Below are 243,793 nucleotides of genomic sequence, written 5' to 3'. Positions count from 1 at the left end.
GGGTCCTGGGATCAAGCCCTGCTTTGGGCTCTCTGCTTGGCAGGGAGCCTGATTCCCCTTCTCTCTGTGCTTGCCTCTCTGCCTACTTCTGATCTCTGTCAAATAAATAAATAAAATCTTAAAAAAAAAAAAGAATACCAAGAGTTGTAAGGATTTGGAGCAATCAGACCTCTTAACTGGTGGAAACATAACACATCACAACCTCTTTGCAATACTGAAAGTTTCTTAAAAAGTTGAACATATACCTACCATATTACTCGACATTCCATTCCTAGCAATTTATCCAAAAGAAATAAAAACATATCCACACAGACATGTAGATGGACTTTCACAGAGCTGTAGTCATAACAGCCAAAAAAGGGAAACAACCCAAATCACCATCATCCGGTGAATGAATAAATGAGAAATGATATACAACTTGGTAATAAAAAGAATTACTGATACATGCAGCTACATGGGGTAATCATAAATGGATTATGCTAAGTGAAAGAAGCCAGACACAAATGAAACTAGACAAAACTCTAGGAACAAACTAATATACAGTGAGACAAAGTTGACTAGCAGTTGCCTACTAAGGAAACCAACGGGGGCGGGGGGGGGATAGAAAAGTTCTGTATGGTGATGGTGGTTTCATGAGTGTACACATCTGTCAAAACTCATTGAACTGGGGATCCCTGAGTGGCTCAGTTGGTTAAGTGTCTGCCTTTGGCTCAGGTCATGATCCAGGGGTCCTGGGATTGAGTTCTGCATCAGGCTCCCTGATCAATGGGGAGTCTACTTCTCCCTCTGCCCCTCCTCCCCACTTGTACACTCACCCACGCTTGCTCTCTCTCACACACACACAAATAAATAAAATCTTAAAAAAACAAACAAAGTGGGACACCTCGGTGGCTCAGTGGGTTAAGCGTCTGCCTTTTGCTCAGGTCATGATCCAGGGGTCCTGGGATGGAGTCCCACATTGGGCTCCTTGCTCAGCGGGGAGCCTTCTTCTCACTCTGCCTGCTGTTCCTCATGCTTGTGTGCTCTCTCTCTCCCTCTCCCCCTCTGTGTCATAAAAATGAAAATGTGTTTTTTAAAAAAAAAAAAAGGTGGGGGGTGCCTAGGTGGCTCGGTGGGTTAAAGCCTCTGCCTTCAGCTCAGGTCATGATCCCAGGATCCTGAGATCGAGCCCCGTGTCAGGCTCTCTGCTCAGAGGTGAGCCTGCTTCCCCATCTCTCTGCCTGCCTCTCTGCCTACTTGTGATCTCTCTGTCAAGTAAATAAATAAAATCTTTAAAAAAACAAACAAAAAACAAACCTGGTATTCTGTTGCAAGATTTGTTTTCTTCTCATCCTGAGCAACTTTGCTCATGTTATTTATTTTATTTGTTAATGACTGAAATCTGCTCCAAATTCTCCTGAAAGAAAATCCATTTTAATTACAACCAACCTGCTGGGCATTCTGTTATCTCTCACAAGCTCCCTAAACTCAAAATGTCCAGAACTGAATTTATCAGTGCTAGAAAAGAAAGAGCAAAGAACTCCTTCCCTCCTTTTCTGTAATTCAGAGAATAATTGATATATCACCCAAGCCAGAAACTTGAACTCAGACTCTTGCCTAACACCCTACCTCTGTCCAAACACCTGCTTCTGTTCAGACCTCACCTGGATTCCAGCTTCTTCCCATCCATCCTGCCACTCTCCTACTGTTTTTGTTTTTTTAATTTTTTCTCCTACTGTTTTTAAAATCCCTAACAGGGGGGCGCCTGGGTGGCTCAGTGGGTTAAAGCCTCTGCCTTGGGCTCAAGTCATGGTCCCAGGATCCTAGGATCGAGCCCCGCATCAGGCTCTCTGTTCAGCAGGGAGCCTGCTCCCCCCCCACCCCGTCGCCGACTGCCTCTCTGCCTACTTGTGATCTCTGTCTGTCAAATAAATAAATAAAATATTTAAAAAAAAAATCCCTAACAGGTCATTTCCCCTGAGGTCAGAGGCTTTCTTTGCCTTCAAGATGGATTTCAGAGTCTTCATTAGGCACACTGGGCTCCATGCTTTCCTCCTCAGGATAGCTGCTTTCCATACACTACTCTCCGCCTCCATGTTCTCTCTGCAAACAGCCACCAGTACCCAGAGGTAGGATCTGTATGGCAGTGTCTTCTATGTTAGGTCTCCCAGTGGTGCCACCTCACCACCTAAACTCCTTGTCACTGAAGAGAACACCAGTGCAAGATAGGTCTATTACATTCTACCTTCTGTTATTTTATTTTTTAAAGATTTTATTTATTTATTTGACAGAGAGAGAGATCACAAGCAGGTGGAGAGTCAGGCAGAGAGAGAGAGAGAGAGAAGCAGGCTCCCGCCAAGCAAAGAGCCCAATGCGGGGCTCGATCCCAGGACACTGAGATCATGACCTGAGCCGAAGGCAGCGGCTTAATCCACTGAGCCACCCAGGCGCCCCTACCTTCTGTTATTTTAAAATGGAAAGGCCTGGGGCGCCTGGGTGGCTCAGTGGGTTAAGCCTCTGCCTTCGGCTCAGGTCTTGATCTCAGTGTCCTAGGATTGAGCCCTGCATCCGGCTCTCTACTCAGCGGGGAGCCTGCTTCCCCCTCTCTCTCTGCCTGCCTCTCTGCCTACTTGTGATCTCTGTAAAATAAATAAAATCTTTAAAAAAAAAAAAAAGGAAAGGCCCAAAATGGAATAGTTTCAACCTTAATCAGATTTCTGTGCTCTTCTATATGACATACTCAATTAAAAATTACATTCATGGGGGGCCTGGGTTGCTCAGTTGGTTAAGTGTCGGACTCTTGATTTCAGGTCAGGTCTTGGATCTCAGGGTCTTGATTTCAGGTCAGGTCAAGCCCCGTGTTGGGCTCCACGCTGGGCATGGAGTCCACTTAAAAAAAAAAAAAATCCCCCAAGTAAGAAAAATATTCTATGAGAGGCACCTGGGTGGATCAGTGGTTTAAAGCCTCTGCCTTTGGCTCGGGTCCTGGGATCACGCCTGGCATTGGCTCTCTGTTCAGCGGGGAGCCTGCTTCCCTGCCTCTCTCTCTGCCTGCCTCTCTGCCTACTTGAGATCTCTGTCAAATAAATAAAATCTTTAAGACAAAAAGAGAAAAGAAAAAGAAAAATATTCTATGGAAAATGTACACAAAATAAAAGCCCTTGGCATTTAAAATGTGTTAAACACCTTAAGATAGGAAAGGCCCTCCAGAACTCATACCAAAGGCAAAAGGCTGTAATACAAATTCAAAATACAAGAAAGAATCAATCCAGATGGCTCAACATCCAATTGATAGAGGAGTTTCCAGCTTTGTTTTTCTACATAGGACTCAGTACCTTCTAATAAATCATGTAATTTACTTCTAATTTTTGTTGTTGTTGTTGGTCTTCCCTAACTAGAATATATACTCCACCAGGGCAGATATTTGTTTTATTGGCTACATACCCAGTGTCTGTAAGACACTCCATACATAGCAAATACTGAAAAAATATTTGTCAAGTGAATGAAAAAATAGTTCCGAAGTTCTGAGAGAAAATTGTTTTGGGCCTAGAATTTTATACTCGGCAAAGCTAAGTATGAAGACTGAATAGATTCAGTGAATTATCTCCCATTAACTTAAGATACAGCAAATGCCTTATGGGATTAAAGGAATTGTAGAACGAACCCAGACTTCCAAACAAAACAAATTCCTGGATGACTTGTCAGCAGTTGGGCGGTGATTAGAGAGGAGATCAGTGATCTCTAAAGAATGGACTTCAGGGCACCTGGGTGGCTCAGTTGGTTGGTGATTGCCTTTGGCTCAGGTCATGATCCTGGAGTCCCAGGAATGAGTACCTGCATTGGTCTCCCTGTTTCTCCTTCTGACCCTCTCCCTTTTCATGCTCTCTCAAATGAATAAATAAAATTTTAAAAAATCACCTGCCCCCAAATTAGAAACTCTTAGGGAAAACAACAAATACACAAAGTTATGATGCAAAAAAGAAGCAAACCAACCTGAGAAGTGCTAGAACATAAGAATGTAAATGACTGATTTTGTCACTGGGAACATTTTCCTTCAAATGGTGTAGGGACTGGGACAGCAAACCCATGGAGAAAAATGTAATACTACCTGACTCAAACAAGGACATTGTTAACATTATCACAATTATATAAATGATCTTTATTTGTTTTCAACTTTCAGAATGAACTTTGAGACAAAAGACATAACTATGGTTAACAGGTCGGAATGTAAATTTTACCAACCTTGATAATAAAAAAAGAAAGGTACAGTCCATCAAAACTGGATGCTACAGAGAAAGGTCCTCATTCTGGAAAATGGGAATTGAGAGACACTGGCTAACACTGATAACATCAACAAATAACTTGAAAAGAAAGGTTAAAACCAGTCACCTCTGAAGAGTAAGTCTAGGCTCAGGGAGTGGCGGGAACGGTTATTATAAAGTTCTTTAGGATATGTTGTTTTGTTTTTTAAAACTATGCATATACTACTTTGATTTAAAAACAAAAACAAAAAACAAAAAAAAAAGACACCAGTACCTGTTTAAGTTGTTTTACTTGATGCCCAAGATAACTGCATTATCACTTTGTTAGGGCTACTGATCCCCAGCAGCCACCTGGGCTGGGCTGTTTACATGTGAGTTAGGGACAGTGCACTCCAGACAGCTCTGCCTTGATGATCAAGTTTCACATATTTCAACCTTTCCCTCACTTAACATTTAGACAGAAAATGAGGATTAAGTTCAGGTAATACCTCTTGGGGGAGTCACTAAAAACATACACATACACACATAGAAACTTCAGGAAATCAAATTTGTATTAGCATTATTTTAGCCAGTGTTTGCTTTATCCAGATTTATTTCCTGTCTGATCATTATGATTTTCACCTAAGTAAGTTGCCAAAATACATTACCTTTGATTTTATGTAACAGTAAAGTTAGGATACAAAAAGTACATAAACATCTACAAGTACCAAAACATTTGATGATGCAGGAAAAGGGGCACAAATAAGGAATACAAATAAATTATAATCTAAAGAGTTACATACAATGCTTCCTTTGATTATTTATTAAAACCCACAAGTAAAGTGAAAGGAATGTTTTTAAGCCATTATCAGCAATTGTGAACACAATCCAATGTGCTCTTTGATGTTCTGCTCACATCTTCCAGCTTAACAAGCACTGGAAACAGCCAGCTTCTTCAAATGATCCATGAACACCTGCAGGCTAACGTCATCAGTTAGGATGGGTGCTCCTGTTTCCTGAAATTTAATGTAAAGATTAACTGGCAGGTATCTGAAAAGCTGGTTAGCATTTATGAATTACTAAGGACGCTCCCGCCACCTCAGAACATTCACAGTGCTACCTGCTCTGCTAGGAGGACTCCCGCCACTGCCATTCTCTGCTTAGCTAACTGTTCTAGCAACTGAAGCATAATTTCCTCACAAAACCCCTCTCCAACCCACTGAGGTCAAGCCATCCCCTGCCACTATTAGACAGTTTGGGCATATACCCTTCTGCTTTAATCCTCTCCATGGTTCTGATGACCGGCCCAGAGTCTGGCCACCCATCAAATATGAGCTCCTGGAGGCCACACACCCTGTGTCTCACCTTCCCCATCACCCTGCCAGCACCTAACCCAATGCTCTTCATGCCCTGCTTACAAGAGAACCTTGTATGGTAGTATATTTACAAATGAGTGAATCAGGATCTCCACTGAAAAGATGGTATCTGTACTATCAGAAAATGCTCATGATTTATGTAATGTGAAGGGAAAAGAACTGAAACCTTGATTTCTAGTAAGAGCTCAAATCTGTAAAAAAATAGGTAAAAACATACACAATATACACATTTTATATTACCTACAAAGAAGCCAGGAATACTTAACTCTGGACAGTGGCATTATAAGTAATGTTAAATTTTCTTTCTTAATATTTTATTTAACATATTCAAATTTTCAAAAATGATACTGTACTACTATTAAGAAATTATAAGTATAATTAAAATTTTATAAGATGCCTTCCGGGAAGGAGTACCTGTAACTTTTCCCTACTCCTTCCACCATGTACAACTGGAAACCCTGGACATTTTATATAATAGAAACGTAAGAAGACTGTAAAAGGTGGAGAAGAGAGCAAACAAACTAGGGGCCCTGGATCCCAAGGAACAACACAGTGGTGAGCTCCTTGGGTTTCCTTTTGGCCTCTACATCCCTGACCTGGAGCTGAAAGGCTGACAAACAATCATTGGACACAGAAAAAGACACAGAGAAAGTCAACTTTCTCTAGTTAAAGGACCAGCATAGCCTAGCAAGACAAAAGATGTTAGATATTAACTCCAGTCAAAGATGACAGAAAAAACTGTGGCCCCACACACACTTGCAAAAGCTGAGTGAGCACCTAAGATGGCCACCTTCACAAGACAGTAACAAGGGAGCCCATGAGGATGGGTTCAAAGAAAGCCAAGTACGGCACTGGGAATTTCCTCCCCAATGGCCAAGGGGACATCTCCCTAATTGCCATGGACCCAACAGAGACCATTCGGGGAGCCTGCACTTCTACCCAGACCTCTGGGCCCCCTGCATTGGGTATCAGAGGCGGCCCAGTAGACAGTGCGCACTTTCACCACCACCCAACACTAACAAGGCCATCTCCACAGCAGGATCAGTGGAGACTAGGTGGGAAGCTGAAACACCCATTCCTACCCAATAGTAACAATGAATTGTCCCCCACCCAGGTGTCAAGAGGCCAATGGAAAACCTGGATTGCTATCTGGCAGTAATGAAACAATGTCTTCCCAGCTTCCCTCCTAGAGCAGCGTGACTAAAAGCCAGCTAAAATAGCCTATTTAAATAGATCCAGAGTCTCATAACAAATATGAAAATGTTCACATTTCAATAAAAAATCACTTATCATCGGGGCACCTGGGTGGCTCAATGGGTTAAAGCCTCTGCCTTCGACTCAGGTCATGATCTCAGGATCCTGGGATCAAGGCCCAAATCCACCTCTCTGCTCAGCAGGGAGCCTGCTCCCCCCACCCCCACCGCCTATCTTCCTGCCTACTTGTGATCTCTGTCTGTCAAATAAAATAAATAAATAAATCTTGAAACAAACAAACAAAAAACAAACAAAAATCACTTATAACAACAGTCAAGATCTCAAAGTGAATGAAAACAGACAGCAGGTGTTAACACCAAACTGAGGACAGTGTTAGAATTATCTGACAAAGACTTCTAAGTAGCTTCAATGAGCAATTACAAACACACTTGGAACAAATGAAAAAACAGAAAGCCTCAGCAAAGAATGTCTCAGGAAAGTAGATAGAGAAGAACCAAAGGAAAGTTTTATTATTCTTTTTTTTTTTTAAGATTTTTATTTATTTGACACAGAGAGAGCGAGCGAGCACAAGCAGGGGAGTGGCAGCAGAGGAAAAAGCAGGTTCCCCACAGAGCAGGAAGACTGATGGGAGACTCGATCTCAGGACTCCTGGATTGTGACCCAAGCAGAAGGCAGTTGCTTAACTAACTGAGGCACCCAGGTGCCCCAAAGGAAAGCTTTAAAACTGAAAACTACAGAAACAAGTAAAAAGCTTGGTGGATGAGTTCAATAGCAGAAAAGGAACAGAGACAATAATCAGTGACCTGGAAGATAAAATAATAGAAATTACCCAACTGAAAAATAGAAAATAAGTGGGGAAAAAAACGAACAGGGCACCAGGGACCTGTGGAACTACAAAACACCTGACATCCATGTCATCGGCGTCCTAGAGAGAAAGGAAAAAGAGGATGGGCTGAAAAAGTATTCAAACGCCTGGGTGGCTCAGTTGGTTGGGCGGCTGCCTTCAGCTCGGGTCGTGATCTCGGGGTCCTGGGATTGAGTCCCGCATCGGGCTCCTTGCTCGGCGGGGAGCCTGCTTCTCCCTCTGGCTCTGCCTGCCTCTCTGTCTGCCTGTGCTCACTTGCTCTCTCCCCCTCTGTCTCTGACAAATAAATAAATAAAATCTTAAAAAAAAAAAAAATGGCTGATAACTACCCAACTTTGGCAAGAGAAATAAATACACAAAATCAAGAAGCCGAGCAAATTCTAAAATAGGTTAAATCCAAGGAAATCCACACCAAACACATAGTACTTATAACAAAGAAACAATCTTAAAAGCAGCTAGAGAAAAATGACATCTTACCTATAAGGGAAAAGCAGTAAGGACAATGAATTTCTCATCAGAAACCACAGAAGCCAAGAGAAGTAGCAAAACATTTTTCAGATGCCCAAAGAATAGGGCTGCCACCAAAATCCTGCATCTAGAGAAAATATCCTGCATTAAAGAAGGGGGAAATCAGGATTCTCAAATGAAAGAAAACTAATAATCTATCATCAGAAGACCTAAAAGAATGTCTAAAGGAAGCTCTCTAAAAAGAAAGGAAATTATAAAGAAGGAACCCTGGAATATCAAGAAGGAATAAAGAACACAGTAAGCAAAAATATGGAGAAGTATAATAGGACTTGCTTCTTCTCTTGAAGTTTATAAATTATGCTTCATGGTTGAAGAAAAACTATTAACACCGACTAATCCATGTAGAAGAAACATTTAAGACAATTATAAATGGGATACGATAAAGGAATGTAAAGGGGAGTTAAGTTTTTTGTTTTTGTTTTTTTTAAGATTTTATTTATTCATCTGAGAGAGAGAAAGAGAGGCTGAGCAGGGGGAGAGGCAGAGGGAGAGGGAGAAGCAGACTCCCCAGACTCCCTGCTGAGCTGGGAACATGGGGCTTGATCCCAGGACCCAGAGATCATGACCTGAGCCGAAGACAGACACTTAATCATCTGAGCCATCCAAGCACTGTGGTAAGTTTTCTATATGTCACTTGAATTGGTCAAAAAGATTCTAGTCAACTGTGATAAGCTATGCATATATAAGGTAATACACAATGCTCTACTATCTACAACTGGGAGTAACCACTAAAAGCTACACAAAGAGATACACTAAAAAACATTATAAACGAGTTAAAATGGAATTCTAAAAAATGTTCAAGTAACCCACAGGAATGAAGAAAACAAAAAACAGAGAAATGAAAAACAGAGAAAGCAAATGGAAAAGCAAAAAATAAAACAACAGAAAGTCCCAACGTATCAATAATTACCTTAAATATAAATGGCCCAAATGCAGCAGTTATGAGTTTAGCAGAGCAGATTAAAAACCATGGGTTATTTACAAGAAATTCATTTCAAATATAATAAAACAAATAGGTTGAAAGGTAAAGAATGGCAAGAGATATAACATGCAAACAATATATTTTGCATGAAAACAGTGAACTTTATTAATGTCAGATAAAGCAGACATCAACGCAAACAAAATGACCAGCAACAGAAGGAGAAATTATATAATGATATAAAATCAACCCACCAACACAACAATCCTAGATGTGTACACATAAACAATGGAGCTACAAAACAGGAACAAAAACTGACAGACATCAAAAGAGATACATATAGACGAACTCATGATTTGAGTTAGAAACTTCAACACCCTGTCTCATAAACTGACAGGGCATTCAGTGAGAACTCAACAACACCATCAACAGGATCTACAAGGCATTTACAGAACACTCTACCGAACAACAGCAGAATACATACTCAGGTGACCATGGAACATATGCCAAGAGAGACCACAGTTTGGGCCATAAAAAAAACTTCAAATTTAAAGGCACCGAGGTCATAGAAAGTGTATCTCCAGCCACAATGGAATCAAAATAAAAAATCAATAATCAACAAATAATAAAATCTCCAAATACTTGGAAACTAAGCAACATTTCTAAATAAACCCAAAGCAAGCAGAAGAAAATAAAGATTACAACAGAAACCAATGAAACTGGGCGCCTGGGTGGCTCAGTGGATTAAGCCGCTGCCTTCGGCTCAGGTCAAGATCTCAGGGTCCTGGGATCGAGTCCCGCATCTGGCTCTCTGCTCAGCAGGGAGCCTGCTTCCCTCTCTTTCTCTCTGCCTGCCTCTCTGTCTACTTGTGATCTCTGTCAAATAAACAAATAAAATCTTTAAAAAAAAAAAAAAAAGAAAACCGATGAAACTGAAACCAAAGACAACAAGACATGAAAAGGAAATAAAGGTATTCACACTGGAAAGGAAAAAATAAGCTGTTTTCTATTTGTAGATGATATCATTACCTATGTTGAAAATCTTGAAGAACCTAAAAAAAACCTCCCAGAAGTACTGACTCGGGAAAGTCACATGATATAAGATAAACACACAAAAATCAATTGTACACATATACTGGTAATGAACACTGGGGCACTGACATCAAAACTACAATACCAATCACAATTCCTAAAAAAATAAAAAATAAAAAAAAATAAAGAAAAGAAAAATGTGAAAACATTTAACACTAAGGAAAGAAATCAAAACAGAGTGGAAGACAAAATGAATTCACAGATTGGAAAGCTCAGCACTGTAAAGATGTCAATTCTCCTCCAAACTGTACAGAAGATTGATGTAATTCTTATCAAAATCCCAGCAAGTTTTTAAAGACATAAGCAAAATTATCCTAAAATTCTTATGTAGAAGCAAAGAAACTGGAATAGCTAAGTCATTTTTGAAAAAAAAGTTGGAGAAATCAGAAAATTTGAAGACTGGCTTACTATACAGCTACAGTAATCAAGACTGTGTTATTGGTACCGTGATAGAAACACAGATCAACATAACAGAGCAGAAAACCCAGAAATGGACTCACACAAATAAGATCAACTAACCTTTGATGAAGACACAAAAGTAATTCAAAGGAAGCAAGACATCCTTTCAACAAATGGTATGAGCAGTTAGACATCCACATGCATAAAATAAAACTAAGCCTCACATCTCACACACAGACACACACAAAATTTTTTTAAAATATTTTATTTATTTATTTCGCAGGGAGAGATATCACAAGTAGGCAGAGAGATGGGGGGGCGGCAGGCTCCCTGCTGAGCAGAGAACCAGATGCGGGGCTCAATCTGAGCCACCCAGGCACCCCACAAAAATTAACTCAAAATGGATCACAGACTGAAATGGAAATGTAAAATTAGACAAACAAATATGGCAGATCTTTGGGACCCAGGGCTAGGCAGAGTTCTCAGACTTGGCACCAAAAGTACAATCCATAAAAGGAAAAACTACTAAAGTGGATTTCATAAAAATTAAACATTTTTGCTCTGCAAAAGACCCTGTAAAGAAGATGTACATACAGACAAGCTAGAAGTGAGAGAAAATATTTACAAATTACATATTTGACAAAAAGAATTCAAAACTCAACAGCAAAAAAAGCAAAAACTCATTTATACGATGGTCAAAAGATTTCATTCAAGAAAATATATAGATGGAAAAAAAAGTACAAAAAAGATGCTCAGCATCATTAGCCATTAAGAAAATGTAATTTGGGGGCACCTGGGTGGCTCAGTGGGTTAAGCCTCTGCCTTTGGCTCAGGTCATGATCTCAGGGTCCTGGGATCGAATTCCGAATCAGGCTGTCTGCTCAGCAGGAGGCCTGCTTCCCCCTCTCTCTCTGCCTGCCTCTCTGTCTACTTGTGATCCCCCTCTCTCTGTCAAATAAATAAAATCTAAAAAAATGAACTTAAAAAAAGAGAGAAAAGAAAATGTAATTTAGGGGCACCTGGGTGGCTCAGCTGTTGAGCGTCTGCCTTCAGCTCAGGTAGGTCATGGATCAAGCCCCACATCGAGCTCCCTGCTCAGTAGGGAATCTGCTTTCCCCTCTCTGCGTGCATCTGTGCCTACTTGTGATCTCTCTGTGTCAAGTGAATAAAATCTTGAAAAAAAAAAAAAAAAGAAAATGTAATTTAAAACCATAATGGTATACCAGTACACACCTACTGGAATAGCTAAAATCAAAATAATGACAATATCAAATATTGGCAAGGATGCAGAGAAAAATGGATCACTCATACATCGCTAGTGGGGATGTAGAAGGAGGCAGTCCACTCTGGAAAACATCAGTTTCTTAGACTAACCATGAGATTACCATACCATTGAACAAATGTAATCCTGGGCATTTACCTTGGAGAATGGAAGACTTCTGTTAATGAGAAACCTGTACATGACTATTTCTAGTAGCTTTACTCCTAACAGCCAGGAACTGTGAAGGAAGGACATCCAGATGTCCTTCCATGGGTGAACGATAAACAACTACAGTACACTGATAACACCCACAATACATCAATACCATAGAATACTACTCGACAAGTAAAAAGAAACAAATTAGTGATTCCTGCAATAACCTGGATGAATCTCTAGACAATCATGCTGAGGGAAAAAAGCCAGTCCCAAAAGTTACATACCATACAATTTCACATATATAATATTCTTGACAAAATCATAGAAGTGGAGAACGTGGCCGTAGTTTTCATGTGTTAAGGAAGAGGTGGAGGTAGGCGTGAAGTTAGAGTGACTAACACAAGGGCAAATCAGAGATCCTTGTGGTGAAGGAAATGTGTATTTGGACCGTATCTGTTTCAATATCCTGAATGATACTGCATTCCAGCTGTGCAAGATGTTCCCACTGGGGTCAGGAGGTCAAGAGCACAGGGAATCTCTCTGTATTATTTCTAACAACTGCTTGTAAATTTACAATTGCCTCAAAGGAAAGTTTAATTTTCAAAAATGTTACAAGAAAACAGTCAAAGAAAAAGACCGGGCGGAGACCTAAATGTTCGTAATAATTAGATAAAGGAGGAGACAGGCTGAAAAGTGAGGAGACAGAGCCAGTGGTGATCAGATGTTTTTACCCCACACCATTGGGAGAGAGAAGTGGGGTCGGGGCTGGGTCAGGGGGGCAAAGGAAGTCTGGGGAGATGCTGCTGTGTCTATGAAGAGAGCCAAATACAGGTCACGCTACAGAGTTCTGTCCTCTGGTCAAAGAAGGGGATCCACACAAGTTGCTCCCTCCTGCCTCAGCTATGTTACAGAAAGCCTTCCCACCCCCCAGCAAAATACCTGAGTTATTCTGCTTCTAAGGCCAAAAGGGTAACTTGGTAAATAGGTGTTCAAAAAGGAGCCTGGCATCCTCCCCAGATACCTGACAATTTCTTACCTGTCCCCAGGCATACAGGTTATTGTGTGTCTGTGATGGGTTCACTTTAGACAAAAGGAATCGAGCCTTTAAAAACAAGAGATTTAAAGATTACAAGTGACATTAATATTAGTGTAGTAGAAAAAAAGTTTTGACATTCCTTTTGTTAAATTAGTTTTGTGGGTTTTTATTTTTATTATTATTTTTTTTTAACCACAAAGGCACGTGTTTCTTTACTGTAAGCCAATGACTCTCCATTTCTTAGGGTTCCTGAAGCATGAAGCATGTGTTTTATTTTGGCAGTCTTCTACTTTTACATTAACGTATTTTGACCACTGATTTAAGAAGTCGTGTTTGGAAGTTTGCCTGAATGTCCGTTTATGCCACCACATAAAATATTAAACCATGCAGTTTGGATTTATAGCCATAGACCTCATGCAACCACCAGAACACAAGAGCTGGGACTCAACGCACTCACCTGGCTGCCTCCGTGCTCCGTGTTAATGTAGCGTGGCATTGGGAAGCGTGCCTGCAGAATCTCTTGGGCATCATCCAGCGGTGCCTGCAGGAGGTGCTTGAAGTTTTCATACTCAGGCATGTCCTGGTACCCTGCTTTACGCCACTGGGCTATGGTCTGCACCAAAATAAACCAAACAAAACCACTGTGGAAACACTGGAACAACAGTCTTCTCTGACATTCTTGACATTCTAACACTCCCACCATGACTCGTTTCGGGGAAGAAGCCATGTCAAGAATGACGAGTTGCAGCAGGTAGCAAAGGGAAACTTCCTCTGCTTAAAGTAGAGGAAGCAAAGAGGTGCAGCCAGGACACCCCCCACTACACAGTTCTCCCCAAAAGGTCAGAGCCATCAGTCACACCTCTTCCCTTTCTAACTGTACATACCAACTAGCTAAAAACACCCAGGGGCGCCTGGGTGGCTCAGTGGGTTAAACCTCTGCCTTTGGCTCAGGTCATGATCCCAGGGTCCTAGGATCGAGCCCCATGTCGGGCTCTCTGCTCGGCGGGGAGCTTGCTTCCCTTCTCTCTCTCTCTCTGTCTGCCCACTTGTGTCTGTCAAATAAATAAATAATTAAAAAAAAAAAAAAAAAGAATCCTCTGCTTTAGGACTGCTTAAATTCTTAAAAACAAAAACAAAAACAAAAAAAACACCCAGGGTACAGGTGTCCCAAGGAGCCGTCCTGCCTTTCCATTTCCACTGCCATCACTGGGTCCAGCTTCCCATGTCCTTCCAGCTGTAGGGAAATGGCTTCCTACGTGGAGTCCATTCCCCCTTCTCTTCTCTATGGGCACACCTCTACACCCAACTCCAGTGCCTAGTCTCACAAAGACTCATCCCCAAATTCCCTGGGGTCTGGGTTGGGATACTCTTCGTGGAGGAGAGAAAAGCTGCGAGAATCCAAGCGTGGGTGTTCAGTAGGCAAGTAGAAGGCAACATACTATAGAGTAGAAGGTAAAGCCAATCTCCGCACCTCAGCTGACACCATGTCTCCCCCTCTTTTATCCCCATTGGCAACAGCTCTAGAAAATGCCATGTGCACACAGGAAATCAAGAAATATTCGCTGACTGATTAGTACAGCTTTATAAATAACCTGAAGTGTTTTTACGTGTTATTTAGGGGACACTAAAAAAGAAAACAGCGGAAATGGAACTAGAGGATGTAACAAGTGATCGATGGGTTTTACAAAACCATTAGTCTGATACCAGAGGGAGGATTCTCTTTAGGTGCTTCCTTCTGCAGCCTGCTCTCCCCTTCTTAGTTTCCAGTAATATCTTCTGGGTCTTAATTTCTGATTGAATGGTGGCACAGAGGAAATGCCCATAAGCTCGTTTGGGTCCAAGAGTTCATCAGAACACTCACAACCAGTAGACATGGGGCTTTTGAGGAGTGAGAACCATGTCACTGTCTTCGTCTTTAGAATCCATCACTTGCATGCACATGCACATATACTCAATAAATGTGTGAACGAACAGGATGGGGGCTGTGGTCAGAATGTCTTTAAGAGCTCAGCTGAAGGCACGGAAAGCAAATCATGATTATTGCTCCTATAGGAACCAGTGGGAACAGCAGTTGGTCACCCAATGGGCAAGCAACTAGCAGAGTGGGTATTAATATGTTGAAAAAAGTTAAAAACTATAAAATACATATTAGTATTGGAAAACTAATTCATCCTAAGTTATTAAGGGAATTCTGAAAAACAATGTATACCTTTGCAGAACATTTGAAATCACATCTAGTTTACAGACACTAGGAAGTCAAGTCAATCTCCAAAGCAATTTATTGAAGGTAAAGAATGGACAACAGAAGGAAAAGAATTTATCAAGGAACATAATGTCAAGTTAAAGGATTTTAGAGTGATTTAAAATAACAACCTGAGATTTATTTACAACAAATATAATTAAAATTACTAAATATATAAATACCTCAGGGACCTGAGAAAGATTTTACTGCTATACTGATTCTAATAAACAGTGGGTCTTCTAAGCCCAAATTATTTCAAATGCCATAAAAATCTAAATTAATAAAAAGAAAGCCAAAACAATAGTAATGAAAGAAATTAGTATCTTCTTACCTCACCAAGATAAATGACAATTTGGAAGAAAGTATCCATCAGCAAAATTCTCTCAGCTAGAATGCTGCTGCTGTCCAAGAGTACTGGCTGAACAAAAAGGGAGAGAGAAGGCATTGGTCTTGCCCTGTTCCCACATAGCGACCACTCCAACCGCACACTTGGGGTGTCTACACAACAGTTCCAACGCTGCTGATGAACGGCACCTGGCACAATGGCTCTCTCCATTTTTAAGGAAAGTCCTGCTTTCTGCTCCCCGACCCAGAAGTTCTAAGTATCAACTTTGTATTAGAAAAAGCCTCCAAATAATCCCTCATCAACTGGGGAGAGAGATTAAGAACACCTTTTGCTCCAGGAACCACAGATAATCCCAAACATTTTCAGTTTTGTGTTAGAAATGTATTTTATCGGGGCGCCTGGGTGGCTCAGTGGGTTAAAGCCTCTGCCTTCAGCTCAGGTCATGATCCCAGGGTCCTGGGATCGAGCCCCGCATCGGGCTCTCTGCTCAGCGGGGAGTCTGCTTCCTCCTCTCTCTCTGCCTGTCTCTCTGCCTGCTTATGATTTCTGTCTGTCAAATAAATAAAATAAATAAATAAATAAAAGAAATGTATTTTATCTATTGGAGACACATTCTCTCAAATCTACTGCTGTAGATGATGGAACAGTGATGCTTACATGAAAAAGAACAACTTTTAATAGAAGTTTTAAAAGTTTCCTACAGAAAACATTTTATTAGAATTTCTAATGCAATAATAAAAGTAAGGTACTTGTTAAGGAAAATTTGAAAATTTGTACCCAAGTCCAACAAATATTCATCATTTATTTTCACATAGTTTTTAATTCCTGTATGCTAAAAAATACATAATTTAGATAAGTTCCTATTTTGATTTTTTTCATGTAACTTTATCTTTTTTAGTAACATCTATACCCAATGAGGGGCTTGAACTCATGACCCAGAGATCAAGGGTCTGTCTCATGCTATACCAACTGAGCCAGCCAGGTTCCCCTTTCATGTAACATTTTAATATTTTATCACATTCCATAAACTTTAAATATTTCTTAGATTACTTATTTTTCTACTATTAAACACTTGGGATTGTTTTCTTTTTTTTTTTTAATTTTTAAATCTTTTTATAAACATATAATGTATTTTTAGCCCCAGGGGTACAGGTCTGTGAATCGGGTTTACACATTTCACAGCACTCATCATAGCACATACCCTCCCCAATCTCCATATCCCCACCACCCTTTCCCGTCCCCCCTCCCCTCAGCAACCCTTAGTCTGTTTTCTGAGATTGAGTCTTTTATGGTTTGTCTCCCTCCCAATCCCACCTTCCTTCGTTTTTTCTTTTCCTACCCATCAACCCCCCACATTTCATCTCCACCTCTTCATATCAGGGAGATCATATGATAGTTGTCTTTCTCTGACTGACTTATTTCGCTAAGCATAATACCCTCTAGTTCCATCCACGTCGTCGCAAATGGCAAGATTTCATTTCTTTTGATGGCTGCATAGTATTCCATTGTGTATATAAACCATATCTTCTTTATCCATTCACCTGTTGATGGACATCTAGGTTCTCTCCATAGTTTGGCTATTGTGGACATTGCTGCTATAAACATTCGGGTGCACGTCCCCCTTCGGAGCACCATGTTTGTATCTTTAGGATATATACCCAGTAGTGCAATCACTGGATCATAGGGTAGCTCTATTTTCAGTTTTTTGAGGAACCTCCACACGGTTTTCCAGAGAGGTTGCACCAGCTTGCATTCCCACCAATAGTGTAGGAGGGTTCCCCTCTCTCCACATCCTTACCAGCATCTGTCATTTCTTGACTTGTTAATTTTTGCCATTCTGACTGGTGTGAGGGGGTATCTCATTGTGGTTTTGATTTGTATTTCCCTGATGCTGAGTGATGTGGAGCATTTTTTCATGTGTCTGTTGGCCATTTGGATGTCTTCTTTGCAGAAATGTCTATTCATGTCCTCTTCCCATTTCTTGATTGGATTATTTGTTCTTTGGGTGTTGAGTTTGCTAAGCTCTTTATAGATTTTGGATACTAGCCCTTTATCTGTTATGTCGTCTGCAAATATCTTCTCCCATTCTGTCAGTTGTCTTTTGGTTTTGTTAACTGTTTCCTTTGCTTTGCAAAAGCTTTTGATCTTGATGAAATCCCAATAGTTCCATTTTTGCCCTTGCTTCTGTTGTCTTTGGCAATGTTCCTAGGAAAAAGTTGCTGTGGTTGAGGTCGAAGAGGTTGCTGCCTGTGTTCTCCTCAAGGATTTTGATGAATTCCTTTCTCACATTGAGGTCCTTCATCCATTTTGTCTATTTTCGTGTACGGTGTAAGGAAATAGTCCTATTTCATTTTTCTGCACGTGGCTGTCCAATTTTCCCAGCACCATCTGTGGAAGAGGCTGCCTTTCTTCCATTGGACATTTCTTCCTGCTTTGTCAAAAATTAGTTGACCATAGAGTTGAGGGTCTATTTCTGGGCTCTCTATGCTGTTCCATTGATCTATGTGTCTGTTTTTGTGCCAGTACCATGCTGTCTTGATGATGACAGCTTTGTAACAGAGCTTGAAGTCTGGAATTGTGATGCCACCAACTTTGGCTTTCTTTTTCAATATTCCTTTGGCTATTTGAGGTCTTTTCTGGTTCCATATAAATTTTAGGATTGTTGGGCGCCTGGGTGGCTCAGTGGGTTAAAGCCTCTGCCTGCAGCTCAGGTCATGATCTCAGGGTCCTGGGATCGAGTCCTGGATCGGGCTCTCTGCTCTGCAGAGCAGAGAGCCTGCTTCCTCCTCCTCTCTCTCTCTGCCTGCCTCTTTGCCTACTTGTGTCTGTCAAATAAATAAATAAAATCTTTAAAAAAAAAAAATTTAGGATTGTTTGTTCTATTTCTTTGAAAAAAATGGATGGGATTTTGATAGGGATTGCATTAAATATGTAGATTGCTTTAGGTAGAATAGACATTTTCACAATATTTGTTCTTCCAATCTATGAGCATGGAACATTTTTTCCATTTCTGTGTCTTCCTCAATTTCTTTCATGAGTATTTTATAGTTTTCTGAGTATAGATTCTTTGCCTCTTTGGTTAGGTTTATTGCTAGGTATCTTGTGGTTTTGGGTGCAATTGTAAATGGCACCGACTCCTTAATTTCTCTTTCTTCTGTCTTGTTTTTAGTGTAAAGAAATGCAACTGATTTCTGTGCACTGACTTTATATCCTGACACTTTACTGAATTCCTGTACAAGTTCTAGCAGTTTTGGAGTGGAGCCTTTTGGGTTTCCACATATAACATCATATCATCTGCAAAGAGTGATAGTTTGACTTCTTCTTTGCCGATTTGGATGCTTTAATTTCTTTTTGTTGTCTGATCGCTGTGGCTAGGACTTCTAGTACTATGTTGAATAGCAGTGGTGATAATGGACATGGGATTATTTTCTAATCTTCTATTATAATAGTTCATTTCACTATTTCTTTGAACAAGGTTTTTTCTGTATGTAAGAGGATTTCCTTCAGGCACAAGACATGGAATTAGTGGGCCAAAGTAACTGGGAAAAAAAAAGTACCTACGTAATTTTGTAAGTTTTTTTTTTTTTTTTTAAAGATTTTATTTATTTATTTGACAGAGAGAAATCACAAGTAGACAGAGAGGCAGGGAGAGAGAGGAGGAAGCAGGCTCCCTGCTGAGCAGAGAGCCCGATGCGGGACTCGATCCCAGGACTCTGAGATCATGATCTGAGCCGAAGGCAGCGGCTTAACCCACTGAGCCACCCAGGTGCCCCTGTAAGTTGTTTTTTTTTTTTTTAAAACATGTAATCCTGCCTTCTACAAATAATAGCTTTCTTTATAGGTCCTGTGACTTTTTCCTACGTGTATTTTTCAATACTCAGAAATAATGTTAAAGTACTATAAAGACTTCAAGTTTTCTTTTTCTTTTCTTTCTTTTTTTTTTTTTACAGCTTTGCTCTAAGAATAAACTTGCTAGGAAAAAAACAACAACGCGTATTAGATGATTCCAATTTTGACAAAAGCATTCACATAAACCTCACCTCTGGCGGCCCGTGGAAGGAATAGGAGTACAGAATGGGCTGGATCATGATGAGGGACTGGGTTAGATCCTGTCGGGCAAAATGGTGTCTATAATACGACGACTCGTCAGGACTGTTGTTAAACACTTGGAGAAATGGAGATCTTCTAAGATGGAACATGAACTGCATTTACCAAGAAAAAAAAAGAGAGACAAGGGCATACAGTTGTAACTTAGATATCCAGACAGCAGGCTTGCCTTAGGTCTCTGAAACAGAAGCTAGACCTTAGACAAAGGCCCCTGAGTTCCTGTAAGCGGAAAGTACAATGAGAGTACCAGGGCCTGGAGGAAGAGGGAAACGGGAAGCTGCTGTTTAGTGAGTACAGAGTTTCAGTTTTGCAGGAAGAAAAGTTCTGGAGATCTGTTGCATAACAAAGTGAATATACTAAAAACTACTGAACTGCACACTGAAAAATGGCTAAGATGGTAAATTTTATGTTATGTGTTTTTTACCTCAATCATAAACATTATATTTAAGAAAGGGAGAGGGACCCTGTGGATATATCAAAGCTTCTGCATGAAGGGGGAAAGGCAAAACAGCATTTATTTCTGGAGTCACTGGGCCAGGCTCCAGGCAGAATGTCTGCTCTAGAAAGGTCACAGTGCTGTGAGGAAAAGGCACACTCCAGGCAGCCACAATAAAAAGTTGTGAGCACGAAACAAGACAGTACTAGTAGGATGGGGCAGGGATGGGTGGGGGGGCAGCAGGAGGCTTCCCAAGCCACTGGGGTCTGAAAGATGTGCATGAGGAGGCCAGAGTGGGGGGGACTCCAGATGCAGTCACGGATGAGAGGCTGGAGCTCAAGACTCGGGCTGCTGCGCTGGCATCAAGGGTGGAGGGAAGAGAGGGATGCTCTTTACCCTGAGATCTGAAGGTGCACGGCAGACTTTTAGCTCATTCTGAAGAGGTACCAATACTTAAGAAATAAAAATAATATAAAATGAGGCACCTGGTGTGCTCAGTTGATTAAGCATCTTTTTTTTTTTTTAAAGATTTTATTTATTTAACACAGAGAGAGTGAACACTCACAGGCAGGGGGAGTGGCAAGCAGAGGGAGAGGGAGAGAGGCAGGCTCTCCACTGAGCAGGGAGCCCAATGCGGGGCTTGATCTCAGGACCTCAGGATCACAACCTGGGCCGAAGGCAGCTGCTGAACCGAATGAACCACCCAGGCACCCCAAGGGTCCGACTCGAGCTCAGCTCACGTCTTGATCTCAAGGTCATGAATTCAAACCCCACGCTGGGAAAAGAGGTGCCAGAACATGAAAATGAGCTGCCTTGAGAAGTTTAAAGCTTCCTGAGATTCCAAATATTGAACCACTGACTCCTGTATAATAATCATGGCTCATAGTCAATACATTCTGTGTGCAAGGTACAAAGCACTTGAAAGAATGATTTAATCCTTCTAATATAGACACGAAGCAGCTTCGCTTACCACCCTTGTTTATGGGTGAGCAATCGCGGGGTAGGGAACTTTCCCAATGCCACTCATACTGAGGGGTGGAACCACTTCATTCCAGGCATCTGGCTCCCAAGACCGTGAGCTTGACCTCTAGCCTGGATGTCTTGACAAAAGGAATCTTACAAGCCACCTCATTCAGAGATTTTCCAACTGTGCTCTTCAATCTCATCAGATCCTTTGGGCCCAAGATCGGGGGCAGGGGAGGGTGCTCCGGCAGCACCCGGTGCTAAGGGTGGCACGTTGGCACAACCAGAGCAGCTCAAGTCTATCTGCTTACATGCTGGCTTCTGAGGGACTCCTCTCAAAGAAAGGATTCCATAACTTTAAAGAGATAAGAAACCACTTCTTCAGACCCGTTCTGTCCTTGTAAAGAGGAAACCAACATGCATGAGGGTTCAGGGAGGGGATCCCCTGGAGGGGATCAGCAGTGACAGAGCTAGTGAGTGGAACTCTGTGTGAACTCTGGCAGGCCCAGGGCGCCCTCTTCAACACTGAGCAGGATTGACTGCCCTAATGGCACAGGGGTGGGCGTCAGGGACCACAGAACCCTCCAGGGGGTCAAGTGAAGTGACCTCTAAGGCCCCCTTTTAACCCTAAAGAGTCCAAGCTATACAACAGCATGCCTGAAACTTGTGTCCACTTTCCAAACTGAGTAATCAAAAGGATAATACCTACTAGGATATCTGAGTGCTCAGAAATTTATTTAAAGATGAAAGTTTGCTGCTCTCTACCTATTCCTCATTACGGCATCTCTGAGGGAAGGGAAGAGTTGGCTCTGCTTCTGGCTCCAGGAAAGCTGCACCCATGAAGGCCACCTGAGAGTCATGGGCCCCAGCTGTGGAGCGGGCCCACACTGACCAAGTGCTTCCCAGGCGCCTGGCCCTGCGGACCACATCCTCCGCCTCAGCTGGCCATCCTCACAACCATCTACCGAGTCCAGCTCCAGCCTCCTCATTTATAGACGAGGGTGGACATCAGGAGAGGTAAATACAGATTCCTGACGGCGGCTTCATGCTGTGTCCACTTCCGTCCCTCCTTTCACTGTCCGATGCCTCCCAAGTGGCTGGTTCGTGTGCAGTGCAGTTATTTACAGGAGCTGCTTGTTACTGCTGATTCCCAGGTACGATCAGCACTGTCACTACACAGGTATCATTAAATATTTGCCATTATCTGTGGCCTCATTTTGTAATATTCACCTTCACGTGTGCTTCATTTGCTTGAGTGACCACTGAGGTAGCTGCCGGCCCAGAACTTCTACAGATAAGATTCTGCTGTGGCCTTCAGCAACAACCCTGTTTTTGCCTCTTCATGGGAGTTGGGGAGCCACTATCTTCTCTCTGTGTGTCATCTCTGTCTTCTATAGGGCTGAGGCACAGTCTCACACCCAGACACAGTATCTGTCCTTAACTGGACAACCTTCATCACCTATAGACGGGAGTCTCAAAACCCACCAAGTCTTCACTTCAGCCTGAGAGCAGAGTTTCATTTCTATCACAATTCATTCTTCTCTAGTTACTTAAAAAATACCTATTACTTACCTGAGGATACAGAGAGAAGGAATCTGATAACCTAAAAGAAGTGGGATCTTCTTTGTTATACTGTCCAAACTTCTGACACTGTTGAAAGAAAAGAGCAAAAAAGGAAAAAAAGAGAGAGAAAAAGTCCAGTCAGTGTCACCTGGAAAAATCCTTGCAACAGAAGAACTACACTCCAGTCTCAACTTTGACTTACTGAGGGTCCCGGATCAGCACTTCTCAAGCACAGCTGGGCAGACCCATCATCCAGGGTTCTGCTAAACATAGATTCTGATTCCGCAGATCTGGAGAGAGCCTGCATTTCTAACCAGCTCCTAGGCGATGCTGCTGGAGGACTGCTCTGATGGGTCAGTAGCTCAAGGAGCTCTCTCGGGCACCTCTTCCATAAAGAAAGGCCCTAAGTCTGAGACACTATAGCTCAATTTTCTTCCTTCCTTCAAAAACAAATTTCTGAACATTTTCTCTTCTGCTTTTATTTCCTCTTTGTTTCACACATCTCCTCTGGCCAATAGAGAACTGAACCCTCCGCCATTGAAAGAAAGCCCATCTTTACTCCCTCCTACCAAGTCCGATGACCTGGTATAGCTCTCACCTTCCTGGACTCCCCAGTACCCCAGGTCAAGTGACTCCCCCAAAGTCTGTGAAATTCTCTTCCAGCCGCTAACATAGCACCTATTTTTCCTCTCCAACTGATCCTTCTCTGTCTTGTTCCACAGCCCTTCATCTCCCTTTGTCCTAATTATGGGTTTCTTGGGAGGCCAGTTCTTGGCCGCTTGCTCCCATCCTCACTGCTTCAGCTACAAGTAACAGGAGAACCAGACCAATGTCATATAAGTTTGCCCCTCGCCCACTGCCCCTGTCCAGTGCTACCTCTAACCTTAGCTCCTGTGGGGACTTTCACCCAGCTACAGAACAGCTTCCCTCACACGTACTTTCACAAGTTCATGAATAAAGTAAATTCAACCATTTATTCAACTATTTATTACTATTATTACTATTCAACTATTTATTACTACAATTATTAAAAAAAATTGTGCCTCCCTCCACCCTTTGCCATCTTCCAGTTCTTTTCTCTCTCCATCATCTTTGCAGTCACCCACACTCAAAACTTAAGTCAATGTTAATTTTTTGGTTTTTGATTCCACATTGTTTGAGCAAGTTTTATCAATTCTTCTTTCAGCATACACCCTGATTCCAAACTTGCTCTCCCCTCCAACTGTCCTACCACCACCCTGGTCTCAGCTCTCTTGAGCCTCCAGAATCCTCCACTGGTCCCCCTATCAGTAGCCTTTCACCCCCGCTGGTTATCTCACACAGTAATGGTAAATGTAAACACAAGTATCATGCTGATGGCAGGCCCCTACTTGGGAATCACACCTAAGCAGTGATTTAACTTTAAAAGCAAGGTTTTCCAATGGAATTGTTCAATCACTGCAGTGCACATGAAGCTACAGTTACACTGTATGTTAACATTTCAATAACACACATTAAAATAACTTCATAAATAAAATGAAGCATTCTAAAGTTAAGCCACACCTTCACTACTTCTCCCCCACTAACCTGTGCTCCCATTGTCTCTCCAGCTGCCCCGCATAAACAAATGCACAGCCATGTCCCACAAGCTTGTTCATGCTTCCCCTATTTAAATCACTGCATGGTTTTTCTCTCTCTTGATTAGACCCAAAATAACATATGAGGCATCTCCACATTCACTGGGCCACGGATCCCTATTGCTAAAAAAAAATCCCTAAGATCTGCAAACGAAATATAGAACCACAGCACTCAAAGGGACTCATCTAAATCAACCTTTACTGTACACAGATTCGCATCTTTCTCTAAATGTCCTGTGTGTGTTGTTTCTTTCTCATGGTAATGTAAGTCCTCGAGGGGAAAATGCACCTATAACCCTCTCTTACATCACTCCCAGAACATTCAGCATTTGGCATAAGGCAAGCCACACAAAGTGCTTGTTGACTGACTGTATGAAATGACAGGTGTATGTGCCAGTGTTCTCAAACACAGAGCAGAGACTACGACTGAAGCTGGTACCACAGTTCCCAACTCACCAGTCGGATGAGCTGTCGGTCCAGCCACCGGAGCACATCAGGTCCCTCCTCCGACTCCGCGCGGAACACTCCCAGCCGAGCCATCAAGACTGCCGCGGCCTCCTGGTCAAACGCCGCTTCTATGTGCCTGAGCTGGCTCTGTGCATCTGCCCAACTGACAAGTCCAGAATCAGTGCCACGCTTACACTCAGGAAAGACCAGAAAGCCAGCTTTCCGGTAAGATAAAGAAACCTAAGTCCTGTTCCCTCATCTAAGGCAACATAGATTCAAACTGCAACATCAGTAAGGAATCACAGGAGTTTTACATGTTTTCATTTACCCTCATCCAGTCTCTGAAGGCTTTAAGAGCAAAGGAAAGGTGTGCCTTGGTAGCTCAACAGGTTAAGCCTTTGTCTTCAGTTCAGGTCTTGATCTCAGGGTCCTGGGATTGAGCCCTGCATCAGGTTCTCTGCTCAGCAGGGAGTCTGCTTCCCCCACCAACCCCAGCCGGCCTCTCTACCTACTTGTGATCTCTGTCTGTCAAATAAATAAATAAAATCTTTAAAAAAAAAAAAAAAAAGCAAAGGAAAAATTACAGAGAACTTCCCCAAATTCTACAAGATAGCATGAGAGTAGATATCCTAGAGGTACCCAAGTCTCCAGTTCCTTCCTCCAGGTCAATCTTGCAAAAATCTGTATGTTTACAAATTCACAAAATGAATTTCCACATGATATCCATGGTAGAAAGAATCAGCATATATATGAAAGTTTTCTAGACAGATTAAGACACTATGAACAAAACTGAAAGTCAGCAGACAGGCCATGAACAGATATGAACCACAAACAATAATCATATCCAGAATACATAAAAAGTTCCTGCAAGTCAGTGAACAAGACAAAGAAATAGGTTTTACAAAATGGGAAAAGGCTATCACAGAAGAAATATACGTGGCCAATAAATATGAAAAGTGTTCAACCCATTAATAAACAGAAAAATCCATATAAAAGTGGCAAACTGCTCTATATTGGCATGTTAAAGATCGATATTATTAGTGCAGAAATAGGACACTCTCCTTACACTATTGGGGAAAACACAAATTCACTTCTTTTAAGAGTAGTTTTAGGGACGCCTGGATGGCTCAGTTGGTTAAGCGGCTGACTTTGGCTCGGGTCATGATCCCAGCATCCTGGGATCGAGTCCCACATCAGGCTGCTTGCTCGGCAGGGAGCCTGATTTTCCCTCTCGAGACCTCTGCCTCTGCTTGTGCACTCTCTCTCTCTCTCTCTCTCTCTGACAAATAAATAAATGAAATCTTAAAAATAAATAAATAAAAAAAATAAAATCTTAAAAAAAAAAAAAGAGTAGTTTTGCAGGATACAGAATTCTACTTCTATGAAGTGGCTGGAAAGAAATACTCAGGATACACAAAAACCTAAACACATGAATGCAGCCCTTTTGGAAGGCAGGTAGGACCTGAAATCTCTCTCTTTTTTTTTTTTTTAAAGATTTTATTTATTTATTTGAGAGAGAGACAGTGAGAGAGAGCATGAGTGAGGAGAAGGTCAGAGGGAGAAGCAGACTCCCCATGGAGCCGGGAGCCTATGCAGGACTCGATCCTGGAACTCCGGGATCATGACCCGAGCCAAAGGCAGTTGTCCAACCAACTGAGCCACCCAGGCGTCCCTGAAATCTCTTTTTAAGATAGAAGTGACACATCCCATCCAAACCATGCAACGCTGTAACAGCCACTACAGGGAAGGAGCAGCTAGTACATACTGATACAGAAGATATCCCTGACTGATTACCAAGAAAAATTTACAGATATGCTAAAAATAAGAAGCCACACATGCATGTTATACAAACATATGGTACAGAACTCCATGGAAATGGGCCTGTGATAAATACCTATGCAGTAACAGCATTACACCTCTGGGGAGAGCAGGTAAAGGGACCCACTCTTTATATACTTTTGAGTTGTTTGTATCTTTTACAAGAAGGATGTATTTATGGGTTACTTATCTGACTATAATGAAAATTAATTTTTAATGAACTTATTCCTACCAAAAGAGGATTCTTCCAGGAGAGTGCCTGTAGGCCTAATTAGGTTGGCCAGCAATCCTCTTCCTCTGCCTCCTTCTCTGATCAAATGAGTCAGTCAGGATTGGTGAGAACCATTCAATGGAATTACAAAGATAAACTAAGAGATGCTAAATTATCTCTTCAAAGGGAAAACACTGAGGGCTCAACAGAAAGAAAACCAGGACTGCTCACTTTCTGGCAATGGTGGTCACACGGATGCGTCTCTGGGTGCTGGAGTGTTGATACTGTGTGACAAACTGGATGGCACCTCTGCCTCCTTGGGGGACTGGAGCATTGTGCTGCAGGACACAGGCCACACACAGTTACTGTTAGAGGCATGACTCAAACACAGATGGTCACAGAGCCCATTGTGCTCTTCCTAAAACGACTGACACAGTGTCAACAACACCGTTCTTGATGCATTCTGAATGGTACACTTAAAATCTGGGCATTTCACCATATATAACTTTTACCTCAAAAAAAAGAAAAACTTTAAAAAAGGAACCATTTCAGATTAGTAATAAATTCAAGTGAGTGATACACATGTTAAAGTATTTAGGGATGAAAGACACTGAGGAGTGCAATTTGTTTTAAAATGCATCAAAAATAAGGGACACCTGAGTGACTCATTTGGTTAAACATCTGACTCCTGATTTCAGCTCAGGTCATGATCTCAGGGTCATGAGATCAAGCCCCATGTAGAGCTCTGTACTGGGCATGGACCCTGCTTGGGATTCTCTCTCCCTCTTCCTCTGCCCCTCCCTCACAACCCCTCTTAAAAAAAAAAAGCATCAAAAATAAGATTAATTGATGAATAAATAGGTATGTGGCAAAGTAAATACAGTAAACTGTTAACTACAGTATCTGAGTGGTAGGTGTATAAGTATTTGCTGTAAAATTCTTTTCATTTTCCTATAAATTAGGATTTTTAAAAATCAAATACTGGGGGAAAAACTGACACTTTCAAAACTTCACAAACATTATGATGACTGGTAAAAAGCCATTCCCTTTCTGATGAGCTTATCAGTCCAACAATTTAAGTGATGAAAGCAATATGCTATCTAACTCTGACCAAACCCTGAAAGGAGAAAAGAAGATCATGCTGGACTGTTATCAGGCAAACACAAGCCCGAAGTAGCATCAGTCCACACAGAAAAAAACCAGAGGCCGCCAGTCAGTAAGAAATCAGAAAACAAAACAAAAAAAAAAAAAAAAAAAAAAAGAAATCAGAAAACAGAACACTGAGACATGAATACTCAGGAAGAAATCCAACCTACCTGATTGACTACTTCAAAGTAGATGCCAAGTGTAGATGTGGGATCCAGGCCACAGATTTTCCACTGACTTGTGCCACCCACACCAAGTTCCTAGGGGTGAAAAGAGGAATTAAAGCAAAAACAAAAAATCTATTTCTATGGTTAACTACTGCTGAAAAGTACAGACTCTGAGAATAGTAAGCTACTTGGAAGATCTCATTCCAAATGAAAATTTAAATTTAGCTTAAAAAAGTATAGTTATAAGCCAGAATAAGAGCTAGGATTTATTATAGGACTCTAAAATTAAGCTTTTTTTCTTTTTAGATTTATTTATTTGAGAAAGAGCAAGCAAGAGTGAGTGGGGGGAGGGGAAGAAGGAGAGAGAAAATCTCAAGCAGAGTCCCTGCTGAGCGCAGATTCCCCCCACACAGGGCTTGATCTCACAATGTTGTGATCTGCGCTGAATCCAAGAGTAGGAAGTTCAACTGACTAAGCTACCTTGGCATCCCAAAGATATACCTTTTTATATCTGAACTCTGACCAATTTCCATTTTATCACCAAGAAAGTACACTCTCTCTTTTTCTCTCTCTACACACACGGAACAAAATACTGAAGTTAGCTGAAAGAATCAAGTCAGGGGTGGGGAAGAAGCAAATACTAGAAGAGACAGAACTATCTGCTTAGCTTGAAAAGTTTCACTATTATTATTAGAACAAGAGGAGGGGGGCCTGGGTGGCTCACTTGGTTAAATGTCTGCCTTCAGCTTGGGCCATGATCACAGGGTCCTGGAAACAGATCCCACACTGGGCTCATTGCTCAGCGGGGAACTGTTCTTCCCTCTCCCTCTGCCTCCCACTCATGTTCTCTCTCTCTGTCCCAAATAAATAAAATCTTAAAAAAAAAAAGAAAAGAATAGTTACAGAATGTCAGCTACTAATATTAATTTTTAAACCAATTCCTTTATGTCAAGCTACATAAAAATTTTTTGTAAGAGAACTGGGATTTTAGTGGTATAAGGACTGCCTTTTATTGACCAGTTGAAGCACTTCCAGTGATAAATGAAGTTCACTAAAATGTGAAGTGTGTTGCTGTTTTATGCATGACAACGAGAAGAAAGGGCTGCAGGTGTCAAAAGTACCTAGAATTAACTGTCAACCAAGAAGATTGTTAGATTCTGAAATAAACCCTTTATTGTTCTAGAGACAATATTACCCATTTTAACACTCATCAAAATGCAAAATACCATGCTTTTCAGTAAGTTATGCAAGTATGCATTTAAGAGGGTCCTAATCTTTTGTACGACTCTGAATTGTACACCACCCAAACTGTATAGTCTGCTGAGCAGAGCTGACTAAAGTCACTCTGGCCTCTATGAAGCCTGCCAGGAGCCTTTGTACCTGGCCAAAGAACCAGCAGTCTCAGGAAGGAGATGGTCAGAGGGCAAAGGGAAGATTCTTAGTTGAAATCACGGAGCAGCTCTAAGGTGGAAAGTGGAGAGGATACCGTTTCATCAGTATTTCCGAAGAAAGATAGTTAAATGGACGGATTTGTGCATGTCCACCTTCCCTTTTAGTGGCCTTTTCTAAAAGCAGCAGGTAACATCTGCTGGAAGTTGAAGGGCCACACCCAGGGAAAATGGTAAAGAAGCAAAAGGAGCTTGCATGCCTCCTATTTTTGACTTGCCAATCCCTTCTCCATACCGCCAACTCAGTTTTTTAAGATTTATTTATTTGAGAGAAGGGAGAACGGGTGGGGGAGGGGGCAGAGAGCATGCAAGTAAGCAGGTGGAAGGGGAGAGGGAGAGGGAGAATCTCAAGCAGACTCCCCACCAAGCATGGAACCTGATTAGGGCTCAATCCCATGACCCTGAGATCATGACCTGAGGCGAGATCAAGAGTCAGTCACTCAACCAACTGAGCCACCCAGGCGCCCCACCAACTCAATTTTTATAATATGAAACCTGTTGAAGTTTCAAGTCGAGGGGTTTGGTGTATGCCATCACAAAATATGCCACTGACAAAAGGATTATTTTAAGCTGAACGTAATTTAGAACAGCAGACATAAGAAAACTCCCTGCCCTCTCCCTACCAAGAAGGGCAGGATGATTCTCAATCACCAAAAACAACTCTAGATGCTTATCAGCCCAGAGATTGTACAAGAAGAGTCTATACAACAAACTCACGAAGACCAACTCTTCTCTTCCATTAGCTCCCCCATCTATCCCCATCTACCTGCTTTTCCACAAGGTGTCACCCCCAGAAGCCCAAAGTGCCTTTCCTATGTCTTGTCACTTTTCTACAGATTTAATGTTCTTTTTTTTTTTTTTTAAAGAGTTTATTTATTTATTTGACAGAGATCACAAGCAGGCAGAGAGGCAGGCAGAGAGAAAGGAAGCAGGTTCTCCGCCGAGCAGAGAGCCCGATGCAGGGCTCGATCCCAGGACCCTGGAATCACAACCTAAGCCGAAGGCAGAGGCTTTAACCCACTGAGCCACCCAGGCACCCCCAGATTTACTGTTCTTTTGTTAAGATGCCACATAATTCCAAGTTCTAACCACCCCTCTGAGTTGCTCCTTACTGATAATGCACACGTGATATGTCTATGTGCAATGCACGCGTGAACTTTTTCTCTTGAGAAACCTGTCTTTTGTCAGGCCCGTTTGCAGGGCCCAGCCAATGAGATCAAGATGAGTAGAACAAAAAGAAAATTTTTCCTGTTTTATAAGCACCAAAGCCTGAAGGGGCCACAATCTCTGCAGAGCCCTGAAAACACATTTTCTCACTAATACATAAACTCCTTATGGAAGCATTTACCCTGTCTTTACCAAAGTAACTATGAAGACAAAATCAGGAAATCACCATTTTATAATCTCCAATAAAATAATGATTCGAGTAAGGATAATCAATGGATGCTTAAACAAAGGCTGCTGGCAAACATATTTTCATATTTTGCTACAATCTTGTTCAACATATCTCTTGCTAAAGGCAGAAAGGAAACATGCCCTTATAACAGAAAGACATAGGACAGTCATCACCTTCTCACAGTCTAACTCAGCACCACAAACACATGACCAGACAGAAGTGCCTCTTGAAGAAACACACGAGGCGTAAGATCACTCAGGAACCATGGTGGACAAAAGGTCTAACCCGAACCTAATCGCTAATCTATCTTTCACTTTACAAAAAACACAGGGAGGATAGAAACCAACTCACCACCACTGCAAAAAAACAATCAGATACACTAAGAATTTGCAATACTCTATTGTGGAAGACACAGATGCTTGGCACAAATCACTGTCAACAAACAAAAAAAGCAAAAAACCCTATAGAACAGAAGACTGTTCCAGATTTAAAAAGACTAAGGTTGGGCGCCTGGGTGGCTCAGTGGGTTAAGCCGCTGCCTTCGGCTCAGGTCATGATCTCAGGGTCCTGGGATCGAGTCCCGCATCGGGCTCTCTGCTCAGCAGGGAGCCTGCTTCCCTTCCTCTCTCTCTGCCTGCCTCTCTGTCTACTTGTGATCTCTCTCTCTCTCTGTCAAATAAATAAATAAATAAAAAGACTAAGGCTATATAATGCTAGATGCAGTTACTAGTTGGGAGGGGGTGCAAACAGCTACAAAGGGTATTTGGGGTTAAAGCAGAGAAAGAGGGGCGCCTGGGAGGCTCAGTGGGTTAAGCCTCTGCCTTCGGCTCAGGTCATGATCTCAGGATCTTGGGATCGAGCCCCACATTGGGCTCTCTGCTCAGCAGGGAGCCTGCTTCCTCTTCCTCTCTCTCTCCCTGCCTCTCTGCCTACTTGTGATCTCTATCAAGTAAATAAATAAAAAAATCTTAAAAAAAATATATATATATATATATATCTCTATCTTTAAAAAAAAAAAAAAGCAGAGAAAGACTATGACTAGCCACAGATGATATTAGTGAATTACTATTTTCTTAGGTTTGCTGTAATGTCACAGTAGGCAAATATCCTTAATTTTAGAAGATGCAGACTGAAAGGCTAAGTGTCGTGACCTCTGCAGCTTGCTGTTCCAAGGTTCTGTGAAGTACAATAACGTGAACCTGGCAGACAGATATGACCAGATGGACAAAGCAAATATTGCAAAGAAAGAGGACAGTGAGAATGACTAAATGTTGACAAATGCAGACTCTAAGTGGTGCAAATACTGAACTCCTTACACTCTTCTTTAAGCTTCTTTGTATACTGAATTGTATTCCCACGCCCTCTGCATCCTCCAAGCCCCCTCCCAAAATCTCATGGCTTATCCCTACCAGATCTTAGAACAGCTAATCAGCTCATATACTGATTCATAAAATTACCTTCTAAGGCAGATTTTTAAGTGTATGGAACATATTTTGGAACTGAGCAGGCTTACGAAGCCCTGCCAGGAATTAGGGGTACCAGTCCTTTGGTACACCAGGGTAACGGGTAACTCCTCAGATGGGCTTTGGGGCAGCCACCTATCTCGCCCAAGGGATTACAGGTATATTCTCAAATCAGTTTGCCTCTGGCAACTTCATCAAAAGGTTAATCAAGGGCGCCTGGGTGGCTCAGTGGGTTAAGCCGCTGCCTTCGGCTCAGGTCATGATCTCAGGGTCCTGGGATCGAGTCCCGCATCGGGCTCTCTGCTCAGCAGGGAGCCTGCTTCCTCCTCTCTCTCTGCCTACCTCTCTGCCTGCTTGTGATCTCTCTCTGTCAAATAAATACAATCTTTAAAAAAAAAAAAAAAAAGGGTTAATCAAAGTAGTCACTAAGTGAACGTCACTGCTGATGAAGACAAAGTGAGAATGTGAAAGTTGAAATCCAGTGAGAGCCTCCATTGTGCCAGGGGCTCTTCTGAGCAGTTTACCTGAACTTACTCCTTCAGCCCTCCCAACAGTACTGCCAAGTGAGGTACTGTTCCCATCCCTACTTCCCAGATAATGATGTTGAATCCCAGAGCAAGTAAATACCATGTCCGGACACAAGACTGGCAGGGGTAGACCTGTGCCCCCGTATTCACGTCTGGCTCTACAGACCACCATCTCATTGACAAGGACAACAAGGGAAGGACAAGAATGAGACAACCCCAGCCCAGAACCACCCTGGAAAGGCCTCACTGGACCCAGTGGTTTGTCTCCTCAAAGCTAAAGTATAAGCAGAGGAAGCGAGCCACGGGCAAAGCTACCTCACCGTAACTTTACTTCATTCACATATCCTCAAAATTTTGTTACCCAAAGAACATAGCTATCTGCATATACAACAGTGTCATTCATGCCCAACCAACTCAAAATGGTCTCTGAGAAGTGAGACAAAGGTATCACCTCTAAGGGCAACAAGCACAGAGGTTTATTCCTGAAGGCTCTTGCTGAATACTTGCCTTGTTAAACAGAATACATTGTGGCTCACTGGCACAGAGACCCAGGCAATGATGGGGGTTCAGGGGATCCTGGGCTCTAGCTTCTCCCTATCAGCTCTGACCCAGAAAGCAAGACACCTGACCCCTCTGAGCCACCCTCTGACCCTTTAGATAGATGGACAGACAGGACACTGCCTCTCAGAGTTGTGGTCGTAAGAGCTGACCCTTCTCCCTTCACCAACAGACACATCCCAAAAGGTGACACGAGGTAAGATCACTCTGCTCTGACATTCTGAATGGGTTATAATGGGTTAAATCCTGGGGCATAGGAGGTGAGGATGATAAGAGTTTTCCTTACATTTTCTGACACACATGGTCCTTTCACATTCAGAGACACACAAGGACCAATGGCTCCTGCAACTTTCAGTTCCCGAGAGGTCTAAAATGGAAATACACAAGCATGTGAAGGTAAAATTCACTGAAAACCACCCTCTCACAAAAGACACAATGAAAATTTATGGGTAAAATATGGCAATGTTATCATTCCACCAAAAAGAAATCCTACATGGATCATGCTTTTACAAACTTTTCCATGCCCACGAGAACCAAATGCAAACTTTAGTAAAATCCTCCTTTAAATTGAATTAACTTTGTTCCAAAGATACTGTATTTTCAACTCTCACCTTTGAATTTACTTCTTTTTTTAAGCTTATTTATTTAAGCAATCTCTATACCCAGTGTGGAGCTCAAACTCACAACCCTGAGATTAAGAGTCTCATGCTCTTCTGACTGAGCCAGTGAGCCACCCCCTCACCTCTAAAATTATTATACACATGGTGAAATTCTACCAACAATACATTTTTTTCCAATCCCATGTACTCAGTCATAATCATAATTTCTCATCAGTGAATATACTGTTTTATGTTGTTTTAAAAATGCTTATTTCATACGCTCCAACATAATGACAAGGCCAATATACTTAGATTTTAAAATCTTAATTCACTAAAGTCTATTCCTCTTCAACTTAAAAAAAAAAACACTCAAAATCTGAGAAGATTGCTTAAAGTTTAATCTAAATGATTTAATGATTATCTTTAACTCTCAAAGTAATAATCCTAATCCCTTTATGTAACAGCTCCTTCTAATGTTTTCTCAATGACTCAGAATCAAGTGTGCAGGGCCTTTAGTCCCTACAAGAAAAAAACAAGACCCAAACACACAGTGCTGCACTTATTTTCAAGTACTCTGGCTAGTCTGCAGGCAGGTGCTAAATATAAACATGGTTCTGTGAATATGGTGGCCTCTACTGCCAACGGTGGGGGTTGGGGGGACTCAACACCATGTGGCCTCAGCCCACCACTAATTCTTAGGCCTGCTGTCCTAGAGCAAGACAGCAGAGCCTGCAAGGCAATCAGAGAGCACTTTGTTTAGAACATTAATTAATATACAAGTCAACTTCAAGTAACAAAGAGACAGAATCAATATACCTTCTTAAACTATTTTGCTGGGAACCTTTTAATTTACCTTTAGATGCCCATGTCCAGCAAGGTAAGGCTTGTACAAGTCTGAGTACTAAGTAAGAAAACTAATCTTTCATGAAAGTGTCAGAAAGCTATTGTACCTTCACTTCCAAAGTAGCACCAAATGCCATGCGGAAATCTCCATTGAAATCTTTACTAAAAATTCTTTGGAATGTCTGCTTGAAGAGAGAAGTGTTGAAAGAGTCTCCCATCACCATGTGGCCTCTAGGAAAGAAAGAAGAAAGTGAACATTTAGGATGACTGAAAGCCATTCAGATGCTTCCCTGGTGTTAGCAAACAGAACTTTAAAAAGGGAAAAAAACAACATCCATGAAAGTGATATTAACTTAAACCAGAAACAGCAGGTTCAATGCGTAATCAGGAAAGACACTATTTTCAAGACATCAAAGAGAGCTCTTTCTGCCCATGGGTCCTGCCCCCAGCCCCGTGCTTAAATAAAACCACCAGAAAAGAAAAAGAAAGAAAGAAAGAAAAAAAGACATAAAAGATAGGACCCCTTAGAACAGTTCTAATTCTTGGGGCGCCTGGGTGGCTCAGTCGTTAAGTGTTAAGTTTAAACAAAACAACAATTCTAAATCTTTACCACAGTGGTGGTTACACAAATTGATGATGAGACAGTCTCATACGATGCATACCTATATGTTAAAAAAAATCAGTGCCCGTACAAGCTGGTGAAATCCCAGTATGGTCTGTAATAGAGTTCATCATATCATACCATATCATACCAACGTCAGTTCCTGGTTGTGACACTGCACTACATTTCTGAAAGATGCTACCGCTGGGAGCTGCTACATGAAGAGTATGCACAGACCTCTCTATACTATTTTTGCAATTTCTTGTGAATCTGTAATTATTTCCAAATAAAGAAAGAAAACAAAAGAACCGTTCACTGATAAGCCCACAGGCTTAATGGGTTGTATCTACTGAGAAAATGTGTCCAGCTCCCCTCACTCTTCTCTGGTAGGGGAAATACCAAAGCCTGTGGGAAATCCTTTTCAGATTAATTCACTGCCTCAAAACATTGAAATCTTTGGCTGTATGTGAATTATCTCTTCTAGTGTATGAATAACTTTTTCATGCCTTTTTTTTTTTTTCCAATTTATTTCAGAAAAACAGTATTCATTATTTTTTCACCACACCCAGTGCTCCATGCAAGCTGTGCCCTCTATAATACCCACCACCTGGTACCCCCAACCTCCCACCCCCCCGCCACTTCAAACCCCTCAGATTGTTTTTCAGAGTCCATAGTCTCTCATGGTTCATCTCCCCTTCCAATTTACCCAAAAGCACATACCCTCCCCAATGTCCATAACCCTTTTTCATGCCTTTTTGACGTTAGAGGGAAACACTGTTCAGAATCTCCACAGTTCATGTGCTGGGGCAGATAAACAGAGCATGATGCAAGTTATGCATCCAGCCATCAATCATCAAACAGGATTTCAGAACTGGGCAGAACACAAGATCGTCTGGTCCAGCTATCTGAGAGTGCCTGGCCCCTTCAGGGACAGAGATGATTCTGGCCCTAAATGTCCGCCCTTTCCGCCCCTTCCTTGGTCATGGCTTCCATGGTTCCCTAGAAAAAGTCTACATTTCAAGCCTGCCTTGCATGTAGCCATGTAACTCAGCTTTGTTTATTGGAAATGGCCGTTGTGATTTGTGGGGGCCATTCTCATGGGAAGGCACATGTCTTTCTCTGACTCTTCCTCCTTCCTGCTGCTCAAAGTCAGTGAGAGCCCAGTTACCACTCTGACCTGCATGAGCAGCACAGGAAGGGCCTCAGCCCCAATGAAGATGAAACCAATATTCCAGCTCTGGCTGCCGACCTCTGTTGCATCACACAAATCTAATCCCAACTCACACCAACCCTCTACAACATACCTGCCAGGTTATCAGCCAGATTAGATTTGAACTCCTCCTGCATCAGGAGCGTATGCCCTTCAGTGGCAGCCTTTCTTCATACTGGGTGAAATTCTATTTCCCAGCAGCTCCCACAGCTAGGTCTAGTTTTCTCCTTTGGTCATATACACAGCGAGCAAATCTAACACCCTTTCCACAGGAGAAGGCTTCAATTGTTGAATATAGATCTCGCGCCCACCTGTCTTCAGTGGTATCTTTTTTTTTTTTTTTTATTTAAAGATTTTATTTTATTTATTTGAGAGAGAGAGACAGTGAGAGAGAATGAGCGAGGAGAAGGTCAGAGAGCGAAGCAGACTCCCCATGGAGCTGGGAGCCTGATGTGGGACTCCATCCCGGGACTCCAGGATCACGCCCTGAGCCGAAGGCAGTCGTCCAACCAACTGCGCCACCCAGGCGTCCCCAGTGGTATCTTTTCTAGATCCTTCAATCATTCTCCTTATGACATAGTTTCAAGTACTCTCCACCACTCTTACCACTTGCCTTTGAACACCCTCAGTTCCTCTATAAATCCCTTTGAAATTGAAATGCTCAGAATGGCAGATGATATAACCTGGGTGCATCTGGCACCAAGGAAACCAAGACTATGATCTTCTTTGAAGATAACCAATTCCTGTAACACAGCCTATGATCACCTTGCCTTTTCTGGAAGTCATCCCAAATGGCTGGCTCACACTGAGCCAAAACTAAAACCTGAGACTTTTTAATGTCCTTGCTAACACATTTCCCTGATACTATACTTGTGCAACAGATTATGTGACCTACAAAGTTATTATTATGTAACGACAAAGTTATTCAGGGGTCAAAGACCTCTCCGAGAATCTGATAGAAGTGATGGTCCCTTTCCATCAGAGATGTGCACTTGTGCGCGCGCATGCGCGCACACACACACACATGTAAATCAGGGATATTCACAAAAGCAGTGAGGCCTTTCCTAATGCTCTAAGACAAGAGATCCTGGAGGATACTGGTGGGAATTCCTCTTATTGAATGTGGCTCACTTGTATAGCTCCATCAGTGTTATTTGGGACTCGGTCACCTAACACATCTGTGGCTTTCTGGGACTGCATTAAGTGACTCACATTCTACCTTCTACATGCTCTTTGTTATTCAGTGAGGACCAGCAGCAATACACAGGAGCTTGTTAGAAATGCAGAATCTCAGGAATACCCATGGCTCTACCCCAGTACTTCTCAAAATGTTTTATGCAAGTCTCCTAGATCTTATTCAAATGCAGGTTTTGGGGTGCCTGGGTGGCTCAGTGGGTTAAGCCTCTGCCTTCAGCTCAGGTCATGATCTCAGGGTCCTGGGACAAAGCCCTGCCTCGGGTTCCCTGCTCAGTGGGGAGCCTGCTTCCCCCTCTCTCTCTGCCTGCCTCTCTGCCTACTTGTGATCTCTGTCTGTCAAATAAATTAAAAAAAAAAAAAAATCTAAGATGCTACATTCCTTACAAGCTCTCACGTGGGGCTGCTGCTGCCTATATTCAACCACACTTTGGACACTAAAGGCCCACCCCAGTGGCACGTTAGAAACACCCAGGGAAGGTTAACAAATGCTGACGCTGGGTCACACCCCAAGCTAACTAATTGGGAATCACTGAGGAACTAGACTCAGAGCTAAAGTAGCTTTTAAAGCTCCCTGGCAGGGCTCCACACTGAGCATGGAGCCTACTTAAGTAAACAAAAAACAAATACTGACATTTAAAAAATATAAATAAAAAAGTAAACCAACAGTAAAGCTCCTTGGGAGAGTCTGGCATGCAGCCTGCCTCAGACAAGTGGTGCACACCAGAAGTTCTCACACTCATGTGCACCAGAATGCCCTGGACAGCGTATGAAAGCTGACTATTGGGGCCGCATCCTTACACTTTGATTCAGCAAGCCTGGGGCAAGGCCCAAGGAGATACACTTCTCACCCACGCCTGGGAGCCCTGAAGGTTGCTGGCGAGGCCCCATTACGCTTTGAAAACAACAGCCCTCTGCTGTGGCCTGCATGCATGATACGGACTTGGGCACTACGCATGCCCGGGTGTGCACCCTCCATGCTGAGCATGTGCTCCAAGCTGGGCATGACATATGGTTACTAAGTCAGGTGAAGGGTGTCCTAATTGCTTTGGCATTCAGACCCTATTCCTGCCTACCCCCAGACTCCTCACAAGGAAGTGGCTTGCTGAAGCCACATACCCCATGCATGCTTGCTTTCTTGCCCTGTTATAGATTCTGTGACAACTCTAAGGAAGAAATGAAGTTACTCTGATATGATTCATTTGTAGTGAACCTTGCAACCTCCTGCTAATCACTGCTTCTTTCCCCAAGAGGCCCATACACCCTCCCTGCCACAGACACGACAGCCTGGAGCCTTCTGAAAGCTTATCTAGGTCAGCCTTGCACATTCTTATGCTTCCATCACTCACTTCTCTTTCCTTAAAATACACACATTCCATTTTCCCAGGTGTTGGCTTTCAACATACCCCGTAAGATTTGCACAACACTTCATTTCCAGAAGTCCCGTCTGATCAAGGGCACAAGCGTAAATATCAATGCAGTGACCATTTGTAGCAGTTCGGTTAGCAAGCATCTCATAGTGCTGTGAATGGAGAAAAATTACCTTTAGGAAACCATATTATTCACCAGGTATGTCTTACTGTACCAAAGGGATGTAACCAAACATAAGAATACAGAGACAGTTTTCTTTATAACATCCAATAAATGTATAGTTTTTAATCTCAAACACTTCTAGCAGTTTTAAGACCACCCACTCTAAGAAAGGACTCAGCTGGGGGCATCAATTTAACAGCAGCCTAGATCTGGAAGGTCACCTGAGCAAGGGCCATTTGCTGCTCACAAAGCATGGCCTCAGTAAAGTAGCTGTCACTCCAGAACAGCCCAAACCCAGCACTGGGTAAGCAGAATTACAGCCTGTGCCCAGGAGCACCTACCTTGGTTGCCTTTTTCATGAAACGTGCATTATCTTTCTCAATATCATGCCAGGAGCGAATAGGAACCTTTAATTCATCTCCAACCACCATGCCAGGCCCTTGGGTGGGGGGACCCCCGGTAAACAACATAATCCTGGCTCCCGTGTTCGGAAAAGTGCCCTGGAACAATAAATGGCAGCATTTTAGAAGCATTCAGCCCACCCTGAGTATGCTTCCATCTCCCTAAAAAAAAATTCCAAAGTTCTTTTCAGCTCTGCTGGATACTAATGATAGTTCAAAACATGGATGACAATGCAGAGAAGTAGCCTTACAACTTCCAACCCAACAGCTCTGTACACTTTTATTAATTCATTGTGAGCACTTGCCCTTGCCCTAATGGCCTTGTGTTTCTCATGAAAACTTCTGGTATTTTCAAAACATCATGGGGCTCCTTCACTGTGGATAATAATAATAATACCTGAAGTGCTTTCTGATAAATCCACTGTCAATCCATTCACATAGGTCACAACTCATTTTCTTTCTTTTTTTTTTTTTTTTTTAAAGATTTTATTTGACAGAGAGAGAGAGAGAGATGTCACAAGTAGGCAGAGAGGCAGGCAGAGAGAGGTGGGGGAAGAAGGTTCCCTGCCAAGCAGAGAGCCCGACGCGGGGCCCGATCCCAGGACCCCGGGACGACGACCTGAGCCGAAGGCAGAGGCCCTAACCCACTGAGCCACCCAGGCACCCCGGTCACAACTCATTTTCAAACAAGGCTAGCAAACACAACCCATGGGAACAAGCTCGCAAGGTCTGATGCACCCTGGTAAATTCTGAGTTACCTCCAAAAGGCCAACGGCAATAGACAAAGCAACACCAGTGGATCGCAAAGGTCTCTTCCCCTGGGTCACAGGCCATGGGTCCCTCTGCAGCTCCCCAAGGAGATCAGTGAGGTTCATGTCAATCTTGTGAACAGGCTGCAGAAATCTGCATGATTTTCAATGGACACATCAATCCTGGTTTAATAAAGTACTATGGTCTTTAGCCCTAGGTGAGACAGAGCTTTTCAAGGTAATTACTCAGAGTAGTAAAAACTTAAAATTTTTTCCTTCAAGGCAGTTTCACTCAAGAACATAACTTAAAACTGAATATATAGCAACTTATATATATAGCATGGAAAAAAGCTAAATTTAAATAGGAATAAGTCAGTTTAATTAAATTTAAGCAGCAAAGAAATCCTAAAGACAGGTCTAATGTAAATTCAATCCATGTAAAATTCCTGTACGTGGACCACCTTCATCATTCCTTTTTTTTTTTTTAAAGGATTTATTTTGGTGGGGGGGAGAGCAAGGGGGAGAGACAGAAGAACAAGGAGGGAGGAGAGGGAGTGGGAAAGAAGAGGGGGAGAAGTGGGAGACGGAGAGTGAGAAATAGCCAGCAGACTCCAGACTCCTCACTGAGCAGAGGGCCTAACTTGGGGCTCAACCCTAAAATCATGACCTGAGCTGAAATCAAGAGTCAGCCACTCAAACAACTGTGTCACCCAGGCACCTCCACCTTCATCATTCTGAAGATCCACTTTAAAGCGATTCTCAAGTGTTTCTCTTGAGCCTTAGGAGTGAAAACAGAGAGAAGCACTGGTTTCTTACCACAGTTAAGTGGCTGTCCCCAGCACTTCAGGCAATGCATTTTATCATGTTTGGTGACTGTTAACCCAGCCCCAGGTAGCCACAGGCACTCAAAGAAGCATCTGGTCTCAGGTTTGCTTGAGGACACCCCACAAAGCTTTCAGTTTCCCTACCTTTACTCAAGACTCAAGAAGGACAACAGCCATATGGATAAGGAGGTGAAGGCTTGAATACAGTGGTCTCAAAATACTTGTGATGCCACGACACTAACAGTAAAGACATTCCGAGCAAATCTAACCACACAAATGTGTGCACACATATGTATGTATATATCCACAACCCAGTTATGAATTTCAAATATACACCAAACAGTTACAAAAGATCATTAAACGTTAAATATTCTTAGGCTTAATCATTTATTTTTTTCTCTAAAAATAAGAAAACAAAGGTTCTAAGGGTCTTTTTCTCTCACTCCAACAGACAGCCCTGCATGCCGGCTACTGTGTGTGCAACATTCTATGTTGGTAGCTCACCTGCTTGAAACAAAAGGCTGCTCGTGAGGCTGACCAGGTCTTGCTTGCTGCATGGGCATGGCAGGCTTGGTGAGGCCCAGCATATCCTAAAAAAAACCAAGAAGACTCACTTCCCATAGCACTAGAGTGAATGACCAATTCATGTTTAAGAAATCTCCTTGGTCCTGCTTGTGTATGAGCATGGCACAAACCTGTATTTGCTTCGCGGTTAAATCCTTTGTCCCTCGGAAGACATAACTCTTGGAGATTCCTTCACAGCTGAGTTCGTGAACCTGCACCATTCTCCCAAACGTGATCAAACCCACCAGCGCATCTGGAGGAAGGAGACTCAGGGACATTTGCAGGGATTCCTTGAGGGCTTGAAGGTCATCTTCTTCTAGGCACGTATCAACCACATAGAGGAAGATCAGAGGGGACTGAGCACCTCGCTTTATGCAAAGAAACACAGCACAATGGTCAGTATACAAATAGACCAAACCAGCTCTTTTTAAAGCAAATCAGGCTTGTAAATGAAAATCTTCATCTATATATACTGACAGGGAATAAGGACATCTAACTTCCAGTCACCTCATTAAATGACAGGTTACATTAAAACAAACTAAATGTAAAAAGTCTCTGTATCCAACGATTTATTCTACATTTCTGAATGCCTTCCATGTGCCAGACACAGTTCCGGGTCCTGGGATACATGAGTGAGCCAAAAGAACAAAAATCTGCTGACTTTCTGGAATAGAGAGGCTAAAGGGCTTCCAAAAGTAGAAGTAGGGTGCAGGTTCCAGTATTACCTAAGAGGTCAGGGCAGCCTCATTAAGAAAGTAACATTAGGGGACGCCTGGGTGGCTCAGTTGGTTAAGCAGCTGCCTTCGGCTCAGGTCATGATCCCAGCGTCCTGGGACCGAGTCCCGCATCAGGCTCCTTGCTTGGCAGAGAGCCTGCTTCTCCCTCTGCCTCTGTCTGCCTGTGCTCGCTCTCTCATTCTGATAAATAAATAAAATCTTAAAAAAAAAAAGATTAAAAATAATAATAATTAAAAAAAAAAAAGAAAGTGACATTAGAACGAAAACCCAGAGGAGAGGGAGGGAGCAATACAGACACAGGGGAAAGAGAATTCCAGCCTGCAGAAGAGCTAGAGGAAAGGCCCACAGGCAGGAGTCATGCCCAAGGAATGTAATGAAGCCCATGTGACTGAATGAGACACTAATACAAATTGAGGTCCAAGTGATAACACAGGGCAGGTCCATACAGGGCCTTGAAGACTATCTCTTACTCTGGGTGAAAGAGAGCCATTTTCAGCATTGGAGGTTTCTTTTTTTTTTTTTTAAGATTTTATTTGTTTATTTGACAGACAGAGATCACAAGTAGACAGAGAGGCAGGCAGAGAGAGAGGGAAGCAGGCTCCCTGCTGAGCAGAGAGCCCGATTCGGGACTTGATCCCAGGACCCTGAGATCATGACCTGAGCTGAAGGCAGCGGCTTAACCCACTGAGCCACCCAGGCGCCCAGCATTGGAGGTTTCTGAACACAGAGGAACATGACATGTTTTTAAAGAGCTACTCTGGCTTCTGGATTAAGAATGAAATATAAGTAGGAAAGGGTCAAATTATGGAGAAGGACTAAGAGATGGCCCGGCAATTTAAGTGAGAGGCGGTGGTTGACCAAGGACAAAAGCAGTGAGGTAAAGAAGTGGTTAGATTGTGGAAAGATTCTGAATATAGACCCAATGCGATTTCCTAGTGGACTGGATATGGAATGTACGAGAGAGAGAAGTCAAGAACGAACCCAAAGTTTTCAAGCTTGACTACAAGAAGTAGTGGCCCATCACAAAGGTGGAGAAGGCTGTGGGGGACAGGTGCTGAACTCCACCAGTGATCCCTTTCCTAGCCGCCTATCAAGACTGAAAATAATGCCAGTAAGTGCACACACGCTATGACCGAGTATTCGGGATCCTGCTGCCTTCACAGCTTTAAGTTGCCCAGAAAAGTAAGGGACACAGAAGCCAAGTATTCAAGAGAAACTCAGTATTTAACACCGCTCATTAAATGCATGACAAAGAAGTTACCTGTATCACATACTCGATTGTAGAAAACTGGGGCATCAATTCAGCAGGCTGATTCACCTCGGATATACCTGTGTAAGCGGGAGGAAACTAAAGAAAAGAAAACAAAGCAATCTTTCATTAGGACTGAAAGATATTTATGTTATACCTTCTATTTTCCACTTATAAAAATGAGTAAGGACTATGTATTAACTCTGTAAAACACAGAACACTAAATAACAGTAACTAAAATACAAAAACCAAAACTTTGGGGCGCCTATCTGGCTCAGTGGGTAGAACATGCAATTCTTGATCTCAGGGTTGAGTTCAAGCCCCATGTTGGGTATAGAAATTACATAAAAATAAAATCTTAAAAAAAAAAATGCAGAGACTCAGTTCTCATCCTAACTCCTAAATCAGAGCCTGCATTTAAATACATACATATATCAAAATTTTAAATCAATAACCCTGCCTTATATTTATATCCCATCGTAACTTTTTTATTTTATTTTATTTATTTTTAAAGATTTTATTTATTTATTTATTTGACAGAGATCACACGTAGTTAGAGAGGCAGGCAGAGAGAGAGAGGGGGAAGCAGGCTCTCTGTGGAGCAGAGAGCCCAACGTGGGGCTCGATCCCAGGACCCTGGGATCATGACCCAAGCCAAAGGCAGAGGCTTTAACCCACTGAGCCACCCAGGTGCCGCCATCGTAACTTTTTAAAAGGTATTAGGGTACGTCGTAACTTCTAGATCATTAAAAAATGCACTATTACAAACATATCTTAAGTGCTCCCCTGCAAATTAAGGACTCAGATTTTAGCTAAACCCATCAATGGTTTAGGTGAAAATCTATCACTTTTATTTGGGTTTATTATTTTAGCTGCTATCATCAATGAGTGCATATACACTGTAGAAAAACAGGCAAGTACAAGAAAATATAAGGAACAGGAAAAGGGGTGCACGGATGGCTCAGTAGGAAGAGCATGCAACTCTTGATCGGATTGTGAGCTCAGGCCCCAAGTTGGATATTGAGACTACTGGAGAAAATAAACTTACAAAAACAAAACAAAACAGTGGCATGTGGGTGGCTCAGTTGGTTAAGCATCTGCCTTTGGCTCCTGTCATGATCTCAGGGTCGTGGGATTGTGCCCCATGCTGTTGGGCTCCCTACTCAGGGAGGAGTCTGCTTTTCCCTCTCCCTCTGCCCCTGACCCACTCATGTGTGTGCATGCGCACGCACTCTCTCTCTCAAATAAATAAATAAATAAATAAATAAATAAAAGAAGGAAAAATGCCTCATGTTCCTAACAACTGGAGATACCTACTGTCAACATGTAGGCGTATTTCCTTTCCGATTTTCTGTTTAAGCACAGCTGAGCTCACCCTGTATATATAATTTTTTTGCAAGCTGCTCTTTATGCTAAACATATTATCATAAGCATTTTCTTTTGTCTTTAAAACCTTCCGCACACATTTTTTTTAATATTTTATTTATTTATTCGACAAAGAGAGATCACGAGTAGGCAGAGAGGCAGGCAGAGAAAGAGAGGAGGAAGGTGGCTCCCTGCCAAGGAGAGAGCCTGATGCGGGGCTCGATCCCAGGACTCTGGGATCATGACCGGAGCCAAAAGCAGAGGCTTAACCCAGTGAACCATCCAGGTGCCCCATGGAGGTTAATTTTGAATGGAATCTGCTTATAATTCCCAGACCTACACTTAGTATATTGATTGTTTTATTCATCATTGGACTTATTGTGTGATGTATCTGAGAAGGAGATAGCTAATTTTAATTATAATCAAATACAAGAATAAATAAATGCATGTTATTAGTATCTTAAGATCCACTACAGGGCGACTGGGGGGCTCAATCGGTTGAGCATCTGCCTTCAGCTCAGGTCATGATCTCAGGGTCCTGGAGTCAAGCCCCATGCAGGCTCCCTGCTCAGTGGGAAGTCTGCTTTTCCCTCTTCCTATGACCCTTCTCCCCTGTCATGTGATCTCATGTGCTCATGTGCTCCCTGTCTCAAAGAAATAGAATCTTTAGGGCGCCTGGGTGGCTCAGTGGGTTAAGCCGCTGCCTTCGGCTCAGGTCATGATCTCAGGGTCCTGGGATCAAGTCCCGCATCGGGCTCTCAGCTCAGCAAGGAGCCTGCTTCCCTCTCTCTCTCTGCCTGCCTCTCTCTCTACTTGTGATCTCTGTCTGTCAAATAAACAAATAAAATCTTTAAAAAAAAAATCTACTAGAGCACTATATACTATGCTGGGAACAATTAATTTTTTTCTAACAGCTTTACTGAGGTATATTTATTTTTTATTTTTAAAGATTTTATTTAAATAAATAAATATTTGTTTGAGAGCGGGCAAGAGAGCAAGCATGCACACAAACAGGGCGAGCAGCAGGCAGAGCAGGCAGAGAGAGAAGCAGGCTCCCCACTGAGCAAGGAGCCCAGTGCAGGGCTCAATCCCAGAACCCTAGGATCACGAGCTGAGCCGAAGGCAGATGCTTAACCACGCTTAACCAAATGAGCCACCCAGGCATCCCAGTATATTTTATACACCATAAAATTCATACTCTTAAATGTACAATTGATGCTTTTTAATAAATGTACAGAGTTGTGCAAAGATCACTACAATCCAGTTTTAGAATCAGAGGCACAGTTCATTTTAAACAAAAGTCTCTGTCATCATTTTTGAGCTCCTTCTAAGTTTACTAGTTTTAAAATTTTTATTTTTTTTAAAGATTTTATTTATTTATTTGACACAGAGAGAGAGAGAGAGCACGCACAAGCAGGAGGGGCAGCAGGGAGAGGGAGAAGCAGGTTTCCGAAGAGCAGAAAGCCTGATGCAGGGCTTGATCCCAGGACCCTGGGATCATCACCTGAGCCAAAGGCAGATGCATAACAACTGAGCGACCCAGGAGACCCAGTTTCAAAATTTTTAAATCAAAAGACGGTCAACACTGGTACTTGGACCCTAAAAGTTACAAAGACCAAAAAATGAAAATTTATGGGTAGCTCAGTGGGTTGAGCCTCTGCCTTCAACTCGGGTCATGATCTCGGGGTCCTGGGATCAAGTCCCGCATGGGGCTCTCTGCTCAGTGGGAAGCCTACTTCCTCTCTCTTTCTGCCTCTCTACTTGTGATCTCTGTCAAATAAATAAATAAAATCTTTTTTAAAAAATGAAAATTCAATAATATACACCATCCAATTAGAATAAACTGAAATCAAATGAAATATAGACAACATTTCTTAAGGTAACATATTCACATTCACTACTAACAGAACACAAAAAAAAGGGAATTCTGTCCCTCCACACTAAATGATAAAAACCCACATAATGAAACTGAGTCACCATTCAACAGAGAAATCACAAATGTTCAATGTTCGATTATGCTTAACAAAAGCTATTACCTGGAATTCAGCAGAAACTGATGACTACTGGGCAGACACAAATTCAACCTCACTTAATTTTTTTTAGAGTTCCACCAAAATGAAACACAGAAAAACACTCAAAAAATTCACATACCTGATTTCTTTGGAAACAGAAATTACAGGCCCAAAGCTTTGCTCGATAATCAACCTGACTGTAAGAAAGATAAATATTATAGGTAGGAACCATTTTCATTTTTAATGCAGAAAGCAATCAAATGTAATCCTCAAGTTCAGTAAATCACACAGATATGTTTCTGCATGTGTGCAAGAATGGATGGATATACAAAATATCCACTGCAGTTAAGAGTCTGGCTGTTAAATATGCCAAAAATTTCTTTCCTACAGCGGCAATGAAGATTTAGTAAATCTTTTTTTTTCTATTTTCTAATTTCCTTCATAATATTTAAAATTTCATGATTTTATATAAATTATAGGTTATTCTCTTTTGCCCTATTATCTTAACTATTCTGTGTGATTTTTCTCTGTGTGATTTTTCTAACATCTTTATTGTTCAGATATGTGAAACTACTAAATTTCAATACTAAAAGCATGCACAGGAAAAATATGGCTGACTTTCACCGCACCTAGCTCACTTGAAAAAGTTGGGAGGCATGCTTCTGGGTTGATATACTTTCTAGAACTGGTTAAAGATAATGCTTCAGTTGCTTCTTTTCCCTTTCTACACTCAGAAAATTAACAAGTAAGGCTAGCTCTTCAAAAGAAGAGCAGCATTGTACATATGGGTACCTTAAATAAGAGCAAGGGGAATGTAGTAAAAAATGTTCCCTCATATAAAAATCTTACCTTTTAAAGAGTATTTCTGATACTCTTCACCTCTTTAAAAAGTTCTTTCAAATAATGCCCACATTTAAGAGAAATATCATAGGTCACCACCTCAGGTATAAAAAATTACACTTAATAATCATTAAGAGTTGTGATTTCTTCTATCATTCCTGCCACACAGCATCACCATACCAGGTAAGTAGGAAAAACTGTTTAAAGTTTTTCATTTTTGGAAAATGCTTTAAAAGCACCAATATAATTTATAGTTAAGTCAAAAGCAAACTGAAATTAGAGAAAAAAAAAAAAGCAAATTTCAAATCCCTTCCCTTTGTTTCCATTTCATCCCCATAGGTTCCAATTTTATGGAAGGGAGACTGGGGAGACTTTATAAGCTTCACTGTAAGAATCTCACCGTTCACTTCTCTACTCAAATTTGATGACTTGCCCAAATTCAATCACTTTTATGAAATCATGCAAATGTCATAATTTACTGCATTCTTCTTTTTTACTAATTTTTAAAAAGAATTCATACCAAAGTGGATTGAGAATGGCTTTGCAAGTTGTCCGGCTACAAAGCACAGGTTCATACTGTACAGGGGGCAGGTCTGGACGTTCTTTCAAAGGAGTAAGGAGACAAGCCAGGGGAACAACCATTCTCGTAGCCTCGAGACGGCTGGAAGGCCACACGTTCCAACTAAACCGCACACCATCCCGTTCTTCATTCTGCTGGATGAACTCCAGATACGTTGCCATAGTCTAAAAAGAAACTGAAGACAGAGTTGTAATTTTATGTGAAATTCTCGAACTAAATTTCAAAAAAGAAGACAGTCACCTAACGCAATGTTTTTTAAACACTTAGTCTAGAAGAACCAGTCTCTGTAGGATGACATCTCTCTTCCCTTTGACCCCCCAAAGCCAAAAACTTCACAGTTATCTTTCACTATTGTTCCTTTGTCAACTCTCTCTAGCACTTAAATAAACAAAAGGTGTGGGGAGTTTACCATTATTTGATCATTTTTTTTTAAGAATTTATTTATTTATTTGACAGAGAGATATCACAAGTAGGCAGAGAGGCAGGCAGAGAGAGAGAGGAGGAAGCAGGCTCCCTGCTGAGCAGAGAGCCCGATGCGGAACCCGATCCCAGGACCCCGGGATCATGACGCGAGCCGAAGGCAGTGGCTTAACCCACTGAGCCACCCAGGCGCCCTATTTGATCATTTTTAAGCTTCAAGTTGGTTGAATACTGATGAAAACCTACTCATAGATCATACACCTCAACCAAGCAAATTCTAGTTCCCCTTGCCCAAGAGTAAGTCTCAAATCCCGTTTTAGCATCCACAACCTTCCCCCCTGCCCCAAACCCCTTCCTTCTGTGCTTTAGTAAAGCAAACACTGTAATTTTACCTTCCAAGTGATCTCATTTTTGTGCCCTTTCCCTTCCTCTCCTTGTTAACTGTGAAGACAAGAACTGGATGTTGATATGTGAATCCAATTCGTAATCCACCATCAGTTCTGAGCCAAAGTATTTCTACTTGGAATCACCAAAATTACAATGCTAGGTTTGCTATCATGCTGAGTGAGAGTCCTTCACCAGGGCTTCTCTCCTCACCATGGTTATGCTCAAAAGATTATGGCTAATAAAATAACCATTTAGACTAAGCTTTTCAAACCCCCACAATGCCATCTCCATTGAGTTTTTCATACATCCTTTCTACATCCTAAAATCTAGGCTAAGGCTAACACACATCTCAGCCACTTAGGGTTCAAGGGAACAAGCAGCTCATGAAAAATTGAAAAACAGGCAAATTAAAGAATCTACATTTTTAGTAGCCTCTAGTGCTCACTTTATGCAGTGCTGAAAAATTGTCTCTATGTTATTATGAGAAGTGCCATACATACTGTAAATAAGGTGGACTAAGGTAATGGTTTTTATATGACTAGAAAGGTAAATGAAACAATTAGTTTACTACACACAACTCATACCACAAAAATTCCAAATGTTGGCTTCGACTGAAACTCTAAGGCATATATTTGTTCTTTCTGGCAAAGGCAGGATACTTAAACGCCTTTACATAGGGCCCACCTCTGCAACTACCTGAGTGGGAATAAAAGCATGTACTAATGGGACAATTCTCAGCAAGTAGCTCTAAAGATTTCATTAAATAACTGTTTCCCCATGCAAAACACTTCATTATTCAAAGGTAATGGCTCCCAATGTCCCCAAGCAGCTATGTATTCAAACCTGCTCTTTCCATTTCCCACTGCCTCCTCCCCTTACTTTTTCTAGAGCATGGATTCTTAACTCTGGGCACAAAACCAACGGAAGACTTCAGAGTCTTGTATGAAGTTGTGTGCATGAAATTGTATGTAAAGTTGTGTGCATGAGCTAATGTGCATTTTTCTAGGGCGGTCGATTTATGGCTCACATCATACCCTCAAAGATTTTCTGAAGAGGTTAATAGCTGAATGAATAAGTGAATAAAAGAACTTTAAAGATTTTGTAACAGTATCTGCCAAAAGAACAAAGAAAAAAGACACACACACACACACCCGAAAAACTGAACCGCTCATCCCATCAAAGCATAACTTTTAAGAACACAGTGGACAAGTTTAAGCAGAGTTTAATGGTTGAAAGGCAGTCGGAAGACCTGGGTCCTACTTCCAGCGGCCACGCAACAGAAGTCATTTCACCCACATTTTGGGTTACTCAACAGAAAAAAGGTTGAATTCTTCCGCGATTCGGCAGGTTCCCGAGCCAGAAACCGGCCGGCCGCCCGCACCGCCAGACGAGGAACGCGTCACTCTCAACGGACCCATGGGTCACTGAGTCCCTAAGTTCCTCTGCCCGCCGAGAGGTTTCGTCCCAGGAGCACCCACTCGGTCCCTATAGAGACTCTTAGTCCGTGCCCATGGGCCCCCATCACAGGCACTCCCACTCACCTGGCAGAAACCCGTCACCTGGCCGCGTCCGCACCCACAGCTGCTAGCGCCCCGCTCCGGCTCCCACCGCCAAGTCCAGCTCAGCTCTCAGCCAACTGGTCAGCGTCTCTGTGCGTCACTCCACGGCGCCGTCCGCTGGCCAATCAAAGAAGGCCTCTCCGGCAGGGGAGCGGAAGCAAGACTTTTAGTGAAGCCGCGCCGCCATTTTGGAATAGGGCAATACAATCGTGCCTTGGTCAACGAAACCAAAACTCTTCAGATCCTAAGTTCCTTCACGTTCACCTCTTAAACCTTTGTCCTTCAGAAAACTTCAGTGCCTGCTGGATTGCTTCCTAGGTGCAGCCTGCACCCCTCAGGGATTCGCCTGAGCCAACATGACTTCCGTTCTCCTAAGTAGGAAGTCCCTTTCATCGCCTTAGTAACCGGGAAGCGAGAATGATGACGTGTAGCACCGGAAGAAGGAGGGACCCCCGTGCTGGGGAGATTGAAGCTTGCCGGGAAAAGGTAGCAGCGCGGGAAGGGGCGGGGCCAAGGGGAGTGAGGCGGTCTGCGCTAGATGAGGGAATTCCACAGGTAGAGAAATGCTCCCTTCAATTATTACTAGCTTTCTTCCTTTCGCTCGCTCTGCTGGATTCGCGTTCTCTGCAGGGAATGGCGCTAATGCAGTTACTCTCTGCGTGTCTGTCTCTGTCATCCATCTACGAGAAGGTGATTAATTGAGAGCTGTCCTATTCAGGCATCCCAGGAGACTAACAAAACCCCTAACTCTATAGAGCACTGCTTCCCCCAACCAGCACAGCCATTATGCACCTTTTTATAAGCGACAAAAATGAGCACGTTTATTAATCTGACCCAGAAATACAGCCTTTCTGTAGTATTTAAAAATAAGAAACAAAGCTATATAAACTTAGTATTATGCTTAGAACGTGTCTAGACATCCAAGGATTACTATTTATTAGGTCAACTTAATATTAGTACAAAATTTTAAATTACTTACAGAACACCAATTAGTTTCTTTTTAAGAGATTTTTATTTATTTATTTGACAGAGAAAGAAAGAGAGAGAGCGCAAGTAGGCAGAGCAAGCGGAGGGTGAGGGAGAAGCAGGCTCCCCGCTGAGTCGGGAGCTCCATGTGGGGCTCCGTGCCAGGACCCTGGGATCATGACCTGAGCCGAAAGCAGCCGCTTAAATGACTGAGCCACCCAGGTGCTCCAGAATACCAAATAGTTTTAAGTCCAGGTACCGTGAAACATAATTACTCTTTGTTTTTACATAATTACTCTTGATATGAGAAGTCTGGAATAATTATTCAGTTTTGTTGAACAAATTTACATTTTCCAAGTTCCTAAAACATTATGTCAGAGTAATGTTAGGTTATTTCATTATAAAACTTGAATAAATTTAGGAAGCTTGCACTAGTTTTTCTCTCAGTAACGAAACAAACTCAAAATACACACATATTTGTATTATGGTTTACACTGAGAAAAGACAGCTGTAGCTCTTTAATCAAACGTTAAAAGAACATCATTTGTCAAAGGCTTGCTTTGATTATTTGAACCTGGATTCTTTCAGTACTGGAAAAAAATTTTTTTAAGATTTTATTTATTTATTTGACAGAGAGAAATCACAAGTAGACTGAGAGGCAGGCAGAGAGAGAGGGAAGCAGGCTCCCTGCTGAGCAGAGAGCCCGATGCGGGACTTGATCCCAGGACCCTGAGATCATGACCTGAGCCGAAGGCACTGGCTTAACCCACTGAGCCACCCAGGTGCCCCAGTACTGGAAATTTATGAGAAGGATATTTTAAATACAATCTCACACATTTAAAATATTGGGAGGTTTTTTTTTTAAAGATTGATTTTATGTATGGATGGATGGATGGATGGAGGGGCGAGGAGCAGAGGGAAAGGGACAAGTGGACTGCACAATGAGTGCAGCACCGCTAGGCGGTTTGGATCCTACAACCCTGAGATCACTACCTCGGCAGAAATCAGCAGTCAGTTGCTTAACCAACTGAGTTTTAATCTGGTACGCTCCAGGCGCCTGTCATCCAATCAGGTTTTTGTCATTGATCATGTGGGAAAGGGTGGAGGGCTCCTTCCAGGATGGCATAAAATCCCTTTAAGGGTAGGTTCCTCTTAGGGGACATGGGGAGCTTGTCCCTGCTTGCCTTTCTTCCAACTAGCCTTCATCACTATCAGTTTTCTGTAAATTAATTTCTGTCTCTACGGAGTTGTGAAATAGCTTAGTCAAAGATAAAGACACACACCCCTTACAATCGGATGACAGAGGAAGTCCTTTAAAAAATGCCCAGCATTCTTTGGAACTTCACCCAGTAAACTCTTTTGACTATTTCAAAATCTTTCACAATTTTTGTGATGTATTATTCATCATCTATAATCTGATTTCTGAAGTTTCTGGCTCATACTTATCCAACGTGAGAGTCATATATTCAACAACCTGCTGGGTATCTCTGGATATTCTTGGCACTTCAGTCTCCATATGTCCTGTTAAGGTGATTGAACACGAAGGCCACTAGACTGATGTGGGTCTAAGGTCATGGCAGCCTAATAAGCAAACTAAAATGTAAGCTTATAAATGCTTCGAGGTTATGAAATCAAAACACCAAGGATAGACAATCACAATGAGCCAACTGGACAATCAATTAATTTCTTCTCTTTGCTTCCATTCCTTCTCTGTGAAAGTGTTTTTCCTGACTCCTGTTGGCAGAGGGCTCCAAACCACTCTGGTTTGGTCCTGTTTGATTATAACCGAATTTTGCTCAAATAAGCTCTTAAAATTTTAAACTGAATTTTTTCTTTTAAACTGGATTCATTGCTCCCCTTGCCTTAAACTAACCTATCACTTGGAGATACCATTCCTCTCCTAGTAACTAAGGAGTCCTTCCTTGTCTCTGATGTGTTTCAACACATGCCACCCCACAATATGACATGTTGGTATATTGAATATTTTAAGCTGAGAGTTTTTGAGAGAGGGTAGGTGCAAGGAAGGCCCCACTGACCTCTTCTGTCTCCCTTCAAACAGGCCATAAGACCGTCATGGGAAAGATGCCCTCCCTTTACCAGGAGGAGACATCTATTACCTCTGCAGACAGAGGGGCACTGTGTGAGCTGGACTAGCACTGTCTTGGGTGAATCCACCATGACTGTCTCTTTGTAACCTGAAGCCTTCAGCATAGCTGCCCCCACACACCTTCTTTTTGTCTAACCCCACCCTTGAGTACACCCTTGAGGCATGACATCCTTTACAGGCTATGGAGTTATGACTATGACATGACACAACTGTTTTCAAACATTTCCTCTGGGGGTGGTCTCCCGGGACAGATTTGCCTGCCTCTAGGGCAAAAAAAAAAAAAAAAAAAGACAAGTCTTATGAGAGGTGGGGTTGCAGAGATCTACTCATCTTGCAGCCACCCAAACTAAAGTCCCTTTAGTAAATCATCTCTTGTCAAGCTGGACTTACTGGGCTTTTTCCTTGTCTTAAGCCTCCCTCACCCTTTGGAGATAGTATTGCATATACTTCCCTTAGCTGATGAGAGGAATCAGAATGAACTGCTTGCTAAGTTTCTTTCTGCTTACTACCCTTAGCTCATATCTTTTTTTTTTTTAAGATCTTATTTATTTATTTGACAGACAGAGATCACAAGTAGGTAGAGAGGCAGGCAGAGAGAGAGAGAGGAGGAAGCAGGCTCCCTGCTGAGCAGAGAGCCCAATGCGGGACTCGATCCCAGGACCCTGAGATCATAACCTGAGCTGAAGACAGAGGCTTAACCCACTGAGCCACCCAGGCACCCAGCTCATATCTTTTTATCCCATTGAATTTTCTTCACAACCTACCACTCTGCATCACATAAAAACAATCTGGTTTAACTGCTTTGTTGGGTTGTCATTTCTTTATGAAGGCTCCTGTCATGTAAAACATACTTAATCAATTTGTGGGAGCCTGGGTGGCTCAGTGGGATAAAGCCTCTGCCTTCGGCTTAGGTCATGATCCCAGGGTCTTGGGATTGAGCCCCGCATTGGGCTCTCTGCTCAGCAGGGAGCTTGGTTCCTCCCTTCTCTCTTCCTGCCTCTCTGCCTGCTTGTGATCTCTATCAAATAAATAAAAAAATTTAAAAAATCAATTTGTATGCTTTTCTCTTGTCCATATGTTTTTTGTTTCAGAGTCCCAGCCAAGAACCTAGAAGGGTAGAAGGAAAAGATGTTTTTTCTTCCCCTACATCTCTGACACCCCAAACTTGAAACTAATAATGAATCACTTGGTCCTGTTGATTTTTTTATTCTAATTATTTCTCAGTTCCATCTATCTACTTATTTCAAGCCCTCATTCTTTTTCGTTCAATTACTATAACAGCCCCCCAGAATGATCTCTCTCCCCAAATTATGTCAAACCCAAATCTCACTTTGATTGCTAGATAGGTTTTTCAGAGTCACACATCTGACCCAGATCATCCCTTGTTTAAAACTCTACCTGGCAAAAAAAATGAAACAAAACAAACAAACAAGCAAACAAAAAAAACCCAACACCAAAAAAACCCAAAAAACCTCTACCTGGCTTTCTGTCACTTACAGGATAAAGTACATGCCCCATCTTGCTGTACAAGGGCCTCCATGATCTACTTACTTCAATTCTACAGCACTGAACCAATTGTCTTTCCTAGCCTATGTTGCTCTCTCACCTCTGTGCCCTTGTTCATGCCCTCCACATTGCTAAGAACAACCTGGTTTAAGGGGGGAACAAAGGCAAAAGGAAAAAAATGAAAATTTCCTTTCTACTTACAGCCCATTGACAAGTCCTTGAAACAGGCAAAGTGACCTTCCTCTAGGAACTCAACAGCCTGGATGTTAATACTTTGCTAAGTGCAAAAGTCAATCTTAGCTTAACATTATCCCAACCTCCTAGATCCTTTAACATATAAAAATTCCTTTGGAAACTTCCTTTATTTCTACACCCAAGATCTGTTTAGCAATCATACTCCAAGCAAACAGCCCACTGATATACATCTGAAGGATCTCATGGCTAGGGTTTTACTAAATCACAATAACTGGCTTTTTCCTGACAATAGCTAGCCTCCTCAGGGGTCTTGGAAACCTTGCTTCCAGAATTCCTTAGAGACTTACACTATCCCTAACCCCCAGTTCCAACTTTAAATATAATCAATTGCTCCTCACAAACTGAGGGCAGCTCATTCTGCCCATGGGTTTTATTCCCATGCTTTAATAAAACCAACTTTGGGGACGCCTGGGTGGCTCAGTTGGTTGGACGACTGCCTTCGGCTCAGGGCGTGATCCTGGAGTCCCGGGATCGAGTCCCACATCAGGCTCCCAGCTCCATGGGGAGTCTGCTTCGCTCTCTGACCTTCTCCTCGCCCATGCTCTCTCTCACTGTCTCTCTCTCTCAAATAAATAAAATCTTTAAAAAAAAATAAAAAATAAAAAATAAAACCAACTTTGGGGACCAAAGACATCTCAAGAATTCTTTCTTGACCCTTTGCTTTAAACCCCAACATTTCCACATCATTGTTTGCCTCGCTTCTTTTCTCACTTAACTTCCACGTGTCCTTCAGGACTCCAAAGAACCTTTCCTTATATTTTCCTTTCTTCTTATTGGTTAAAACAATAATACTAAGTGAAAGAAATAGAAAAGGAACCGTAGAAGAGGGTAGAATGTCTAGACAGTGAGTTTGGAGAATCAGAGGCAAATTGCATAAAGAAGAGATTCTGACCTGGAAAAAAAAGTTCAGGGAAAGGAGGGTGATTAAGAAATAGAGCCATAGAGACTGATGGCTGAATCTGTCAGAAAAATGAAAATGAGTGGTGCCTGGCTGGCTCCGTTGGTAAAGTATCCATCTCTTGATCATAGGCTCATAAGTTCAAGCCCCATGTTGGGTGTAGAGATTACTTAAACTCTTAAAAAAAAAGAAAAATGAAAATGGTTTTGTCAAGTTCTTAAGAATGGCTCTTTCAATATTAGCAAATGATATACCAGACATAAATGTGCATTTTCTTTTTTTTGATTCATAAAAATGATTTTAATTTTGAAACCAAGCTATTTCTTCTTTGATAATGACAAGCTCGGAAAAATGCTTGCCCAAGAGATGGAAAGTAAAAAAGAAAACAAGATGGATTTATGTGTAAGTACATAATCTTTGCAATCATTGTTGACAAAAACAGCCTGAGAAAGATGACATTTGAGGCCATTACCTTATTTTTCTCCTTCTCAAAGGAAGAGCCAATTACCTTGTGACTGAGAAGAAGGGCAAATCTTAAATCTTAAGGAAGAATAGATCCTTTTTCAGCCCATAGTTCCTGTTAATGGAATGTCTTTTTTGTTTGTTTTTTTGTTTTTTAAGATTTTCTTTATTTGACAGACAGAGATCACAAGTAGGCAGAGAGGCAGGCAGAGAGAGAGGAGGAAGCAAGTTCACCACTGAGCAGAGAGCCTGACATGGGGCTCAATCCCAAGACCTTGGGATCATGACCCGAGCCGAAGGCAGAGGCTTTAACCCCTGAGCCACCCAGGTGCCCCTGGAATGTCATTGTTTATTGAACTAAAAAACACGAAGCAGGGGCATCTCGGTGGCTCAGTGGGTCAGGTCATGTTCTCAGGGTCCTGGGATGGAGCCCCGCATAGGGCTCTCTGCTCAGCGGGGAGCCTGCTTCCTCCTCTCTTTCTGCCTGCCTCTCTGCCTACTTGTGATCTCCGTCCGTCAAATAAATAAATAAAATCTTAAAAAAAAAAAAACCACCACAAAGCAAGCAATCTCTAGGCTACAGGAATGCTTGTGATTGTTTTAATTTATATTTAAATTTTAAACAGCTTCATTGTGGTATAATTGACACACAGTAAGTTGCACATATTTACAGTGTACAATATATATATTTTAAAATTTTATTTATTTATTTGAGAGACAGAGAATGAGAAAGACAGCATGAGAAGGGGAAAGGCCAGAGGGAGAAGCAGACTCCCCGCTGAGCTGGGAGCCTGATGTAGGACTGGATCCTGGGACTCCAGGATCATGACCTGAGCCAAAGGCAGTCACTTAACCAATTGATCCACCCAGGTGCCCTAAAACGTACAATTTATTAACTTTTGACATCCATCACCACAATCAGGATGATGAGCATGTGTAATGTTTCCTTGTGCTGCTGGTATTTTCCATAGTTTTAAATAAGTGGAATAATATGGTATGTTCTCTTTTTTTGTCTAGTTTTATCTTTCACTCAGCACAGTTATTTTGAAATCAATCCATGGTATTGTGTGTCTCGTTATTCATCCCTTCTGAAGTGAATAAAGTTACATTTAAAATTCAATAATATTGAACTTTTACTTTTTTAAATATTTTATTTAGTTATTTATTTGTCAGAGAGAGAGAGAGAGAGAGAGCAAGCAAGCGCACAATCAGACAGAGTCAAAGAAAGAAGCAGGCTCCCTGTCGAGCAAGGAGCCCAATGCGGAACTCGGTCCCAGGACTCTGGGATCATGACCTGAGCAGAAGACCGCAGCTTAACCAACTGAGCCACCCAGGCATCCAATAATAATGACCTTTTTTTTTTTTTGAAAGATTTTATTTATTTGACAGATAGAGATCACAAGTAGGCAGAGAGGCAGGCAGAGAGAGAGGAGGAGGAAGCAGGCTCCCTGCTGAGCAGAGAGCCCAATGTGGGGCTCGATTCCAGGACCCTGGGATCATGACTGGAGCCGAAGGCAGAGGCTTTAACCCACTGAGCCACCCAGGTGCCCCTAATATTGACCTTTTAAAGAAAATTCAGAGTCTGAGGTTCAAGAAGAAAGAGTATGTCTGGCTCTCCCTAAAGAATATGGTGGTAGGGCAGTGTATCCTTGATCATCTGCTTGTGCCTGTTCAAAAAATAAACTGCCTGAGAACAGATACTGAAATACCTGTCATGTACACAGTGAGTAAGTCCATGGGAGGGGCAAGGAAGAAGCACTTTCCTGTTCATTCCCATTTATTTGGTTTCTTTATTTTAAAAGATTTTAGTGATTTATTTGAGAGAGAGAGCATGAGGGGATTAGGGGCAGAGGGAGACCTAGGGACAAGCGGACTCGCCACTGAGCCAGAAGACTAGCTGGCTCTGGGCTCTATCCCAGGACCCCAAGAACATGACCAAGCAAAGATCAGCCACTTCTTTAACCCACTGAGCTACGGAGGTGCCGCATGTTTATTCCCATTTATAACCACACATACACACTTCTGCCCACCTCAATATAAAAGTAGGGATGCCTGGGTGGCTCAGTTGGTTAAGTGGCTGCCTTCAGCTCAGACTGTGTTCCTGCAGTCCTGGGACCAAGCCCCATGTGGGGCTCCCAGCTCAGCGGGAGTCTTCTTCTCCCTCTAACCCTCCCACCCTGCTCGTTCTCTTTCTCTCTCCCTCTCTCTCAAATAAAATCTTTAAGAAAAATAAAAGATTTGGGGGCGCCTGGGTGGCTCAGTGCATTAAAGCCTCTGCCTTCAGCTCAGGTCATGATCCCAGGGTCCTGGAATCGAGCCCCACATCAGGCTCTCTGCTCCGCAGGGAGTCAGCTTCCTCACCTCTCTCTTCTCTGCCTGCCTCTCTGCCTACTTGTGATCTCTCGCTCTCTGTCAAATAAATAAAATCTTTAAAAAAAAAAAAAAGAAAGAAAGAAAAAGAAAAGACTTGGATATATCTGTGAGGCACGACTGGTTCCTAAAATCTCAGGACTGCATATAATAGGCGGTACACTACTTCATTGCTACCTTAGTTTCTCCAGTCTCTAAATTGGTTTGAGTATGAATCTTACCTATGTGCACCTTTTAAGAAGACAGCATTTAAAGCGATGAAAAATAACAACCAGGGCTGACAGTAACTATTGTACTAACAACTGTTTTGAAATGGGAAGGAAAAGTAATAAAAATTTCAGGAGTCCTCAACTCATAAATAGGTTATTTCTGTGTATTGGAACTAAAAACACACTTTCCTATAGAAATACGTCTATAGTAAAGAGAGAAATAATTCTGGGTATATCACAGCCTGCCCTAAATAAGGTGGTGAGGGAACTAGCGTAAGAGGCAAGCAGTAGGTGGATCACATATCATGGGAACTCTCGGGTTTGCTTTGGCCGCCGTGTGCGGTAAGTACCGCCGGAGTCCACGAGCGGATCCACGGCCTCCCAGAACTACAATTCCCAGAATGCCACAGTGTAGACTCCTCCGCAGATTCAGTCTTGGGACTCCTGGCATTACAGGTTCGGCTACTGGGCGAAACCGGACCCTCTGCGCTCATGGCTTCCCCAAGCAAGGCAGTTATTGTTCCCGGGAACGGAGGCGGTGATGTGGCCACCCACGGCTGGTACGGCTGGGTGAAGAAGGAGCTGGAGCAGGTAAGAGACTCGTCTGGCTGCTCTTGGAGCCCGAAGGGACGGAAGGGATGGAGGGCTCGGAGGATTGAAGTCGGAACGTGTGTTCACCAGCCCCTACTCCACCCCAACACACCCCCTTCAGCAAAGGCCAGGGTGTTTTCATGCCTCTCCCTGCTGCCCTGTCTCGAACTCTAGGACTAGTGGTCGGAATTTTGGTGGGTGAAACTGCCTGGAAGACTTCTCTGAGGGCTGAGGCACTAAGACTACAGGGCACCACTTCCTAGTGCCCCCTCCGTTTCCCTGCATCTGCCCCTAGTTCAGATGATTGTACATCTGCTTCTCTGCTCCCTGCCTCTGATTTTTAAACCATCAATATGTAATATTTGATATGTACGAAAGCTGTATGTAACATTGTAAATTATGAAGTATAATGTAATGAATACCTGAGGCTCTATCACCAAACTAGAATCTGCAACATTAACAATACCTTCGAAGCCACATGTATGTCCCCCCCATCCCATTTCCCTACCATCCTGAAATCTTTTTCATTTCCCCTCTTAAAAGTGAACATATTTTTGCAACTCTACCCGTGTGCTTTGAACAATATATTTAATTTGGCTTCTTTATGAGCTTTATGAAAATGGTGACCAGCGGTGGTTGTCTTGTGCATCTTGATTTTTTTTTTTTTTAACCTCTTCCATAGCCAGGCAATAGGACTGCTTCCTGGATTGCCATCCTCCTGAGCTCTAGAGTACGTTCCTATAATAAAGTTCCGGGGCTGTGGCTGAAAACCAAGGCCAGAGTTACAAACCAAAAAGATCAGGGCTGAAGCTGTCCAAGAGGGTGGGATCTCCAACTTTCTCTTCCGTGTTTCTGTACCACGTTTTACCTAATCCCTGGGACACAGTCTGTTTGACTACAGTCAGTTTGTCTAGAATGCATTCATTCATGTTACCTCTATAGTATCTGTTTACAGCAATAAGCAAAGATATATAAATGCGCATATAGGTCTCCGTATATAGCAACCTACAGAGCTACCTACATATAGAAATACAGAGAGATGGAGTTTATCACTGGAGGGATTGTGTGTTCATATGTAATCCTGTGGCACTTAACTCACTTTATTTCATAACATAAGCAAATATTTATTGAATTGATAAAGATCATATCAGGTATCTCATTTCTTAATAACAAATTATTAGTTGTAATTAAGATCTTTATTATAGCTTTTTTTTCCCCTCATATCATAGATACCTGGTTTCCAGTGTTTGGCTAAAAACATGCCTGACCCAAGTAAGTTTTAAACATGTTTTTAAATAGCCTCATCTTGTTGGGTTTTGATCTTACCATTTTCCTGGTAGAGAACAAGAGTATCATACTAGAGAAGCCAAAGGAAGTATATGCCTAAGAATGAATGATGGCAGGTAGTTTAGGGAAAAGGGTGTAAACAGAAAGATATTCTAGAAAATTCTAGCAAGGATCAAGAAAACACCTGGGCTTGGTAAAATTTGATTTTCAACTTTGCAGGTCACTCGATTTTCCCTTCTAGAGGTCAACAGATATTTTTAGGCAAAATTTATGGGTGTTTCATGTGAGACAGAGATATGATAAAACTTTACAGCACCTATAGGAGATTGGAATATTTCAAAATGTAATATTGCCACTTTCGTTCTGACTGTGTCTATGACCTGTGTCAGGAAATTTTTCTTGGGAAAAAAGAATATATATATGTGTGTATGAATTTGAGAATGTGGTCTAGAGTTTTTTTTCTTAAGTTTGAAAGTTCACATTAAAGCTTCAGAGTTACATTTTTATTTCCTTAGCATTTTCTTATAAGAACATGGTGAAAAATAAAAGCAAAATCAGAAAGGTAGGTGGATAGATAGACCAAAACTGTGGATTTGAGTCTTTAAAACAGCAACAACAGCCAGTACATCATTGGCTCTGTTAAAAGAGCCCCATCTTCCATTTGGTCCTGCAGTTAAATTGAGAAGTGCTGAGTAGTCATTGATTAGAAAGGTGGGACAGCATTAGACTCTAAGACTGTCCTATCAAATGACACACTCTTTCTTTACCCTGAACCTTAGTTACAGCTCGAGAGAGCATCTGGCTGCCCTTCATGGAGGCGGAGCTGCACTGTGATGAGAAGACCATCATCATAGGACACAGTTCTGGGGCCATTGCAGCCATGAGGTGCGATCCTTGCTGAATTCTCCCCCGATGTGGGCTCCAGCTGGTTTGCAGACCTCATTGCAGTTCCTTGAACATGCCAAGTGTGCACCTGCCTTAGGCCTGTGTTTGCCATTGTTTTACATGGAATACTCTGTTCTAGCTACTTGTATGGCTTTCTCTTCTTTAAATCTCTAATGTGTCTCTCTCTCTTTTTTTTTTTTTTTCTAATGTCTCTTTCCACTAAGGCTTTCTCTAGTCACTTCAGATGAAACAGCAACTTCACCTCGCTGGCTCCTATCCCCTTTATATCTTGGTATCCCCCTTTTTATCTATAGCACTTTTCACCACCTGATGTCCTGTTTATTTGTCTGTCTCCAGCCAATAGAAATGTGAGCTCTGTGAGGGTGGGATTTTGTTCACTCTGACACTGAAACCAGACACCTAGAAGACTGTCTGGAATATGGTAGGTGCTCAGTAAAATATTTGTTGGAGGGTGGAGGCTATTATCTCCTTGCCCTCTCCCCCAACAAGTCCTTAGGATTCATGGTGCTTCCCTGATGCTCTTAGTTAGAACATCAGGTCTTTCTCCCTTTAAGCTTATAAGGCCTAGAGGATAGGACTTACTGGCTGAGTAAGCATATTAGGGTTGAGTTTCTTCTATATTTGCTAGGAATATAGTTTTTGTGTAGCCCCTTGGCCCAAGCAGTTGCTCAGGGTGTCCTATGAATTGCTTGTCAGAGAACCTTGCCAGATTCCATAATTTTTCTGCCACACCATTCAAGGCTCTGAGATATTGCTTCCCAATGTGGGGCTACAGAATTTCTTTATAGTCCTAATGTTTATAAACTGCTAGGGGTTGTCTGGAAAATGAAGAAATCCCTTTATGCTGAAATCTGTACCAACTCAAGGCCACTGAATTTTTCTCAGGCCATTGACTACTAAAGTTGTGTCTTTTTTAAAAAAATCCCTGAAACTTACTGTGGGATTGTTTGCAACCTTATAAAAATTAACTTCTAGAGTTAAGGTAGGCAAGGAGAAAATAGGTTGCCAAAACTATGGGTTATAAGACTATAGGGGAACAGGAGATTGATAGAGTCACAGAGGACCACCCCACAGATTACTTACTATTCACGAAGGGGACAGTTGTGTCTACAAGGGATATCTGATAGCACTCACCCTAAGTAATCACACTTAATCTCACTCAGTAAAGGGACTCTGGCATTGTGTGTCTCTGACGTGACGGAGTGGGATGGACACATTGCCTATGTAGTATTCTTGCCAAAAATGTTTAACCTCTAACCTCTAATCTCGAGGAAAACAGCCAAATTCAGTTTAGGGGATGATGGACAAGACAACTGGCTTAAAGTCTTAAATGTCAATGTCATTTAAAACAAAAAATTTAAAAGTGATTAGAGAGTCATGAAAACCAAATGCAGTGCATAATCTTTAGGATTGAAAAGCAGTTTTAAAGAACATTTTTGATACAACTGGGGAAAAAATGAATACAGATAGTATTACCGTTTCTATGTTAAATGCACTGTCTGTAATAATGGCACTGCGGATATAGGAGACTGCCTTGTTCCTAGGGGATACATGTTGACATGTTTAGGTGTGAAATGTGGTAAAATAAATGAATAGGTGCTTGTTCTAGGTTTGAAAATTTTCAAAACAAATGTTGGGACAGCAGCTCTTTCTGTCCACGGGTCCTGTGCCTATGCTTTATTCAAACCACCTTTTTTCACCAAACAAAACAAACAAACAAAAACAACAAATGGCTGGGCAAAAAGTTTAGGCTGAAAACAAAATACCAACCCTAAGTCTTTCCTGGCCCAAAGGCCTCTGGAAACAATGACCACTCCACATCCTTCCCTAGCCTAGTCTCTGCTGAGTGAGCAGAACCTTCTGCAAATAGCTGAGGGTCCGTTTGCCAGGCACTATACTAGACACTAGGGTCACAAAGATCAAGGAGACTCACACCTGCCCTTAAGGAGCTGAAGGTTTATTGGAGAAGATAGATATAATATGACACAAACAATTACTACAATGCAATGTCATGTGTGGCAAAAGAAATACATTTCCATCATGGTACAGAATTTCTTAAAATATGGTTCACAGATCACTGGTATTTGTCATCTGGGTTGGAGAAGGTGTCATGCCTTAAAATGTAGATTCCTGGGCCTTGTATCAAGCCTCTGCATCAGATGCTCTGGGCTGAATCTACAGTTGACCAACAAAGCCATGCTGATGCACACTGAAGGTAGGTTAATAGGCACATCAAAGAGAATGATTACACTCTTTATGTTTTTTTTGGGAAAGGATTACCAAAGAGGTTTGGACTACCTTGAAAGAGTAGAAACTCACCAAGTGGCCAAGGGTTAGCCATTAACACCGGGCTTGTAGTTGTGCAGTTTCCTTCCTATTTTTCATGTTAAACTCAAGTGAGAGCACCTGCTTTCTATAAGCTCAGTCAAATGAGTTTTCAGGTTTGGTTTGGTTTTGTCTTACTTTTTGGCAGTCAGATTTAACACTAAGTTAGCTGACATCATTTCTCTTTCTTCAGGTATGCAGAAACACACCGAGTATATGCTATTGTGTTAGTGTCTGCATACACCTCCGACTTGGGGGATGAAAATGAGCGGGCCAGTGGTAAGTTTGAAGGCAGAAACCAATACAGAAAAGCCCTTCCTCTAGTCACAAGGATGCTTGTTCAGTTTAAACAGCACTGGCTTTTGGATAGGCTAAAAAAGCCTCTAGTAGCATTTGAGAAACATTTACTGCTCTTCTTTAGGGGCAAATTGGGCCCTTTGAGAGGTGATAGACCACTTCCTAATACAATTAACCCTGATTTTATCTGAGCCCTGTACTCCCCCCTTCCCAAGTGACTATGGTATGGAGCTCTACGGATTTGAAAACTAAAGGACTTCTAACTGGCGCATAGGCACTGAATCTTTGTGTCTCTACTATGGTCTTTGCTAGATATTTTACAGTGGCTAAAATGGAAATTATCCATGGGTGGTAATGGGTTATATATGTGTGTTTTTTTTCTCCATAGGATACTTCAACCGTCCCTGGCAATGGGAGAAGATCAAAGCCAACTGCCCTCACATTGTACAGTTTGGTTCCACTGATGATCCTTTCCTTCCCTGGAAGGAACAACAGGAAGTGGCTGATAGGCTGGAAGCCAAATTGTACAAATTCACTGACCGTGGCCACTTTCAGAATGTGGAGTTTCATGAACTGATTAGTGTGGTAAAGTCTATGCTGAAAGTACCAGCATAGACAGGATGGTTTCTGCTATTTTGCATTCCAGTATACAGACAGAGCAATTATCAGGTTATTATATTATCAGGTTATTAATAGATAAAAATCATCTGTGACCAGATGATTAGTGGACACATAAATCAAATTAAGTTCTAAAAAAAACACAAGTTCAATGTTCAAAATAAGTTAGAAACAGCATTTCCATTTTCCATAGGATCCATATCTCACAAACTGCTATGAACTGAAGCAGTGTTTTCCCCATTTGATTTGGGACATAAGGACAGTTTGTCTACCTTTATCTGTCCAAAGTGAATAAGCAGAAGTGGAATCCAGGTTTCCTGATTCTCAGTCCAGATTAAAACGAACTACTGTGTATGTTGTAGGAGTAGTACTCCTCTTTGGAATGAACCTTTTGTTATTTTGGGAGAAAAGAAAACCTGACTAAAGGTCCAGAGTGCTGGCTTAGAGCTCAAACCACTAACTACTTTGGGCTGGCCCAGGACATTAAACGCAGACCAGGGCCTCCCATCTTTATGGCACCCTGCCCCGGTCCTTCATGCTGAGGAAGAATGATCCATACATAACTAAGAGTCGGGTCTGCCACATACATACACAGTTCATATGTATATGAGGTCAGACAGTGACCGTAAGCCCAACCTGGACATACACATGAGCACAGCCAATCAGATCTGTGCTAGACTAGAGTGGTGGTGATTAGGGCAACATGGGGAACTCATGCCTTGTCTAAATTGTTGCCATGAGGGAAGGGGAAGGGTATTGCCAATTTTCTGATTTTTCAAGGAAAAAACTCAATGCAGTGGTTTTTATATTTAGGGACTATATATATGTTTGTATACACAGTTCATATGTATATGAGTTACATTCAGTACATTCAGTACATGTACATATGGATGATGTAATTTGGCAGTGACAGCATAAATAAAAAATTTACAAACACTGCAAGACACACAAAGTCCAAGTAACCCATTTGTGACCTCTGCCATTAGGACTGACTTAGCCAGGTGCTTTAAATGATTCTTTGTGAAGCATAAGAAATGACCATAATGTCAAAAGATGCAATCATGGCAATAATTTGGGTTTTGTTCCAAAATCTTAACTATTTTTTAAAAGACTTTTTCCATACCTCAAATTTTGTTCTGTAAAGAATTCTACCTTTTAACTTCCATGGTCCTTTGGTTCTCATTTAAGCCTTATTCCATGATTTTTTTTTTTCCTGATCATATTCCCTCAAAAAAATGCTTTTTATTTCCCAACATTTTTTGGCTATTATGATCCCTAAGTATTGCCTCAAACAACTTCCAGTGACTCCATACTTGATGTTGCAGAACCTGACGTTTGCTGCAAAGATGTGAATTCTCTGTTTATGTCTAAAGGAGATTCAAAGCCATCATTTTAACCTGAAAAGTTTTGATTTCTAAATGTGATCAAAGAAAAAAAGACTCTTATCATTTAATAGCAGTTATCTTTGGGGAATGGGAATTTTAGATATGGTGTGGTGGGAGTCTCCTTTTTATTTACCTGGGTATTTGAGTTTATTATAGCAAACGTATTACTTTTATAATTTAAAAAATTAAGAATTAAAACAACTCATTTGACGTGTTAGTGAAAAGCAAATTCAATAAATCAATTGAATAATAATTTTCTTAAAGAGGTTGTTTAGCAATAATTTGATCAAGCCTATAACCAAAATATGATTCTATTTGGATTATTTGGAATTAGTCATTGCTTTACTTACTCTCAGTCTTGTTTTCTGAAGTCCCTTGTCAAAAAATTACAAACTGGGGCACCCGGGTGGCTCAATGGGTTAAAGCCTCTGCCTTCAGCTCGGGTTGTGATCCCAGGGTCCCGGGATCAAGCCCTGCATCAGGCTCTCTGCTCAGCGGGGAGCCTGCTTCCTCCTCTCTCTGCCTGCCTCTCTGCCTACTTGTGATCTCTGTCAAATAAATAAATAAAATCTTTAAAAAAAAGAGAAGCCATAAAAAAAATTACAAACTTATACAAATAAGTTAATAATATTATATTGTCCTTCTCTTCCACAGAAAGGCAACAAATCTATACAACTGAGAAATAAGTAACTGTGATATTCTTCATTCCTATAATTAATCTAGACCTGGTTGTGTTATCCAGTAGGGTAGCCAATAACCACAGGGAGCTAAAAGATTAAAAATTCAGTTCTTCATTCACACTTGAAATTCATACATTTCAAGTTTTTAACGGCCATAGGTGACTAGTGGCTGCTTTGTTGAATAGTAGATATGGAATACTGTCATCCTTACAAAAAGTTTGTGGGGCAGCAGTAGTTTAGGACATGTATTTTTATTCTTCCTACCCATTATGTAATAATAATGGTTCAAAGTAAAAGTCACTCAACTTGAAACTGTTGGACTCATTTACTCAGTTGATCGCCATAAAAATCATGGCTACATAAAATTTACTCTTCACCAAATTAAGCTCAGAGGAGTTTTATAGAAAAATCCCACATAAACTATCCATTTAAACCACTGAATCATGGTCTCTCATGATTGATTCCCAATGGATCATTATTAAGCAGAGTTGAGGGGCCCTAATAGACTCCAGGGAATATCTATACTTAGGTGACCAAAATATCTTATACTAAATGGAAATCAACTGTAAGGATTAGGACTTCACTCACAATTTGATATTCTCATGTCAGGAGTCAATAGCTCCATAATTTGTTTTAGTCACAGTTTACTTCTGATGGGTAAATATCCACTTAATCATGTATTAAAGGCACAGTATTTTTGTCTCTTTTCTCCTTCAGCTACTATTTAGAATGAAAAACATGCTGTGGGAAAAGCATTTATGTTGCAGTCTCTGATTATAAGCTTTAAAATCTTTGGCTGTCAAGACACAATGCAAAGTCTGTATTTAATACATGAACTGCTTCCTTCTCCCCACCTGTACCTCTCCCCCTGGTTCAGTTTTCTCATGAAATAAGACTAGTACTTTCATGACAGGCCAGGTCCCAAGGACAGATAATGTTACTATTCCAGCGCTCTCTGTGGGTGTTGTAGTTTCAGGCTCCCAGATTCTTCTCTATCTTCTATATATCCAATACCTGAAATGATGTTTGTTTCAAAGTCCTAGTGTTACTGATTATATTTCTATAGAGCTGGCCACAGTCTCCACCTTAGTTGGCTACTGAGCTGAATTTTATTTTATTGATCCCATATATCTCAAAATAATCCTGATGTTTACCACTTGGAGTATATCCAAACTGGTGTTTGAACTCAGGCCTCAGTAGTAGCTGGCTTTGAGTTCCTTTCCTTTGGTCCCATGCTTTTGGCCTGGACACAGAAATCATTAAGTAGAGCTACAAAGTGAAAATACAATAGCTGAGATCCTAAAAAGCTAACTTCTGTGCAACAATACACCAAATAACACAGGCTTGAAAGTACTATTAGAACTGAGAAAAATTGGGGTGCCTGGGTGGCTCAGTGGGTTAAGCTGCTGCCTTCGGCTCAGGTCATGATCTCAGGGTCCTGGGATCGAGTCCCGCATCGGGCTCTCTGCTCAGCAGGGAGCCTGCTTCCTCCTCTCTCTCTCTTCCTGCCTCTCTGCCTACTTGTGATCTCTGTCAAAGAAAAAAACAAAAAACAAACAAACAAAAAAAGAACTGAGAAAAATTATAATGGCTTTCTGCTTAGGTTAGACCAATTACACCATGACTTTTAAGACTGTAAAGAAAAAAAATCTAAAATAAGACAAGAAAAGTGGAGTGGTACCCCACTCACAATAAAGTGTGAATGGAGGGCAATACATTATAGGGCAATTCTAGCAAATAAGGCAGCTGAGCCACAGAGTGAAACTTGGAAGACTCTGACAAAGAAGGATCAGTGAAAACATTCTCTTTAGGACTAGAATAATCATACTTATGCACTGAAAACATCTCTGGCAACAGTCATTTGTATTTGAGGTAAGAACAAAGGCATAACACTCAAAGAATATTTCTGATGTAAAAAGGAATGAATAGTGTGTAGAAAGGGATGCCCCTCACTCTCCCCCAATCATGCCTCTAAGTGCTATTCCTGCCTCACTGCGTTTGATTCCTTCCCAATGAAACCACTGAGAAAAGAGAAAACAAACGGCAATAGTGAACCAGATAAAATTTTCCAATGAAGACCTTAATAAATAACTTTAAAATGGGCATTTTTAAACTTTAGTCATTATTGTAGTATATGGCAAATATGGATTTGTTGGCTTCTTTTTCCATGAACCATCAAAAGTCTTGAAAGCTTCAGAAGGTGGTCTTCTGGAAGTTCAAAGTATTATATTTATTGAAGAATGAATTTCACTACTAACCTTACCTGTTTCATATTCTGTTGGCTACTCTACCAATATAAATTTAGTCTTCATAGATTAAAAAAATACTTTTGCATAGCAGCATGTCTGTCCATTCTTGTGAAGTATGCTTTCAAGGGAATTTGATGTTCCATCGTGAGTTAAATTATCTGCTCCCAAAGTAACTTCATTTGCAAAATGTCAGTAAAGTTCCTATTCTGTTAAAATTCGAGCCACTCTGTCATATAAATACAGTTAGATGGTGAAATCTCACCACCTTCATGGCAGTCATCAAAAACCTTTAAAAAAGATAAAAGTTTACAATCAAATGACAGTTCTAAAATTAGTACATTATAAGTCTTAAATGTCACCTCTAACTAAAAGTTCTGTTAAAAGTATCCAAGATCCAACCATTTTTTAAAAGCAGTATTAAAAATAAAATTTTCAGGGCACCTGCATGGCTTAGTTGGCTAAGTGTCTGCCTTTGGCTCAGGTCATGATCCCAGGGTCCTGGGATCAAGCTCCACGTCAGGTACCCTTCTCAGCAGGGAGTCTGCTTCTCCCTCTCCCCACTGCTTGTTCTCGCTCTTTCCCTCTCTCAAATAAAAAAAAAACCAAAATCTTAAAAAAAAAGCATTTCAAAATAAAAGTTTCAAAGAGACTAGGGCTGTGTTTAAGAACATGCTGTAATAGGACCTGCTGTGTGATTATAAAGTTAGTGAATACAAGGCCTTTCACTGGAGCACTAAGATGATCTGCTCATCTGCCCACTGGGCCAAAGGCTATCAGCAGGTAACTGGAAAGCCTATCTATATATATGTTTCACTAACCAAATGTTTCATGTTAGCTATATTCGTTTTTGTTTAGAATTCCCAATATGCTTGCTGTTTTCATGGGACTTAAAACCAGCATACAAAGAACTTAGGCATATAGACAAGGGGTGGTTTAATGAAATAAAACTGACACCAGCAGCCCCAGAATATAAATGCCCTGAGGGCAGAAGGAGTGCCTGCAGCACGCAGCCAGCATGCACATACCATATGGGACCAAATGAATGGAGAGTAGTGGGGCGTGCTGCAGGGGAAAGAACATGTCTGGGTTCCCATCCTGGGTGTTACTTCAAAGCTGTAGCTCCTATACCTTCGTTATCTTCATGTTTATGCAGAAATAATACCACTAGCTCCAAGGGACAGAACTAGGATTAAATGAGACCATGAAAATCTTCAAGAATATGCCTGGACTGTGGTGGGTTCTCAGAAAATCTCGTTTTCCTCCCTACTTTGGTTAAATGATCAGCCCTCATTATAAATTGTCCATTTCAGGGCCAAGGGCAGAAAACACAAATTTTGGGGGTGCCTGGGTGGCTCAGTGGGTTAAAGCCTCTGCCTTCGGCTCGAGTCATGATCTCAGGGTCCTGGGATCGAACCCCGCATTGGGCTCTCTGCTCTGTGGGGAGCCTGATTCCTCCTCTCTCTCTCTGTCAAATAAATAAATAAAATCTTTAAAAAAAAAAAAAAAAAAAAAAGAAAACACAAATTTCTCCACTTGGTTATTCTAAAAAAAGAATGTAAAGCAATGACTTGTTCATCAAGGGCCCATCATCAAGGTTACATGGAGGTTTGAGCTGCTGCTGGTCAACCCTGACAGTCAGAAAGCTGGGGTGTGCTTGCTGCTAATTTAGGTGGGATCTGCACCTGCTGGCAGTCAGGTATGGCGCGAAACCGCTTTAACTCACCGGGCAGAGTCCACACGGTGCCCGGACCAAACCCGTGGGTGGGATGATTGGATTGACTGCTCTGTACAGTTTCATGTGTCCGTCTACACTGCCAACTGTGCCTTCTTTTGCAGCAATGATAGTCATCTCCACTTTCCCATCATAAATGAGTGTATTTAAGATCGTTTCAATGTCCTCCATGGACAACTCTACCTGAAAAGGAAATGCATTAGGAAGAACACAAAAAGCACAAGACAACCTTTTGGAGAGTCTTTAAACAGTAAAAGGTCCACAATGCCTTGGTGAAATGGGGAAGCATTATGCTGGTGAGTCATTAAAAGCACGGGTTGAACAGCCGAGGTTAGCACAAACCACTGAAATACTAGGGACAGAACTCCTAACTCATGTCGAATTTGACACACTCCTATTTTTCCACCCTCTTCAGTAAAATTTAGAAGTCTTCTAAAGTAACAGTTTTGGGCCAAGAATATGATGGGAGATTTACAAAATGGTTGAACAGAAAGTTACTTTAGACATCAAACAGTCCAAATTCCTTCTTTTTTATAAATGAGAGATCTGGGGTCCGGGAAATGAAAATGACTTATCCAAATGATCACTTCAGTTTCTTCTCCGATTATGAAAAGCACCCGGCACTGTGTCTTTATGTACAGGTCTTCAAAAGCATATGCTGACAACACCACTCACGTCTTACAAGGGGAACACAATACCAATTAAATGACAACTGATGGGATGGCTGATGTTTGGATTCTACATTGAAAGGTCCCTGAGAAAGTCAAGACCTTGTCAACAGACTGTTGCATTTTGGTAGTACAATGCATTGCCAGGCCTCTACTCTGCTGCTTGTATTGCAAGCTGAGTACATACAGAGCCCACAGTGCCTCATGGCATGATAGTCATCTTAGTCTAAACGGCGTAGGACAGTGCTTTCTCAAAGTGGGTTCTGCAGAATGTTCACCTAGAAAAAAGGGTCTGGGTCAAATATGTTTAGAATACCTTGTAAACTATATCCCTATGATGAAGAGTAACCTTTAAAAAGTAAGATGAGGGAGGCGCCTGGGTGGCTCAGTGGGTTAAAGCCTCTGTCTTCAGCTCAGGTCATGATCGCAGGGTCCTGGGATTGAGGCCTGCATCAGGGGTCTCTGCTCAGCGGGAGGGCTGCTTCCTACTCTCTCTCTGCCTGCCTCTTTGCCTACTTGTGATCTCTGTCAAATAGATAAAATCTTAAAAAAAAAAAAAAAAAAGTAAGATGAGGGATGCCTGGGTGGCTCAGTTGGTTAAGCTGCTGCCTTTGGCTCACGTCATGATCCTGGGGTCCTGGGATTGAGTCCTGAATTGGGCTCCTTGGTCAGCAGGGAGCCTGCTTCTCTCTCTTCCTCTGCCTGTCACTCTGCCTGCTTGTGTGTTCTCTTTCTCTGACAAATAAATAAATAAATAAAATCTTAAAAAAAAAAAAATTTAAACATAAGATGAAAAAAACTGTGCTCTCACCTTACTGATCCCCAGTTCACAGATGTACTTCCACACTTCATGTGATGAGGCAAATGAACTATTTCTTTGTATCATTGGATTCTGTTTGCTTTCTCGTGCTGTTTCTGCCTACAAGGGTAGAACCATAAATCTCAGCAAGAACACTAGTATTTTATGAATACAGTTATTTAGTGTGATATCAACAGCAGAATATATTAAGAAAAAATTACCAATTTGAATATTTTCAAGTCCTATAAAATATGATATACAAGATTGTTCATTCATTCTTTATGAAGCAACTTTTAAAAAAAGACCTGCAGTGATGTTTCCTGAATTACGGCTCACCTTGGTTTGTAGGAATTTAAAACACTGTTGGTTAAGCACCTCTACAAATTCTGATTCAAAATCCTGATCACTGTACCAGGCTCCACCAGTCACAGACCGGTCCGGTTGCAGGTTATAGAGCATGTATACTTTCTTTTTTGAGGCCTAGGGAAAAAGTGTACAGCAGATGTGGTTATAAGATAACCAAGTCTTCCAGGGGTGCCTGATTAAGCATCTGACTCTTGGTCTCAGCTCAAGTCATGATCTCAGGGTCATGAGATCGAGCCCCTGGCTTATGCCCATGCACTCTTTATAAATCAATCAATCAATCTTGGTGGGGGGGAGGAGATAATCAAGTCTTCCAAAACTGAGATTAACAAAAACCCTTGGGGTGCCTAGTGGCTCAGTTGGTTAAGCGCCTGCTTTCGGATCAGGTTTTGATACTGGGGTCCTGGGATCGAGCCCTGCATCGGGATCCCTGCTCCATGGGGAGCCTGCCTCTCCTCCTCCTTCTGCTGCTCCCCCTGTCAAATAAATAAATAAGACCTTTAAAAAGCCCTCAACACTTTTTTTTTTTTGGAGCCAGGGGTGAGAGAGGGAGAGAGACTTAAGCTTCCACACCCAACACAGAACTGACCCTGAGATCATGAACTGAGCTAAGATCAAGAATTGAATGCTTACCTGACTGACCACCCGGGCACCCTTCAGAATTTTATATTTTAAGCAGTTTCAGATTTATACAATTATTGTAAAGATGGTACATTTACCTTGTGCTCAGTTTCCCCTCTTAACATCTTACATTAGTAGGGTGCATTTATTACAATTAATGAACAAATATTGATGCGTTATTGTTAACAGAAGTCCATACTTTTTTGAGGTTTCCTTAGTTTTTGCCTAATATCCTTTTTCTGGCCCAAGAACGTATTCAGGATACGACATTACATTTACTTGTCATGTTTCCCTGACAGATTCCCAGACTTTCCTTGCTTTTGATAACTTGCCAGTTCTGAGAATTACTGGTCGGGTGTTCTGTAGGACATCTGTTGACTGGGATTTTTTTTTTTTTTTTAAGATTTTATTTATTTATTTGTTACAGAGAGAGCACCCGAGCACAGGCAGACAGAGTGGTAGGCAGAAGCAGAGGGAGAAGCAGGCTCCCTGCCAAGCAAGGAGCCCGATGTGGGACTCGATCCCAGAATGCTGGGATCATGACCTGAGCCAAAGGGAGCTGCTCAACCAACTGAGCCACCCAGGCGTCCCTGTTGACTGGGATTTGTCTGATGTTTTCCTCACGACAAGATCAGGAGAAGGACCGCGGAGGAAAAGTGCCCTTCTCATCACATCCTGTCAAGGGCACTCAAACTTCAAGTTATGACTGATCACCACCAATAGGACTTCTCAGTGTTGAGGTTAACCTTGATCATGTGGCTTGTTTCTCCACTGTAAACTGATTTTTTTTTCACCTAGCCTTTCCATGTGTGGAAGGAAATCACTATGCACAACTCACACTTAAGGAGTGGGAGTTTCTTTCTACTTGAGAGTGGAATGTCCACTTTAGATTACTTGGACATGCTGGGGCGCCTGGGTGGCTCAGTGGGTTAAAGCCTCTGCCTTCGGCTCAGGTCGTGATCCCAGGGTCCTGGGATCGAGCCCCATGTCGGGTTCTCTGCTCAGCGGGGAGCCTGCTTCCTCCTCTCTCTCTGCCTGCCTCTCTGCCTACTTGTGATCTCTGCCTGTCAAATAAATAAATAAATAAAAAGTCTAAAAAAATAAAAAATAAAAAAATAGATTACTTGGACTTCTTCTGCACAGGCTTGTCTATTCTGCATCTACTGATGGGAGATCTGTTATTTATTTACTTATTTGAGAGGGGGAGACAGCAAGTACAAGTGGCGGGGAGGGAATGGGATAGTCAGACTCTGCACTGAGCCTGGAGTCCATTATGGGGCTTAACTTCACAACCTTCAGATATCGACCTGAGCCAAAATCAAGAGTCGGACGCTTAACTGGCTGAGCCACCCAGGCAACCTGATCTGTCACTTATTTATTTAAACATTTACATCTGTATGGACTCATAAATATTTTTTTATACTTTGGGTTATAATCTAATATTACTTTAGTTTGAAATCTTGAGAACATGATGTAAATGAAAGAAGCCCGACACAAAAGACAACACAGTGTATGATTCTGTTTATTAAAAATAAAGATGGAGGGGTGCCTGGGTCGCTCAGTGGGTTAAGCCTCTGAGCCTTCAGCTCAGGTCATGGTCTCAGGGTCCTGGGATCGAGCTCCACATCGGGCTCTCTGCTCAGCAAGGAGCCTGCTTCCCCCTCTCTCTCTGCCTGCCTCTGCCTACTTGTGATCTCTGTGTCAAATAAATAAATAAAATCTTTAAAAATAAATAAATAAAGATGGAGAAGAAAGATTGGTAAAGTGAAGCTGGGCGATCGGTACATGGGGACTTATATTATTTTCTCTACTTTTGTATATATTTGAAATCATCCATTAAAAAGGCTGAAGGGAGGGCGCCTGGGTGGTTCAGTGGGTTAAGCTGCTGCCTTTGGCTCAGGTCATGATCTCAGGGTCCTGAGATCGAGTCCTGCATCGGGTTCCCTGCTCAGCGGGGAGTTTGCTTCCTCCTCTCTCTCTGCCTGCCTCTTTGTCTACTTGTGATCTCTCTCTGTCAAATAAATAAATAAAATCTTTAAAAAAAAAGACTGAAGGGAGGTAATGTTCTAAATTAGGGACTGGGGAGCGCCTGGGTGGCACAGTCGGTTAAGCGTCTGGCTACTGATTTTGGCTCAGGTCATGATCTCAGGGTCCCGTGTCAGGCTCCATACTCAGCTCCAAGTCTGCTGGAGATTCTCTCTCTCCTTACCCTATTCCCCTCCCTGTGATCGTGCACACGCACTCTCTCTAATAATAAATAAAATCTTTACAGTAAATAAATAAGGGAGTAAGTTAAAAATAAAATCTCGGATGAACATCAAATTCTTTTTTTTAATTATTTTTAAGAGTTTTTATTTATTTACTTGACAGAGAGATCACAAGTAGGCAGAGAGGCAGGCAGAGAAAGAGAGGAGGAAGCAGGCTCCCCACTAAGCAGAGAGGCTGATGTGGAGCTCTATCCCAGGACCCTGGGATCATGACCTGAGCCGAAGGCAGAGGCTTTAACCCACTGAGCCACCCAGGCGCCTCTCACATCAAATTCTTATTTGCTGAAATCCTCATTCAATCAAACTTAAGAGGAATCTCAGCTTTTCTGCTGTTGGGTCAGTGAGGTCAGCAGCTGGTGTCCCTGTGGAGTAGAAACCCCTGCAAGAGATCATGGGAGGGGAGCGCGGTGGTGTGGGAGAGGAGGAGAAACGCCATGTCCTAGAACAGACCCTCTACCAGGACAGAGATCTTCCTCTGACTTGTTCACTAACGTAGCCCAAGCACGCACAACAGTGCCTGGCACAGAGCAAACATATAATAGGTATTTGTTGAGTGAGTGATCTAATAGCTAAATTGAAGTAAATTATCTCACATGCTGAAAATCCAAGAAAAATGTTTATGATTCCAAAAATTCCTTACTGAAGAGTATAGTAGTTTTAGCTTTTCGAGTTGGTGAGACATAAAGAATTAATTAGGTGGTGATAAATCTAAGCAACATCTCCAAAACAATCCAGTATGAGCTAAATTTTTAAAAATCTTTTTGACTGGTAGTTTTAAATCATAACATAGCTTGAAGAACAGAAAGATCTTGAAACATATTCAGAGCAAAACATATACAATGAACACTTCGGGGAAAGAAAGAGAAAACTACTCACTGCCACAGACTTAACAGCTTTGATAAGCTTTTTACTTTCCAAATTCTTTAGAATTTTGTTAATTTCTGTTAATGGCAAGTTACTTTTGTACCGGATATCTCTGCTCCATATTCCTGTAAGAAAGTAAAGTAAAATGAGGTCAACACCACAGAATTTGCGTTTATAGTCCTATTGCTTACATCACAGGACAAAACTAGCAAAATATGTATATGTGTATACATTCCTAGGGTATAGCTATTGGAAAAACAGAGATAAGAATCTCAGATAACAACAAAAGTATGCAAAACGGTAAGTTATGTGCTCTATCTTCTCACCAGAAAGTTCTTGGGACTCCTAGTGTGACACTTTTTAAAACGTGTGAAAAAGATACTTTTCAATGGAAGAAAAATCTTAAATGTTACTGCATTAACTTACATTGTCTCTTCCAACCCCTTCCACACCACAACTTTTGTTTTCTATTATTTTTACTTTAGATTGTATTTAGATTATAACTTAAGTTTGAGCCAACGTCAGGTGCCACTGTCAATGGAGAGCAAAAAAACTCTTTATGTAAGCATCTGTGTGCATGTATACCCATTATTTATATCCTATGTTTAGGAGATGAAAAAATGGAAGACTGCAGTTCTTATAGCCACTGAAAGCCCTGTGCAAGAAGCTAGGATTTCTGTTTCAAAGAAGGGTTGTATGTGGAATTTTTTATTAAACATATTACCTATCTTCTTTCCAGCACAGAGGCATAATGAGATAGGAAGAATTAAAAAAACAAAACAAAACAAAACCACAGAGAAGGGGGGGGTGCCTGGGTAGCTTAGTCTGTTAAGTGTCTGCCTTTGGCTCAGGCTGTGGTCCTGGGGTTCTGGGATCCAGCCCCACATGGGGCTCCCTGCTCAGTGGGGAGTCTGCTTCTCCCTCTCCCCAGTCTCCCCGCTTGTTCTCTCTCCCTCATTCAAGTAAATAAAGACTTAAAAAAAAGAGAGAGAATGGCTTTTGTCATGTCTATTTTTAAAATATTAAATTCCTAATGATATAAGAATGATATGATTTCAAATTATATCATTGCTGATACATTGTTCAAACTAGTATCAGGGACTCAAATAGATCCTAAATTTTAGTAATAGCTATTAGGTATAGTTCTGTAAGAAGGATAGAGAAAACGGAACAGTTGCTGAGGGATCTCATCAAGACACTGCCACAGTGCACTGGACATCCTTCTGGTTTTTGCAAAAACCAGAGAAAGAGATGGTATTATCCACAATTTACAGGTAAGATGAAGATGAAGAAATGAAGGCCTCCAAAGTTTAGAAGTGAGAACTTAAAACAAAACAAAACAAAACCCTTAAGTTTTAACTGGTTTATTTTCTACTGACAGTACATTCCCATGGTTCAGAATTTATAACTTTCTTTCCATCCTGGCCCACAGTCACCTAGCTCCTGCCTCCCTGCTAATAGAAATGGCATCACATCTGCGTGTCCTTCAAACATGCATGTTACATATTTCTTTTTTTTTTTTTTAAGATTTTATTTATTTATTTGACAGACAGAGATCACAAGTAGGCAGAGAGAGAGGCAGGCAGAGAGAGAGGAGGAAGCAAGCTCCCTGCTGAGCAGAGAGTCCGACGCGGGGCTCGATCCCAGGACTCCGGGATCACGAACTGAGCCGAAGGCAGAGGCTTTAACCCACTGAGCCACCCAGGAGCCCTGCATGTTACATATTTCTATTTCCTCTTCTTTTAACATACATGGCAGCATTCTCTATATATCGATCTGCACACTGGCAAGCCAGAGCTCGGTCCCTATTTCTGGTCCTAAAGACAATGTTTTTTTCTGTTTCTTCCTTCACATGCTTACCTTTATTTCCTGCATCTTCTATGATTTGATATACTAGTTTTTCTTGGTTATCTGATCCTTTCATTTTACTGCAGGGGAATAAAGTAGAATTAAAAAGGCAAAGAGATACAGGATAATCTAACAATCTACATGACTATTTTAATGAATTAGCAGACAAGGTCATCACATTGACTTATTTACCAAAATAAGGGCTTACCTTAAAAAGAATGAGACAGGGCTGTATGTACCAGAATGAAAAGATGTCCAAGATATAGTAAGTGAAAAAAACAAGTTGCAAAACAGTATGGATAGCATGATCCCATTTTTGTTTAAAAAAAAAAAAAAGAAAAGAAAAGAAAAAAAAGAAAAGAGATTATATATATAGTATATAAATATATAATCATTTCTATATATTTATATATATTCCTAGAAAAAAGGACATATACCAAATTATTAAGAGCAGTTATTTCTGAGAAATGGAACTCATGATAAGAGGCAGGGATGGTATGCAGGACAAGTTTTCATTATGCAATTCTATATTGGCATTTCTCCCCCAAATACATATTTACATTTGTAATAATAGACATTTCTTAAAATAAAAAAATTGGGGCTTACCCAGCATTCTGAGAATCCTTTATTCTATACAGTAGTCCCGTATTGCTCCTTAAGAGATCCAACTGACCCTAAAGTTTGGTGTTTTTTTTTTTTATAGAAAATAACAATGAATTATTCTGGAGATATTTCAAATCAATCACAAATGTTAATGTATTCTTTAAAATTATACACAAACCAAAATATCCTATCCAGCACAGTTATTTGTTAGTTCCTCACTTGAGACTTAAGTTTTTGCCTACATATCACATTTAATATATTTTTGAAAACTTAGCTCTTTAGTTCATTACTTTCCAAAATATAAATACCTAACAGTTTCCTATATGCTATATTCTGGCTTGGTTATATGACCAATGCATAATGAATTCTGAAAAGCAGCTTTAGAATAATAAATAAAAATCCATACTCAAATTCAAATAAATTCACTAAGTATAAACATAAAAACGAAAATATAATTTATATAAACAAAAAGTCAAAATAAAGACTAACATGCATAAATATTCTATAACATGATGACTGAATAAAATCTGCAATGTTAACAGTGACATTTACTGATCTGTGTGATTTCTACTGTATTATATGACAGGCAGAAAGGTCAAATAATGAATAAAAGATGCAATGGTTTCAGTTTTATATGAAAAACCAAGGAGTGCCTGGGTGGCTCAGTTGTTAAGCTTTTGCCTTCAGCTCAGGTCATGATCCCAGGGTCTTGGGTTTGAGCTCTGCATCGCATGCTCCTTGCTCCCTCTCCCTCTCCCACTCCCCCCACTTGTGTTCCCTCTCTTACTGTGTCCCTCTCTCAAATAAATAAAATCTTTGAAAAACAAAAACAAATCAAAAGGAAAGCAAAGCCTGTCTGATGTGCTTTTGAAATTACTTGGGTCTTTGGGCCTGAGCTCAGAAGCACTCAGGTGGTTGTACCACTGGGCTTCTGGCAGTGTGGGGAATCCATGACTGAGAGGCCACATTCCTGTGAGTTAAGACTGGGACGGCACATGACTTGCAAACAGGTTTATATATGGATGAACAGTAATAACTTCCTCCCTGGACCCCACTAAGCAAAACTGAACCACAAAGTTCCATCTGAAGGTAGTTTATTATTTATTTATAAAAATATTTTATTTATTTATTTGACAGAGATCACAAGTAGGCAGAGAGGCAGAGAGAAAGGAGGAAGCAGGCTCCCCATGGAGCAGAGAGCCCAATGTGGGGCTTTATCCCAGGACCCTTGGATCATGACCTGAGCCGAAGGCAGAGACTTTAACCCACTAAGCCACCCAGGCGCCCCTATCATTTATTTTTTTAAAAGATTTTGTTTATTTGACAGAGAGAGCACAAGGAGGCAGAGTTGTAGGGAGAGGAAGAAGCAGACTCCCTGCTGAGCAGAGAACCCAATGTGGGGCTCAATCTCAGGACCCTGGGATCATGATCTGAGCCAAAAGCATACATTTAAGTGACTGAGCCACCCAGTGCCCTTGGAGGTTAATTCAGCCTATGAATGTTTGCTGAATGCCCATACTATGATATATATTTGGGGGGACCAACATGAATTCTAAAAGAGAACCACACAGCTGATTTCAACTATCTGGTCAGCATTAACATAAAGGTAAGTAAAGGATGGGATGGGCACTCAGAGGTAGCAGCTTTGGCCCAAACTGGGGAGTTCAGGAAGACTTTCTGGGAAACAGGAAGCAGAGCTGAGTCTTAAGGGATAATGAGGAGTTAGTCTGCGAAGAAAGGGAACATGAGGCATGAGGTGGCAGGGAACCAAAAATAATCTGTTCCTCTGAAACCTAACTTTTGAGGCAGAGTGGCAGCAGATGGGGCAGGTGAGGAAGGTAGTGGCTTAGTCTGGTAAAGCCAGGAGTTTGGACTTGAATCTCTAGTGTTGAGAGGATTCTGCGACTTGGCCAGATCTGTGTTTGAGACGATCAGGCAGGCTTCTCTAAGGCAGATGAAGCCAGAAAAGCCGGTTAGAATACAGCATAATAGTCCAGGGAAAAGCCAAGACCTGAACACATGCAGGAGTAGTAGGAATGGAAATGAGGGGGCAAATCTGAGAGCTCTTTAAGAGCTACAATCAGCAACACTTTGTGATTCACTAATACTTATTCCCTTAAAATTCATCATAGTTCCACCATTGTTTATATCCTCTAGACAACAGGACTGGCAGTAGATGGGGCTGCAGAGGTGGAGAAAGAGAGGGGGAGGTGTAGATGATTTTCAGACAGAAAGCAAAAGGCTGAAAGAGTAGTCGCGGGACAAAAGCAGTTTCCATTGGCACTACCTCCAGCATCCCTTCCACTATCCCTCCTGGAGCCAAGTCCTTCACCGAGGTGAACTGATTAGAAATCACCAACAGTGCTAACACAGAGGTCAGCAATCTGGCCCACTGCTTGTTTTTATAAATAAAGTTCTACTGGAATGCAGCATGCTCATTGGTTTATGTATGCATGGGTCCACGGCTACTTTCTTGCAGAGTTGAATACTTGTGACAGAAACCACATGGACTGCAAAGCCTAAATACATACTATCTGGCACTTTACAGAAAATCAAGTTCTCCAGCCATTGAGCTAGAGTGTTGAAGGGAGTAGTTTAACAGAAATTTCACGGGTCCTCAAATTTCTATGAGGTCTTAGTGTGGAAATCTTTTTTTTTTTTTTTTTTAAAGATTTTGTTTATTTATTTGACAAACAGAGATCACAAGTAGGCAGAGAGGCAGGCAGAAAGAGAGGAGGAAGCAGGCTCCCTGCTGAGCAGAGAGCCCAATGCGGGACTTGATCCCAGGATTCTGGGATCATGACCTGAGCCCAAGGCAGAGGCTTTAACCCACTGAGCCACCCAGGTGCCCCAGTGTGGAAATCTTTTAACCAATTTCTACTACGACCAAATTGAAATGCTTTCACGATAGGGGAACTCTGATGTAGGGGAAATGGAAGGACAAATAGGTAGACTTTGAGAATGGGGTCCCACAAGGTGGGTGTTTCTGGACAGTGGAGGAGAATGACATTAAGGCCCCAGGACAAGAGAACAGGTAAAAGCAGGTAGAAGGGCTTCATTGAAAGACCACATTGTAGTGTTACTTGACTCATTCCTGCCTCCTGAAATGTTCAGAGTGAAACTGTGGAGAATGAAACCCTAATGAACTGGCTCGGTGATAGTTGGCAGAGGACACATTTCATAGGGAATGGCCCAACACTGGCAGCAGGAAGCAAACAGAAGGTGAGAGCAGACTAGTCCTGTGTGCCCTGTGTACATGATGACAATTAGGTTAACAAATACAATGGTTAAAACAAAATACATTTATTTCATTCATTTTTTAATATATTTATTTATTTCAGAAAGAGAGAGAGAGAGCGAGCACTTGGGGGAGCAGGGAAGAGGGAGAGGGACAGAGAAAATCTCAGGAAGACTCTTCACTGAGCACACAGCCCACATGGGTCTTGATCCCACAACCCAGAGATCATGACCTGAGGGAAAACCAACAGTTTGATGCTTAACTGACTGCACCACACAGGTGTCCCTCATTCATCTTGTAAAATGATGTGTAATTATTCCTTCTTTCCTCAGTTCAGGCAGTCTGAGCTGTTTTTTGGCCTGGAATCTTAAGACACTTTCGAATGGTTTCACAACTACAAACATGGAAATAATGACAATCAGCACATAAATGATTATATGAACTAGTTGAATTTGCCTTACCATGGACAGGAGTCTATTGATGGCCACGGCCCGCTGCTGGGCTTCTATATGAGGCATTTCATTCTGAATTACTTGGTCTGTGATTCCATGGGGAAACTGGTGACATAATTCTATAATCCTAGGAACAAAGGAAATAATATTATTCATGTTTTTACCTATTTCAAGGGGGTGGGAATACAAGCAGAACAGTTTGAAATTGTGTCTTTACTCATATTTGGCAGATAATCTTTTTGTTTGTTTGTTTGGTTTTTTAGTGTGGTGGTGGGGGTAAAGAGGGAAGGGTGGAGGGAGAGGGAGAGAATCATGCTTGGCTCCATCTTACAACCCTGAGATCATGATCTGAGCTGAAATCAAGAGTTGGATGCTTAACCTACTGAGATACCCAGTAAAGTGCCCCACGCTAAAAATGAAATAATCTGGGTTTCTACGATGGTTCTGAATCAAAGCATGTTAGAAAGCAAGCAAGATAAAGTACATATTTACATTATACTATTATTTAAGGAGAAGTGTTTCTTTTCCTCACTAATACAAACTTAAAATTAGAACAAAAGTCAAATGAAAACACAGAAAAAAATTAAAGCTGAAGCTTCAATGTTCTCAGATGGAACAAGTATGACAAAATTAACATTCAATGTGTTGGGCAGCCGTTAAGTCTGCAAGGAGGAGTCAAATCAGACACCTCTGGTAGGAAGGCAAAATTTGTTAGGCCAAGTCACCATAACTGGGGCTTGCTTTTGTTATTACCTCTACCAAACAAAAATAAGTCCAAATATCCACCTTGTCATAGGATCATCATACGTGTTTTCATAAGTTTGAGAAAGTTAAGGTCTTTTAAAAGTATGATAACCTGAAAATAGCAGTGCACGAAGAGCGAATTTAAAATTAGGAGAGGGGAAAAAAAAAATTAGGAGAGGGGGCGCCTGGGTGGCTCAGTGGGTTAAGCCGCTGCCTTCGGCTCAGGTCATGATCTCAGGGTCCTGGGATCGAGTTCCGCATCGGGCTCTCTGCTCAGCAGGGAACCTGCTTCCTCCTCTCTCTCTGCCTGCCTGTCTGCCTACTTGTGATCTCTCTCTGTCAAATAAATAAATAAAATCTTTTTTAAAAAATTAAAAAAAATTAGGAGAGGCTTTAGGTGACCTAAAAATCTTGACTTAAGTACTGCACGGAACCACTTGGCTTAATGTTTCTTCAAAAGCACAAACTGCACCTTAACTTCGCCCAAATGTTCTGTCGTGGGAGTTCCCTTAGCGACAAGAACGATCCTGGATCAAAATACGTAGCTACAAGCACTATGGAAAAAACGCCGTGTCCTCTCTGGGCATAATGCAGGAGGGAAGCACATCATCACAACTTTCCAAACAGTACCCAGACAAGGGGAGATAAAGAAAATTACAAAATGTCAAACTCGCTCGGAACTTCTTAAGAAGTCTGCATTCCAGGCATAGGAGAGGGGTTCCAAATCCCCAATCCCCTTCCTGCGCGTGCCGGTATCTACCGAGGGTCCCGGGATTAGGGGTCCAGCTGCCCAAACGACCGGTCGCCAGCGGAAAGGCTCCAGAACCGGGAAGCGAGACACACTCACAGGTTTTACCTGTTTTCTATTTCGACCGGATCCGCGTCGGGCGGCTGCACCTTCACTTTCACCTCAGCCATGACTCCCCAGTTCCCGGCCCCTCGGTGGGAGAAGCTCGGGGTCGCCACACAGCCAGTCGGGGAACCAAGGAATCGGGCAGTAAGGGGAAAACGGTGCCGGGCTTGGGCAAGGGGCCTTCTTTGTCGTGTCGCAGCCGGTCTTTACTTGTTCTGTCGGCGTGAGGTGGCCAAGGCGCGCCTGACCCGCCTCACCTGCCCGCGCCGCTACATCTTGTTTTTCTGAATGTTAATACCTGTCAGAAGAACGAGCCTGGTTCCCTCACTGTGAGTTAGGACGCCATCTCCGAGCACTGTCCAATGTCAGTGAAGGCATATTCTCAGAGGCCTGCAGTGAAGGCTTAGGAAAGGCGCTCGAGGCAGGGGCCTAGCGGCAGGGGCGGAGCTGGTTGCTAGGAAGTCCGTGTCCGCCAATCACCTGCTCGGCTCTCGTGGGCCGGCCCCGATTCCCAGCGTCTGTGGAAACCCAGGAGGCGGCCTTGGAGAGGGCAAGAGGAGGTGAGAGGTGGGCTTCCTGACTGGGGACCGTGGCGGTATCTCGGGGCCCCAGTCCAGGTCCCGGTGGCTAGAGGAGGAGGGGGGAGGCGGAGAAAGGGCTCCCTCACTCCAGCTGAAAGGAAGCGGGCGCCCTTATTTGCCCCTGATGGACAGGGACAGGGACCGGAAGGGGTTCCGGATCCGGGAGGCGAGGGGGTGGTATTGATGGAAAGAGTTGAGGGGTTAAGGGTGCCATAGATCTCAGACTGCCATGTGGACCTAGCATGTCGGTCTACGTCTTGATCCTCTTCGCCTGGGGCCCACTGGCCGCCCTAGCCTCCCAAAGGTAGCTCCTAATTGCAGCGGGTATGACTACCCGATTTTTTTGGATTAATTTTTCAGCTATTTTAATTTTTTTATATATGTAAAGAGTTTATTTATTTATTTGACAGACAGAGATCACAAGTAGTCGGAGAGGCGGGCAGAGAGAGAGTGAAGCAGGCTCCCTGCTGCAGAGAGCCCGATATGGGGCTCGATTCCAGGACCTTGAGATCATGACCTGAGCCGAAGGTAGAGGCTTAACCCGCTCAGCCACCCAGGAGCCCCTCGGCTATTTTAATTTTAACTACCTCTTACTTAAATGGAAAAATGAGGAACAGCACCTCCTCCTTCCCTCTCTCCCCCTTCCCGGAGTCCAGCCATCCTTCTGTAGAGGCTATTACTCTAAAATCAGTATCTGCAATTTAAATTCTTAGCCTCTGATCTGGAACTATCCAACCAGGCATTGAAGTCACTTCTTAAATTTAGTTATCCGATTTTAGGGAATGTAGTCTGGGACAAAATTCAAACCAGAATTTCTTCAGAGCAACATTATTTTTTAAAGATTTTATTTATTTATTTGACTGAGAGAGAGACACACACAGAAAGAAGGGGAATACAAGAAGGGGGAGTGGGAGAGGGAGAAGCAGGCCTTCTGCTGAGCAGGGAGACTGAGGCAGGGCTCTATCCCAGGATCTGGGATCATGATTTGAGCCCAAGGCAGACGCTTAATGACTGAGCCAACCAGGCACTCCCAGAGCAGCATTTAGAATTGAACAGACCAAAACGAAAAAGAAACTAGTAATAATCTAAATACCCAACCACAAAATGATAAATAAGATTATGTAAGCATGTGGAAAATAGTAAATAAAAGAGGGAGGGTGCAAGAAGTACACTATAAAAACAGGATGAACATATAGATTATAACTGAGTGAAAATTATGAATCCATAACCACTGAAATTTGAAAAAGCCACACAAAAATGTAAATGGTTGTTGTATTAAGGTTAGGGTTGTTCCCTCCCCATATCCTTTATGCATTAAGAATTATACTCCATCCCACCGAAAAAGATCAGTAAGGCCTCCCTACTTGTACTTGATTATTTATAAATACAAGAGATGGAGTGGGAGTCTTTTTGTTTGTTGCTCACTGTTTATATCTGTGCCAACTTTCTTTCAGCTGAAGCCTGGTACTCTGCCATCCTTCTAAAATTTCTTTGCAGCTTTCTAATGCAAGAACCACTTCGCAACAACAGCAGGGCCTTGGACCTAGAGCTTTCCCAAAGGAGTTGGCTCTAAATGAACATTTCATGCCACATACAGAGTTACTTCTGTTCCTCTTGGGTGATGACTTACCCTGAAGTCAAGAGAGGTGGCATGTTGACAAAAGGCAAGAAAGGGTGATAATGATTTCGGGGAAGCTCAGATCGGATCAGTAGTGATGGTCTCTGTTCTGATAGATAGTAGTCTCCCCTTATCTGCAGTTTTGCTTTCCATGGTTACTCTTACCTGCAGTCAACTGGGGCCTAGAAGCAGATGATCCTCTTTCTGATGGCAGAAGGTCAGTGGTAGCCTAATATCACATCACAGTGTCTAGGTCATTCACCTCACTTCATCTCATCACGGAAGCATTTTGTCATCTCACATCATCACAAGAAGGGTGAGTACAGTACAATATTTTGAGAGAGACCGCATTCACAAAAATTTAATTACAGAATGCTATTTTAATTGTTCTATTTTATTATTGTTGTTACTCTCTTACTGTGCCTAATTTATGAATTAAACTTTACCATAGGTGTATATGTATAGGAAAAAACAGTATATATATGGTTTGGTAATATCTGTCGTTTCAAGCCTCCATTGGGGGTCTTGAACATTTCTCCTGTGGAAATGGGGGAGGGGACTGTTGTATTCATCTAATTTGTTCATTTAAAATAATTTTATTTCCCCATCCCATTCTTTCATTCTGTTTTCTTAGAAGTGAGGTAAGTATTTAGATAATCAAAATCCCACATAAACCCTCAACAGCAGAAATACAGCTGAAACAATAATTATTTGAATTAAAAATTAAATAATGTTTTTGATGACATTCTCTTTAGTTTTTTACTAGTTTTGCTGTATTTAAACAAACCACGTACTTCTCTTTAACTTTTGTGTTAAAAAAGATGCCTATTGGGGCGCCTGGGTGGCTCAGTGGGTTAAGCCGCTGCCTTCGGCTCAGGTCGTGATCTCAGGGTCCTGAGATCGAGGCCCGCATCGGGCTCTCTGTTCAGCAGGGAGCCTGCTTCCTCCTCTCTCTGCCTGCCTCTCTGCCTGCTTGTGATCTCTCTCTGTCAAATAAATAAATAAAATCTTAAAAAAAAAAAAAAGATGCCTATTGGAATTTATTTTCCTTTACTTTTTTTAATGTAAGGAGGGAAGATGACTGCAGGCTCAGTGTGTGTCCCTCAGATCATACCATTGCGAGTGCCTCCCCCCGGAAGAGCCAACCATGAAATTGATAACAATACACTTTTGGAAATGAAATCTGGTAAGAATCAAATGTTCCTGAAAGCATGTAAAATAACTGCCATACTCTTTTTAGGTTCCTTGGGTTGTTAATTTATCACTTTGCCTGCTTTCTACAATTAGGACATTGGGAATTTTGTAAAAGTTCCAAAATTTGAAACAGTGTGGTACTTGGTGGTTTATAGAGTGGCATATTTTTAGATGAAAGCAGTTGGCTTTGACCATTTCATTTGTATTAGTAGATAATTGCAGCAATGCCTTGATTCACATTAGCCAAGGTAAAATGTCCTGGTTCTTGCCAGGACTTTCCCAGGATTCTCATTATTTTGCTGGGATAGTAATTTGACCTACTAACACAGGCTTTCCAGTCAGACGTGCTGGGGATTAAATCCTGCTTTGGACAATTTCTAATGATACATTACTTAGCCTTTCTGAGTCTCAGTTTTCTCATTGTTAGTGAGAATAATGTCTGTCATTTGGAGCCACTGTGAGGATAAAATGAACTTGACACGTTATGTGAGGTACACAGCATCTGGCACATAGTAATGCCAAAATAAATCTTAACTATTATTACAGAAAGAAAGCGGTGAATATATTTCCTGGTAATAACAGGAATTTATATATACATATACACACATATATACATATATGTACACACATATACACACATATATATCTATATATACACACATATGTATATAATTAACATGAGAAGAGAAAGCTTTTTTAAAAAGATTTTATATATTTATTTGGCAGACAGAGATCACAAGTAGGCAGAGAGGCAGGCAGAGAGAGAAGAAGGGAAGCAGGCTCCCTGATGATCAGAGAGTCCAGTGTGGGGCTTGATCCCAGGACCCTCGAATCATTACCTGAACCAAAGACAGAGGCTTTAACCCACTGAGCCACGCAGGCGCCCTGAGAAAGCTTTTTTTTTTTTCCTTAATCTCTGTGCCCCTAGTGGGGATTAAACCCATGACCCTGAGATCAAAAGTCACATATTCTATTGACTGACCAAGCTGGGTGCCTCAGGAAAGTTTTATAGATAAAACATATGAACAAATACTTGTTTAAAAAGGCTTTGAAATTCCAATTATATATTTTGATAGTTAATGTGTAAAATCTGTTTATCTGTATTTCTGGTGACCCTTGTGCTTCCTAGACAAATTCTAACTAAGAATATAATATACTATATCTCCATTTATCTTAAAAGCTAGTATTATTTTTAAAAAATTCTCAAACCAGGGGCACCTGGGTAGTTCAGCCAGTTGGGTGTCTGCTTTCACTCAAGCTGGTCATGATCCCTGAGTCCTGGGATTGAGCCCTGCATCGGGCTCCTTCCTCATCAGGGAACCTGCTTTTCCCTCCCCCTCTGCCTGCAGCTCCCCTTGCTTGTGCTTTCTCTCTGTCAAATAAATAAATAAAATCTTTTTTTTTTTTAAAGATTTTATTTATTTATTTGAGAGAGAGAGACAGTGAGAGAGAGCACGAGCGAGGAGAAGGTCAGAGGGCGAAGCAGACTCCCCATGGAGCTGGGAGCCTGATGCGGGACTCTATCCCGGGACTCCAGGATCACGCCCTGAGCCGAAGGCAGTCGTCCAACCAACTGAGCCACCCAGGCGTCCCAAATAAATAAAATCTTTAAAAAGAATTCTCTAATCTGGGGCATGTGGGTGGCTCAGTGGGTTAAGCCTCTGCCTTCAGCTCGGGTCATGATCTCAGGGTCCTGGGATCGAGCCCTGCATTGAGCTCTCTGCTCAGCAGGGGGCCTGCTTCCCTCTCTCTCTGCCTACCTAGTTGTGATCTCTCTATCAAATGAATAAATAAAATCTTAAAAACAATTCTCAAATCAGAATACAAATTTTAATAAATGTGTCCATAACTCTTGGGAGAAGGTGGGTTATTACTGACAAATGATGAAACGAATGATAGAGTATCTAAATTCCCTAATATTTAAAATGTTTACTAAATAATGAGGTTCCGGGCACCTGGTTGGCTCAGTAGATTGAGTGTCTAACTTGGCTTAGGTCATGATCTCTGGTTTCCTGGGATAGAGCCCAGTGTAGGGCCCGTGTTCAGTGAGAAGTCTGCTGCTCCTCTCCCTCTGCCCGTCCCTCCACTCATGTGTGCACCCATTCTCTCTCAAATAAATAAATAAAACCTTCTAAATAAATAAACAGATAAATAAGTAGGTTCTACAATTCAATAACAAGAAGAATAGTAACCCGATAGAAAAGTAGGCAAAAGATATGAAAGGACATTTTATAGAAAAGGAAATATAAATGTCTTATCAACATAGGGAAATATATGCCTGGCCCTCTGTTTACCTACTTGCAGAGCAGACCTTATCCCCTGCTTTATTTACTCCATGGTATTTAGTCGCCACTTGATATCACACATATACCTGTTTGTTTTGTTTCCTGTTTGTATGTCCTGCGTAAAATAGAGGCTCCCTGAGAGCTGGGTCTTTGGTCACTGGCATATTCCCCAGTGCCTAGAACAGTATCTGGCACAGAATAGGTACTTAATTAATATTTGTTGTCTGACTGAATGAATCTTACTCAAAAATGTAAGAAATGTGAGTTAAAACTATCAGGTTTTTTTGTTGTTGTTGTTTTTTGTTTTTACACCTAGGAGATGGCAAAAATAGGAGAAGAATTAATAAAACATTATAGGGGTGAGTATGGGTGGACAGGCACTTTCATGAGTTGCTGGTAATAGTGTAAATTGTTTCAGTGTCCGTGAAGGGAAGTTTGACCCTATAAGCTAAAATTACAAATGCATGTATCTTTTGACTGAGCAATACTAGTTCTACATATTTTGCAGGTATTAAAAGAACTTTATGCAAAGATATTCGTTGTAGTGCTTCTGATGGCAAAAGAAAAAAAGAAGAAAGATAAAGAAAAAGAGCCTAAATATTCATCTGTAGGGGATTGGTTAAATATTGGTTCCTTTATCTAAGGACAGAACCCAATACAGACATAACAAAGAGTGAGGACACCCTGTATAGCTGTATAGTAGAGTAGCCAAGGTAATACTGTTCAATGAAAAAAGATGTGTGTGGAACAGGATATGTTATGTCACCATTTGTATTAAAAGAGGGGAAAATAAGAATATAACATGCGTGTATGGGTATAAAATATTTTTGGAACGATACTCAAGACACCACTGATTGCCTTTGGCCATCTGATTGATGTCAGGGGTGGGAGAGGGTTTTAATTATAAATTCTTTTTTGACTTTTTTTAAAAAATTGAGATATAATTAATGTATAACTTTATGTAAGTTTCATATGTACAGTGTAATGATTTGTTATTTATATGTATTGCAAAGTCATTCCCACAATTAATGTAGTTGCTGTCTATCACCAATAGTTAGGTTTTTTTCTTTTGATGAGAACTTTTAAGATCTCCTCTCTTAGCAAACTTTCCTGACCTTCTGAACCTTGAATTGTATGAGTTTATTACCTTTAAAATTTTTCCAAGAAGTATGGGAATTATTTACAAGGTTCACATAAAATATAATAAAAAGATTTCTTTTTTAAAAATCTTTTTTTTAAGATTTTATTTATTTGACAGAAGTCACAAATAGGCAGAGAGGCAGGCGGAGAGGGGGGAAGGAGGCTCCCTGCTGAGCAGAGAGCCCGATGTGGGGCTCAATCCTAGGACCCCGAGACCATGACCTGAGCTGAAGGCAGAGGCTTAACCCACTGAGCCACCCAGGTGCCCCTAGCTTTTGCTTTCTAAAGGGGTATTGTAGTCTTAAAACTGAGCCCTGCTCTTTTTGCATCAGTGCCGTATTGGAGTGGCACAATAGCACAGTGGTTCAAGAGCATGGGCTCTGTATCCATAGCCAAAGTGAAACCACAACTGTACTGTTAACCAAGCAACATCCTTAACCTCTCTGGGACTCAGTTTCCTCATCTACACTGTGGGTATAAAATGGGACCTGTCAAATAGGGTTGTACACATGCGGGGAGCTAATTCATATAAGACACAGTGCCTGGCACGGAGTAAGAACTCACTTATTGCTACTTACTGTTATTCATTCCTATGATATATTAAAAAAACCTCATTGATTAACTGACCGACAAACATTATTCATCAGAGACTGTGCTACTTTAGTGTTAATTACAGTTACCTGCTTTGGGTCTTTCAGACACGCCAGATGTTATCATATATTATACCCTGGATGGCAGCAAACCTGAATTTCTAAAGAGAATTGGTTATGGTGAAAATAATACATATAAGTACACGAAGCCTATCACTCTGCCTGATGGAAAAATACAAGTTAAAGCTGTTGCAGTCTCTAAGTAAGTTAAGAGCATGGTGATGAAAATAATTGGTAATACAATGACATTATGTTTTGATTTTATTTATTTCTTCCTGTGAGAACAAGTGCAGTATTAGAAGGGCATTCAAGGCAAAGTTATTTTAATTTCAACATATATCTATAACTTCAGGGTTTTGTTGTCTTTTACTAAGTTATATGGTAAAGTGCAGAAATCACAAGAGTACAGCTTGATGAGGTCCTATGTATATACTGTTTTTCTTTTGAATTCCTCATTGGAGCTTTGCGCAGTGGCAGTATGATATATGGCCATAAGCCTCATAGCCAATGAGGTTTATCTGAGGTGCGATTATTGCTAATTGAATTCCACATTGGGATTTTGGGAAGGAAGAGCCTTTTCAGGGCTTGGGACCTTTGAAGTGATTCATCTGGCTGTGAAGAAAATACTGTTTTTAGGGACGCCTGGGTGGCTCAGTTGGTTGGACGACTGCCTTCGGCTCAGGGCGTGATCCTGGAGTCCCGGGATCGAGTCCCACATCAGGCTCCCAGCTCCATGGGCAGTCTGCTTCGCTCTCTGACCTTCTCCTCGCTCATGCTCTCTCTCACTGTCTCTCTCTCTCAAATAAATAAATAAAATCTTTAAAAAAAAAAAAAGAAAATACTGTTTTTAGTAGATGGTCCTTTTATTCCATAGGACATGACCTTCAATCACTACCATCATTCTCTGTTATGTTTTGTTTTCACTTAATCGACCTTTATAGCTGCTGTCATTTTAATTTGTTGGACATTAGCTCCTTTATTTGTTTCTTTGTCCTTTCTTTTTAAATATTTTTTTGAAGATTTTATTTATTTATTTGACAGAGAGAGACATAGCCTCAGAGACTCTTTTTTAAAAAATTATTTTTTTAAAATTATTTTCAGTTAGCCAGCAGAGAGGTTTTTTTTTAATTAAAAAATATTTTTTCTTTTTAGAGTTTTGAAATATAGAGACACCACTCAGTTTGAAAACTGTGTGTTGTGGAGAAAAAGACTCAAGTACTTTGCACGTCTGTGCGTCCGAGATAGAGGAATTATTCCACACAGCAAGACAGGTTTAGCCACATTTTTGGAACACTTTTAAGCCCCAAACCAAAACCTGACTTTGAGCAGACACTTGGTGAAAAAAAAAAAGGTGGGCGGGGGCGCAGTGTCTCTCCAGGCTCCCCCTGGTGGCTGAGGTACTGCATAGCTTTTGAGGAGAATTAGAAATTCTTTTTTTTTTTTTTTTTAAATTAACATATAATGTATTATTAGCCCCAGGGGTACATGTCTGTGAATCGCCAGGTTTACAAACTTCACAGCACTCACCATAGCACATACCTTCCCCAATATCCAAAGCCCCACTTCCCTCTCCCTACCCCCTACCACTGGCAACCCTCAGTTTGTTTTGTGAGATTAAGATGCAGATGACAGCTTTGGCATCTGAAAGTCGTAAAAAATAAAAATAAAAATAAAACAAACAAAAATGCTAATACACATTATCATTCTTTATTAAAGACTAGAAAAAATCAGCTTTCACTTGTCAAACCACTTCTGTCGAAACAATCATCTCAGTTATGAAAAATAAAATACTTTGTGCCTAATGCTGTAAGGCAGGCCTTTTTATAATTTACAGGTAGTAATAAAATGAAGTAATAATTACTAACTATGTAATTCGTAGGAGTTAACAGAGCTTTCAAAAACATCTAAAATAAGGTCACTCTTTATGCCTCTCACCATCTTGCTCTGTACCCACTTAGTGTCTGTTCCAAAAGCACTCAGTAGTTCAGGTATGCTCAGGTCAGGGAAAGTATTTATGTAAAAATTTTTTTCTGTCTTCAAGACAGAAAGATTTGTGCTTGTATGCATTTAAATGAATTCAAATTTCAATTTAAGTGAATTTAAATGCAGTAAATTTTTTAGGTACTTACAGTAATTAATTTCTTAATGAGGAGAAAAGGCTTTGAAATGGGAGTGTTAACAATTAAAGGCCACTTGTATTTTAAGAGGAAAAATATGGTCATGAAATTTTGAATGATTTGGGGAAATTTTTATTTTTTTTATTTTTTTAAAGATTTTATTTATTAATTTGACAGAGAGAAATCACAAGTAGACAGAGAGGCAGGCAGAGAGAGAGAGAGGGAAGCAGGCTCCCTGCCGAGCAGAGAGCCCGATGCGGGACTCGATCCCAGGACCCTGAGATCATGACCCGAGCCGAAGGCAGCGGCTTAACCCAGGCGCCCCTTGGGGAAATATTTATGATTCAAGTGAAAACAAGTTAGGATATATGAGTGCACTAAGTGTTTTGACATTGTTTAATAATGTGTCGGCAGGGGCACCTGGGTTGCTCAGTCCGTTAAGCATCTGCCTTAGGCTCAGGTCACGATCCCATGGTCCTGGGATCTAGCTCTGTTGGGCTCCTTGCTGCTCAGGGAGCCTGCTTCTCCCTCTCCCTCTGCCTGCCGCTCCCCCTGCTTGTGCTTTCCCACTCTCTCCCACTTTGTTAAATAAATTTTTTTTTAAAGATTCTTCAAAATGTGTCAGGAGAGAACTGAAGAAGGGCACTACCAGAGGCATCCAGGAGGGAGTGAGTGGTGGGCAAAGAGAGCTCATTGCACGGAGCCAGCTGTCTCCTTCCCTGAGCCAGATGGCCAGGGACATTGTGGATGTCTTTGTTTCAAAGGGGTCAGATTGAGGGGCAGCCCCTCAGTCTCTTTCTGCCCCAGCTCAGTTTGGAAAAGGTACTGACATGTAATTCTTCTCTACTGTAAGCTTTCCTTTTTAAAAAAAATTTTTTAAATTTAAATTTAATTAATTAACATATAATGTATTATTAGTTTCAGAGGTAGAGTTCAGTGATTCATCAGTCCTGTATAATACCCAGTGCTCATTTCATCACATGCCCTCCATAATGCCCATCACACAGTTACCCTGTCCCCCATCCCCCTCCCCTCCAGCAACAATCTGTTTCCTATGATTAAGAATCTCTTATGGTTTATCTCTTTATCTGATTTTTGTTTGGTTCTCATGATTAAATGATTTGGAAACAAAACAACAAACAGGCCCAACTTTAGCATTTCATTGCCTCTGGTGATTCAGTCAGGGTTTGGGTTGTTTGTGTTGATAATTTTTATAGTTTGCAAAATTTAACAGTGAGCTCTGCTTTTGTAATAAAAGAATCTCTGAAATTATCATGTAACCAGTGCTTCTCAACCTTGGCTGCTGAATCAGTTGGCTATTGCTATATAACCAATCACCCTGACATTTAGTGTCTTAAAAGTTTGAACAATCATTCATTTGTTCATTATTCTGTGGGTCGGCATTTTGGTATACATTCGGCTGGGCACTTGTTCTCTTAGTTTTTCCTGAGGTCCCTGACCTGGCTACATTTTTTTTTGGTCACCTTGAGCTGGAGAGTCTAAGAAAGCTTGAGTCACTTTTCTGGTGGTTGGTGCTGGTGGTTGGCTGAGCCTTGGGTCTCAGCTGGGTCACCTGAGCTTTTTCATTCATTTCCAAAAGCTGTAAGAGAAAGGGCAAGCCTGGATACGCAGGTGTTTTTTCTAGTCTCTGCTCGTGTCATAATTGTTAATGTTTCACTGGCCAAAGCAAGTCACTTGGCAACCCCCAAGGTCAATGTGTGAGGGGATTCTGCAAGGGCACAAGGGCATCAGGGGGTGCAGATAGAAGACATAATGCCTCAGGGACTGTGATTGTAACATTCTACCACACGTCCCTATCAGAATTACCCAGGGAGCTTTGCAGAATCTCCATGCCCAGGTCATGTACACTCCAGACCAACTAAATAACAATGTCTTGGAATGGGACCCAGGCATCAGTATTTTTTTAAAGATTTTATTTATTTATTTAACACACAGAGAGAAAGATCACAAGTAGGCAGAGCAGCAGGCAGAGAGAGAGGGAGAAACAGGCTCCCCGCTGAGCAGAGAGCACAATGCGGGGCTTGATCCCAGGACCCTAAGATCATGACCTGAGCCACCCATATTTCCTGATAATTCCAATATGCAAACAAGGGTGGCAACTGACACATTAATGGGGAAAAAAAGATGTTTCCATTTAAAGAGATTTGGCCAATACCACTTTTTGGGAAATATATTTTTATTAAAATATGATACCCTAGAATGAAAGAAAAGGAATAAGGACACTCTCATGTGCGCTTTCATGGGTCCAAATATATGTACATGACTTTTCACATCAGAGCATGGTCAGTAAAGAACACAGATGAACAGGAGGGGCGGGAAACTTGGGAACATTTCAGCAAGTGGGAGTGGGTGTTGGGTTGTTTTGTTTTATCTTGTTTTGTTTAAGTAGGCTCCACACCCAGCATGGAGCCCAGTGCGGGGCTTGAACTCACAATCCTGAGGTCAAGACTTGAGCTGAGATTAAGAATCAGACGCTTAACCAAATGAGACACCCAGGCACTCTGGGTGTTGGGTTTTGATGGTCCATATTGATGGTCCAGTCAGGGTCTGTAAACTTTCCAACATTTGTCTTGTTTCTTTAAAAGCCGCCTTTCTGGGGCACCTGGGTGGCTCAGTCGTTGGGCATCTGCCTTTGGCTTGGGTCATGATCCCAGAATCCTGGAATCGAGCCCCACATCGGGCTCCCCGCTCAGCGGGAAGCCTGCTTTCTCTCTCCTAGTCCCCCTGATTGTGTTCCCTCTCTCACTGTGTCTCTCTCTGTCATATAATAAATAAAATCTTTAAAAAAAAAAAAGCCACTTTCTGTTCAGGAACTTCCTCTCTTTGATATCATCATTTTGGCAATGAACTTGTGTGGTTCTCCCTTCTTTGTCAATTACCTTATATGGTGGTCAAGATAAATTGCGCTGGGCTGAGGTAAAAGCTGTCTCAAAAAAAGAAACAAAAAAACTGTCTCAAACCGAAGGTAGATATTTGGGGGAGTCAGAGTCCCCTGAGAACAATCATTTTCTTTCATGGGGAACTTTCCAGTTTTACAACAATGGTTAATAAAGTAAACTGGCAGGTTAGCAGGGCATCTCAGGGGCATCCATCTGCAGCCATATATAACGTATGGAGGAAAGATGCAGATGCCATCTCCAAAAGCAGCAACAAAGGCAAGAAGAGCACTGCTTTGAGAGGGGTAATTTGGAGTGTAGAGCAGAGGATGGAGTTTGCTGGCCTTCAGATCTGGACTTTAATCCCAGTTCTCTTGCTCCTCTTTGAATAAGAGGAACTTACTAACTGGAATAAGTTTTGATTCTCAGTTGTCTCATTCGTTAAATGAGGTTAATAAAACTGAGTTGGTAGCCATTGTGACAATCAGAGGTAATACACTTCAGATACACTTGGCATTGCACATGTAATAGCTGTTATTATTATGTCTGTTGTTACTCACATTCCTAACAAAGGGGCTAACAGGTTGTTGTTGTGTGACAACTCAAAGGGCATGCCTTGTATTTGAAAAACCAATGCCTGCCTGAGTGAGTAGGTTCTACTCAATCCCTTCATGTTCCTAAACCAAAGGTTCTCAGTTGGGCATAATTTTGTTCCAAAGGGGACATTTGGTCTTGCCTGGAAACATTTTTGGTTGTCACATCTGGAAGTGGGAGAGTGCTAGTAGCATCTGCTGGGTGGAGGTCAAGGATGTTGCTAAACTTCTTATGCCCTGGACAGCTCCCACAGCAAACTATTATCTAGCCTAATATTCTGGTAATTCTCAGTAGATTGAGAAGCCTGGACAAGTTGCAGAATTCTTACAGATCCAGCTTCTTAACTCTTACAATCATCCAATTAATTCTACTATTTTATGGAGAGGATAGTAATCTTATGGGGATAGAGGTACACATATTTTTTTTATGTCAAATGCACCTTATTATTGCTATTCCTAAAGATACATATTTAAGACCTCTGATATCAATCCTAGCAAAATTTCTGTGTATTTAAATGATATTTGGGCAGAGTATGATTTCTAGCTCCAACCCCAAACTTAAACCTTTTTTGATATCACAGTCAGGAAATCCTTCTACTTAGTTGGCAGTTGAAGCTAGTTTCTGGGCTCCTCATGGAGGGAACAAGTCCATGGGTGAGGGCCCTTGCTTTGTCCCCGTGGAAGGGACCAGCTATGGTTGGGGAGATGACCTGTACCTTCCAGGAATAGAGCAAGTGGATGGGAGTCAGGCTTCTGCTCAGTGTGATGGTGGGACTAGAAGCGCACATTTCAGGGAGCCCCATCATTATCCACGATTTGAAGGATCCCTGGATGGAGATATTTGTGGTGTCCAGGAAGTGTGCTAGCAAGGAAGACAGCTGTATCTTGGATGGCAGACCTGGGACCAAAGATGAACATTTAGATGGATGTTGAGGTGAATGAGTTAAATAAGCATATCATCTAAAAGATGCTTTGTGGGGCGCCTGGGTGGCTCAGTGGGTTAAGCTGCTGCCTTCGGCTCAGGTCATGATCTCAGGGTCCTGGGATCGAGTCCCGCGTCGGGCTCTCTGCTTGGCAGGGAGCCTGCTTCCTCATCTCTCTCTCTCTGCCTGCCTCTCTGCCTACTTGTGATCTCTCTCTGTCAAATAAATAAATAAAATCTTAAAAAAAAAAATAAAAGATGCTTTGTATCTGCAGCCAGATATCTGTAACTGTAAAACTGAACAAAACAAAGGAAAGCAAAAAACGTGTGCTTCCCCAAAGGTTAGCCACCTGTAAATCACTCCAGTGAACATGCAGTTTTTAAATATTGTTACACACTGATAGATAGTGCCATTGAGATGAATTGTGTATTTCTGATCATTTTTTTTCTCCTAGGAATGTAGCTTGAAACTTCTTTATTGCTTAATGTTAAATATTTCTCTGTTTTGTAATTGATGTTTATGCATTTATAAATATTTACTTGATCAAAGAATCTAATGCATTTTGGGGTACTTTTTTACTTAAAGCTTCAAAAAAATTTTTTTTAAAGATTTTATTTATTTATTAGACAAAGAGAGAAATCACAAGCAGGCAGAGAGGCAGGCAGAGAGAGAGAAGGGGGAAGCAGGCTCCCTGCTGAGCAGAGAGCCCGATGCGGGATTCGATCCCAGGACTCTGAGATCATGACCTGAGCCGAAGGCAGCGGCTTAGCCCACTGAGCCACCCAGGCGCCCCAAGCTTCAAAATTTTTAAGAAACATTAAAAAACTGGCAAATAAGAGATCTAAGAAATTGCAAACAAAAGGCTAATGAAACATGAAATGTATCAGAGACCAATATGAAAATCAGCAAGAGTAAAGCAGACAGAGAACACAAAAGAAAGAAGAGAATGGAAATGGAAAAAGAGTTAAGTGCCTGGGCAGAATAGAATTCACACAGAATCATCTGTGTTCCAGCTGTGAGCTTTCGACACAAATTAGTGGGCATGAGAGTTAAAAATGTTAAATTTGATTCATGGTCATGATGATCATTGGAGGCTGTTGACTGTCCCCCAGTATCTGTGTTTTCCTTCTTCTAGAATGACAGAACCTATGATTTTTAGCTGGACACATGTTTGCCTGGAAGAAGGATATTTCCCAATCCTCCTTGCAACTGGCCAGAGCCAGGTGTGGCCAGTGAGATGTATGTGAAAGTGGTGTGTGCAACTTCTAGATTGTGCCCTTAAAGGGAAGAGGTGGGCCCTGCTTCCTGCTAGCTGGAATGTGGATGTGGTCAGCCATGTTGGCTCATGAAGACAAGTTCAAGGTCTTAGAGATGGAGTAATAAGAAAGAAACTTGACACCATGCACCCATCACCATGGCACCTCTGTACCAGCTCTGAGCTGATTACACCCTGTTGATTCTCTCTAGTTTAAGCCACTATTATTTTGATTTTGTGTTACAACAGCCAAGCCTATGTCCCAATATTCTAGGGACACAGCAGAAGCAAATGCCTACAGAGAACATAATCAAGAGTACAGGTGAACAAAAAAGGCTGACAATATCAAATGTTGATGAGTATGTGGAGAAATTGGAACCTTCAGATAATACTGGTAGGAATGTAAAATGGAACAACCATAGTTTAGCAGTTTCTAAAAAGTTAGAGATACACTTGACCCAGCAATTCCACTCCTGCATCTATTCAAGAGAAATGAAAACATGTCCACATGAAGACTGTCATGGGCTGGCCTTGGCCCATCAGTAACCAGTGTTGTGACTGGACTGGCCCTTGTGGTTCTTACCATGGTTGTAAGACATACTCAGCAGGAACCATCAGAAAACTCTCAGAGACAAGGTTTATTACTTATAAGTCCTGGAAATTATGTAACATACCAGGGACCACATAGCAAGATCACCAGTAGAGAGAATGTATGGGCCTGGGATGCTGCTTCTATTGGGGTTGAGGGTAGGGGCCTAGACTCTCTTGGTCTCACCCCTTATGGTTAATTTAAAACATAAGAGCAGGAATTTGAAGCTTGGGAAGACAAAAGCAAACAAACAAGGGGCCCAAATGGTAATTTATGGAACCCAACCAAGAAGTCTGGTGGGCGTGAGATGGGGTGGGGAGGTGGGGGTTGAAGATAGCAGTGACCTGGTTCTTTTTTTTTTTTTTTAAGATTTTATTTATTTATTTGACAGAGATCACAAGTAGGCAGAGAGGCAGGCAGAGAGAGAGGGGGGAAGTAGGCTCCCTGCTGATCAGAGAGCCTGATGCGGGGCTTGAGCCTAGGACCTGAGATCATGAACTGAGCCAAAGGCAGAGGTTTTAACCCACTGAGCCACCCAGGCACCCAGTGGCCTGGTTCTTTATTAAGTGGTGTGGCTGGCAGTGTGGTTATTCAAGAGGGCTATCTTTTTTTGGAAACTTCATGTAACACTTTTTCTATTTTCAGGGACTGCAGACAGAGTGGCGTTGTAACAAAGGTGTTTCAGGTGGGCTGTGAACCAGAGAATATAGTCTCTTCAGAAAACCATTTTGGAAATGTCCTCAAAGATTCTTCCAAGCAAGCAAGTACATGTAACACTTTCAGATGGTCACCAAATTCTTGGTTCCTTCTTTGTCAGTGATTCCATCTTCTCTTTCATTTCGTTGCCTGTGCTCATAGGTTCTTATAATTGTAGTCAGTAGCCACCACTATGAAGTGATTTTCCTCTTGTTAGTCAGTCCATCCTGCACATGTTCTGTCCTGCACTTTAAATTCCTCCCCAGCATTATGGCCCATGCTCCATTGTCTTCAGTGAACCCCGCTTACCTATTGAAGAAAGTGATCGGTTTCTGTCTTCAGTCATCCTTTCTCATTGTGTGACTCCCCTGTGTATTCCTCCAGCTAAACTACATTGTGTGTGCTATGTTCTGTCACTGCTCCCTTAGCTTCTGGACCTTCTCTTTTATAGTGCTTTGAATATGTGATTACTTTGCTCATCGTTTACCTTCCCCATGCAGAGTAAGTTCCAAGGTGGCAGAGAACACATCTGCCATACTCATAGCCTTGCACAGAGGAGGGCTGGAGAGGGCAGTGAGTGTATATTTGTTGAACAGATACATCAGACTAGTAGAAACCCTGTGTGACCATAGCTGTTGATTATGCTGAAATCTTCAACCCTGAAAAGCTCAAAACCTTTTCTCCGGAGGAGGAACCAGACTTACCTACAAGGGTGTTTCAAACTTCAGTCCCTGGGTTTGGGCACCAATGAGATAGATGCAAGGGCCAGAGGGTGGGCTAGCTCATGGTAAAGCAATCAACCAAAAAGTCTCAGTCATGGAGGTCTTGATGGGGATGACCAGAAGTTTGGGAGGGGATCCCTTCAGCTCCAGAATGGACCAGAGCCCAGAGAGGTGGCTATAGGACCAGAGCAGTGGGTGGAGGCCTAATGTGGGGCTCAAGTATGATGGGGGCAGGGATCTACCATGGGCAGGGGTATCCAGTAGAAGCAGAGCTTATTTGCCTCAGTAGATGCTCAGGCTTGAATCAGGCATAAGGGACTGAGTCCGGGGGAAGAAAGTCCATGGAGAAGAATATAAGTACTGTGCATGGGCAGGTAGTGTAGTTAAGTCCTATTTTGGCCTGACCCCCATCCTTTATTTGCCTCCTGGATCTGGTGGTCCCTTTGTTATTCCCCAGATTCCAATGATTGTAACATCCTGCCTTCATGTCCTGCTGCTGGCCTTGGCTGCTTAAATGGTGGAGCCTAATAGCCAGACATGCTGCCAGCCAACCGGCCCGGATACAAAGCCATGGGTTTCCAGAGTAAGATGAAACAAAGGTCATTTTGTAAAAACTACTAAACACTTTCGAGTAAGAAGGGCATGCTATGATATTGTCTCTACCTGGGAACTTTTCATTTTCACATTGCAAATGGGTGTAATCAAGTGATTGACATGCAACATATGTACATGACATCCAACATGTAATCAAGTGATTGACATAGGATTGTCATCCCTAGGAATTGAAAAATGGATTTGTTGAATCAAAACTGTGGAAGAAATACAAGAATGCTGAAAATAAACAGGATTGGAATCTTAACCTTAGAAAGTCTGCAGGTATGACATGGAAGGACGAAGATAAGGGTTAATATTCTAAACCACCATACGGGTTCATTGCTCATGTTCTTGACTGTAGAAGGGTTGGAATAAGAAATACTGGAATAGAAAAGTAAGATAATCTTAGTGCTATCCTTGCTAACAGCTTAAGACCAAGAGGGATCATCACAGAGTCCAACAAAGTGAAATTTGTTGACTTGTTGCAATGAGGGAGACCACACGGCAGAAGAAGTATGGGGCATCACACCAAACAAAGAAAAAGACAAGGTTATAAGCCTTGGGAGACAGATGGAGTCTGGATAAAATTGAAGTGAGAGCCAAGTTTTGACAGGCTCAAAGCAAAGCAGGGCTGCACGTGAGCTGGCACCATCAGATATGGATTGCAAAGGGAACCAGGGCTTTGTTCACTTTGGAAACTACAAAAATAAATGTGGAATGTTGTGTTCAGAGACAATTCTCTGATGCACTGCACTAAGGTTGGAAATCGAGGCTGCTGCTCTGTGTCAGAGTGACTTACGTCCTCCAGGCAAGAGTTGGATGGTTCATTCTTTCTGATAAGATTTTAACCAGCAAGATTTCTGATAATCTCTGGTTTTAGAGAACAAAGTTTCTTAGCAAGTAAGAAACAACAACCACTCAAAGAAGGGGGAGAGGAGCTGTTACGACATTTTACAGCTCCAGTGCGTCCTTGGGAGAAAAAGGGTTTCTTGCTCACCCTGCCATTGGATTGATCTATTTTCTCAGCCTGATGTGGTGTGTTGTAGAATGTAGCAGGGCAGATTTTTCTTTTCTCAGTCTGGGCTAATTTTTTTCTTTCCCGGTGCTAGTTCACGGAGTGGCAGCTTCTTTATATAATTGCTCCATCTAGTTAAAGATGTGATGACGGTGGTCCCTCAAAAGGTTTCCACCTATGAAGATGTATTTGCATGCTTACATATATAATTACAGATATTCACAGAATTTTTTTTTTAAATAATTGTAGATCTTGAAGTAGGTGAAAGAACTGACTCTAAAACATGGAAGGATCTTCGTTTCTCAGAGAGTCCACTGGAAATCCCACCTCACCATGAAGAATCAGGTTCTAGACCACCCACCCGCCAGTCTCAGGTAACTTCTAAAGAAAACCTTCATGGTACTAAATACCTCCTATATTTTTAATCTTCCCGTGAAATCCTTTTAAGGCAATGTCCCCTAGCCTTTTCACCATGTGCCAGGGACTGTTTCAGTGTTGGGAATATTGTGTTGGACAAGAAAGTCCCTGTACTCTGGAGCTTACATTTTATGCAGGGTGGGGGCATGAAGATAATAAACATGGAAGTCATCAACCAAAAATTTTAAAATAGTGGGAATGCCTGAGTGGCTTAGCTGCTTAAGTATCTGCCTTTGGCTCAGGTCATCCTAGGGTCCTGGGATTGAGTGCCACATCAGGCTCCCTGCTCAGCAGGAAACCTGCTCCTCCTTCTCCCTCTACCCCTCCCCCCAACTCGTGCACAATCTCTCTCTCTCTCTCAAATAAATAAATAAATAAATCCTTTAAAAAATGAATAAAATTCACCCACAAGTGATTCTAATGGACAGGCATGGTTGAGAATCACAAATACTAGGATCTTGAGGCCTATAGCAAGGAGTTTGAATTTTCTTCTCATTGTAAAGAAAATCTATTTGGAAGGTAAGACAAGATATCATTTGCATTTTTAAAAGTTTTTAAAGTTTTTTTTATCATTTGCATCAAAAATATGGAGATTAAGCTGTAGAGAAGTAAGAGGGGAGTAACATTTAGAAGGTTTTTACTCTAGGGGAGAGATGATAGTAGCTTGGACCAAGGTTGTAGAAGCGGTGGTGGTAGGAGGCATGGGAATCCAGACATGTTTTGGAGGAAGAGACACCAGGTTTGGCTGAAGGATCAGATGAATGGGATAAGGGACAGGGAGGATCCAAAGTTGACTCTGGTTTCTGGCCTGGGCGTCTAGAGATGGTGGTGGTATTAACTGAGATGGGGAAGATCAGGGAGGAGCAGGTATGAAAAGACTCATTACACATCCAGATGGAGGTCTTAAGTAGACCATTGGATGTGCAAGTTCAAACTCAGGGAAGAGGTCAGGGCCACAGATACATATTTAGAAATATTCAATAAAATTATGGTGTTTGAAGCTTGGGTCTGAATGAGATTACTTGCTGAGAGTGTACAGACGATGAAGGGCAGATGGCACAAGACAAAATCCTTGACTTAGGGGTTGAGCAGAGGAGGAAGAGCCTGAAAAGTAGGAATAAAGCCAAAGGGGAAAAAAAGTAGTGTCATAGAAGCCAAAAGAAGAAAGAGTTTCAAGGAGAAGTGGACATCTATGTCAAATGTCAAATTATCTATGTTTATGTCAAATTAGACAAGGATTGGGACTTGCCCATTGGATTTGATAAGATGGAGGTGATTTACAACCTAAATAAAAGCCCTGTCAATAATTTAATTACTGTATAATACAAAGATTCTCTCATACTAGTTGCCTACTACAACTATTCTAGCACTCTGGTTTTTCAATGTTTATAAAATTCAGTTTAGACTTAGGCATCTAAGGGCAAACCAGGAGCCCTTGCTTTCTTCCTCTAATTCTGAGTCCTAAGTAGAGTGTACCTGGAATCACACTGTCTATGCAGCCACAGCTGCTGCTGCTTTGCCTGTGATCCCAAGGCTGCTCATACTTAGCATCAAGTATAAAAAAAGCGTGACTCCCAACCCTGGTTGCCCAGAATCACCTGGGGGAACTTTAAATATATATGCCCTCCCAGCTACACCTTCCTGCAATCATTTTAGATCATCTGATCCCATAAGCCTGGGATGGAGTCCTGAAAGATTTTGGTGATCACCTCAGTCTGAGTATCCCTGACCTAGAAGACCAGCTATCCTCCCAAAGTCCAATCCTTTTCTTCATTTCCAGTCCCTAGTGCCGTATTGTATCTCAGTGGAACCTCCTGGGTTCTTCTGTCAGCCCACTGACTATACTTCCTGGCGAGTCACAAAGCCCAGACCAGAGGACCACAGATCTAGCAAGGCCTTCCTAGAAATCTCAGCAAACAAAAGGATACATGTCCCTGCAATAGAAGATTGCCCATCTCAGTCTCCTGAAAGAATGATTCCTTGGTTACCAAATGGACTAATGAGCACTCAACTCCTGTGAGCAGTGCTCACCAGTGCAGCCAGTGTAGTATATAAGAATACTGGTTTTGAGATAGAAAAATACCATTTTGAAGAACGAATGGTATATGACAAAATGCAATCATAACTTTTCAGAAAACATTCTCACATGACCATAATAATCTTTAATGTGTCCATAAAGAGTGATTTTCTTTGTGTATGAATATTTGGATTACCTTGCCCACCTACTCATTTATGAGTTGTTTAAAATGAGACAATATGTAAATATTCTAAGATTTAGAATCCCCAAAAACTAGGAACATGGGGATACATTTGGGGAATTTGACTAGAAGTCAGAAGTCCAAGGGGGCCAGAAAAGGACTGCAGAACATTTATCTTCCACTCTTTTCATTCCTCTTGGTAAGAGATTCTTATCAATATTCCAACTGAATCCCATCTAAAGTATATGTCAGCAAACATCAGAATTAATGATACTGGGTATTACAACATTTCAACGATACCACCAGGGAGACAAGATGTCTCTGAACTAAGTGTCTGACCTTAGGCACTGTTAGGGGCTATGCAGCAGAGTAAATGTAAAACCTAGGTTGAACATAAATGACAGCTAACACAGGGCTTTAGTTTCAGGGCATAAGAGCTGGAGGTTCTCTGGCAACATGGAATACCTGAGTCAGCTGAATGGGTTAGTTATCTCTACTAAGCTCCAGTCAACTATTGACAAGGAGGCCTACAGGCTTAGTGTTGCCACATCTCATGATTTTGGAAGAAAATCCAGAAACCTGCATGTTTATGTGCTATGATCTAATTTTAAATGTTAACAATTAAATCAGATTTTGAAATGCTGTGTGGACCAATATATATGGACCAAACAAAACTCAGTGGCGGTCCAGATTTGGTCAAGTAGACCACCACTTTGCAACAACTGATCTGTGCCATGATGTATCTGACACAAAAGCATCTCAGAACCTCTGATTGCTCCTCATTGCCTGAAGCATAAATTCTGGAGTCCTAAGCTCAGCCCACAGGTATTATAGTGGACAGGAACCCTTTTGGAGTCAGAGAGGCCTGAGTACATAAGATAGTTCACATATTGTTAACATGACTTCAAGCAAGTGACTCAAACTTTCTGAGCCTCAACATTTTCATCTCAGAAATGGGGATGATGATGATTATTATTATTTTTAGTTTCAGAGGCAGAGTTTAGTGACTCACAAGTTGGATATTACATTCCTCATCACATCACGTGCCCTCCTTAGTGCCCATCACCTGGTTACCCCATGTCCCTACCCACCTCCGTCCAAGAACAAATATTGTGAAAATGTCTTGTCTACCCAAAACAGTCTATTCATTCAATGCAATTCCTATCAAAATACCATCAATATTTTTCAAAGAGTTTTAACAAATAATCCTAAAATTTGTCTGGAATCAGAAAAGACCCCAAATAGCCAAAGGAATGTTGAAAAAGAAAACCAAAGCTAATAGCATCATAATTCCGGACTCCAAGGTCTATTACAAAGCTGTCATCATCAAGACAATATGCTACTGGCACAAAAACAGACACATAGATCAATGGAACAGAATAGAGAGCCCAGAAATAGACCTTCAACTCTTTGGTCAACTAATCTTTGACAAAGCAGGAAAGAATGTCCCCTGGAAAAAAGACAGTATCTTCAACAAATGGTGTTGGGAAAATTTGGACAGCCACATGCAGAAGAATGAAACTGGACCATTTCCTTACACCTTATACAAAGATAAACTCAAAATGGATTAAAGACCTCAGATTAAATCTGAGGGACACTTGAGTTGCTCAGTCAGTTAACACAGAGTTGTTTAAAATGAGCCTTCGGCTCAGGTGATGATCCCAGAGTCCTGGGATCAAGTGTCACATCAGGCTCCCTGCTCAGTGGGGAGGCTGCTGCTTTCTGCCTGCCGCTCCCCCTGTTTGTGCTCTCTCTCTCTGTCAAATAAATAAATAAAAATCTTAAAAAAAATAAGAAGACCTAACTCTGGGAAAGGAATCCTTGAAAATCCTAAAGGAGAACATAGGCAGCAATGTCTTTGACCTTGGCCTCAGCAACTTCTTGCTAGACATGTCTTCAAAGGCAAGGGAGATAAAAATGGGGATTATATGTGCCTCTTGGTGTGAGGCACTGAGATGGTCACTATATCATTTCTCTCATATTTGTGCCAAAATGCATATGTGAATCCAGTCATAACGAAACATCAGACAAAGCCAAATTGAAGGAGATTCTACAAATTAAATGACACGTTACTCTTCACACATGTCAAGATCATGAAAGATGCAAATAGACTGAGGAACAATTTCAGATTAAAGGAGACAAAAGAGACTTGAAAACTAAAGCACAGTGTGATACTGGACTGGATCCTAGACCAAGAAAAAAATATATAGTGTGAAGGACATCATTGGTGTGAACAATGACATTTGAAAAAAGAACTGGGGATTAGATAATCATATTGTGAGGCCATTAAATTTTCTGGTGTAAGAGGACATCATAGTTCTTAGGATGTGCACACTGAAGTATGTAGGGGCAGAAGGGCAAAGTAACTGCTGTTCATTCTCAAATGATTCAGGGACACACATATCCAGAGAAAGAGAAAGAGAAGGAAGGTGCACTGGGCAAAATGTTAACCTGAAAAACTGGTCAAGCTGGGTATCCAGGAGTTATTTGTATTCTCCTTGCAACTTTTCTATTAAATTCAAAATTATATCCAAAGAAACTATTACAAAAAATTATTTTTAAAAAGATTTTATTCATTTATTTGACAGAGAGAGACACAGCAAGAGGGAGAGGGAGAAGCAGGCCTCCTGCTGAGCAGGGAGCCCAACAGAGGGTTCACTCCCAGGACCCTGGGATCATGACCTGAGCCAAAGACAGACTCTTAATGACTGAGCCACCCAGGCGCCCCACAAAAAAATTTTAAATGAGGATAATATTACCCACCTCATAAGATCACTGTGAAATGTTGAGATAATGACAACATCATACCGTTTTAGCAGGTGTCAGACCCTTCCTAAATGATAGCTCCTCCCCTCTGTGTTCCTTCTCCAGCTACTCAGACTTCTAAATCATGTCACATCCCTGAGCCCCAGGATAAGCTAAGCACCGCCCTATCACTGTGCCTTTGCAAATGGGTTTCCTCTGCTTCTTATTCTCATTGTCCTGTGTCCATTTGACAACCTTTTTTTATTCTCCCAGACCAAGCTCAGGTGTTAGCACCCTGGGAAACCTTTCTCCCCTGAAGCAAGTGAATGTGATTATTTTGTCCTCTAGAGTCCCATGGGACTCAATACAAATGCATTACGACACTGAACCCACAGTGTTTCAGTATTTTGTGTGTACACCAGTTCAGCTCCTAAAGGGTAGGGACCATGTACTATCTATCTTTGTCCCCTCCCTGTGTTAAGCATAGTGCCTGATACAAAGAATGCTCAAATAAAAATATATCAAAATGAGTTAAATGTTTTCTCTGCATAGGTTCTTTTAGGTGAATTTTTGAATTGTTTCCCAGGGATGTAATCTTTGAGAAAAATGGAGGGCAGCTTAGGTTTTTAAATTCTAAACTCTGGGCTGTCTGATGATAGACTTGGATCTCTTCTTGTAAACTCTTGTTTCTAATGAAATATACATGTCTAATTATAATAACACCTTAATTTTTTTTAAATGTTGGGTCCTGGGGTAATCATTAACTTCTGACTCTCCCATCATGGTTCTTAAAAGATGAGTGCTGGATGTGATAAGACAACACATTAAAAAATTTTTTTAATGCAATTTTACTGTCCCAGAGCTTTTACTGTGATTTTATATGTATCCTTTATTGTAGTTCCCTAGTTTTGCTCACATAACTGGCCAGAAGAGTTTGACAAGCACAGAGATCATGAGAATTCAAAGAGAGACAGACTTTCTCAAGTAAGTATCACATTTTCTTTACTATTTCTTCAATTCTACTGAAGCATTGTCAAGAAAATTTAAGGATGAGGCATAAGAATGGTGTTTGCTCACCCAACTGTCTTTCATTAAATTATAAATTTTAAAAGTATACAATAAAACTGCACTTATTTCAAAAGTATAATTGACCCTTATGTATATCAGATCATTATGTACAATGCCAAGACATGGAAGCAACCAAGGTGTTCATCAATAGGCTAATGAATAGGGAAGATGCAGTATATTTATACAGTGGAATATTACATACCTATAAAAAAGGATAAGACCATGCCATTTGTGACAACATAGATAGACCTAGGGGATATAATGCTGAGTGAAATAAATCATGCTGAGAAAGACAAATAGCATATGATTTCACTCACGTGGAATCTAAAAAACAAGACAAATGAATAAACAAACAGAAGAACCAGACTTATAAATACAAAGAACAAACTAATGCTTGCTGGAGGGGAAGGCGTTGGAGGGATGGGCACAATGGGGAAGACAAGTGGGAGAAATAGACTTCCAGTTAGGGAATGAATAAGTTATAGGAATAAAAGCATAGGGAATATAGTGAGTGGTAATAACATTTATGGTGATAGACGGTAGCTATAGTTGGGGTGAGCATAGCATATAAAGAAATCTAACCACGGGGCGCCTGGGTGGCTCAGTGGGTTAAGCCGCTGCCTTCGGCTCGGGTCATGATCTCAGGGTCCTGGGATCGAGTCCCGCATGGGGCTCTCTGCTCAGCAGGGAGCCTGCTTCCTCCTCTCTCTCTCTGCCTGCCTCTCTGCCTACTTGTGAACTCTCTCTGTCAAATAAATAAATTAAAAAAAAAAAAAGAAATCTAACCACTAAAAAAAAAAAAAAAGAAGAAGAAAAGAAAGAAATCTAACCACTATGTTACATAACATTGTGTATCAACCCTACTCAAGTAAAAAAAATTTTAATTCATTTTGCAAAAAAAAGTGCAACTGACATGCATATAACCTTGAAACTATCACCATAATCAAGAAAATGAATAAGTCCATCACCTCCAAAAGTTTCTTGTACTGTACCCTTTTGGAATCCCTCCCTATCCCAAGGCAACTATTGATCTACTTCTATTTAAAAAGTACTTCCTAAACCCAAGACAGATCCCACCACAAGATTTTCCACTATGTTTTCTTCTAGAAATGTTATCTCTTATGATCCATATTTAATTATGGTGTGAGGTTATTCCAGTAGCGCTGACTGAAAAGATTGTCCTTTCCTTATTGATTACTTTTGGAATTTTGTGGCTCTGTTTCTGGACTCTGTATTCTGATCCACTGATGTTTGTCTATATTTACTACCACATTTTTTGATTACCATACCCTTATAATAAGTCTTAAAACTAAGTGTTATAAATTCTGCAACTTTGTTCTTCTTTTATAAAAATACTTTGGCTTTTCTCGGTACTTTGCATATTTTTAAAAGATTTTATTTACCCATTTGTCAAAGAGAGAGAGAAAGAGCATAAGCAGGGGGAGGGGCAGAGGGAGAAGCAGACTCACCGCTGAGCAAGGAGCCCGATGCAGGACTGGATCACAGGACCATGGAATCATGACCTGAGCCAAAGGCAGCCACCTAGCCCACCAAGCCATCCAGTCATCCTGATACTTTGCATTTTCAAACAGGTTTTAAAATCAAGTTCTCAACATCTACAAAATGTCTGCTAGAGTTTTGATTTGGATTGCATTTAGTTGATACATTAATTTAAGACTGATGTTATTAACAATTTTGAGCCTTTACAGTCCAGGAAAATGGGGTATCATCATTTATTTAGGTCTTTCTTAATTTCTTTCAGCAGTGTTGTGTAGTTTTCAGTGCTCAGGTTTCACATATCCTTTGTCAAATTGATTCCTAAGTATTTCATAATTTTTTGATGCTGTCATAAATGTTATTGCTTTTAAAATATAAATTTCTGATTTTTCATTGCTGGGATATTAAATGGATTTTTGTGTAGTGTTCTTATATCCTGGAATCTTACTCAACTCACTTATTCTTTTAGCTTTTTTGGTAGAGTCCATAGAATTATCTACATAGATGGTCAGGACACCTGTGAATATATTTTTTTAATTTTTTAAAGTTTATTTATTCAATCTCTACACCCAACATGGGGCTCAATCTCATGACCCTGAGATCGAGAGTCACATGCTCTTCTGACTGTGGCAGCCGGGCACCTCTCACCTGCAAATACAGGCAATTGTTTTATTTCTTCATTTTCTGTGTGGGTCCTTCCTTCCAGCATAAACTGATTTATTTGAAAGTTTTAAAACACACGATAAACTAGAGATTATCCTTACAATTAGCAATTTAGCTTTGTTAAAGACCAGGTAGGATTAGAGGGTAAGAAATGGTATTGGGTGGGGGTGCACCTGCCTTAGTCACAGTGCAATCAATTACGTATTAATTCAGCTCTTACATCCTGGGAGATAGAAGCTGGGGGATCCGTTATTTATCTACGGGGAGCTCTACACAAATTAGAGACTTCCAGACCTCCCCAGTGCCATCCTTCTCTACTCCTCAGGACCCTAAAGCCACCTAGATGGCACATTCTCTATGCATATATTCTTCCCTCCCTAAGGAACTCTGCAAGCCGAAACTGTCTGCCCTCTGCAGCTGGAACATACATGCACATCCCTTTTCTTTCTTTCTTTCTTTTTTTCTTGACTTGTTGTCTTGGCCAGAACTTCCAGTAAATTTAGAATAGAAGTGATGTGAGTGGACATTCTTTTTTTTTTTTTTTTAAAGATTATTTATTTATTTATTTATCAGAGAGAGAGAGAGGGCGAGAGAGCAAGCACAGGCAGACAGAATGGCAGGCAGAGGCAGAGGGAGAAGCAGGCTCCCCGCAGAGCAAGGAGCCCGATGCGGGACTTGATCCCAGGACGCTGGGATCATAACCTGAGCCGAAGGCAGCTGCTTAACCAACTGAGCCACCCAGGCGTCCCAAGAGTGGACATTCTTGCCTTATTCCTGAACATAGGGAGACATTCCATTTTTTATCATTAAATATGATACTGGCTAGAGATTCTTTTGTTGACCTTTCAGATTGAGGAAACTTTCTATTACTAGCTTGCTGAGAGTTTCTTTTTTAAAAATATTTTATTTATCTATCTGAAATAGAGAGAGAGAGAGAGGGAGAGGGAGAACCTGAGCTGGGGAAAGGGCAGAGAAAGAGGGAGAAGCAGACTCCCTGCTAAGCATGAAGCCTGATTCGGGGCTTGATCCCAGAATGCTGGGATCATGACCTGAGCAAGAGGCAGATGCTTAACTGACTGAGCCACCCAGGCACCCCTGATTTTCAAGTTTAAAAAATATATATATTTTATTTATTTATTTGACGGGGGTGGGCAGGGAACACACAAGTAGGCAGAGCAGCAGGCAGAGGGAGAGGGAGAAGCAGGCTCCCCACTGAGCAGAGAGCCCAATGCAGGGCTCAGTTCTAGGACCCTGAGATCATGACCTGAGTTGAAGGCAGATGCTTAACCACTCTGATCAGAGTCCAGAAACAGAGCCACAAAATTCCAAAAGTAATCAATAAGGAAAGGACTTTTCAGTCAGGTGCCCCTGATTTTTAAGTTTTAAATCACCCATGCATTTCTGAGATAAGTCTCACTTGAAATATTATTTATTTTATGTCATGTTTAATTTCATTTGCTAAAATATAAATAACTTTTGTGTATGTGTGCATGAAGGATATTGGTCTGTAATTTTCACACCTTACAGTGAAGATCTTTGTCTGATTTTAGTATTAGGATGATACTAAATGAGTTGGGAAGTATTCTCTTTCCTTTAATTTTCTGAGTTTGTGTAGAATTTGTATTATTTTTTCTTAGGTGTTTGGTAGGGTACACTAGTAAAGGCACTGGGGCCCAGAGTTTTAAGGAAGATTTTAAACTACATATTAAATTTGTTTAATAGGGGCACCTGGGTGGCTCAGTGGGTTAAAGCCTCTGCTTCGGCTCAGGTCATGATCCCGGGGTCCTGGGATCGAGCCCCACATTGGGCTCTCTGTTCCACGGGAAGCCTGCTTCCTCATCTCTCTCTCTGCCTGCCTCTCTGCCTACTTGTGATCTCTGTCTGTCAAATAAATAAATAAAAATCTTTTTAAAAATAAATAAATAAAATTTGTTTAATAAATATAAATCTTTTTAGGTTTATCTATTTCTTTTTTTAGTGAAACTTTGGTTTCATTTTCTTTTTTTTTTTTTTTAAGATTTATTTATTTGTTAGAGAGAAAAGGAGCAGGGGGCAGAGGGAGAGAGAATCTGAAGCAGACTGTACACTGAGTGTGGAGCTGGACACAGGGCTCGATCTCCTTACCCTGAGATCAGCACCTGAGCTGAAACCACGAGTCGTTTGCTCAACCAACTGCACCATCCAGACACCCCTCCTCTTCTTTTTCTAATTTCTTTAATGTGGAAGATGAAGTCATTTATTTGAAGCCTTTCTTCTTTCGAATATAGACATTTAGAACTCTGCATTTCCCCCTGAGTACTGTTAGCCCCAATGTCTTTTCATTTCATTTCATTTTTACTTTTAAATTTTTTTTAAGTAGACTCCATGCCCAATGTAGGGCTTGAACTCACGACCCTGAGATCAAGAGCTACACGCTCTACTGACTGAGCTAGATGCCCCTGTTGTGTTTTCATTTTAATTCAGTGTAAACTCTAACTGTCCTTGTTTCTTTTTTGACCCATGGGTTATTTTGAAAGTATTTGATTAAATTTCTAAATATTTGGGGATTTTCCTTATATCCTCTGATCTTTATTTCAAATTTAATTCCTTTTTGATCAGAGAACATATATGATTTGATTGGCTAATGTTCATGTATATTTGAAAAGAATGTGCATTTTGCTAGGGTGAGTATTCTGTAAATGTCAATTAGGTTAAGTTGGTTGATAGTATTGTTTAACTCTGTAACTTAATGATTGAGAAATCTATGTGACTATAATTATGAATTTGTCTACTTATCCTTGCTTTCTAGTGCTCGCTTCGGCAGCATATATACTTATCCTTGCTTTCTATTAGATTTTGCTTCATGTACTTTTAAGTTCTATTCTATGTCCTATTGCTGAGTTGACCCCTTCTTTAACCTTGGTGATACCCTTTGTTTAGAAATCTATTTTGAAAAAAAAAAAAAAGAAATCTATTTTGTCCGAAAAAAAAATCTATTTTGTTTGACATTAACATAGCTACTCCTGCTTTCTTCTGATTAGTGTTTGCATGGTCTAACTTTTTTCATCCTTTTACGTTTAACCTATTTGTTTTTCTTTAATTGTTTTAAATTTTTTAAAATTTAATTTATTTGTTAGAGAGAGAGATTGAGAGAGAGAGAGCGTGAGCGCACAGGCAGACAGAGTAGTAGGCAGAGAAAGAGGGAGAAGCAGGCTCCCTGCCAAGCAAGGAGCCCGAAGTGGTACTCCATCCCAGGACGCTGGGATCATGACCTGAGCCGAAGGCAGCTGCTTAACCAACTGAGCCACCTAGGCGTCCCTCTTTAAGTTTTCTTTCTTTCTTTCTTTCTTTTTTAAGCATCTAGTTGCTTTAATAACATTTTAATTGGGGTGTTAAGAGTTATATTCTGATAAAAAAAAGTTATATTCTGATGATTGATATGTTTGAATTTAAATCAACCATCATGCTTTTTGTTTTCTGTTCATCTTATCTGTTCTTTGTTGCCTTTTCTTTTTTTCTGCCATCTGTTGGATTAATTGGGTATGTTTCATGATTCCATTTTATTTTATATGCTTTGTTAGCTTATTAGCTGTAACTTTGTTTTTGGTGGTTGCTTTAGGGTTTCTAAAACATATTTGACTCATCACAGCCTATCCTGAAATAGGATTATGCCACCTTGTATAAAGCATAAGAACCTTATATCCTATACTTCTAGGAGCTCAGTAACAGTGGCCTTAGTGCCATTGTGGTTACGCATTTCACATCTACAAATACTATGAACCCCATAATACATTATTATATTTAAACATATTATACATATACATTATTAAATTATTACTTTTATTTGATATAATAATTATTTTTGAGGCCCTTTATACTCCTATTGTAGTAAATAAATAAAATCTACCATTTTAACAATTTTTAAGTGTACAGTTCTCTAGCATTAAGTACATCCACAGTGTTGTGCAACCATCACCAGCCATCCATTTCCAGAATTTTTTTGTCATTCCAAATGGAACTCAGTTCCCATTAAACAACAACTCCTTTACCTAATCCTTGCAGCCCCTGGTGACCTCTGTTCTCCTTTCTGTTTGTATGAATTTGCCTATTCTAGTTTCTTTATATAGTAGAATCAGACAGTATTTGTCCTTTTGTGTTTGACTTCTTTCATTTAGCATAATATCTTCAAAGTTCCCATGTTGTAGTATGTATCAGAATCTCATTCCATATTAAAGATGAAAAATACTCCATTATGTATACACCACCATTTGTTTCTCTGCTCGTCTGTTGATGGACACTTGAGTTGTTACCACATTTGATTATTGTAAATAACGCTGCTGTGAACACTGGTGTCCAAGTATCTGAGACCCTGATTTCAGTTCTTTTGAGTATTTACCTAGGACTGGAATTTTGATTTTATGGTAATTCTTGTCCAACACTTCGAGGAACTGCCAAACTGTTTCCCACAACAGCTGCCTCATTTTACCTTCCACCAGAAATGCACAAGGGTGTCACTTTCTCCACCAATACTTACTATTTTCTGTTTTTCTAATAGTCATCCTAATAGATATAAAGTGGATTTTCATTGGGGTTTTTGCTTTGCATTCCTAATGACAAGTGATCTTGAGAATGTTTTTCACATGTTTCTTGGCCATTTGTATATCTTCTTTGGTCAAGGAGTGGTTCTCCAGCATGCCAGGCAAGACCTGTCACTTAGGCTGAGCTCAGAGGTCAGGTGGGAAGTCAGAAAATTAGTGACACTTAATGACACTTAATGTAGACTTTGCTGGAATTCTCGAGGCTCACTGTCACACATGCCAAATCCAATGTGATAGGATGACTCAAGTGGGATCAAGACTGCTGATAAACTTCTGCCACAGTCAGGAAGTAAGGTAAGCCAGACCAGGTGAGGGGTACCAGTGGGTCCAGGTGGAAGGCCACTTTGTAATAGAAAGACCGGAGAAGCATCCCCTGTCTTGTTCCATAGACTTTGAGAGTGATCTGCTCTTTGTTTTTGTTTTCTTTTTTTTTTTCTTTAATAATTTATTTATTTGACAGAGACCACAAGTAGGCAGAGAGAGAGAGAGCGCAGGGGAAGCAGGCTCCCGGTGGAGCAGAGAGCCTAATGCGGGGCTCGATCCCAGGACCCTGGGATCATGACTTGAGCCAAAGCAGACGCCTTAACCCACTGAGCCACCCAGGCGCCCCTGTTTTTGTTTTTCTAAAATGTTTGAACACTTGGAGATTTTCGTCTAACTTCTTAATGTGAACCCATCAGAACATGGCCAATGAGGAACCTATTTTATTACAGATGTGCCCACTGCCTGGCCCCCCGCCCATCTGACCCCTTTGCTCGCTTCTGTCAAGAATGTGGCTCTCCTGTCCCACCCATATTTGGCTGTCGTCTCCCACCCCCAGAAGGAGCTCAGGTGAGCAGCAGAATCTTCAAAAACTTCTTTCTTTGGTTTATCTGATTTTTAGTAGCCACAGTAGCATAGTACCTGGCATTCATGATCCCCAAACATAAATACTTGTTGAAAAAATTACTGGCAGATTAATCTCTTATTGTCCAGTCTCTTACTTAAGAATGGAAAACCTTGTTTGCGATGCCATTTCTTTCAGTGGCCTTAAAAAAGCACAGGCTGAAAAGGATACTGAAATTTTACTGTTTCAGTGATATGTGCATGGATAAATATCTATGTCCTACTTGCATGATATCCAGTTTATAACCTGTGTACAGTAATATTTCTTTTCTAGAAATAAATGGAGAGAAGTGCTAATTACAAGTCTTTGTATCCTTAAGATACATCATTCTGTCCAAAGATGCTCTTGGTATAACCCATAGATGGATCAATTAAAAAATTTTGGCTGTTAATTATAGATAATAATTGGTACTAGCCTACTAAAGAGTTTGTAGTTAGAAAAGATACTCAACTTACTAAAAATCAAAACCTTTGCCAAAATGTGTTATCTTTTATGCATTTGAAACTTGGGGAGTTTTTTGGAGTAGGGTTTGCAAAATGAAATAAAAGGATCTATGATGTTGACTGAAAGATAACCATCTTTAAAAAGGTAGTCACTAAGAAAAAGCCACTAATTCAGTGAGTTTAAGTCTAGAGTTCTAGAATTGAGTTATATCTTCAAGCAAAGAGTGAGAATTTAAATAGATATCTTTTTTACAATTTATTCCAACATATTGCTCAAGATTGTTGTAGAAGTTAATTTAATTTACTATAAAATACCTTGAACTTCATAAAGAAGATAATACAGCAAATAAAACATGAACAGGTCTCAGCAGTTTGGATTTTCCCTGCTTATATTCATTCGTTGGTACAGTGTCAAAGATATTTTTTACTTGCCTGAAAACATATTTTCAAAGATTTTTATTATTTTAGAGAGAGAGATAATTTGAACAGGGGATGGGACCAGGGAGAGAGAGAAAGAAAGAATCCTAAGCAGACTCTGCCGAGCACAGAGCCCGATGTGGGGCTCCATCCCAGAACCCTGAGATAACAACACAAGTTGAAACCAAGAGTCAGTTGCTCAACCAACTGTGCAACCCAGGTGCCCTGGAAAACAGATTTTCAGAACTTTCTTTGTTCCTTTAGGGAAGAAAGGTCATCAAAGATTATACATATTTTATTTATTTATTTATTTATTTTTAAAGATTTTATTTACTTATTTGACACAGAGAGACATGACAAGTAGGCAGAGAAGCGGGCAGAGAGAGGGGGAAGCAGGCTCCCCACTGAGCAGAGAGCCTGATGTGGGGCTCAATCCCAGGACCCTGAGATCATGACCTGAGTCAAAGGCAGAGGCTTAACCCACTGAGCCACCCAGGCACCCCAATATTTTATTTATTTTTTAAAGATTTTATTTATTTATTTGACCAAGAGAGAGCACAAGCAGGGGGAGCAGCAGGCATAGAGGGAGAAGCAGACTCCCTGCTCAGCTTGATCGTAGGACCCTGGGATCATGACTTGAGCCAAAGGCAGACTTTAACCAACTGAGCCACCTAGGTGCCCTTGCTTTAAAATATGAATATTTTAAATTACAAACTTTGAAACATCTATATTGTCCCCAAAATAATATTTGTTAATATGCTATAATATATAAACAGATTTGGGGGCACCTGGGTGGCTCAGTGGGTTAAGCCTACTCCTAGGATCCTAGACCCCAAACACTTGGAGTCTTGTTAGACAGATGGAGAAGTGCACCTTAGCTCCAGATCCACCCTTCATTGCCCTGTCTCATGGGTCTTTGAGCTGGACCCTTTAAACTGTGCCAGCTAGCTAGATGTTAATTTTGTTAGTAGAGAAACATTGCTGCTGGAGGGACACTGCAGGATAATGGGCTTGGGTTTTCTTCCTGGTTCTGATATGCTTTCATCTCTTTGTACTCTGATGGTGCTCAACTAACCTGCAGGAACCCAGTTGTTTGCCAGCAAGTTTTAACAGCATGCCTGCACATGGCTCCCCAGAAGGAGATTTCCAAACAGGTTTCACTGGACCCAGTGTTTTGCTTTTTGCTTGCCAGTTCAAGTCTGCGTCACCCCAGTTAAACTTCTCTGCTACCCAATGGTCAACAGCCATACTCCTTTTCCTCCCCATTTATTTTTCTGTAATATATATTATATATATATCACAACTATATATGTTATAAACTGAAAATGCAGTGTTACATGATCTTATGTCATTTAAAGATGAGAAAAAATGTTTATGTACTCATTTATATTTACTCACATATTTATTAAGTCTGGTCTCTAATTTTTCATTTCTTTCCTGTGAACTCAGGTTATCATCTAGTGTCACTTATTTTCAGCCTGGTGGACTTCCTTTACTAAAGGCACATCTGCTTGCCATTTCTCTCTCTCTTTGTTTATCGGAGAATATTTATTTTGCGTTCTTTTCTGAAGGATAGTTTTACTGGATGTAGAATTCTTGATTGAAAGGATTTACTTATTTATTTGAGAGAGAGGGGATGGAGGGGCAGAGGGAGAGGGAGAATCTCAAGTAGACTCCCTGCAGAGCATGGACCCTGTTGTGGGACTCTTATCTTCCAACCCTGAGCCTGAGCCAAAACCAAGAGTTGGATGCTTAACCAGCTGAGCCACCCAGGTTCCCCTTGTTTGATAGTTATTTTAAATTTCGGTCCTTTGAATACATTATTCCCCTACCTCTGACCTGTATGATTTTTGATGTACATGATAAGTAGTTTTTTCTCTTGCTACTTTTAAGACTTTTCTCTGTCTCTGACATTCAATAATTTGATTATAGTGTGGATCTCTTTCTGTTTCTCTTTCTTGAAATTGATTTTCTTGGAGCTATGGATTCATGTTTTTCTTAAGTGTGGGAAGTTTCTGGCTATTATTTCCTAACATTCTTTTTTTGCCTTTTCTTCCCTCTCCTTTCCTTCTAGGATTCCTGTTACATGTATGTTGATATGTTTTATGTTGTCCCATAGGTGTTTGATGGTTTGTTTATTTTCTTCCATCCTTTTTCTCTCTGTTCTTCAGATTGGAACATTTCTATTGGACATATTCATGTTCACTAATTCTTTCTTCTGTCGTCTCTGATCTGCTATTGAGTCCCTCTGGGAAATTTTTCCCCCCATTTCAGTTATTTTAATTTTAAAAATTTAATTTTCATCTTAATTTTTGGGCACTTGGGCTGCTCAGTCAATTAAGCATCTGCCTTCCACTCAAGTCATGATTCTAGGGTCCTGGGATCGAGCCCCGCATTGGGCTCCTTGCTCAGCCAGGAGCCTGCTTCTCCCTCTGCCTGCTGCCCCCCCTGCTTGTGCTTGTGCGCACGCTCTCTCTCTCTCTCTCTGTCTCTCTGTCAAATAAATATATAAAATCTTTAAAAACAATAATAAACTCCAGGTTTTTATATGGTTCTTTTTAAAAAATAATTTCTGTGTCTTTATTGAGAGTCCTTATTTTTTGGATCACCAACATACTTTCTTTATTTTTTAAACATGGTTTCCTTGAGGGATGCCTGGATGGCTCAGTTGGTTAATCGGCTGCCTTCAGCTCAGGTCATGATCCCAGGTCCCAGGATCGAGTCCCACATCAGGCTTCTTGCTCAGCAGGGAGCCTGCTTCTCCCTCTGCCTGCTCTGCCTGCCTCTCCCCATACTTATGCTCTTTCTCACTCTCTCTCCGACAATTAAATAAATAAAATATTTTAAAAACAAACAAACAAACAAACATGGTTTCCTTGAGTTCTTTGGACATTTTTATAATAGCTGTTTTGAAATCTTTGTAAATCCAACATTTGGGGATACTATATCTATCAACTGTTTTTTTTCTCCCTGAGTATAGGTCACACTTTCTTGTTTTTCATATGCCTCATAATTTTTTTCTTTGATTCTAGACACGTTTTTTAAAAGATTTTATTTATTTATTTGATGGTAGAGATCACAAGTAGGCAGAGAGATAGGCACAGGGGAAGGGGGAAGCAGGCTCCCTATGGAGCAGAGAGCCCAATGTGGGGCTCAATCTCAGGACTTTTGAGATCATGACCTGAGCTGAAGGCAGAGGCTTACCCCACTGAGCCACCCAGGTGCCCCGATTCTGGACATGTTAGATGATATATTGTAACAACTCTAGACTCTTGACTTTTTTTCATACTGTTGTTTTTCTTTTTCTTTTTTTTTTTCTGCTGTTTTTATTGTTAATTACTGGGATTAATTTTTTTCTTATGTTTGTCTCCCCTGAAATGTGTGGCCACTGATAACAGGTTTTTTGTTCTTGTTTTTTTTTTTAATATATATTTTTTTATTTTTTTATTAACGTATAATATATTATTATGTTCTTGTTTTTATTTTTAAGTCTGGGGACTCCCTGGGTCTGCATAGCTTAGTGCTCAAATGAAGACTGGCCAGAAGTTGTACTCAAATACCTTGGTCCAGTAAGGCTTCCACTCTCTGCTAATGGATCTGTGGGGCTGGACCGAATGTTCAAGCTTCAGGCTATTTTCAAGTCAGCCTCAGCTTTTACTTTATACTGAACTCCTTTGCATCTCCATGTGCAGCCTCCATCAGCCAGAGGTGTGTGAGTGGCTTACGCCCACTGTGGTTTATGCTATACAGGTGCATATCTTCCAGTCAACTAAAGATATGTGGGGAGCTTATCAAGCTCCCTATATTTGACTTATCTCCTGGAACTTTGTGTTAAATCCCTGGTTAGTTGCCTCAAACAGGACAATGATTTCAGGCATAATTATAGAGCCACCGGCCCTCTCTGTTTGCTGGCCACTGAGATTGTCATCTTAACAGTGCTCCAAATCAAGGGAGCCCTGCCCAGCAGCAGCTATGAAGCTGCTGGTTTTCACAGCCTGTCCTGCCCCAGTGAAGCTCTCACACTGACAGAGCTGAAGGAGGATGGGAACAGCCTCAAGCAGGAACCACATAGACTCGTGTTCTTATCTGCAATTCACCACTTTTCAGTTTGCTGTGTACCTTTAGTGAGTTTCATAATCTGGAATGGTTTTTTGAATCTGAAATGACAGTTTTATCCAACTTTATAATTGTTTTTCGGAGAGAGGAGTTGTGGGTTTCCTTACTCCTTACTAAGATATTTTTTCTTTTTTTTATATGTCTGTTTTCCAAAATAAACATATTCTTACAATACACAAAAATAAGAATAGGTAATTATTTTTAAAGTTTTTTTTTTTACAAAGCAAATTAAATCTTTTTTTTTTTTTAAAGATTTTATTTATTTGAGAGAGAGAGGGAGGGAGAGAGAGAGAGAGACGGAGCACAAACAGGGGGAGGGTGAGAAGCAGACTCCTGGCTCACGGGGAGCCTGATGCCAGACTCAATGCCAGGACTCTGGGATCATGACCTGAGCTGAAAGCAGATGCTTAACTGACTGAGCCACCCAGGTGCCCCCCAAAAGCAAATTAAATTTTGTATTTGAAGATCTACTTACACCTTCAGTTTTTGCATCCCAAGACAAATCTCTTTCTTTGTGCAGATGGGCTTATGTGCAGAGTGCGGAAACATGGTGCCCATGAACACTCCCATCTGTGTGGTGTGTGAGGCCTCTCTTACCCTACAGCTGCAGCCACAGGCCAGCCTCCGCTTGAAGGTAATGAAATGTGATTCTGTAAGAACATGAATAAAATACATAGAAAGTGACATGTAAGTCATTAAATGTCTTCAGCTGGTGGAGTTGGTGAACAATTGATAAACTTGTATCTAAACATAATCTACTCTAATTTTTGGGAAGGCATGCTGCCCAAGAACCTGCCAATAGGATCTATAATTACTGAGAGATACATAGAGATGTGTTCCTTGAACATAGATTTGGGCAAAATGCATTGAGTTAACTTAGGGTTGGGACCCTCTTTAAGTCGTTACTGAAAAAGATTTGATGATTCACGTGACGGGGGCAATTACCTCCTTATGAGACCCCTGCCTCTCACACAATGATTTGGGGCTAAAGCTAGTGTAACCACAGCTCTGCATCAAGCAGAACTTTAGCTTGGTAACATACAAAATTCACTTGGAAGTGAGCTTTGCAATGCCCTACTACATTTTTCCTCACTTCATTTTGTCAGAGCTCATCATTTGGGAGATTAGAAAATTGTTCTCATCTCCCAACTACTTTGTAAGGAAAAATGTTACCCCAATAACTAAGTTGGGTCCACTAAATTGCATAGAACCATTCAACTAGACATTGCAAATGCTCTGGGTGAGGTAGCATTTGAGGGTATTGACTTTTTTAAAAAGATTTTATTTATCTGAGAGAGAGAGAGAGCATGAGAGGGTGGGGGCAGAGGGAGAAGCAAACTCCCTGCTGAGCAGAGAGCCAGACAGGGGGCTCAATCCCAGGATCCTGGGATCACAACTTGAGCCAAAGGCAGATGCTCAACAGACTGAGCCACCCAGGCACTGAAGGGTAATGACTATTTTAAAAAAATGTCCTCATCACAGATGTTTAGCATCTTCTTTAAGGTAGTCTGATGGTGGCCTCAATCTCAAGTCATCCCTATGGACATCTTTGAGTGCAGTGATTATGACCTAAAATCATTTCTATCTGTGGGCCATCACTGCTCTTCAAGGAAGTGAGCCATGACATGGTGTCAGAAAGTCACCAACAGAACCATTAGAGAAACCTGTTGACCAAGAAGACTATTTACTGGACCTAAAACAGGAAGGTAGACTGCCACTTTGACTGTGTTGATTATCTCAGAAGAGAGAAAGCAAGGGAGGGTGTTTATAGGGTTTTAGTACTACAGTTGGGTAATTTTTTTAAAAGGAAGTTTGACAAGCATGAACCCTAAGGTCAGTTATGGACTTTGGGTGATAATGATGTGTCTCTGTGGGTTCACTGGTTGTACCAAGTGTACCATCCTGTTGTGGGATATCAGCAGTGGGGGAGGTTGTATGTGCTTGGGAACAGGAAGTAAGTATATGGGAACTCCCTGTAATTTCTGCTCAGTTTTGATAGAAACCTAATACCAATCCAAAAAAATGAAGTTTATTCGTTAAAAAAATTTAAAAGGGAGTTTTGTAAGGCAGGCTTGAGGGCCAAGTTAGTTTTGGTCAGGCTAAGTTATGATATGTTAGTTTTAAAAATAGTTTATTTAAATAAAAATTTTAAATATTTAAATAAAATTTTAATAATTTCTTTAAGTAAAAAATTTTAGCCACTGGGTAGCTCAGTCGGTTAAGCATCTGACTCTTGATTTTGGATCAGGTTATGATCTCAGGGTTGTGAGATTGAACCCAGCTTCAGGTTGTGTGCTGGGTGTGGAGTCTCCTTAAGATTCCCTCTCTCTCCTTGCCCCCACCCCCACTCGCTCGCTCTCTCAAAATAAATAAATAAAAATTTTATATATTTAAGGTGATGATGTTTTAATATACACGTACATAGTGAAATGATTACTATATTCAAGCTAATTAACATATCCATCTTTGTATAGTGGAAATTTGCTGAGAGTAGATTTTAGGTGTTTTCACTACACATGTATGCACGCACATGTGTGCGCGCACACACACACACACACACACACAGAACTGTTAATGATGTGGGAATATATTAATTTTGGATTGTGGGACCTGCCAGTGTGAGGATCCTGAAGTAAGCTGTTGAACTAAATATGTAAACAGCCTTATTGGTTTTCAGTCTTTCCAGAATATTTCCTGAAGCAAACAGCTTTTATTATTTTTGTTTGATCTCGGTATTTCTTTAACACAGGGACAGGGAATTTGATTCACTCTCAATGAGTATCTGAGAGTCACCAAAACTTTTCTGAGTCTCCAGGAAGACCACACCCTAAATCTCACAGAAAGGCTCTGGCAATCACAGATTATGCTACAGAGACTAAGCAACTTTGAAGAATGCTGAACCAGCGAGTGTCAGGATCCACTAGGAGCAATTCTGTGATTCTCTGCCATTTTCAATATCAGTCAGTTGGCCATTTGCACTGTAGGAGTTCTTTGAGTTGCAAGAACTAGAGTGAAATTAATCAGCCTTGGAAAGACCAGGGACTTCATAGCCTACCTAGTGGCATTGGAACTACAGTCCTGGGAGTTGGACTTTCTTTTGATTGTTGTCGTTGCCTCTACAGCTTCAGAACACACCATGTCAGTTTCAGGACACCTTGGAAATGTAGGCACTGGAGGAAAAAGGAGTATTTGAGTGTCACCAGTCGTTGATAAATGAAGGGCTAGTATCCTGATAGTGCAGGAAGGTCCAACGACTGAACAGGTGTTAGCAAACCTTTAATAGCTCATCTTTAGTTGGAGTATTTTAATACTCCTTCCTTCCTTCCTTCTTTATTTCCTTCCTTCCTTCCTTCCTCTCTGTATTGCTACTTATCCTTAGTTTCCTAACTTGGAAAGTTGTACTCACCATTTATTTTCTAAGACAGTCTTCTCATTTTTGCATTTCTGAGTAAGGAAATACAGAGCAAACCTAAATTCATTAACATGAAGTCTTATAGGCAGTTTACAAGATGACTTGTAAACACATAGGTAACTTTTTGCTAGTCCTGGGCTTTTCTATTTATTGCTCAAGCCATGAGATGGAGAGCCTACCATCATATTTTCCGCTGGGGAAAAAAAAGAAAGTAAAAAACTCATACATAATCAGCGCAGAATTTTTTATTTGCCTTCCCAAGGCCAAATGAATACCTGTTTTCAGTTTGTTTGTTCATTTTGGGTTGTTTCTTTTAAAACGATTTTCATTTGTCTAACACTGTGTTATAATCATTCCTAAACCAATCCAGTTTCAGGGTCTTGGTGCTAAAATAAAGTCCAATTCTGACTGATTGAAAAGACTTCTTGATGATTTCTTTGCACAGTTGTTTGCTCAGAGAAAAATGTGTTTCTGGTTCCTTGTTTTCAAGGAGAAAGTAGTCTGCCGCACCTGTGGCACAGGAAATCCAGCTCACCTGAAATACTGTGTCACCTGTGAGGGGGCCCTGCCTTCATCTCAGGAGGTAAGTTGACAGTATGGGCCAGGCCTCTGTTTGGTGGGTGCTCAAAGTCCAGTGTCAGTAATAATGAAGAGGGGTGCCTGGGTGGCTCAGTCGGTTAAGCATCTGCTTTCAGCTCAGGTCATGATCCCAGGGGTCTGGGATCGAGCCCCATATCAGGCTCCCTGCTCAACGAGGAGCCTGCTTCTCCTTCTCCTCCCCACTCCTGTTCTCTCTCACTATCTGTCTCTTTCTCTCTCTCTCTTTGTCAAATAAAATCTTTAAAAATAATAATAATAATAATAATGAAGAAATATAATCTGCAGAGGAGGGAAGAAGTAGGATGTTGGAGAGAGGCACGGAAGGCAACATTTCTAAATGTGGAGAGGACTTTATATATTCACCAATACAAAACTGTTTTCAAAGTCTAAACTCCAGGGGGATTCAATAAAATCAGCAATTTCTTTTTTTTTTTTTTAATTTTTTATTTATTTTGTTTGACAGAGAGATTACAAGTAGTCAGAGAGGCAGGCAGAGAGAGAGGAGGAAGCAGGCTCCCTAACAAGCGGAGAGGCCGATGTGGGACTCAATTCCAGGACCCTGAGATCATGACCTGAGCCGAAGGCAGAGGCTTTAACCCACTGAGCCACCCAGGTGCCCCTAAAATCAGCAATTTCCTACAATTTCCTTTGATAACTTTGTCTGGAAGACTGGTGGCAGCCAGTGGAAAGTAGACCTCCCTGTATTTCATTCATGGTCACGTATGTCTATGCTGACTATGCCATGCTGTTTTTTGAAATTGAGAACATATGGGTACCTGCTTCTGGATTTTTCTACCAGTCTATTCTGAGTATTTATAGTGAAGGAATAGCAGTACATGCAACTGAAATTGATGTTATTATCTGTCAGGGATGTAGTGGTTTCTGGGTCTCACATATCAGCAGAACTGTTTCAGGAACAATTACAAAATTGAATTTGTTTTCCATATTTGATTTCTCTTTGAATGGTATATCAGAGTTTGGATGTCACAATAAGAGTATATACTATTGAAGTGCCAAAGAAGTAACAGTGTGCAGTCAATCTGATAGCTTATGTCTTTTCTTTGTTTAATGGCATTAATATGAACGGAATAAAATACCTTTTCTTTCTGTAAAGCAATGTTATATTTTTAAAAATTCACTTGAACAATAGAGGCATTTATTTTTTTTAAGATTCCTTTTTTTTTTTTTTTTAATTTGGGCAAGTGTGCACAAACGGGGGTAGAGGGCCGGGGGCCAGGAGGAGGAGCGGAAGGGGAAGGAGAAAAAAGGGGGAAAGAATCTCAAGAATGCTCTGAGTGCATAGCCGGATGCAGGGCTCAGTCTCACAGCAGTGGGGATCATGACTTCATCCAAAATCAAGAGTTGGATGCTTAACCAACTGAGCCACCCAGGTGCCCTGAATAGTAGATGCATTTAAATAAAAGAGCTGAAGCCTTTCTATTTAGAAACCCAGGTCAGCAAGTTTTATATCAAAACCCTATTGTAGCAGGAGGATATATTTGAAATTTAAGTCTGAAGCAAAAGGGTGCAAAGCATTTCTCTCTTGATTTGTCCCAAGGAGTCTCACTCTTTCACAGAAATGGGGTAAGGGGGGCGCCTGGGTGGCTCAGTGGGTTAAGCCGCTGCCTTCAGCTCAGGTCATGATCTTGGGGTCCTAGGATCGAGTCCCGCATCGGGCTCTCTGCTCGGCAGGGAGCCTGTTTCCTCCTTCTCTCTCTACCTGCCTCTCTGCCTACTTGTAATCTCTCTCTCTCTCTGTCAAATAAATAAATAAATAAATAAAATCTTAAAAAAAAAAGTATTCTGTTAGAAATGGGGTAAGGGATAAGTATTTACAGAGGTCTTCGTTCTGTCTTTCTGGATAGATGTCTGTTTTATTTTTTTATTTTTTTTAAAGATTATTTATTTATTTATTTGACAGAGAGAAATCACAAGTAGATGGAGAGGCAGGCAGAGAGAGAGAGAGAAGCAGGCTCCCTGCTGAGCAGAGAGCCCGATGCGGGACTCGATCCCAGGACCCTGAGATCATGACCTGAGCCGAAGGCAGCAGCTTAACCCACTGAGCCACCCAGGCGCCCCAGATGTCTGTTTTAGAATAATGAAACTGTCCGTGAAGTGAAACAGGATGTAGCTAAGCAAATAAAGTTGACTAAAATATTAGTTCTAGAGGAAAAAATGGTCCTTTGAAAATGTTTTCCCTAGTGTGCATGTTCTTAATATTGTATGTGGGATATGTGGCATTTCTCATTGAATCATTGAATCATTCATTCATTCATTCCGTAACCATTTGCATGACTCTAATGTGCCAAGGTACGAGGTACTGTGTTAGTGGGAGAACAATGTGAAGTGTAGTCCTTTCTCCTAAAGAAATCAGGGTCTATGGGCGCCTGGGTGGCTCAGTTGGTTAAGCGACTGTCTTTGGCTCAGGTCATGATCCTGGGGTCCAGGGATTGAGTCCTGCATCAGGCTCCCAGCTCCGTGGGGAGTTTGCTTCTCCCTCTGACCTTCTCCCCTCTCATGTTCTCTCTCACTCTCTCTTTCAAATAAATAAAATCTAAAAAAAAAAAAAGAAAAAAAAAGAAATCAGTGTCTATTGGAAAGCAAGAGAAAGAAGGGAAGCTGACATATGGAGCTTGAGCCTGTGCTAAGCATCCTTCCATACTTAGTTGCCCTGAGCCATCTGAACACTGCCTACAGACCTGTGGAGAGGCTCTTGTATTGAAGAGGTTGCATGAGGTCATAGGTATAATCAGATGGCCTGGGGTCAAATTGTAGGTCTCGCCTTCTCCGTGCCTCAGTTTCCAATCTCTGTAAAACAGGTGACAATGGCACCTGCCTCACAGGTCTGTCCTGTGGTTTGATGTGAGGTTAGAGGGACTGTGCTCAGCACTATATGCCTGCACAGTAGGTGCCACAATAATTCTTTTCATGTGTCGGGGTGGAAAATAAATTCACATTTCCAGACAAAAACCAGGGCCTTAAAGGAAAGAAGATAAACCTCAATTGTGACATTCTGCCTACATTCTTGCTTATAAATATCGTTATGGTAAATCAGTGGTAGGCTTGCTACCTTCGGTATTGAAGATACTGAGGAATATCAAGATGTGTGAGGAACCAGTTTTATCAACTTACGGAATGTGTCTTCCTTGTACGAATTTATTAATTGGTGAAGGTCATCACAGTTTTACTCTCTGGGGCAAAAATACCTTATTCCAAGGCTTGCATTAATTTGGGGCTGGATTCAGAGGGAGATTGCAGAATATAGTATTGATCTGTCTATTGATAAATGCCATTGTGTTCCCCAGCACATGCATGGTGGAGAGAAACCCCCTTCTCCGCCCACTCAGAAAGGGGAGACCATTTCCTGCTCCAAGTGTGGTCGCAGGAATCGAAGGGAAGCTTGCTTCTGTGACTGGTGTGGAGCCAAGGTGGGTATTTTAAATCTGAGCTTCTTGGTGCCAAGGCCTCACCTCTCTAGAGAGAGCCAGGGTCCCCCCATCTCCCTTGCAGAAATCACTTCTTGGGATTTGAGTACTAGCACCTATTTAGGTAAGAATCTGGAGACAGAGATAATTAATTCTCTAGAATTAAGAAAGCTCTGTTGTTGCTGTTTTGCCTTGCATTTCTTTGAGGTTAAACTCTTTCGATTATTTACTGACTCTTGGTATTCCTTCTTTTATGAATTATCTACTTACCTTTATTTAAAAAAATTTTTAAACTTATTTTAGTAAGAGAGAGAGAGAGCGCTCATTCAAGTGGGGGGAGGGCAGAGGGAGAATCTTCAAGCAGACTCCCCATTGAGTGTGGAATCTGACATGGAGTTCAATCCCAAGACCCCAAGATCATGACTTGAGCTGAAACAAAGAGCCAGACGCTTAACCCACTGAGCCACCCAGGTGCCCCTTCCCTTTTTTTTTTTTAAGATTTTATTTATTTATTTGACAGACAGAGATCACAAGTAGGCAGAGAGGCAGGCAGAGAGAAAGGGGGAAGCAGGCTCCCTGCTGAGCAGAGAGTCTGATGTGGGGTTCGATCCCAGGACCCTGGGATCATGACCTGAGCCAAAGGCAGAGGTTTTAACCCACTGAGCCACCCAGGCGCCCGCCCCTTACCTTTTTAATGAAACACTCAAAGTCATTTTTTTGAATAAGTATTGCACATAAACAATGGAGCAGATTTTGTGTAAAGAGTTAATCTCCCTTCTCATCCCGGGCCCACAGAACCTATCCCCAGAAGCCAGAGTTACCTAGTGTGTGAGTGTTCTTTGAGCCATTCAGTGCATTAATAAGTAAACTAGTAGTTTCATACAGACACTAATTCTGTTCCTTTCAGCTAGCAATGTGCCTCGTTAGTAACCTCATTCTTTTCAGTGGCTCCATAATAGACCGCCATCTGCATGTATCATGATGCATTTAGGCCATCCCCTCTTGTCAGACATTTAGGTTGTTTCTAGTTACTTTGTCTAAAACCACAATCCTGCAGGGAATGATCTTAAATAAACTTCTTTGTGTACTTGCCCATCTGTAGGATAAGTTCTAGAAGGTGGACTTGCAGAGTCAGAAGTATAGACATATGTTATTTTGATGGCTTGGGATTGTATGGTATGACAATAATTTATGCGGAAAAATTAGGACTCTAATATTTATCAAAGTGTGGAAATATTTTCTGTCCTCCAGCCAGGCATCTCTGTTTTCTACTCTGTTTGCCCCAAATGTGGGGCCAGCAATCACCCATCTGCCCAATTCTGTGGTTCCTGTGGTATTTATGTGACGTCCTTGGCAAGACATAACCTGGACAACAGCCTGGCCCTAGCCCCTGGAGGACTTGGCCCTTTTCCTCAGGTGAGAGACCTCCACTGTAGGAAGCACTGGTACTAGGGGACAAGCTTAAGGCTCTGAATTTTTTCCTCTACCTTGTGGATCAACCTGGGGAAGAAGAGCCAAAATATGTAGACCTTTACATTGGATTTTCAACTAGATGTGTAAATAAATTCTATCAATTTAGGTTTTAAACACTCGAGTGATTTCAGAATTCAAAGATTTATTTGTAAAAGATTGAGGTTTAATTGCATTTGCAAGACTACTAATATAAATAATGTAAATCAATACAATAGCATGAAGGAGAAGTGGATTTAAAATGCATTTTATTTTTAAGATTTTATTTATTTGTTTGAGACAGACAGAGAAAGAGAAGCACAAGTGGTGGGTTGGCAGGGGGAAGGGCAGAGGGAGAAGCGACTCCCCATGAACAGGTTGCCTAACACTGGGCTCAGTCCCAGGACCCTGAGATTATGACCTGAGTGGACTGCAGACACTTAACTGACTGAGCCGCCCAGGCACTCTGAATCAGACATACTTGCCACGAATTTCATGTAGCATACCAGGAACTTTACTCCTGCTCTTTTATATTTTAGAAAACTTTCAGCAGATATATGAAATTACTTTTGCATTTATAACAGTAGTGTACAATTTAAGGAATATCTTACAAGATTATCTTCAGAAGGACTTAAACTCTAACCAGCTTGGTGTTATCCTTTTATAAATTTCTCTAAGCTAAATAAAAGCTTTTCAGTTTTCTTTTTAGTTCTTCATTAGAAGAATTTGAAGATTGATGATGCATTCAGCATTCAACAACTTTGCATCCCTTTTTAGGGAGTTCCTGGCCTTCATAACCCAGACTGAGACTTATAGATCCTGGGACTGCGAATAGCCCACATGGAATAGTCCCATATGCTAATGAGACAAAAGGGTTCTTTCCTCAAGACACTTCACTGCGATCTTTTGGAAATTGATTGTAATATACTGATTTTGTTAGAAAGACATTTTCTTCCTTCTACCAGAAAAATTGTCCTAATAAATATGCAGACATATAATGCCCACCACGTGTGTTGTATCCCTTTAGATGCAGTGAAGTTGTACAGTGCACAAACTATGTAACCTTACATGATGGTCCTCTCAAGACCCCACACCCAGATGCAGAAGCATTTCAGAGAAAATACTGATGACTAGTGGTTGGATGAGTAGTTAAGCCTATATTCTATTGGATTGTAGAATTGATAAATTAGATTTCTTTGAGGCCTCAGGCAGCAAAGCAGAGAATATCAGTTTGGTTGATTGGCTGAATCTGAGATAGTAAATGGCCAAACAGGATGAGGCTGGCTATATGGATCAGGCTGGGAGTCGCCAGGAGAGACAGAAGCAAGGAAGGTGAGGCAAGGGCTGAAAACCTCTTTTTAGTTTGAAGTACAGTTTCTTGGAGATATTTTTACTTCTGATTATAATTCTTTCCTATTAGTAATATGAAGAATTAATTCAAATATATTCTAATATTTTATGTTTTCTGCCTTGCTCATAGCCCCGATCTGCCTGGCAGTCCCTAAATGTTCCTTTACCCAGACCTGATGCTGGGACTCGGAAGGATGTGGGCACACAGACTGCTGGCCTGTTCTACCCATCTGGCACGCTACTAGCCAAAAAGGAACAGGAAATGGCTTCTCAGAAGCAGAGGCAGAAGATGAGCGGCCATAAACCTCTCCTCACAGCCATCAGCCCAGGAAGAGGTGAGGGAAAATGTACACCTTCTCATCAGTAAGGAACTCCCTCTTGGAAAGAAAATTGCCTTTTTTCTTCCTTTAGATTTATTTCTATACTTAAGGAGTAAATTCCATTGTTTTTCTTTAGGTAATTTTCCCTCATATTATAGCTCTTAAACTTTAAGGATTCTGATATTTTTATTTTTTCCAATTTTTAAAAATATTTTATTTATTTATTTGATAGAGACACAGTGAGAGAGGGAACACAAAGCAGAGGGAGTAGGAGAGGGAGAAACAGGCTCCCTGCAGAGCAGGAAGCCTGATGCAGGGCTCGATCCTAGTACTCTGGGATCATGACCTGAGTCGAATGCAGACACTTAACAAATAAGCCACCCAGGTACCCCTATTCTTTTTTTCAATGTTTTAAAAAAGATCTTATTTATTTATTTGAGAGAGAGAGAGAGAGAGAGAAGGGTAGGGGCAGAGAGGGGAAGAGAGAATCCATGGGCCTGCTGAGCATGGAGCCTGACATGGGCCTCAGTTCCAGGACCCTGAGATCATGACCAGAGCCAAAATCCAGAGCCATCTGTGCCATCCAGATGCCCCAGTAATCTGATGTTTTGACTCGTAGCTCCATTGTATAGTCTGTAAATCAAATAGCATGTATAGGTGGCTATTATTGTAGTAGAAATGTTAGCCTGTGTCATTATTGCTATCTACCGTTATCTTTCTCTTTTTAACATTCTAAAATTCACGTAACAAAATTCACCATTTTAGCCATTTTAAAGTGTAGAGTTCAGTGCTATTTAGTCCATTAGGAGCAATATAGAAGCATCACCACTCTGTTTGTCGAGAATGTTTTCATCGCCCCAAAAGTAGACCCAGTATTCATTTTGTAAACATGCCCTACATCTCCTCTCCCAGGTGCCTGGCAAGTACAAATCTACTTTCTGTTTTGATGGGTTTGCCTATTCTGGACATTTCCTACAAATGCATCTCCTGCCTGTACTTGAGAAACCAGAAATCCAGACTCGTGCAAAAATCTTCCAAACGTTAAGTGGTGGTGATGTGTGGATTCAAATGTGTTTTCAACCCTATGCACACTGCAGAGGGGCACAAGGGAGCTTTCTGGAGCAATGAAAGTGTCCTTCATACTCTTCGGGATATATACACTCACTGAAACTCGAACTGTACACTTGAAAGTTATATCTCAATATGGTTAATTTGATTTATTTATTCTTAAAGACTTTTAGAGAGAGAGCGTGACAGCACAGGGCAGGGGGACAGAGAGAGAGGGAGAAGCAGACTTCTTGCCGAGCAGAGAGCCTGATGAGGGACTTGATCCCAGGACCCTGAGATCATGACCTAAGCCAAAGGCAGATGCTTAACTGACTGAGCCACCCAGGTGCCCCTCAATATGATTAATTTTAAAAGAATAAAAGAAAAAGACCCCATATGTGGCCATCAAAATATATTCTTTTGAGATTCTCTACTCTTCTATGATCAGTCATGTGTGAAAAATAAACCTGGGAGCAAAACTGGAACTTATTCTGTACCTAGTTGAGGTTCAGTAAGTGAAAACCATCACAAAGTTTGGCAAAGAAAAATAATCTGAGAATTCTTGTTACACAGGAACATTTTTCTTTCTTGGCTTCAGAAGAGTTATCCACAAGGATGGGTTTCTCTTTTTCTTTAGGATACTGGAGAAAACAGTTGGATCATATCTCTGCCCACCTCAGGTCTTATGCTCAGAACAACCCTGAATTCCGGGCCTTGATCGCAGAACCCAGAATGGGAAAGGTGGGTGAACTCTGGATGGAATCTCCACTCCAGAGAGTCCCGTGGGATCAGGCTGCAGGTCCCCTCCACTGACATCATCTGAGACTGCTCTTTGCTTGGCTCTTTCCCCATTCCTGTCCTGCTTTCCACACTTCTATACAGTCCTCCCTTGCAAACACTGCCTTAGCAAATCACTTGCACCCGAGCCCTGTCTCTGAGTCTGTTTCTGGGCACCTAAGATAGTAAATTGTGAACATTCCATGCTTTTAGATGCCACAAGCTATAGAGATTCTGGGGTTCAGAGCTAAAAAACCCAGAAGAGTTTAGTCTCACCAAATTGTGCACTTAAATCCAGTCTATATTAGCAGCAATAGTAATCATACGAATTGCAATTTCCCAACACACTCACTATGTGCATTGTGTTCATCTGTCCTTAGTGCTCATAACAAACTTATAAGGTAGGAATATTACTTTGGCAGCAGTGTTTTGTTTTCGTTTTTTTTTTTTTTTAATGGCCACAAATTCATCGGTAGTCTTCCCTTCAAAGAGTGGAGTCACTGTCTTTTTACCTCAAATGTAGGCGGGCTTGTGGCAGTTGGGCTTACAGAGTGGTGGCAGTGATGCTGTGGGACTTCTAAGGTGTGGTCTTGTGAGGCCACACTGCTTCCTCTCCTACTGGGCAGACTCCCTTCCAACACTCCTTCTTGGAGCCCAGCCACCCTGCTATGAGAAACCCAAGCCCCATGGAGTGGTGACGTGAAGGTGTACCCCTCTGCAGCCATAGCTAAACCCAGTCCTTGAGTCATCTTGGCTCAGGAGCCAGGCAGATGAGTGATGAGAGCCAAGGTCATTCCAGCCTCCAAACATGCAGCCACTTCTAGCCATTTGAGTTTTCCCAGCTGAGATGTCAGACAAATAGAGCAAAGACAGTCCCTGCTGTGCCCTGTTGGAAGCCATGAACTTCATAAAATGGTTGTTGTTTAGTGCCACTAAGTTTGAGGTGGTTTTTTTTACACTGCAGTATATAATCTGAACAAGCCTTATTTGACACTCAGGAAAATTGGCTCAGAGAAGTTTGGTGACCTGCCCAGGACTGCACTGATGGGTCTTGGGGGATTCAAGATTTGAAGGAGGTCTGTCTAGCATTATACCACAGAGCTCTGTGAGAAGATCTCTTCTGTCTGTATGACACTAGAAAGGAACCTTGGAAAATCAGCCTGTTTGATCCTCTGCCACCATATAGGCCAACATTGAAGCTATTTATTGTCAAGTATTGCTTGGTTTCCTTTGATAATCTATTTTGGTGGTTTATTCATTCTTTGGCCTAATCCAGGGGTCTGTAAACTATGGTGTGTGGGGCAAATCAGGCCTGCCACCCAGTTTTGTAAATCAAAAATTTTTAAGATTTTATTTATTTGGCATAGAGAGAGAGAGCACAAGCAGGGGGAGAAGCAGGCTCCCCACTGAGCAAGGAGACCAATGTGGGGCTCAGTCCCAGGACTGTGGGATCATGACCCAAGCCGAAGGCAGCCGCTTAACCAACTGAGCCACCCAGGTGCACTGTAAATCAGGTTTTATTGGACCACAGCTCGTTCATTTATTTATTGTCCATAACTGCTTTTGTGCTGCAGTGACAATGGCCACATAGCCCACAAAACCTAAAATATTTCCTGTCTGATCCTTAAAGCATTTGCTGACCCCTGTGTGGTTGAAATTCTTCCAGCTGCTTAACAGAGAAGGTTGCTCAACTATGATACTTGGCCCTTGATTGCCAAGGCCTGGCCCCTCAGGACACCCAGCTGATGATATCCAGCCAGGTGGATTGATTAGATGTAAAGTATGTCTCTTTAAAGAATATAAATTTGGGTCTTGCTTTCTTATCCAGTCTGGGAGTCTCTGCTCTTTGATGGGAACATTAATTTTGTTCATTTACAATTAATGGAATCATAGCTGTGGCTGGATTTGTGTCTGTTACTTAGCTACTTATGCCCTGTTTTACTTAGCTTTTGTTCCTTTGTTTTTCTTTTCTTGTCTTCTTTTGAGTTTATTAAATATTTGATTAAATTTACAGTTTAACATTTCAGGATTTCTTGGCTGTTGCTCAGGACATCAAATGCTATGTGCGTGGTTGTGAATTCTCTCTAATGTTTTTTTAAAAGCTCATCTCCGCTACTGTCCATGAAGATGGCTATCAAGTTAGCATCCGGCTGAATTATATTCAAGTATCCAACAAGGTGAATAAAACCTTTAGAAGCTGTTCATTCAAAAATTGACCAAACCAGAAAATTGTAGCTTACACTATCGAAACACTTCTGTGTAATGCATAGAAGGCATAAATTCCAAATGTTATAAAACTTGACTAAAGGCCAGTAATTTCATAGAAATAGATAAATAACTGCACCAAATCTCAGAGAAGCCAAGTTTTAGGCACATAAAGATGTAGTAAGAACAGAAATTATTACCCACTCTATCGGTCCTGTGGTTCTCAGGATTATTTATACTCACTGAAGTCTAAGTATAGGTGGAAGGTGGACAGATATGTTTGCTGGTATGTACTTTCACCTATTTGCCTATAACAAATAAACCAAACTTTGTGGCTCTGCCTCCCTTGATCTACACTCTTACATGGTGATTGGAACTTTGCTACAGCGCCCATAGTGTGTGACAAACACTGACTGATTCATACCAGTAGCTGTAGTTTCATTGGACAAGAAGTCAGAATATACAAAAGAATAAGGAATGGATTGAGAAGACTGGTAAAGAAGGTAAGGAAAAGCATAGTGATCAATATTTATCAGGTCCTGGCCATGTCCACAACAGGGGACTAGCAGTGTCTTTAAAATGAGGACAGACACATGGGCTCTGCCTAATTCAGAGGCTGGGAGAATGCAGTCGATGGGCACACGAAAGTGTTTTGAAGTCAAGCACTAAATGCAGTGTTTTCAGTTGTGTGGCTACAGAAGAGCTTGGGTCAGGGAGGTACTTGAGGAGAAGGGGAGTGAGGGACATGAGACAAGGCAAGGAAAGGGGCTGAGTGGTCTGAATAAAGTCCAGCTTCAACTTGATCCATGAGGAGCTCTAAATGTGACTTGCACCATGAAGTTGTCCCAGTTGATGCAAGAAAAGGAGAGATGTAACCTCTAGAGCAAGGCAGTACCCACCTGTATAGGCAGCTGGCCAGCTCTGAGGTGTTAGCAGCTGAGAGGGATACGCTAAACAGTTTGGGGAACAAGGTGGGCACCAAGAGCATCTTCAACTGTAAATCAGGTTATATTGGACACACAGTCTATCAGGTAGAAGTGCAGTCATTATCCCCAGGTTTAATATGTTTTTTCTTAGCCTGCGTGTTCTGTTCAGGCAGTAGCAGGTGGTACCCTGAGGTGGGAGAGGCAGCCACATGAGGGTGGGGCAGGATGCCAGGCTGTGGAATCCATCCAGGTGGATACAGAATTCCAGGTCTGGACTGTGATCATCTCTCCTAATTTTATAGACCTTCATTTTACCTGTTTGAATTTCACAGCATCCCTTTGAGGTAGGCCATGATATTTTCACTTTACAGGTGAAGAAACTGAAGTACGAGAAATTTAACCAGCTTTGTCCAAGGTCCCTAAGCTAATAAATGATAGAGCCAAGATTCGAACTCTGTAGCCTGAGCTTTCCCATCTTGCCACCCAAATTCTAAGACACAGAGGGGTTTGAAGCAGGGGAGCACCATCACTTATAAATTGTAGAAGTCTGACTGGGGCAGCCATGTAGAATCTGTGCTATCAGGAACCAGTTGGGAATCTCTTGCAGGGATCTTGGTGTGTGAAGAAGGGGCTGTGGCCATAATGACAGAAAGGTTGGGCCAGGCTGAGAAGCCATTTAAGAGACAGAACAGACAAAACATCACAGTGAGGGAATGTCCAGTTCCAGGTTGGCTATATGTGTAGCTAAAGCGGTCATTAATGAAGAGCAGAACAGGTAGGCAGAGAGAGAGCATCATCAATCACGGTGTCTATATTTTTTCTGTCGCCCAGAATCTTTACCTCAGCAAGGCAGTGGATTTCAGCAACCACTTTCTGAGCAGTGTCACCGAGGGTGGTGATGGGCCATTTGGCAGCAGGTCCAGCTTGGGTGAGTTGTACCCTTCCAGTAATTTTAAACAGTCAACCAGGAACAAACTGACCTGGGAAGGAGGGCAGGGAATTGCTTAAAATTTGCCAGTTCAACCATACATCTTCCTTTAGTGTTCCAGCCATTTTATTCTTTTGGCTTCTCTGAAGTTAGGAGTGAGATTTTTGAAATCTTTCACAGGGCTTGGGGAGATAAGTTGTGTGTGAGATAAGTTAAAAATCTGTAGTCTCCTTTTCTCCCCTCCTTCCCATTCATCCTCTGGTCCTGGCCTGAGATGAGTGGCTCCAGGAGTCCTTCTTGTGAGGTTCAATAAAATAGACATTTCTATACAAGCCGTTTTATACTTCTGACCTCTTGAGGGGCGTGATAGCAGCATAGATCTTTATATGTGGGGAATGGTGGGGGGTATCGTTTTAGTCCTTGACTCTGTCATTTCAGTGAGTGACTACAGCCAGAGTACCTCAGATACCACTGAAAAAATCAAGAGGACAAAGAATTTCAAGACCAAAAAATTTCAAGAAAAGAAGCTGCTCACAGTATGTGTACTACTTTGTCCTTACAGCTGTCTTCTTAGGCCTGTCTATTGAATGTTTCACTTTGAGATATTTTATTTCATTTCATTTTATTTTATCTTATTTATTTTACTCGATTCCATTCCATTCTATTTATTTTTTAAAGTAGGCTCCACACTCATGGGCCTGTGATCAGGAGTGGCATGCTCTACTGACTGAGTCAGCCAGATGGCCCTACTTTGAGATTTTTTTACATTGAAGAATACCTTTAATTTTCTGTTCCTTTTTAGAAGTGTATTTTTATTTTGTGGAATCCTTTAAAGTATGTCAAAATTATTAATTAGAATTATTTTAAAGTTCTTTTTTTTTAAAAAAGATTTTATTTATTTATTTGACAGAGAGAAATCACAAGTAGATGGAGAGGCCGGCAGAGAGAGAGAGAGGGAAGCAGGCTCCCTCATGACCTGAGCCAAAGGCAGTGGCTTAACCCACTGAGCCACCCAGGCACCCTATTTTATTTTATTTTTATTTTATTTTTTTAAGTTTTATTTTTTATTTATTTATTTTTTTAAAAGATTTTATTTATTTATCTGGCAGAGAGAGATCACAAGTAGGCAGAGAGGCAGGCAGAGAGAGAGAGGAGGAAGCAGGCTCCCTGCTGAGCAGAGAGCCCGATGCGGGACTCGATCCCAGGACCCCGAGATCATGACCTGAGCCGAAGGTAGCAGCTTAACCCACTGAGCCACCCAGGCGCCCTATTTTAATGTTCTTATTAGTTTCTGGAATCACATCTGTTTCCTCTGTGGTCAGTTCTCTGTCCATCTTTCTCCATCTTATTTTTGGTTGGTCTCAAATATGTGATGATCCTTGGTTGCTAGGTCACCTTGACAAGTGAAGGGCCAGTTTGAGTAGCACCAGTGCTTGCCATGGGGTGTGGCATGAATGTTTCGGCCTCAGGTCTCTGTGAGGGTAGATGGGCATGCTGTGGGGCAGGCCTCCCTGAAGCGTGTTTGGGCAGAAGGCAGGAAAAAGCATTTGGATCCCCTAAGCTCCCTTTCCTCTGGAAGTAAGGATGGTGCTGTGAAGGGCTCTAGCATATTTCATTCCTGGATGGAACTACCTTTCCTTCCTTAACTCTACTTCCCTATGTCTGTCACAGAGATCTGGGCTCTTCTTGGACCCAGTATTCCCAGTAGAAGACTTTGTTAGGCAAATCATGAACTCTCTGGGAAAAAGTTACCAGTCTTTAAGCAGAGAGCACAGGGGAGAGAGAGGAAGGCACCACTCATCTCAGCCACTCAAAGCAAAGCCCTTCCATAGAATCCAACCTGCACCCAACATCAGCCCTTGTTGTTGATTAACTCAGCTTCTGCAGGGCTGCCTGGAGGGAACAGACTCTATCTCTGGTATCTTCAGCTTGTTTTTCTTTGCTTTGTTTTCCATCTCAGCCAAATTCCAGCTACTTCCAATCTTTGGAATTCCTGACAATTCCTGATCCACTGATGGCACCCTTCCAGAGCTTCCCATGGCTGTTAGAGTTTTGTTTTTCCAAAATACAGACCATGAACACTTTTAAGTGGAGCTTTGGAGAAAGAGACCGTGGATGCCCTTGTTCAGTCCCCCACTTTGCCTTTCAGTCGGTCCTCTTTGGCTGCAGTAAGGGAAGACAGATGTGTTAGCAACAAACTCAAAGCCTAGGTCTCCCGGAAATGGGGATGGTCACATGTGGTTCTTCCCTCCATTTCCATGAAGCCAGGCCTTCAGGGCACCCTCAGGGGTGTATACACCGGCATCTAGATTGTATCATGATTTCTCCAGAGGTAGGTGACTTCTCACCTCATCTTCTTTTCCCCACCACATGCTTTGCATGTCATAAACACCAATAAATTGGGGACGAAGACCTTAGAATTATATTAACCTCTATCATATATGATTCCTTGCACTCTTGGCCTTCTCCCAGTTTAAAATACTGTCAGTGAGCAAAAGAGAAGTATAAAGATGTATAAACTTTAACAGTTTTGGAGAATACCCCCACTTACTCTGTATGTGACCCAAATCCCCCATTGCTATATGTCTTTATTTTCTCATTTGTATTTAAGGGATAAGTATCAGACAAATAATAACAGTGTCCAGTGGTTCACTCATTCGGTGGTTATTGAGAGCACACGTATACCAGGCACAGCTCTCAGTGATGAAAATAAATCATGAACAAAAGCTATAAAAGTTTCAGACCTCTTGAGGGTAACATTCTAGTACATTCTAGTAGAAGTTTCCATAAGGAATGGAATTCAGTAAGAACAAGTGCCCCCCAAGACTCCCTAGGTGTTCACTTATTAGAATACCTTGTACCATTGTGTAACTAGCCTAGAGTAGGGGGCAGAAGGGACACAGCCTGAATCTGGGATCTTCTTCTGGAAGGCTTAGAGTCCTTGACCAATGTCCTCATCCTAATTGCTCCTCAGAGAGCCAGGAGAAGGTAGATATATGATTTCTACTTTGTAGACAGGAAAATGAGAGTCCCGGGACCACCCCAAGTCACCCTCAGATCCAGTTGTGGAAACCTACTGAAAGTAATGTCTCCAGCCTTCTAGATGGCCTCTTCAGCCTTGTAACAACCAGCACCTGCAATCCTTTATATAGAAAGAAAAATAAAGGGGAATTCCATCACATTTTTAAAATAAAGCATATAATAAATTCTTTGGATTTCTGATGTTAGGTGAGACCTTCCCCCCCCCACACCAAATAAGAGTCGACTTTATGAGTTCACTCATGCCTCAGCTGAGCACATTTTCTGAATAGTCATACTTAGGCTGATTCAGAACACTTTATAAAAACATGCAGAGGAAATATTAGGATTCATCTGGTTGATTTTCCTAGGAATATTTATTTCCTTTGTAATTAAACTAGTGGTGGAGAGGTCTCTCATTGCATCCCTGTCCTTAGTAAAGATAAAACAATGCCAATTGACATCCTTCCTCGAGACTGTTTCAGAGGACAGCAAGATTTTCTTTCTTCCTTTTCTTATTAAACATTTTTTTTAAGATTTTAAGTACTTATATTTAACAGAGAGAGGCGGCGAGAGAGGGAATACAAGCAGGAGGAGGGCAAAGGGAGAAGCAGGCTTCCCCCTGAGCAGGGAGCCTGATATGTGGCTCGATCCGTGGACCCTGGGATCATGACTTGAGCCAAAGGCAGACGCTCAACGACTGAGCCACCCAGCCAGATTTTCATTAGCTAGGTTATTTGTGCTGCTGGTGTCGGAGACGACACACACATAGTAACACACACACATGAGCACATGCACGCACACGCTCACACTCACCTGATCCTGGAGCTCAGAACTTAACCTTGGAGAAGAAGTGTTTGCCCGCAGGTTGAGCTGGAGCAAGGGGGACCGTACTGTTTTGTGACGGTGAAAATGACCTTGTGCAACCCTGCAGCCTGAAAACCGTCTCCTGCTGAAGGAAGTTGGACCGACAGGGGAAGGGAGAGTCTCTGTGGTTGAACAGCTACTCGAGGAGGTCAGTCCAACTCTAAGACCAAGTCTCTCTGAGGATTTCAGCCTCACGTTTCACCTCTGTCTCTTTGGGATGCAAGTCTTGTTTGGTATTGTGAGAACCACGGGCCACTTCATTTAAAATCACCTGGAAGTGGACTAAACAGCCAGTCAAGAACTTTTACATTAATTATTACTGATTACTAGTTTTTTATAGCAAAGAAGAACATCACATGAGCCCAAATGCTGTGCATAAAGGTAGACCGAATCCCTGGTCTGTGTCCCCATGTGACCTTCATGTTTCCTAAAGAAGCGAGGTTCGGGGGAACCTCCCCCTCCTGATTGGGGGGGAACAGAAGTTTTATCACCCAAGTTAAGGCAGTTAGATTGTGGGTGCCCTGATTCTCTTCTCTTCTGATTTAAAGCAGTTTGGTTCCTCCAAGCATGTGTGTTATACTTCGCAGGATGGCAGCTGGATGCTGCCGAGAGCGGGGTTTTGTGGCCAGTCTGTCCTTTTCCTTATGCCTCAGGGAGCAGATCCCAACTGCAGGGATGGCGAAGAGCAACCTGTGATAACCAAGGCCGTTGTGAACAAGCACCATGAGGTGATTCCAGTCCTTGTGCAGAGAGGAGCAGACACGGAGCAGCGCTGGGGCCCGTAAGTAAGACGCAGTCACAGGAGAGTCCTGGCGCGGGTGACGGTCAGCAGCTGCCCCAGGGCCCTGCCCCAGCAGCGTCCATCCACATGCGTGTCCTACTCTGCTGGAACCCCTTGGGATCCATCTTTACCCATCTGGGCCTTAAGCAGTGGCTTAACTGCCTCTCTCTTCCAAATCTGGGCAAAATAAAAGCTTTTAATTGGACTGTTGGATTGCCAAATTTTTTGTAGCTTCTATAAATGATGATACATTTTGCTAGCTCGCAAGTTTACACTGAGGGGGCCGGCAAATCCTTCACCCTTGGGATGTTAAGCAACATTATTTTCATCATGATCTGAACTGTTGAGATCGCTCGGAGGAGAGCGGGCCTAGGGTAGTCCCATAGAAACGTAGCCATGAAGTTACTACGCAAAGGAAACTTCATCCGAGTTCACTATGTGATTTGGTTTCCCCAGCTGGGAAGCGGGACGGACAGACACCAAGTCCTGTTGGACCTTTTGTCACTTCCCTAGTCTTGAGCCTGCCCTACTTCTTGGCCTCTCCCAGCCTTGGGATTCTGTTGTTCTCTCTAATTACTTTGGAAACATGGGGTGACAGTTCCTTGAGGACGGGTTCCACATGTTAACTGCTCATTGCCTGCCAACCAAGCTGCCAGTTTTCTAGGGGTTCCTGCGGCCATCTGACACTATGACCCCCTGGCCGATGACTGAGACAGATCAAGGCCCACCAAGGACTCAGAATGCTGAGTATGCGAAGCCAGCACACGGAGATGAAGTTAGAGAGCTTTGCTTCTGTTTTCCTCTGTCTCAACATTTCCTCCAGGGTTTTTATTCAAAATATATGCCCGTTAATTTTTCTGTGCATGCTTTTACATTTTGGCCCAATAAAACAGCTATGGGAGATAGACACAACCCCCTTTTTAGTTTATTTTAGAGCAGAACATTTGACACATTTGGTGGATGTATTTGGTGGCTGGAATTTACTTGCTCACCTTTTCCTAGGGTTCGCATTCTTCTTACTCTGTCAGCTTCTTCATTTATCGCACACTTGGGTTATCATTATTCATAAAAATAATGCCACCTTGTTTGGCACTGAGGTGTACTTTGTATTTGTACAATTCAGACAAGCTTTTCTTAGGGCGCTTATGTATAATGCCCATGGTTGATACAAAATCTCTTGAACAGATTTTGAACTGATGCTTACATATGATGAGTCCCAGCCTTATGAGAAGTCCAGCTGAGAGGAAGAAACTGCTCTGGACATGGAACAGAGTTCCCGTTTTTCCTTGGTGTTCCTCAGTGCCCTTTCTTACTTCCTTACCATTCTATAAATTGACATTTACCTACACGTGATCTAATTCTACGGTTGTACCATGTGTCTAAACGGCGGGTAGTAGCCCGTTGTCACTCCCACTGTGTTAGCATGGTTAGCGGAATCTAGCTCACGTGGAGGGGGAGGGAGGAAAACCAGACCAGAGCTCTCCCTCAAAGTAGCGCACAGAGATTCTTCTTCTACTTTAGTTTTTGCCACTAGAAGATAGCAGGTTTTTCCACTGAGAGCCGGCTCTGCTAAGTCTGCTTTATATTTATTAGTTTGAAGTGTTTGGACCTGGGTCTGCCTGGCCTTTATCCCTTGGCTAGACCTCTGTAGATCCAGTAACATGACCTCAAGCCTCCATCCATCCTACTGCTCTTCAGGTGCAATTTATCCAGAGATCTGGCTTTCCTATAAAAGAGGTTCAGTGAATTGCTCCTTAGCAAACAAAGATTAAACAACTCTTCCTCCCCCAACTCCCAGCTTGTTTGACTAGTAGAGAGAAGCAGCCTAGGCGGTCTCTACACCAGGTAACTTCTGTTCAGTGGCTTGGCAGGTAGCAGAAAGCCCTCCCAGTGTTTCTGTTTCCAGTGTTTTTCTCTTTCCTACCAGAATACACTCATATCCAACCCAAGGAGATGGCTAAGGAGAGGTGCACATCCTCCATCAAAGCTGATTCCTCAGGGCGCCTGGGTGGCTCAGTTTTTAAGTGTCTGCCTTCAGCTCAGGTCCTGATCCCAGGGTCCTGGGATTGAGCCTCGAATCGGGCTCCCAGCTTGGCGGGAAGCCTGCTTCTCCCTCTCCCACTCCCCCTGCTTGTGTTCCCTCTCTCGCTGTGTCTCTGTTAGATAAATAAATAAAATCTGTAAAAAAGAAAAAAGCTGATTCCTCTTAATAGCAGATTTCAGGAACACAGATTCAAGGTCTCGTGAGGAAAGGGGCAAAGAGAAGCACCATTTGCCTTTGGAAACAATTAACACCCCTTCACTGGCAATTTCAGACGTTCTGGCTTTTAGTTCTGCCCTAGTAGCTGGGAGGGGCAGATGTAACCATTAATCTGCTTCTTAGAGGTTCAACTGTGGAGAGTTGTTCTATTAGGTAATTCCTGATTTACAAAGAGAGAAGGTACCTTCATCCACCATGATACTTAGATTTGAGTAAACCATTTGAGTAGTTTGTGCATTCATAGTAAAGTTTCTTTAAAATACAGTCACAGAATACCATGGTTGTACCTGCTGTACAAAACATGTTCTAGAAGGTCTGGTGATATAACACCAAGCTGCTTGGAGCAACAGATTGACAAGTATCACCTCTGCTCTGAACAGAAGAAGGTGTCCCCTCTAGTGTCCTTGCCTTGTTCGAGTCATGTCATTTGATGACCAGTGTACAAAGTTAGAGTCGGCAGTCACAATTCATTACTTCCCCAGACTGAACTGTGGTTACACAGAAAAGCCAGCCATGGTGCCCCGCCCCCACCCACCCCCCACCCAGCTGGGAAATAGAACATGCGCTCGGCCCTCAGTTTTGGGGGCGTTATGAAGGAGGATCACGTGTCCGCTCAGGAGATGTGGCAAGCCCGTGAATACGTGTAAGTTCCAGTGGTAGATGCCTAAGCAAGACCCAGGGAATGTGAGGGCTGAAGTAACAAGCAGTTGTGCTACCAGGGAGAAAGGAAAGACGAAAGGTAAGGAAGGGTTGGTGTCATTAGCGTGACTCTGCCAGCATGCCCACGGTATCCTGCATTACAACTACTTTAGCAGGATGATTTTCTTCCCCCAAAACAGGCTCCAAAACACAGCTCTTCATGAAGCTACTCTGCTTGGCCTGGCAGGAAGGGAGTGCGTCGCTGCTTTACTGCGGTATGCTCTCGGCCTCTGGGGGAGACTTCTGAGGGCCCCCTGCTGACCTGTGATGATTTCAGAAGGCCCTAGTTCCAGAACAGTTAACCCTGTGAATAGGGGCTACCATCCCACCATGGATCCCCAGCACTGAAGGCTCTGAAAAGCACAATGAAAATGTTGTCCCCCCATCAAACATACTTGGTTGTGGGACTTCGATGCAATGGGAGCCAATGGGCAGGATTGGCAATTGCATGTGTTGAAATCACAGAGCCCTTCCAAAGATCTCAGGGTAGAGTTGCCTTGGGGCCTTTTGGGGACGGGTTTAGCAAGGTGGGGCCAGGAGGCTCCCAGACTGGCCTCTGTGTCAGGGATGAGCCAGGCCTCCAGGTTCAAGTGCCTGAGTCCTTCTATTCATGCCCATTCCCTTGGCAGGTGCAATGCAAGCATCCAAAAGAAGAACGTGAATGGCCAGACGCCATATGACCTGGCTCTGCAGGCTGGGGATGATGTCATCACCTCGCTCTTTGCTGCTAAGCTCAGCCTGGACGACTCATAGACCCAAGGGCCTGCAGAGGACCTAATTGCAAGAAACCATCCAGTTCTGGCTGTTCTTTGTTTCTTTCTGAGATGTGGATTGGCATTTTGAGAATTAAGATGGAAAGGAACTCATAAGACTTTTTTATTTTTTTAATACAACACTGTAAGCCACCATGCAGGCATTTCCCAATATGCTGTCGATGGTGACGAACTTAATGTATGTCTTTTTTTTTTTTTAAGGGTTTGTTGCTGCTTATTTTAGAATTTTCTTTTAATTTATTTTTCAGGAGGTATCTAGGTGGCACAGTCAGTTGAGTGGCTGACTCTTGGTTTTGGCTTAGCTTGTGATCTCAGGGTTCTGAGATCGAGCCCCACGTTGGGCTCCACGCTCAGCACAGAGTCTGCTCAAAAGATTCTCTCTCTTCCTCTGCCCTCTCCCCGCACTTGTGCAAGCACACGCGCACTCTCTCTCTCAAATAAATAAATCCTTAAAATTTTTTAAAAATTTATTTTTCAGTAGATAATAATTGCACATGGTTCGAAGCTAAAAAGTATGAAGTGTTATGTAGTAAAAACTCTGCCATCCCTGTCCCACAGCCACCCACATCCCCTCGTCAGAGGCACCACTGATACCAGTGTCATCTGTGTCTTTCCAGATATAGCACAGGATTATATAAGCACATGTATATAATATATGCATCTGTACAGAGAGGGTATACATAAAATACAAATATAGATAACAGATACAGTCCTTGCCCTCTTTAAGACAAGTACTAGCGAACCACACACTCTTCCAATGTGTTGCATCTTGTTCTCTTCCTTAATATATCTCGTAGGTGGTTCCAACTTAGTACATAAAGATTAAGTTTATTTTAAAAAATGTTGTTTCTGATGTTGAGCTCATCAATATTCCTATTGTTACCGTTTGTTCTTTGGTTGGCAAACAAGCCCCGAATCAGCCATCTGCAGGAATGTGTAATTTTGACTTATGTCTTTTTTCAGATTGTTATTTCAGTCCTCGGGTGATAACGCTGAAAACGTGGTGTCCTTAAATAGTTTCTGTTAAAGCGTGTTGATGGAATATTTATTAATTCTGAATGATTAATTCGGCACAATAAATACCCGATTTCTTTGAATAGACTGCTGTCATCGCTACCTGCACACCTTTCCCGAGTGGGCGACTGTCTGCGGGAGGACAGGAGCAGGGCTGCTGAAAGCCAAGCCCCCATGCGGGGTTGGGTGGCACTGGCCGGCCCCTGTCACACTTGGCCGTCTTTGTTGGGCTGCTGCAAGGTAACCAGGGTCCCGAGAGACCCACGGAGTGGGTCAGGGGCAGTTTGCATTGTATCAGCTCAGCTGGTACAATGTGACCTGTCCCAGACTTCCCTGACTTTATGGCTCCGTGCGGGATTGGCCGCAGCTTCTAGCTTCCCAAGATGGAAGTGAAGCGGCGGTCCTCACGCTAGGAAGGTTGGGGAGGGCCCCAGATGCTCACACCTTACAGGCTCTGGATTTGACGCTCAGGGAAGTGGGTATGGAGTTCAAGACCATTTTACCCAGAACTTAAGGAACAGGGGAGACCCCATGGACCCATGGGTTCCAGAAACTTTCCTCTTGGAGCTCTCAAGTGTAACTTTCGTGCCCTGAGCGCAGGAAGCCCATCTCCACTGTTCCTTGGGTTTCCAGGAGAAGGGAGTGGCCTGGCCCTATTTCCAAGAGGCAAGGCACGCACCTGACATCTCCTGCCAGCGATCCATCCTTTCGCCCCCTGCCAGCACAAATCACCTTTGAGTTTCCGGCAAACCTCATTTACAGAGTGAGCAGGTGGCTCGAGATGCAAGAGCACAGGTTCAGGTCCAGGAGCTCTGCTGAAATCCTGCAGGGTTATGTAAAGCATTACATAAACATTGAACTACATATTTTCAGGAAAATAAAGTTACACACATGTTTCAGGCAAGGCCTGTCTGATTTCAAAATTCATGTTATTTCTTGTCCGTCGTGAAGTTTTATTTTTCCTTTCCCCAGGACCCTGTATCAGGGCTTGAAATGGGAGCAGAACCACCATAGTGATAACAAGTAAGGGGCAATGAAAAGGACTGGACTGCGTGAGTGACTGAGGCTGGTCGCAGGCCAGGAGCCGCTGTAGCTCAGCAGGGCCTCAGTGGGGAAGGAAAGGAGGGTGCCGAGTGCGATGAGTGAGGACAACGTGGAACCTGTGGGCCCAGCCTCCCTCCGTCCGCATGGTCACAGGTGACCCGCAGGAGATGCGACCGCCCTTCAGCATGTAACTTGTTCCAAGCATCCCAGGCTGGGCTCTCCAGAAGCTGACTGAGACAGCTGGGGATGGCAGATAGAAGAGAACATGGATGTATGGGGGGACCAGCCCTTGGGGAAGGAAGAAGAGGGAGGAACTGCAGGAGTTGCCACCCCAGATGCAGCCCCCACAAAGCTGCAGCAAGCCCCAGGGCAGTGTGCTGGAGAGGGGGATTGCCCATCATCTCGCGGTGCCCGGACAGCTGTAGCTCAATCACTGGGTGGCTGCTCCCCCAGGACAGCTGTGACTTCAAGTCAGGCAGCTCTCTGGGGCAGCCCCTGAAGTATGCTAATGACTGGAGGCAGTCTGCTGCGCTGTCTGTTGCCTCCATTCCCTACCCCCGGCAGGGCACGCAGAGAATGCGCTCTGTGGGTACCGCCGAGTGCATGGCGTGGGTCCCTGACCCTGGCTACCTGAAGGAGGAGGTCTGGTGGGAACTGCCTCCACTCACCAGCCAGCCAGCCAGCCCTGGAATGCCAGGGAGGGTGGCAGTGACACTGACCTCAGAGCGCCCACCCTCTGGGTGCCGGGTGGTACATGGAGGGACAATTAGCAGAGCGCCCGGTGGCTGGTGACTCAGGCCACCACAAACTCCCTGCACCTGTATTCCCCACAGACTCCTTCTGAGGCTCAGCGGAAACTCTTGGAGGAGCCGCCCTCACTTTGTGGCTTCCTTCCCACAGGGCTCCAGTGGCTGTGGAGTTTGCCATCTCCCCCAACCCCCCACCTCGCCCCCAACGCCCAGGCCATCAGACCATCTGGGTGAATGGATTCTCACATGTCTATTGGTCATTGAGTACCTTATAGTTTTCTTGTTGATTTGGAGAAATGAATTCTTTTTCTTTTTTTTTTTTTTTCCCCCGCCCCACCCGCCCCCTCCTGGAGAAATGAATTATATCCTCTAGAATCAGAGTATTTTCTAGGGTCTTGAGCAGCAGATTGAATAGAAATATAATGCCCGCCACATATATAAGTTTTCTAATAGTCAAACTTAGTTTCCACTGATTCCCAACTAACTACCAATCCTGATGGGATGAAAAACTGTACGTTAGTGATTTTCAGCATCCATTAAATTAATTTTTCCCCATGACTGAGTTACACTGATAGCTTCTCTTTTTTAGATTTTATTTATTTATTTATTTGACAGACAGAGATCACAAGCAGGCAGAGAGAGAGGAAGAAGCAGACTCCCTGCCGAGCAGAGAGCCCAATGCGGAGCTTGATCCCAGGATCCCGGGATCATGACCTGAGCCAAAGTCAGAGGCCTTAACCCACTGAGCCACCCAGGCGCCCCTGGACTCACAGTGTTATAACCTTCTGTTTTTTCCGACTATTTTGGAGTGGTTCATGAAACACAGGAATGAAATATGTTGTGCAGGTTTACTTAGTAGAGGGCTTTCAGTATAACTCAGGGCCTCATGATTTTTAGGCATTAATCTTGGGCCTCTTATCAGTCAGGGCTCAGACAGAGAAGCAGGACTAACAGGAGATGTGTATCAAGAGACTCACTGTAAGAAACGGGTGTAGGTGGTTCTAGAGGCCTGCTGGGCAAGTCCCCAGTCACAGGGCAGATGTCAGGAAGGACATGCTCCAGCACTACTGAAGCTGGTGCCCACCAGCAGAACTCCTCTATGGAGATCTCTCTCCTTCAGGGCTTTCAACCCACTGAATCAGGTAAACCCAGACCTGCTCAGATGATCTCCCTTTCTTCAAGTCAGCTAAGAACTTTAATCACAATACAAAATACCGTACCAGCAACACCTAGATAGGTTAGTGTGTGAATAACTAAGGACTGGAGCCCAGGCAAGATAACACATAAAAAAGGACCATCACAGCCTCCGTTACAATGTCATTGATTATTGATTCTTTTTCCTACCCCTGACTTGAATAAAATCAGTAATACACACACATTTTGTGTCCTTGTTTTTTTTTTTATCCAGTTGCCTGGATTTAGGGGTCATGCGGTTTTTATCCATCCTTCTTTTGTGTTTTTATATTCAGATTGGTTGTTAACCTCTCATTTGGCCACCACTAACTTCAATTTGTGTGAACTTAAAGCCACTTGTAGTAGCAAGAGCTTCACCGCCTACAAATGCCCAAGTAGTGAGGGTTGAAGAGAGTTGAAGAGAACTTTCTGGCAAAGCTGAACCCCCTTCTCTCCACTCCAGCCCACCCAGTCCCCAAACACATCCTCGGAGAAGGACCCAAGTGACCTAACATTCATATCTGCTTCACTCTTAGACCCCTTACCCACCACCAGGACCCCTCCCATGATAGGGGAGGGGAGGGTTAGTTTAAATGAGGTGGCCTGGAAGTAGACAGAGGTTGGTCCATTCCAGAATCACCTTGAGTCAAAAAAAAATAAATAAACCATTTAGTGGATATGAATCCAATACTTATTGTTTATTGTAATTTTTATATAGACAGCAGTTTCCAGGCCCCTGATCTGGAGTCCCCACATTTCCAGCTGGGTGGTCTTTTGATTTTTTGTTACTTCCAGTGCAGTTAGAACCTCAGAAATTCTACTTCTGACCCAAACTCTCAACATGTAAAATTTTATTCTTATCTCCCCCAAACCCCTCCCCAACTTTATCCTGCATCTGCTCAACAGAAACTTCCTTTCCCCAACCAGACAGAAGGGAAAGAGGCAATCCTTGGGAGGGATTCCCAAATCCTTTCTGATTTTGTGGCAGAGAGGGGCATTCTCAAATACAGTTTTCTATAATATGTCCACTTGGGGCGCCTGGGTGGCTCAGTGGGTTAAGCTGCTGACTTTGGCTCAGGTCATGATCTCAGAGTCCTGGGATCCAGCCTTGCATTGGGCTCTCTGCTCAGCAGGGAGCCTGCTTCCCCCTCTTTCTCTGCCTGCCTCTCTGCCTATTTGTGATCTTTCTCTCTGTCAAATAAATAAAATAAAATCTTTAAAAAAACAATAATAATAATACGTCCACTGTTAGGCTTGACTCACGTTCTCCTCCTTGGCTGCTGTGGGTGCTTTTCTCATTTTTTCTTGTTCTTCCTGGAATTCCCTTTCCTACTTTCTCCAAGTGTGGAAAAAGAAACCAGTGAAATCTGGTTGATTCCTTTCTTCTAACCACGTAGTTGTTAGGAACAGATGCTGTTAGAGGGACATTCATGCCTCTTCCTCTGGCAAGTATGTTCTGTTCTTCGGTTTTCAAATTTGGGGAGGTATTAGAGATTTTTAGAACTTGACCTTTCACATCCTTCCCTTAGACTGCTTTGTTAAGCGAAATGTTAGCCTTACAGAGTATGAGACATGTATCTTCTTTTCTTTTCTTTTTTTTTTTAATTTATTTATTTGTTTGACAGAAAGAGAGAGAGAGAGAGCGCACAAGCAGGGGGAGCAGCAGGCAGAGGGAAAGGGAGAAGCAGACTTCCTGTGGAGCAGGGAGCCTGATGTGAGGCTCGATCCCAGAACTCTGGGATCATGACCTGAGCCGAAGGCAGATGCCTAACCAACTGAGGCACCCAGGTGCCCCAAGACTCCTAGAAATTAATTTCTCTGAACATTCCTTGCTCTAAAATCTGAATAGTGTGGGGTTTTTTGTCTTTTTACTTATTTGCTCAAAATTTCGTTGTGTTTAGAGAGGGCTTGCTCTGAGCTAGTTTAATACCACCATCTTACCTCAACAGCCCTATTTGGTCAGAAATTCAAGACTCTTCACCCCCTTCCCTGCTCCAGCCAACATTTGGACATTTCTACCAGGATGCGCACAGCTCACCCCAGATCCTCCACTTTCTGAGACACTGCCCTTGCAGAAAAATTACCATCTGCTATTTCTCTCTCTTGACCCAGGGCCTGGCAAACAAGAGAATGCTTGGTAAATATTTAATTACGTTATGTTTTTATTGCTGCATAACTAACTACTCTAAAACTCTGTTGCTTAAAAACAATAAAGCCTTACTATCTGGCTGTTTCTCTGGCTTAAAAATTCAGAAGCAGCTGAGCTGGGTGGTTCTGATTTGGGATCTTTGATTAGTTGCACTAAAGAAGCTGGTCAGGGCCTCAATCTTCTGAAAGCTTGGCTGGGGCCAGAGGATAGGTTTCCAGATGGCTTGCTCCCATGCTGCTGGTTTTGTGAGGAGGCCTCCATTCTTCCTGGTGTGGGCCTCTCCATGGGCTGCTTGGGTGACCTCACGACATGGTGGCCCACTTCCCCTCAAGTGAGCAATCTAAGAGAGACCAAGGCAGAAGACACTTGTCTTTTATCACCTATGATTGGAATTCCACACCACGAGTTCCACTGCATCCTACTGTGGTCAGCTCTGTTCAGTGTGAGAGGCAAACACATGAAGACATGACACCAGGAGATAAGTGCCATGAGGGGGTCATTTTAGAAGTTGGCCACTTCCGCAAGTAAGAGTTGATTAGTAGATTGGCTAGAAATTAAGTGTTTTGCATTCCACGATAATTATCAATCAGCTTCAGAAAACATTTCCCTTTTTCATCCTTGGCTACCTGGAGCAGAAGGTTATGATGCAGATAAATACATAAATGTTTTAAAAGTATGTATCAATAAAGTATTAAGAGTTAAATATTGGGGCACCTGGGTAGCACAGTGTGTTGAGGGTCTCGGTTTCGGCTCGTCCTGTGACGGGCTCTATGCTCACAGATTCTCTCTCTCCTTCTTTCTCTGCCCCTCCCACTCATGATCTCTCTCAAATAAATAAATAAATCTTTTTTAAAAAAGAGTTATATATCAACACTTACTAGCTTTTTTTTTTTAGATGAGAAGTGTTAAATACTTTATTTAATATTATACATAAACCACACTAAAATGTCTTTCTTAAGCAAGAGGCAACATTTGAGATGCAGGGAATTTTTATTTATTTGTTTATTTTTTTTAAATGCAGGGAATTTTAATTAAATTGGCATAGTTAAGGGAAAAAAGTGGACACTGCCAGCTTATCTTCAACCCTTGCCTTTATCAGTCTAATGAACACAACCTGAAACACAGCTGAGTCTTGGTTCTGAGACAGTGAAGGGATTTCCTAAGTATTTAAATATATGAATGTAACCAGTTATATAAATCTAAATATAAAACCAGTCTCCTATAAGTTTAGAGATGGCATTTACCACCTCTGTGAAAAGCTGAACATTACTAATCAATTCCGACCATATTTTTAGAAGGGGAAAACTGACAGCGTTTGCTGAACCAGAATTACTATCAAAGTTCAAAAGCTGATTATACTCATTTAACCACAAACCCATCTTATTTAAATCAGGACTGTCCAAAAGAAATTGTCTATCGGCCATTCATGATCTGAATTCTGGTGCATGAGATCATCTGAACACCTAAAAAAAGTCATGAGTCATTTTTGTTTTGCAATAAGTAAGGCAATGGCCAACTATTACTCCTTAGTAGATTTTTTGAGATAAGCTATCAAGTCTGTTCTTTCCCCTATCTTCTTAATGCCAGTGAAGATAATTTGTGTCCCAGGATGTACTTCTTGGGATTCTCCAAATACTGCATCAGTGTCTCCTCTCCCCAGGTGATGTCTTTATTCTTTATTCTTGTTGGCATCCGTGTAAGAAAATCCAGGGGCCTGGCCTGTCTTTCGGCCAAATAAACTATGGAGATTTGGCCCAGTCTTGTGCTTGCGTCCCTTTTCCATGGCGTGGCACTGGGCACACTTCTGAACAAAAATCTTCTTGCCCTCCTCAACATCACCCTTTTTTAAATCGCTCTTCCGTCGTGCACGAAAGGAAGGTGCCCGCTCGCAAGCCGGACGTCCCGCTCTAACACTTACTAGCCTTTTTAAAATAAGCATTTAGGGCGCCTGGGGGCTCAGTGGGTTAAGCCGCTGCCTTCAGCTCGGGTCATGATCTCAGGGTCCTGGGATCGAGTCCCGCATCGGGCTCTCTGCTCAGCAGGGAGCCTGCTTCCTCCTCTCTCTCTGCCTGCCTCTCGGCCTGCTTGTGATCTCTGTCTGTCAAATGAATAAATAAAAATCTTTTAAAAATAAAATAAAATAAAATAAAATAAGCATTTATACAACACATATATCTGGATCTGGCTCCTCACATTAAAGACATTTAATTTAATTCACCCGATTCCTCTATTCTCTTTCCACCTTTCCACAATCAGTGTTACCTTTAGATAGTAATCAGAAAAAAAAATCACAGATGCCCATTAGCTCTCAGATGCTCTCCCATCTCAGACTGCCTGCCCACGACAATCCACTTCTCACCAAGACAAGCAACCCCAGGCTCTCCTTCCGTCTACGTCCCTCCCCATCTCCTAACTGTCCCTGTGTGTCCAGGGCACCCACTCTCATACTGCACTTGTGGGAGTGGAGTGAGTTAGGCAGAATCTGAGATCGGCCAAGACTCTACCAACATGCACAGAGAAATGTAGCTTCACACATGATTTTCTATTTTCCTCGCTTTAGCCCTCCCAGCTCCCATCCCCAGCCACCATGCCTGTCTTTGGAGAAGCTACCTAGAATGGTTAATTTCATAGGTCAACCTGACTGGGTCATGGAATGCCCGGATATTCGGTGAAACATTATCTCTGAGTGTGTCTGGATGAGACGAGCATTTGAGTTGGTGCACTGAGTGAAGCAGATGGTCCTCCCCGATGTGGTGGGCATCACCCAATCTGTTGAGGGCTGGATAGAACAAAAAGATGGAGGAAGGGAGAATTCACTGCTCACGTGACTATTGAGCTGGGAAATTAGTCTTCTCCTACCCTTGGACTGGGACTTCACTGTTGGTGCTCCTGGTTCTCAGGACTTCAGACTCAAACTGGAACTATGTCACTGGCTTTCCTGGACCTCCAGCTTGCAGATGGATGTCATGAGGATTCTCAGCCTTCATAAGAGCATGAGCCTATTTCTTACCATAAAGCTCTCTCCCTCCCACCCTGTACTATTGGCTCTGTTTCTCTGGAGAACCCTGACGAACACACTGCTGTAATTTATTGTTTGTTTTCCCTTGGATGTCCCAGGACTATATTCCTTCTTCTCCTTCAAACAGGAGTTACACAGACAGAGACAGAAATCTCTGCCTGCCCTGGATGCAGCTGGGAGCCCCTTCTGCTGCTTGGGTTATTTCTCAGGCTGGAAGTCCTGTAACTTTCAGGTTTGTGCCATTCGGGAGTTACTGTGTTCTACAGCTCCCTCCTCTACTCATGGCTCATCACTATGCACTTTCTTTCCTCTTGGAAGGAGTTAGTGGCAAGTCAGTGAATTTCTCATTTCCCTCCCTGCATCTTGTTCTCTTTCCTGGAGACTTTGACCTGGGCCTGTCAGGCTTTCGGACACGTCGGCTTGGCTCCCTATAACACCCGCCCCCCGCGCCCCTGGAGGCCACACCTGCTTGTTGTTCTTGAGCCTCCAGCTGCACCTGTGGCCAGGACCCCCACACTGCACCTGCTCGGATGCCAGGCTCTGGGGTCGCAACCTGGCGCCTTGCTCAGGCCCCATGCTCTGGGCCCCTTGTAGCATTCTTCCTCCTGTCCTGCCTTGTGTCCTGCCTTTCTCCAGGTAGCCCACAGTTGTTCTCATGAGAATCCAAATGCCCTCCCCACGTTGGCAGGCGACTCCTGGATTAGTGGCTGCAGCCATCGCCCCGGCCTTTCGCCTTGCTGCTCCTCACTCCCATACCTGGGACTAAAAAAGTTCCCTGCGCATGCTCTCTCGGCTCTGGGCCTGCGCACCTATGGCAGCTCCTCCTGGTCGCCCACCACCTGCCACAACAGCTTCTGCTTCTCCCTCCAGCAGAAGTGACCAGTCCGTTGTGAACTGGCCTGGCCATATTCCCAAACTCCCTGGGACACTGCATGTACGTGGGCGCTGCATCTGGTGCCTAATTCCAGTTTCTGGCATGTGGTAGGTTCTCAAAAATAGTTGTTGATGTAATACATTGCATGACTTTTTGGTATGGGTATGGGCAACGTTTCGTGGCTGGGTGTCTGACCCGTGAAGTTTGAAAATCACAGTTCTTATTTTTTTTATCTGCTGTAAGTTTGTAGATAAAAATGAAAGTATGCATGTCAGTAGACTATAAAATATTTGGATGTGACTCTTACAACTTAAAAATTTCAAAATAAATATTTTAAATTCCAAATAATATCCTGGATTGGTGGGTTTATGTGTTGCTCTAAGACAGGTAATGTTGTATGTTTTGCTTTTTGCCACATTTATAGTTACGGTTGATATTTAAGCCTCATGAAATGTTGACAGCCTGAGTAATTTACTATTTCTCTTATAGAAATAATTGGGAGGAGCATTATGTGTTTGTTGTTAAAAAAAAAAAAACTAAAACAATGCAGAAAATTCAAATAAAGAATGAAATGAAATACCACCATGCAGAGATAGTTTTTTATTTCTTTTTAAATTAACATATAATTAAGATATAATAACACATTTATTAACATATAATTATTTGTTTCAGGGGAACAGATCTGTGATTCATCAGTCTTACACAATTCACAGCACTCACCATGCACATACCCTCCCCAGTATCCATCCCCCAGCCACCCCATCCCTCCTACGGCCCTCCCCTCCAGCAATCCTCAGTTTGTTTCCTGAGATTAAGAGTCTCTTATGGTTTGTCTCCCTCTCTGATTTCATCTTGTTTCATTTTTCCTTCCCTTCCCCTATGATCCTCTGTCTTCTCAAATTCCTCTTATCAGTGAGATCATATGATAATTATTTTTCTCTGATGGACTTATCTAGCTTAGCATAATACCATTTTCTTTTATTTCTTAAAGATTTATTTATTTCTTTAAGAGAGCCTACTTCCCCATCTCTCTCTCTCTCTGCCTGCTTCTGTGGTGTTGGGGGAGAGGAAAGGGTAGAGGGACAGGGAGAGAATCTCAAGTGGACTCCCCACTAAGCAGGGAGCCTGACATGGGGCTCAATCCCAGAACTCTGGGATCATGACTTGAGCTGAAATCAGGAGTCCCATGCTTTACTTAAAGTCTGAGCCACCCTGGCATCCCCAGAGATAGTTTTCTAAACATCTCTCCACACATAGACTATTTTACATAAATATTTTTGTTCAATAATATATGGAAATCTATCTCCTTATAAAAATGATATCCTGTTTTTACTCCATAGACCAAGAAATACCTTGGGGAGCATCTCTTATTTCACTTGCTTCTCCTGCTTTTTTCTTAAATTCCTTAAAATCAGAGTCCGGCTTTACAGGAAAATCGAACTTTTCCAATCAAAAGGCATTCAGTGAACAATTAGTATGTGCCTGCCCTTTGGGGAGAGAAAGAGTGGAGTGTAGCGTGACTCCCAATCGGTTGGATGTGCAGTGACACGTGGAGACACAGCAGGTGTACCGCACATGGAGAATTTAAGGCACACACGTGCCAGTCCATGTCCATCCCCTGTCCGGTGCATCTGGAGGCACTCCTGAAGAAGGATGTCCAAAGTAAACTCGCAGCCGGGCCCAGGCACCTTTTTGTCCTTTCAGACTTCTGGTACCTTCCGTGGCTTTGATCATGTCTCTCTTTCCTCAAATCCCCATGTCTTCTCTAATAACACCTGGCCAAGGGGGCACCCAAAAAAGGCAAGACCATAAGATGGAAAGCCTCTCTCTGAGGCTCTCTGAATATGAGCTGGAATCTGTTACTCAAGTCCCTTCCCAAACTTCTTACAGATCACTTTTAAAGTTCTGCAGTAAGGAGGCGCGACTTCCCGTTTAGCTGCAGAGTGCAGTCTGCACGGTGGCTTTCACGTTCGTGCCTTTTGGATGACCTGGTTGGCAAGTGGCACATCCAACTTCCCGTTCCCATGTTTCTCCATGCCCGACAGAATGGCGTGTAAGCGGTACCACGCAACTGTAAGGTTAGTGTCTTCTATCTTCTTACCCTCCCCAGGTGGTAGCCAGCCGCCTTGTGCAAGCAAGGGTGTGACTCTCGGCCAGGGAGGAAGCTCAAAGCTCCCCACCCCCCACTTCCCAAGAAGGCTGCTGGCAAGCACAATGCCAGACCTGCTACCTGATTTCACCCCCTTGGGTCAAGTGCGTGTACTGTACCTAAATCAAGGGGATGCAGTTATTATGGGGAAACCCATAAAGCTACATTTTCAGGGTTTTTTTGCAATTAAAAAAATTAAACTGAACTACGTGTAGCCTTTGATAAATTCTGGAGAGAAATCACCTTACAGCGAGGCTGCCCTTGCTCTGCTGTGTCCGTGAGGTTGAGATAGAATAGGAACAGGACTCGGGGCCCCTCCTCAAACCTTAAAGTGATGCAACTATACTGTAAAGTGAAAAGTCCCTAAAAGAAAATTCATGAATCTGTGTTTCTTGAGCAATATATTTTTCGGGAATGCAGAGAAGAGGACATCAGCTTCAAAGAGAGAGTTTGATGAGGGAGCACGGGGCTGGCTGAAGACAAAACAAAAGCTGGCGCCTTGCACCCCCTCTCCATCCGCTCCCCCTCTGTCATATGTGTAGCATCCCTCAGGCAGCCCTGACTGCCATGAACAATAAGCAAATAGTTAACTTGCAGAGCTCACAATCCTGCTAGACAGGAGTCTCCCTTGGCTTACAAATATCCTAAATCTCACTAACAAAGGCGATTGATAGCAGGATTGTGACATCCCACCAAAAAGTCTCCCAACTATCTTAATGTTAATGGCTGGTCTAAAGACAACGTTGATCAAGCCGCAAGGGCAAGGGCAAGGCTTCCGGTAGGCCTTGGACATCCTGGCACCGTGTAGGCCCTCTTTAACATATGAAAACTCCGTTGAAACCTCCCTTCCCCTCACCTTCCCCCAATTGCAGGGTGCATAAGCTGCCATCCCTCACAACCCGGGGCAGCCGCATCTCTGCCTGCCCATGGGTCTTGTCCCCGTGCTCTAATAAACCACCTTTTTGCACCAGAGACGTCTTAAGAATTCTTTCTTTAGCCGTTGGCTCCGAACCTCACCCCACCGAACCCGACCTAGATTTTGGGACTTCATCAGTGAGCCCCTGCAAAAAACTAGTGAGATGCGGACCAAACCAGGGAGGACCCCCCCCAACCCCATGCTGGGGTCAGAGTCTGCGCAGTGAGCACTGGAAGTACCCACAAGTTACCTTTTCCTCTTTTATTTTTTTTACCTTTTAAAAAGATTCTATTTATTTATTTGACAGAGATCACAAGTAGGCAGAGAGGCAGGCAGAGAGAGATGGGGAAGTAGGTTCCCTGCTGTGCATAGAACCCGACGGAGGCTGTGAGGCTGGATCCCAGTGAAAGATCCCCCGGGGCTCCAAGCACCCCGGAATGGACCCCTTCTCAGGAGGAGACCCCCGGACCCAAAAACCAAGCCGAGTCCACTGATCAGATGCAAACAGCACGAGGTTTATTGAGTTGACACAGGTACCTGCGGGCGGTCAAGTCTTAGGAAGACTCGCGCGCCAGCCCTTTGTTCAGGGCCTTTTTATGGGGTTTGGGGAAGCGAAAGCATACGTACAGAAGCAGAAACATAGTTACAAGGTTCTTATTGGCTGGTTTGAATGTAAGGCATACTCGGTGTTTGTAGATTGGCTTTGAAGGACCCCGGCGCGCGAAGAGAAAGGTGGGGAGGGGGAGTGAGGAGGGGGAGTTGGACCTTATTACTCAGCAGAGAAACATCCTGCCTACGTGACTAGGCCCACGTACCTAGGCGACCCCCCTTGCCTACATGACTATGCACATAAAGTATCCTGTTGAAACAGGAGACCAGTATCACCCCCTAAAAGCCAAGTGGTTACAGAAAGGCAAGGGGGTGGTTAAACAATTAACTGGGGGAGGGGTCTAACAGGGGAAGGGCGAGCGATTACAGAAAAGCCAAGAAGCAGTTAGTTAATCAATGGCTGGGGGGGGGTGTCTATATGCGGAGTCTTTCATTCCCCCCTTTTTCTTTATCATGGATAGAATCTTATATCCATTCGCTCTGGTCCTGTACCAGGTCAGTTTGGGATCTGGTCTGTCGAATTAGCTGATATTGCTGTGTCACCAGTGGTTTCGCAGCCCCAATAGCGACTATAAAAGTGGGATGTCCCACTACAGTAGGTCCACTCTCTGGGTCTGTGAAACCCGGGGCATAAGTGTTCTTAACATACTTTGTTGACTTCAGTCCCCATAGCTTCCCCAAGGATTTAACCCGAGTTGCCCCCAGGGGGGATGGTTGTGAAGGCGGTCAAAGTAATTTTCTACGTCCTAATTGGCTGGAGTTCCCATTGCTAGCTTGCAGATGTTAGGGTGTACTAGCTGCAGGGCTTGCAGATGGGCTTGAGGAACTGAGTTATGTGTCTTTGGAAATTGGGCTATTGATAAGGTAACTTCTTTGTTGTAAATCTTAAGGACATTTGCAAACAAAGGGAGACTCCTGCCTTACAAGACTGTGATCTCTGCAATATAAACATTTGTTCTTTTTTCAGGGCAGTCAGGGGTGCCTGTGAAATGTCATACATATTATCAAGGGGAGGGGTGGAGAGGGGGTGCAAGGCGCCAGCCCCTGCTCCCTCTTCAGCCAGCCTCCTGAACAATTTTGACCCTTAAATCTTTAAGGTGGTTGAAGGTGGAAGGTCTTATCTTCTGTAACTTCTTCCTGCTGAATAGGGGCGTAGAGCTGTCCCTACCTACTCAGGTCAACATTGATCAGTGGAGGAATGTATAGGGGAGTTACAAAAGGCGGAGGCAGCTGAATCCAGTGCTGACAGTGAAAAAGTATCTTTGCGCATGGTAAGGATCATCTGTCGTGGTGAAGTCATTGCAGCGATGGAGTCTCGGCACCAAGTAGAGAAACAGCGAACAAAGCAACATATTAAGGCTAATAAGGCAATAAGAATGAGAAGCCCAAAAAGGAGATTTGGCTACAGTCCTCCTCCAAACCAGTAAGCTAACCAATTGCTGAGAGAGAGAGAAGGATCTTGTAGAGCTTTAATCTGGGCATTCATATCCTTTATTAATCCTGTGACATTTTTGTGATAGTCTGGGATGTACACACAACATTCTGTCTTGAGAATTACATATATGCCACATGACATCCTCTAGTCACAAAGATGGAACAAAAATGGATGCTAAGTGATTATACCATTTAAAAAAAATAGATCGCATCCATCTTTGTTTTAAGTTGGGGAGACTAGCTGGAGTTGTAATGGTTTTAGTAATGCGCCCATGAATCCAGGCAAATCCTAAGGTACAGCGACCTATCCACCCTGGAGGAAGCCAGGGCCACAGGTTTGTTTCACATATCCACTGGGTTCCATTTGGAGCTGGCCATCTAATGCCAGGTCGCCTTGCCCAGTCAGTAGCAAACCAGTCAGTAGCCTGGAGTACTGTTACTTGGGAACACATTTCTAGTGATAGCCATCCTAGATATCGTGTGTTATTTGCCCAAATATCACTCGTATGATTTCTTTGTTCCCAGCATAAAACTGCCTTCTGACTGAGCTGTTCAATCGTGGGTGTAAGCCACAGATATGCATCCCAGATTTGATATACACCATCCTTAGTAAGTTAAGGAGGGTTTTGTAACTTAGGCCCATATTTGATTGGGGAGTTATGGCTTGACAGCAATCCCCTTTTTTTTTCCAAATTGCTCCATGGGCATGTAGTACCAGGAAGGCATATTTGGAGTCAGTGTTAATGTTTATTCTTAGGCTTTGGCAATTGCAAAGTGCTAGTGAACACTACAGTATACCTAGCTTTTCTTATTTTTTTTTTTTCTATGAAAACTATTGTCATCAGTAAACTGTCATTCATCTGGCATATCTGTAAGTATAGCCCAATATTTAATTAGTCGGCCTTCATCATTCTTTGGTGGCCTTTGAATTCTAAGAAAAATCTGGACCTGATGTGAACTCATTAGTTAGGGGCTGTTTTAGGTTTCGCTAAAGCATCTGTTTGCAATTGCACCTCAACAGAGGTGGCCTCTAGGATAAATATGACTAAGGGATGAAACCAATAAGAAGACCTTTGAGTGGTCCAGCCTTAACAATATCCTGATTACAGAGGATCACTGGCAAGTGAGAAAACTTGTCAAGAGATAAGGGGAGTTCCCCATGCATCATCCGATCTAATCATAAAGAAAGTGGGGTCATCCATTATCTCTATAAGTCCATAGTTAATCCTATGGAGTGCAATAGGCTGGCCTTTAGGCAATTTCATTATCCCAGCCACAAACAAGGTGTTAGTTAAGTTATACAATTATAGGGGAATCAATCCCATTTTCCAGTTGTTTAATCATGTGCCGTGGGGTCTTGTTAATATACCCACAAGATAATAAGATTGATTAAAGAAGCTATTGTGTAACTTCTCTGAAGTTTACCTCAAATTGTTTAGCTTAGGTAAACAAACATTTAAAGACAATCGAATCTAGAATTTAATATCCATAAAGGTGTGTTATTAAAATATAATTTTTCTCTCTAAGATAACCCTCATTTACAGAGATAGCCAAATCAGGACTAAGTCACTTGTGAAACAAGTCCAGTTTTAACAAACTTGGCCCATTATTTACATAAGCTCAGCAAGAACAGTTGAGTGTGATCATATAGATCTTTTAGAATCTGCTTTGCTGGAACTTCTTATAAGGAATCTCTAGGTTGAACTTCTAGTAGCCTCTCCAGGCCAGAAGCCAAGCCACATACTTGCCATCAGGCATGCCTGCAATACCTGTCGATTTGGGCATATGCCTCTTCATGAGATTCTGCACCTACCAAGGAGTGACATTCTTTACTCACCTGGTGAGGCTGCTGGGAACTCTGTAAACAAGGTATCAGGCCAATAGTCCCAAGGGCCTTTATGGCTCCAGGTTTTATAAAGTCAACCTTAGTTCCTTTAAACTGTCTGGTCATATCTGAATCTTTTCAAATATGACATCCCAGTCAAAGCCTTGGTAAAATAACCAGTTTCCAATACTGTCCTGTTACAAGGAGAACAGATTCTTATTGAACTTATGCAAATGACTGATAGCCATGGAAGAAAGAATACTTAACTGAGACCTTTTGGTTTCAGAGGGTTCAGATAGAGAGAAAAGTTGAATGCTTTGAGCACTTTTACAAATGAGCACTTTTACATCTCTATAAGTTACAGATAACTAAGAGGAAGTATCCCTAGTCTGGAAGAGCAAACATTAAAGAGAACCAGCAATGTCTAAAATAAGAGACATAACATTATAATCTTTTAGTTCATTTAGTTCCATGTTACTAATTCTGGTGAATGCACCTTTAGTTAGTTCTGGAAATTTTTACCCATTTCAGTTTTAGGATTTTCAAGTATATCAAATATCTGTATTTGTCCTGGAAGTCCTTTGTCTGAATCTCCTTGAAGATAAAACTCATTTTACAAAAGAATTAAAATAATTATAAATGACAAAAACTCGGAATGTATATGGTTAGAGCTGAAGAGACACGGGAGTTTACAATTTAGCTGCAAGGAAATCAGGTTATTTTTGTGACACATAACATTTCTGTAATTACAATATCAAGCGATGATCTCTCAAAACATTAAAACTTTAGGAAATGCATAGAATCTCTAGAATAATTATAGCATTTTCCCAAATGTAACCCAAGGTTTATCATTGGTTTAAATCTTGTCAACAATTGCTAAAATCTTAGAAAGTTTTAAAGCACATGCCTAAATATAATTAGGGATGTTAAACACGTGATAAAACAAAACATAGAGACTGGGTTTTCTGGGCTGGCAAAGAGGAAACCATTTACATTCTCTTATCTGATCAATTAATCTAAGAAAACTTTGTCCTTTTAAACAAAGAAAATCAGCTTTTTTTTTTTTTAACCAGTGTCTTTTCCCTTTTTAATTTTATTTTTAAGTGTGCAGTCTTAAGATAGGAGTTTTCTGGGTTTTTCTCCCATCATGAATGATGTCGCAGACAAGGGAGGGGGATCTTTCCCCTGCTGTCCTGCTCGCATTCCCCACAGGAACTTAGGAGCGTTTTAGCTAAGGCCTGTCCGAATAAACCCTAGACCAGGCTACTCCGTGGAGTAGATGACCGTTCTGTCATATGACGCCCTGCGAGACTCAGGGTGCAGCCCACTCAGACTCCGTAGCCGAAGCAGTGAAGCCGTACAGACAGATTTACACAGTCAGGCACTCTTCAGATTCAAACAGGTTGGATACCCTCCCTTTTGGGTATCTCTGGCTAATGGGAGGTGATCAATCTCCCTTTTTACTCTTTACAGATTAGAGTGAATTTCTATGGTTACAGGCAATGGAGGATGGCAACCGGGTGTTTTCGCAGTCTCTCAAGGTTGGGCTTCTTCCTTAATCTCTCAAGGCCAAATGGCCCTTATACTTTACTTGGAAGTATAATCTATGTGGAGGCAGGTCAGGAGAGTATTAAATCACCTTGGAGGTTGTTTTTCTTCCTTTTTAGTCTGTCCTGACCATATCTAAAATTCCTTTTCTGAAGATTTCCCTTCACAAACCTTTTACATCTTTCCTTTGCATTCAGGTTTTGTCCCAAGCCATTTTCTTTCAAACAACCATTTTATTGAGGACAAAATTACCTTCCCTAACCTTCAACAAAATGTATTCCCATTCCTTAAATCTTTTTTACATATCACCTACTTTTTTATAGAGTTTTCCTTATTTTCATCAGTTTTAGTTACACTAAGCAGAACTTTGTATTCTTAGAAACACCTTTAGTTATTAGCCATTTGTGAACTGTTACAACAGAATTTTTCAGGTGGCAAATTTATGAATCAGTTAAGTGGAAAACAAGTTTACCAGCAGATTTAAATACTTTTCTACATCCAGTAATTAACGACTTAGCCTTTTATCCTGTTTGGTTAAGATATAGATGTCCACAATTCAATTCCGTTTGTCATCCAAGCAAAACTTTAAAACTTTCAGGTTACCAAAGACTTTGAAAGCTACTTCAGCAATTACCCATTAGAACTTTGAGACAGACAATTAACCATCAGTTTAGTCATTTCTTTGCCCCAATAGAGGAGCAGATGCCATGCTTTTCCACCAGCAAGGGGGGAGGGGTTAAGCAGTCCAAGTCGGGCCAGAGAACACAGGGAAACTTCCCCGAAACAAAGAGAGTTTCGGCAGCTGCTTGGGAATATTCCTTATGGTCTCTGTCTCGAGTTAGACCAACCCGTTGGTTCCAGTTATAGCCATTAACATGGGAAGTGAGTGAGGGAGAAACCCCCACATCTATTAGGAGAAACTCAGAATCTCTCCAGTGACCTAAAGTGAGACTTAAGGGGGTGGTAAGTGTTTGCCCCATTTTAGAGTCAAAGAAAACACCAAGGACAATAAGTAAGACACACAAAACAGTTAACAAGAAGGACGCTGCGCGATTTCGGTACAAAACCGAAAGCAAAAACTCAAGCGGAGATCCTGGGGGTCCGGATTCCCCCTCTCCAACCAAGGCCACGTATCTCTCTGATACAGGCTGAGCTCCAAATGCCCCGCTGCACCAGGGCCCAAATGTCCCGAAGGACTCAAATGTCCCGCCCGGGAGGACTACAAACGCCTCTGGAACGTCTTCCAGGGCTGCGAGGGAGAAGTCCGAGCCCGTCAGCTCCTTCTGGCCCCCGCCAAATACAAATGGATCCGATCGAACCCCAAACCAAACGCATGCGCAAATACTCAAATGTCCCGTCCGGCGGGACTACAAACGCCTCTGGAACGTCTTCCAGGGCTGCGAGGGAGAAGTCCGAGCCCGTCAGCTCCTTCTGGCCCTCGCCAAATACAAATGGATCCGATCGAACCCCAAACCAAACGCATGCGCAAATTCACAAGTAACAGGTTCAGACGCAGCCACAGACGCAACGATCAGACACAACGAATAGAGTGCTGGCCAGCTTACCTCCTGACAGTGGGTCGGTGGTCCTTGGGTGGGGGGTCTCGTATCCCGGACGAGCCCCCAAATGAAAGATCCCCCGGGGCTCCAAGCACCCCGGAATGGACCCCTTCTCAGGAGGAGACCCCCGGACCCAAAAACCAAGCCGAGTCCACTGATCAGATGCAAACAGCACGAGGTTTATTGAGTTGACACAGGTACCTGCGGGCGGTCAAGTCTTAGGAAGACTCGCGCGCCAGCCCTTTGTTCAGGGCCTTTTTATGGGGTTTGGGGAAGCGAAAGCATACGTACAGAAGCAGAAACATAGTTACAAGGTTCTTATTGGCTGGTTTGAATGTAAGGCATACTCGGTGTTTGTAGATTGGCTTTGAAGGACCCCGGCGCGCGAAGAGAAAGGTGGGGAGGGGGAGTGAGGAGGGGGAGTTGGACCTTATTACTCAGCAGAGAAACATCCTGCCTACGTGACTAGGCCCACGTACCTAGGCGACCCCCCTTGCCTACATGACTATGCACATAAAGTATCCTGTTGAAACAGGAGACCAGTATCACCCCCTAAAAGCCAAGTGGTTACAGAAAGGCAAGGGAGTGGTTAAACAATTAACTGGGGGAGGGGTCTAACAGGGGAAGGGCGAGCGATTACAGAAAAGCCAAGAAGCAGTTAGTTAATCAATGGCTGGGGGGGGGTGTCTATATGCGGAGTCTTTCACCAGGACCCTGGGATCATGACCAGAGCTGAAAGGAGAGGCTTTAACCCACTGAGGCACCCAGGCACCCCATACCTTTCCCTCTTTTAAATGCTAAAAGTCATGTCCAGGAGTGGAGATTTAACATGCTAATGAGACAGGCAATGTATGGAAAGCATAATGTCAAAGTAGGAAAGAGCCAGGAAGCTCTACAAGCTTAAACCTCTATAAGCTTAACCTCACCCTTTTCCCATCTCAGTTTCTTTCTTTTCTTTTCTTTTCCTTCCTTCCTTCTTTCTTTCTTTCTTTCCTTCTTTCTTTCTTTCTTTCTTTCTGCACTGTCGGGGACCGCCTCCGGCCGGGAAAGTCCCCGCCATTACAAGATGGCGCTTGGCTCACTGCCAGCAAAATATGCTGCAAGTAAACACCGAACTTTCTGGTGAAGCCCACCTGAAGGAGGACATAATCATTGGCTGTTTCAAATTTAATCAGTATAATAACAGGACTCTCATTGGCTCTCCCCATTGTTTGGCCCCTTATTGGTCACCCTGACACATATAAGCTAAGAAAGTTGTCGAAATAAAGAGATGAAGCATTAACACCATGCCAGGCTGGTTGTCGTTCTTGCAGGCCGAGGGCGACAAATGGTGCCGAGACCCGGGAATAGTTAACGAGTAAGTAAACCTTGCAAGGAGAAAAACCGCAGGTAAGCGGGGAAGGAACCACGATTAAAGTGGTGGGAATCTTGTACAAGACCGCAATAAGAAGCGGGCGGCCATAGAGCCGGGATTTTCTTAAGGGACCACGATTAAAGTGGTGGGAATCTTGTACAAGACCGCAATAAGAAGCGGGGCAGCCATAGAGCCGGGATTTTCTTCTGCGGTAAAGCAGGGAGTAAAGGTCGACTTAAGTATATGCGCGTAAAAAGTCAATGTGTTGGTTAGTGTCTTTAACGTCTGCGTCTGTTGTCTTTGTGTTCATAATGGGATCTGAAGTATCTAAAGAGTGTTCTTCTTGTGCCTCAGAGGTGGGTAGTTCTCGTGAAGAGGAAGAAGAAATGTCAGGGGAAAAGTTAGACCGTTAAATGTACTCCAAGTTTGAACAGTTGAAACTGTCGACTCCAGCAACGCCTAGTGCCCCTCCGCCGTATAATCCTATGGCGTGCCAAGGAGCTTGTAGCTGCTGCACCACATGCGGTAGTGGCAGGGCTTCGAGCTGGAGAGATCATGACCTGACCTCTGCCTTTCCGGTTTTAGAGGACCAAAACAACCAGCGGTATCATCAGCCTCTTGATTTTAAACTAGTTAAGCAATTAAAGGAAGCAGTCATGCAGTATGGCCCTCAGGCAGCCTTTACAGTATCTTTGTTGGAGACCATAGCGGGAATGAACTTAGTCCCTGAAGACTGGGGTAATCTAGCCCGCGCAACCTTGTCAGGAGGGCAATATCTAGTATGGAAAACAGCCTGGCAAGAATACTCACAGGACACTGCCCGCCGTAATGCAGCGGCTGGAAATCCTCAGTGGGACCTAGAAATGTTAATGGGAATGGGACCGTACATGGGAAAGCAGGCCCAAATACAATACAACCCTGCAGTGTATCTGCAAATAGCCGCGGCGGCCACTAAAGCATGGAAAACCATTCAAGGCAGTGGGGATTTACAGGGTCAGCTGTCTAAGGTAATACAAGGACCAAATGAGGCATATGCTGATTTTGTAACGAGGCTGATGCAAACGGCTGGTCGAATATTTGGGGAGGTAGAGGCAGCCATGCCATTGATAAAACAGTTGGCTTATGAGCAAGCTAATAAGTGGTGTAAAGAAGCCATCAGACCTTGGAAAAGCAAAGACTTGAGTACATATATTAAAGTTTGCAGGGATATCAATGACAGTGTTATTCAAGGGCAGGTTATGGCTGCAGCTATCACTCAAGGTTTACAAGGATTACAGGGAGCTCAACAATATAAACATAGGGATACTCCTGGAGTTTGTTATTACTGCAAGGAGCCAGGACACCTTAAGCGTGAGTGCCCAGAGATAAAGGTGTCTTATCAAGAGCCTAAAAAACCAGGTATCTGCCCAAGATGTGGGAGAGGTGCCCACTGGGCAAATAAATGTCGCTCAATAAGGGATATACGAGGAAACTCTCTGCTTCCAAGAGGGTCAAAAAACGGGAAGGGGGGCCCCACACCCCAGGGCCCTCAAATGTATGGGGTGCTCCAACAGGTGGCTCGCTCGCATTATCCGCCGAAGAGCCAAGGCGAGCCACAACAGGGAGTGCAGGATTGGACATCCGTGCCACCACCAGACTCATATTGACTCCAGAGATGGGGACCCAGGTAGTCGAATCAGATTTTAAGGGTCCATTACCTGAGGATACCGTGGGCCTCTTGCTAGGACGGAGCTCCACGGCGTTATCAGGACTCATTGTTCACCCCGGAGTTATAGATGCTGATTATAAAGGAATGGTGAAAATCCTGGTATCTTCCCCACGTGGAATTACAGCTATTAGTCCAGGTGATAAGATAGCTCAAATCCTGGTATTGCCTAGTTGTCACAAGCTTTTTGGAAGCCATGAGGTTACGCGGGAACAAAAGGGGCTCGGTTCATCTGGAGCTCCTCTAGCATGCATCACGCTAGGCATGGAAAATAGACCCCTTTACTCTCTTTGGATAAGAGGCAAGAAATTCATAGGCTTATTGGACACTGGAGCGGATCGCAGTATCATCAATGAAGCTGATTGGCCTAAGGATTGGCCTGTGCAAAAGGCTGATCAAACACTTCGAGGATTAGGGATTGCTCATAGCCCCAGTGCAGCTACACTGCCATGGAAGGATGATGAAGGCCACCATGGACTTGTGCAGCCATTATGTCCTTAAAATTCCCATTTCATTGTGGGGACGGGATGTTTTGGCCCAAATGAACCTGAAGTTGACTACAGAATTATTCTATAGTGAGGAAGCTCAAGCCTTAGTGACTAAGTCTGGTTATCCTGGAACAGGAGGCCTAGGGAAACAGCTGCAGGGCACTCCTGAACCTATTCCCTTGACTAATTACTTCTCTCAAAGAATAGGTGGGCCGGGGCTGGGTTTTTCTTAGGGGCCACTGAACCTCTAAAAATTCAATGGAAAAACAGTAAACCCGTGTGGTTTTCTCAGTGGCCCCTGCCTAAAGAAAAATGTGAAGCTGCCCACACGTTGGTAAGAGCAACTTGCCGCCGGGCATATTCAGCCCTCCACATCACCATGGAATACGCCTATTTTTGTGATTAAAAAGAAGTCAGGGAAGTGGCGATTGTTACATGACTTACAAGCCCTTAATGAAAGGATGGTGGCCATGGGAGCAGTACAGCTGGGGCTGCCTTTAGTCTCAGCCCTGCCCTCTGGTTGGCCCTCTGTGCTAATCGATGTTAAAAGATTGTTTCTTTTCCATCCCATTGCACCCCGAGGACACCCAATGTTTTGCTTTCACAGTACCTACCATTAATCATTCTAGTCCGGATCAACACTATGAATGGGTGGTATTGCCTCAGGGCATGGCCAACAGCCCTACAATGTGCCAATTATATGTAGATCAAGCCCTAAAGGAGGTGAGAACACAATTTCCCCCACTCATTGTGTATCATTATATGGATGATATTTTGCTGTGCCATAAAGAAGAACAGTATATTGAGAAGGCCCTTTCCTTTCTTTTCAAACATTTTGAGAGATTCGGATTACACATAGCACCAGAAAAGGTCCAAATGACGCCCATTAAAGAGTATTTGGGAACTAGGTTAGAGAATACTAAAGTCAGACCTTTAAAGATAACCCTGCGGACAGATCACCTAAACACATTAAATGATTTTCAAAAATTGTTAGGAGATATCAATTGGATCAGGCCCTACCTAAAACTCACTGATCAGGAATTGTCACCCTTATTTGAGACACTTAAAGGAGACCCTAACCTCACCTCTCCTTGTCAGTTGACTGAGGGGGCAAAAGCAGCCATCAGTCTGATCCAGAAAAGGCTGGAAGCTGCTCAGATAGACAGAATTGACTATTCCAAACCTTTGCTATTTTGTGTCCTTGCCAAAAAACGAGCTCCCACTGCAGTTTTTTGGCAATCTGGCCCCATATCATGGGTTAGTTTGGCCCACTCTCCAAGGAAGGTCTTGCCTTGGTACCCAAGCGCCGTTGCGCAAATTATACTTAAAGGGATTAAACTTAGTATAGCAGCGTTTGGTAAACAACCAGATACTATAATAACACCATACACGCAGGAACAAATAAAGTGCCTAGCAGCCTGTGATGATGACTGGGCCATTTTGATAACTATAACGTGCGCTCAATTTGATAACCACTACCCATCACATCCATGGCTACAGTTCAGTTTATCCAATCCAATCATATATCCTAGGATCACTCACCATACACCCCTCAGTAATGTAAGGCTTATATTCACTGATGGATCTAAGCAAGGAGTAGGAGCTATAGTTACCAAAGAAGAGAGTTGGACCTTCCTATTTCAAAGCTCCTCTCCCCAAGAAACCGAGCTGCTCACAGTGATAAAAGCATTTCAAATGTTTCATCAAGAACCCTTCAACCTTTTATCAGATAGTAGATATGTGGTGCAAGCTGTCTCTATCATTGAAAATGTGGGTTCTATTAATGCCAGGTCTACTATCTCTAAGGCATTACAAGAAATCCAAACATTAGTTTGGGACAGGAAGGCTCCATTTTATGTTGGCCACATAAGAGCTCATACAACCTTACCAGGCCCCCTGACACAAGGTAATCGGTTAGCAGACTCCTTAACCAGAGGAGAATTTGTCTTTGCCATTGAGGACCCGCTGCAACAGGCAAGACATTATCATAAGCTGTTCCCTGTGAATGCTTTAACTCTTTGCTTCAAATTTAACATAACAAAATCACAGGCACAGGACCTAGTAGTCTCCTGCAGAAACTGCGTGACTTTACTACCTGCACCGTCTTTGGGGGTTAATCCTAAGGGTCTGTTACCTAATCATATATGGCAAATGGATGTCACACATATTTCAGAATTTGGAAAGTTAAGATATGTTCATGTCTCTATAGATACCTGCTCTGGAATAATTTTCGCCTCAGTGCATACGGGGGAAAAATCCAGAGATGCTATCGCCCGTTGCCTACAGGCTTTCGTGGCATGGGGAAAGCCACGCCAGTTAAAGACAGATAATGGTCCAGCCTACACCTCACAACCCTTTAAAGCCTTCCTACAACAACTTGGCATTCACTTGATACATGGAATACCCTATAACCCACAAGGACAGAGTGTTGTGGAGCGCGCGCATCTTACAATAAAAAATGCGCTTTATAAACAAAAAGGGGGAATAGGGGACACCTTCAGGTCCCCTAAAGATAAGCTCAACACCATTCTCTTTATTTTGAATTTTTTAACGTTGGATAAAACAGGTAAATCAGCTGCAGACAGACATGCAAGTGCTGCTGCTGCTCCCCCTAAGCCTTTAGTACTTTGGAAGGACATCCTCACAGGAAAGTGGAATGGACCAGATCCAGTGTTAGTATGGAGTAGGGGGTCTGTATGTGTTTTTCCACAGGAAAAAGAGGCTCCAATTTGGATCCCAGAGCGGCTGGTGCGTGCAGCCTTGCCTCCGAACACCAGTCATGATGCTGAAGATGCTGATGATAACGCTGGGGATGCTACACCTCCTGTGGCAGACTCAAGCCAGAGAGCTGTGAGCAGTGGTTAAAGCATGGCTATATCCTTTACCAGTGACTAATTCTTTTCTCATATTCCCTCCTCTCCCTTTGATGCATGGCAGGTCTGTGACTTGTTAGGAGCATGTACTGATATCTCAGCAGTGTCCATGTTAAATGGTGGCAAATTCCTCAACTGTTCTTATAAACAAAATGACTCTGGTACCTTTGAGACAACAGTTAATGTGTCTTGTCCCAATAATATTATTTAATTGCTATCTTTCCCAGTGCTGGAATGTCACGGCCTTCAAGCTGGCTGTGATTATGCGTATCCCTACTCCTATCCCAGTTTTCATTCCAGAGGACAAGTTACCGATGGTGCTATCCAGAAAGAAGAGAGACTTTGGTATCACAGCCGCCATTGTGAGAGCATTGCCTATATCTACAGCAGCTGCCACGGCAGCAGCAGTCTCGCTTGCTGCAACTAGACCCACTGCGGAAGCTGTGAACACCCTTGCAGCAGGAACGGCGGCTGCCCTTCGAACATAGACTCAGATCAATGCACATCTGCAAGCAGGAATCCTGATAGTCAACCAGAGAGTGGATTTGGTTCAAGAACAAGTGGACATATTGGGGGCCCTATTGGGACTGGGATGTATAGCACCCTTCCCGGCAATTTGTGTAACTCCCATAGCCTATGCTAATATGAGTAACTTACAGAATGTCTCCCGACAGCTCTCCCAGTATTTGCAGGGTGCTTGGTCTGACGATTTTCTGACGATTTTCAAAATTTCACACGAGTACGTGTGTGCAACCAACTTCCCTCCCAGAGCTATTTCAAACATTCAGCAATATGTTCCAGTTTACCAAACAATGGGCTGGCACAATTGGTCTTCTTGTCCTCCTTCTTATTGGCATTCTGCTTCTATTCAGAAAAGTTCGCCAATGGAGAACACAGCAGCGAGAGCAGAGCCGAGCTATAGTACAAGCCCTTATGTCAATAGAGGCTGGGGCATCTCCCCAGATGTGGCTAAGCATGCTAGATCGGTAGTCAAAGACGGGTAAGATCAGTAGAGAAACATACCAACCTAAGACAGGACAGAGATCATCGATATCTTGTGTCTGATGACGGGTAAGGATGTTTTCTGCTACTGACAACCTAAGACAGGCACGATCTCCGCCATAAAACAAAAAAGGGGGAGATGTCGGGGACCGCCTCCGGCCGGGAAAGTCCCCGCCATTACAAGATGGCGCTTGGCTCACTGCCAGCAAAATATGCTGCAAGTAAACACCGAACTTTCTGGTGAAGCCCACCTGAAGGAGGACATAGTCATTGGCTGTTTCAAATTTAATCAGTATAATAACAGGACTCTCATTGGCTCTCCCCATTGTTTGGCCCCTTATTGGTCACCCTGACACATATAAGCTAAGAAAGTTGTCGAAATAAAGAGACGAAGCATTAACACCATGCCAGGCTGGTTGTCGTTCTTGCGGGCCGAGGGCGACACTGCACTTATTTATTTATTTGACAGAAACAAGGAGAGAAGGGATACAAGCAGGGGCAGAGGGAGAGGGAGAAGCAGGCTTCCTGCTGAGCAGGGAGTCCCATGGAGGGCTGGATCCCAGGACTCTGGGATCATGACCTGAGCCAAAGGCAGACTGAGTCACTCAGGCGCCCTTCCCATCTTAAGTCTAAGAAACTCTCCATGACCTCCCTCCCGGGGTCCTGGAGCATAAGCCCCCAGTAAAGCCTTGCCTAAAACTCCTATTTGGCCTCTTTCCTTTCTTCCCTTTCTTCCCTTCCCTCTTCCTCCTCCCCCTTTCCCTCTCCCCTCCCTTCCTTCCCTTTCTTCTTTTTTTCATTTTTATTTTTAAGTAGACTCCATCCCCAAGGCTGGGCTTAAACTCACAACACTGAGATCAAGAATCTCTGCAGACTGGCCACCCAGGCAATCCCCCCTCTTTTTAAAAAGATTTTATTTTTAAGTAATCTCTACACCCAAGGTGGAACCACAACTCACAACTCATGAGATCAAAAGCTGCTTCCTCAGCAATGTCTACAATAGCCAAACTATGGAAAAAACCTAGATGTCCATCAACAGATGAATGGATAAAGAAGATGTGGTATATCTACACAATGGAATACTATGCAGTCATCAAAAGAAATGAAATCTTGCCATTTGCAATGATGTAGATGGAACTAGAGGGTATCATGCTTAGCGAAATAAGTCAATCCGAGAAAGACAACTATCATATGATCTCCCTGATACGAGGAAGTGGAGATGCAACATGGGGGGTTAAGGGAGTAGGAGAAGAAAGAATGAAACAAGATGGGCTTGGGAGGAAGACAAACCATAGTGACTCTTAATCTCAGAAAACAAACTGAAGGTTGCTGGGGGGAGGGGGGCTTGGGAGAGGGGGGGTGGGGTTATGGACACTGGGGAGGGTATGTGCTATGGTGAGTGCTGTGAAGTGTGTAAACCTGGCAATTCACAGACCTGTACCCCCGGAGATAAAAATACATTATATGTTTATAAAAAACCAAAACCAAAATCAAAACCAAACCAAACAAAAAACAACAAAAAAAGCTGCTTCCTCTTCCAACTGAGCCTGCCAGGCGCTCCCTCTTGTCAATTTCCATCCCTTAGCTTGAGGATCCGAGTCAGAAGCAGGGTAAACCCTGGTCCCAAGACCTTGCCCTGTTGCTTATTCCCTGTCTCAGCTGGGAGCCCCCGAGGGGCCCAAGTGTGATGCCTGGCAGTTGGCCCCAGCTCCCCCTTCCCGCCGTTTACATCCAGTCACCAAGCCTTGCAGACTGGGTATTCTAAAGTGCTCCTGGTTCCCTTTCCTCCTCTTCCTGCAACCACTGGCTTAGTCAAGGTCATCTCTTATAGTCTGATGAAACTGCCCTCCTCTAGGTTCCCATCCCCAGCTTTGTGTCCCTCCACACTCTGTCAGAGCTGCTGGAGGGGTCTGCACAAAGGTGCCCCCAATGGTGATTGCTTAGAGTGCTTCCCTTTTGCCCTCCGCTCCTCAGGAATATGGGCTTCCCTGTGCTCCAGGCTCTGCCACCCACAGCTCACACTTGGGCCAGAGGACGGGCGTGCAGCTTCCTGCACGCACCGAGAAGAACCTGAAAGCTGTGCTGGATTTGGTATGCCCAACTCTGATCTAGCAGAGCCAGGGACAAGCTATAGAGAAAAGAAGAAAGCAGATACACAACAAATGAAGGTCTCCATTCCTCAGCTTTCTTAGAACTCATAGTATTCCCTGGTGCCCCTGGGAGTACTTGGAGCCACTGGCTTATCCAAGTGCTGGAGGGGAAGTCCGAGTCTGGGTCAGTGTACCCGCTGCCTAACAGACCGCCGCTGGTGGCTGTCTACTGGTGGCTGGAAGAGGGAGACCTTTATGGGTCAGATTTACTAGAAATGGAGAAAGGAAAACACTAACAGAGTGTTAAATTGTCAGATGTTCCAAAAATATTTGTGCTAAGCCTCAGATCTTTGTGTGTCGTGGAATGACTACTGGTATTCCTGGTTTCTAGTAGTCAGCACGGTTTTAATTATGGTGATGGCAAACACAATGTGCTGTGTTTTTTTGAAATAGTTTTCTGGGGCTCCTGGGTGGCTCAGTCAGTTGAGCATTTGCCTTTGGCTCAAGTCATGATCTTGAGGTCCTGGGATGGAGATCCGCTTCAGGCTCCCTGCTCCGTGGGGAGTCTGCTTCTCCCTCTCCCTTGCCTACCAATCCTCCTGCTTGCACTCTTTCTCTCTCTCAAATAAATAAATTTAAAACTTTTTTTTTCTTGAAGACTTAAGGGTGTGACACAATAATTCATTAATGGAGAACAGGAATTTTAACAGTATGCTACCATAATAGGAATAAAAAGCTGTCTTGATCAAGTGATATCAATATTCTGGTAACTTTTCCTCCAAAAACTGTTCAACTGACATGCCAAAAATGACATGAGGATTTTCAGTCGAAAACATTAAGGACTTCTGCAAACTGAGACCCTTCAAGCTATCCATAACCTAGAGTATGTTAATGTAAAATGGTGTTTACTATGGCTGGTTTCTAGGTGACCCATGAGTCAGCTGTGTTCACAGTGTTCTAGAAGCTTCTGTCCTATGTGATGAAATATTTAGAGGTCACTGTATTCTGAGTTCCACACAATGAGGACACTGGGAGTCTGGATCCTCCAGTCTGCAAGTGCCTTCTCCTGTGGCTGGTGGGCCCCACTACTTGGCAGCCAGAGCCCCAGCTCCAGGCGTCCTGGCCTGGGGCCTTGAAGGTAAATTACATTAGAAAGTTTCATTTACATAAAAGACACAGGCAAAAAGTGTCCTTTCTCCACTCATCCCTCCCCTTCTTTTTGATCCCCAAGCCATGGACAAAAGGGCAGCGATGTTTTCAGGCTTTAGTTTTACAAAGAAATGCACAGTCTTTGGCCTTTCCAGGGAGGAACCAGCCTCCGCACACTGCTGGGTGTTTGTCCCAGGAAAGGAGGAGGGGGCTCAAGAGAACATGGCAAGGGCCAGGCGGGTGGTTCTGAGGGAGGTTCCTCTGGCTTCTTTCATTCTGCTAAGTTGAAGGCCTTTGTTCCCTCAGCTAGAATTTGCATGTGGTGGGAACCCACAGCCCAGAGTGACCCAAGACAGACTTGTGGTTTCTCCTGGGAAAGTACTTAAATGCATCTGACCATCCAGTGACAAAAGAAACCTAGAATTGTTGGGCGCCTGGGTGGCTCAGTGGGTTGGGCCTCTGCCTTCGGCTCCGGTCGAGATCTCAGGGTCCTGGGATCGAGTCTAGCATCGGGCTCTATGCTCAGCAGGGAGCCTGCTTCCTCCTCTCTCTCTGCCTGCCTCTCTACCTACTTGTGATCTCTGTCTGTTAAATAAATAAATAAAATCTTTAAAAAAAAAAAAAAGAAACCTAGAATTGTATACATTTCTTGAAACATCCTTTTTGGGGGGTGGGTGGGGCAAGATTTTTACTAGGATACAAACCTGGTCTAGCATGTCTCAGATTGGGCCTAGATGTCTTCATGGAATTGGCTGAATATTGCAAACTCAGTTTTACTGCCCCCTCTCCTAAATGTCTCCTCTCTTCTTACTGCTGCCCCTTACCTCCCTCTCCCCCTTTTCCACCTCTCCTACTCTTCCTGCCCTTCACCACCTCCTTCCTCCTCTCCCTCCTCCCCCACCCCCCAACTTTCCTCCACCTCCCTCCCCCTTCTCTTTCTTCTCTGCCTCCTCTCCCACCCCCCCTCCCCTCCTCAGTTACCCTTCCCCACCCTTTCTTTTCAGATGGGCTATTTAGGATTTACCTTAATAATAGACTAATTGCCTTAAATTTTCCATTTTTATTTCTGAGTGAGGGCTCCTACTGATGTTTCAGGGAGAGATCCCTTGTTTACAAAGGAAATATGAATTTGAACTGCTGCACTACCCTCCTGTGGATATAAACTCACCAGTTTTTGCCAAAAATGTATGTTAAGTTATGCCATTTGTTATCCCCGCTTCGTTATTCACACAATACAGGAATCTAGTTACTGAAAACTGTGAATGTGAATGGTGTGTAAACATTTCATCCACAGAACTCCCCTAATGATCCAGCTTTTCTCCAAGGGAACAACTGGAAGGGTTTTTATTCTCTTTAACCACTTGGACCCAATCAAATATACGTGTGCTTGGCTTCCAGATGTGTTGATGGGGTTTTGGAATACAGGTGAGGTTCAGTGGGGTAGGTCTGGAGCAGACGACCAAGAAGGAATTCTTTTTTTATTATTATTATTATTATTTTTTTTAAGAAGGAATTCTTGAGATGTCTTTGGTGTAAATAGGTGGTTCATTAAAGCACAGGGGACAGGGCCCCTGGCAGGAAGAGGGGCTGCCCCGGGCTGTGAGGTGTGGCTGATTATTTACTATGGGGTTGGGGGGAGGTAAGAGAAAGGGAGGTTTTCTAAAGGATTTTCATCTGTTAAAGACTCACAGGATACACAAGGGCCTGGCAATCGTCAAGCTAAGGTTTTTTTTTCCCTCTGGCAGGGCATTAACATTAAGATAGCTGGGAGCTTCCTAGAGGAACATTACACCTTGCCGGGTTCAGGTATCTGTCAATGGGCCATGGATGATAAGTGATGAAGTCCTAGAACCTAGGTGAGGTTCGGTGGGGTGAGGTTCGGAGCCGACGGCTAAAGAAAGAATTCTTAAGACGTCTCTGGTGCAAAAAGGTGGTTTATTAGAGCACGGGGACAGGACCCATGGGCAGGCGGAGATGCGGCTGCCCCAGGTTGTGAGGGTAGGCGTGTTATATACCTTGTGGTTGGGGGGAGGTGGTGAAGGGATGGGAGATTTCGACAGAGCTCTCACGTGCTAAGGTGGGCCTACAAGGTGCCGGGGGGGGGGGGGGGGGGGAGTCCTTGCCCTAATGGCTTGATCAATGTCGTTTTTTAGGTCAGGCATTAACATTAAGATAGTTGGGAGATTCTTAGTGGGGCATTATGACCCTGCTGTCATTCACATTCCCTTCTACCTCAGTCTCCTCCAGTTTACGGTGGGGAGGAGGACATTAGGGCTTCAGGACATGAGAGTTATTTGCCTCTGGAAATTTGTGCTATTGATAAGGTAACCTCCCTGTTTAGATCTCTAGAATACCTGTAGAGCAAGGGAGATTCCTGTTCTGCAGGATTGCGATCCCTGCAAGTTAACTATTTATCGTTTTATGGCAGTCAGGGGTGCCTGAGGAATGCTACACATATGGAGGGGAGCGGGTGAAGAGGGGGTGCAAGGCGCCAGCTTCTACTCTGTCCTCAGCCAGCCTCCTGCTCCCTCATCAATAAGGACTTTTAATCTATCCACATTCCCTTCTGGAAGCTAGGCCTTTGGTAGAAAGGCTTTGTTCTTGTAAATTGCTAAACATTTTGTAAATGAGGGGAGATTCCTGTCTTGCAGGATTGTAATCTCTGTAAATCAACTGTTTGTTTTTCCTTAAGGGCAGCCAGGAGTGCCTGAGGAATGCCACATACATCCCATGGGTTGTGGGGTGTCAGCTCCTGCTTTGTCCTCAGCTTGCCTTCTGTTCCCGTTGGTATTGTGCTCATGTACACGGGTTACATGTAATATGGCTGATCTTCCTTGGTGACTGCTGGGGCTTTCTGGGCGGTCACTGTTAATAGATGGCTGACTAGCAGAGTTGGTAGGTGTGGGCACTTCCTCCCATTCCTGGTGATGCTGGGCCTTGTGGGGCTGGGCTGGGCTGGGCGGTTCTTCCCCTGGCTTTGCTCCAAGGATCATGGATAGGGAGCAGGCGGGTAGGCTCACTCCTCCAATCCAGACTGTTGAGTAGGTGAAGGAATTTAACTTCTCCCAGGGCAAAGCTGACTTCCTTACTCTTACCCATCCATGTGCTCTGAAGTGGCCTGAATAACCCTGTTCATCTCTGTGCTTCTGAGACTCTTACATCCATGCCAGACTTTAAAAAAAATGGTTGATTTTATCTTTTATTTTAGAACTGTTCAGATTTTGCACTTCTTAGGTAAATCTTTGTAGGTTGTCTTTTTCTAGAATTTGGCCTTGTCATCTGGGTTTTCTAATTTGTTGAACAGCATCTGATTGTTCATAATATTTCCTTGGACTCCTTTTTATTTCCATGAGACCAGTAGTAATGTCCCCTCTTTGATATTATTTTCATCTTTTCTCTTTTTTTTTTCTTAGTTTCACTAAAGGTTTGCCCATGGGGTCAATCTTTTCCAGGCTCAGCAGGTAAGATACAATGCCACAGCACTCTCAGAGAAATGGAGGGTCCTCAAAAAGTTAAAAATAGAAACCTATGACCTAGCAATTCTACCACTAGGTATTTACCCAAAGGATTCAAAAATACAGATTCAAAGGGGGCACAGGCACCCAAATGTTTATAGCAGCATTATCCACAATTGCCAAAATATGGAAAGAGCCCAAATGTCTATCGACAGATGAATGGATAAAGAAGATGTGAAAAAAGAATGGAATCTTGCCATTTGGGATGACGTGGATGGAGCCACAGTGTATTAGGCTAAGTGAAAGAAGTCAGTCAGAGAAAGACAAATACCATATGATCTCACTCATATGTGGAATTTAAGAAAGAAAGCAGATGAACATATGGGAAGGAAGAAAAAAAGAAGAGAGAGGGAAGCAAACTGTAAGAGACTCTTACTGATAGAGAACAAAGAGGGTTGATGGAGGGAGGTGGGAAGGGAATGGGCTACATGGGTGATGGGTACTAAAGAGGGCACTTGTTATGATGGGCACTGGGTGTTGTTGTATGTAGGGGATGAATCACTGTATTCTACTCCTGAAACCAGTACTGCACTGTATGTTCACTAACTAGAATTTAAATAAAAATTTGAAAAAGAAATAAAAACATGTATTGTTTCAGAAAAATGATAGGATGTTCAGAACCTGAAACATTCTTGGTTAATTTTTAGTACATAAATCTTTTCATGAGCTAGGTGTTCATTACTGTCGAAGAAATGTGAAAATACAAGAAATAACACCAGGCTCTAGAAAACAAAAAGAACAACCCTCTAGCCTCAATACAAAGAACAGATATGTGTAAGTAGCATTTAAGAAATCTCATTGGGAAAAAAAAAAAAAAAGAAATCTCATTGGGACAAAAGATGTTCAGCTTCACACATACTCAGAAATATTAACTCCCTTAGTAAAACATTTTCAGATACTGAGAACGATTTATATTGGGAAATATGGTATAAACTTGTGTGTTAAACTTTTTTTTTGGTCCACCAGTACTTATACCTAATCTAAACAGTAATTCACTATGCTAGGACTGGAAAACTATCAAAGAGTAACAAAAAATGCAGAAATCTATGACTTATAAAAATTTTGATTAGAAAATTGTATTTCCAGGCCATTTTCAAATAATAATCTGACATAGGATTTATATCCAAATAATCTAAATTTTGGGATAATCTGAATATAAAAACCATATTTCTGGACCATTTTGAAGAAAAAATTGCCATAATATGTATATCCAGAAAATGCCACAATTTGAATATGGATTTAAAATTTTTTAGAAAATATATGGTGAAGAATTCATGTCCAAAACCTTCCCAAGATTTAGGAGATTTGGATAAAATATTTTATTTTTGCACCATTTTGGAGGGAAAATATGGCATGTGATTATGTCCAAAAATACATTTTGGGAAAATTTAAATGAGAAGTCATCTTTCTAAACCATTTTGGGTGGGTGGCTCAGTGGGTTAAAGCCTCTGCCTTCAGCTCAGGTCATGGTCTCAGTCAGGGTCCTGGGATCGGGCTGTCATTGGGCTCCTTGCTCAGCAGGGATCCTGTTTCCCCCACCCTCTGTCTGCTTCTCTGCCTACTTGTGATCTCTCTCTCTGTCAAATAAATAAATAAAGTCTTTAATAAAACTAATTTAAAAAGAGTCTAAACCATTTTGGAAGAAAAAAAGTGTCATGGGACTCATATCTAAAGAACCCACTTTATGGGGAAAAAAACTGAATTTTGGAATGAATTTAGGATTTTGGTTTTTTGTTTTTAAAGATTTTATTTATTTACTTGACAGACAGAGATCACAAGTAGGCAGAAACAGGCAGAGAGAGATGGAGAAGCGGGCTCTTTGCCGAGCAGAGAGCTCAATGTGAGGCTCGATCCCAGAACCCTGGGATCATGACCTGAGCCAAAGGCAGAGGCTTTAACCCACTGAGCCACCGAGGCGCCCCGGAATGAATTTAGGTTTAAAAATATGTTTTAGGGCCACTTTATAAGAAAATATGCCACAGGAATTACATCTAACAAACCTCATGATATTAGTAAATTTTAATCAAAAATATTATTTTATGGCCATTTGCAAGGAACAAACTGGCACAGGGCCTACCAAAAAAATCCTCCTACCAGTTGAGGACATTTGGATGAAATGTCACATTTTTAGACCACTCTGGAAGACAATCTGGCATAGAAATTATGTCTTCCCCGAAGAAAACCCCACCAAAAAACTATTTGAGCCAATGTGAAAAATCACATTTCCAGGTCTTTTGAAGAAAAGTCTTGCATAATACTATTGTCCAAAAGATACCAAGATTTGAGTGAATTTGGGTCAGAAATCACATGTTTGGCATAATTTAGAAAAAGAAAATCCAATGTAGGATCTAGTTTCAATAAGACCCCAAATTTGAACAGATGTAGATGAAAATATCACATTAGCGGGGCATCTGGGACAAATATGTGGCATATGACTTATTTCCCAAAGCTCCATTATTTATATGAAGTTGGATTTTAAAAATCATATTTCTTGTCCATTTGGGAGGACAATTTGATGAAGAATTTGTGCCCTCCCAAACCAATGATTTGAATGAGTTTGGATGAGAAAGTGTATTTCTAGGTAGTTTGTTAAAATAATGTAGCATAGAATTTATAACCACACTACCCTCCAGTCTGAGCATACTTAGATGGAAAGTCATACTTTTTTGTCATTTTAGAAAAGTCTGGTGGGGTGCCTCGTAGCTCCATTGAGCCTTTGACTCAGGTCAAGATCCCACGGTCCTGCATATTAGGATTCTCCTGCTCCCTTTCCCTTTGCTCCCCGCTGCCCTCTTCCTGCCCTCTCTCTCAAATAAATCTTTTTTTTTTTTTTAAAGATTATTTATTTATTTATTTATTTGACAGACAGAGATTACAAGTAGGCAAAGAGGCAGGCAGAGAGAGAGAGGAGGAAGCAGGCTCCCCGCTGAGCAGAGAGCCTGATGTGGGGCTCGATCCCAGGACCCTGGGATCATGACCTGAGCTGAAGGCAGAGGCTTTAACCCACTGAGCCACCAATCTTAAAGAGAGAGAGAGAGAAAAGTTTGGCATATGAATTATTCCCAAAACCCATAAAACTTAATAAATTTGGATGAAAAACTGTATCTTCGTGATCATGGTGTAGTATTACAGACAGAAAAATCCCACTTATTGTGCTAATTTGGATGAAAAACATCTTTCTACGCTATTTTAGAAGAAAATCCAAGTGTATAAGTTTAGATGCAAAACTTAAACTCTGCATGAATTTGTATGAAAAGCTGCATTTCTTGGGCTATTTTGGAAGAAAATTCTGCTGCAGGGATTCTGTTCCTGAAATGCCACTGATTATTGCTCTAGCTTTAGTAAGTTTTGAAACTGGAAGTGTAGTCTTTCAACTTAGCTCTTGTTTTCTAAAAATATGTTCTGCTTTTTAATGTAAAACATAGCACAATGGCTATTAACATTCTCAAACTGTTTTCCCCAGCCCTCCCTCCATTGGTTAATCTTGGAGATCTCCCCATGTCAGAACACAATGATGCTTCTCATTCTTTGACAATATACAGCATCTTGTTCTATTTACGCATGGTTTACTTTAATTAGTTCCTCTATTGGTGAATGTTTCTTCTTTACTAAAACTTGAAGTTACTATTGCACTGAAGAACTCATGTAAATCATTTCACACATACACGTGTACAGCTATCAGATAAATTCCATTGAATTTATGGGCTCATAGGGGAATATGGATTTATAATTTTGGTAGATATCACTATGTTGCCCACTGTAACTTGTTCCAATTTATACTCCCAAGACTAACATGTAAGTGTCCCTGTTTCCATAGTCTATTACAAGAGTATGTTTTCAACTTTTGGAATTTTGGCCAGTCTGACAGGTGTAAGTCTTGCTGTGTGGTTTTCATTTGTATCTTCATTGACATTAAGGACATTTTCAAATGAAAAGGACTTCGTACACTGTGATCTGAATCTGATCATACAATCAGTGTATTTTTTGTTGATTTTATTGTATTTATTTATTTTCTTAAAGATTTTATTTATTTGACATACAGAGATCTCAAGTAGGCAGAGAGGCAGGCAGAGAGAGAGAGGGAAGAAGGCTCTCTGCTGAGCAGAGACCCCGACGTGGGGCTTGATTCCAGGACCCTGAGATCATGACCTGAGCCAAAGGCAGAGGCTTAACCCACTGAGCCACCCAGGCACCCCTTTTGTTGATTTTTAAAACTCCGTTTCCAGAGATATTTTGTAGGTCTCTCTATATTATGGACTTCAGTGTATGTCCCTCCAGTTTGTCTTTGGTTTTGGCTGAAGGTGTGGGTTGACTTGCAGAATTTATTTTTGTGTAGCAAAACTCGACCTATTTTCACTATGGCTTCAAGATTTCTAGTCATAGTTAGAAAAGTCAGTCTTATGTTTCTTTCTTTTTTTTTTTTTTTAAGATTTTATTTATTTATTTGACAGACAGAGATCACAAGTAGGCAGAGAGGCAAGCAGACAGGGAGGAGGAAGCAGGCTCCCCCGCTGAGCAGACAGCCCGATGCGGGTCTTGATCCCAAGACCCTGGGATCATGACCTGAGCTGAAGGCAGAAGCTTTAACCCACTGAGCCACCCAGGCGCCACCTGTTTCAAAGGTGTTAAAATTATCTATTGCTATATAACAGCAATGCTAAAATTTAGGGCTTAAGACAATTTGATTGTCATCATCCCTCACAGTTCCATAGACTGACTGAGTTCAGCTGAACGGTTGTTTCTTGAGGTGTGAAGGTGCAGCGGAAGGGGGTTTCCAAGACAGCTCTATCACGTAACTGCAGCTGACGTTAATTGTTGGCTAGCTGAGCTAGGGCTATTGACCAGAATACCTCGATGAGGTCTCTCAGTGTGGCTTTTTTCCACAGCACGAAAATGGGCATCAGTGTAGAAACCATAAGGCTTTTTCATGAACTAGCATCAGAAGTCCCAGAATACCACTTCTCCTATATTCTTTTGATTAAGCAAATCCCTAAGGCCAATCCAGATCCATGGGGAGGGTAATTAGACTCTCTCTCTCTCTCTCACACATGCACACACACATAAGTGAAGGAATTGATAATAACCATCTTTGAGACTACCTGCACCATCTACCATCTGGACACCAAACTTCATGTCCATCCCATGTGAAATATCCACTCATCCCTAAGACCCTCAAAGTCTTATTTCATTATGGCATTGACTCAAAAGTTCAGAATCTTGTTATCTAACCCATGTCCAAGCATAGATGATTCTTTATCTGAAGACTTGAGAGCTGAAGACATGTATCTGACATTGTGTTGATTTGGGGATAAAATATCACCACAATGAATGGTTCTATTTAAAAAAATGGAGAAATGACAGATGTACACCAGTTCAGACATTTTGAAATTCAGCTGGGCACATGCCACCAGTTCCTTAATTAGTGTCCAGTACTGCTCTCTGGCAGTGATTCTCAACTGATTTTATGTCTGCGCTTATTCTTCCTTTTTTGTACAAAATAACCTATATTTGCAGCTTAGTTTTCTCTGCCTGCCTCCCTGCTTATAGAAAAGTAGGGATTTGGGGGCACTTGGGTGGTTCAGTCAATTAAGCATCTGCCTTTGGTTTGGCTCGTGATCCTAGGGTTGTGGGATCAAGCCCTGTGTCTGGCTTTCTGCTCAGTGGGGAGTCTGCTTCTCCCTTGCCCCCTCTCTCTGCTCATGCTCTCTCTCAAATAAGAATCTTTAAAAAGAGGATAAAGTAGGGGTTTTTCTCTGTCCTTTTCAGGACAGCCTGGTGTTTCTACTACAAACTCGTGTTTCCCATGCCTCTAACAAGAGTTTACTCCATTAGATAGAAGATCTATAGAGCTCTTCAAGTGAAGGCTCTCTCTTGTTGGGTTGCCAGGGTGCTGTAGGATGATGTTTTGTGTAGTTGAGAGTCTAGGGGGCATATAATTAATCTTCTTAAGTCTTAAAAAAGGGTTTATAGGATGTGAGGACGATCAGGCTGCAACATCTGTCACCCCGCTGATCACCAGAGTGACTCAGCTGCTCTGGCTGGCTAGGCAGGTGTCCCCTCCCTCCCTCACTGCTCCAGGTGCGTCCCTCCCGAAGCTGCATGCTCAGTCGAAGAGGACGACCTTCCCGGATGGAGAAGAGGATCGTTCTTTGGTCAAGGGTATATGAGTAGCTGCACTCCCCTGCTAGAACCTCCAAACAAGCTCTCAAGGTCCCTTTGTAGGAGATTGTAGGGTAGTCAAGCTTCCAAGACTCCAGACACATCCAAGTGAGGCGCTGCGCAAGGCAGTCTACCTTTAAAGAAAGGGGGAGGTGTTTTACCGCTGCGTCCTTGAGATGGGTTTTTATCTTAAAGGTCATTTTTTTGAGCAAATGGAGTTTGGACTGAAACACCGTGAAAGGATGGTTAGGAGTCTTTAAATATGGCTGAATATAAACTTGCAATTGGAGAACTGCTGAGGGTGTGTGGCTAATGGACCTTGGACCAGTTCCTGGATGGCTGGCATGGGGCCTGGGCCTGGGATGGAAAGCTGAGTTAAGTTCTCTTTTTTCTAAAGATTTTATTTCTTTATTTGACAGAAAGAAATCACAAGTAGGGAGAAAGGCAGGCAGAGAGAGAGGAGGAAGCAGCCTCCCTGCTGAGCAGAGAGCCCAATGCGGGACTCAATCCCGGTCCCTGAGATCATGACCTGAGCTGAAGGCAGAGTCTTTTTAACCACTGAGCCACCCAGGCGCCCCAACATGACTGTGAGTCCTAAACCCTGGTATTCCGGGACTGATTTGGGGGAGTGGCTCCAAGAGTCTTCTCCCTGTTACTGGAGGACTGAGGGGAGCATGTGGTTATTAAAGGCCATTATATCACTGGAGTGCCAGTGAGATGGTGTGGCTGGGGGTGGCTGGAGATTCTCCATGTTTCTGGTGGTCTGACAGGAATGTGACTGGAGAAGCCAGGCTCTGAGATGAAGAACTGGTTGGTCACAGCTGAAAGACTCCAGGTCGGAAGGACTGGAGTGTTACAATGTACTGTTGGAGGGTCTCCATGGTGGGAGGACCAGGGACTAAATAGAGCCTGAGAAAAAGCATTTAACATGATTAAGGGATGATTCAGCAAAGGCAAGAGCAGAGACATTTCAGAGCTAGGAGGAGAGAAATGAGAAAGGGGGCCATAACAGATGTCAAGGGAAGAAGGTAGCTGTAGATTGAAGTGGATCTGCTAGAGGAGGCCATGCTTTGGGGCAGAAACCTGGAAGATTCCCTCCCTTCACCTGAAATCCCTGAATACAGTTCCTCCATTTCCCCCCTCTACCAAGGACCAGACTTTCCAGTCAATATTCTAGTGACTCATAGATTCCTGTCTTCCAAGGAATTGAATTCTTGTGGAAGAGTGGCCTTAGAGAATTCCAGCTATCTGTACCACTCCTTGTCCCTTATCTTTACAGATGAGTGAATGAGGTATGTAGTCAAGGTTACAGATTTGTAAAGAAGCATTGTTTATTAGAACAAAAGGCCCCAAAACTTGAAGTGTGGAGAAAGTGAACTAAGTCAAATGTCCTCTGACTGCTCCCAGAATGCACTTCTCTACTCCATTTCATGGAAGTGTCACAATTTTGATGATTTATTTAGTCCTTGCTACCACATTCACTCTCAAAGGGAGTGTAAGACGTCAGGAGATTGTCCTGTACAGGCCTCAGAGTCAGGCTGGAGTGGCGGTTTGTAGTGGACAGATTTCATCCTCCTGTGTCTGCTGAGGTGGGACTTGTGGCTGAAGCCTTGGCCGCATGTCTTGCACATATAAGGCTTCTCCCCCTGGTGTGTCACCTGATGTAAGAGGAGGTGTGCCTTCTGGATAGAGTCTTGGCCACACTCTCGGCACACACATGGCTTCTCTTCTGAATGTGCCCGTTTGTGTGTGATTAAAGCTGACTTGTTGCTAAAGCCCAGTCCGCACTGTCGGCACATGTAAGGCTTCTCCCTCGAGTGTTTCCTCTTGTGCCTGATGAGACCTGCCTGGTGACTGAAGCCCCGTCCACACTCCCTGCACACATACGGCTTTTCCCCTGAGTGTGTCCTCTGGTGTGCTACGAGGTTTGACTTCTGGCTAAAGCCTCGCCCGCACTCCTCACACACCATGGGCTTTTCCCCTGAGTGTGTCCTCTGGTGTCTGATGAGATTTGACTGCTGGCTGAAGCCTCGCCCACAATCTTTGCACACGATGGGCTTATCCCCTGAGTGTATGTTCTGGTGTCTGTTGAGGTGTGACTTCAGACTAAAGCCACGCCCACACACCCCGCACACGTAAGGCTTCTCCCCGGTGTGTGTCCGCCTGTGTGAGATGAGGGTTGAGTTCTGGCTAAAGCTGTGCCCACACACACCACACACATAAGGCTTCTCTTTGGAGTGTGTCCTCTGGTGGTTGACCAGGGTCGTCCTCTGCCTAAAGCAGCGCCCACACTCCTTGCAGGCATAAGGCTTCTCCCCGGAGTGTGTTCTCTGGTGTGAGATGAGATTTGACCGGTCACTGAAGCCTAGTCCGCAGTCACTGCACACAATGGTCTTCTCCTCCAAGTGTGTCCTCTGGTGTCTAACGACAGCTGACTTCTGGCTAAAGCCCTTCCCACACTCCCGACACACGTAGGGCTTCTCCCCCGAGTGTGTCCTCCGGTGTATGATGAGGTTTGACTTCTGACTGAAGCCTCGCCCGCACTCACTGCACATGTAGGGCTTCTCGCCTGAGTGTGTCCTCTCGTGGATGATAAGCGTTGACTTCCGGTTAAATCCGCGGCCGCACTCCCTGCACGTAATCGGTTTCTCCCCCGAGTGGGCCTTCTGGTGCCTGGCGAGGCTCTTCTTCAGGCTGAAGCCCTTCTCACACACCCCACACACATATGGCTTCTCCCCGGAGTGAATCCTCTGGTGACTGAGCAGGTTTGTCATCTTGCTGAAGCCCAGTCCACACTCTCTGCAGTTGACTGTTCCAAAGCCCAAGACTTCTATCCTCTTCAACAGTCTGTCTGCTTCCTCGGGGTTCCCCGTCGGAGTGGGGCTGGCCTCTATCTCCATGCCTCTGATGCCACTCCTAGAGCTGACTGACTGCCTTTGAGGTGGCCTAGAGAATGTCCCCGAAGTCCTCTTCTTTGTCTTGCCAAACAAAGGCTTGGCGACTTCTGTCTCTTGATCTTCTGCTTTATCACTCCACGGCTCTCGATCCGAGGCTTGTTGCTGTTGCTTCGGGTCCCCTGGGCACGGATCCCCTGGCTCGATGTGAGTTTCTGCACAGAGGCACGTGAAGACCCATGGTGGATGATTACACAGCATGTGCTGCATGTGGAATTTCTGACTGGAAAAATCCGAAGGGCAGAAAGGACAGAGGTGGAGTTCCGGCTTTAGTTCCGCTGCAGAGGGGAAAAGTCAGAGTTAGAACTGAGACTCAGTGGGGCAGCCTGAGGAAGTCTGCCCAGTCTGCTGTGGGACCCAATTCTCCGCTCTTCAAAATGCTGAAAATTTGACAGCTACCCAATCAAGAATTCATTTAAAAAATATTATTTATTTATTAACATATAGTGTATTCATTGTTTCTGGGGTACAGGTCTTACACAATTCACGGTGCTCACCATGGCACATACCCTCCCCAATGTCCATCATCCAGTCACCCCATCCCTCCTCCTGTCCCTTCCCCTCCAGCAACCCTCAGTATGTTTCCTGAGATTAAGAGTCTCTTATGGTTTGTCTCAAGACTTCCTTTAAATTGAAATGCTTTTCCAACCTCTTCCATGATAACCCAGAAAATCCACTCCCAAGCATCTCCCATGTAGCCAGCTATAAAAATCACCACAGACAGTTTCAATTCTTTTAAATAGGGCCACTAAGCGAGTGTACTCCCTGGCTACCTCAACTGTCTCCTCACCACCACGCACGGGACAGAAACCATGTCCGCAAGTATTTGCACTGGCTGACAGAGATCTGACCAGAGGACCTGTATGGAAGTGTCAGGTCTTTCCCTATTTCCCCCTGAGAACAAAGGGACAGATAGAACAGTCATTCAGAATGGAGAACCCCTAGTTGTAGGAGGCAGCAGAAAGATGGTTGAAGAGATCTTGTGTGAGATGCCTGGAATTCCTCCACTCACCAGCACATATTTATTAGAGGATGACTTTGGGCCAGAATTTCTACAAGGCCGCAGGTTTTCAGCAATGGATGACACAAACACAGTATAGTCCCCTACTCCCTTAAAGATGTTCACTCCTGGGGCCCCCGACCAGTTTAAGCTCTGTTAATTTCCATAATTAATCTAAACAAAAATCTTCCCAGAAATCAGCACAGAAGCAGAAATTCCTTCTTATCGTACCTCATGTGCAGAAGATGCTAACACTGAATGTCTTGTTTTATCACAGCTGGTTTTAGTTTCCTGAAGGCAATAAATGACCAAACAATCTGAGATACCACGTAGTGATTGTACTGGACCAACCTGAACACAATTTTCTTGATCAATGAACTTTTAAAAAAAGATTTTATTTACTTATTTATTTGATAGAGATAGACACAGCGAGAGAGGGAACACGTGCACAGGGAGAAGGAGAAGCAGGCTTCCTGCTGAGCAGGGAGCCTGATGAGGGACACGATCCCAGGACCCTAGGATCAGGACCTGAGCCCAAGGTAGATGCTTAATGAATGAGCCACCCAGGCACCCCAATAAAGTGAACTTTTAAAAACCAACTGTATACATATCTATATTCCAGTATTCAATACAGAGTGTTATTGTATTTGGAGACAGGGCCTTTAAAGAGGTAATTAAGGTAAACCTTAATTAAGAGGTAATTCAGGTTAAAAAGGTCATGAGGGTAGAGCCCTCATTCGATGTGAGTAGCGTCCTTCCAAGAGGAGGCAGAGACAGCGAGGATGTGTTTGCGTGGAGAAGCCCCATGAGGTCTTAAAGAGAGGGTGGCATCTGCAAGCTTGTCTTCTTTCTGTAACTCACTGGGTTTTTTTCTTACTTTCTTGCTCAGTCTTTTTAAAATACAGTAACAGAAAGAAGCCCACAGGGGCACCTGGGTGGCTCAGTCAGTTAAGCGTCTGCCTTTGGCTCAGGTCATGATCTCGGGGTCCTGGGACTGAGTCCCGAGTTGGGCTCCCTGCTCAGAAGGGAGTCTGCTTCTCCCTCTGCCTCTGCCCCCACTGCTTGTGTGCATGCACTCTCTCTCTCTCATTCTCTCATTTGCGATCTCTCTCACATAAAACTTTAAAAAGAAAAAAAAAAAAAAAAAAGAAGCCCATGACTGTGGAAGAGATCTGAGTGAGGGAAAGAGAGCAAACCCAGTGGGAGGAAGAAAGACTTCTAGTGGCAGACGGAGATGAGAGACACCAGGAAAGCCCTGCCCGCAGGGCTGGGTGAAGGAGGAAGGTCTAGAAGGGAGGCCTTGCCAGGCAACAGTAAGCACAGTGTAGGAGGTCAGAAGAGCTGCCCTCTCCAGCACCGGAGTGAGGCCGCCTTTCTCCCACACACAGCTGCCCGCAGCTCCAGGCTCTGCTTAGCACTCCCCACTCACCTGGACAGGTGGCTGGTGGGCATGTTCTCTCCTCTCTCCAGGTTTCCTTCCCTTGCTCCAGCTGGGTGATAAGTTTTGGCTTAGAAAATGGAATTCCTGTTCACAGGAAAGGAAAAAACAAGGTGGCTGTAGGTGAGGGGCACAATGGCCAACTTGGAAAGCAAGATGGCTGCTTCAAGCATAGCCTGAAACACCCAGCAGCAAGAATGTGAGTCCTTAGAGATTCCAGGGCTTACCCAGGGAGACCAGGTTGCTGTAGTTCTCCAGCATCACCTCCCTGTACAGGGATCTCTGAGCAGGGCTCAGCAGCATCCACTCTTCCTGGCTGAAATCCACAGCCACATCTCTGAAGGCCATGTGTGCCTGTAACAGAATACAGAGCCCTGCTCACTGGGGAGCCAGCCTCACCCACGACTCAGGCTGAGGGGAAGGGAGAAGGCTGCCCTGCGGGAGGCGGGTGAGCTATCAAAATTCTGTCTTTGGGGCACATTGTAACTCGGTCAGTTAAGCCTCTGACTCTTGATTTCAGCTCGGGTCATGAGATCGAGCCCCACATCAGGCTCCTTGGTCAGCAGGGAGTCTGTTTGAGATTCTCTCTCTCTCTCCTGCCCCTCCCCCTGCTCGTGCACTCTGTCTGTCTCTCTCTCAGTCTCTCAAATAAATAAACCTTAGGGGTGCCTAGGTGGCTCAGTCAGTTAAGGGTCTAGCTCCTGATTTCACATCAGGTCATAATCTCAAAGTTGTGAGATCGAGACCTGTATCAGGCCTTGTTGGGCATGGAGCCTGTTTGGGATTCTCTCTCCCCCTCTCTCTCTGCCCCTCACTGCACTCGTGTGTGCACACCTGTGAGCTCCCTCTCAAAATAAAACAAGCAAATCTTTAAAAATAAATAAACCTTAGAAAAAAAGGGGGGGGCATTCTGCCTTTCATTGTGACCCTGATGCCATGTGTTCCAAGACTTTAAACCTCTGTTGCTAGCCAGCCAACAACACTGTGAATCTACAGTCAAGATCTTGGGTGGGCTGTGTGAAGAGGATGTGCAAAAAAGAGTCCCTAACTTTCAGGAACTTCAAAATCTAGGCAGACAGAAGAGCAAGCAACATATAAAAATTAAAAGTACAAACATAACAGACTTTTGAATTTTAAGGATTTAGAAAATTAAGTAATATATCAATCATGTTAGTATTGAATGAAGCATCTGAATGACCGGAGTTCATAAACTCAATAATGGCAAAGCCTAAATATAACTCAGTCCTTTCCCTAAATGCCATGGTCCCTTGGCCTCCTTGGGTCTGAGAGGCACAAGTGGAGAGCAGTGAAGAGCATGGACTTGAGCGTACTGTCTGGGATTGGGGTCCACCTCTGTGGTCAACCAGTGAAATGTAGACAATATATTAAATTTATGGTCCCACACTGTGGATGCTCAGGGTGGACCTTCTTGGCCACTCAACCTACAGATTTATCTCTACATTCATTCTCACCCTCCTGCGCAGTTTTACTCATCTGCTTAACTCTATTTCAAAATGGAAGGCACTGTGAAATGCAGACATCAGGAAAAGGGTCCTGAGTCAGTCCCAGGAACTTCTCTTAAGATGCACAGAAGTGAGAAGAGGGAGTGTTAGGTATTCCAGACGAAGCATATGGGGAGCAGAGACGATGACACTGTGAGCAAAGGAAGAGAGGAAACCACCACATGAACAGGGAGGACAACCAGGAGGAATAAAAGGTAGAATACAGAAGGGGTAGAATGTAACAGCCTACAGATTTTTAATTTTTATTGTAAAATATACCTAACAATTATTTTACTGTTTCAAGTGTACATTTAAGTACATTTTAAGTGTACATTTCAGTAGCCTTAAGTACATTCACGTAGTTGTACAACCCTCACAGCTGTCCATCTCCACGACTTGTTCAAAATCATCCCGTGCTGAAACTGTAACCATTAAATAATGACCCCTCCTCCTCCCAAACCCTGGTACCAACCATTTTAGTTTTCATCTCTACGTATGTGATTATTCTACAAAGTACAAATATGTGGACTTATACCGTATCTGTCCTTTTGTGTCAGGCTAATTTCAGGGTTTATTCCTTTGGAAGCATGAACTCAGAATTTCCTCTCTCTGCGAGACTAAAATGACTAAAATAACATTCGATTTTATGTATACACCATTCATCCATTGATGGACATCTGGTTTGTATTCACTTTTTAACGACTGTGAACAATACTACCGTGCAAATTGGTGTATAATGAGCTGTTTGAGTCCCTGCTTTCAATTCTTTGGGGGTATATACCCAGAAGTAGAATTACAAGACCAAATGGTAATGTCACATTCATTTTTTTTTTTTTTCAGGAATCACTGTGTTCCCCAGCAACTGCATCATTTTACAACTCCACTAGTGATGCAAAAGGGTTCTAATTTCTCCACATTCTCACCAACACTTGTTGCTTTCTGTTTTGTTGTTGTTTGTTAACAGCCTTCTGATGGGTATAAAATAGTATCTCATTGTGGACTTAATTGCATTTCTCTAATGATTAGTGACGATGATCATCTTTTCACATGCTTATTTGCCATTTAGATAACTTCTTTGCATAAATATCTATTCAAGTTCTTTTCTTTGTCCACTGAATTGAGGTGTTCCTATTTTTGTTGGGTTATGCTTCTTTATATATTCTGAATATTAGTCACTTCTCAGATCATTTATCAGATAAGTCATTTGCAAATATATTTGCACAGAAGTTATACATTTTGGTGAAGACCAGTTTATCTATTTCTTCTTTTGTTGCCTGGGCTTTTTGTGTACTATCCAAGAACTCAACACTAAATCCAATTTCATGAAGCCTTCCTTCTATTTTCTTCTAAGAGTTTCATAGTTTCAGTTCCTAACTGTTTATGTTTTTGATCCATTTTTAGTTCATTTTTGTGTATGATATGAGGTATGGGTCCAACTACATTCTACTGCATGTAGACATACAGTTTCCCAGGACTATCTATTAAATAGGGTTGTTTCCACATTGAATGGTCTTGGCACTCTTGTCCCAAATCATTTGACCATATACATGAGGGTTTATTTCTGGGCTCTGTGGTCTATCCCATTACTCTGTAATTCTGTCTTTATCTCAGTACCGCACAGCTTGGATGATTGTACCTTTGTAGTAAATTTTGAAATCAAGAACTGTGAGCCCTCCATGTTTGTTTTGGCTATTCAGAGTCCCTTGAGATTTCATATGAATTTTAAGATGAAGAGTTCTATTTCTGGGGAGGAAAAGTCATTGGGATTTTGGTAGGGATTACACTGAATTGATTTGGAATGCTGTAACCATTCAACTAGACTCCAGAGTTCCAAAATAGTTATATCAGCAAGATTTTGCCAATAAAATTGCTGCCTAGGTAGGGAGACAGATTCCTGGTGCTTCCTACTTCATTATTTTCCCTGATATCACTCTCAACTTGTAAAAAAGTCTTAAAGCTGAACAAGGGAATGGGACTCTCTCCTATACAAACTTTGTGTTGCTTAGAGTCAGCCACTTGGTGAGTGACTTAAGTCACAGGTGGAACAGGCTTCAGGTAAGGTAAGTCAAACCTCTAGAACTAGAGCTAGACTCTGCCAGGTACCAATAAGACAGCCAGGATAAGAAAATGTGTCTACTCTGAAACAGCCAGTGTGCAAATACAGAAAACACTCACCATTACCCTGGCTTTCCGGGACCCTGTGGCCATTTTTCCTGGTATCCCTAAAGAAGGCTGATATCTCAGAAGGCAGATCTGGGTAAGGAAAACAGAAATGAAAGTGTGTCAGGTGGAAATGCTCTCCCCATGAGTGAGGCAAGACCTGCCTCAGTTGGGGGACGGGTGGTATGATGGGGAATGTTGCCAGACTGATTCTCAACTAGGGCCCTGGAAAAAGGTCCAGAAAGCCAGGCCTTCACAACAAGTTCAGTTCCAAACTCCTGATGACAACAAGTTGAATGTAAAAGGGCATTTTTTAAAAAAATATTTTATTTATTTGTCAGAGAGAGAGACAGAGAGACACACAGAAAGAGAAAGAGCGCGAGCACAAGCAGGCAGAGCGGCAGGCAGAGGCAGAGGGAGAAGCAGGCTCCCTGCCAAGCAAGGAGCCCGATGTGGGACTTGATCCCAGGACCCTGGGATCATGACCTGAACTGAAGGCAGTGGCTTAACCGACTGAGCCACCCAGGTGTCCCTAAAAGGACATTTTTGAGGCCATTTACTTGGCAGTAGATAATGTTAAATGCAGCATTATGAATTTGAGGGGTTGTGAAAATGGTATTCTGGTTGTTTTTCAAAGAAATACATATTGAAGTATTTATAGATGGAAATGATTAAAAACATTTCAGAAGAAATGAGACAAAAACATGAAACAAGACTGCAACATGGTGATGACTATTAACGCTGGGGCTTTATTATACTATTGCTGCTGCTTTTGAACAGGTCTGAAATTCTTCCATTAATAAAAAGTTATTTTAAAACTCTTAACCAGCAAAAAAACTTTTGCAATACAATAAAATGTCAAGAAGCATAAAATCAAGATGATGTACATAAGGATGGTAATTAAGTTGTTGTTTCTTTAATAATTGAGAATATTCAGTAAAAAAGATTTTTCCAAAAAAAAAAGGGTAAATTTTTCATTGGATAGCCAGGATAGAAAAAACATTGTGTTGAGAACAAAATATTGTGGAATCAAAAGCAATAACCAAGGACAGAAACTGGCAAGCATGAATTAACAATCTTAAATAACAAATTATGACAACTCAGGTTAAATAAATAATAAGACTTGGACAAAGTGGTCAAGAAAGAATGAAATAAAGTGGCAAATCACTCATAAGAGAAGTAAAAAAAAATTTTTCAGGAAATTTATTTTTGTTGTTTAATTTCATTCTATTTAATTATACATGTGATTAACATCTCTGTTAGTGTTAGAAAGAATCTAGAGTAGTTTGAAGATAATAAAGGAGAAAGTTTAGTTCTCTTTCTGGACTCTGCCCCAGCTCACACCTGGGTAACTGCTCTTAACTATTTCATGAGTGCTCTTTATCATTTTTTTTTTTTCTCTTCACTTTCATTTGTATTTAGGTACATGTGTAAACAATTTTACTTTCCTATAAGTAAAACCCATCTGTATTCTGACTTATTTGCATTAAATATCTTGGGGGTATGTATACACCAGTACTCCTAGACCTAACTCCATTCTTCTTCTTTAAAAAAACTTTTTTAAAATTCCATTCTTTTTAATAACTGTTATACTATGTCCATCAGCCAACCACATTTTGTTTAAGAAAGTATTCCTCTGTCAATGAACAGACTGTTGTATTTATCACCAATCAAAAGGTTATAAGCAATACCTTTCTGCAAACACATCAGTCTTTCCATATGAGTGCTAACGGAGTGGAATTACTGGGCTTAATATTGAACATATGCTTACACTGCCAAACTGCCCTCCGAAGGCCAACCAACTCACAATGCCACATATAACAGCCACATATATGGCCGTTATATGACCACATAACGGCCATATATAACTGCGCCTTTCCACACTTTTGATAACACTTGATTCATCCAAGGGAGTCTTCAGGTAAGAGGGCTATAGGAAACCAGTTTTACACATGGAAGAGCTTGGGGAATTCCATAGCCATGAGCTTTTTGTGAACTGGAAAATGAATATTAAACACAAGACAGGACAGGGCAAATCAGCTAAAGAACTGATATTGAGCATTTAAGATACATAACCTTAGATCTAGCACTACACGGTGGGTAAGAGAGCAGGGAAGAAAAATATATACTAATGGTATATGGCAAGTGTCCTCATCAAGGGACACTTGATGGGAGAAGAGACAAGGGAAGGGAAAAGTAGAGAAGGGTTACTGAAGGTTGCATTAGGTGGGAGTTAGAGGGAAAACACAAATGAAGTCACAGAATTTCTAAAAATAACAGAAAACACTGTGGATGTGTGGGATTCATCTGAAACAGTGAGGTAAGGGAAATGTACAGCTTTAGATACTTTAAAAAGGATAAAACAGAAATTAATGAACAGAAAAAAGTATAATAGGGGAAATCCTCATTTCTTAAAAAATTAGTGAAATAAACACAGCTATCTTAAGAGAAAACATAAATATTGAAAATAAGAAACCACAAAAGGAAAATGACAGTTTCTGAACTGTCAAAGTACTGCATTAAAACAAACAACTGTTTTCACTTGCCTTCTACTCCAGAAAGTAGGAAAACAAACAAACAAAAAACTGAGAAAAAAGAGAAGAAAATGTTTTTTAAAAGAACAAGAAACAGTATATTAAAACAGTAGCAGTAGTTTCTGATACTGAGAACAGCTTGTATCAAACTAACCCTCTTACTAATAACTATATATCCTAGTGAAAACATAAAAAACAACTATTTGAAGATACTGTATCCAAAAGCAGCATGTAACTGAAGGGGGGATAACCTTGAAAGAAGGGACACACCCAGTGTGAGACCTGTATTTAACTCATTTTTCACCAGAGGGCACTCCCTAGTCCAAGTGGCACATGAGGAACAACTGATCAAGAGTCTGTGGCTTACTGACTTCCTGGAAACCGAATGGTGAAATCCTAGAAAAGTGGGAGCAACTAAGGATGGAGCCTCAGATCTACACACAAGCACCTCCTAAAGTCTGCTGAATACTTTGACTGAATGCAGAAGGCAAGACAACAAAAAGCTCAAGTGGTTAACAATGGATAGAAGGTGAACAGAGCTGTGCAGGCATGTGCTACTGTTCACAGGTGAGACTGAGTTTAAAGCTTGAGTCCAATCATGTCAAAGATTGCTAAACACCTTAGATAAACCTCTACTGAAACACAGGTCATTTACACAAAACATACATCCTTTGAGCATACCTTGACAGAGGACATTCTAAATTCAAATTACCTGTGAATAAATTATCTATTTTTAAAAAAGCAGAAACAGGGGCGCCTGGGTAGCTCAGCGGGTTAAAGCCTTTGCCTTCGGCCGGGGTCATGATCCCAGGACCCTGGGATCGAGCCCCACATCGGGCTCTCTGCTCAGTGCAGAGCCTGCTTCCCTTCCTCTCTCTGCCTGCCTCTCTGCTACTTGTGTTCTCTGTCAAATAAATAAAATCTTTAAAAAATAAAAATAAAAAAGCAAAAAACAGAGGTGCCTGAGTGGCTCAGTTGGATAGGCGTCTCCTTTGGCTCAGGTCGTCATCCTCAAGTCCTGGGATTGAGCCCTGCATTGGGTTCCCTCCTCCGTAGGGAGTCTGCTTCTCCCTCTGCCTTCTGCTCTCCATGCTTGTGCTCTCTCTCTCTCACTCTCATTCTATCTCAAATAAATAAATTTAATTTAAAAAATAAAAAATGTTTAAAAAAAGCATAAAACATGAAACCAGAGATGTATCTCCTATACTTCCAACATTAAGCCATCAGAGAGTAGAAGAGCAGCTCAGGGAGGAAAACTAATGAAAGAGAGAAGAAAGGAACTAAGAGGGGATTTAAAGTAGACAGAAAACAACCATCAGGAAAAAAAAAAAAAAATAGGGACGCCTGGATGGTTCAGTGGTTTAAGCCTCTGCCTTCAGCTCAGGTCCTGGGATCGAGCACCACATCGGGCTCTCTGCTCAGCGGGGAGCCTGCTTCCCCCTCTCTCTCTGCCTGCCTCTCTGCCTACTTGTGATCTCTCTCTATCAAATAAATAAAAATCTTTAATAAAAAAAAAAAAAGAAAAAGAAAAAAAAAATAAATAAAGCTACCATACATGAGAAAATGCTAAAAGATGTACTGATAGGTCAGAGCACTTACTACATGTAGGGATGGGACTTTAAAAGAGTAGGCAGGATGAGCACAGAAGTCCTGGAAACAGGAAGCTCCAGGGGAAAAGGGGGTTACAAGCAAGGAAAAGGCACCCTTTGGAAACTCCAAGGTAAAGGGAAAAATAAGCAAGGGGGAAATACAGGGTCCTGCAAAACAGAAGAGAATTTTTAAAAAGAACATATAATCTCTTCTCCTCCTGAAATCCAGCAATCATACTAGTTACACCAACAGAAGAGTCTCCCTGAACTAGGAAACTTCAAAAACACTAGAATCTGACAGTTGTCTACAGAAATGCAGATATGCAGTCCTCCTCCATAGAAAACCAAAACAGAAAATGAGAATCTAAAATTCAGCTAAAGATAATTCTGCAAACAAAAACAAAAACAAAAAGGAAAAAGAAAAAAAAAAGAAAAGGAAAGAGAAAAAACAGTGACAGAGAAAAAGTCACAACAAAACACTATAAGCTGAATTCAATATCCTCAAACATAAGGAGAAATCATCTTGAATCAAAAATTCAAATTTGTAACTATGTTGAGGAAATGGATAGACTTAAACTTACTGGGATAATCATTTCCCAACAAATACATGTATCAGGTTATTATATTGCACACCTTAAGTTAACACAATGTTACATGTCAATTATATTTCAATAAAATGGGAAACAAAATTCAAAAGCTAAACAGAAACGGGCAAAATAATGAAACAAAATGAGTGTTGACTGAATTTCAGAAAGAAATGAAACAAAGTTACAAGACAGACACAAATAGATTGAAATGAAAACAGGATGGGCATTGAAGTGTAGCAGGAAAACCACTTAAGAGAATAAAAATGAAATAAAGGACCGGCTAAGAGAAAGTGGTTGAAGTGGAAATCAGACCCCCCCCAAAAAAGAGTATCTCCTATATCACTGTAGTTCCTGAAAAAAAAAAACAAAAAAAGGAAACAATATTTAAAACTATAGTCCAAGAAAAGTTCAAGAATAAATGACCTGAATACGAAGGACCTACAGAGTACCAGGAAATTTATTCACAACCACCCTCTTCAAGATATCTACTAGAAAAGCTATCAGACCTTTAAGAACAAGAATCCTAAGTGATCCTTGGCAAAAAATATACCAGACTTCCATCAGAATTATCAAAATCATCGACCCTCATGCACTGCTCGAAATAGAAAATGGTGTGGTCACTATGGAGAATAATATAGTGGTTGCTCAAAAAATTAAGAATAGAATCATCATATAATCTACCAATTCCACTTCTGGGGATATCCCAAAAGAACTGAAAGCAGGGACTACAACAGATATTTTTGTTCTGGGAACCGTCATTCAAAGCAAGGCAACAGCAGAGCTACATTTACCAGAAACTTAAAAGGAAAGACATTATGACCCAAAGATTTCATATTCACCCAAGGGATTCTTCAAGTAAGAGGCCTCTAGGAAACCACTTTTACACATGCAAGAGCTTGGGGAATTCTATAGCCATGAGCTCTTTGTGAGGAATCTGCTGGAAGATCAACATTAAATATGATCAGGACAGGAGAAACCAGCTAAAAAACTTACGGTGGGTAAGAGAGCAGAAAAATATATATTAATGGCATATGGCATGTGTCCTCATCAAGTAGAAATGCCACTAAAAAGGGAGAAGAGACAACGGAAGGGGAAAGTAGAAAAGGTTTACTGAATGTTGCATCAGGTGGGAGTTAGAGGGAAAACACAAATGAAGAGGGAAAACACAAATGAAGTCACAGATTTCTAAAAATAATAATGAGGGGCACCTGGGTTGCTCCAGGGGGTTAAGCCTCTGCCTTCGGCTCAGGTCATGATCTCAGGGTCCTGGGATTGATCCTGCATCGGGCTCTCTACTTAGCAGGGAGCCTGCTTTCCCTTCTATCTCTGCCTGCCTCTCTGCCAACTTGTTATCTCTCTTTCTGGGTCAAATAAATAAATAAAACCTTTAAAAAATTTTAAAAAATAATGAAAACACTGTGGATTCATTTGAAACAGTGAGGTGAGGAAAATGTACAGCTTTAGATATTTTAATAAAGATAAAAACAAATTAATGAACAGAAAAAAGCATAATAAATGACATCCCATTTCTGTAAAAAATTAGTGAAACATGGCTAACTCAAAAAAAGAGAAAACCTAAATATTGAAAATAAGAAACAACAAAGGGGAAACAACTACCGAATCACTAAAACACATTTTTTAAAAAGTCATATAAGAATATTTTTCAAACCTCTATAAAAAATGTGTATGCCTAGATGAAATGCATAACTTCTAATGCATAACTTCTAAGGAAATGTAACTGAACCAGATCTGTAACACACACAGCACAAGAACCACAAAGCTGATCCCAGTAAACCCAAAGAATTGTGAGAAATTATAACATGCTGATTCTTCTGAGCCACTAAATTTTGGGGTGGTTTGTCCTGTAGCAATCAACAATCAGAACCCTTCCAGACATGCCATGCCTTCTCCCGTAACTTTCTTAATGACAGAAGCACCTTCCCTCTTGCCCACACGCCCTACTCAGGCACCAGGCCTACTTCCCCACTTGCCACAGAAAGCCCGTTACCAAGGCCAACTGATTCTCCCTCTGAGAACCCTCTCAATTCCTCCCCACTCCTGTACCCGCTGGGGGAGAAGGACAATGGCCAGGGATCCTCCAGGTAGGGTCTGCAGATCCTCTCCCAGCATCCCACTCAGCCTCATCCATTCTTTCCAGAACTAGGTCTATGTATATATGGCTGGATCATTCATTCAGTTAGTAAAATATTTATTAAGCTTCTACTGTATGATAGACACTATTTTAGACACTGGGGATACAAAAGTGAACAAAGACAAAAAACATCTAGCCTCACTGACATGGAAGTCCAGAGGAGGAAGATGAGCATACTAAATTAATGAGTAAAACACACAGTACAGCAGGAAGTGATGAGTGAGATGAAGACCAATATAGGAGGGAAGGAGAAAAGTTAAGAGAAGCAGGGTGGGGTTTGGGAATTTTTAAAATTTATTTATTTAGTCATTTATTTAATTGGGGGGATTAGAATTTTAAATAGTGGTTAGGCATGGGCTCTCTGAAAAGGTGACGGAGTTAACATCTAAAGCCTGTGAAGGAGTGAGCCAAGTGAGTAGCTTTGAAAAGATCCAGTTCACTGGGGCTGGTATGCTGAGCATCGCAGACAAGAGCCAGCACACGGTCAAAGTACAGAGTTCACTGTGGCTGGTGTGCTGTGCTTGAGACTGAGTGGGAGAAAGTTCATTTCCACATGGGGGGAGAGCAAATGCAGCTTTGTAGGATACTGGGTCTGACTCTGCCTAAGATAAGAAGCAACTAGAAGATTTTGAGCAAATGCATAACATGATCTGATTGACATTTTAAAAGATCCCTCTGGTTGCTGTACTGGCTAATATATGTTAGGGGGATGAAGGAAGATGCAAAGAGATCATTCAAAGGCTATGATCACCCAGGTGAGCCAGGAAACATGGTGCTGGTTTTGGCCACGATGGAAGCAGCAGAGGTTGGAGATTGTTAAGGGTCCAGATTTGCTTACTGGAGATGGGGTATGAAAGTTAAGAATGACTCCAAGGTATTGAGCCTGAGCAATATGAAGGAAGGAGATGTCATGTCTCTGCTCCCTATGAGAGCTAAGCTCTCTGAGAAAGCGCTCTATATTCTTTTGGGGTGGAGCATGTTTGGGGGAGGGGATCAGAGTTTGTTGTTCGACACATGAAGTTTGGGATGCCAAAGATATATATCCATGAGGAAATTCTAAGTAGACAGCGGGAGACTGGAATCCCGGGTGAAAGGCCTAGGTCTAGGCTGAACCTCAGAGAGATGGCATTTAAGACCTTGAGAGGAGATGGGGCCACCACGGAGACGGTATGCCTGGAGAAGATGAGAGGTCCAAGAGCAGTGGGGATTTGGGACAAGAGAAGCTGGGAGAGGGACAGGAGGAGCAGCCTATGAGGTAGGAGGAAAACCTGGAAACCAGGAGCCACGACATGAAAGGATATTTTAAAGAGAAGAAAGTACGATGCAACAACGTAAAATGTTGCAGAGAACGGACTGTGGCATTAGCCACGCGATGCCCACCCTTGATGACAATGTTTCTCAGTGGGTAGAGCTGAAAAGGCCTCAGTGGAATGTTTAAGAGATGAAGGAAGGATAGACATGAAGACAGCAGCAGAGGTAATTTTTTCAAGCTCAGCTCTAATGGAAAGGAGACAAAGAGCCATACCTGGAGTGGGAAATCCTGCCACTGCTCTGCTCCCCCCTGCCCTCAGATCGAGGCCACCCTCATCAACTTGTCATTTAGGGCTCATTCCAACAACACCCTACCCATGCCTTTCCAATCAGCCACCTCTCCCCCACCCCCGAATGTCCCTTCCAACCAGCAATGACGACAACACGTGTCTTCACACTACATCATCCGCTTAGCATAACCAGGTGCCAGGTATTTGATTTGAGGTACCTAATCCAGCAGGACAGCTGGACAGTCACGATGCAGCCTGAGAGCCCAAGAGTCCTGATCATGTGTGTTCTGCTGCTGACAAGGACACACTGGAATCCAGGAATGCTATGCAGTGGGATCGCATCTAAGCTAAATCAACAGAGTTTCTACTGAAGCAGAGAGGCATGGAGAAATCAAAAGGGTCACAAATGAGGACACAAGGTCTGAAGAACAGTCCTTATGAAAACTGTTACCTTGTTTTCATGCAGATAGGACACTGTAGGGCACAAGATATCTAAGTTGAGCAAAGGAAACCCACTGAGGTTTGGCATGCAAATGGGGAAGGGTCCCCACCTGAAGGTGGACTGTCAGGAGACCAGCAGTCCTCTCTTTGCCCACCAGGCAGTCCTCTCTTGGCAGGCAGGGGCTGCAGAAGGCAGATCAAAAATAACAAAAGGGGGGGCGCCTGGGTGGCTCAGTGGGTTAAAGCCTCTGCCTTTGGCTCAGGTCATGATCCCAGGGTCCTGGGATCGAGCCCCACATCGGGCTCTCTGCCCAGCAGGGAGCCTGCTTCCTTTCCTCTCTCTCTGCCTGCCCCTCTGCCTACTTGTGATCTCTGTCTGTCAGATAAATAAATAAAATTTAAAAAAAAATAACAAAAGGTTCAGAAGAGTTACTGGAAACCCTCAAGTTCCAGTAGGGTAGGGCCTCCTCCTTAAAGGAATGGACCTATCACAGAAGACAGGACTGTGGGTAGCTTGCTGGGAACACAGCGTGCCCTGACATGCCTCTGACACTGAGCATGGGCAGAGCTGATCCTCCCTCACCTTTGTTCTTAGTAAGAATAGTACTTATGCAGTGCACTAAATATACACCAGCGACTGTTCCAGGCACTGTAGGAGTTCCACCTCATCCTGCTCACCCAGTGAAGCACAATTTCTTATCTTCATTTTACACATAAGAAAATGAAGACACAGAGAGGTCAGTCTCTTGCCCAAGGTGGCACAGCTATGACAGCCTGGTTGAGATCTGGCTGTAGAGGCCATATTCTTAACCAGTAAGGGTGGTGATGGCGAATCTCTGTAGGTTCGAAGGATTCTCAGTGTATCCCTCACGGGAAGAAATCAAAACCGGTCATAAGGTGATAAGCACTGAATTTGAGTAATGGGTCTAATGGAGTTTTACCTACTTCTGACTGAAATTTCTCCAACATAAAAAGTTAAAATGGACCTTCAAATGCCAAAGCCTGTTCACACCAGAGGTGTGGGAATCTGTGATTCCTGTGGTCAGTGAGGATCCTGGGGACTCTGAAAAACTTGCCTAGAGCACCCTAACCCGACCTCTTCCTCCAAGGCCGGAACCCTGGGGCGACCAGCCAAACTGAGGGCGTAGGATCGCGCCAAAATGGCCACTCCACACCCAGTGCAACTCGGGCACGTCTGGCCAAGCCAGCCTGCCTGTCGCCCCGCCTCGGCAAAGCTGAGGGGTAGCTGGACCCCCCAAAAAGAGGCGATCAACATCCACCCACCGAAACCCCGGACACATGGCCCCAGGGACGGCTCCCACACCACAACCCAGGAAATAACCACCCCCAAAAGCCTACTTACTGAACTCTCCGCAAACCCGGGGAGTTGTGACATGAGCGAGCCCTCTCTCAACACCGCGATTTCGGCAAAGGCCGAACCTGTCCCCACCCTCAGGAACCCTTGGACGAAAAGCCCAAGCCCAGGACCCACTACCACTGGGCTCTGTGGCTGGGCTTCACCCACGTTCCTCGGAGATGCGCGCCCACACCCCCCAAAATAAGACATCCGGGAGAGCACGGCCTGAGCCACGACAGCGTGTCCCCACCACTACCTCCTCTCCCCGCCATCTGCACCGTCCCCAGTCTCAGCCCATAGACCAGCCTTTTAGGACCTACCTTGCTGCGCCAGGAAGGGCACAGTTGCCGCAAGGATCCCGCTGGAGCCTCACTCACCAGCGCCACCCAAGAACAAGGGGTCACTCCAGCCACCAGCTGGGGACCTACTTCTGTACCGTGCCGGGACTACACTACCCAGCATCCTCGGCGTGGCGTTGGGACCACACCTCCCAGGATGCTCCGCGCAGCCAGACGCGAACTGACAGCCCACAGCTCCCAATGGCCTCCCAGGGAGCCAATTCTGGGTAACGTGCCCCTGTCATTAGAGAATGACCACTGCGGCACCTGGATCCTCGGTGTTTTTTTAAACCTCGTTCACAAAACATGTACAGGGTCCCGAGTATAGCTTCTCGCCCTGCCATGACCGTTTCTCTAACGCATCCGCCTCAAAGACTACACTCCCCAGTGCCCCCTACAGTGACTTCCGCATCCGGTGCCGGCCCGCCTACCGACCGGCGGAAATGACGCATCACGGGGGAGGTTCGGCTTGGCTTCTGGGATTGGCTGGGGTGGGCGGCACTAGGGAGGTGAGGTAGCAGCTCTCCAGCGGTGGTTTTGCACACCTTGTCCCGTGTTCCGTGAACGACAGGCAGGTGTGGTCTCGTCTCGCTCACGTGCCCTTTTAACTGTGTTGAGGTCCATGGAGAGAGCGAAGCTGAAAGACGCAGAGCAGTCTTCCTGAGGCCTCCCATCTCGTGCGAGGTAGACCCGGGTTCTGAACACACGCCCTCAACCCGAAATACTCACTGCGTCGTCCCTGAGATCTTTTTCCTCTGTTGGAGTCCCCAGAGTTTAGGGCAAACTCTCACTTGTCTGCTGGGGAACAGGAACCTCACTCTTTGGCCGTAGCTTGGAATAGAGCCCGCCTTTGGCTTGGCTCTTTGGATCTTTGTTCCGGGCTGTGGTTGCGAACAGGGTTGCCTTGGCGCCCATCAGGAACATCCCAATCTAGAAGCTGGAGAATAAGCCCCACTACAGTCGTGGGAGGGTGTTTACAGCCGGGCACCCTCTCACTTGTCTTCACCTTCCTCAGACAGGCTTTCAGAAATTCAGTTCTCTAGGAAGACCCAAGAAAACGTCCACGTGGTCTGAACTAGGGAGAAAAAAAAGACTAAAATGACTTCTTAGCTTTTGGGAAATGAATCTATTCCCTTCTTTTGCCCCGCTGCCTTGTTCAGAGTAAATTCAGTTCATTCCTGGCTCTGGAGAAGCGCCTAGTCTTAATTGGAGCCCTCTGTTGACAGTTCCTCTCTGCCCCACCCGTGACTTAGGCACCAAGAAATTAGCTGTTAACACCCATGGAGGTTCAAAGTAACAGTGCAGGGACGTCCCTGTGTAAGTGTCCAGCGATGCTTGCTGTATGCCAAGGGCAGCGATGGCTGGGATCCTGGGAGCCTTAGAGATGAGGAAACAAGGAAGACTTCCAGGAGAAGAGACTGCCTGAGCTTCCCCGAGGGAGTACATGAGAGGAAGAGTCCGGGGTCAGGCCAGTGGGAAGAGAGCGGGAAGTGAGGTTAGAGTCTCAGAGGCTTAGTCACTGGGTAAGCTGCCCTGGCCTCAGTGAGGGAGGCTTAACAAACAAACAAACAAACAAACAAAAAACACCAAATGGTCTTCTATCTGGCTGATTTTTTGCTTGCATATAGGCAAGGATGCCCTGTGACTGTTCACATGTGGCACGCAGATGTTTTGTTTGGCCAGCCTTAGGATTCATATTTGGAAGAGTTCAGCATTTAATAACTAGGAGTTTCCATCTAAAAATCTGGATTGCCTGCCCACCCCCTTTTTTTAAAGATTTTATTTATTTATTTATTTATTTATTTATTTATTTATGTCAGAGAGTACAAGCTGGGGGAACAGCAGGCAGAGGGAGAAGCAGGTTCCCTGCTGAGCAAGGAGCCCAGTGTGAGACTTGATCCTAGGACTCTGGAATCCTGACCTGAGCTGAAGGCAGATGTCTAACTAACTGAGCCACCCAGGCATCCCAAGCATTTCAAGCTTTCTAAAAAGACTCCTGGCCTCTCTTCTCTATCTCATCTTTCCTAACAGTACTTCCCATCCACTCTGTCCCACTCCCTACCTCATCTGGAATACCTTGCCTTCTCCTCCTTGACTTCTAAATCTTGCATATTCTTCAAGACCAAATTTCCAACTCTCTTTCCTGAACCCTTCCCTAATCTGTCCTAGGGTGATTTCTTGAGATTCCTCTGACCCTGGCTGTACCTGGGAGTTTTGAAAAATATCACACACCACCCCAAGAAATAAGTTTAGAGTGGGGCCCTGGCATCCAGTGTTTGTAATAAAGCTGCTTTCACTCAAAGAAGGGAAAGTGTCACCTGTAATGTAGAGGACAAATTCTGTTTTGGAGAGAAAGTTTCATTCATGGTGAGTTGTTGCTGTTACTGAACCACTTACCTGGGTAGATCCTTTAAGCCGTTGCTTCTCAGGCGTGATGTCCATCTGTATCACCTGAGGTCTTGTAAACATGCAAATTATAAACCAGCATGACTGGGTTGGAGCTCAATCATCAGCAGTTCTAACAATCTTCCAGATGATGTTGACTCTGTCCTCAGACCACACTAAGGCAGCAAGCATTTAATCGAGGGCCTCAGATCCTTCAATCTAGTGCCATTAGATCAAGTAATCTCCAAATTCCTAAAACTTAGATCTGACTATATATTTTTTTAAAGATTTTTTAATTTATTTATTATTTGACAGAGAGCTATTACAAGTAGGCAGAGAGTCAGGCAGAGAGAGAGAAGGAAGCAGGCTCCCTGCTGAGCAGAGAGCCTGATGCGGGACTCGATCCCAGGACCCTGAGATCATGACCTGAGCTGAAGGCAACGGCTTAACCCACTGAGCCACCCAGGCGCCCCAGATCTGACTATATTTATGTTTTATTTTCATGTGTAGTTACCCTAAGTTTAAAGTACTTCAGGTTTAGGAAATCTATTTTTGCTTTGCTTGGAAACCCCATAGTATCCAGACCAGGAACTAGACAGTAGATGGTTGGATAGAGACCAGGGTTAATGATCTTGGGATCCCCACACCAGGGTTATAGTGAAAAGCAGGAAAGACATTTTCCCTACCTTTCTCAGGGAAGCTTTCTTGCTTTTTCACTTTGAATCGTAGGCAAGTCTGGTAACAGAGTAAGAAGGACTTTTTGGTATAACAGCCCTTTATAGTGTTCAGGGGTGTGGCTGTGGCTTTCATCTAGGAGGTGTGGAGGACTTGGAGTCCTGCACAAGTCTTATACAGACAGGTGATTCTGGGGAACTATGGCAACCTGGTCTCACTGGGTACTGATGGCTTCCCTCAAACTTCAAATCTGACCTAGTTTAAACTTTTCATGCAGCCGCCAGGCATAGCTGACCTTTGCCTTAGGACTGGATCTCACTACAAAGATGTGCTCTTCAAATATCCCTCCAAGGAAAGTCTGCTTTTTTGTAGAGTTGAGAATAGGTAGATGGTGGAGCTGGAGGGTGGGTGTTTCCTATACTTCAGATGTTCTTCTCTAGGCTGGCTTCTATTCCCAGATACTCTATTGCTTTAGGCAGGGAAGATTTTTTCATCCACCCAGCAGGCAGTAGACATAATGTGCTGCTTTGCTGATCTGAGGTTTCTTTCCCTTACTCATTACTTTTCCACTGCTGAGAGTTCACTCACCCAGTTAGCTCTGAGTTTTGAAATGGTGCTTTAAACTTGTATTTCACAGTAATGTCATTCCCCCCTCCCCCATATGCGCAGGAATCCCATTTTTGCAAACCAGAGCTCATCGTTCACTGGAGCTGTTCAGGAAGGGCCACAACACCTGCTGGGCCCCTTTCTAGGTCAGTGGGTACTGAGTGCAGTTGACAATGTCAGTAGGACAGGAATTAGGAGACGTCATTGAGGTGCTAGGGAAGAAGCTGTTTCTGTGGCTTTCTGGGTTACTGTTTAGATTACCTGGCCTTGTCTTTCTTCCAGACTTTCATCTTTGTCTTCTATCTCTGCTGGGAAAACACACTTTGTCCCACTGGGCTTGCTTTTCCAAGCTTATACAGTCTTTCTCTATTCATGTGCTTCTTTCAGTTGGCCTAATCTTAAATGAGCACCAGACTGTGTGCCCAAGACTGCCAAAGAAATTGTGTGTTGAATGTCAGAGGGATCCAATAAAGACCTTTTCTTTGCCCCACCTGCACTTTGGCATTTTGAGTCAACCGGTTTGGCTGGGGTATTTGGTCCAAATATGTGGGACCATATGTGATCATAGGTGATCATGTGATCATAGACAAGTGATCATAGGCAAGTGACTTTCCCTGTTAAGGTTGATCAAGATCATGATTTTCAGTGCATGAAACAAAAAAAAAAAGGAACTTCACTAATGTTCCCTGTGAGGAGACAGGAAGCCTTATTTTCTTGGTATGTTTCATAGCTTTAACTTTTTTATTTTTAGGATTTTTAAAAAAAGATTTTACTTATTTGACAGAGAGAGAGAGAGAGAGATTTCACAAACAGGTGGAGAAAGAGGGGGAAGCAGACTCCCTGTGAGCAGAGAGCCCGATGTGGGACTTGGTCCCAGGACCCCGAGATCATGACCTGAGCTGAAGGCAGAGGCCCAACCCACTGAGCCACCCAGGTGCCCCTAAGATTTTTTCTATTTATTTGACAGAGCACAGGCGAGCACAGCAGAGGGAGTAGCAGAATGAGAAGCAGGCACCCTGCAGGGAGCCTGATATGGGTCTCGATCCCAGGACCCTGGGACCATGACCCAAGCTGAAGGCAGATATCCAACCAACTGAGTCAACCAGGTACCCCATAGCTTTCACTTTTATATACATTATGAACCCCCATCTTACAGCATTACATCTACAGAGTCAACTGTATCATTGGGAAATTATGAGAGGAAAAGATAAGTCATGTATTTGCCATTTCTAGTGCTCTTTATTCTTTTCTGAAGATCTAAGTTTCTCTCTGCTCTTAATTTCCTGTAGCTATAAGAACATTCTTTAGCATGTATAGTGTGGATTTGCAGACAACAAATTCTATATTTGTTTATTTGGAATTGTCTTTCTTTTGCCTTCATTTGTGAAGATTATTTTTGCTGGATACTGAATTGAGTTCACACATTTTCCTTTAGCACTTTTTTTTTCCCCTTTATTTATTTTCAGAAAAACAGTATTCATTATTTTTTCACCACACCCAGTGCTCCATGCAAGCTGTGCCCTCTATAATACCCACCACCTGGTACCCCAACCTCCCACCCCCCCCCGCCACTTCAAACCCCTCAGATTGTTTTTCAGAGTCCATAGTCTCTCATGGTTCACCTCCCCTTCCAATTTACCCAAAAGCACATACCCTCCCCAATGTCCATAACCCTACCCCCCTTCTCCCAACCCCCCTCCCCCCAGCAACCCACAGTTTGTTTCGTGAGATTAAGAGTCACTTATGGTTTGTCTCCCTCCCTATCCCGTCTTGTTTCATGGATTCTTCTCCTACCCACTTAAGCCCCCATGTTGCATCACCACTTCCTCATATCAGGGAGATCATATGATAGTTGTCTTTCTCCACGTGACTTATTTCGCTAAGCATGATACGCTCTAGTTCCATCCATGTTGTCGCAAATGGCAAGATTTCGTTTCTTTTGATGGCTGCATAGTATTCCATTGTGTATATATACCACATCTTCTTTATCCATTCATCTGTTGATGGACATCTAGGTTCTTTCCATAGTTTGGCTATTGTGGACATTGCTGCTATAAACATTCGGGTGCACGTGCCCCTTTGGATCACTACGTTTGTATCTTTAGGGTAAATTCCCAGTAGTGCAATTGCTGGGTCATAGGGCAGTTCTATTTTCAACATTTTGAGGAACCTCCATGCTGTTTTCCAGAGTGGTTGCACCAGCTTGCATTCCCACCAACAGTGTAGGAGGGTTCCCCTTTCTCCGCATCCTCGCCAGCATCTGTCATTTCCTGACTTGTTGATTTTAGCCATTCTGACTGGTGTGAGGTGATATCTCATTGTGGTTTTGATTTGTATTTCCCTGATGCTGAGTGATATGGAGCACTTTTTCATGTGTCTGTTGGCCATCTGGATGTCTTCTTTGCAGAAATGTCTGTTCATGTCCTCTGCCCATTTCTTGATTGGATTATTTGTTCTTTGGGTGTTGAGTTTGTTAAGTTCTTTATAGATTTTGGACACTAGTCCTTTATCTGATATGTCGTTTGCAAATATCTTCTCCCATTCTGTCAGTTGTCTTTTGATTTTGTTAACTGTTTCCTTTGCTGTGCAAAAGCTTTTGATCTTGATGAAATCCCAAAAGTTCATTTTTGCCTTTGTTTCCCTTGCCTTTGGCGATGTTCCTAGGAAGATGTTGCTGCGGCTGAGGTCGAAGAGGTTGCTGCCTGTATTCTCCTCAAGGATTTTGATGGATTCCTTTCTCACATTGAGGTCCTTAATCCATTTTGAGTCTATTTTTGTGTGTGGTGTAAGGAAATGGTCCAATTTCATTTTTCTGCACATGGCTGTCCAATTTTCCCAACACCATTTATTAAAGAGGCTGTCTTTTTTCCATTGGACATTCTTTCCTGCTTTGTCAAAGATTAGTTGACCATAGAGTTGAGGGTCTATTTCTGGGCTCTCTATTCTGTTCCATTGGTCTATGTGTCTGTTTTTGTGCCAGTACCATGCTGTCTTGATGATGACAGCTTTGTAATAAAGCTTGAAGTCCGGAATTGTGATGCCACCAACTTTGGCTTTGTTTTTCAATATCCCTTTGGCTATTCGAGGTCTTTTCTGGTTCCATATAAATTTTAAAATTATTTGTTCCATTTCTTTGAAAAAGATGGATGGTACTTTGATAGGAATTGCATTAAATGTGTAGATTGCTTTAGGTAGCATAGACATTTTCACAATATTTATTCTTCCAATCCAGGAGCATGGAACATTTTTCCATTTCTTTGTGTCTTCCTCAATTTCTTTCATGAGTACTTTATAGTTTTCTGAGTATAGATTCTGTGCCTCTTTGGTTAGGTTTATTCCTAGGTATCTTATGGTTTGGGGTGCAATTGTAAATGGGATTGACTCCTTAATTTCTCTTTCTTCTGTCTTGTTGTTGGTGTAGAGAAATGCAACTGATTTCTGTGCATTGATCTTATATCCTGACACTTTACTGAATTCCTGTACAAGTTCTAGCAGTTTTGGAGTGGAGTCTTTTGGGTTTTCCACATAGAGTATCATATCATCTGCGAAGAGTGATAATTTGACTTCTTCTTTGCCGATTTGGATGCCTTTAATTTCCTTTTGTTGTCTGATTGCTGAGGCTAGGACTTCTAGTACTATGTTGAATAGCAGTGGTGATAATGGACATCCCTGCCGTGTTCCTGACCTTAGCGGAAAAGCTTTTAGTTTTTCTCCATTGAGAATGATATTTGTGGTGGGTTTTTCATAGATGGCTTTGATGATATTGAGGTATGTGCCCTCTATCCCTACACTTTGAAGGGTTTTGATCAGGAAGGGATGCTGTACTTTGTCAAATGCTTTTTCAGCATCTATTGAGAGTATCATATGGTTCTTGTTCTTTCTTTTATTGATGTGTTGTATCACATTGACTGATTTGCGGATGTTGAACCAACCTTGCAGCCCTGGGATAAATCCCACTTGGTCGTGGTGAATAATCCTTTTAATGTACTGTTGAATCCTATTGGCTAGTATTTTGGTGAGAATTTTTGCGTCTGTGTTCATCAAGGATATTGGTCTATAGCTCTCTTTTTTGATAGGATCCTTGTCTGGTTTTGGGATCAAGGTGATGCTGGCCTCATAAAATGAGTTTGGAAGTTTTCCTTCCATTTCTATTTTTTGGAACAGTTTCAGGAGAATAGGAATTAGTTCTTCTTTAAATGTTTGGTAGAATTCCCCCGGGAAGGCGTCTGGCCCTGGGCTTTTGTTTGTTTGGAGATTTTTAATGACTGTTTCAATCTCCTTACTGGTTATGGGTCTGTTCAGGCTTTCTATTTCTTCCTGGTTCAATTTTGGTAGTTTATATGTTTCTAGGAATGCATCCATTTCTTCCAGATTGTCAAATTTGTTGGCGTAGAGTTGCTCATAGTATGTTCTTATAATAGTTTGTATTTCTTTGGTGTTAGTTGTGATCTCTCCTCTTTCATTCATGATTTTATTTATTTGGGTCCTTTCTCTTTTCTTTTTGATAAGTCTGGCCAGGGGTTTATCAATTTTATTAATTCTTTCAAAGAACCAGCTCCTAGTTTGGTTGATTTGTTCTATTGTTTTTTTGGTTTCTATTTCATTGATTTCTGCTCTGATCTTTATGATTTCTCTTCTCCTGCTGGGCTTAGGGTTTCTTTCTTGTTCTTTCTCCAGCTCCTTTAGGTGTAGGGTTAGGTTGTGTACCTGAGACCTTTCTTGTTTCTTGAGAAAAGCTTGTACCGCTATATATTTTCCTCTCAGGACTGCCTTTGTTGTGTCCCACAGATTTTGAACCGTTTTATTTTCATTATCATTTGTTTCCATGATTTTTTTCAATTATTCTTTAATTTCCCGGTTGACCCATTCATTCTTTAGAAGGATGCTGTTTAGTCTCCATGTATTTGTGTTCTTTCCAAACTTCCTCTTGTGGTTGAGTTCTAGCTTCAGAGCATTGTGGTCTGAAAATATGCAGGGAATGATCCCAATCTTTTGATACCGGTTGAGTCCTGATTTAGGACCGAGGATGTGATCTATTCTGGAGAATGTTCCATGTGCACTAGAGAAGAATGTGTATTCTGTTGCTTTGGGATGAAATGTTCTGAATATATCTGTGATGTCCATCTCATCCAGTGTATCATTTAAGGCCTTTATTTCCCTGTTGATCTTTTGCTTGGATGATCTGTCCATTTCAGTGAGGGGAGTGTTAAAGTCCCCTACTATTATTGTATTATTGTTGGTGTGTTTCTTTGATTTTGTTATTAATTGGTTTATATAGTTGGCTGCTCCCACATTGGGGGCATAGATATTTAAAATTGTTAGATCTTCTTGTTGGACAGACCCTTTGAGTATGATATAGTGTCCTTCCTCATCTCTTATTATAGTCTTTGGCTTAAAATCTAATTGATCTGATATAAGGATTGCCACTCCTGCTTTTTTCTGATGTCCATTAGCATGGTAAATTCTTTTCCACCCCCTCACTTTAAGTCTGGAGGTGTCTTCGGGTTTAAAATGAGTTTCTTGGAGGCAACATATAGATGGGTTTTGTTTTTTTATCCATTCTGATACCCTGTGTCTTTTGATTGGGGCATTTAGCCCATTAACATTCAGGGTAACTATTGAGAGATATGAATTTAGTGCTATTGTATTGCCTGTAAGGTGACTGTTACTGTATATTGTCTCTGTTCCTTTCTGATCTACCACTTGTAGGCTCTCTCTTTGCTTAGAGGACCCCTTTCAGTATTTCCTGTAGAGCTGGTTTGGTGTTTGCAAATTATTTCAGTTTTTGTTTGTCCTGGAAGCTTTTAATCTCTCCTTCTATTTTCAATGATAGCCTAGCTGGATATAGTATTCTTGGCTGCATGTTTTTCTCATTTAGTGTTCTGAAAATATCATGCCAGCTCTTTCTGGCCTGCCAGGTCTCTGTGGATAAGTCAGCTGCCAATCTAATACTTTTACCATTGTATGTTACAGACTTCTTTTCCCGGGCTGGTTTCAGGATTTTCTCTTTGTCACTAAGGCTTGTAAATTTTACTATTAGGTGACGGGGTGTGGGCCTATTCTTATTGATTTTGTGGGGCATTCTCTGGACCTCCTGAATTTTGATACTCGTTCCCTTTGCCATATTGGGGAAATTCTCCCCAATAATTCTCTCCAGTATACCTTCTGCTCCCCTCTCTCTTTCTTCTTCTTCTGGAATCCCAATTATTCTAATGTTGTTTCGTCTTATGGTGTCATTTATCTCTCGAATTCTCCCCTCGTGGTCCAGTAGCTGTTTGTCCCTCTTTTGCTCAGCTTCTTTATTCTCTGTCATTTGGTCTTCTATATCGCTAATTCTTTCTTCTGCCTCATTTATCCTAGCAGTGAGAGCCTCCATTTTTGATTGAACCTCATTAATAGCTTTTTTGATTTCAACTTGGTTAGATTTTAGTTCTTTTATTTCTCCAGAAAGGGCTTTTATATCTCTGGAGAGGGTCTCTCTAATATCTTCCATGCCTTTTTCAAGCCCGGCTATAACCTTGAGAATTGTCATTTTGAACTCTAGATCTGACATATTACCAATGTCTGTATTGATTAGGTCCCTAGCCTTCGGTACTGCCTCTTGTTCTTTTTTTTGTTGTGAATTTTTCCGCCTTGTCATTTTGTCCAGATAAGAGTATATGAAGGAGAAAGTAAAATACTAAAAGGGTGGCAACAATCCCAGGAAAATACGCTTTATCCAAATCAGAAGAAATCCCAATCTCCCCCCTCACGATTGGGTGAGGGATCTCCTCTGATTGGGATCTCCTCTGATTGGGATCTCCCAATCTCTTCTGATTGGGATCTCTTCTGATTTGGGGATAAAAAGAGGTTCAAAAAGAAAGAAAGAAAAAAAAAAGAATAAAAAAAAAGAGATTGAATTAAAAATTCAATCAAGAATTTAAAAAAAGGGGCGCCTGGGTGGCCCAGTGGGTTAAGCCGCTGCCTTCGGCTCAGGTCATGATCTCAGGGTCCTGGGATCGAGTCCCACATCGGGCTCTCTGCTCAGCGGGGAGCCTGCTTCCCTCTCTCTCTCTCTGCCTGCCTCTCCATCTACTTGTGATTTCTGTCAAATAAATAAATAAAATCTTTAAAAAAGAAGAATTTAAAAAAGAATTAAAAAGATTGAAGAGATTGGGATCTCTTCTGATTTGGGGATAAAAAGAGGTTCAAAAATAAAGAAAGAAAAAAAAAGAAAAAAAAGAATTAAAAAAAAGAAAACAAATAAAGAAAAGTATAAAAAAGAAATATATATATATATTAGATAAACTAGTTAAAAACGTTAAAAAAGAAAAGGGTAAAAGTTAAAAAAAATTTAGCAGAAGAAGAGAAAAAAAAATGAAAAAGAAAAAAATTAAATTAACTGCAAGACTAAAAAAATCACAGGGAGAAAGCCATGAGTTCCGTGGTTTGTTTTCTCCTCCTCTGGAATTCTGCTGCTCTCTCCTTGGTCTTGAAACTGCACTCCTTGGTAGGTGAACTTGGTCTTGCCTGGATTTCTTGTTGATCTTCTGGGGGAGGGGCCTGTTGTATTGATTCTCAAGTGTCTTTGCCCCAGGCGGAATTACACCGCCCTTACTAGGGGCCGGGCTGAGTGATCTGCTTGGCTTTGCTTTCGGGAGCTTTTGTTCCCTGAGCGCTTTCCGTAGAGTTCCGGAGGACGGGAACACAAATGGCGGCCTCCTGGTCTCCGGCCCGGAGGAGCCGAGAGCCTGCGGCCCCGCTCCCCAGTGCGCCCTCAGCGAACAGCTCCTAGTGACTCGCGTCTGCCTAACCTCTGGCCGTGCTCCCAGCTCACCGAGCCTGCAGCCGGTTCAAGGTAACCCCGAGCTGCGAGCTACTGTCGGCTCTGACTCTGTAGCCGGCTTTCCCGTTCCAATATCCGCAAGCTCTGCAACACTCAGACACCCCCGATCCTTCTGTGACCCTGCGGGACCTGAGGTCACGCCGACCCCGCGTGGGCTTCGCCCCGGTTTAGCCTCCGGAGCGATGTCCCTCAGCGGAACAGACTTTTAAAAGTCCCGATTTTGTGCTCCGTTGCTCCGCCGCTTGCCGGGAGCCGGCCCCTCCCCCCGGGGTCTATCTTCCTGTCGTTTTGGATTCACTTCTCCGCCAGTCCTACCTTTCAGAAAGTGGTTGTTTTTCTGTTTCTAGAATTGCTGTTCTTCTTCTCTTCGATCTGCCAATGGATTTGCAGGTGTTTGCAATCTTTAGATAAGCTCTCTAGCTGATCTTCTGCTAGCTGAAGTAGTCTCAGCCTGCTACTTCTCCGCCATCTTGACTCCTCCTCCTTTAGCACTTTTAAAAAAAGTTGTGCTTCCATTTTATTTTGGTCTCCATCATGTCATTGAGAAGTCAGCTTTAATATGGACTCTTGTCCCCTGTATATAACGTTTTTTTGTTCTCTCACTGCATTGGAGTTTTGCTTTCTCTTCAGTTTTCAGCAGTATGATATTGATAGTTTGTTACTGTGTTGATGTTGTGTTGCCCTCGGCCCGCAAGAACGACAACCAGCCTGGCATGGTGTTAATGCTTCGTCTCTTTATTTCGACAACTTTCTTAGCTTATATGTGTCAGGGTGACCAATAAGGGGCCAAACAATGGGGAGAGCCAATGAGAGTCCTGTTATTATACTGATTAAATTTGAAACAGCCAATGACTATGTCCTCCTTCAGGTGGGCTTCACCAGAAAGTTCGGTGTTTACTTGCAGCATATTTTGCTGGCAGTGAGCCAAGCGCCATCTTGTAATGGCGGGGACTTTCCCGGCCGGAGGTGGTCCCCGACATCTCCCCCTTTTTTGTTTTATGGCGGAGATCGTGCCTGTCTTAGGTTGTCAGTAGCAGAAAACATCCTTACCCGTCATCAGACACAAGATATCGATGATCTCTGTCCTGTCTTAGGTTGGTATGTTTCTCTACTGATCTTACCCGTCTTTGACTACCGATCTAGCATGCTTAGCCACATCTGGGGAGATGCCCCAGCCTCTATTGACATAAGGGCTTGTACTATAGCTCGGCTCTGCTCTCGCTGCTGTGTTCTCCATTGGCGAACTTTTCTGAATAGAAGCAAAATGCCAATAAGAAGGAGGACAAGAAGACCAATTGTGCCAGCCCATTGTTTGGTAAACTGGAACATATTGCTGAATGTTTGAAATAGCTCTGGGAGGGAAGTTGGTTGCACACACGTACTCGTGTGAAATTTTGAAAATCGTCAGAAAATCGTCAGACCAAGCACCCTGCAAATACTGGGAGAGCTGTCAGGAGACATTCTGTAAGTTACTCATATTAGCATAGGCTATGGGAGTTACACAAATTGCCGGGAAGGGTGCTATACATCCCAGTCCCAATAGGGCCCCCAATATGTCCACTTGTTCTTGAACCAAATCCACTCTCTGGTTGACTATCAGGATTCCTGCTTGCAGATGTGCATTGATCTGACTCTGTGTTTGAAGGGCAGCCGCCGTTCCTTCTGCAAGGTTGTTCACAGCTTCCGCAGTGGGTCTAGTTGCAGCAAGCGAGACTGCTGCTGCCGTGGCAGCTGCTGTAGATATAGGCAATGCTCTCACAATGGCGGCTGTGATACCAAAGTCTCTCTTCTTTCTGGAGAGCACCACCGGTAACTTGTCATCTGGAATGAAAACTGGGATAGGAGTAGGGATATGCATAATCACAGCCAGCTTGAAGGCCGTGACATTCCAGCACTGGGAAAGATAGCAATTAAATAATATTATTGGGACAAGACACATTAACTGTTGTCTCAAAGGTACCAGAGTCATTTTGTTTATAAGAACAGTTGAGGAATTTGCCACCATTTAACATGGACGCTGCTGAGATATCAGTACATGCTCCTAACAAGTTACAGACCTGCCATGCATCAAAGGGAGAGGAGGGAATATGAGAAAAGAATTAGTCACTGGTAAAGGATATAGCCATGCTTTAACCACTGCTCACAGCTCTCTGGCTTGAGTCTGCCACAGGAGGTGTAGCATCCCCAGCGTTATCATCAGCATCTTCAGCATCATGACTGGTGTTCGGAGGCAAGGCTGCACGCACCAGCCGCTCTGGGATCCAAATTGGAGCCTCTTTTTCCTGTGGAAAAACACATACAGACCCCCTACTCCATACTAACACTGGATCTGGTCCATTCCACTTTCCTGTGAGGATGTCCTTCCAAAGTACTAAAGGCTTAGGGGGAGCAGCAGCAGCACTTGCATGTCTGTCTGCAGCTGATTTACCTGTTTTATCCAACGTTAAAAAATTCAAAATAAAGAGAATGGTGTTGAGCTTATCTTTAGGGGACCTGAAGGTGTCCCCTATTCCCCCTTTTTGTTTATAAAGCGCATTTTTTATTGTAAGATGCGCGTGCTCTACAATACTCTGTCCTTGTGGGTTATAGGGTATTCCATGTATCAAGTGAATGTCAAGTTGTTGTAGGAAGGCTTTAAAGGGTTGTGAGGTGTAGGCTGGACCATTATCTGTCTTTAACTGGCGTGGCTTTCCCCATGCCGCGAAAGCCTGTAGGCAATGGGCGATAACATCTCTGGATTTTTCCCCCGTATGCACTGAGGCAAAAATTATTCCAGAGCAGGTATCTACAGAGACATGAACATATCTTAACTTTCCAAATTCTGAAACATGTGTGACATCCATTTGCCATATGTGATTAGGTAACAGACCCTTAGGATTAACCCCCAAAGACGGTGCAGGTAGTAAAGTCACGCAGTTTCTGCAGGAGACTACTATGTCCCGTGCCTGTGCTTTTGTTATGTTAAATTTGAGGCGAAGAGTTAAAGCATTCACATGGAACAGCTTATGATAATGTCTTGCCTGTTGCAGCGGGTCCTCAATGGCAAAGACAAATTCTCCTCTGGTTAAGGAGTCTGCTAACCGATTACCTTGTGTCAGGGGGCCTGGTAAGGTTGTATGAGCTCTTATGTGGCCAACATAAAATGGAACCTTCCTGTCCCAAACTAGTGTTTGGATTTCTTGTAATGCCTTAGAGATAGTAGACCTGGCATTAATAGAACCCACATTTTCAATGATAGAGACAGCTTGCACCACATATCTACTATCTGATAAAAGGTTGAAGGGTTCTTGATGAAACATTTGAAATGCTTTTATCACTGTGAGCAGCTCGGTTTCTTGGGGAGAGGAGCTTTGAAATAGGAAGGTCCAACTCTCTTCTTTGGTAACTATAGCTCCTACTCCTTGTAAACCTTGAGTGATAGCTGCAGCCATAACCTGCCCTTGAATAACACTGTCATTGATATCCCTGCAAGCTTTAATATATGTACTCAAGTCTTTGCTTTTCCAAGGTCTGATGGCTTCTTTACACCACTTATTAGCTTTCTCATAAGTCAGCTGTTTTATCAATGGCATGGCTGCCTCTACCTCCCCAAATATTCGACCAGCTGTTTGCATCAGCCTCGCTACAAAATCAGCATATGCCTCATTTGGTCCTTGTATTACCTTAGACAGCTGACCCTGTAAATCCCCACTGCCTTGAATGGTTTTCCATGCTTTAGTGGCCGCCGCGGCTATTTGCAGATACACTGCAGGGTTGTATTGTATTTGGGCCTGCTTTCCCATGTACGGTCCCATTCCCATTAACATTTCTAGGTCCCACTGAGGATTTCCAGCCGCTGCATTACGGCGGGCAGTGTCCTGTGAGTATTCTTGCCAGGCTGTTTTCCATACTAGATATTGCCCTCCTGACAAGGTTGCGCGGGCTAGATTACCCCAGTCTTCAGGGACTAAGTTCATTCCCGCTATGGTCTCCAACAAAGATACTGTAAAGGCTGCCTGAGGGCCATACTGCATGACTGCTTCCTTTAATTGCTTAACTAGTTTAAAATCAAGAGGCTGATGATACCGCTGGTTGTTTTGGTCCTCTAAAACCGGAAAGGCAGAGGTCAGGTCATGATCTCTCCAGCTCGAAGCCCTGCCACTACCGCATGTGGTGCAGCAGCTACAAGCTCCTTGGCACGCCATAGGATTATACGGCGGAGGGGCACTAGGCGTTGCTGGAGTCGACAGTTTCAACTGTTCAAACTTGGAGTACATTTTACGGTCTAACTTTTCCCCTGACATTTCTTCTTCCTCTTCACGAGAACTACCCCCCTCTGAGGCACAAGAAGAACACTCTTTAGATACTTCAGATCCCATTATGAACACAAAGACAACAGACGCAGACGTTAAAGACACTAACCAACACATTGACTTTTTACGCGCATATACTTAAGTCGACCTTTACTCCCCGCTTTACCGCGGAAGAAAATCCCGGCTCTATGGCCGCCCCGCTTCTTATTGCGGTCTTGTACAAGATTCCCACCACTTTAATCGCATTCCCTTAAGAAAATCCCGGCTCTATGGCCGCCCGCTTCTTATTGCGGTCTTGTACAAGATTGCCACCACTTTAATTGTGGTTCCTTCCCCGCTTACCTGCGGTTTTTCTCCTTGCAAGGTTTACTTACTCGTTAACTATTCCCGGGTTTCGGCACCATTTGTCGCCCTCGGCCCGCAAGAACGACAACCAGCCTGGCATGGTGTTAATGCTTCGTCTCTTTATTTCGACAACTTTCTTAGCTTATATGTGTCAGGGTGACCAATAAGGGGCCAAACAATGGGGAGAGCCAATGAGAGTCCTGTTATTATACTGATTAAATTTGAAACAGCCAATGACTATGTCCTCCTTCAGGTGGGCTTCACCAGAAAGTTCGGTGTTTACTTGCAGCATATTTTGCTGGCAGTGAGCCAAGCGCCATCTTGTAATGGCGGGGACTTTCCCGGCCGGAGGCGGTCCCCGACAATGTTGTTCTTTCGTATTTATCCAGTGTGAGGCTTATTAAGATTCTCTATTCTATAAGCCAATATTCTTCATTAAATTTGGCAAGTTTGGCTATCATATCTTTAAATACTTTTCAACCACTTTCTCAATTTCTTCTCCTTTTGGGTCTCCAGTTATACATATATTAGACCATTTGATTATCCCCCAGTTCACTGAAGCTCTGTCCAATTTTCTTCAGTCCTTTTTTCTGTTTGTCAGGTTGGTTAATCTCTACTATCTGTTTTGAAATTCACTGAGACTACCTTCTCTCATCTTCAATCTTTTAAGCCCGTTTGATGAATTTTATCTATCATGCTTTTTCACTTCTAGAATTCTCATTTGGTTCTTTTTTCATAACTTTTACCCTTCAACTGAGATTCCCCCCTTCTGTTGACTCATGTGCATATGTTCCTTTATTACATTCATAACCACTGTTGGAAAACCACAAGGCCGTCCCAGGATCTATTCCTGTTGACTGCTTTTTTTTCTTTTTTTTCCTTGACTATGTTTCTGTGCATGTCCAGTAATTTTTCAATTTTATACTGGATATTTCTTGGTAGCAAAACTAACTTCTCTTCTGTCCCTCTCCTCTGAGTATGTTTTTTGTTCCTGTAGGCAGTTTAGTTATGAACTGGTCCTTTTGAACTTTTATAGGTTTTATCTTATGATTTGTTAGGGTAGATATTTGGGTGTTCAAAGTATTTATCAAGCCTCTCTGACTTGGCAGGACTCCAATTCCAAGTTCTTTCACCCATGCAAATGTTACATCTTTATTTTAGATTCCATTAGAGTATGTTTAAAGAAGACCTTACTATAAGATGTGGTTTTTCTTAGTAGTGGGTTAAACATTACATTAAATAGTTGAGAGAATTAGTCAAGTGGAAGATAAAGGCCATATACTTACACAGAATATAGCACAGAAAGACAAAGGGAAAAAGTGTTAAGGAGAAGTGAAGAGATATGGAAGATAAAATAAGAAGGAAACAATATAGGTAATGAAAGAGAAACAGTAAACAAGGAGATAAAGGATAATTTTTTTCCAAAATTAATTTTTAATCCCTAGCAGTGTACAAGGAAATCAATAAATAAAAACTAGGAAATAAGAAGAATGGAAAGCTATGCCTAAACATACTAGTATTCAAAGTCCAAAAAAATATATCTTAGCAATAACAAGAAAGAAAAGAATGCTTGGCTATTAAGAAATGATAGTTTGGGGAACCTAGGTGGCCCAGTCAGTTAAGCATCCGATTCTTGATCTCAGCTCAGGTCTTCATCTCAAGGTAATGAGTTCAAGCCCTGCATTGGACTGCACACTAAGTGTGGAGCCTACTTTAAAAAAAAAAAGAAGAAGAAGAACTGGCAATTAGACTGAGAGCAGATATTTCAACAGCAACAATGAAGACCAAATCCATGGAGTCATCTTTTCTGAAAACTAAAGAATGATAACTCTGAATCATATATTAGCTAAATTATTATTCAAGAATAATGTATAAAAAGAGATGTTTTATCTAACCAGAATTTTGGGTTATACAGTTATAGATTATAAGATATTAGGTGAAAACTTGGGAGAGAGAAAGTCACGGAAATAAAATGTTATCCTTAAAATTTAAAAAATGTGATTTTTACTCCTAGAGGCATGGCCTGTTGATGAGGTCTCTGGTGGAATCAGAACTTCTGCAGCTGGGACCCTATCCAGTTTCCAGTATCTCTGTCCTCTCAACTGTAAAGCAGCCTGTATAGTTAATCCTTGTGTAGTCTGTACCGCACAGGCAAGGCCCACCCTCAGCTGAGGACAGGTTCTGCGCCTTCTGCACACCTGCCTCCTTGGAGATCTGCCCCACTCATTTCATCTGCTTTACTATCATCCCTGAAGTCTTTTTTGCCTCCCATTAGTGGGTGACCAGTATGTTCTAGCCCACCACCCTATAAGAAACTGTACCCAAGCCTGGCAGCCCGGGAAATATGAGACTCTCCTTATAAGTTTCCCCTGTCTCAGGAATCAAAGTCTTGTGCTGCCTGTGGTCCAATGCCTAAAAGCAGTTACCTCATACTTTCTCCATTGTTAAGATTATTTATCATGGAAATGATAATTTGGTACCAGCTACTCCCTCATAGCTAGCAGAGCCAAGTTCGTCTGTTGAATACTTTAAGTCACAAAATTTATATTTATTTTTCTGACATTCTAATTCTAGGAGTAATCCTTTATATAAGCAATAATTTGTTAGAATCAATAAGGCCACTCAGCCTTAAGAAGGAAACACTACCATTTGTGGCAACACAGATGGACCCAGAAGACATTCTGGTCTGTGAAATAAGTCGATCACCAAAGGAGAAATTCTTCCTGATTTCTCTTGTTTGAGGCATTTAAAATAGTCAAAAGTGCACAAATAGACAATAGAATGATGGTTATTGGAGGACTTGGGGAAGGGGACGTGGGGAGTTGTACAGTAGGCATAAAGTTATACAAAAGTCATTTATAGAGATCTGCCAAATTACATAGCGCCTATAGATAACGGCAAGATGTTGTGTACTTAAAAATTTGTTGAGAGTAGGGACGCCTGGGTGGCTCAGTGGTTTAAGCCTCTACCTTCAGCTCAGGTCATGATCTCAGGGTCCTGGGATCGAGCCCCACATCGGGCTCTCTGCTCAGCAGGGAGCCTGCTTCCCCCTCTCTCTCTGCCTGCCTCTCTGCCTACTTGTGATCTCTCTCTGTCTATCAAATAAATAAATAAAAATCTTAAAAAAATTTGTTGAGAGTAGATCTAATGTTAAGTGTTCTTGCGCCACACACACACACACACACACACACACACAAAGGAGCACAAGGAAACGATGAAGGGTGTATTTATTACCTGGATTGTGGTGATAGTAACATGAGTGTGTACACATGTCCAAACTCACCAAATTGTCTACATTAATCAACCAATTTTCTGTATACCAATTACACCTCCATAAAGAATTAATAAGGCCATGGGTGTATAAGGAATTTTAATAAGTGTTGGGTTTCTCATTCTTTCTCTGGAATACTTGTCAGATACATTTTACTAGGGTATCCTAAAAAAATCTTCAGTGACAATCGTGATAAAGTTTAGCCACAAACAAAGTTATCATGTTTCTCTTTAACTCACACACACAAAAATTACCTCACAGGTTAACGATGTTCAGGAACCAGTTTTGACTTAGAATAAGTTTAATGGATTGAAAATTTAAAGGTATGTTACCAGTGTTACTATTATCCCTGGTAACACAACACAGATATTTCAGCTATGTGGTATTTAGCTTTTTTGTAAAACCTTGTAATAAATAATTGTGCTCAGGGCATAACTAATAATACTTACTACATTCAACTAGTTAAAGTCCTTGTTCTGGTTTAATTTATTAATTTATTACACCTTTAAATTATAACCTTACACATATTTTGTTATATTGTATTCCTGACATCTGGGAAATAATTACAGAATGTATCAAATTTCCTCATGTTCCCCCCCCACTAGGCTTGATGTATTCATGCCAAGGTATGATCACTGGATAATGTCAGCTTTGGAGAGAGGAAGGAGTCTTCCCCTGGGGAATGGTTTTATGTTATGATTTAGTTTAATATGTCTACACTTCTTACCCAGATTTCAAATGACTTAATCTTCTCTCATCAGTGTGCCTGTTGAAGCGCAGACTTCCCAGGAGGAAGTATAATCTTTCCAGGAGGCAGCTGATTTCTGTTGCCTTATGTCCAGCTTTTCCCCTTGGTTTTGGCACTTGAACCTAGAAGGATACATGTGGAAAACTGTCTCTTATGATGATAGTCTTGGCCCATGGAATCTGTGTCTACTATACAAACAACAAAAATGCCTTAAGTCATTTGCTGCAAAGGCGCTGGACAAGGGAATCGCTTTGGGATATTATGTACCAAACAAGTTGGCATTTGTGTGGTGACTGTAATTTTTACTTGTATTCAGATACATGTGTCTGAATAATAAAGTTCAAGAACAAACCCATTGGTTATCCCAGGCAGGACAAACTCTACCATCAAATTTTCTTTTATATGACTTGGTTTGGCCAAGCAGGAAGTTGGTTGAGGGACCCTTTACATATCTTAGATAGGCTGTTGCCTTAGTTGTTCCCAATGGTTGCTTCTGTGAAATGTATTGTGAACAAAGTATTAAATACTTGGCAGAGATACCAACCCATCGGTTCAAACCACAGGTGATTTTCTATCAGAAGGAAATTAAAGCAGCTCTGACAAAAAGAAATTCTGTGAACATTACACTGAAAAGAGTATAGAGATGTAGAACTGAAAACCTGGTCATTTGGCTGTTACGTATTTGCGTATCATTTGGCTGTTATGTATTTGTCTGGTCATCCCATCGTTTTAGGAAGACAAAGGACCAATAGGTGGGACAACAAAAAGAAAATATTTTATATTTCCAGCAGCACTTCCCTAGAAGATAACTAAATGCTGTCTGTTTTCAACTGAATCTATTAAGAACCATGAACTTTGCATGACCCCATTAGGCCAAAAACTTTCTGGACTTAACTCAAGGATTTTTCCTGACCTCTGAAAAATGGACCCTCTTTTAATCCATCAAGTAGCAGTTTTATGGATTCTTTCCAACCTATCCAGACTGCTAGCTCTCAGTCCTTGATGAACACAGCCACAATGAAACACTACTTTTGAGCATTCTAAGACATGAAATTTCCTCCCTAATGAACAACTTAGGAAATTTTTCAGTGGTGCATGTAACAAACTAAGTTTTTTTCTTAAGCCCCAGTCATTTCATTTTGCATTAGAAACAAAACAATCATGCTACATATGAAAACCAGAATTTTGATCGCAACAAATTCTCTGATTTAAATGATTATATTATGGAAAGAAAAAGAGGCAAAAGGTAAAAAAAACAAAGCCTTCTACCCAACTTAGGAAAAAAATACCAAAAGGAAACACAAAGACGGGGTCCCTGGGTGGCAAAATTGGCTAAGCATCTGACTCTTGGTTTTGGTTCAGATCTGATCTCAGGGTCATAGTTTAAGCCAGCCTGTGTGGAGCTAAGGGTGGAGTTGGCTTGAGTTTCTCTCTCTCTCTTCCTCTGCTCCTCTGTTGCTCTCTCTCACTGAAATAAATCTTAAAAAAAAAAAAAAAAAGGCCACACACACATACACACACGGAAAAGCATACACACCCACATCTCCCCTGAATCGTTTGTGGGTAGGTATATCAGCATGCATTTCCTAAGAGTAAGGACTTTCTCTTCCATGACCACCATAGTTATCAGGTTCAGTACTTTTAATGCTGATGTGACATTTCTACATAACTGTGGTCCATATTCCAGTTTGACAGCCTGATAATGTGTTTTGTGCCTTTCCCCCACTCTAGTAGACAAGCTAGTCTATGCCTTTACCTTTAGTTGTTGTGTCCCTCCTTTCCTTAAATCTGGAATATTTTTCAGTTTTGTTTTTGATTTTGTCTTTTATGACAATCGCGTCTTGAAGAAGAGGGACCTTCTTTTTGGTAGATGAACATTTCTTGCTGGGGGAGTTCCTACATATTAGATTCAGGCTGAGCACTGACATGTGTGGGTTGTGTCTTTCACAGGGTATCACATGATTATGCCTTTTACAGTTACCTCATACCATCTCTTGGGGACACTCTTTAAGACCATCTATCTATTAATGATTCTTGCCGAAACAAACCAGTTTTACTACGATGTTTACAAAGTGATGATTTTCTAATGCCTGCACCCCTTCCGTATTGTCCAGTCATCACTAGGCATTGGAATAGAATGGTATTTTATTATTTTTTTAAAGATTTTATTTATTTATTTGAGAGAGAGAGAGCATGTGAGCATGAGCAGTGGGAGAGGGAGAAGCAGACTCCCTGTTGAGCAGGGAGCTCAATCCCAGGACCCCAGGATCCCTACCTGAGCCACAGGCAGACGCTTAACTGACTGAGCCTTGCAGGCACCCCTAAAATACAATTTTTTCAAAAAGATTTTATTTATTTATTTGACAGAGACAGCGAGAGAGCGAACACAAGCAGGGGAAGAGAGGGAGAAGCAGGCTTTCTACTGAGCAGGGAGCCTGATATGGGGCTTGATCCCCGAACACTGGGATCAGGACCTGAGCTGAATGCAGATGCTTAATGACTGAGCCACCCAGGGGCCCCTAGAATACTATTTTAAAAAGTAGTATTTCCAGGTAGCAGTCAGAGACGGATGTGCACAGCCCTGATCCCAGTCACCAGGGCTTTCCAGAGATGCAGAGAGCTGTGAGGGCTCAGGAAGTGGGCCGGGGGTCGGGTGAAGGTGGGAGTGGCAGGAGGTAATGCTGATGAGGGAGGCTTCCATACGCTTCCTCACCTGCCTGGCTGAGGTGTCCAGACTCTGTCCTGAACTTTGGTGAGCCTATAAAAATCATAACAATATAAAAACCTAATTGTGGAGAAAAGAACTTTATCAGTGTAGTAATTTTTATTTAAATAATGCACTCATGTACTCATATATTTAATATTTTCAGAAAAGCCAATTGTCCTTTAATAAGTTAATTTTTTAATCATATTCATAGTTAAACAAGACTGAGTGTCATGATCAGATTTTTTTTGAATGACAATAATGCAGCAGCAGTGAAGAGTAGGTTGGTTTTTTTTTTTTTTAAGATTTTATTTATTTATTTGACAGAGATCACAAATAGGCAGAGAGGCAGGCAGAGAGAGAGGAGGAAGCAGGCTCCCTGCTGAGCAGAGAACCCGATGCGGGACTCGATCCCAGGACCCTGGGATCATGACCTGAGCCAAAGGCAGAGGCTTTAACCCACTGAGCTACCCAGGCGCCCCGAAGAGCAGGTTCTGAAGAATGAAAAGATATAGGGCCATCAGAAGTGAAAGGAAGGGGCGCCTGGGTGGCTCAGTGGTTTAGGCCTCTGCCTTCAGCTCAGGTCATGATCTCGGGGTCCTGGGATGGAGCCCCGCATCGGGCTCTCTGCTCAGCGGGGAGCCTGCTTCCCCCCACCCCTGCCTGCCTCTCTGCCTACTTGTGATCTCTCTCTATCAAAGAAAGAAAGAAAGAAAGAAAGAAAGAAAGAAATGAAAGGAAGAGAGTAAAGGACCAGGGCAGGGTAGATGTGCTAAAGACAAATGAGAGTTATCATCAGTGGGCAACTAGGAGCCATCATAACTCCCATCTAATGTAGACTAGAACTTTTCAAAGATGAATATGCTGGGGCTTCTGATAAGATGCAGATTGTGACCTGGGGACCTGAGCTCCTCAGCAAGGGAGATGTTCGTGGTCTGGGCCCACGCTCAGAGCTGTCAGTCCCTAGGAGGCATGTCGTAAATGACAGGGAGCATGTGGATAAGGCACGCCACCAAAGGAGCTGTGGAATGACAAGATATCTCAGTCTCCATAAGAGTGAACAGTACCCCCAACCACCACCACCAAACCCTTTGGAGTTTTTGTCCCCAGTAGTTCCTTGATGGCTTAATCATCCAGGGGTGGCTCAACCTTGGGTATGGACTGTTTTTTTAAAGCTATTCTCAAAAGCTAGATACTGTGCTCTACCTACATCAGCTTGTTGAAGCCTCTGTAGCAGCCAATGGAGATGACTCCCTTTTTTTTTTTTTTTTTAAAGATGGGGACATAGGAGCTCAGTGCTGGTGGCAGCAGCCAAATCTGAACCCATCTGGCTCCAAAACCCTGCTTTGACGACACATGAATAAAGTGCCCACCACCCACCATTTACGGCATTCATGAAACCATGTGCTGTGAGGCACTCCTGCCCTGCAGCAGCACAGACTGGAGGAAAAAGGATGTGTCTGCAAGGAGTTCCCATCCAGCCATGGGAGTAAAGAAAAGGACCACCAAGGTATTAGGCTTCTGATCTGCAGACTTCTTTGGTTAGAGCTATAATAAATGCCCTTTTACAAAGTAGGCTCTTGAGGGGACATCTGGACAGCTCAGTCAGTTAAGCATTTGCTTTCAGTTCAAGCTGTAATCTCAGGGTCCTGGGATTGAGCCCTGCACGGGGCTCTCTGCTCAGCGGGGAGTCCGCTGCTTCTTGCTCTCCATCTGTGCGCTCTCTCTTAAATAAATAAATAAACAAATCTTAAAAAAAAAAAAAGAAGTAGAATCTTGAGACTGAAATATGTTGGAGTAACATTATATTTAAAATTTTTTTAAAAAATGACTGACCCTACCTTAATTCTCTCCCTCTCACGATTTTACTGTGGAAATTTCCTAACATCAAAGTTGAGACAGACTATCCAGATACTCACTGCAGTTAACATTTTACTGTTTGCTTTTGTCACACAGTCCCTCTAAATTTTTAATGCATCACAAAATTTTCAGATATCAGTCACTTCACCTCTAAACACACCCCTATGCATATCATCATTAACTAAAGTTCAATATTTGTTTATAGTCCTTTAAGTAAAACTGATTTACAATGAAATGTACAGATCTTCGGTGTACCATTGAATGGATTTTGACCAACGCAGATGCCCCAAACTGTTCTCCAGACATAGAATGTTCCCATCACTCCAGAAAAAAATCCCTCGTGTCCTTTCCTAGTCAGTTTTCATCCCCACAGCCTCAGGGACAGTCACTAGATTAGTGATTTCTGTCCTAGATCACAAAATTAGAATTAACTTTTTTTTTTTTTTGAGAAGCCTGTGAACTTAGCAAACACTTGGACATTAAGTAGATTTCAGATATACATCTGTAAAAATTAGTTTATAGGAAACATTTGTTTTTGTTGAGTGATAAGAAAGATTGGAGGGTTGCACAGGTCTTCCTACCAGGGTACCTGCACTGACACTCTTGGTCGAGGAGCATCATAGACCCATGAGAGAGCAAAGCAACCCCCCGAGTGGGGGATTCAATGGCCCACAGCAGTCAAGGCTCCTAGACCTCAGGGTATCCTTGGGGTCACCTTCAAGCATTTACTATTTTTCATATTTCAAAATGTCAAGTAGAAGGGATACATTAGTTTTCCAGAAGGCAGCATAGACTGGCAGAAATAGCTTTTAGTCCCCTTAGTTTGGGCTGTTATTATGTAATCATAATAGCTAACGTTTCCAGAATGTTTGCTTTGTCACAGCCACTGTTTTAAGGGTTTTACACATCTGATTTCATGTGATAATATAAGTCAGTAGCATAGCATTTTGTATATGGCTGTTGTATCTGAGTTTTCCCTCTAAACGTGTGCATTGTTTGGTAGATTAAAAACCTTCAAAATACGAGGCCTATGGAGAAAAATAATGATGAACTATCTAGGCTAAAAACAGGCAAGTGTCTCATTCGTGTGCAAGGAAAACTATTCACGGGGAGCACTTGAGATGCAAAAATAATGGATGATTTATTTTAAATCACATACTGAATATGTGAGTCGTTCACATTATAGGAAGTGGAAGGTAAAAATCATAAGAAATGGTACAGTAAATTTGTGATTAGTCATTCTTAACTTTTAAAAAATGTATATAGGGGTGCCTGGGTGGCTCAGTGGGTTAAGACCTCTGCCTTTGGCTTGGGTCATGATCCCAGGGGTCCTGGGATTGAGCCCCAATCAGGCTGTCTGCTCAGCAGGGAGCCTGTTTCCTCCTCTCTCTCTCTCTCTCTCTCTGCCTGCCTTTCTGCCTACTTGTGATCTCTATCTGTCAAATAAATAAATAAAATATTTTTAAAAAGTATATATATATTTTTTACTTTATTTATTAAAGGACAGCTTTGTGTCACTCATTGTAAAAAAGGAAAAAACACCCAAACACAAGGCCGTACTGAACTGCATGAAGAAGAAAGAAATCAACCCTAATCCCATTCTCCAGAAACAATTATTATTAACATTTCATGAATATCATCACAGATACGAATAATAAAGCTGGAAGGAGAGATAGTTAGAGCTAACATTTGAACCTGTACTAAGAACTTTACATGGATTACCTGTAAATCATAAACTAGTGACTATTAATCTCATTTTACAGATGAACTCAGAGCAAATGAGCAACCTTCATTCATTAGCAATCTGAGTCAAGAATTCAGACTCTTGTTTCCTCAAAAAATAGAAAATAGAGCTACCTTATGACCCAGTAATTGCACTACTGGGTATTTACCCCAAAGATACAAATGTAGTGATCCAAAGAGGCACTTGCACCCCAATGTTTATAGCAGCAATGTCCACAATAGCCAAACTACGGAAAGAGCCCAGATGTCCATCAACAGATGAATGGATAAAGAAGATGTGGTATATATATATACAATGGAATACTACTCAGCCATCAAAAAAGGAAATCTTAACATTTGCAATGACATGGATGGAACTAGAGGGTATTATGCTAAGCAAAATAAGTCAATCAGAGAAAGATAACTATCATATGATCTCATATGTGGAATTTAAGGAACAAAACAGGATCGTAGGGGAAGAGAGAAAAAATAGAACAAAACGAAATCAGAGAGGGAGGCAAACCATAAGAGACTCTTAATCATAGAAAACAAACTGAGGGTTGCTGGAGGGGAGGGAGGTAGGGCATAATGAATCTCTGACTTCTACCTCTGAAACCAATAATACATTATATGCTAATTAACCAAATTTAAATTAAAAACATTCAGACTCTTAACCACTTGGCTATACAAAATTGGGATTATATTAGTCATGCTATTTTTTAAAAGGTTTTATTTATTTGAAACACACAGAGAGAGAACAAGCAGGGGGAGCAGCAGTCAGAGGGAGAGGGAAAAGCAGACTCCCCACTTAGCAGGAAGCCTGAAATAGGGCCCGATTCCAGGACCCCGGGATCATGACCAGAGCTGAAGGCAGACGCTCAACTTACTGAGCGACCCAGGTGCCCTTAGTCATGCTATTTTAATGATTTATTTAAGTTTAGCATATTAAATTAGATTTTATTGAATTTAGAGAAAGAAGGAGAAATTAAATCTAAATGAACTTTGAACACCAGCTAAACGTTTATAACATGACCCTCGTCCTTCAAGTTATCTTTAAAAAAAAAAAAAAAGATTTTATTTATTTCTTTGGGGGAGAGAGAGTGAGAACAGGAAGGTAGGGGTGAAGGAGGGGAGAGAAGGGAGTAGCAGACACCCTGCTAAGCCTGACTCAGGATGAGGAGGAAGCTGGAAGTGGGGCTCCATTCCAGACCCTAAGATCATGACCTGAGCTGAAGGCAGACGCTTAACCAACCGAGACACAGAGTCACCCCTATGTTATTCTTCTAAAGAAAAGGAAAAGATCATGAAAAACATGAAGCAACTGAGTATTTTTTTTAAAGTACATATTTCACTTTTAGGCAGGACCTGTTGATGTGCTGTGAGAAACGTGGAACTCAGCATAGAAATAACCCCCCCACCAAGAGCTCAGTTTTTGTGAACTGTTTTTATTCTGTAAAAATTCACATAGTTTACATTCTATCCATTACCCTGTAACTCTCATGATGGCTTCGTTTTGGATCTATATTAAACTGGATTCTCTGCTCCGGTAATAGTTCATTTACTGCAGCTCTTCCAAATGTGAGTTCTTCATTAATGTCTCATTTTTGTTGGCTGGATTTCAACAACTCATTTTTATGACGGTCAAAATTTTTTTTCAAAAGACAGAAGAGATGAGTTCCAAGTTCAATTTCCCTCTTTGGGAGGCACAGGTAGGGGAATCTAGCTTCCACCCCTTCAAGAGATTTAACCAGCTAGGTACTTGGGGGTGAGACACTTGACGTCTTAGGGCTTCAGTTTCCCCACCTGTAATATATGGGTTTCAACTAATTGCCTCGGAGGTCCTTTCCAGAAATGAAATACGTGGTTCCGGAACCCTCCAACCAAGCGGCTCCTCCATGGAAAGACCGGCCCGGTTCTCCCAGCAGCAGCGCTGAGCAGCAGGGGGCGCCCTAAACTCAGTGATCCATTCCCCTCCCGGCAAGCCCTCTTGGGTATCCAGGAGGACAATGGGAGCGGCCAACTTCTCAAAATTCAGGGTTCAGTTGTCCAGAAGTCAGCCCTCGCTCCGAACAACACAGCTAACCAAAGTCTCAGAGGAATCCGTTGATTTTGTATCTTTCCAAATATTGGTGGGACAAACATTTCATTGTATTTTAAGTCTGGATATTGTCGAAGAAGATGGAAATAAAGGACTTAAATTCTTAGAGTTCTATGGCAATTTACTGCTCTAAAATTAAAGAGATACCTAGTATAGGTAGTCCTTTTGGGGAGTGTGGGGGTGCAGAGTTCACATATTGCCCCCAGTTTCTCAGAACGTGAATTCATTCTTTCATTCATATTTATGGATGGTCTACTTTGTGCCTACCACTGTTTGTTTATAGCATTAACAGCACAAAGTCCTTGCCCCCATTCAAACCTACACTGTATGAGCATTTTTTTTTTTTTAAGATTTTATTTATTTGACAGAGAGAGATCACAAGTAGGCAGAGAGGCAGGCAGAGAGAGAGGAGGAAGCAGGCTCCCTGTTGAGCAGAGAGCCGGATGGGAGGCCTGATCCCAGGACCCTGAGATCATGACCTGAGCCGAAGGCAGAGCCACTGCCACCCAGGCGCCCCTGTATGAGCATTTTAAGATGGTGGGCTGAAGTAGGGTCTTGGGGATCAGAACACGTAGGCAGAGTCGTATATGAGCTAACCACAGGTGTGGCCCTTACAAACACCAGATAATATTCAAAGGAAATCACATAAGGGGTAGAAAGTCTGCTATCTATTCAGGAATTTTCCCACCAGCAAAATGGGGTAACTGAGAAACTGACTGTTGAATGAGTTCACGGTGCAGAGAAAACATTCTGGAAAGAAAGACAAGAAAGCCAGCTCAGTTTATATTTCTCAGTCTCAAGGAAGGCTGTTAGTGTTCACACTAATCATGATAGCTAAAGCACTTATTGTGGTCAACAGCACGGGTTCCAGAATTAAATCCCCAACTAGCTGATTTGGGGGAAATTTTTTATTCAGCCTTCAGTGGGTCGTGAGGATTCCATGGGTCTATACGCTTGAGCCATTAGAACAGTGGCCTGGCACATAGTTGTCCTCAATAAATGTTCACCATAGTCATCAACGTGATTATCATTATAGTTTTAAATTGGCCTGATTTCTTTTCAATCTGACTGAAGTCTTCCGAAACTTAGTTTCCATTTGCTTAGTCAGCAAAAAATGTAAACCTCAAATCAAATTGAACTGAGCACCTGCTATGTGCCTGGCACTGTTCCGGCACTAAGGATTTGGCAATAAACAAGACAGCGTCTATCTTCTCATGAGCTTATTTCCAGGGAATAAATTTTTTTTTCCAAACTTATTTTCAGAAAAACAGTATTCATTATTTTTTCACCACACCCAGTGCTCCATGCAAGCCGTGCCCTCTATAATACCCACCACCTGGTACCCCAACCTCCCACCCCCCCGCCACTTCAAACCCCTCAGACTGTTTTTCAGAGTCCATAGTCTCTCATGGTTCACCTCCCCTTCCAATTTACCCAAATTCCCTACTCCTCTCTAACGCCCCTTGTCCTCCATGCTATTTGTTATGCTCCACAAATAAGTGAAACCATATGATAATTGACTCTCTCTGCTTGACTTATTTCACTCAGCATAATCTCTTCCAGTCCCGTCCATGTTGCTACAAAAGTTGGGTATTCATCCTTTCTGATGGAGGGGGAATAAATTTTTTAAAAAATAATACATAAGTGAAGGTGTAATCAGGATGGAAGTTTTGTTACCTTCTCTGGAATTAATTTTAACAACCTTAAAATATTATTTGTAGTATTCTTGATGATATGCTGCTATAGATAGAATGTTTGTATGCCTCCCCAAAATTCGGATGTTGAAGGCTAATTGCCCATGTGATTGGAGGTGGGGCCTTTGGGAGGTAACAAGGTCATGCTGGCAGAACCCTCATAAAAGGATTAGTGCCCTTACAAAAGAGATCCTGGAGAGTTTCCCCACCCTTTCCACCGTGTGAGGACACACGTGAGAGCCCCAGGAAGTGGGCTCACACCAGACATGGAATTTGCCAATGACTTGATCTTGGACTTCTAGCATCCAGAACTGTGAGAAATAAATGTTCATTGTTTAATACACCCAGCCTATGGTGTCCACAACCAGAATGGATTAAGACTTGGGTTCCTGCAAGTAAACATCTTCCACTTAAGGAATTGATACATGAACTTGAGTCAAGATAGCTTCTGGCTTCCTTCTTCACTTCCACAACATGGAAGCAGGAGGTGGAGATGCTAGACCTTCTCTTTTGGTCAAAGAACATTGCCTTTGACTGTAACAAGATTTTAGACCTGATTATATCTTGAATTTTGTTTGTTCTGGCTCAAGACTGAATTTCATGCTGATACACACAGTATGATTCCAGCAACTAGAAAATGAGTAGATAATGTTTCTTCAACCTTCAAATAATCTGGGTGAAATGGTTATATGTTACATCTCTTACATTTCTCATTAGTGAGCCACCTCCAAAAGGAGTTTCCAGAAAAAGATGCCCCCTTCCTTAAGGCATTTTACTTCCATCTTCTTTAAATTTTCCATGCTACGTATCTATTTCTACAAAGTCTAAGATGTAAATTGCACTCCTTAGTTTTGTTCAGTGCACACCCTGTGCGGCACTATCAAACAGCTCTCCTGGTAGGTCTCATCAAGTCCTGTGAAGCGAGAAATAGGAGAGCAACTTATTTCATAACCTTATTTTGTAACTGCCTTCTTTCTACCCCTTCCTCTAGTCACCAGCTCTTCTCACCTGCAGGCAGTAGATAATAAGTCTATTCCAGATCCTAGCAATTAAGTACATTCTTGGGAGAAGACAGTCAGCTCATATCTAGATGACCACCATAAACAAGCAAGCAAAGAAAACTGCACACACACACTCAAGAAAACAAAACTAAACAAAATTTTAAAACCTAGGAGACCTCCTCGTCTGGGCCGGTATTGGGCCATCATTTTCAGCTGCCAGGTTAGGTCTCACGTTTTTATCCCACCTTCTGAATATGTACTGCTCCATTGTTTTAGAATCAAGAGAGCCCTGCAATCTCTTCAATCAGAACCAAACTCTGCCTGTAGCCTATAAGATACATCACTTCTCCATGTTCTGGAACTCCAGACCTAGTCTCCGGTGCCAGGAGCTTGTCTCTGGGAGATCATCAGGCACCTCTAGCTGAGCATGTCCCAGAGTCACCTCAGTGCCGTCCTTCCTGGTTCTCTGCCTCCTCCTTCATCCCCGGTCTCCATCAATTTCATTGCTCTCCGCTCAGCATCTCAGCGATTAACCACCTTCTTAGAGTCGTTGTCCGCATCTCCCTTTCCTTTCACGCTGACATCAAATCAGCTACCAAGCCCTCTTTGTCTGTCCTAGGTTCTTAAAACCGCCTGGTTCTCTCTGCGGCATTGCCTCCAGGGAGGAATGCAACAGCTTCTGAGCATACCTCTGTTCAGTCTTCCACTGTCCTATTATCCAAATAGAGTGCTGCCCATTCACTTGAACTCCTTACAAACCTCCAGACGCCCCTTACAGCTTTCAGGATAAAAGTTCAGTTCTGGTCCTGTCTACCCCACTCACTCCTAGTTTTAGCCACTATTCACTGTCCTCTTTTCTGCCCCCTCTCCTCATCTCCTGCTACTCTGCCCCTTTTGGCTACTTAGAATCTTCTCAAAACGTTGTGCTTCAATCCTCTTACCTTTCTATGACCCGTGGATTGACTAACACCTTCTTCCCCCAGCAAACTCGTATTTGTCGTTCAAGGTCCAGCTCAAGTGTTGCCCCTTCCCCTGAAGCTTCCTCACTCACCCCCGCTTCATGTGGCTTCCCTGGGTGTGATGCAAGCCTCTGCCCTGCTGTGTATTTTCACTTTCCTTTTCTTTCTTCCTCCCTTCGTTCCTTCCATCCCTTTCTTCCTTTCTCTCTTTCTTAAAAATTTGACAGAGAGAGAGAAAGAGAGATAGAGCACATAAGCAGGGGGAGCGGCAGAGGGAGAGGCCCCTGAGCAGGGAGCCTGAGGAGGGGCTCGATCCCAGGATCCCAGGATCACGACCTGAGCTGAAGATACAGGCTTAACGGACTGAGCCACCAAGATGCCCCTGCCCCGATGTTCCTTCTCATGGTGCGGTGCGAGCGTGTTTCTCCTGGCTTTTTCTCCCTGCAGGAACAAGCTCCTGCAGGAAAGGTGCCAGGCCTCATTTTATCACCTAACGCCCTCAGAGCTGACACCACTAAGTGCTCAGGACTTGGCTGGAACCTTGACATGGAAAGATAAGAACAATGAGATAGGCACGTGACTCCAGGGCCTGCTGAGTGACTTCAGAGGTAGAAGGGAGGAGATTGCTGATGCCAGGCAGGTCGCTGGTTGTTCAGAGAGCTGGAAAACTCAAGAGGGTTAACAATCAGAACGTCCCCCCCCAGAATGTTTTCCTGTTTCATGCACTTGACATTCTGGGGTCATAATTGGGATTAGGCTTTTACAAAGTGAAATAGAAGGATCTGTGTTATTGACTATAAAGGGATCATCTTTAGGAAGACCTCCCAAGAAAAAAAAAATCCCTAATTCAGGGATTGGAAATTCAGAATTCTAGGGTTGATTTGTGGACTCCAGCAAGGGATCAGATATTAAATGGATATTTTTGTGACTTTTTCTGGTTCATTGTTCAAAAAATGTTACAAAAGCTAAATCAAGGGGCATCTGAGTGGCTCAGTTGGTTGGACAACTGACCCTTGGTTTCAGCTCAGGCTGTGATCTCAGGGTCCTGAGATCTAGCCCCATCTGGCTCAGTGGGGAGTCTTTTCGTCCTCTCTCTCTCTATCTCCCCCTCCCCTTTCCCTGCTTGTGAGTGCTTGTGCACTCTCTCTAAAACCAAACAATCAATCAAATCCTTTAAAAAAAAGCTGAATCAGTCATGCTTATATGATACATTTTGAATTTCTCAGAGTTCAAGATTGTACTGCAAGTAAAATATGAATGGGTCTCATTATCTTGCCTGCTTAATTATCATTGATGAAATGACACATTTTCTCCTTGCCTAGAAACAGATTTTTTTCAGAAATATTTTTTAAGAAACAAAAAAGTCATCTTAGATTATGATTATTTAAGTAAATTAATTTTTACAGGAAATATGCATCTCCCGCAAATATATTTCTATATGTTTATATTAATTTGATATGTTAGTTATATATTTGTATCAGTTTGTTAAATGCTCTTATGTATAAACATCTAAGAGCCCTGAATTGAGTACTTACTGAGTCGGCAGGGTTGGTGGGATTCAAAGCGGCGACACTCAGTCTCGCTGGGGAGGTAATAAAGTAAAGAAATATTCATGTCAGGGATGCCTGGGTGGCTCAGTGGGTTAAAGCCTCTGCCTTCGGCTCAGGTCATGATCTCAGGGTCCTGGGATCGAGCCCCGCATCATGCTCTCTGCTCAGCAGGAAGCTTGCTTCCCCCTCTCTCTCTGCCTGCCTCTGCCTACTTGTGATCTCTGTCTGTCAAATAAATAAATAAAATCTTAAAAAAAGAAAGAAAAAAGAAATATTCGTGTCAGTGTAGTGAGTGTAGAAAGGTCTTTCACATTCTGTTGGCGCACCAAGTTCAATCAGGTAATTATCTGGCGAGGCTGGGATACACATCACAGAGGGGGACACAAGCTGGATCCCAGTGTGGCCGAGAAAGCAGACGGCCTCATCCAGCAAATCACCCATAAGCAGGTGGGAGCTCAAGGAAGGGGCTCCAAAAGTCTTCTGATTTGGCCCTATTCTTTTCACAGTGAGGCTTCCAGACATGGCAACCCAGGACTAGTGCCTCATCCCACTTCACAAGATGCCAGGAAAACTTTGTGTTACCTGGCCAGGTGGAAACCAAATTCTACACACAGTGCATTAGAGAGATGCTTTCAGTTTCGATTTTATTTTCCTTCTGTGTTCTACTAGAGGTGTAGTGAATGCTTCTGATTTAGGAAATAAGCTTCAAGTTAGCCAGAAGCTCGGACACTTCTAGCGCCAGGGTAGACATCTATGTCAACCACACGGGAATCCTGAATACATCACAGGTGCGGAGGGAATATATGTTAATGGAGAAGACCCTGGGATGCTTCAGATTCTTTGTTGTCACTGAAGGATAAGCCAAATAGGAAGAATATTGCCGTGAACTGGAGATGAAGATTAGATGTCTTCAAAAGGCAAAGTATTTCTTTCCTTTTCTTGGATTCTCTTTCAGGTGTGAGTATTGTAACACCTCTAGTAGCGGAGGGATCCGGAAGGAATCTATCTCTCCCTTCCCTGCACCGTTTTGTTAAGAACAATGTTTCTTGACTTTCCTTCTTTCTTTTTTATTCATATTTCTTTTCTTTGTTTGTTTTTTTCTTCTTATTTTCACGGTGTGATACTTAGAAGCCCCTACTGCTTTTGGCAGGTGTGCTAGCCAGAGATATCCTACACTTTCGTTCAGTGACATGTTAGATTCTTTTTTGTTTCCCCTTCTGGAGAGCGTTTCAAACAACAAGGCTTTAAGAGTGCTGTTTTCACATTTGGATGGCAACTTGCAGTTGTGTTTTCCCAAATGTCTCACATGACTTGCAGCCAGGGGCCACAAGCTCCAACACATCTGGAAGGAAAGTGAAAAGTGCAAGACTCTTTTCAGTTTCTTCTTTTATGGCCAATTTTTCAGGTGATCTTGAAATGGTCCCAAGTGCGTAAGGTATAATGGGGATGATACCACCTATGGATAGGTTGTCATACAGGTAAATATGGTCATGTCTGCAAAAGATCCTCACCTCCTTGGAAGATGATGGTATTATGGAGCCGTAATGATTACAGCAGTTGGGTCTAATTGTTTAGGATCAGCACTAGTGCATCTTGTCCCTGTCCGGTTTCATTATAACAGCATCATTTTCAAGGAAGGGGGTGTTTCATGAAACCATGAAAGGATAAGAGAATTAAGAATACCAGTCCATGTGTAGAATGATGTGTTATCAGGCATTTTCCTTACCACTATTTTTAACAACTGGTCTTCTCCTAGAGGCACTGGTATGGGCCAGAAAGATCATTCCTACATTCAGCAATGTACTTCCCAAGGTCTTTATGACCTTGTCTGCATCACTTTGTCTAGTTGGTGTGCATTCCTAGTGTCTTTGGAAGTGTGGACAAGTAAACGTAGGCTGAAGAATCTGTACTGTGCATCTCCCCCAGGAGACATGACTTCAATCCACAGCTTGGGTGATTCTGAGGCTTCCAGGTGGTTGAGTGG

The 243,793-nt window shown here is 42.5% G+C and overlaps 5 protein-coding genes and 1 pseudogene across 20 annotated transcripts; 2 read left to right on the top strand and 4 right to left on the bottom strand.

The window, feature by feature from the left end:
• Positions 1-4,117: 4,117 nt before the first annotated feature.
• Positions 4,118-51,471, bottom strand: SEC23B (SEC23 homolog B, COPII coat complex component). Of its 2 annotated transcripts, none has more exons than XM_044263522.1 (20): positions 51,171-51,471; positions 48,763-48,997; positions 47,542-47,599; positions 44,038-44,124; positions 42,171-42,407; positions 41,980-42,065; positions 40,661-40,805; positions 39,843-40,001; positions 39,375-39,490; positions 35,071-35,194; positions 33,808-33,888; positions 28,133-28,222; positions 27,048-27,154; positions 24,797-24,950; positions 22,734-22,811; positions 19,696-19,857; positions 15,641-15,727; positions 13,525-13,680; positions 13,068-13,133; positions 4,118-5,236 (listed from the first exon to the last, which is right to left on the bottom strand). In XM_044263522.1, the coding sequence occupies exons 2-20, from the start codon at positions 48,981-48,983 to the stop codon at positions 5,147-5,149; spliced, it is 2,304 nt and encodes a 767-aa protein (XP_044119457.1). In that variant the 5' UTR covers positions 48,984-48,997; positions 51,171-51,471; the 3' UTR covers positions 4,118-5,146. The 2 variants fall into 2 exon arrangements, with proteins under 2 accessions (XP_044119457.1, XP_044119458.1); XM_044263523.1 differs by having other exon boundaries at positions 48,763-48,986.
• Positions 51,472-51,533: 62 nt separating this feature from the next.
• RBBP9 (RB binding protein 9, serine hydrolase) lies at positions 51,534-67,623 on the top strand. Of its 2 annotated transcripts, none has more exons than XM_044263524.1 (6): positions 51,534-51,674; positions 60,418-60,552; positions 61,782-61,824; positions 62,619-62,724; positions 65,264-65,349; positions 65,756-67,623. In XM_044263524.1, the coding sequence occupies exons 1-6, from the start codon at positions 51,606-51,608 to the stop codon at positions 65,980-65,982; spliced, it is 666 nt and encodes a 221-aa protein (XP_044119459.1). In that variant the 5' UTR covers positions 51,534-51,605; the 3' UTR covers positions 65,983-67,623. The 2 variants fall into 2 exon arrangements, with proteins under 2 accessions (XP_044119459.1, XP_044119460.1); XM_044263525.1 differs by lacking the exon at positions 51,534-51,674 and adding an exon at positions 52,375-52,409.
• Positions 67,624-69,894: 2,271 nt separating this feature from the next.
• Positions 69,895-85,532, bottom strand: POLR3F (RNA polymerase III subunit F). 2 transcript variants are annotated; one of them, XM_044263520.1, is made up of 10 exons: positions 85,355-85,532; positions 83,764-83,881; positions 80,068-80,135; positions 79,670-79,690; positions 79,474-79,541; positions 77,626-77,738; positions 73,835-73,978; positions 73,511-73,618; positions 72,023-72,214; positions 69,895-70,586 (listed from the first exon to the last, which is right to left on the bottom strand). In XM_044263520.1, exons 1-10 carry the CDS (start codon positions 85,414-85,416, stop codon positions 70,509-70,511), a joined length of 972 nt encoding a protein of 323 aa, XP_044119455.1. In that variant the 5' UTR covers positions 85,417-85,532; the 3' UTR covers positions 69,895-70,508. The 2 variants fall into 2 exon arrangements, with proteins under 2 accessions (XP_044119455.1, XP_044119456.1); XM_044263521.1 differs by lacking the exon at positions 79,670-79,690.
• Positions 85,533-85,814: 282 nt separating this feature from the next.
• On the top strand, positions 85,815-148,337 carry DZANK1 (double zinc ribbon and ankyrin repeat domains 1). 10 transcript variants are annotated; one of them, XM_044263512.1, is made up of 22 exons: positions 85,815-85,911; positions 87,691-87,866; positions 88,620-88,736; positions 92,868-93,021; positions 101,839-101,953; positions 103,391-103,487; positions 104,470-104,594; positions 110,479-110,564; positions 118,099-118,216; positions 123,768-123,881; positions 127,105-127,242; positions 130,565-130,687; positions 131,936-132,100; positions 133,614-133,818; positions 135,488-135,591; positions 137,730-137,804; positions 139,590-139,686; positions 140,125-140,222; positions 143,639-143,719; positions 144,225-144,352; positions 147,452-147,526; positions 147,941-148,337. In XM_044263512.1, exons 3-22 carry the CDS (start codon positions 88,628-88,630, stop codon positions 148,062-148,064), a joined length of 2,331 nt encoding a protein of 776 aa, XP_044119447.1. In that variant the 5' UTR covers positions 85,815-85,911; positions 87,691-87,866; positions 88,620-88,627; the 3' UTR covers positions 148,065-148,337. The 10 variants fall into 10 exon arrangements, with proteins under 10 accessions (XP_044119447.1, XP_044119446.1, XP_044119448.1 ...); XM_044263511.1 differs by having other exon boundaries at positions 87,387-87,866; XM_044263510.1 differs by lacking the exon at positions 85,815-85,911 and adding an exon at positions 86,427-86,460 and having other exon boundaries at positions 87,387-87,866.
• A 7,395-nt stretch (positions 148,338-155,732) lies between these two features.
• LOC122915397 lies at positions 155,733-157,949 on the bottom strand (annotated as a pseudogene).
• Positions 157,950-189,787: 31,838 nt separating this feature from the next.
• ZNF133 (zinc finger protein 133) lies at positions 189,788-208,187 on the bottom strand. 4 transcript variants are annotated; one of them, XM_044263506.1, is made up of 5 exons: positions 208,057-208,187; positions 197,551-197,628; positions 194,101-194,227; positions 193,865-193,960; positions 189,788-191,713 (listed from the first exon to the last, which is right to left on the bottom strand). In XM_044263506.1, exons 2-5 carry the CDS (start codon positions 197,581-197,583, stop codon positions 189,966-189,968), a joined length of 2,004 nt encoding a protein of 667 aa, XP_044119441.1. In that variant the 5' UTR covers positions 197,584-197,628; positions 208,057-208,187; the 3' UTR covers positions 189,788-189,965. The 4 variants fall into 4 exon arrangements, with proteins under 4 accessions (XP_044119441.1, XP_044119442.1, XP_044119443.1 ...); XM_044263507.1 differs by lacking the exon at positions 208,057-208,187 and adding an exon at positions 206,490-206,508; XM_044263508.1 differs by lacking the exon at positions 197,551-197,628.
• Between the last annotated feature and the right edge of the window lie 35,606 nt (positions 208,188-243,793).

The sequence above is a fragment of the Neovison vison genome, chromosome 8 (assembly GCF_020171115.1).
Source record: "Neovison vison isolate M4711 chromosome 8, ASM_NN_V1, whole genome shotgun sequence".
NCBI classification, from domain to species: domain Eukaryota; kingdom Metazoa; phylum Chordata; class Mammalia; order Carnivora; family Mustelidae; genus Neogale; species Neogale vison.
Note: the sequence above shows the minus strand (reverse complement) of the source record. Positions and strands in the feature narration are given on the sequence as shown.

Excerpts from the sequence above, each read along its gene's own strand:
- SEC23B (XM_044263522.1), bottom strand. The coding sequence starts at position 48,983 with ATGGCAACGTATCTGGAGTTCATCCAGCAGAATGAAGAACGGGATGGT. Across the intron at positions 40,002-40,660 it reads TTGCCGTTGGCCTTTTGGAG|GGCACTTTTCCGAACACGGG; the intron begins GTAACTCAGAAT and ends TTATTGTTCCAG. Across the intron at positions 15,728-19,695 it reads CCTTCCACGGGCCGCCAGAG|CCAGTACTCTTGGACAGCAG; the intron begins GTGAGGTTTATG and ends CTTTTTGTTCAG.
- RBBP9 (XM_044263524.1), top strand. The coding sequence starts at position 51,606 with ATGATGACGTGTAGCACCGGAAGAAGGAGGGACCCCCGTGCTGGGGAG. Across the intron at positions 61,825-62,618 it reads TAAAAACATGCCTGACCCAA|TTACAGCTCGAGAGAGCATC; the intron begins GTAAGTTTTAAA and ends CCTGAACCTTAG. Across the intron at positions 62,725-65,263 it reads GGGGCCATTGCAGCCATGAG|GTATGCAGAAACACACCGAG; the intron begins GTGCGATCCTTG and ends CTCTTTCTTCAG.
- POLR3F (XM_044263520.1), bottom strand. The coding sequence starts at position 85,416 with ATGGCTGAGGTGAAAGTGAAGGTGCAGCCGCCCGACGCGGATCCGGTC. Across the intron at positions 80,136-83,763 it reads TCAATAGACTCCTGTCCATG|GGTCAGTTGGATCTCTTAAG; the intron begins GTAAGGCAAATT and ends ACCAAACTTTAG. Across the intron at positions 73,619-73,834 it reads TTAAATTCCTACAAACCAAG|GCAGAAACAGCACGAGAAAG; the intron begins GTGAGCCGTAAT and ends CTACCCTTGTAG.
- DZANK1 (XM_044263512.1), top strand. The coding sequence starts at position 88,628 with ATGACTGCAGGCTCAGTGTGTGTCCCTCAGATCATACCATTGCGAGTG. Across the intron at positions 88,737-92,867 it reads ACTTTTGGAAATGAAATCTG|ACACGCCAGATGTTATCATA; the intron begins GTAAGAATCAAA and ends TGGGTCTTTCAG. Across the intron at positions 147,527-147,940 it reads TGCGTCGCTGCTTTACTGCG|GTGCAATGCAAGCATCCAAA; the intron begins GTATGCTCTCGG and ends TTCCCTTGGCAG.
- ZNF133 (XM_044263506.1), bottom strand. The coding sequence starts at position 197,583 with ATGGCCACAGGGTCCCGGAAAGCCAGGGTAATG. Across the intron at positions 194,228-197,550 it reads CCCGGAAAGCCAGGGTAATG|GCACACATGGCCTTCAGAGA; the intron begins GTGAGTGTTTTC and ends ATTCTGTTACAG. Across the intron at positions 193,961-194,100 it reads CAGCAACCTGGTCTCCCTGG|GAATTCCATTTTCTAAGCCA; the intron begins GTAAGCCCTGGA and ends TCCTGTGAACAG.